This window comes from Rhinopithecus roxellana, chromosome 5, assembly GCF_007565055.1.
Source record: "Rhinopithecus roxellana isolate Shanxi Qingling chromosome 5, ASM756505v1, whole genome shotgun sequence".
NCBI classification, from domain to species: Eukaryota; Metazoa; Chordata; class Mammalia; order Primates; family Cercopithecidae; genus Rhinopithecus; species Rhinopithecus roxellana.
Window position 1 is genome coordinate 175,928,719 of NC_044553.1, and position 288,358 is coordinate 176,217,076.

The 288,358-nt window shown below is 35.1% G+C and overlaps 1 pseudogene; it reads right to left on the bottom strand.

The window, feature by feature from the left end:
* Window positions 1-208,569: 208,569 nt before the first annotated feature.
* On the bottom strand, window positions 208,570-210,145 carry LOC104654083 (annotated as a pseudogene).
* Between the last annotated feature and the right edge of the window lie 78,213 nt (window positions 210,146-288,358).

Here is a 288,358-nt window from a genome sequence, read left to right on the forward strand (position 1 = left end):
TCAGAACACAGGTCTACTCTTAGGCAAATCAACTACTTCTATCCTGAAAGTACTATTTCAGGCTGCGGGGATTTTTCTTTGGTTATCAGTATGGGTTTTAGATTTATGTTCTATGACTTTTATAGATCCCTGAAATAGTATTTTGGAATGTGGTTACTTATTAGAAATATAAAAATTAGGTAATGATTTAATGATACTACTAATTATTTACTTTTTATTTTATTTTTGAGCACCTACTACTGTGTGGCATTTTGCCATCTATTGTTGAAGATTGTAAGACATATAAGTGTAGTTTCTGTTACAAGGGTCTGACAAGTCCCAAAAAGTCATCCAGAAGCTCAAGCAGAGTACTAATTTCAGAGTAGAGTATTACATTTTTTCCAAATAATATATTCCTTCTGTAACACCTTATAAATACATTTGGCCTATTAAAATGAATATTCCATAATGAAATAAACAGAAAAAAATATTTTTTCAATCTGTTTATCTTTCAGAATAGTGTTAAAAGGGAACGATATCGTGTTAGTCCATTTGCATTGACATAAATACATGAGGTTGGGTAATTTATAAAGAAAAGAAGTTTAATTGGCTCATGGTTCTTCAGCCTGTACAAGAAGGATGGTGCTGGCATCTGCTTCTGGTGAGGTCTCAGAAGGCTTCCAATCAGAAGATGAATGACAGCAGACATGTCAAAAGGCAAGAGTGGGAACAAGAGAGAGAAGCGGGGCTCTAAGACTCTTTTAAACAACCAGATTTCAAGTGAATTAACTGAACTGCATCGGAACTCACTCGTCACCATGGAGATGGCTCTAAGCCATTCATGAAGGATTCATCGCAATGACCCAATATCTCCCACTCAGTCCTACCTCCAATATTGGGGATTATATTTCAGCATGAGATTTGAAAGGGACAAACATCAAAACCGTATTATGTACCTCAATATTTCCTTCAGTTATTTTTCTTTTGTTCTTAAATCAGTAACAAGAAGACTCAGAAGTGAGGCAATGAGCATGTATGGATCATGAAAGAAAGTGAGGTGATATTTATGGGGTATACCAGGCCAGGCACATGCCAGCAGTGAGTGAAAAACTGGTGTCCTAAATTCAGTAAAAATAGAACAAAACCTACTAGCAAAAACTCTGCAGGATAAAATTCACCTTCCGTGAAAATATAAGGCGAAAGTGCTGAGTTTTATATCCAAACCTATTTGATGCCGAAGTCCATCCTTCTTAAACTCTTAGGGCCATTAATTATAGTTCATTCCTAAACCGGTACCTTAGTGGACTACCTTGAATTTTTCTAAAATCCTCACCTGCCACACATTCTCTAGCCTTTTCTTAGAATGGTCTTAAGAAATGCTTATTACCATCAATAATCTTTTGAGTTTTGTTTTTCTCACAAATGTTTATTTTTAATTCCATATTCTGAGTGTTCCTTCTTGTAAGTAATATATTAAGATTGTAGTAATGTTTTTTTTTTTTAAAAAAAAGGACCTAGGTTGGGAGCAGTGGCTCACATCTGTAATCCCAGAACTTTGGGAGGCAGAGGCAGGTGGATTACCTGATGTGAGGAGTTCAAGACCAGCCTGGCCAAAATGGCGAAACTCTGTCTCCAATAAAAATACAAAAAAAAAAAAAAAAAAAAAAAAAAAAAAAAAAAAAAAAAGGCCTGTTGTGGTGGTAAGTACCCATAATCCCAGCTACTTGGGAGGCTGAGTCGGGAGAATCACTTGAACTCAGGAGGTGGAGGTTGCAATAAGCCAAGATCATGCCATTGCACTCCAGCTTGGGCAACAAAGTGAAATTCCATCTCAAAAAAAAAAAAAAAAAAAAGGGCCTCTTGTCAGTTTCTGTCCCTCTCCCCTACATGGACTTAAGTATGTCTTTGTCTCTTGCCCTTATAATACTTCCTTAACCAAAATGTTATGCCACTTGTGTTTCATGAATAGTATGAATCAGAAAAACCAGAAAAATGTATTGGTCAGATTTTAAGGCAGTCTATTTTAATAGAAAAAATAACACAGCCCAGGATAATTAGATCCTTTCCAAAGAAACTTTAAATATTATACAATAAGTTAGTACATGAGTAAGTGAATGATTAAAAGAATCCTGTCTGTCCTTCTTTTACTATTTAAGAGATGTAGACATCACTGTCATTTTATCATACTATATCATTTATTCTTCAAGTATAGAATGTTAATGTACTAGTGTAATGAGTTTTAACAAAAGTCATTTTATAAAGAAAATGCACGATTACATTTTTTCTATAAATAGTGATTTGAAAGATGAAATATGATATCTTCATTTTTTTAAAATTTACTTTTTCTGTGCTAGTGTCAATAAAATGTAATCCAACCCAACCAATATTCTTACTCGGGAATTGGAGCCATAAAATATCATGTTATTAACTGGGTAAATAAAGCCTGTCTCTTTAGAGTATAACATTTTTAAGTGCTTTGGTGAATTGCAGGTTTTAAGAACACTTCCAGTAAGAGTTTTTGCTTCAGAAAGAAAAAAAACATTGATTTTCTAATATATGTCAAGTATGCTTCTCAGAGTAGAAAAACCAGTTAAAAAAGACAGTAGCTGTGAAAAGCTGAAGAGAACATGTGTGAGAGAAAAAGCAATTTATTTTACTTAGGAAACTTTGGAAACTGATTTAAGCAGAATAAATGGTATAAAGAAATCAGACATTTGCCCAAAATTCTAAATATAGTAAAAGGGGGTTGAAGTGTAAAAGGGCAAACTGCTTGCAAAAGTAAAAGTAGAGACTAGTTATCAAATACTTTTTGTTCAAATTGGTCAAAAGGAAGTGAGAAAAATATTTCTGCTCTTTGGAACATTATAAATTTAAAAATTTTCATTGGCAGTGAAGGAATATGATGTCTTTTCATACTTGCAGATTAACAATTACTTTGCCTTTCTTTATACTTAATTACTTCAACTATTTTTATTTAAATAAATTGACTTTTCTCTTGCCTAGGTAGTGACTGGTTATAAGCACTGGATTTAGGGTCAAGCGGGACTCAGTCTGAATATTTCTCTTGTTATTTCTAGATGTATAACAAATAATTTTCTTGAGCTTTCTATACTTTCAATAATATAGATATAATAATAGCTCCCATATAACAATTGCTTTAATAATAAAAAGATATATTCATGCAAAAGTTTTATCACAGCGCCAGCAAATGGTAAGCATAGTAAACATTCAACATATGTCCACAAGGGTGAATATAATGAGGGTGTTTATGAGTCACACTATAGCTCTCTCTCTCTATCCCCTTCCCCAAGTATCAATACAGTGGATATTTCATATTTCTTGAGTTCTTCATCTGTGAATGCAACCAACCAGGGATTGAAAATATACCAGAAAAAGAGGAAAAAAAGAATAATTGAGTCTGTATTGAATATATACAGAGCTTTATTCTTGTTATTACTCCCTAAACAATACCGTATGACTATATACATTGCATTTACATTGCATTACATACCATAAGTAATCTAGAGATGATTTAAAGTATAAGTAAGGATTGTGTAGGTTATGTGCAAATACTACACTTTTTAATATAGGGGACTAACAAGCAAAATGAGTGTTTGAAGCATAAATCTTAAATTGTAGAGGTTTATTGAGGCAGCTTGAGGGTGTGACCAGGGAAAACATGGGTCACAGAAGCATCTGTGGCTGTTTTTCCCAAAGAAGTTTTCAGGAGATTCAGTATTTATACATATTTCTTACAAGTAGTGGGAGAGGCAGCAGTGACACAAAGGTTACCTACTTGTGAAAGACTTTAATTAATGCCCAGTAAATCTACATTTTATATAACATAAGGTAAACATTTGAAGATAAAGGGAATAGAGGAAGCAGACCTCTCAGAGAGATGTGAAGGAAAGATGAATTTCAACTTGTCTTTGTACATGGGAAGATAAGCAAGTAGTCTTTTGAAAGGGCTGGTTTCTGTTTAGCCCATAGGGAAGAAAGCCTGAAGAGTGTTGGGGAAAACGCATGTATAATCAGGCATGTAACATCTTCCATCCCTTTAAGGCCTGGAATTCAGCTTCCAAGGTGTCTCTTGGGTTCATTTGGCCAAGAGAGGGTCCATTCAGTCAGTTGGGGACTTAGAATTTTATTTTTATTTCTCAGTACTTAAGCATCTGAGGATTTTGGTATTTGCAGGGGGGCCTGGAACAACACCATGAATACTGAGGTGTTTCTGTGTGTGTGTGTGTGTGTGTGTGTGTGAGAGAGAGAGAGAGAGAGAGAGAGAGAGAGAGACTGCATGCACCATAGGCTAGAAAGCAACAACGTTATCACTTATTGAGCACTTACTCTGTGTGATTCTGAGAGATTTAAAGTTTAAATAATTCAATTATAATCAACACACCAATACTATTGTTAGCCTCTGTTTTTAAATAGAGAAATTGAGACATACGGCCGTTAATCAATAGGTCTAGTATGGGCGTTGCATTAAGTGCTATCTGGCTTCCAGCATCTGTGGTCCTAGATGTTACTCTTTATTGACTTTCATGGAAAAATTTGAACTTTGAACCCATAAAATGACATCAGAAGGAACCAGAAACACGCTCTCAGTCTCTAGTTTTCAGCAGCTTCATCAGCATTCTTTTTACAAATGTGGCAGACAAATTAAAGATTGTGCATCTCTAAATTCGTGTTTTGAAAAGAATTAGTAAATATTGTTAAAGAAATGTTGTGGCCACATGCTCTTGATTTTCCCTTTTTAAAAGGCATTCAGCAATCTACAATTGAGGAATGATTTCAGAACATAAAGAGGAACAATTGAGTTTTCTGGCTTTTATCCCAAATGACTGCTTAAAAAACCTTTTTCTGTTACACTTGCCCAATCTTAAGCAATGGAAAATAAATATATTTTATATATAAAATAAAAATTTTAAATGACCTTTGATCATTTGAAGGGCTTATAGAAATGATTAGAGAAATTAGATAATTCCAAATGGTATTTCTAAAGCTTAAATTACGAGAATAAACCTTTCCTGAGGGTCATTTTCTGAACAATTCAACACTGTGCTTTTGTGAAGAGTTAAACTCACCATGACTCTTATCCTTTACTGAAATTTCAAGAGACTTGATTATCAAGCCAATGTGATTTTTACTATTATGTACCTCACACACATATAAAACATAAGGTTTTTAAAGGATTTTAGATTTTTTCTACAGTTAATAATGTTTCAGTTAACTTAGCAATAAAGAATATTTCTACTTATGAAATATTTAAAATAGAAATAAAATATTTTAAGGCATTTGTTACATGATAAGCCATCTTTTCTCATTGATTATTGTTTTGAACTGTTGAAATAGTTACTTAACTTGCACTCTTTGATTTTCTGAACTTTTTATATAAGCAGGCTGAATGATATTTTTTTACATCAGAGGGTGCAATTTAAGAATTTGTAGCCTAAAATTTATGAGAATATCATTAACCAATCTCTTCCCATTACCCCCACCCTCAGCCTCTGGTAACCACAATTCTACTCTATTACTGTGAGATTCACTTTTTTAGATTCCACATTTGAGTGAGATCATGTGGTATTTGTGCTTCTTTGCTTGGCTTATTTTACTTAACATAGTATCCCCTAGGTTCCTCATACTGTTAGAAATGACATAATTTTCTTTTTTTATGGCTGAAAATATTCTATTATGTGTATATACTACATTTTTAATAGATTCATGTATGATGAACACTTAAGTTGATTCTGTTAATTGTCTGTTGTGAATAGTACTGCAATAAACATAGCAGTGCGGATTTCTCTTTGACATACTGATTTCATTTTCTTTGAATATATACCCAGTAGTATAGTAGGATTGCAGGATCGTATGGTAGTTATATTTTTGATTTTTTTGAAGAACCTCAATACTATAGATAATAATGACTGTACTATACATTTCCACCAACATTGTGAGTTCTCCTTTCTACATGTTCTCACCACCATTTGTTATTTTTTCTTTTTTTGATAATAGTCATTCTAGCTAGAGTGTGGTGATACCTCATTTTGGTTTTGATTTGCATTTTCTTGATGATTGTGGATAAATAGGAGAAATAATTTCTGTCATTTTAGTGCACAAAAGATGACTATGGTCAACAATATTGTATTGTATAATTTAAAATAGCTAAAGAGAGAATTTTTGATGTTCTCATCACCAAGAAATCACAAATGTTTTAGGTGCTGATTATGCTAATGACCAATTCAATTATTATAAAACATATATATGTATTGAAAATTCACATTGTACCCCATAAAAACTACAATTGTTATGTACCAATTACAAACAAAACTTAAAAAAACTAATAAAAATCATGACACTAGTGTACCAGTTTTATCACCTAAATGTCGCAGGAATAAATAGATCATTTACTAAGATTATTAGGCTTTTTGTTGGCTTCTTTGCTTATTTTTAATCTGCAAATATAAAAGATTGTGTTACATAATTCTTTAGGTTGAAACATGAAATGATGAAAGAAGACTTCAACTTCTAGGAGAGATTTGTTAGCTAGTGAATATTCAGTGCTCCCACCAAAACCACTAGAAAAAAAAAATGTATTTAAAACAAATAAATCAACTAGTTCAAGGAAATAGAGAGCTGAAAAGGCAAAGAGACCTTGACAAAGTAAAACTCCAGATAAGGCAACACTTAGTGAGGTGAACTGACTTTTAAAAACTTTAACCTTGGACACATTTCATAATTCCAGGCACGTTTTAGGCAGAATAGTAGTATTTAAATCCTGTAAAAAGGAATTAAGTTTGCAGATGTAAATAAGGTTGATAATCAACTGGCCTGACATAGTGTGGGCACAATCTTTTCACCTGAGTCTTAAAAGCAGAGAACCTATCTTAGATATAGTCACAAGGGATGGGAAAATGCAAGGAGAGTCAAAAAAGGTGTGATGTTGCTGGTTCTGAAGATGGAGGACAGCACAAGTTAAGGAATTCAAGGGACTTCTGGAAGCTGGAAAAATCTTGGATTATCCCCTATATTCTCCACAAGGAAATTCAGCCCTGAGACAGCTTGATTTTAGCCTAGTGAGACCAACAGTAGATTTCATCCTGCAGAATCAGAAGATAATGCACGTGTGTTGTTTTGAGCTGCAAATTTGTATAATTTGTTATGGTAGCAATGGAAGATTAATACATTGCGCAAACAAGAGTGAGGAAATTCATTTTGTGCTACATGGGGCTGTTGCTGAGTAACAGAGTAGCAGAAATGTTGACAGAGACTGGGCCTGTCTCAAGCATATGTTTGTTTAGTCCTCAGAGAATGGAGGAAGTTGTACACCAAATATTTTATCAAAAAGTTTTTGAAAAACAAAGGGCAACAGCACTCCTGCCAGGAACAGAAAATAAATGAGTCTTTTAGTTGACAAGCCTGAAGGACAAGGGGTGAAGGTGAGGTAGACCCAGCCTTACCTGGACTGATACCCAGGCTCAAAACAGTGCAGTCCTTATGTGCACTGAGATAAACTGTTGGCACTCTCTCTCTCTTCTCTTCTCGAATCAATTACATGAATGTTAGAGATTTCAACTTTATTATTTCCTGTATTTTTAAATTATCTTTTTTCCCTGCACTTGTGTTTATATATTGTCTCGTAACCTGCCTTCCAATTTTCTAATCATGCTTTCTTCTCTTTCAGTTCTGTTAAAATGTCTATCTAATGGCATGTTACTTTCAGGCATTTTATTTTACTTTCTAGATGTAAACATGTGGGATTCTTCTATACATTTCTGTTTTCAGTGAGATACTCCATGTTCTCATCTATTTTATTCACCTTATCTTGTGTTGTATGTATTATATTGTTAAGAATTATTTAAAGTTCTATGTAAGTTATCTCTGTTATCTGAATAACAGTGTTTCTGCTTTCATAGGCTGTGTTCTCTCCTCTAGATTCTTTAACATGTGGTTTTGCCTTCTGGCATGTCTATTGAAAAATGAGACTCCAGATAATGTTTTCTTCCTTCAGAAAGGGACGATTTACCCTTCTGCTAGAATGATAGAGATAAATTACAGGTAGGAAGGTAAAAAGAGCACCAAAAAGCTAAATATTAGATAAATATAATAAATGTTGGGCAGACATTAACTGTATAAAACAATAATAATAGTAATGAGTAATAGGGTTTAAAATATAAGTCTAACTGAAATTCATGAATAAAATAATGTAGAAGATGAGAGGGAAATACATGACTTTAACATATAAACCTCTGTAATATCAAGGAAATCATAACAGCAATATTTTGTAATAGATTGAAATAAGTCAAGGTTACATTTTTGATCTCTAGAGTACTTAGTAGAAAACAAAAAGAATGCTTCATTAACAAGTAATGGAGAAAAAATGGGCTAACAAAGCAATATTGAAGTAATGCAAATAAATATCAGAAAAAAGGAACATAGAAGTATTGCATAGAGAAAACAAATAGGAAGATATATATATATAATCAGATAGTTTAATAATTATGTTAAACATAAATGAGCTAAATAATCCAGTGGAAAGAGTAAATTTTTCAGACTCAGTAAATGATGACAAACAGATATTTGGGCCTTCACCCATGGCATAATAATGGATTTACCATTTTTATTTACTTGTCTATATGTATATGTGCTCATAAATTGGGTATTATTATAGTTCATGGAGAACATTTACTATACACACTACATTTCTCACATGCAATTATGTATTTTCTATCATTACTATTTAATTGATTTTTTCACACTATTACTTATAAATTGCAGCAATTATTGTCTAATAAGAAAATGAGATATGTTTGACTTAACAAAACTGGGTTCAGTATAAGGTAATTGATACTTAAAGATGTAAAGTAATTACCAATTTCTTAGACAATAGTGATGTGCCAAAACTTAAAGTTTCCGTTTTTAAAAAATATATCATCCATTTATTGACAATTGCTTAAAAACACTGTTCAACTGATAATGATGAAAATGTTCTATTTTTGCTCTATCAAATACATAGCAACAAGATTCTATTTATTTTGAACTGTATACCAATTGCTTTTAGCCACTATCAGGAACTTGCCTATAGTGATCATTACTGTGATGTTCTAAGCATGGACTTTTTTTTGTTTTACTAATTTCTTCTACATTTAGTAATTGGAATTATTCTGCAAGAAAGAGTTGTCCCTTCTCCCCATTCCTAATGCATCAGAGTGAGTTAAAAATACTCATTTTGCTCATTAAGCTATGATCCAATACTATGATTCATAATGCATCAGAATGAATTTAAAATACTCATTTCACTCATTAAGCTATAATCCAATACTATGATTATTTACTTTGCTACACAAATTGTTCTAGGATTGACCATTTAGACCTTCAGATGTCACAGGATACTTGGGATGTTGCTTCATCAGCCAGAAACTTCTATGGCTGGTGACACCTTCTGCCTGAGTATTGCTTGCACCCATTGGGCTCATTCCACCCACTCAGACTGGCAGGCTGCACTTGGCTGGTGCTACCAGTCCAGATATCACACCTGCCACTGGTGAGCCAGGTGTGGAGTGGTGAGGGGTGTGTGGGTGAGCATGCACAGGGTCTGACCACTGCGCAAAACCAGGCATGCTGGCTGCTGTGGTGGAGAGGGCAGTCCCAGGTTCTAGCACGGGTGTCAGCTTTGTGGAAGTCTCCAGCTGGACCAGATGTACTGCATGCCACTTCTGCTGCAAGAACCCACATCTGGTTGAGGGGAATGCACTGGCTGAAAGCTTTCAGATGCCAGAAGCCACAGAGCCCCAAAGAGGGTGTCACAGCCCTGGCTTAGTGTGCTCCTAGGTCTGGGCTCCCAGACAGGCTGCAGCTCTTCTTTCCTCCTTGCCCACAACATATGAAAGGGAGTGGGAGCAGGGGTGTATGTTTCATCTGTGTGTGTTACAGCTCTTTCAGTTCTGACATTCGGCGGGTCCAAATTCTCGTCATGTGTCCAGGAAAAATGAGGCACTCCGACAACTGGAGGGTGAGCAGGGTGAAGAGGTGCTTTATTGAGCAAAAGTACAGCTTTCAGGAGACCCCAGCCTCGTAGCTCCTTTCTATAGGCAGATAGTCCTGACGAGTGCAGCTCTTAGCTGAGAAGACACCCAGAGTGGATAGCTCCTGTCCACATACAGGTTGTCTCAATGTCTGTGTGAGTCTGGCCAAGTCCAGGGCTTTTATGGGCTTCCAAAAGGAGTAAATCAGTGCTAATTGGTCCATGGGCAGCCATGGATTGGCCTAGAAAAAGCACCGTTTAAGTTTTTACTCTGGGCAGTCTCCATTGGGAACTGACAGACTAGCCCCCATGCTTCGGGTCGTCCCTGGCTTGATGGTGGATCTTTACCAGGGACCCGCCCATTTCTATCCAGGAGCCTGTCTGCCTCCTGCCACCATCAGTCATGTCATCCACAGCATCCAAGCTGTTTGTGCTGAAAGGCACCTTCAGGCCCACACCAAGCAGCCCTCAGTGCCACTTTGGCCTCCCTCCCATGCTTGTTGGAACCCAAAGTCTGAAGGGGGTCGAGGCAGCAGGGAGCTGGCCTATTAGTGCTGCCCTGAACACATGCACACCCAGCCAGGTGGTGACAGAACCCAGGCTTGTCCTCAAATTTGCTACAAAATCAGATAGGGTACCAGGAGTGGAGAGAAGTCAGGCAGCAGCAGCAGTTTCTGCCATCACAGATAATTTCCTGTGTACTTTTGGCATGCCTGCATTCTTTTTCTTTTTTGAGTAGTCCCTTGTTTTTTGGCAGTACCAGATGATCTAGATTTATCTTGATTTATCTCTATCCCTGCCCTAGAAGTAACCACTTTTCAGGGAACTCTGATGTTTCTTTTATAGAAGAATATTTAGAAACCAAGATCTGGGCACCAGATATACAAATTCCTACCATCATGATATTTCTAAAGTTTTCTTAACACACAGACCTAGAAAATTAGAATTTTTCACATACATGCACGCACACACATACAGACATATATAATATGTATATATGTGGGTGTGTTTGCATATGTGTATTATTATATTGGTGTCTCCCACTTGAATCCAGAGCCAGCTTTCCCCTTTCTTATTTATATTTATTAATTGAGACAATGTCTCACTCTGTTGTTCAGGCTGGAATGCAGTGGCACTCCTTTCCTTATTTATAATTTCACAACTTCTGCTATGCAGAAAGGCCTAGGTCTCCTTACCTGCAATAATATATGTATATGTTTGTTCAATCATATTACAGATATAAATTAGTTTTAGAATTACTAATCCTCACTTCTGGAAAACAAATTTAACTTTTTAAGTATAGAGCTTGTGTACCTGTCTTTTTGTCCTTAGCCTTCAGAATCTTGTACAAACATTTTTAAAGTTACTTTGGTCAACTCTTTTCTTCCCAAGGCCTATAAGGGTGATATGTGGTTTATTTGTAATACATATAGATTTATTTGCCTCTTTCTCCACTCAATGTTCAGTACTACAACATCTTGATTGCTTCAAAAGAATTATGTCAATTAAAATTTACTTTTTGTGGTGTAAAGATATATGTGGGTTTTTTTAAATGCATAGAGCCATACATCCACCTCTACAATTACAGAACTTTATAACATATTTGCTTCACAGCAAGATTTCCTCGTGTTGGTACTTTGTAGTCAGTTCCTGCCTCTATATTCCAAACACTGACAATTAAGGATATTTTAATACATCCCTTTATTTTTTACCTGTTCCAGAACATCATATAAAGAAAGGAAATATACTTTTGTATTGTATTTGAGAGTTTGAGGTCCGGGTTCTTTCGAACAAATTATTTTTAAGGTTTATTCATGTGTGAATTAACAGCTTGTTCTTCAGGTATTGCTGATTAGTATTCTATTGAATTGATTTAGTTGTTAGTCCATTAACTAGTTGAAAGACATCTGTGTTTTTTGCAGTTTTCAGTGATTAAGAATAAAGATGTCATAAACATTTGTGTCAAAGTCTTCTTATGAGCACATTTTTATTTCCCAGGGGTAGATATCCAGTATGCATGAAATTGCTGGGTCATGTGGTAGTTGTGTTTATCTTTCTCTGAGATTGTCTGTTTTGTAAAATAGCTGATTCATTTTGCATTCTCACCAAGTAAAAGAGTATTGTGTCACGCAAGAATATGCTGGCCATAATTACTCTGGATTTTATTTTAAGTGAAATGGAGAGGCAACAATTATTTGGCGCATGAGATTACTATGATATGATTTATATTTTTAAATGATCACTTTAGTTTTATATTCAGGGGTCAAGAGTAAAAATCTTAGTAAACTTTTCTAGAAGCACAGTAAAAAGATTATGCCATACACCCAAACTGACAGAAACACACAGTCTGTCTTACACACACACACACACACACAAATGCACATGATCTTGTTTCAAAATGATTCCAGGGTCTTTATGTAATGTAAAAACAGTAATTATAACTGAATGATATATTTATATTTTACAAACATGCAGTATTATACTGTTAGAGATACGTCAAATACCTATCTATATTTATATACACACATGTATCTGTGTGTGTGTGTGTGTATTTGTGCGTGTGTGTTGTGTATATGTATATGTACATGTATATGTATATGTATACACACACACACACCCACCACCCACATGGACCACACAGCAGGGGTCCCCAACCCCTGGGCCACTGACTGGTGCAGGTCCATTGGACTGTTAGGAAACTGGGCCTCACAACCAGACGTGAGCAGCTGGCAACTGAAAATTACCACCTGAGCTCTGCCTCTGGTCGGATCAGCAGCAGCATTAGATTCTCATAGGAATAGGAACCCTGTTGTAAACTGCACACGCGAAGGATCTATGCTCTCCTTCTGGGACTCGAATGCCTGATGAACTGAGGTGGAGCAGTTTAATCTGGAAACCAGATCTACCCCTATAACTATGGGAAAATTGTGTTTTAAAACACCAATCCCTGGTGCCAAAAAGGTTTGGGAACACAGCCTTAGAGGGTTTTAAAAAATTATTATTGTAGTAATAAATATGAATATCAGAGAGAATAAAACATATAACTTAAAATCTAGAATAATAATGCCATTTAAATTCATAAAATTAAATATATATATGTTTAATGCTCCCAGTGAAATATTAATAAATATTAAACAGATATGTGCATAAAATAATTATCTAAATTATATTTTAATGATTATTATTGTTTTATATACTTGGTTTTGTATACTTGCAATATTGATGAAATACACTTGTTTTATATACTTGCAATATTGATGAAACATTTGATTCCAGATAACTATACCACAGAGTTAAAAATAAGCAGATTTTTAAAAATACCTTCCAAAAAAATATTGGCCATCCTCTTAAGTGATAGTTAACAGCATGCTTTCTATTTTATATTCTATTCATGGATTTCTATTTTATGTATTCCGTACAAAAAATAGTGGCTATTAGATTCATGCAATAATATATTTGAAGATGAAGAAAAAGTTACCTGTCACATAATTTCAGTTCCTGATACATTTGTAGAAACTTAAATTTTATATTTTTCCCCAAAGATAGGTCACTTATATATTATTTTGTTGTTCATGACTGCTTACCAGAGTGGTGGCCTACTGATTGAATCTTTCTATTATTGAGACAGAATCTCATTCTGTTTCCCAGGCTGGAGTGCAATGGCACAAACACAAATCACTGCAGACTCGACCTCCCCAGCCTAAGCTATCCTCGCACCTAAGGGAGGGAGGCTAAAATGCTTGGCTAATTTTAAAAAAAATTTTGTAGAGATAAAGTGTTGCCAGGTCACCCAGGCTGGTCTTGAACTCATGGGCTCAAGTGATCCTCCAGCCTTGGCCTCCCAAAATGCTGGCATTACGGACATAAACCACTATACAGATCTGATTTTCAAACTTTCTGTTATATATATTTATTTTGAAAGATAATTATGTGTAACTTATGTTTGAGCAGGTAAACCAAAACAGCTTCACAAATATTAACTAATATGCAAACATTTATTAATCTCATCATTTATTCTAATTGGTTTAAAAAATCTATTTTATGTCCTTTTGTCAATGTATCTTCTAATTTAAAGTAATCTCTATTGTCCTGTTTTCTAATGTTATATATTTAGCTATTATAACTACCCTGTAATATGTGAGTAAAGTCAGGTAAAGAAAAGTGGAAAACTCAGTTTAAGTATTTTTGCAAATATAGATTTTTTTCTTTTTTGGCACAGGTAGGACTACAGACTACAACCTAACTTTCTTTTCTTGTTCTCCTTAAATTTTTATTTATTTAATTAGTCTAAGGTTTGTTTTGTTGTGTGTGTGTGAGAGAGAACAAAAGAGTATTCTGAAAAAGAGAAATGTAGGTTGGGCACGGTGGCTCACACCTGTAATCCCAGCACTTTGGGAAGTTGAGGTAGGTGGATTTCTTGAGCCCAGGAGGTCAAGACCAGCCTCCGCAACATGGAGAAACTCCCATCTCTACATAAAAAAAAAAAAAAAAAAAAAAGAAGAAGAAGAAGAAAGAAAAGAAAAGAACTACGTTAGCTAGGCTTGGTGGCACACACCTATAGTCCAAGCTACTCGAAAGGCTGAGGTAGGAGGATCACTTGAACTCAGAAGGTTGAGGCTTCAGTGAGCCGTGTTTGTGCCACTGAACTCTCTATGGGTTACAAAGTTAGACCATGTCTCAGAAAACAAAACAAAAGACAAGAAAAGAAAAAGAGAAACGCAATAGGATAAGTATTATATGTAATATGCAAATAGAAATTTACATTCCTATGAGGATGATTTGAATACTTCTGATTAATAATTTTATATATTTTTAAAAATACAAAACATCCATAAATAACGTTTAATGATATTACAAAACAACCTTCACAACAATTCAACTTCTGTGTACTGATACACAAGATAGATAGAATCTTGAAAATGACTGACAAGTTATTTTTCCTGTGTTCTTCAACCATGAATCTGTCATGTTTATTCTTGTTCAAAACAAGTGACAGCAGATGAGAATAAATTAAATGGCCTTTAAAAAAAAACACACATATGACAGACACTATATGGCTTTTTTTCCCATAACTGTGTTGAATATATTTAGAAAAGACTAGCAAAAGAGGAAGTAAAGTGAAAATTGTTTCAGAAATAGTTTACGTTTAAAACAATTGTACAACTGTCATTGAACATTCGGTGACCCAATACAATCTAGAGCAATAAATTACAAACCCGATATACATTAATGATAAAGAGGCGTTGGTTAATAAATCTGCATTAAGGAAAATTTACATATATTAAAAAGTGGAGAGACAGAAAATATAAACCCTAGTACACCCACTGCCTAAATTTAAAAAGTTTTTCAATCCATAAACAATCATCTATCTTCATATCCTCCCTGAAATCTAAATTATTTTGAGTCAAGCCCAATAATTCATAACTTTATATTTTAAAATGGTCCAGCATGTTTCTCCAAAATATATTACTTATGAAGTATGAAAATATCCTATTGTACATAAAATTAATAAAATATACTTAATGTAATTTACTATGTTATAAAATAGAAGAAGAGGAAATACATTGAATTTATCTTAACAAAGCTGATATTATCTTGATACTGGAGAGAGACAAACATATTTAGAAAATGAACCCGAATATTTCTCATGAATATATGCACATAAGTTCTTAAAAAATTATAGAATTTCTACTATCACCAAATGGTGTTTATTCTAGTGATGCAATGCTGGTTTAAGTTGAAAATCAATCAATATAGTCTACTATATTATTAGACAACAGAAAAGCATATGATGATTTCAACTGATACAGAAAAATTCTTTGATAAAATTCAACATCTATTCAGAATAAACTCCTCAGGGGAAAAAAATAGAAATAGAGTGGAACTTAATTTGATAAGAAAGCATCTATAAAAACTACAGCTGGCATTATATTTAATGGTGAAAAGACTGAATGCATTACTCAAAATTGGAAACATGGCAAATATATCTGTTCTCACTGCTCTTGTTCAACTTAGTGCTGGTAGTTCTAGCCAGTAAAAATAAAATAAGAAAATAAAATAAAAGACATAGAGATGCGAAATATAAAAAATCTGTTCTTATTATCAGATGACATGTTTGTCTATGTAGAAAATCCTAAAGAATCTAACAAAAATTAATCTACAACTAATAAGTTTGGAAACATTTCAAGATACAATATGAATATAAATAAATCAATTTCATTTCTATATATTAGCAATGAACACATGGAGACTTAAAAACACTGTATAAATAACAGCAAAAATTAAGTACTTAGATACAAATCTAACCAATTAACTATTCACATATAGTATCACCTATATACAGAATACTACAAATTGTTGAAAGAAATACAAGGTCTGAATAAAGTAGACATTCTATGTTCATGGATTCAAAGATTCAATAGGGTTAAGAACGATTCTTCCAAATATGTTCTATAATATTTGTGAAATCCTAACAAAAATAGGCAAAACACTATAGATATTGACAACTTAATCCTACAATTTCCATGAAAAAGTGAAATACAGAATAGCCCACAAAATAGCAAACAAAAGAATAATGGAGGACTCACATTGCCCAATTTCAAGAGTTGCTGTGTAGCTACATAAGTCCTGGTACTGGTGAATGAAAGACACCTAGATCAGTGAATAGAATAGAAAGTCTAGAAATAGACCAACGTGAATATAGTCAATTGATCTTTGATGAAACAGAAAAGGCAATTCAATGTACAAAATGTATCTTTTCAACAAATGATGCTGGAACTGGACATTCACATAAAAAATAATAAACTTAGACTTATAACTTTCATAAAATTAACTCAAAATGGATCATGGATCTAAATTCAGAAAAAGTGGGAGAAAGTCTATGTGTCCTTGTGTTTGGTGATGATCTTTAGGTAAAATCCCCAAACTATGATTCGTGAAAGAAAAAACATTGATAAAATGAACCTTATCAACATTAAATACTTTTGCTCTGTCTTTATGAGACATAAAAACTCTCATTCAAAAAAATACCTGTACACATATTCACACAGCTGTATTCATGATAGCAAAAATCAGAAACAACTCAAATGTCCTCCAAGTCAATGGTTAAACAAATTATGTACATGAATAACAACAAATGAACAAATTATAGACACAAGCAACCACCTAAGTAAATTTGCAGAGAATTATTCTGAATGAAATAAAGCAATCTAAAAGGTCATACGTTGTGTAACTGCATTTATATAACATTCTTGAAATGACACAGTTATAGAAATGAAGAACATATTAATGTATGCCAGGTGCTAGGGAATAAGTGGGAGAGGGAAGAAAGTGAGTGTGGCCACAAAAGGGCTACTAGAGGTATCTTGGTGGTGATGAAAATATTTTTTCTTGACAATGTTAATATGTTAGTGTGAACTTGCCCTATAGTTTTTCAACACATTAGCAGTGGAAAAACTGGGTAAACGGAGCACTGTATCTCTTTTAATAATTTCTTATAACTGCATGCAAATTTATTATTATTTCAAAATAAAAAGCTTAAATAAATATGATAACACTTCATTCCTGAAATATCTAGCACTGCTCAAATTCACTCCATGTCCTCATAAACCTTTTAAAATTTATTTCTTCAAATTAGGATTGAAAGAGCCTTATAAATCACAATTGGTTGATATGACTCTTGAATCTCTATCCCTCTTTCTTTACAATTTATTTATTGAATTATTATCAATCACTTGATCTTCAATTTCACAATCTGGATTTTACCAATTGACTGTGTTTTACTGTAACATACACTGTTGTTCCTTAAATTTCTTGCAATTTACTAGCTATGTCTACTTTCTTATTATGACTCATGTTAAACATATTTTTCGCCGGGCACGGTGGCTCACGCCTGTAATCCCAGCTCTTTGGGAAGCTGAGGTGGGCGGATCACTAGGTCAGGAGATCGAGACCATCCTGGCCAACATGGTGAAATCCTGTCTCCACTAAAAATACAAAAAATTAGCCGGGCATGGTGGCAGGCACCTGTAGTCCCAGCTACTTGGGAGGCTGAGGCAGGAGAATAGCACGAACCTGGAAGGCAGAGCTTGCAGTGAGCCGAGATCGCGTCACTGCACTCCAGCCTGGGCGACAGAGTGAGACTCTGTCTCATAAAATAAATAAATAAAATAAATAAATAATGATAATAATAATAATAATATATATTCATTCTGTGCCTCTGACAGGATACACAAAATGTCTGGGTAGTTTATGTTTTGAGACATTAGCAATCACTGATGACCTTGCCTAGATTAATCACTCAATTGCTTGTGAAAAAAAAATGGCAACGTTCTAACTCAATTATTCCTTTTTTTATCTATTAACCAGGTACTTTTCTAACAGACATTTTCCCTTATTGACTAAATTTTTACATGAATGTATAGATAAATGCTTGATTATTTTTTGTTATTTACTAGTTTTGAAAATATTGATTTGGCTACTTAGCAACATACACAGATAAAAATGAGTTGTTTCTTTCTTTCTTTAAAAAAATATTTTATGGCCTTATGGATTTTGCATATTTAAAGTGTTCAATCCATTATGGTTATCATTCTTATTAGTATTAAAAGTACCCCATCTTGGGACAGAAAACCATTTCAAAATGTTTCCCAAATCAATTTGTCAAGGCCTGAACAGTCTTTAATAGCACTCCTGCTTTTGGCAACTGAAAAATATTCCAGGTTTATCTTGGATATTTCCAGGCTCAGCCTTAAAAATCAACCAATTCCAAAATGAGATTTTATTTTTTAAAAAAAGAAATGGTATTTAAAGATATCAACATGTGAAATAGATGTGCCTTTTGTAACAATGCTGCAAACAAGAAAGCTTACTTTGAAAGATTAAAATGTATTTTTGCCAGTGTAACCTTGAAGTAGATTCCAGGAGTAAGATTTCTGGGTCAAAGTCAATGTCTAAGTCTGTCTTCTAGATATTGGTCAATTCCTCTCCATAGGAGAAGTTACCATCTTGTATATCATCAACAATATTTAAGAGTGTGTATTCTCACAGTGACTCATCAACTGAGTACATTATGAAACTTCGAATATAGGTCCCGATTTGTGACAAATAAAATATCAATGTAGTTATAATTTTTAATGTTCTTATTCATATGAGTTCAAACATATTTTTCTAGGTTTAAGGCCACCGGCAATTATTTATTGTAAATAATTTCTATTTCCTTCCCACATTTCTACCAGACTATTTATTTTTTATTCTCTATTAATATAAAATGTATATAACAAGTATTAATTATGTGCTTCATTTCATTAATAAATATTGATTGTATTTCATATTTTGTCATTTTAACTTGACTTTGTATCATGTTTAAGCCTTCCTTTTATAAGTTATCAAATATATCAATTTTTTCCTGTTTGGAGAGTTATTTATAATTAGAAAAATTTTCTGTACTTACAAGTGATAGAAAAAAAAGTAACTATAGAATAATATATTTTAATACAATATACAGTCAGGGCTTTCTCTTCAATAAACAGTGTTAGGAAAACTGGATATTCATATGCAGAAGAATAAAATTGGATACTTACGTCAAGTCATATACAAAATTCAACCAAAAATGTATCAAAGAGTTAAAAGTAACACCTGAAGTTATAAAAAAGCTAGAAGAACGCATAATAGAAAATCTTCTTGACTTCGGTCTGAGCAATAATTTATTGTTGTGAATGGAACCCCAAAGGATAAACAGACAAATGGTATTGCACAGCAATGGAAACAGAGTGAAGAGACAATTTAAGGATAAGAGGAAATAATTGCCAATAAGACATATGAATATGGGATAATATCCAAAATATATAAAGAACTTAACCTGATAGCAAAAAACAAACAACCTCATTAAAAATGGGCAACGGACATGAATAAACATAAACAGACGACACACAGATGGCCAACAGATATATAAAAAGATCTGCGCTCCTATGATTATTGCAGGATTATTCTAAATGGTTAAGATATGGAAACGACAAATGTTCTGTCAATAAAAAAATGGATACACACACAATGGACACACACATAAACACACACATGAATATTGTTCACCTTTAAAAAAGTAGAACATCTTGGTATTTGTGACAACATGGTTGAACCTGCATGACATTATGATAAGGGAAATAAACCAGACACAGGGGGACAAATAATCCTTGATCTCACTTATATGTGGAATCTACAAACCTTGAACTCATATATGCGTTGTAAATTGGAGGTCACCAGGAGTTGAGGGGCTGGGAGGGAGATGTTGGTCAAAGGTTACAAAGTTTCACAAAGCAACATGAATAAGCTCTGAGGATCTGTCTTACAGCATAGTGAATATATAGTTAATAATTATGTATATTTAGTTAAAAATTGCTGAGCAAAGATCTTAAATGTTATCAACAGAAAAAAATAAGTATGTGAGATAATGGATATGTAAATTATCTTGATTGCATTATTTCATACTGTACACATATATCAGAATATCACATTGTACACCTATAAATACATACTTTTTTGGTAAGTCTACCATAATAAAGCTGGGAAAAAATAAAAGAAAACATATAAAGCCATGAATTTGTTTTAGATAAGATGTTTTTGTTTACTATCGACCGATGCCTATGGAAATGTTCAGGGGATCTGTCTCTTAACAATAATGTTTTAATACATTTATTTTTACATTAAAAAATTTCATTGTGAAACCTGCCCTTTTCTCTGCCCATGCTTCCTCCCTCTCTTTCTTTCTTTCAAACACTTTTATGCACTATTTAAAACTTTCATTCATATAGAGAATAATATATGTGTGTATACATTATTTTTCTGACATAGTGACTTCACTGTAGCATTATTTGTTTCATCTATTCTCAAAACTGTTTGGTTATATGTCCCTTTAGACTCTTTTTTTTTTTTTTTATTATTATACTTTAAGTTCTAGGGTACATGTGCATCACGTGCAGGTTTGTTACATATGTATACTTATGCCATGTTGGTGTGCTGCACCCATCAACTCTTCAGCACCCATCAATTCATCATTTATATCATGTATAACTCCCCAATGCAATCCCTCCCTCCTCCCCCCTCCCCCCTCCCCATGATAGGACCCAGTGCATGATGTTCCCCTTCCCGAGTCCAAGTGATCTCATTGTTCAGTTCCCACCTATGAGTGAGAACATGCGGTGTTTGGTTTTCTGTTCTTGTGATAGTTTGCTAAGAATGATGGTTTCCAGCTGCATCCATGTCCCTACAAAGGACGCAAACTCATCCTTTTTTATGGCTGCATAGTATTCCATGGTGTATATGTGCCACATTTTCTTAATCCAGTCTGTCACAGATGGACATTTGGGTTGATTCCAAGTCTTTGCTATTGGGAATAGTGCTGCAATAAACATACGTGTGCATGTGTCTTTGTAGTAGAATAATTTATAATCCTTTGGGTATATACCCAGTAGTGGGATGGCTGGGTCATATGGTACATCTAGTTCTAGATCCTTGAGGAATTGCCATACTGTTTTCCATAATGGTTGAACTAGTTTACAATCCCACCAACAGTGTAAAAGTGTTCCTATTTCTCCACATCCTCTCTAACACCTGTTGTTTCCTGACTTCTTAATGATTGCCATTCTAACTGGTGTGAGATGGTATCTCATTGTGGTTTTGATTTGCATTTCTCTGATGGCGAGTGACGATGAGCATTTTTTCATGTGTCTGTTGGCTGTATGAATATCTTCTTTTGAGAAATGTCTGTTCATATCCTTTCCCCACTTTTTGATGGGGTTGTTTGTTTTTTTCTCGTATATTTGTTTGAGTTCTTTGTAGATTCTGGATATTAGCCCTTTGTCAGATGAGTAGGTTGCAAAAATTTTCTCCCATTCTGTAGGTTGCCTGTTCACTCTGATGGTAGTTTCTTTTGCTGTGCAAAAGCTCTTTAGTTTAATTAGATCCCATTTGTCAATTTTGGCTTTTGCTGCCGTTGCTTTTGGTGTTTTAGACATGAAGTCCTTGCCCATGCCTATGTCCTGAATGGTACTACCTAGATTTTCTTCTAGGGTTTTTATGGTATTAGGTCTAACATTTAAGTCTCTAATCCATCTTGAATTAATCTTCGTATAAGGGGTAAGGAAAGGATCCAGTTTCAGCTTTCTACTTATGGCTAGCCAATTTTCCCAGCACCATTTATTAAATAGGGAATCCTTTCCCCATTTCTTGTTTCTCTCAGGTTTGTCAAAGATCAGATGGCTGTAGATGTGTGGTATTATTTCTGAGGACTCTGTTCTGTTCCATTGGTCTATAGCTCTGTTTTGGTACCAGTACCATGCTGTTTTGGTTACTGTAGCCTTGTAGTATAGTTTGAAGTCAGGTAGCGTGACGCCTCCAGCTTTGTCCTTTTGACTTAGGATTGTCTTGGCAATGCGGGCTCTTTTTTGGTTCCATATGAACTTTAAAGCAGTTTTTTCCAATTCTGTGAAGAAACTCATTGGTAGCTTGATGGGGATGGCATTGAATCTATATATAACCTTTGGGAGTATGGCCATTTTCACAATATTGATTCTTCCTATCCATGAGCATGGTATGTTCTTCCATTTGATTGTGTCCTCTTTGATTTCACTGAGCAGTGGTTTGTAGTTCTCCTTGAAGAGGTCCTTTACATCCCTTGTAAGCTGGATTCCTAGGTATTTTATTCTCTTTGAAGCAATTGTGAATGGAAGTTCATTCCTGATTTGGCTCTCTGCTTGTCTGTTACTGGTGTATAAGAATGCTTGTGATTTTTGCACATTAATTTTGTATCCTGAGACTTTGATGAAGTTGCTTATCAGCTTAAGGAGATTTTGGGCTGAGACGATGGGGTTTTCTAAATATACAATCATGTCATCTGCAAACAGGGACAATTTGACTTCTTCTTTTCCTAACTGGATACCCTTGATTTCTTTCTCTTGCCTGATTGCCCTAGCCAGAACTTCCAACACTATGTTGAATAGGAGTGGTGAGAGAGGGCATCCCTGTCTTGTGCCAGTTTTCAGAGGGAATTTTTCCAGTTTTTGCCCATTCAGTATGATATTAGCTGTGGGTTTGTCATAAATGGCTCTTATTATTTTGAGATACGTTCCATCAATATCAAAACCGCTCAACTACATGGAAACTGAACAACCTGCTCCTGAATGACTACTGGGTACATAACGAAATGAAGGCAGAAATAAAGATGTTCTTTGAAACCAATGAGAACAAAGATACAACATACCAGAATCTCTGGGACACATTTAAAGCAGTGTGTAGAGGGAAATTTATAGCACTAAATGCCCACAAGAGAAAGCAGGAAAGATCTAAAATGGAAACTCTAACATCACAATTAAAAGAACTAGAGAGGCAAGAGCAAACACATTCAAAAGCTAGCAGAAGGCAAGAAATAACTAAGATCAGAGCCGAACTGAAGGAGATAGAGACACAAAAAACCCTCCAAAAAATCAATGAATCCAGGAGTTGGTTTTTTGAAAAGATCAACAAAATTGACAGACCGCTAGCAAGGCTAATAAAGAAGAAAAGAGAGAGGAATCAAATAGATGCAATAAAAAATGATAAAGGGGATATCACCACTGACCCCACAGAAATACAAACTACCATCAGAGAATACTATAAACGCCTCTACGCAAATCAACTAGAAAATCTAGAAGAAATGGATAATTTCCTGGACACTTACACTCTCCCAAGGCTAAACCAGGAAGAAGTTGAATCCCTGAATAGACCAATAGCAGGCTCTGAAATTGAGGCAACAATTAATAGCCTACCCACCAAAAAAAGTCCAGGACCAGATGGATTCACAGCTGAATTCTACCAGAGGTACAAGGAGGAGCTGGTACCATTCCTTCTGAAACTATTCCAATCAATTGAAAAAGAGGGAATCCTCCCTAACTCATTTTATGAGGCCAACATCATCCTGATACCAAAGCCTGGCAGAGACACAACGAAAAAAGAGAATTTTAGACCAATATCCCTGATGAACATTGATGCAAAAATTCTCAATAAAATACTGGCAAACCGGATTCAGCAGCACATCAAAAAGCTTATCCACCATGATCAAGTGGGCTTCATCCCTGGGATGCAAGGCTGGTTCAACATTCGCAAATCAATAAACGTAATCCAGCATATAAACAGAACCAAAGACAAGAACCACATGATTGTCTCAATAGATGCAGAAAAGGCTTTTGACAAAATTCAACAGCCCTTCATGCTAGACTCTTAAAATATATTGAGAACCTCAATGAGTTTATATCTGGGTTATATTTATAAGCATTTACTATTACTACATTAGAAATGAAAACCAGTATATTTCAAAGTTTAAAACATCAATATATTCTTTTATTTTAAACAGCAATAGTAGATGCATTTTATATATATACATGTGTATAAATTCAAATATGAATAAGTATATCACATATTTAATTGAAAAATAAATCTATTTTCAAAAACCAAAAGATAGGAAGACTCATAATACTTTACCTTCTTTCTTATTTTCTTTTTTTAGCCAACCTTTTAATATCTGGTTTAATAGAAAATCAACCACTGTATTCCCATATAAGTGTATTAAATTTGTTGTAATACTTTTTGGTTGAGTATATAAAGAACATCTGGTTGCACAGTTACATAGTTGGAAAAGTATAGATTATATTAGTAGCTTTTCCAGGTAATTGCGGATATACTTTGATACTATACCCAATTAGGGAAGTGGTCATTTATTAGTGGCCATAATAGAATCAGAAACTATATTGATTACATTTGTTTTATCTATTTGTTTACAACCCATTGGTTTATCTTGCACTTTTAATGGCCTTTAACATAAGTTCTATTGTTCAACATTATGCATTCATCACTTGGAAAATATTAGTTCACTGACTTATACATATAGAAGCAATAATTTTATTGAATAATGAATATGTGTCTTATATTGAATAAAAATGCTGACATATATCATACTTGAATATAGAATAATCATATTTGTTGAAATCACTGATGATCTCATTTTAAAACAATATAAGAATTGGTAGACTTTCCAGCGAACAATGCTATATCTGTTTTCCAAAATTTTAATTTTCACTTGAAGTCTCCAATTTTATTATCGGCAACAAAGAGTACCAAGCTTTTACCTGTAAGTGGCACTGATTAGACATTTTCTGGAATATATCTGCCAAAATCAGATTCTGAATAAACATACAAAAATAAGCAAACAAATTCAGCTAATGAAGCTCACAACTCAAATAATTGCACAAGCCTTTATTCCTCAAGACAAAAAGAAGTGCTCTACGTTTTCTCACCATTTCTTTTACAGATCATTAAAAACACCCTCATACTGATTTGTTATTCAGGAAGATTATAAATTGTTCTAAAAGAAAGAAGAAAATTAGAATTTCTGGAGTTTGTCATCCTTCCTTAGCATGAGTCTCCAGTGTTTACAAAGATGAAGTACAGCCTCACTACTATATTTTATTTTATAATATATATTTATTAATATATGCATTTAGTTTTTAGCATGCAGTTTGTTATATTTGTTCTAATTTCATTTGTGTGATACAATATTAAGTTATATAAACCAGTTAAGTTATGACAAGTAGACCTTCAGAATCTATTGGAAATGTATCTTCTACTTTTGATTATAACTGAGAGTGATGAGTAACTTCTACTGCATTTTAATGAACTAGATGAACCATTTCCTATAACTCATCAGTTTTCACTATATACTTCATTTCTTGTTAATTATGTGGATGAACTGTGTGGTCATGTTCCATAATATGAAATGTAAACATAAAGAAACAGTATGGCATTAATTTTAGTGTTTAGAATTCAATAAGTACAGATATTTTCTAGAGTACTTTTACTACACAGACACACACACACACACACACACACACACACACACACACACACACAGATACCTTTAAAGTTAAAACAGAATTAATTCACCAAAAGTCTGAATTTAAATTAGCGGTGGTTCCTGAGTGTGATTACCAGCTGTCTAGTCAATTAATCAGTGACAGTAAATTCACCATTAGTTTATAAAACCCAGTAATTAGAGAGTATATGACTAGACCTCTTGACTCAGATATATTTCACAGATGAAGGAACATATAAACTTAGAAAAGAAGACTGGCCCAAGGTCGCAGAATATTTTATTTATTTTTGCCAGCACAGTGAATTAGAATATTGGTCCCAATCTTGTTTTGAATATTTCACTACAAATTTATTATAACATATTTAAATTATTTGTAAATATTTAATGAAGCAATTGCACAACTTCCCCATGAAACAAAAATAAAATATATTTTTGGCATTTCAGCATACTAACTTTTTTGTTCTTTCATTATTTAATTGAGTTTTATACATTTCCGTTTTCATTACTGAGTTTTAATGAGACAAACTTTAAAATATGCTGGACTTACATTTTTAGAAAATGTCTTTGATCATCGAAGATCAGTTTTCTTCCTTAGGTAGATTTAAAAAATAAACCTGGTCCTTTCATATGATGAAATCTCTTCAGATTTCTTATTTTAGAGTTATAAGTTGCAAATGGTTTCCATAAATTACATAATGTTATTTTCACAGATGATAATAATATTTTGAATTGTTTAATTAAAATTAGAGATTATGGCCTTTTTCAGCATGACTTAATTTGGCAGAGCAATTTCCATTAAATTTGTTTGTTTCCAAACTACTATCTCAACATTAATCAGACTCGTTTTCCTACATATTAGAAAATACTTACATAAAGTTCCAAATTAATGCTTCACATTACATATTTCTAGTAATGGAAAGAATATTATTCATCTTGTAATAATGAGTATTAACATTTTTAAACATTTTTTATTCTCATATTATATGAATTTTCATAAACTTTGTCAAATATGAATATAATTAAGATAATTATTGGCAAATGTGAAGTGTGATGATAAAGAAAATTACTGTAAAATATAATTTTTAATCTATTAAAGACATAGATTATATATGATTATCTATGTGTGTCTACATGTGTATATATATATTTGTTTGATGTGTGCTAAAATATGGAACGATATTTGAATCAGTTACATTTTAATGTTTTTATAATTTCAAAATAAATTTGTCAGAATTTATTTGCTATAAGACTTATATTTAAGATGGTGAAAATTAAAGGACAAATGTTCTCATTTTTTATTTTGTGATTGATAGTATCAAAGTGAACACAGTCCAGAGTAGTTCCTTTACAAGTTTATGCCAAAATGACAGAACTTTTCCAATTCAAGAATATTGTAGTTTTGGTATAACTATTCCAATTGTTTGCCATCACACATTTATTTTATTAATTTGCTAGTTTGGCAACTTGGATGACCTGGACAATATTCATATATTTGTATATAACATTTATATACATTTAACATATCACATTGTATGTAAGTTTACATAAATATAATTTGCATTATATTATATAATAATGCATTACATTATATTTATAAATATTACATATTTCATTTATATGAATTTTACATTTTAATTATAATGATTGTTCAGTTAAAAGTATTATTAAATGGTGCTGTTTGTGAAATAGTTTTAACCATTCAATTAAAATTATAAATTTTCCAGAATATTAAGTGTGTCCATATGTAGGATTTCAATAGTTGTAGAGACAAACAACATTAATAATTAAATTTTTCATGGAAAGAAATAAAAGACAAAAATATTGATGGAAACGTCTATGTTACAGGATAATACATTTGTTTACAATTCCTTTTGTGCTTTTCACACACTGAAAAGTACATATGTGAAAAAGTATTGATACTCTTGCTATAAAAATTTTTTCTGCAAACATATATTTTATGGTATTAGCAGACACCCAATAAATGTTGATTGAATATTTAGTTATTTAAAATTATCTTTTCTTCAGATCCAGATGAGGTTATATGAAAAATATTTCTGACCATGATTTTTAGAAAATTCAATTTCATAAATTTGATTTATTTCATTCTAGTTTATTTTTCTTTTACTTAAGTTAGCATCTCTGTTGGATATTTTGAAAAAGATAGAATCTAACATATAAATTTTAAAAATTTGAGTTCAATACATACATTCTGATGACCTAATATAGGATAATGTTTGAGAATATACTTTGCAGAGTCCAAAGAGATATCTAAAAGAAAAATATCATTATTATGTTTTATTATTTACAAAATTGTAGACATTTTCTTTTCTTTCTTTCTTTTTTTTTTTTTTTGAGACGGAGTCTCACTCTGTCGCCCGGGCTGGAGTGCAGTGGCCGGATCTCAGCTCACTGCAAGCTCCGCCTCCCGGGTTTACGCCATTCTCCTGCCTCAGCCTCCCGAGGAGCTGGGACTACAGGCGCCCGCCACCTCGCCCGGCTAGTATTTTGTATTTTTTAGTAGAGACGGGGTTTCACAGTGTTAGCCAGGATGGTCTCGATCTCCTGACCTCGTGATCCGCCCGCCTCGGCCTCCCAAAGTGCTGGGATTACAGGCTTGAGCCACCGCGCCCGACCTTGAGCCACCGCGCCCGACCGACATTTTCAACATTATTAGTACTTTTAAAAATTGTCTTAAAAACCTCCTTGGATATCAACAATAGCTTGAGTTTGATGACAATAAAAACAAATGACTAAGGAAACATAAGAAATATTGTATCATAAAAATTTTACTTAAAATAGAAACATTATGTTTTATAATTTCACTGTAGAGTCCTAACCCCTCAGAAACGATGTTTTATATTGCTATATTGGGTCTAGCTGGACTGTTAGTCCATAGATCCTCATTTGTGAAAAGTGACTTCCTCAAGTGTGAAAAGTGGTGAAATGTACAATTTTTAGTGTGGACTTTCTTTATGACTTATGCAAATGCTTCATTATGACTTATGTAAATGCTTCAGTCATGTAAAACTTTATCGTCCTGTATGTTGCTATATCAAATAGTTCCATTTCCTCTCCAATATATAGAAGAACTCTAGAATATCATCTAACATAAAATGCTTATTTGATAAGCTTTATATGTTGCTATGAATAATATTTTTATAGGTGAATAAAATACATATCTTGTACGATATGTTATGTATATAAATGTGTGTGTGTGTGTGTGTGTGTATATATATATATATATATTTATCCTCACCCTTTATTTCCTTCATTTAAGGAAAATACACAATTCCTGGAAGAACAATGATTTGAACCTTACACATCACAAAAAATTATAAAATGTATGTTTATTTCTAGAAGACATTTAAAATATTCCATTGATAAGGTTTTCAGAGAAAATTAATTTAAAGTAATTAGAATCTAGTTATAATATTTCACATATATTACTCTACTAATAGCACAACACAAAAGAAATTAGTGATTAAAGTAGTTAAGTAAGCATTGATAATTTCATCTTCAAAATCACTAAATAAAATTTTTTATCAATTAATAGATGAAGACACACAATCCTATCTCAGGAGCAAAGCAACCAACAGTAACAGTGACTATCACTCATTGAACACAGGATAAGTGATTTTGGCATGCTCATCTTTCCTTCAGAAAGAACTTCACCACAAAAAGATTTAAAAGAGAATCAAAAGCTCCTTTTTCCTTAGGAACATTGCTATTATCCTGTCCACATCACTACCTGGCTTACCATAACAAGAATCCTAAAAGACAGATATAATTCCAATAGAGAAATGTCAACATTCTTTAAAAATAGAATCAAATAATTATTACTGAAGATCAAAGAAATCCTTCAACACATTTTTGTTTTGAATTTCTACATATAAATATAGTAAGCTAAATTCTCTCTCTCTATATATATGTATACATATATATATATATGTAATTGAAACTGTTTTCTTTTTGAAATCTTTTCATACAATGCTTTCTTTTGATCCAATCACTTGGGCACTTGCTATATGACATAAATTTAAGAGATATTTTATATTCTCATTATGAGGAAAGTAATTTTGCACATTATTGAATTGGAAATCACTCATCTAAAGTGAGATCATCTGTGCATTAGCCAGCATAACTTTATTTTATAGCCTTCGTTATACATGAGGGAGTGAAGTGATCATGGCTAGTATCATTAAACAGATGGCAGCGAATTTTTTCTCTCTTCTCTGTAACTCAGAAGGAGTGTCCTTTCTTATTCTACTTCAAAATTAAGTTTAACCTAAAGAATAATGAAGGGTCAATTTCATGGTTTTTTGTTTGTTTGTTTTTAATTAGACTGTGGAACTTTACTGATAACCACCATTTTGTTTGCCAATAATAAGTCAGATGATTTTTAAAAATACATCTAAAATCAATCATTTTGAGAAGGCCTCAAAAAACTCACAACTAAATGAATTATATATTAAACAATACCATACCTTTCCAATACATAAGCAATCTATGGCTGATTTCAACCCTGGAAGATCAACAGGAAGAGTGGCTAGAACATAACTAGGTGTAAGGAAGAATCATTCCAACTTTTAACCACTTTACAAAGGTTGAAGGAATAACTTTGAATCCCCAAAAGCCATGGTTACACAGTGAGCCAACAGCCACCTACCATCTTTTCCATTGACTCTTTCAGAATACCTTACATTACGTAGGCTGGAGACTGTGCAGGAGAGCTAAAAGGTTTAGTATTGAACCAGGATATCGCTGAAAAACTTTAATAGAGGGCATAAATTTAAATAAAGAACAAATGAACATAAAATAAAAAACTAAATCAATATATTCAAAGATGGAAATTAATAGCTTTAGTATTGGATATGAATTGGTAAAATCTCTGATTAATGGCATTTTAAAAAAATTATCAGAATTAGTTAAAATAAAACAAGTATATTTACTTGGAGGGCTACAAAGTATGGATACTTACTGGTAATGAGTATTATAATTACAATTACCCTTTACATTACTTAACATATTTTGTGTGCTCTAATATTGCACTTTTCACATGAATTAAATATTATTCAAAATGTTAATGTAATTCTAGGTCTTAGGTCACAGATTAGCATTTTGATAATTAAGTTTATTAAATAGCTATAAAACTATTAAGATATTGTTCTCAAAATGTTTGACAATAAATATTTTCTGTGACATTTTCTGTATTTTCCATGACATTGTCCTTTTCTAAGTTTACTAATTGGAATAATTTATAGTTTATTGTTATTTTTACTTTTATCTTTAATTATGGCCCATACTTCATCTCTAATATTGCTTATTTCTTTTTATGTACCATCATTGCGGTTTTTCTAATCTATTAACTTCAAGGGTAATAGTTTAAATCTTGTTTCTTTGATTTTTATTTAATTTTTTTTGTAAGTTTTACTTTTTCTCTACTTTCGTTAAGTTCTCTATTACATTGTTTCAAAATTGACTTTAGCTCATTAATTTTAATTTTCTTCTTATTTAATATGTACACTTATGGCTATAAATTTTCCTCTAAGTACTTATTTTTCTGTCTTCTACAAGTTTTTACATAGAATGATTTCAAAGCCCATTGGTTGAAAATATTTTCTAATTTCCATTAAAATTTCTTATGTAAATCAGCTGTTACTGAGAAATATTGTGTTTTAAATTTATAAATTCGTATACATATAGATGTTTAAAGTTTTTTTTTTTTTAATTGAGGTGTACATTTGTGTTTGCAGTCAGGGAATTCATATACTATTGATTGACCAATATCTGCTGAGACTTGTTTATTAGCTTGTAGTTGTAAATTTACCTAAGCATTGTACCGGGCTGAACAAGATGGTAGATTGTATGTTTTCTCATATATATATACACACAATATGCAATATATAGTATATTTTCTGATATATATCTATATATATCAGATAGATATATATCAGGAAATATATAAATATATGTATATATTTATGATATATATATTTATGTATACACAGTCTAAATTCATTCATGTTTACCTTACTGTCCTTCTTAATTTTGGTTTCCAGTTATATTAATTTATAAAAGAGGCTTGTTAAATTATTGTAAAATTTGATTGCAAATGTAGAAATACAATGGAAATAAAAAAATTCCTGGAACTAAGAAAATTTATACAGTCCTTTAAAATGAGATCTTCCTTAAAAAGTAGAGTAAAAGAACATTTCTATATTTAAAAAATTTAGTTTCTTTTAATAAAAAAGACCAGGATATAAAATCACTGGGACACATTGTGGGCTAGAAGAAACTTAATTATATGTAATCAGAGAATACTTTTCTTAATTTGAGAGATATGAAATTGTCATGAAAAGTACACTCACCAGAATAAATAAATAAATATTAATTTAAAGTTAATGCTTAAGGGGTAGAATGTATACAAAGACATAATTCTTCAAGTATTATTGCACAACTATATAAGTAAATGAATAAATGAATTATATTTTTATATAATTCAGATCAAAGTCCAATATCTATCCATGATAAAAAAAAAAATTCCCAGTGTTCTAGAAATAGAAGTGAACTTCCTCAACTTAACAAAGCATTTCTACAAAATTCCACAGCTAACATCACACTCAATGGTGAGAAACTTGTAGCTTTCCCAGGAAGATGAGATAAAGGGAGGGATGTTCCTTCTCACCACTGCTTTTCAATTTCATGCTAGAATTCCTAGCTAGCACAGCAAGACAAGACTGGAAGTAAAAGCTATACAAACTGGAAAGAAAAACATTAAAAGTGTCTTTATTCACAGATAATATAATCATATTTGAAGAAAATCCTCAAGAATCAACACTAAAAAATACATGAAACTAATAAGTAAACAAACCAGGTTTTCTGAATAAAAGGTAAATATACAAAAGTCTATTTCTTTCATACATGCTAGCAATAAACAAGTGAATTGATACTGATTTTTTGGATTAAACTCTCAAAAGCACAGGCAAAGCAAACAAAAATAGAAAAACGGTATTATATGAAATTAAAATGTTTCTGAACAGCAAGAAGCAATCAACAGACTGTAGAGACAACCTACAGAATGGGAGAAAGTATTCACAAGCTATGCAACTGACAAAGGGTTACTATCCAAACTACATAAAGAACCCAAACAACTCAATATCAAAAAATAACAACACTCTGATGAAGAAATGGGCAAAAGATCTGAATAGACGTTTCTCAAAAATAACATACAAATGGCTACAAGTATATGATAAAATATCAACATCAATAATCAAATACATGAAAATTATTACCACAGTGAGACATCACCTCATCCCAGTTAGAATAGCTATTATCAAAAAGATTTTTAAAAAATCAAATGTACATGAGGATGTGGAAAAAGGCAAACTCTCATATGCTGTTGTTGAGAATGTAAATTAGTAGAGCCACTATGGTCAACAGTATGGAGACTCTTCATAAAACTAAAAATAGAACTATCATGTGATCCAACAATCCCACTACTGAGTGTGTGTGTGTATATATGTATACATACACACACACACACACAGTAAATATACATAGTAATAAATATATCAAAGAGATATTAGCACTCCCATATTTATTGCAGCACTATTCACAATTGCCAAGATATGAAATCAATCTATGTGTCCATTAATGGATGAATAGATTTTAAAATGTGGCATATATATACAATGGAATACCATTCTGCCATAAAAAAGAATGAAATTCTGCCATTTGTGACAACATGGATGAACATAGAGAACATTATGTTAAATGGAATAAGTCAAGCAATGAAGGACAAATGTCACGTGTTCTCACTCAGAGGTGAAATCTAAAAAAGTTTATCTCATAGATTTCACCTCTGAGTGAAATCCATGTTGTCACAAATGGCAGATCTTTAACTCAAAATGGATGATAGACCTAAATGTGAAACACAAAACTAAAAAAATCCTAGATGATAACACAGTATAAAATATAGTTGACCTTCTGTTTGGCAATTATTTTTTAGGTAAGACACCAAAGGCCTCTTTCATGACAGAAAGAATTGATAAGTTGAATTTTAGTAAAAGTAAAAATTTCCACTTTGCAAAAGACATGAAGAGAATAAAGATAAGCCAAAAACTGGGAAAGAATATTTGTAAAATACATATCTGTTAAAGAACTATTCTTCAAAATATATGAAGGACTCTTAAACTTCAACAATAAGAAAACAAACAAACAATTAAAAAATGAGCAAAAGACCTCAATAGCCCCCTCACCAAAAAAGGTTTACAGATGACAAGCATGTGAAAAGAGAACTGGAAAACAAGAAAATGCAATCTGAAATTAATTACTACCACATACCTCTGGAAATGTCCAAAATCTAGAACAGTAACAATAAGTGCAGGTGAGAATGTTGAACAATAGGAAGTCTCATTCATTGCTGGAGGAAATGCAAAATGGTACAACCACCTTGGAAGACAATTTGGCATTTTCTTACAAAACCAAATATTCTCTTCATATTCGATCCAGCAATTATGCCACTTAGTATTTACTTAAAGGAGGTGAAAGTTTCCTGCATACAGATGTTTAGCAGCTTTATTCATAATTTCCAAATCTTAGATGCAACCAATATCCTTCAGTAGGTAAACGGACAAATAAACTTCAGTACTTCTGGAGATGGATTGTTATTCAACACTAAAAATAAATGAGTTTTCAAGGCATAGAGGAAACCTAAATGCATATTATAAAATGAAAGAAGCCAATCTGAAAAGCTATGTGTTGTATGATTGTAACTGTATGACATTCTGAAAAAGTCAGAATTACAGCAACGTTGCAAAGGAATTGTAGTTTTCAGAGATTGGTAGGTGTGAAGAATGAATAGGCAAGCACAAAAGATTATTGAAGCAGTAAAATTACTCTGTATAATACTATAATGGTGCATATATGTCACTGTACTTTGTCCACACTCATAGAATATACAACAAAATAAGTGAACCTTAATGTAAACCATGGACTTTGAGTAATAATAATGTGTTAATGTAGGTTCGTCAATTGTAAAAATGTACCATTCTGGTGGGGGATAATGGGGAAGACTATGCATATATGGAGGCACTTGGTTTATAGGAAATTTCTGCACCATCCTCTGAATTTTGCTGGGAAATCAACTGCTCTAAAACATAAACTCTACTTTAAAAAAAAAAAAGCATGAAATTGTGCTTGATGAATGCATAAACTGAAAATCAAAATCTACCAAAATCTCATATACAGAAGCCTTTAATACAAAGAAAATCAACAACAGGGTAAATATCTGGACTATACTTGATGGCTTCTCCTATAGCAACTAACAGGATGACTGAAAATATACATGTGCCACTAAACTAGGAAAACACTGTTTTGTCATAGCATGGTAGCAGATATTCACCTGAGGCCATTTTAAAACTGTTCAACCAATCAATAACAACTTGGTGCAATGAATTTGCCTTCATGAAACAAGAAATCAGTTTTAGCCTCTACCTTCTTAAAATTAGATAAGAAGATAAGGATGTATTATTTCAATAAACAGCCTTACAGTAAGGCTTTATAATACCACCCAAATTACCACAGTTTTATATATGATGGATAACTTTATTGTTCCTGAAAATCCACAAGTCGTTTAATTTCTTGCTGCTATGGAAAAGCATTAGCTCTAAAAAAAAAACCATTATGAGATTATTTTTGCAACTCTGCTCAAAAATACCACATATAAGTAGAATGTCTTCTCTTCACTAACAATAATAATTCTGGTTTAGTGTTTTTATTATATTAACAATTATACATTAGCAGTCTCATCATCTGTTGAGATTCTGTTCCATTTAATATTTTAGCATCTTTTAAGACTTAATTCGTATATATCAAAGAATGTTAAGATTACCTCTAAGTATCTGAAATAAAAAGACAACCCAAAGCTATTATTGATTATCATAAAAGACAACGATATTCACCAAGTACAGTCTCTCTGAGTAGAACAGAATACTAATATTATGTAGAACCTTGATACAGAGTTATTGGCAGGTGTTCAAAATTTTAAGTGTTTTGACATCACATATAGAAATTCAGACACTCAGAAGAAACTGTTGTTGATTGTGTGGCACTGAGAAACATATATGTTGGAGTTCATTTCATAAATTTGTCGATAATTTGAAAACCTTAAATAAATTGATTGATTAAATAATTGAATATAAATTAAACAAAATAACACAAAAGAGATTTTAAAATCTTTAAATGGCACTAAGCCCAAATTATTTTACAGGTGAATTCTGCCATATATTTAAGAAACTTTAACTCAATGCTACACTAGTAGCAACAGCTACATGGGTATGGAGAATAGAATACAATGTTTCTTATATATTCTATTTCAAAATAAGTAAATCTTGACATGAAACTAGTAAATATAGTCCTAAAAAGAAATAATAGACCAGGGTAATCTACAAATGTTAATAATACAAACCTCAAATAGAAATAACAAAACATAAATCAGATCTTTAAAATAGCATTATATCAGGTCAACATGGTTTCTTGTTTGGAATAAAACACTAATTAGGAAATATTCCTATATTAGAAAATCTAGCAATATAGCTTGCATATTAAGAGACTAAAAGAACAAAAATAAATTATTTTTTTCATAGATACTAAAGTATTGGTTGAAGTTAAATATGTAGTTTGTTTGTACATATAATTCCTAACAAAATTAGAATACAATATTTCCTTGCATTTTAATATGCATATAAATGTATAATATGCATTATACATTTGTCCAAACTTATAGCATGTACAACATAGCAGGTAAATATTATATATTATATGTTAGTATATAATATATATAATATAATAAAATAGTAAGTACCCCCTTCACACCTGATTTTTAACATTAATTGGATTTAGCTAACAACATAGACAAGAGAAAATTATAATTGGTTTTGGTAGACAGAACGATGGCCCCACAAAAATGTTTATAGTCTAATCTCTGAAACAAATGAGTATGCTATAGCACGTACACAGCAAGGAGATGTAAGGCTGAAAACACAAATAAGTTTGATATTTTACTGACCTTAAAATAATGATATTATTCTAGATTATCTTGACGGGGTTCATTGCAATTGGAAGACTTTTTTGTTTCGTTTTGCTTTTTAATGTGAAAGAAGGAGGCAAAATAACTAATGTCAGAGTGATGCAAACAATGAACCAAAGAATTGGGCAGTCTCTGGAAGCTGGAGAAGACAAGAAGATGAATTATTTCCTAGAGTTCCCGCAAATGGAACACACAGCTGGCAACACCTTAGTTTGGCCCACTAAGAACATTTTGAATGTCTGACCTTCAGAAATGTAAGATAATAAGTTTTGTTTTGCTTATTTAAGCCACAAAATTTGTGGAAATTTATTACTGCATTTACTAATAAAAACTAGTAAAGTGTATAAAATCGTAAAGCAGTTGAAAGGTTTTATTATCTACAGATAGTATACACAGAAGGAAACGTATAATTGGAAAACCTGAGGATATTGGAAATTTTTCAAGAAGTAAAAACATTTACAAAAGAAGCTAGAGAGAATTAATATATGAAAATCATTTTTTTTGTTTAGAAAATATATAGAAATAAAATTATACTTAAAAATAATAAAATGCAAAGAAATAACTTTAAAATTAGCTTGAAATATTTATGTAAAATTTTTAAAGATTGACTTACATTCTTGGTTTTTGTTCTTGAGAAGGAGTCTCCTTCTGTCTCCCCGGCTGTAGTGGCGCAGTGGTCTGATCTCGCTTGCCTCCCTGGTTCCAGCGATTCTCTTGCCTCAGTCTCCTGAGTAGCTGGGACTGCAGGCACACCATCATGCCCAGCTAATTTTTGTATTTTTAGTAGAACAGGCTTTGAAACTCCTGGTCTCAAGCGGATCTGCCCCTCCTGAGCCTCCTAAAGTGCTAACTTGCATTCTTAACCATGCATTGATGAGATTAAAAACATAAATACTCAGATAAAAATTTAATTCACAAATATTAATTAGTGCACTATATTAATTTGTATATGTTCCCTAATTAAAAATATGCAAAACTGAGGCTGGGCACAGTGGCTCGTGCCTGAAATCCTGGCACTTTGGGAGGCCCAGAGGCCAAGCAGGTGGATTGCTTGAGCCCAGGAATTCCAGACTAGCCTGGGCAACAAGGCGAAACCCTGTCTGTACAAAAAATTAGCAGGGGCATGATGGTGTGTGCCTGTGGTCCCAGCTACTTGGTAGACTAAGGCAGGAGGATTGCTTGAGACAGGGATGTCAAGGCTGCAGTGAGCCATGTTCAGATCACTACACTCCAGCCTAGGTGACAGAGTGAGACCCTGTCTCAAATAATAATAATAATAATAGTAATAATAAATAAGCAAAGCTAGTGTAAACAATCAAAGTATATAAACAAAGTTTAACAAGTGATTCTGAAAAGAATGAGATGATGGTAGTTTTTTCAGATGTTAGAAATAAGCCATATTTGATATTGCCATAATATGACTCTGTAAATGCAGTAGAGGAAAGAAACTAATATAGAAACTCAGGAAGACAATCAGGTATGGCAAATAATACACAATAAATCTTTACAATTGCAAATGATTTGATATAATTGTCAAAAACATAAGAATTTACTTTTCATAATCTTTTCTCAAAATTAACCTTGTTAAAGTCCCAACTCAACATGCGTAATAAAGGGATAGTGCGAGTTTCATAATTTATGACAATGTATCTTATAAACTATAGTAATTTTTAAATGGCTTGAGCAGTGCTAATGGTGAAAAATATTGGCTGAAAAAATATTTCTTTAATTATGCGCTAATTCAGAAACTTGCTGTGTAGAGAAATATGAGACTTCCTGGTAATTGTCATTTTCCAGATTAAGTTTCTATGACAGCTAGATAAAATTTCCCAGTCCAGTCAATACTAATTAACATTTTAATTGGCTCATGACACATTTTGGGGGTAAAAAGTTCCACTTAAAAAATCTAATGGCTTTTTTGTTTTGTTTTGTTTTTTAGGCACTTTTTTCAGGCTTTTCTACATTATTAATTATACTATTTGCATAATTTGAAAGCATCTATGAAATTAACACTTTATAGATGTACTTTAAACATATTTCATTTTTATTGACTTGCTCATATATAGTATGTCTTTTCCACTAACATCTGCAGTGATATCATTTTGTGTACAACTGAGAAGAAATATTCAAATAAGAAAAATTAAATTGCAGAGGGAATACATTTGATAGAAGCATAATAGTTATTAGTAAATTATTCAGTAAAACTTGTCCCATAAGAACTACATTTAAGCTCTGTAGCATAATTTCCATCCAAAAAACATGACAATCTTAATGAATGAAATCTAAAAGTCATATTCTCCTCAGGTGAGTAGGTTAATTATCTATGCAATTAGTTAATTGCAAAAAACTTCTGTTATTGCTACCTACTTAAAAAGGATTGTTGACATGGTCTTTTAGATACATATTTTATGAAAAATGCTATCTGTAGCAAATTTTGTTCTTTCTGCCTCTGAACAATTTTTAAAATGTTGATAAACTTCTCAATTCATAAAGATGAAATGTAAATGTTTTAAATAGGAATTTTCAATCTTCTGTCATTTTGTACTTCCACATAATAGATCTCACCTATTTTCTTAAACAAAGTCTGTATATGATAATATATTATTTACAGTGTTCTAAAGTAATTTTATTTCCAAATCAATTTCCTTTTTAATAAGACTGAGGAAAACAGACCTCCTAAAAAAGCTTTTATCTGTAGCAAGTTAGAAGATACACCACATATAGACAATGCTATGGAGCAATTGATTGGGAAAAGTCAAAATGTTCTTGTGTTTTGTTTAATTTTGACTGTCTTTTGCAAATTATTGTTTTGAGTGTTACTTCTCATTAATTTGTATTATTTTGAGTGTTACTTTGCAACTCAAGAAGATTGTTCCCGATAGCTTTCACGCACCCAACAATAAGTTATTAGACACCTTCACAAATAGTGGAGGAGAAAAGGTATATCTTTCTTATATCTAAGAAATAGCATACTGAAGACAAATAGATCAAAAAGTTGTTTGTTAAAATTTGATGTTATTGTACTACCAATGAAACAATAAAAATACATATATTTTATGTATGTATACACACACACATATATAATATATATGTTACAGTCCTTGCCTCAATATTTGAATATGTCTGTAAACATTATGAAGCACTCGAAAGGGCAGACTCAACTCTATTTAACAAGAGGATTGAGGGTGAAATAAATTCTCAACAAATTGAAGTCAAAACAAACAAGCAAACAAACAACAACAAAAAAACAATGCACCTGATAGTTCCTTGCAGAGAGCAGGATCAGGGACTAATTAATAAACAGTCTCATCCCAAGATAAGGAACTTCATATTACTTGTTGAGTGAGATGTGAAAATCTGTGATTACTGTATTATCCCCATTCTTCCCTTTTCTGGGAATGTCTTTCTACTAGTGTTTCCATGTTCCACCATTACACATTGTGGGTATATAGAGCAGATGTTTTGCCTCATACTTAGTGCACAGTTCCAAAGACAAACATAAACATACATGGTGAAGAGACAAGGGCAAACTCTTCCGCTTTCCGGGAATTTTGAACTCTTACTGTATAGGATTTAGGTCTTCCATAGGGAGCAAGTGAGTGTGTTCAATGTGTCAGAAAGAAAGTGAACCAAATAATTTCTTGTGAAAATAATGGACTGTGTTAGACCTTAATGGTTATTGTTAAATATTCAGTTCCTCTCACTTCTGAAAGGGCTGCCAAATTTAGCAACTTCTTAAATTTAAATTTCAAAAAAACCCACAAAGGATAGATTTTTTAAATATATCATACTGTTATACTAAAACTATGTTTTTCTGTAAAATTAAAATTTAACTGGGCATCCTATATTTTACCCAACAATTCCACCCTGTGCCACATGACAGACTCTGCTACTAAGGCTCAAGAACAATTAAGAAAAGCCATTTGGCTAGTTTTACTAAAGACTTTTGAAGGGAGATGATGCATGTCACCTCTAGATAAAACTATTTAATTGCCGCTATGCAAGTCTTTTCACATTCTCCTAGCTCCAGGATCCAAGAGATAGATCCAAGAGATCTTCTATCTCTAGGATCAATTATACTTGAATTAAAGTAGACTTCAATTCAAAAGAGATTATACTTGAATTAAAGTAGACTTCAATTCAAAAGAGATTATACTTGAATTAAAGTAGACTTCAATTCAAGATGCTGGAATAAGATGGAAGCATCCTGTATTGCTAATTCACTGGCCTCTAAATGAGCAACAAATAAATATGAGCTGTTTGATATAACAAATATCAAATCATCACTATGACATCCAGATTTTTCTTTTTCCTTTTCTTTTACCACAGCCTCCTACCATTTAATATTATCTTACTGAATCTCTTACCTCACTTGCTCTCCAACCATCCTGTACTTTTGCTACAGCATGCATAGAGACTCATAGGCCAGAGGCATAGTCTCAAGATTTTAAAAAAATGAATAAATAAACAAAAACAGCTATTATATCTTTGAGGTAGCAATGGAATTACACTGAGTTATAGTACTAGTCTAATTTCTAGGCCCAAGCTCTCTTTCACTCAAATAAAATGATCGCTTCTTATGAGAAATTAGCTGCAGATCTAGAAAAGATTTATTCTTTTTGAAGAACATTAGTAGATTGAAAGATGAAGAAATTAGAGAGATTATTTCATTATAGTAATCTCTACTTTTCTAGAGACAAAACATCTCTCTTTATCTTTTTCATATAGATAGGCTAAATTTACTGTCAATGGGATCCAAGATACCTTGTGTCAACATGTCAGACTGAAATAAAAGCAGTGCAGCCCTTCAGCACTAGGTTGAGGAGACAGGATTTTAATAAACGTTGACATTGGGAAAATTCCAAATAGGCATAGAAGAAGTCATAAGAAAGGAAATAAATTTGAGGAGGTAAAACAATAAATTGAGCATCTTTGGGGGAAGAGAAATTACAGGAAAGCCAACAATGTTGATTTTGTCAAAAGCTGTTTTTTGTTGTTTTGTTTTGTTTGGAACTGGGTTGCTAATTAGGGGTGCAGACATAGTAATTTTTCATATTGAAAAGTTCCAGGGAAAAGCTACTCCATGTCAGTAATTCCTTGGAACAAGATAAAGTTACCTTACCAATTGTGAGAATCCAGAAGAGAAAGCAGCTGGGTTGCCTACTCCAGCACAGTAGAAGCACAGAAATGGTTAAAACCAGTCCCTAATAAGAATGGAAGCTAAGATATGCATCAAACTTTGATCTTTCTCATTTTGTTAACATAATGACATAAAGAACTACTTGCAGAGACCAGTCAATTTTGTTTTGATGTGACACTTTTATGTGACATTTCAAAAATCAGATTAATTAAATGTGTTGAACTACCTACTGTGATATATGCCATCAACAAAATTGACACAACTCATACAAAACAAAATCTGCTTATTTCTCATATTAATATATTTGAATTAATTTGATCACAAATGTAAATAATCAAGTAAGTCATTTGAGATCTGTCCCTGTTCAGAATAAAAATTAGAGAGACTCAATGTTTTAACCACTCATTCCTTAAAGTTGAGTGCAGTTGATAATGCAGAATTATCAATCAATATGGCATTCTGTAGAAACAATTTTGTTTTAATATTATTTGTCAAAGAACACACTCACAACCGGTTAAGGCAAAATCTATTTTGAGATTATAATTGATGTGTACTCATAATTTAATAGTATCCTTTTAAAAGAAAAGAGACAAATTCATTTACTTGTATGTGTGCATATGTGCTTCATTCCATCTTACCCTGGTTCAAAATATGTACCAAAATACTTAGAGGTGATAGAGATATTTAAATCTATTAGTGTATTTTTGAAATATAATCTTGTTTCTTATTGAATTTATTTTTAAATAGAAAATTAATTGTAGACAGATTACTGGATTCCAAGATAAAATTTTCAGGTGCTACCTAAAGGAAATATTGTATATTATGAAAAACTACAACAAAATACAGTTAGAAAGTGAAAAGTTCTTTTAAATATTGATTCAAAGTAATGATAATTTTTTTTAATTTTGAATATAAAATTTTAGTCTTATTACAACCAGAACCTTCAAAATATAACAGTTTTTATATCTTTTAATACCAATATCCATCTGATCAATATTGCTAATAATATAATGCCATTATTAAGAAGATTGCATATTTTCTGTACTTTGCCTTAATACAGAGTCAATTGAAACACATTTATTTAGATATGTTTGCTTGTAATATGTAAACTGAAAGGCCAATACCTTCCATCTCACTACTTTTGTACAATTAACACATATCTAGTGAATTGGGTTGTATTTCCGAAAGTTCTAACTGCTGTGCATCATTATCATAAAACTGCAAATGATTAAATGTATTACATATTTAAATATTTTATTTAGTCATTTACTAGAAAACATTTATTGAATTATTATTATGCACCAGACTCTGTAACAAAAAATATAAGTAGGGAAATTTTGAGGCATACAGTTTTAAGGTGTGAGAACAACCTATAGCTATAACTAATTTTATAATATCTTTCTATTTAAGCACATCAGCAGATTAGATGACATTAAATTGCCTCATTGAAATTCACTATATGATTGCCCAAAACAACACACAGAAATACTAAAATTAGCCAAAAACCTGGGAAATTTAAAGGAAAAAAATTTGTTAAAATCCGAGTGGGTTTGTAATTTTTGAATTATTGATAGCAAATAAAGATTATATAATTAGACACAATTTAATAATAGTTTCTCAAAAAATACTGGACATGTATTAATTAATACCACCATGTCCAAATAATATACAGGATTTTATGTGAGTAGCATCGCGATCATGTACAATATCACCATAATGTAGATAGAAAAACTAATGTAAAATTAATGAGAAAGAAGTTGAGTTACACACAATAAATTTGACAGGTCTTAGAAAATTAAAGACAAAATGAATATATTCTAAGAATATAATATTCCTAGGAATTTAGGAAATTTTTTTAAAGTATGTATAGAACATATAACCATTATCATATATTTTATTATATCTATAAATTCACATACACACACAAAAACACTACAATGGTATGTGTAGTTAATGTTAGTGTCAAGTTTTAAAGTTTATTTATTTTGAATCATCTATTTTCTGCAATACAATGTAATATAGGTCTAAAATTAGACATAATTTTTTTATTTTTAGAATTTTTAATATTTTAAAATGTATTTTATTTTTAAACTTAACTTGTGTTATAAGATTTAAAAGTTATATTAATAATAAGTATTTAAACATTGTTTTCTATATGTCAAGCTTGATAACATCTACAGTTTTTTTTTTTTTTCTCTTTTCTTTTTTTTTTTGAGATGGAGTTATGCTCTGTTACCCAGGCTGGACTGTAGTGGCACCATCTTGGCTCACTACAACGTCTGTCTCTCAGGGTAAGTGATTCTTCTGCCTCAGCCTCCCAAGTAGTTGGGATTACAGGCACCTGCCATCATGCCCAGCTAATTTTTGTATTTTTGTAGAGATGGGGTTTCACCATGTTGGCTAGGCTGATCTTGAACTCCTGACCTTAGGTGATCTGTCCGTCTCGGCCTCCCAAAGTGCTGGGATTACAGGTGTGAGCCATCGCACCCAGCCTACAGTTGTTTTTTAAAACTGCAATCTTATTTGGCTCATTTCTATTTTGATTCCCAAAGATGAGCACCAATAAATGCCATTAATTTTCATGAATATACAAATATTATCTATAACCATATCAACAGTTTGCTGAGGTAATGTTTCCTTCCTTGTTTGGTTCCAATGCCACGTCCACAATATGTCTAAACACCTCTCACAGTGCCTGCCACATAATAGGTACTCAAAATGATTTGATGAAAGAATAATAATTATGCCTAAGTTTAGACATGATAAATATAGAACAAATATTTTAAATTGTAACATATTTAATATGAGAAAATTATCTGAAACATATGGTTTAGAGGTCTTATTTTGTTGTTAAATAAGAAAGAGATATTGACTACTGAGACCACTTAGAGCCTTTTCTTTAAAGAGAACATGAAGGTGAAGATTAAAAGAACAGGAAGAAAGTAAATAAACTGCAGCCATGTAAATGTTGTGTAATATAATGTGAACTTCTATTGTGATAACAAACAACTATATAAAGGCAATGTCAGCTGAACTTTCTCGCCATTGTTTTGACAGTATGCATACCAATTTCATATTTTTTAATCAACTTCTATCATTACAATTGCCAAGAATACCATTTACCAGTTGCTAAGGTATTTCGCTCATGTGCCTTACAGTCTATTCGTGGAATATAGTAAACACGTAAGTAACATAATAAATATTTCAGGCAGTGATAAATTGCTTGGTGGAGGCAAAACAGCATATAATTACAGAGATTAACTTTACTGAGGATGTGGCATTGCACTGATGTCTGAATGGTAATTCTGTTCTTATCAAGGCAAGATTTGAAGGAAATAGGTGTTCAGTCAGTGGTAACAGTTACTGCAAAAGCCTTAAAGCTAGAGTAGATTCAGTGGACTAGAGAAGAAAGAAGGACTTTGTTCAAGAAGCAGAGTGAAGAAAATTACAAGGAAATTCCTGGTATTTAGTGAGTATTTTTGAGGGCATGGCTCACCATGTTAACACATTAACACAAATACAAGAGAGGGATAATTTACAGGTATATGACATATCCTTTTCATTTATACAATCTCCTATTTCACTTTATAAAACAATTGCCATATAAATTTGGTGCACCTAACTAAACATTAATATATGGCAAACAACTGTAATGACAACCAGTTTTTAAGGTCTAATATATTTTATTTTTATCAATTGACTGAAAGGTTCAAATTAGTTTTAATATATATACAATCGGAAAGTCAAGAAGAAAATTATCTATGAATATGTTGTTTCACACCATCTTAGAAAATATTAATTATATTTACCTGAAGAAAGTTTGTAGACTGTCTGCAGTGACTAAAAGATTATTGTATCACAAACGAACATTTCTAAATTTACTTTTAGTTTTTAAATGCGCAGCAATACACAAATCCATTATCTTCTGAACTAGGGAGACCATTAGACTGTGGAAAAAATTTAAATGCCAAATATTAACCATCCTCAGATTTCAAGACGTTAATATACAATATCATGAATTTTTCATGCAAATCTATCCTTTTATCACATTTTAGTTCAGTGGTCTAGAAAATCTACAAAATGCAGATGTTTTAATCAGGACTTCAAATAAACATTGTTGCAAGGATGTCAAAGGAGAAAATTGAAGTAGTGGCATAGACAGAGATAAGAGTTCACCAAAATTTGGGGTCTGTGGACTGATGTGCTTCTTAATGTTTTTAATGTTCTTCATCCTTTAATGTAAGCATTTCTTTTTTTTTTTTTTTTTTTTTTTTTTTTTTTTTTTTTTTTTTTATTATACTTTAAGTTCTAGGGTACATGTGCACAACGTGCAGGCCTGTTACATATGCATACCTATGCCATGTTGGTGCGCTGCACCCATCAACTCGTCAGCACCCATCAATTCATCATTTACATCTTGTATAACTCCCCAATGCAAGCCCTCCCTCCTCCCCCCTCCCCCCTCCCCATGACAGGCCCCAGTGCGTGATGTTCCCCTTCCCGAGTCCAAGTGATCTCATTGTTCAGTTCCCACCTATGAGTGAGAACATGCGGTGTTTGGTTTTCTGTTCTTGTGATAGTTTGCTAAGAATGATGGTTTCCAGCTGCATCCATGTCCCTACAAAGGACGCAAACTCATCCGTTTTTATGGCTGCATAGTATTCCATGGTGTATATGTGCCACATTTTCTTAATCCAGTCTGTCACAGATGGACATTTGGGTTGATTCCAAGTCTTTGCTATTGTGAATAGTGCCGCAATAAACATACGTGTACATGTGTCTTTGTAGTAGAATAATTTATAATCCTTTGGGTATATACCCAGTAGTGGGATGGCTGGGTCATATGGTACATCTAGTTCTAGATCCTTGAGGAATTGCCATACTGTTTTCCATAATGGTTGAACTAGTTTACAATCCCACCAACAGTGTAAAAGTGTTCCTATTTCTCCACATCCTCTCCAACACCTGTTGTTTCCTGACTTCTTAATGATTGCCATTCTAACTGGTGTGAGATGGTATCTCATTGTGGTTTTGATTTGCATTTCTCTGATGGCGAGTGATGATGAGCATTTTTTCATGTGTCTGTTGGCTGTATGAATATCTTCTTTTGAGAAATGTCTGTTCATATCCTTTCCCCACTTTTTGATGGGGTTGTTTGTTTTTTTCTCGTATATTTGTTTGAGTTCTTTGTAGATTCTGGATATAAGCCCTTTGTCAGATGAGTAGGTTGCAAAAATTTTCTCCCATTCTGTAGGTTGCCTGTTCACTCTGATGGTAGTTTCTTTTGCTGTGCAAAAGCTCTTTAGTTTAATTAGATCCCATTTGTCAATTTTGGCTTTTGCTGCCGTTGCTTTTGGTGTTTTAGACATGAAGTCCTTGCCCATGCCTATGTCCTGAATGGTACTACCTAGATTTTCTTCTAGGGTTTTTATGGTATTAGGTCTAACATTTAAGTCTCTAATCCATCTTGAATTAATCTTCGTATAAGGGGTAAGGAAAGGATCCAGTTTCAGCTTTCTACTTATGGCTAGCCAATTTTCCCAGCACCATTTATTAAATAGGGAATCCTTTCCCCATTTCTTGTTTCTCTCAGGTTTGTCAAAGATCAGATGGCTGTAGATGTGTGGTATTATTTCTGAGGACTCTGTTCTGTTCCATTGATCTATATCTCTGTTTTGGTACCAGTACCATGCTGTTTTGGTGACTGTAGCCTTGTAGTATAGTTTGAAGTCAGGTAGCGTGACGCCTCCAGCTTTGTCCTTTTGACTTAGGATTGTCTTGGCAATGCGGGCCCTTTTTTGGTTCCATATGAACTTTAAAGCAGTTTTTTCCAATTCTGTGAAGAAACTCATTGGTAGCTTGATGGGGATGGCATTGAATCTATAAATAACCTTGGGCAGTATGGCCATTTTCACGATATTGATTCTTCCTATCCATGAGCATGGTATGTTCTTCCATTTGTTTGTGTCCTCTTTTATTTCGCTGAGCAGTGGTTTGTAGTTCTCCTTGAAGAGGTCCTTTACATCCCTTGTAAGCTGGATTCCTAGGTATTTTATTCTCTTTGAAGCAATTGTGAATGGAAGTTCATTCCTGATTTGGCTCTCTGCTTGTCTGTTACTGGTGTATAAGAATGCTTGTGATTTTTGCACATTAATTTTGTATCCTGAGACTTTGCTGAAGTTGCTTATCAGCTTAAGGAGATTTTGGGCTGAGACGATGGGGTTTTCTAAATATACAATCATGTCATCTGCAAACAGGGACAATTTGACTTCTTCTTTTCCTAACTGGATACCCTTGATTTCTTTCTCTTGCCTGATTGCCCTAGCCAGAACTTCCAACACTATGTTGAATAGGAGTGGTGAGAGAGGGCATCCCTGTCTTGTGCCAGTTTTCAAAGGGAATTTTTCCAGTTTTTGCCCATTCAGTATGATATTAGCTGTGGGTTTGTCATAAATAGCTCTTATTATTTTGAGGTACGTTCCATCAATACCGAATTTATTGAGCGTTTTTAGCATGAAGGGCTGTTGAATTTTGTCAAAAGCCTTTTCTGCATCTATTGAGACAATCATGTGGTTCTTGTCTTTGGTTCTGTTTATGTGCTGGATTACGTTTATTGATTTGCGAATGTTGAACCAGCCTTGCATCCCAGGGATGAAGCCCACTTGATCATGGTGGATAAGCTTTTTGATGTGCTGCTGAATCCGGTTTGCCAGTATTTTATTGAGAATTTTTGCATCAATGTTCATCAGGGATATTGGTCTAAAATTCTCTTTTTTTTGATGTGTCTCTGCCAGGCTTTGGTATCAGGATGATGTTGGCCTCATAAAATGAGTTAGGGAGGATTCCCTCTTTTTCTATTGATTGGAATAGTTTCAGAAGGAATGGTACCAGCTCCTCCTTGTACCTCTGGTAGAATTCAGCTGTGAATCCATCTGGTCCTGGACTTTTTTTGGTGGGTAGGCTATTAATTGTTGCCTCAATTTCAGAGCCTACTATTGGTCTATTCAGGGATTCAACTTCTTCCTGGTTTAGCCTTGGGAGAGTGTAAGTGTCCAGGAAATTATCCATTTCTTCTAGATTTTCTAGTTGATTTGCGTAGAGGCGTTTATAGTATTCTCTGATGGTAGTTTGTATTTCTGTGGGGTCAGTGGTGATATCCCCTTTATCATTTTTTATTGCATCTATTTGATTCCTCTCTCTTTTCTTCTTTATTAGCCTTGCTAGCGGTCTGTCAATTTTGTTGATCTTTTCAAAAAACCAACTCCTGGATTCATTGATTTTTTGGAGGGTTTTTTGTGTCTCTATCTCCTTCAGTTCGGCTCTGATCTTAGTTATTTCTTGCCTTCTGCTAGCTTTTGAATGTGTTTGCTCTTGCCTCTCTAGTTCTTTTAATTGTGATGTTAGAGTGTCCATTTTAGATCTTTCCTGCTTTCTCTTGTGGGCATTTAGTGCTATAAATTTCCCTCTACACACTGCTTTAAATGTGTCCCAGAGATTCTGGTATGTTGTATCTTTGTTCTCATTGGTTTCAAAGAACATCTTTATTTCCGCTTTCATTTCGTTATGTACCCAGTAGTCATTCAGGAGCAGGTTGTTCAGTTTCCATGTAGTTGAGCGGTTTTGATTGAGTTTCTTAGTCCTGAGTTCTAGTTTGATTGCACTGTGGTCTGAGAGACAGTTTGTTATAATTTCTGTTCTTTTACATTTGCTGAGGAGTGCTTTACTTCCAATTATGTGGTCAATTTTGGAATAAGTGCGATGTGGTGCTGAGAAGAATGTATATTCTGTTGATTTGGGGTGGAGAGTTCTATAGATGTCTATTAGGTCCGCTTGGTGCAGAGATGAGTTCAATTCCTGGATATCCTTGTTAACTTTCTGTCTCGTTGATCTGTCTAATGTTGACAGCGGAGTGTTGAAGTCTCCCATTATTATTGTATGGGAGTCTAAGTCTCTTTGTAAGTCTCTAAGGACTTGCTTTATGAATCTGGGTGCTCCTGTATTGGGTGCATATATATTTAGGAGAGTTAGCTCTTCCTGTTGAATTGATCCCTTTACCATTATGTAATGGCCTTCTTTGTCTCTTTTGATCTTTGATGGTTTAAAGTCTGTTTTATCAGAGACAAGGATTGCAACCCCTGCTTTTTTCTGTTCTCCATTTGCTTGGTAGATCTTCCTCCATCCCTTTATTTTGAGCCTATGTATGTCTCTGCATGTGAGATGGGTCTCCTGAATACAGCAGACTGATGGGTCTTGACTCTTTATCCAGTTTGCCAGTCTGTGTCTTTTAATTGGAGCATTTAGTCCATTAACATTTAAGGTTAATATTGTTATGTGTGATCTTGATCCTGCCATTATGATATTAACTGGTTATTTTGCTCGTTAGTCGATGCAGTTTCTTCCTAGCCTCGATGGTCTTTACATTTTGGCATGTTTTTGTGATGGCTGGTACCGGTTGTTCCTTTCCATGTTTAGGGCTTCCTTCAGGGTCTCTTGTAAGGCAGGCCTGGTGGTGACAAAATCTCTAAGCATTTGCTTATCTGTAAAGGATTTTATTTCTCCTTCACTTATGAAACTTAGTTTGGCTGGATATGAAATTCTGGGTTTAAAATTCTTTAATTTAAGAACGTTGAATATTGGCCCCCACTCTCTTCTGGCTTGTAGAGTTTCTGCCGAGAGATCTGCTGTTATTCTGATGGGCTTCCCTTTGTGGGTAACCCGACCTTTCTCTCTGGCTGCCCTTAAGATTTTTTCCTTCATTTCAACTTTGGTGAATCTGGCAATGATGTGTCTTGGAGTTGCTCTTCTGGAGGAGTATCTTTGTGGCGTTCTCTGTATTTCCTGAATTTGAATGTTGTCCTGCCCTACTAGGTTGGGGAAGTTCTCCTGGATGATATCCTGAAGAGTGTTTTCCAACTTGGTTCCATTTTCCCCCTCACTTTCAGGCACCCCAATCAGACGTAGATTTGGTCTTTTTACGTAATCCCATACTTCTTGCAGGCTTTGCTCATTTCTTTTTCTTCTTTTTTCTTTTGGTTTCTCTTCTCGCTTCATTTCATTCATTTGATCTTCAATCGCTGATACTCTTTCTTCCAGTTGATCGAGTCGGTTACTGAAGCTTGTGCATTTGTCACGTATTTCTCGTGTCATGGTTTTCATCTCTGTCATTTCGTTTATGATCTTCTCTGCATTAATTAGTCTAGCTGTCAATTCTTCCACTCTTTTTTCAAGATTTTTAGTTTCTTTGCGCTGGGTACGTAATTCCTCCTTTAGCTCTGATAAGTTTGATGGACTGAAGCCTTCTTCTCTCCTCTCGCCCAAGTCATTCTCTGACCAGCTATCATGGGGAGGGGGGAGGGGGGAGGGATTACATTGGGGAGTTATACATGATATAAATGATGAATTGATGGGTGCTGACGAGTTGATGGCTGCAGCACACCAACATGGCACAAGTATACATATGTAACAAACCTGCACGTTATGCACATGTACCCTAGAAATTAAAGTATAATAAAAAAAATGAAAAAAAAAAAATAAGAGATTGTGGAGACTGAAGTTTGGATGAAGCCTCCAGTAGCAGGCTTTAGAAAGAATAGATTGTACAAGTTTCTTATTAGACTTAAAGAGGTTTCAGACTCTTAGTTGAGTCTTTCCTTGATCAATAAAAAGGCCAGGAAAAGGGAAAGAGAATCTCTATAGTATGTAGATCTTTCTCCACAAGAGACAACTTTGCAGGGTGATTTCAAGACATGGCAAAGAAATATATTTGATGTTAAAATATTTTTATTTCCTTCCTTATCTCACATGTGCTGTTATGCCAGAGTCAGGTTGGAGCATGTTATATAGGGTTAAATAAAAACCCTCTGATGAGACTTTATGGTTTGCAGGGCATAACTCCCTGGGCCCCTTAGATAGGAATTTGGAAAAGAGAAGAAAAAAAAGGTCAAAGATTATCCTCATTACCTACATGAGATCTGCTTTTTTTAGTTCCTACTTATGAGTGAGAACATGCAATATCTGTCATTTTGTTCCTGGCTTATTTCACTGATATATATTTTCTACAAACAAAGAAGAGTTGTAACCTTAATCAAATTATAATGTTCATTTTATTAGGCCAATGGAAGTTTAGAGTAAATTACTAATTTCCTGAAAATGTAGAGGCAAGGAATTGCATGCTTTTTTCCTCCCTTTATTTGTGTCATTTTAAGTATGCATTTAAAATATGTTATTAACCCCTTGTTCTTCATTGCCAAATATACAAATTTAAAATTAAATAACAGTTTTGCTTCTCAATTTTTTTACATGCATTGTAAAATGAAGTTAATGTCTGTTTCATTTGTGCTCTAATTTATAAAGAACACTTGTTTTCAAAAATTGAAGCACACAATTAAAATTTTTCCACTTTAAGTATGCCCCTTAGATTCCCAGATTTATAGGTGCTTCCAGAGAATTTTTCTCCCTATAGTCAAACAGTTTTAGACCATATATAATTTATAGGCTTTTATTCATTTATTTTTAATTTATAAAATCCATTAAATAAAATCCCGGAAGCTCTGACAAAATAAGCAACCTGATATGCATTTGTCTCCTAGTTGTTGTATATATAATAATGAACCAAATAATCATAAACTAGTGCACTTGAAGTCTGATAGTGAAATAAAGATGAGGGAGGACATTGGGAAAAAATCAGCTTACAGATAAAAATAGTTACAAATTCTGCTAAGTACAATGAAAGAAAATACAGACACCAAGTTATGTCAATGGTAGTGGTATTTATAGTATATTTTAGAGATAGAGAAGACATTACTGAAAAAATGACACATAAATTGAAGGATAGAGGATGAGTAGTAAGTAATCACTGGAAGATTCTTTAAAAGGGATTTATGGGTAAATCAAATAGCATGATCAAATCCAGATTCATGAAAGTGTTTGGCATTTTAAAGGAACTCATATCTGGCTATAGCGTAGAAAGAAAGACCTAGCATTATATGAAATTAAATAGATCACAAAATATCTTGCAAGAAACTGCTGAATTTTTTAGATAAAGAAATTTTTATATAGAAAATTATGGGACCAAAGAAGTTTTTGTTTGTTTGTTTGTTTGTTTTCAGCAAAAATATAAAACTATCCCAATAATGCAGCACTCAGAACTTTTTCTACAAAATGTTCTTATAGTTGCAACTTGGGTTAGTTATAAAACATAGCCAGATTAACATTTGTAAATCTTTACATGTAAAATTAGCTGGTGCTAAGTGTTTACAAGATCCATATTATGCAAAAAAAAAGCTTTATTTTGGTTATATTTGATAAAATGCCACTAAAGATTTATATTTTATAAGAATGTAGACATAATTATGAGATAACAAATACAAATGTTTCTAAGGATTATACTAAATTGTCATGTAGCATATGACGCTAAAAGCAGTAAAACACTTTGCAATTTAATTGATGAATGTTAACTGTATTTTTAAATCGACATGGCTCAAAGAAAGCATTTGTAAACCAAAAGTATGTGAGAAAAGTCTCAATCAATTTAGAAAGTTCATTTTGCCAAAGTTAAGGATGTGTACACAGGACGCAGGTCTATGCCTTCTCCAGGGAGGATTTTTGGGCTTCAATATTTAAAGGGGAAGGGTGGATATTAGGGGAAGGAAAAGAAATATTTTTAATGTATGGGTAGGTAAGAGACAAACGGTTGCATCCTTTTGTTCCTTTTGAGTCTCTGTTCAGTCTTTCAATGAAGATACAATTTACTTGTTGGGTAGGTGGTGGAGGAATAACTATTCCTTCATCCGGCTCACTGAATTTGCAGATAACATAAACCCACAGGACAAAATAAGGAACCTGATACGCATTTGTCTCAAGTGAGCAGAGGGTTGACTTTAAATTCTGTTATTTGTCTTCCTCTAACAAATTAGATTATAGACACTGTGTACAGAATGGAGTCTTTGAAATTGAGCAGATTTGGTTTTAGAATTCTAACTCTGTCAACTTCATAGATTTTTCTTTCAGATACCTCATTTACATAATTAGAACAAGAACATTTATGTCGTATGTCATAGACATTTTAGTATACAGGAGGTAAGACATTATCAATATTAGTTTTGTGTTTATTGAGCAAAGGTTATATAACAGTAACTATTCTATATACTCATTTAATCAACAGACCAAACTTATGAGAAAGATAACTGTAGTATTAGTATTACATGAATGAGGAAGCTAAGAATATGTCCAAGATCCCTTAGTTAATTCATGATGGTTAAAAGATCGCAAGTTCAAGTTTTTAACAACATACATTTGCCTTAATTAAAAAGAGATGATTGATATATAGAGAAAACATTGCTGTGGAAGGGACATATAAACTGATGAAAAATAGGAGGCAAAAGCTTGAAAATTCTTTAGAAAAGGCATACGGGGCTTTTATATTTTGCAGTCTTTCAAGACAGGGAGTGGTGATTATAAATATAAGATATGTTAGTGCATATATGTTCTTATTACTATCACAGAGTTTATTGTAATACATTCTGTATAAAATTAGCTGAATGTATAAGTAAAATGTAGCTGAATATTTATTTCAACCCTTTTCTTGGTTTGGTTGCCCTTGTTAGATATTCATTATGTCAGGTTTGATTCTATTTTACAACTAAAGATTGTGGCATAACTATAGGACCGAAATAGGCATGATTCCAATTTAGTTTCTAGCAACTGGAATATTTCCTGTTTTATATATTTCCTTTTGTCTTAACACTACAAATGAAACATGCTTTTATTTATATTTAAATATGGACAGATTTTATTGACATGCAACATATAATCAATTAAACACTGAAAATCTTGACCCCACACCTCCTTCTAGTTTCAATACTATCTAGTTTTAGCATGTTTACAGTGAAACAAATTGCCCACATATTCTAATGTGTTGTATCCAACTCTCAATCTATTGTAATATATATACACTAGCTTTATTATTTTTTGAAAAGCTACTCCCTTGTGTAAATAATGGACAAAATTCTGTAAAAACAAAGTTCTTAAATTTCTGTTTTCCTTCACAGCATTGGAAAGTATCCATCTAGACAAGAGAGGATGTGACTGAAGGAAGACAGCAATGTGTAAAGGAACATGGCCAATGATTAGGAAATTACAGCAATTCTAGAGCACACTCCATGATTAGTACCAAAGAACTATGGGTAAGTTTGTCCAAATAATCAGATCTCATATTTCCATTCACGTAATCTAATGCAATGTCTAAAGAGCTACATAGGCAGTTTGTCTAAACTAGTGGTTTCTAAGCCTGACAGATATCATCATCCTAGTTGTAATAGCTTTTCAGCCTCTGTGATCAGAAATGAATTTAGAGTAAGTGTTAAACAAGACCATTAACAGTATCAGCTGAAGGAGAGAATAAAGACAGACATTTAATTATGTGGCAGGTGCATCTGAATGAACTGACAGAGCACCATTAACTCTTATGAAGAGGTCAAAATACATTATATGTTAAAGCACAAGGATATAAGATTCATATTGGCTATGTTGATAGTAGGCTTCTAATAAGACAATCAAGTTGAAATTTTAATATATGAATCTAGTTTTCAGAAAACAAGATGTAGGTAGGAGAAACAAGTTTTATGTATACTAAAAGAGCCTTTGTAGGGTAAGATATCATTGTGAGAGAGGGTCTAGGTAGAGATGGTGGGAGGATAATGAGGAAATGCATGCTGATACAGTACATACCCTGTTGCCTCAGTTATAATAGAGAAAAACCAACATTGTAATATGATGAGTGCCCAGATAAAACTATGTGTTTTTTAAAAATGACAACTAATTCTAAAATGCATATGGAAATGCAAAGGACTAACAATAACAAAAATTATGAAAATAAAAAACGAAGTCAGATGATTCACACTGCAATGATTTCAAGGCTTATTACAAAGCAACCAGTAAGATTATAAAATGTTGCTGTTAAAATAGACATACAGATTAATGGGAAAAAAAGATCAAGAAAAAGTCCTCAAATGTATAACCAATTAACTTTAAATAAAAGCATAATGGCAATTCAAAAATAAACAGAAAATATGGTCAACTAATGGTTCTAGAATAATTAATATTCATTCATCTGTACGAAAAATGAAATCCCACTCTTGCCTAATATCACATACAAAAATTAGATTAAAATAAATCATAGAGCTAATCGTGAGCACTTAAATTACAAATATCTCAGAAAAGAAACATGAGAGAAAATCTTTGTGACCTTAAGTTTAACAGAGATTTCTTAAATAGTACACACAAATTTTATAAATTACATGAGTTCATCAAAATTTGTAAACTAACCCTTTTAAACAAACTCGTAAGAAAATAAAAAGGCACAACACAAGCTAATAGAAAATGTTTTAAAAGTACATATCTAATAGGTAATTTTATCCAGATTCTAAACCTACAGATGGTAAATAAATGCTTGAAAAGATGGTCAACCTTATTAATCATCAGAGTAATAAAAATTAAACAACAATAAAATACCATTGGCATATCGTTAGATGGCTAAAATTTATAAAGCTAACCATAGAAAGCATTGGTGAGGAATAACAGAAATTCTAATTTGTTTGTGGAGATCCAAAATGATATAAACAGTTTGGAATGAAATTCTGCAGGTTCTTTTAGAGTTAAACATAAAGTTACCATTGGCCCAGCAATTCCACTCTTAGGTATGTATCTATGAGTAATGAAAAGATATATCCATAATAAAGACATGTTCTGGTAGATTCATAGAGGAATTTTTCATAATTGAGAGAAACTAGGACCAATATAAATATCCACCAACTAGTGAATGAATAAACAAATAATGTATTAACATAAAATGGGATATCATCCCACAATAAAAAGGGACCATGGATATATGCAGGAGCATCAGTGAATCACAAAAAGCATAATGCAGAGCAAAATAAAACATATAAAGAAGATGCCACACTCTCAAATTTAATTTATAACATATGATATAAAATGAAAACTCGGCCGGGCGCGGTGGCTCAAGCCTGTAATCCCAGCACTTTGGGAGGCCGAGACGGGCGGATCATGAGGTCAGGAGATCGAGACCATCCTGGCTAATACGGTGAAACCCCGTCTCTACTAAAAAATACAAAAAACTAGCCGGGCGACGAGGCGGGCGCCTGTAGTCCCAGCTACTCGGGAGGCTGAGACAGGAGAATGGCGTGAACCCGGGAGGCGGAGCTTGCAGTGAGCTGAGAGCCGGCCACTGCACTCCAGCCTGGGTGGCAGAGCAAGACTCCGTCTCAAAAAAAAAAAAAAAAAGAAAACTGTAGTGAAAGAAATATAGTCAATATGTGTCATAGGCAACAGGAAGGGACTGATTGCAAAAAAGCAGAAGGAAATTTTAAGGGTTATTGGAAATGAGCTACATAATGATTATGTGGTGAATATATAAGTTGATACTCTGACAAAACTCACCAAATTGTATCTACAATATTGCTGACAAATGAGAAAAACTAAAAATATACGAATATTTGAGGTATCAATGGCAAGACATACCAGAAAATCTGTAGTATAAATATATCACGATATATAGCACCTATTGGCATATATATTACAAGATCTATTGTAACAAAAAGCAATATAAACCTATGAATGAGAGTTTTGTTTAGGATAGTAAAATGATGTTTGAGAAGGTTACGTAAATAATATCATAAAATATATTATCTGGATCATTTATAGACAAGTTATTGCATGAAGGTTCAAAAGATAATTCATGAACACCAACAGGATAACATTTAGGTGGTTGATATTATAAAATTAAAATTTATTATTATAAGGAAGATTTTTATATTTTATAAAAAAGATTATTAAATATTTTACCTTAAACCATGGAATGTATAGGTATTACACATTGACATTTATGAAAACATTAATTGTTTTAATTTTGCTGCCATTTTTTTCTGAAAATAAGTGTCTGTTTATAGTATGCTACCAGCCTATCTATATTTAAGGGGTAGAAGAAAGCAATTGATACCTTCAGGCTAAAGTGGCATTTAAAAATGGCCATGAATATTCTGATGCTTTCTGAATCAAATGTTACTTTTAAAAAGTATGTTTAAAATTGTATTAGAAATTATATAAATGATTTTAGGATTTTGTTGTAAAATTAATGTATGTGTATCCCCTGTAAGATTTCTAATAGCTATGCATTTAAAGTATTCAATACAGATTTATTTTTATTTTTAAATTTTATTTTAGGTTCAGGGATACATGTGTAGGTTTGTTATATAGGTAAATTACATGTCATGGGGATTTCATGTACAGATTCTTTCATCACCCAGGTAATAAGTATAGTACCCAATCAGTAATTTCTCAATCTTCACTCTCCTACTACCCTCTACCCTCAAGTAAATCCCAGTGTCTGTTGTTCTCTGTTTGTGTCCATATATACTCAATGTTTAGCTACCACTTATAAGAGAGAACATGTGACATTTTGTTTACTGTTTCTGTGTTAGTTCACTTAGAATAATGGCCTCCAGCTCCATCCATGTTGCTGCAAAGGATGTGACTTTGTTCTTTGTTATGGTCGCATGGTATTCCATGGTATGTGTGTATGTCTGTACTACACATGTACATATTTTTTTCTTTTTTTCTTTTTTTTTGAGTTGGAGTCTGGCTCTGTCACCTAGGCTGGAGTATAGTGGCACAATCTCAGCTCACTGTGACCTCCGCCTCCTAGGTTCAAGCGATTCTCCTGACTCACCCTCCCAAGAAGCTGGGACTACAGGCTCAAGCCACCATGCCTGGCCAATTTTTGCAATTTTAGTACAGATGAGATTTCACCATATTGGTCAGAGTAGTCTCAAACTCCTGACCTCAAGTGATCCACCTGCCTCGGCCTCCCAAAGTGGTGGGATTACAGGCATGATATATAAATATATAATATATATAATATATAAAATTTCATATATAATATATATAACATATATGTAATTGCACATATTATATATAATTACATACAATATATATAATTACAGGCATATGTATATATAATATATGAATTGCACTGATAGGCATTTAGATTGATTCCATGTATTTGCTGTTGTGAATAGTGCTATGACGAACATACGTGTACATGTGTCTTTATGCATTCCTTTGGGTATATATTCAGTAATGGGATTGCTGGTTCAAATGGTAGTTCTGTATTGAATTCTTTTAGCAATCATCAAACTCCTTTCCACAATGGCTAAAATAATTTATATTCGCACCAGCAGTGTGTAAGCATTCCCTTTTCTCTGTGACCTCACTAGCATCTGTTATTTTTTGACTTCTTAATAATAGCCATTATAATTTGTGTGAGACGTCATTTCATTGTGGTTTTGATTTGCATTTCTGTAATGATTACTGATGAGCAGCTTCTTAGCTACATGTATGGCTTTTTTTGCTAAGTGTTTGTTCATATCCATTTTCAATTTTTAAATGTATTTCTTTGTTTTTTGCTTGTTAGTTTGTTTAAATTCCTTATAGATTCTGGATATTAGACCTTTATCAGATGCATAGTTTTCAAATATTTTTTCCTATCTATAAGTTGTCTGTTTACCCTGTTGATAGTTTCTTATACTGTGCAGAAGCTCTCTATTTCATTTACGTTCAATTCGTCAATTTTTGTTTTCGTTTTTAATACTTTTGGAGGCTTCGTGACAAAAACTTTGCCAAAGCCTATGTCCATAATGGTATTTCCTGGATTATCTTCCAGGGTTTTTATAGTTTTGGGCTTTACATTTAAGTATTTAAATAATCTTCAGCTTATTTTGTATACAGTGTGAGGAAAGAACCCAGTTTCAGTCTTCTGCATATGGCTATCCAGTTATTCCAACACTATTTGTTGAATAGGGAATCCTTACTCTTTTGCTTGGTCTTGTCAACTTTGTGGAAGATCAGAGAGTTGGAGGTGTGTGAAATTATCTCTGTGCTCTCTATTGTATTTCATTGGTGTATGTGTCTGTTTTTATACCATTTGCATACTATTTTGGTCATTGTAGCTTTGTAGAATAGTTTGAAGTTGAGTAATGTGATGCCTCCAGCTTTATTGTTTGTGCTTAGAATTTCCTTGGCCATTCATGCTCCTTTATGGTTCCACATAAATTTTAGAATCGCTTTTATTTTCTAATTCTGTGAAGAATGCCATGGTGGTATGATAGAAATAGCACCGAAATTGTAAATTACCTTGGACATTTTGGCCATTTTAACAATATTAATTCTTCCAATCACTTAGCATGGAATTTCTTTTTTTACTGTTTTGTGTCCTCTCTGAATTATTTAACAGGTGTTTTGTAATTATCATGGTAAAGATTCTTTACCTCCCTGGTTTTCTGTATTCCTATGTGTTTTAATCTTTCTATGGCTATTATCAATGGGATTACATTATTGATTTAGCTCACAGCTTGGATGCTGTTGGTGTACAGGAATGCTACAGATAAAGGAGCTTTTGGGCAGAGACAATGGGTTTTTTTTAAGTATATGATCATATCAACATCGAAGAGAGATGATTTGACTTCCTCTCCTCCTGTTTGGATACATTTTATTTATTTATCTCATCTGATTGCTCTGGCTAAGGCTTCCAGTACTATGTGTAATCGTAGTAGTGAGAGGGGTCATGCTTGTCATGGTCTAGATTTCAAGGGGAATAATTCTAGCTTTTACTCATTCAGAATGATGATAGCTGTAGTTTATTTTTTGAAAATGGCTCATTATTCTGAAGTATGCTGCTTCAATTTATAGTTTGTCAAGGGCTTTTAACATGAAGCAGTACTGGATTTTATCAAAAGCCTTTTCTACATCTACTGAGATGATTCTATTTTTTTTGTTTTTGTTTCTATGTATGTGGTAAATCACTTTTACTTATTTGTATGTTGAACCAAACTTGCATTCCAGGAATAAAGCCTACTTGATTGTGTTGGATTAGCTTTTTGATGTGTTGCTGGATTCAATTTGCTAGTGTTTTGTTGAGGATGTCTGCATCTATGTTCATCAAGGACATTGGCATAAAGTTTCCTTTTTTGGCTTATCTCTGCCAGGTTTTGGTATCAAGATGATGCAGGCCTTATAGAATGAGGTAGGAAGGAGTTCCTCCTTTTCCATTATTTGGAATAGTTTCCATAGAAATGGTACCAGCTCCTTATACATCTGGTAGAATTTTGCTGTGAAGCTGTCTGTTTCTGGGCTTTTTCTTGTTGATAGGCCTTTTATTAATTATTCAATTTGGAACTCATTAATGGTCTGTTCAGGGATTCAGTTTCTTCCCAGTTCAACCTTGGGAGGTATATGACTCCAGGAATTTATAAATTTATTCTAGGTTTTCTGACTTGTGTAAATAGAAACGTTCATAGTAGTCACTGAGGAATTTTGTACATCTGTGGGGTCAGTGGTAATGTTCCCTTTTTCATTTCATTTCTGATTTTGTTTATTTTGATCTTCTCTCTCTTTCTATAGCTAGTAGTTCATCTATCTTTCAAATAACCGACTCCTGTAGTGGTCAATCTTTCATATAATATTTTGAGTCTTAATTTCCTTCAATTCCATTCTACTTGTTATTATTTCATGTCTTCTGCTAGCTTTTGGGTGGGCTTGCTCTTGTTTCTCTAGTTCCTCTAGTTGTGATGTAAGGTTGTTAATTTGAGATCTTCCTAACACATTGATGTGGGCATTTAGTATTACAAACTTCCTTCTTAACACTGACTTTGCTGTATACGAGATTCTGGTATGTCGTATTATTGTTCTCACCAGTTTCGAAAATTTATTGATCTCTGCCTTAATTTTATCATTTACCCAAAACTCATTCAGGAGCAAGTTGTTTAATTTCTCTTAAATTATATGGTTTTGAACTATTAAAAGTCTTCTAATAAATACTTCTACATTTTCTTTTAACAGCACATGGAAACATTATACAGTTAAGTCAACTGGTTAAAAGTCAATATGAAACATTGGGCTAAAGATATTTTGAAATTCAAAATTTTTTGGTGTTGAGAAAGATAGTACTTTCATATATCATTCATTATGGAACCCTCCCAGAAAAGTTTATGAAAGCACCCAATAATTTCACACTAATTTTTCTGCTGCAAAGAATATACATGTATACCCTAAATGAGTAAATAAATAACTGATATCATCTCATATGAGATTAGAGTTAGTCACCAACAGAACTATGAAAAAACACAAACTTTCCGCTTTTTGTGTTTCTGACTTTAGGACAAGACTCTGTGAATAAATGTAACACTGTCACAGGATCCTCAGGGTGTTGCTTTTCCAGCCAGATGCCTCTGTGGCTGGTGGCATCTTTGCGTGAGTCTTGCTTGGGTCTGCTGGGCTTGTTCCACTCACTCAACCCGGCAGGCTGCACTCAGTTTGTGCTACCAGTCTAGATCCCATGTCTGCCAAGCAAAAGCCAGGTGCAGAGTGGCGAGGGGTGCATGAGCAAGTGAGAACTGGGTCTGGCCACAGCGCACAGCCAGGCACGCTAGCTGCTGCAGTGGGGCAGGCAGTTTCAGGCATAAGCACAGGCACCAGCTCTGTGCAAGCCTGCAGCTAGATCTGATGCACAGCAAGTGGCTTCCACTGTGGGCACTCGCATCTGGTTAAGGAGATCATGGTGGCGCCAGGAAGCTTAGAGACACCAGAGACTGCAAAGCCCCAAAGAGGAGTCACAGCCCTGGCTGGAAAAGCCCATAGTTCTGAGCTCCTGGAAGGGTGGCAGCTCTTCTTTCCTCCTCATCACTCACAACATGGTGAGCAGGGAAGCATGTTTCAGTCCTGTTTGTGTGTATAGCTCTTTCAGTAATGCCACTGAGTGTGTCCCAAGTTCTTGCCCAACATCCAAGAAAAATGAGGTACATGGACAACTGGTGGGTGAGCAAGGTAAGGAAGTGCTTTATTGAGTGACAATATAGCTCTCAGAAGACCTGAAGTGGGTAGCTCCTATCCACAGGCAAGTCATCTTGAAGAGTGTGCAGCCCTCAACTGAGAAGCGACCACAAATTGGTAGCTCCTATCCACAGGCAGGTCATCTCGAAGAGTGTACAGCCCTCAGCAGAGAGGAGACCCCAAGTGGGTAGCTCTTACTCACATGGCCATTGTCCCAACATCTCTCTGCAAGTCTGGCTGAGTCTGGGGCTTTTATGGGTTTCAGAAGTTAGGAAGTACATGATGATTGGTCCATGGGTGGCCATGAGTGGGCCTGGAAAAGCACCGTAAGTTCTCACTCCAAGCTGCAGACTCCAACTGGACCTGACAGCCCAGGCCCCATGCTTCAGGCCATCTCTGGCTTCTAGGTAGGTCTTCACTGGGGACCAACCCCTTTCACCTAGTAGCTTGACTGCTTCCTGCCACCATCAATCATGTTGTCCATGGAGCCCAAGTTGTTTGTGCCAAGGGATGCCTGCAGACCCACAATGGAGCTGCCTTCAGGGGTCCCTCAGCCTCTCACCCATGCTCATGGGTGCCTAAAGTCTGGAGAGGGTTGAGGCAACAGGGGGCTGGTATGTCAATGGTGCCCCTGGTATGCACACACCTGGCCACATCACAACAGCACCCAAACTCAGCCACAACTTTTTTCCAAAATAGGAGTGGGTGCTGGGAGCAGGGAGAGGCCAGGCAGCAAGAGAAGGCACTTCTGAGCCTGCAGAGGCGGGGGGCATTCTGGGACCCTAAGAGTGCAGGAATGCCCAGGTCTGCAGCTGCAGCCAGGAGGGCAGGACTCCCGCACCGCCAACTAGGAAGCAGCTCCTGCCTGTTCCTGGCTCTCACTGGCTCCATGGAATGCACAGCCCTGGTGGCACCTCCCTCACTGCAGCCAGGGTTTTTGCAGTGGCAGCTCCAGAGAGCCCGCTGCCATCAATACAAATGTATCTTTGTCTCTTAAGCACATAACAAGATATTTTACTTTACTTTATTTTGACTTATCATGACCTATATGTAGTGATTTCATGATTAATTAATGTAATTATAAATTTTGTATATGTGAGATAACATATTCCAAGTAGAATACAAGTAGTCTGAGACTATGTGACCAAAAATAAGAACATTATCTTCACGTTTCCTTATAGTGTTTGTACAATATCCCTTTTTTCTTTCACTATTCAATGTTGGAAAATATGTACCTTGAATTTTTTTGCTGTATCAGTTTTCAGTTTATTTTATATAAAAAATAGATTTAAGATCAAAAACATTATTAAGTGATTTTCACCATCATATCAGTTTGACCTTTTCAGTATTCCCTGTCTTGATTGAGTAGTCATTCAGTTCACTCCCTGAATGTTGGTGTAGACATGGGAGACCCAGTTAATCAGAACACATTGTTTCAAAGGTCACAGAGCATTTTTCAATATATTGCTTTACATTAAATATTAAAAAATACATAAAAAGTAAATGCTAATATTTGCTTCACTTTAATATGAGTAGGAAGAAAATTTTTGAATACATATACACACTAAATGATAGTATAACCATGTGCATATGTGCCCACGTGTTTCTGTATATGCAGTCTGATTACATTAAACTGAATAGAAATATACATTGAAAGCTCTATGAATGATAAATTAGATAATATGTGAACTACTTTCTACATTTAAAATATTCAAATATATCAAGTATATTTATAATAATGTAGTATTAATTACTACTGCATTACGTATTTCTTCTCATTTGCTAGAAACTATTATTCAATGAAACAAGGGTGGGCCTAGACTACTGATGAATTTCAGTTTCAAAATGAGAGTATGAGTGGATAAGCCAAACTAGTAAACATTTTTAAGCATTCAGATATTGCTAATAAGAATTGTGGAACAAAGCTGACAATAAAAAAAAAAAAAAAAAAAACATAAAATCACATATTGAAGCTTGTATTTGTTCGTAGCATTTGTAATGCATTTTTAGGTTTGCTGTCTTGGAGAGAATTGTTCATGATAGTCAGTGAGTTGGAAAGCTCAGAAAATTTTTTGGAAAGTACATCCAGGATAGGAAGAGACTCTGGAGAGGGAGACTAAGGTTATGAAGCCATATCTACATCTCATATTGCATGGTTATTTTAGATAATCAACTTTATGGAGGCTAGCTAACTATCGACAGACTCTAGTGCTAGAAAAGAAAATACCTACCAAAACACAAACTGCTTTCATAGGCTTTTATTTTGTAATATTCTAGATTATCTTTATTATGAATATTCTTTCAAGCACATGTTAATTTAGTGTTTATATGAAATTCCAGACTCTCTACAACTATTTCATACTGAATCCAGGTTATATTTAAAAAGATTAAACTATATTACAAAGAAAAAGTCTTCGTAGTAGTGTAGTAGTATACATTTTAGAAAAAAAATCATGCAACTGTAACTGTCTCTTTGTTGCCATTGTGCTATATATAGAATGTGTACACTTTGGATATTTAAATTACACCAGTAATTCATGTGTTTATAATAGGTTATTTGAATATTTATGCATTCATTATATATCTATTATTTTCCTCCATGAGTTTTGGAGTCTAATAAAACTGTCACAGTATTCTCAGCTGAAATGAAGAAATAAGTGATTGCTCAAGATCTTTTTCATTCTGTAAATAAGTAAAGAACATTAAAATTTTTAAGATTTATCTTCACCCAAAAAGAAGCTGAAATTCATTGCTATCCTAATATGATGAGATTCTCAAGTTTGCTGTATCAAATTCATCAAGACTTGATCTAGTATCACTGAACTATATGTCTGGAATTTGTTTTATGTAAAAGAAAACTAAATAAATGAGTACATTAAAACCCAAATGGTTTTATTTCTGCTAAGTGATCATTGCAAAATTAAAATATCAGACATTAAAATGAATTCAGTTCATTCACCTCTTCTTAGCAACTTAAATGTATCCAGAAATAATAACTGTCAAACACATTTAGAATAGGAGTGTAAAATATCTGATAATCTTCTCCTCCATAAAAGCTTGAAGAACATTGAAAAAAATGTGTGAACATTAAATTTTTCAGAACTCCAGGAATTTCCCAAATACTGGTAATAATCCAAGAACCATTAATCGAATAAAAATGGCCAATTCTTTGTTAGAAAGCTGAATCTGGTAACATTATAATAAGCCCTGTCTCCTATTTTTCCTCACCTCAGCTACATAGTAACCCTTGCAAACCAGAAACCTAACACAAGAGGGAAGATGGGTTTGGAGCTCCCTGGAAGCTTTGTATCACAGAATAGAACTGCAGTTCTGTCTGGAGCTTCATTCACTGGGCTTATATTTCTTTTTTCTGACTTGGATATAGAGCTAATGGAAAAGCCTTATTTATAGAGCATTTATCAAACCAGTGGCAAGTGTTTAATATTTCTTCAGCTTTAGGTGGCAATACCAGTTGGGTCAACAAAGAAATTGGTCAAAACACTTAAAAGAAAAATCTGGAGAATAAAATATTCACGTAATCCCTGAAAAAGCTCTCAAATATTCCTAGGACTGTAGAAGTCAATGAATACTTGCAGAGAATACCAAGGAAGGCCCTAATCTCTCAACTCTGGTTGATTTAAAGCCCTATGTGACAGGAAAATAAAGGCCAAGGCAGAGTTATAAACTGTCAGAGAATGAAAGTTTTGCCTTAAAACATACACAGAATCCCTTGGCAAACACTAGGTGACTTAGTGTTTCAAGATGAATAAGAAAATCTGTCCACTAATTAGTTGCCACTAAGCTAATCAATCAGAGGTTTCAGTAGCCGCAAATGGAAAAAAATACAATCTTTACAGAATTATTGCAAGATGTTCAATATGCAAACTACAGTAATAGCAACAAGAAGAACAAACTGTAAGAATAACAAATCCTGGAAGGGACTTGATCTGATTTACAGATTTGCTCCATTAAATTTGTTAAATATGCAGTTTTCAACACCAATAAGAAATTATTAGGCAAGAAAAAAGAAATCAGGAAATTATGCTTCATATAAAGGAAAGAAAAATTTACCTAACATGAAGAAAGCCAGATTTTCTATTTATTATACTGATATTTTGAATCAGCCATAATAAGTATGCTCATATAATTAAAAGAAAGCATAAGTACTAGAATAATGTTTCACCAAATAGAGAATAACAAAAAGATATAAATATAACCAAAACTATAGTTTAAATTTCAAATAATTACAATAAAAATCATTAGACAGACTTAAGAGCAGGTTTAAAATTTCAGAAGTATCAGCAAAGTTGAAAAAAAGTCACTCGAAATTATCCAAACTGAGGAACAATAGTAAAATAATGTAGAAAAGTAAACAGAACCTCAGAAAACTGTGGAAAACCATCAATTGCACAAAATGTATGCAAAGTATTAAAAAGAGAGAAGGAACAAAAACAGTATTTGAAAAAACAACGGCCACAACATTTCTAAATTTGATGAAAATTATGACTATACACATCAAAGAAGCTCAATGAACTTCAAGTAGTATAAACTCAAATAGATCCATCTCTAAACACATCGTAGTGAAACCATTAATAGTCAAAGGCAAAAAAAGAATCTTGAGAGCAAGAAGAGGCAAACAATCTATCACATACAAGGAATCACTAAAAATATTTATACCTGAAATCATGTAAGAAGTCATGGAATCTAGAAACTAATGGTATAACATATTAAAAATACTGAAAGGAAAAAACCCATCTACCTAGAATTGCATAGCTAGAAAAACTATAGTTTAAAAATAAAGGAGAAATAAGAAATTTCCAAATAAGCAAAAACTGTGAAACTTTGTTGTTGGCAGACTTGCTTTTACAAAATACTAAAAGTAACTCTTCAAACTGAAATGAAAAGACACTAAACAGAAACTCAAATCCACACGACAAAATAAAGGACATAGGGACATGTAAATAAATGGGTAAATAAAAATAAAGTATACATATATTTTGGTTCTTATTACTGTTTGCCCTCATCTTATTTAAATGACAACTACATAAAAAAATTACAAATGTTTTTATAGGATTATAAATGCATCAAATTACAATCTGTTTAAAGACAATAAGATGATGTGGGGGAGAGATCTGAACTATAATATGTAAATATTTTCAATACTATTGAGATTGTTAGTATTATTATGAACTTGATTGTTTTAAATTAAGATGTTAATTGTAATCCCCAGTGATACAACTAAGAAAATAATTCAAAAATATGCTAAAAGAAAGAAAATGGGGCCGCGTATGGTGGCTATAATCCCGGCACTTGGGGAGACTGAGGTGGGCGAATCACTTGAGGCCAGGAGTTCGAGACCAGCCCGGACAACGTGCCAAAACCCTGTTTCCACTAAAAATACAAAAATTAGCCAGGCATGGTGATGCACACCTGTATCATCTACTCAGGAGTCTGAGGAACAAGAATAGCTTGAACCTGGGTGGCAAAGGTTGCAGTGAGCCAAGATTGGCCACTGCACTCCAGCCTGGCTGACAAAGTGACACCAAAACAAAACAAAGCAAAAAAAGGGAATTAAAAATGGTGAAGTGGGGAATATTTATTCTAAATAAAAGACATTTGGCGGAGTGTGCTGTTGTGTGCCTGAAGTCCCAGCTAAATGGGAGGCTGAGGCAGCAGAATCACTTAGGCCCAGGAGTTCAAGGCTGTAGTGAGCCATGCTCATGAAACTACAGTGTGGGCTACAGAGAGAGAACTCATCTCAAAAAATGAAGTAAAATAAATAAATAAAACCAAAGAATGCAGCTTTAATGTTCTAATTGACTCAGTTTTGCTATGATAATATGAAACCTCACTATTAGCTGAACTAAATACAATTTTAAAAGGAGGGTCCCTGAAAAATTACTATCAAATGAAATACAATTTGACTCCATTGACTATGTGAATTTGATTCTGTCATCATGATGCTAGCTGGTTATTATGCAGACTTATTTATGTGGTTGCTTCACAGTGTCACTGGTCTGTGTACTTCATTGTGTTTTTGAAGTGGCTGGTAAAGTTTCTTCCTTTCCATATTTACTGCTTTTTTCAGGAACTCTTGCAAAGCAAGCCTGGTGATAACAAATACCCTCACTTTTTTGCACTTGCTTTTCCAAAAAGGATCTTATTTCTTTTTCACTTATGAAGCTTAATTTGTCCAGATATGAAATAAATTCTAGGTTGGAAATTATTTTCTTTTAGAATGTTGAATATTGGCCCCCAATTTCGTCTGACTTGTGGGGTTTCTGCTGAGAGGTCCACTCTTAGTCTGATGGGCTTCCCTGTGTAGGTGACCTGAACTTTCTCTCTGGCTGTCCTTAACATTTTTTCTTTCTTTTTGACCTCAGAGAATCTAACAATTATTTCAACTATTTTCCTTGGGGATGATCTTCTTGTGGAGTATCTTACCGAGGTTCTCTGCATTTGTTGAATTTTAGTGTTGGCCTGTCCTTCTAGGTTAGCAAAGTTCTCCTGAATGATACGCTGATGTATGTTTTCCAACTTGGTTCCATTCTCCCCCTCTCTTTCAGATACCCCAATCAGTCATAGATTCGGTCGTTTTACATAATCCCATATTTTTCCATGGGTTTTTTCATTCCTCTTCATTCTTTATTCTCTATTATTTTCCACTTGTCTTATTTCAGAAAGATAGTTTTCAAGTTCCGAGATTCTCTCCTCTGCTTGGTCTATTCTGCTACTGATACTTGTGATTGCATTGTGAAGTTCTTGTAATGTATTTATCAACTCTAACAAGTCAGTTGTATTCTTCTCTAAACTGGCTGTTTTGATGGTCAGCACCTGTATTGTTTTACAATAATTCTTAGCTTCTTTGAATTGCTTTGCAACATGTTCCTTTAGTTCAGGGAAGTTCATTGATACCCAACCTTCTGAAGCTTACTTCTATTGGTTCGGCCATCTCGGCCTAAGGCCAGCTCTGAGTCCCTGCTGGAAAAGTACTGTGGTCATTTGGAGGAAAAGGGGTACTCCGACGGGTTGAGTTTTTAGCCTTTTTGTGATTCTTTCTCATCTTTCTGAGCTTATCTACCTTCAATCTTTGAGGTTGCTGATCTTTGGAGAGTTTTTGTGTGTGTGTGGGGGGGGGGGGTTCTGTTGTCGTGGTTATTGTTTTAGGTTCATTTGTTTTTCTTCTAACAGTCTGGCCACGCTTCCATAGGGTTGTTGCAGTTTGCTGGGAGTCTGCTCCAGACCCTAGTTGCCTCAGTTTTTCCCATACCTGGAGGTATCGCCAGTGAAGGGTGTGAAACAGCACAGATGACAGCATTCCCCTTCCTTTGGAAGTTCTGTCCCAGGAGGGTACTGATCTATTGCCTGCCTGAATGCACCTGTAGGAGGTGGTTAGAGACCCCGGTTTAGAGGTCTTACTTAGGAAGAACAGGGTCAGTAACCCACTTAAAATGGTATTCTGGCAGTTTTTTTTTGGGAGAGTAACTTTGCTGTTTTGGGGATTCCTTCATCTCACAAACAATTTGGATTCTCCAAGGCCCACAGGCTGAACGGGCTGTGAAACCCGAGTGGTCTAGGAGGTGGCCTTCCCTGCCCCTCAAACACTTCATCCCAGGGAGAAATATGAGCTCTGTCTGCCCCCACAGAATACAGGTCAGCTGGCTGGAGGCCCCTACTGGGAGAACCTGGCTGGGAGAACCCACTCCACGAGGAGTAAATCACTTAAAGGAGTAGTCTGTCCATACTTCAAGAAAACAGCTGTATCGTGGTGGGGGAACTGTGTCATGGTGGGGAATCTCGTCTGCCCCTGTTGGGAAGGAGGTTGGTTGTAACAACTGAGTCATCCAACCAACCCAGGTGGCCACCATCCCCTGCCCCCAGGCACTCCTTCCCAGGGAAAGATCACAGTTCGGTCCCTAATTAATGCAGGTGGACATGGCTGGAGGGCCTGGCTGGGAGGTTTTCACCCAGTGAGCAGACATGGATCGGGGTCCAACTTAAAGAAGCAGTCTGGCCATGATCTGGTAAATCCACTGTAATGTGCTGATTGGGGGGCCTGTCCTTGTCTGGACCATTTGGACTCTCCAAATGATGCAGGCTGGACGACTGAGTCAACCAAATGGCAGAGCTGATACCCACGCCTCCCTCTGGGACTCCATCAGGTCTTAAGGAGGGTCCACACTGTTGCTGGTTAGCTGGCTGGAATTTGAAAACAATGTGTCTTACCTTGTGAGGTGCTGTGGAATTCAGACCAGAAAAATGATGCTACTTGAATCCCTGGATTCCACCTATTTCCTAGGGATAAGTGCGGGCCTCCCGCCTTGCCTGAGTTGCAGACATGTTTCCTGAGGATCCCAGGGCCAGATTATGTAAAGTTCCTGAGTCTCCGTGCGTGCTTGAGCAGCAGCTCTGCCAAGACTCCACACAGCTCTGCATGTTGGACCAAACAGTCTGGTGGGGTTGCTCACAAGGGTATCTCCTGATCCATGGGTTGCAAAGATGTGTGGGAGAAACGTGGTTTCCTGGGCTTGCACAATCACTCACCACTTTCCTTGGCTCCATGTCACTTCTGGGTGTGCTATCTCTCCACCCTGCTTCTCTTCATTTTCCGTGGGTCAAGTTGTTTCCCTAATCAGTCTCAATGCGAGAATGTGGATATTTCAGTTGAAGGTACTGTATTCATTCAGCCATTTTGTTCCTGTCCTTGAGTGCTGCAGACTGCAACTGGTTCTAATCAGTCATTTTGGCCCCTCCCCTTCTATTTTTCTTTCTCCTTTTTGTACTTTTGTTCTTTTTGCATACTTGGTTATTTTTATTGGTTGTTAAACACTTGGTTTGAGCATGTGTAGCATTCGTTTGAGTATCTAAATGATGTTATACTCTTCCCAAAAGAAGTGATATTTTCTTTTGGCCAGGAGTTATGGTAAGGTCACATTAAGTTTTTTGAATCAATAATTGAATTGATTTAAATATGAAGTTTAGTGTTTGTTAGTGCTGTGCTTTTGAATGTATTACTACTCACTCTACAATGTGGCCCTTTTTGACATATCCTGAACTCTTATTTTTATTTTCTAAGCCCCAGGTGATGGTTGAAAGCCCTATTCAGACTTTCATGCCCCTGCATTCATGCTGGCAAATGCAAGGAGAAAAGCCGCATAAATATTTTACACTCCCCCAAGTACACTCACTTTTACTCTAGTTTATCTTAACTCACCATATTCTTTCCGTTTAGTCTTCTGATATCTTCCCTGTACTGATTTCACTTTCAAATATTCTTCATGTTTCCTAGCAAATTCTTCTAGGTGGTAAGACTGAAGTAAATAACCAAAAGCAAAACCAAAATCACACAAAAAATAAGTTCAAACTTGCTATGAGAGGAAATTGGTATATGAATATATCATTACATTAATATAATGAATAGACCATCGGGATAACATTTTATTTTTCATTTATATTAAACTATCAGTCTTAAAATATGCCATTTGTAAAAATAAACAAATATTTTAAAATATATCTTAATGTTTAAGGTGAGCCAAGAAAATAGATAATTTTATATGCTTTTGGGAATTAAGCATTCTATATACTTCAAGATCTATGCCCAGAATTAAACTGTACTTTATAATGGACTGCCTTCATAAAAATAAGTACTCAAATATGTGCTGTTATCTTAATGACATCATACTAGTATACTATAATGAATACAATGGAATGATATACATTCATAAAGTTACATTTCTATGAAACTTTAAATGCAATCAGAACATTTTAATTATAGAGTGTTTACTGGGAAAAGAACTACCTAATGTGCATAATGTACACTACTCAGGTGATGGGCACACTAAAAATTCTAGATTTTACCATTGTAAAATTTATCCATATAACCAAGAATCACTTGCACCCTTAAAGTTACTGAAATAAAAAAAATTAAGAAGAAATTTATAATTGCAATAAACATAAAAATATGGCATATTACTCTAGAAATGACTACATAATAACATATTAAATATTCTCCACTTAATGTGTTCTCAAAATGTTAATAATCTCTTATCAGTTTAGGCTATTCTACTGCAGTGAGAAGAATATTTTATTTGTTAAACAACTCTAATATATATATCAGACTTTGGATAAGGAATATTAATATTTATATTGATTTTTCAACAATGAAAATCAATATTAAACATATTAATAGATAATAAATAAGGTAAAATATGTTCTAGTAACTTAGAGTAAGGGCAAGCTGAAAAACATTGTGCCAAATGTTTATTCCATTTGAATCCTCAATGACTTTATGTTACAAATTTATTTTAAATATTATATATTATCTAAACTGTATAATTTATTGTCTTAAATTTACACGGTAACTTTAATTTTGAGAACTCAAAGTCATATATATACATATATATGATTTTCTATAAAGACTAAACTCTTTCTTCAAATATTATATTACATTTTTTCTTAGAAACAAATGAAGTACCATTTCCATTTCTTTCTGTTCTTAACAGGTGAAAATGACAGCAAAATCAATAAAGAGAATTGTAAGGTCAGTATGAAGAACATTCCCAGTTCAGATCTTAATTTCAAGAACAATTTGCCATGACATCTGTGTGGTGTCTTCATGGAAGTTTAGCAGATCTGACAGTTAATTAATTATAAAGCAAGACTAGAGACTGGACACAGTGCTAGCAGAGAAGAATTCATCTCTTATGTCAACACGTTTCAGTATATTCATTTTCTTAAGCCTGAAAGACATACCCCTAGTAAATCATTGTTTAAGCTCTAAAAGGAAATCGAACATGACATAAACAATTACCAAGATATTCTCAGAGAAATGCATTCTCAAAAGAAACAAGAATAAATTAGAACTAGGTGACATCTAAGATTTCCCTGTTTTTTGTGTAAATTTTTCAAAATGTCTAAAGTTACTTCTTCAAATATCATGAGAGAAATACAAAAATACCAACAAGAATCTAAGTACATATATGTGTGTATATATGTATATAAAATAATGAATTAAATATGGATACAAAAACAGATTATGATTTAAAAACATAAAGTTCAAGGAAATAGTATTATCAATTAAATAGAAAAACTTTACTAAGAATGTATTCTCTATTGTAAGTAATTCAGAATTGTTTATCATTTGTTAAAACTCTATATTTAAATATCTATGCATAAGTTAAAACAAAACAATAAACAAAAAGTTACTATGCTCAGTCCATTTTTTTAGTACTATATTCTATTAAAAATAAAGGCACATATTTCCAGTTTCCTGTCCATAGTGTAAGCAGGTTGGTAGTTGTCACTTTGTCTTAAAACCAAGTAAAAAGTGGAACTAACTAAAAACAAACAAACAAAACAAAACAAAAAAGAAATGACTTTTCTAAGATACCTTAGAGAAGGAAGGTCACAGGACAAACTGCTGGCACCAAAATTGGAGATACCAGCAGTTGAATACAAAGAATCTCAACTTACTGGAATGGAACTGACCAGCAGAAACTTCCTTTGAAACTAGTGCCAGGGTAAGAATGCCTATACAGTAATCAGTAAATTTCTGGAGGTTCTGTGTGGACAAGTCTGGTGGATAAAATCTCTAGTCATGAGGAGGCAGCCAACTTTTCATGGTTTTCCCCCAAGAGCTCTACCAGTTTCTCACAGTGAATACCAGAAAAAAAGTTTCCTCATGCTTCTGGCATGGGGTAAAGAAGAAATAAACCACTTTGAAATCTGCTACAGCATTCTGTTTTTAACAAAGTCTGCCCTCAAGAGAAATCATTTAACCAGAGACAAATCTGATGAGGATTTATTAGTTCCTAAGTGACCTGAGAGGATGAGAAGACCCAGCTCTAGCAAACTCTAGCCTTCCATGTGAATGAAGAAAATATACAACTCCAGCCCACTCTAGCCACCCCGTCCTACTCAAGTTGGGTGGGAGAAATTGAGAAACACTGGTGAAGTTCGTAGTCCAGAGGTTAAAGTTTATTAAGTGACTGAGATCTAATCAAATTGCTATGAAATGATTCACTTCCTTCCACATGTTATCACTACATTAGTAAAGACCTACTTAACAATTTTCTTTTACTCAGTACAGCATGTCTGGCTAGCAAGAACAAACTCAAGAGGCACACTAAAAGGCAGAAACACAGTTTGAAGAAACAGAACAAGCACTACAATTAGACTCAGATACAGCAGATATGTTGAAGTTATCAGATTGAGTTTTTAAAACAACTATGATTACTATGCTAAGAACCTTAATTGATAATGCAAATAACATGCAAAACAGAAGAGCAATGTAAGCAGAGAGATAGAAATTCTAAGAAGAAATAAAGATGTACTAGAAATAAAAAACGGTTTAAAAGAAATAAGAAATGTCTTAGACGGGCTTACTAGTAGATTGAACAGAGCTGAAAAAGAATCTCTGAGGTTTAGAATATCACAATAAAAACTATTCAAACTAAAAATCTAACAGAAAAAATACAAAAAAAACCCCACCAAAACAGAATATTGAACAACTATGAAATAAGTGAAGACATAGTATATAATTAATTGAAATACCAGAAAGAGAAAAAATAAAAAACAGAAGAAATATTTGAAGAAATAATCACTGAGAATGTATAGAAATTAATGTCAGAAACCAAACCATTGATCCCGGAAGAGCAGAGAACACCAAGCAGAATAAATGCCTGCCCCCACCAAAAAACAAAAGAGAAAAGAAAAGAAAAAACACCACCTACGCATCTCATATTCAAACTTCAGAAAATCAAGATAAAGAAAAAAAAATCTAAATGTAAGTCACAGTGAGGAAAAAAAAAATCATACAATTAAAAAAGCAAGGCCAGGTGCAGTGGTTCACACCTGTTATCCCAGCACTTTGGGAGGCCGAGGCAGGCAGATCACTTGAGGTCAGGAGTTCGAGACCAGCTAGGCCAACATGGAGAAACCCCATCTCTACTGAAAATACAAAAATTAGCCAGGCATGATGGCAGGCACTTGTAGTCCCAGCTACTCGGTAGACTGAGGCAGGAGAATCACTGGAACTTGGGAGGCGGAGGTTTCAGTGAGCTGAGATCGTGCCCTTACACTCCAGCCTGAGTGACAAGAACAAAACTCTGTCTTAAAAATAAAAATTAAAAAAAAGGCATAAACAGAAATTACATTCAACTACTTCTGAGAAATCGTGTAAACAAAAAGAGAGTGGAGTGAACTACTTAAAATGTTGAGAGAAAACAAAAACAAGAAAAGCCTACCAACCTAGGATTCTATAACCTGTGAAATAAATGTTTAAAAAAATGAAGGAGAAATTAAAGATTCCTCGGATAAACCATATTGAGGAAAATTTTGTGCTAGTAAATAGATTAGCCTTTCAAAAAATATTTAAAAATTTCTTTGGAGAGGGAGAAATAACATGCATATATATAAAAATAATTGAATCTACACAAGGAATTTAAGAACATCAGAGAAGGAATAAGGGAAGATAAAATAAAAAGTTGTATTTTTTTCTTAATTTATGGAACAGTAAAATATGTTCAAACTAGTAATAGCAACAATGTATATGATTATGTATGATTATGCCTCTCTCTCTATATATACATATGTGTGTGTGTGTGTATATATGCTTATGTCTAGATAAAAAGAATGACAGCAACAATATGAGAGATAAGAGAAATAAATTACAATTATTTTTATAAGATAATTACACTACCCATGAAGTGGCATACTGTTATTTGAAAGTTAACTTAGATTATTTATAAATGTATATTGGAAAATGTAGGGCAACTACTAAAAAAAGTTTCTTAAAAGACAAGCAAATGCAGAGATATTTTATCACCACCAGGCTGCCTTACAAGAGGAAGCACTAAACATGGAAAGGAAAAACTGATACTAGCCACTGTAAAAACATACCAAATTGTAAAGACCATCAACACTATGAAGAAACTGCATCAACTAATGGACAAAATAACCTGCTAGCATCATAAGGACAGGATTAAATTCACACATAACAATATTAACCTTAAATGTAAATGGGCTAAATGCCCCAATTAAAAGACACAGACTGGCAAACTGGACAAAGAGTCAAGACCCATCAGTGTGCTGTATTCAGGAGGCCCATCTCACACGCAAAAACACACATGGGCTCAAAATAAACAGATGGAGGAATATTTACCAAGCAAATGGAAAGGAAAAAAATCAGGGGGTGCAATCCTAGTCTTTGGTAACACAGATTTTAAACCAACAAGGAAAAAAAAAAAAAGACAAAGAGGGGCATTATATAAATGGTAAAGGGATCAATGCAACAAGGAGAGCTATTCTAAATATATATGCACCCAATACAGGAGCACCCAGATTCATAAAGCAAGTGCTTAGAGATATACAAAGAGACTTCAACTCTCACGCAATAATAGTGGGAGACTTTAACACCTCACTGTCACTATTAGACGACCCACGAAACAGAAAATTAACAAGGGTATTCAGTTCTGGACCAAGTGGATGTAATAGACATCTACAGAACTCTCCATCCCAAATCAACAGAACATACATTCTTCTCAGTAACACATTGCACCTATTCTAAAATTGACCATATACTTGGAAGTAAAACAATCCTCAGCAAATGCAAAAGAATGGAAATAATAACAAACAGTCTCTCAGACCACAGTGCAATCAAATTAGTACTCAGGATTAAGAAACTCACTCAAAACCACAAAACTACATGGAAACTGAACAACCTGTTCCTGAATGACTACTGGGTGAATAACGAAATTAAGGTAGATATAAATAAGTTCTTTGAAACCAATGAGAACAAAGACACAACGTACTAGAATCTCTGGGACACAGCTAAAGCAGTGTTTAGAGGGAAATTTATAGCACTAAATGCCCACAGCAGAAAGGAGGAAAAATCTAAAATTGACACACTAGCATCACAATTAAACAAACTAGAGAAGCAAGAGCAAACAAATTCAAAAGACAGCAGAAGACAATAAATAACTAAAATCAGACCATAACTGAAGGAGATACACAAAAAATCCTTCAAAAAATCAATGAATCCAGGAGTCGGGTTTTTGAAAAAATCAACAAAATTCATGGACTGCTAGCAATACTAATAAAGAAGAAAAGAAAAAATAATTGGATCAAATAGACACAGTAAAAAAATGATAAAGGGGATATCACCATTGATACCACACTAATACAAACTACTATTAGAAAATACTATAAACAACTCTATGTAAATAAACTAGAAAATCTAGAAGAAATGGATAAATTCCTGGACACATACACCCTCCCAAGGCTAAACCAGGAAAAAGTCAAATCCCTGAATAGGCCAATAATACATTCTGAAATTGAGGCAGTAATTAATAGCCTACCAACTAAAAAAAAAAAAAAAAGTTCAGAACCAGACGGATTCACAGCTGAATGTACCAGAGGTACAAAAGGAGTTGGTGCTATTCCTTCTGAAACTATTCCAAACAATAGGAAAAGAGGGACACCTCTCTAACTCATTTTATGAGGCCAGCATCATCCTGATACCAAAAACTGGCAGAGACACAACAAAAAAAGTGAATTTCAGGCCAATATCCCTGATGAACACCTATGCAAAAATCCTCAATAAAATACTGACAAACTGAATACAGCAGCACATCAAAAAGCTTATCCACTACGATCAAGTCAGTTTCTTCCCTGGAATGCAATGCTGGTTCAACATACTCAAATCAATAAACGTAATTCGTCACATAAACAGAACTAATGACAAATACCGCATAATTATCACAATAGATGCAGAAATGGCCTTCAGTAAAATTCAACAACCCATCATGCTAAAAACTCTCAATAAATTAGGTACTGATGGAACGTTTCTTAAAATAGTGAGAGCTATTTATAGCAAACCCACAGAAAATATCATACTGAATGGGCAAAAGCTGGAAGCATTCCCTTTGAAAATTGGCACAAGACAAGGATGCCCTCTCGCACCACTCCTATTCCACATAGTATTGGAAGTCCTGGCCAGAGCAATCAGGCAATAGAAAGAAATAAAGGATATTCAAATAGGAAGGCAGTTAGTCAAATTGTCTCTGTTTGCAGATAACATAATTGTATATTTAGAAAACCCCATCACCTCAGCCCAAAATCTCTTTAAGCTGATAAGCAACTTCAGCAGTCTCAGGATACAAAATCAATGTGCAAAACTCACAAGCATTCCTATACACCAATAATAGACAAACAGAGAGCCAAATCATGAGTTAACACCCATTCACGATTGCTACAAAGAGAATAAAATACCTAGGAATTCAACTTACAAGAGATGTGAAGGACCTCTTCAAAGAGAACTATGAATCACTGCTCTAGGAAATAAGAGAGGACAAAAACAAATGGAAAAACATTCCATGCTCATGGATAGAAAGAATCAATATCGTGAAAATGTCCATACTGCCTAAGGTCATTTATAGAGTCAATATTATCCCCATCAAGCTACCATTGACTTTCTTTACAGAATTAGAAAAAAACTACTTTTAATTTCATATGGAACCAAAAAATAGGCTGTATAGCTGAGACAATCCCAAGCAAAAAGAATGAAGCTGGAAGTATCATGCTACCTGACTTCAAACTATACTATGAGGCTACAGTAACCAAAACAGCATGGTACTAGTACCAAAACAGATAAATAGACCAATGGAACACAACCATCTGATCTTTGACAAACCTGACAAAAGCCATATTTTTTAATGTGTTTAATCTCACTGCTTATAACCTATTTTCCCCCATATAAACATCACTACAAAGCTGCTGAGTTTCTGATAATATGATATTTATAGCCCATGACATCTCACAACAATGTCAACTTCTATTTCACATGAAATTCACACAAATCTGTAGGTTAAACACAAAAGTATAAATTACTAAAGTGGTTTGTCAATAAGAAAAACATTGCCCACTAAAACTCAGTAGCAGAAAGAAAAAGCAAGAGACAAAACCACTACCTCAAACTATTTATGTTGTTTTTTAAATTGCTTTTCTTCTGTCTTTGTTTTATCCTGCTTAAAAATAAGGTGTCTTTAATTTGATTCTTTAGATTACTTTGGCCTCTTATTTGTTTTGTTAATGTATATATTTTAATCCCATTGTTGGTAAACTATTACTTGCAAAATTAAATATATCTTTATGCAAAATTTCATATGCATATACAATAATAGCACAGAAATATATAATGATATTACTCAAAATTCTGAATATCATTTGTCTTATTGTTTTGCATTTTAGTCAGCTCTATTGTATTTGTTTTGTTTTGCCTAAATGTCTTTTCTTATATGGAGTCCCACACACATGACATTAATTTTTTCTAGGTTGGGATTAGGCTGGGAGTTAAAGTACATAACCAAGTGGCTTTCTGGATTTATACATACTTATATTTAAATCACAGTTCAATAATCAGTAGATATGTAACATCAGGCAAATTTAAAATTAAATATAGAAATACCATATATACCAATACATATAAATTGAGATCAAAATAGCATGGTTATCTCTGAATTCCCAGAAATAAAGATATATTTTCTTATGATAGAAACTTAACAAATGGCTGGCCACAGTGACTCACACCTGTAATCTCAGCACTTTTGGAGGCTGAGGCAGGTGGATCACTTGAGATCAGAAGTTCAAGACCAGCCTGGTCAACATGATGAAACCCCATCTTTACTAAAAATACAAAAATTAACTGGGTGTTGTGGCAGGTGCCTGTAATCCCAGCTACTCAGGAGGCTAAGGCAGGAGAAACGCTTGAGCCGGTGAGGAGGAGGAGATTACAGTAAGCCAAAGTCGTGCCACTGCACTCCAGCCTGGGAAACAGAGCAAGAGTCCATCTCAAAAACAAACAAACAAACAACCAAAACAAACACAAACCAGAAACTCAACAAATGTTTATTAAACATTGAGTTACTACAGAATTTATCATTAAAGAGCTGGAAGATAATTGAAAAAAAAAAAAAAAAAAAAACTCTACCAGTGTTGTTTAAGGTGTTACTTTTCAAGTGGAGATTTCAACAAAGCTCAGAGAATATTTAAAGAATACCATTAATTTCTTTGGGTATATACCTAAGGAACATTCACCCCTGAACTTTTTTTTTTTTTTTTTTTTTTTTTTTTTTTTTTTTTTTTAGAATAACTCCATTTTTTTTTTTTTTTATTATACTTTAAGTTCTAGGGTACATGTGCATAACGTGCAGGTTTGTTACATATGTATACTTATGCCATGTTGGTGTGCTGCACCCATCAACTCGTCAGCACCCATCAATTCATCATTTATATCTTGTATAACTCCCCAATGCAAGCCCTCCCTCCTCCCCCCTCCCCCCTCCCCATGATAGGCCCCTGTGCGTGATGTTCCCCTTCCCGAGTCCAAGTGATCTCATTGTTCAGTTCCCACCTATGAGTGAGAACATGCGGTGTTTGGTTTTCTGTTCTTGTGATAGTTTGCTAAGAATGATGGTTTCCAGCTGCATCCATGTCCCTACAAAGGACGCAAACTTATCCTTTTTTATGGCTGCATAGTATTCCATGGTGTATATGTGCCACATTTTCTTAATCCAGTCTGTCACAGATGGACATTTGGGTTGATTCCAAGTCTTTGCTATTGTGAATAGTGCCGCAATAAACATACGTGTACATGTGTCTTTGTAGTAGAATAATTTATAATCCTTTGGGTATATACCCAGTAGTGGGATGGCTGTGTAAAAAACTTTTATCTCAGAGTTGCAACTGTTAAGCACAAGTTGAAATGAAATTTAATATCATGAATTTATTCCGTCTTTACAAATAAAATTGAGGCTTGGGAATCTTCAGGTACTCAGAATGATTTATTTGTGCTAATTTGAGTAATTTATAGACAGATTTTTGCAATCCTCCTGTGGATAGATAGGTTAAGCATCATTTAGCACAAGGCACCGGAAAATAATTAAAACCCGCAATTCACTTCTACTGTAACATTCTCCTCATTTGGCCTAGTGGATAGAAGACAAGCAACATATGCACTTTTGGAATAAAAAGCTTATGGTACTTATGTTTAACTCTTCTCCTGGGCTATGGTTGCCCATTGCTTCATCTCTTGCACCCTGGAGAGCTGTAAGAGCAAGGTTAGGGCTCAGAATATCAGGTTAGTGTAGCAGATTTGATGCCAGTGCAGCAGTGCCATTGTTAGATTAGGCTGTGAAATGTCAGAGTTATACAATGTATAACTACTCATCCTGCTCAAACTCCATTATGTCTGTTCTTCTAACTTGCACAGATTTTTCTAATGTCCACAGTTCTTCCCTGAGAACATGGGTCAATGAAGTAATTTCTCCGATCTCTTTCATTGCTTTTCAGGATGAGAAGAAGGGAGGTAATGTATGTTTAGCTCGACTCTTTCATATCATTTAAAGATATTGGTTTAATAAACGAAAAAAGAAAACTTTCCTCTGTCTAGGTCATCTTGACCAGCATAAAATTATTTTTGCTTCATGACACATATTGAGCCAAAATACACTTGCTATAAGAATGTTAAACATTAAAGTGACCTTGGCTCTTCTTTCACTAAGGAAACGGTCTGTAGAGGAAAATTGCATATGCAGACTGAAATCAACTTCGACACCCTGTCTTTTCCTAAATTCAGATTTAGATAATCACAAACTTTGAAAACAAATGTTTTATGTTTTTAAAATTTGTTAATGACATCATTCTATGCGTCCACCTAAATATTTTCTAAACAGTATTCAGCCATTTTATTTCATTTTAAACTTTGTACACCATATTTTATTGAGCATAAAGAACCCAAACTATTCTCACATAACAAAATGATATACAATCTATTCATTTGCTAGCCCAGTTAACTTTGACTAATGAGAATAAAGAACCAAAAGTATTCCCAAATAGCAAAATAATACACAATCTATTTTTATGCTAACCCAATTAACTTTGGCTGGGAATATCTTTTGAGTGTAAAAGAATATAACCCTTAAACACACATGATGTTACTTTAAGTTTAACATGACCATGAAAATGTTGCTATCAAATTATAAAGCCACTGGTCTGTTTCCTCACAATCTCTTTGATTCTTATTATGAGATTCTTCTTGCATAAAATTCTGCCAGATGGTTGAGGGTATCAAAAGGATGTCCGGCTTATAGTTTATAGTTTCCTGTTGACTGTTGTTGAGGAAAATAGTATATTTTGCCATGCAAAATCATCCTATTTCAGAAATTTAGATGTATCTTTTCCTACAAAATTTAAGTAAAAAGTGAAAACACACCTTCTAATTTCAAGTGTTATTTATTAATCACTTATGCTATAATATATACCTCTTGTTAAAATATTGAAAATGTAAGAGAATTTTAAAGAAAAAGCATAAAATGTGCTTATCTAAAAATATAAGTAATATTTGTCAGAAGGCAGGGAATTTAAAATGACTTAAAGAAACATCTGATGTCATTTTTTAGACAGTACGTCAGCAAATTCTAAGAATTGATGCTACAATAGTTAAATAATATGATTAGTTGGGGAGGGAACCTTCACTATGACTTTTAATGGAAGCCGTATTAATTAGGGTCCAGTGAATAAAAAAGACACTGGTCTAATTATTTTAACAGGAAAAAAATGTAATATAAGGATTTGGTAATAAGTATTTTGAAAGTAGGCAGAGGCCAAAAAGAATACCGAGATAACACTGAAATGCTAACTGCAGAGAGCAGATTTTATCTCTAGTTTCGGGAGTAAAGAGAAAATGTCAGAATTATTGAATTTAATAGCTTGGAGGAAAAATTATCTGGAGGTGGACACAGACCTCTAAATAACAGGTGCTACACGGTTGCTTCTGGTGCCTCTGGAGAGTGTTACGTGGTTAGTTATTCAAGTGCTACTAAGTAACTGGATATGCAAATCAGTCAACACTGGAAATAACTGCTACAGTCAATAAGCAAACTAACAAGAAAAGGCAAATCCTATTTTACCCCCTCTGCCCTCTAATCTTCTGGTACTTCATATTGGAAAAGGCTAACAGGAAGCTAACTGACAAATCGGAAATACATTAAGAATTTACAGAGTTCTCCCAGCACTTTGGGAGGCCGAGGCGGGTGGATCACAAGGTCAGGAGATCTAGACCACGGTGAAACCCCGTCTCTACTAAAAATACAAAAAACTAGCTGGGCGAGGTGGCGGGCGCCTGTAGTCCCGGCTACTCGGGAGGCTGAGGAAGGAGAATGGTGGGAACCCGGGAGGCGGAGCTTGCAGTGAGCTGAGATCCGGCCACTGCACTCCAGCCTGGGCGACAGAGCGAGACTCCATCTCAAAACAAAAACAAAAACAAACAAACAAAAAAAAAGATTTTACAGAGTCCTACCCTTTAGTACCCCAATCAGCTGTACAGGAGTGTGGGTTTGGAGTTGATCTTACAGCAATAGTTTAATAATCTTCATACAAACTATAAAGAAAAAAGCACATACCTCATTATAGTGTTTTTCAATAAATTTAATTATTTTTCCTCCTTCCCAAATGCGGCTGAATTAGTTCAGTCTTCATCATTACTTTTTTAAGAAAGCATAATCGCCTAATTGATCTTCCTGTATTCTTTCTCGCCATTCCTGATCCATTCTTCATGCCAATGTCAAATGTCAGAGTAATCATTATAAAATACATGCCTGTCCATATCACGTCTCTGCTCACATAATTCCATGACACAAATTTCCCATCAAACTGTGTACCCTTGCCAAATGTGTATGTTTCATTTCAGTTCATAACTCAGCATTTGATTCGCTCCTAATCCATACTCTAGTCATATTAAGCCGTCTTTTTCATGCTTCACATCCCCACACGTTTTCTATATGTTCTTTCTAAAATGCCTTTCTTCTCCTTCTGTCCCTTAACTTATATGCTTTGAGCCTCAGCTTAGTGATCAGCTCCTCCAGAAAGTCTAACTGTGGTCATCGGTTGCTTAAAAACTGGGATACTTTCTGAGAAATGCATCACTAAGGGGATGCTATTTTGAGGCAAATATAGATTTTACTTACACACCTAGATAGTATGCTCTAATACACAGCTAAGTTATATGGTATGGTCTATTGTTTCTATGCTACAAACCTGTATAGCATGTTACTGTGTTACATACAGTAAGCAACTACAACACAATGGTAAGTATTTATGTGTCTAAACATAGAAATGGTAAAATAAAAGTGTGTTATTAAGATTAAAAAATTGTACACATATACAGGGTACATACAATAAATGGAGTTTGCAGGACTGGACATTGCTCTGAGTGAATCAGTAAGTGAGAGGTAAGGGAATGTGAAATCCAAGGATACTATTGTACAGAACTGTAGGCTTTATAAACACTGTATACATAAGCAATAATGCATTTATTTTAAACATTTTAAAATAATAAATTAACATTTGCTTCCTATAACATATTTACTGTATAAACTTTTTAATTTTTATAATTTTTATTTTTATTTTATTTATTTATTTATTTATTTATTTTTGAGGCGGAGTCTGGCTCTGTCGCCGGGACTGGAGTGCAGTGGCCAGATCTCAGCTCACTGCAAGCTCCGTCTCCCGGGTTTACGCCATTCTCCTGCCTCAGCCTCCCTAGTAGCTGGGACTACAGGCGCCCGCCACCTCGCCCGGCTAGTTTTTGTATTTTTAGTAGAGACAGGGTTTCACCGTGTTAGCCAGGACGGTCTCAATCTCCTGACCTCGTGATCCGCCCGTCTCGGCCTCCCAAAGTGCTGGGATTACAGGCTTGAGCCACCGCGCCCGGCCTAATTTTTATAATTTTTAAACTTTTGAACTTTGTAATAACACGGCTTAAAACACAAACACATTGTACAGCTGTAAAATATTTTCTTTCTTTATATAATTATTCTATATTGTTTTTATATTTTTAAATAGTTATTTTTATTTTTATTTTTTTGCTCCCTAAAATTTCTGGTTGAAAACTAAGACAAATTCACACACATATGCCTACCCTGCACAGGGTCAAAATTGTCAATATCACTGTCGTCCACTTCCACATCTTGTAGCACTAGATGGTATTCAGAGACAACACCACACATGGAGATCTTATCTCCTATAATAACAGTGCCTTCTTCTGGAATATCTACTGAAGGACCTGACGGAGGATCTTCTTGAGAGGATAAACTCTTGGCAGAATATGACCATTGTGGTTTGTTTGGTTTCTTTCTTTGAATCATAGATTTGGTTGTAGGCATATAAGATGCCATGAATAGTCCTCTCTATTAATGAAAAACTTTCTGTGTTGGGGTCCATGTTTTCAAAGTTTTAAGGAAGTTGTTGAGTACTGCAAAAACTTCTGCTAAACAATTTGCTGTGAATTTTATCAGGGGTTCTTATTTTTCTTTTATTGCAGTTTCCTTTTCTCTTACCTCTTGTTCATCATTGCCTTCCTTTTCCAGTTACAATAACTCCTCAATAGTCAGTTCCTCAGAAACCACCTATAGATGCTCCTCAGTGTCATCCTCATTCACACCTGAGTTAAAGTTGCTTGCCATTTCAACCACGGCCTTGTTGATTTTTGCAACCTCCTCATCCTTGGAAAATCCTTTGACATCATAGATAAACACCTAAGTGTCTTCTTTCAGATGCCATTTGTACACTCCTTGATGACATTAACCTAAGCCTAAGCAAGGTTTTTGATGTAGTCATAGATGTAGTAATCCTTTCAGAATTACATCAACATCTTTGCAGTGTCTTCTTCAATTGCAGAAATAGCCTGGGCAAAGATACTCCAGGTAGTAGAACTTAAATGCTGTTGTAACTCCTTGATACATTGGATGGATCAAAGAGGTGGTATCTAGAGGGAGAAACAACACTTAGGTATTGGGATGAGATCATCAATTAAAGAAACATGTGCAGGAGCATTATTAACAGTAAGCAAACTCTTGAAAGCTATGTTTTTCTCTAAACAATACTCTATTTTGCTGTGATAGCCATTGACGAAAACATCTTGGAAGAGAAACTGGTCATCTCATGACTTCTTACTGCTCCTGTAGCTGCCAGTGTGTGTTTATTTGTATGCTTGAAGGCCCTAGGGTTTGCACAGTTCCAGATCACAAAGGGTTTGAACATATAGCCTGAAACCCTGCCCCCAAGCAAGGCTTTTATCCTGTCCTCAAAAGGCTTGAGACCTGACATTGACTTGGCCTCCTTATGGATGAATGCGTTTTTCAGAATCCATTTCCAGAATAGGGAGTGTTCATACACATTGAAGATTTGCTTGGCAAGTAAATTTCCTCCACAGTTAGCTTATCTGGGGTTTCTAAATTCTCCAGCTGCCTTAACATTAGCAGTCACAACTCAACACTCACTTTCACATTATGTAATGAATAATGGCTCTTGAATCATTTAAACCACCCAGAGCTAGCAGTAAATTTTAACATCTCACATCATAGTCGGATCCAGCCTTTTTTTTTTTTTTTTCAACACCACAAACTTTTTGCTTTGGCCATGATACTCAGGGTGCTGACAGGGATACATTTCTGTGTCTAGTATTCAGTCCAGGTCATGAGAAGTTTCTCTGTATCTGATAGAGGCCCTTTTCAAATTTGTGTTATTCTTCTTACCTTCAGTGAAGAAGTTCCTTTAACAGTCCCTGTCACTGTGTTCTTGTTTTTGAAGATTACAGCTATGGTGTAAGGGTGCACTCCTGACTAGTGAGCAATAACCATTCTTAATTTTCTATCTTCATAATTCTTAATCAATTTAAACTTATTTCCAGGTCAATTACTAGATGTGGCCTCAAACTAGTAATATTAGGGAGGATTTTGTACATTTAGGGGCCATTATGAACAAAACAACAGAGATTAAATTTAGTACAAGAAAGAATAATTCAATCAAGAAATGCAGTAAACACAAAATATGTGAGGCTGCAGTGGTATAATAGGACAAGCTTTCCAGTAAACTTTTTGTAAAGTAGAATGAGTATGCTCTAAGATAATGATAAAAGTATAGTATAGTAAATACATAAACCAGTAACTTAGTCATTTATCATCAGTATCAAGTATTATGCACTGTACATAATTGTGTGCTCTATACCTGTATGACTTACAGCACAGTATGTTCATTTATATCAGCATTACCACTAACATGTGAGTAATGTGTTTCACAAGATGATATCTTTGCTACAACGTCAGTAGGTGACAGGAATTTTTCAGCTTCACTATAATCTTATGAGACTACCCTTGCATAGGCAGTTCATCCTTGACCAAAAGACAGTTACGCAGCAAATAACTTATATGTCAGGCTACCTAGTACTCTCTTTGTCTTAGTCAGCTCTGTCTAATCTAACAAAATACCATAGACTGAGTAGCTTAAACAACAGACATTTATTTCTCACAGTTCTGGAACCTGGGAAGTTCAAAATCATGCTATTGTTTTATTTAGTTTCTGGTGATGGCCCTCCTTTTGGCTTGCAGACTGCAGCCTTTTCCCATGACCTCACAAGGTACAGAAAGAGGGAGGGAGGGAGGAAAGAAGAGTGGGAGAGTGAGATGGGGAGAGAAAGGGGAATAGTAGGGAAAAGGGAAGGGTGAGGGTGAGGGTGAGGGAGTGGGCAGCTGCACATGCCCTGGCATTTCTTCCTGTCCTCTTGTAAGGACACTAATTACATCATGGATACCCCACTCATTACTTTACATAAACCTAATTACCTCCCAAAGGCCACCCATCTAAATACAAATACATTGGGTACTAGACTTCAACATTTGAATTAGGAAGGAACACAAATACTTGGCCCAAAGCTGTCTTTGTGTACATTTTTTATTATAATGTACTACATATTTCTTCTCACATAACATACAGGTATTTCACAGCCCACAAAATTTAAGATACAAAATTTATCTTTAGTTTGTCATGACTTAACTCACAAGAGAAAGTTAATTTAATCAGCTTCAGTTAAAACATTCATTTCTGTAGTTTCTCAGTCATTAGGATTTACATTTAGCCAAGCTCAATATTTTATGTCCCTTCATTTACCTTATTCTTAGGGTAAGAACCAGGTAACAAAGAGAGTGAAGAAATTAGTCTCTATTCACCAATAAATTCTGAGTCTTACTTGATTATATCATTTTCCCTACTGAGATGAAACATTTTGCCTTTGCGTCTTTATTCATCTAAATTCATCCCCACTGACCCCTCTGACGCAGACATATTTGCAAATAACTTCTGGTTACTTCTGGCAACTGTGAAACAGCATTGTACTTGTTATACCCTAACATCAACTCTCCTTCATCTTAAACCATATGGAAAATAAAAATAAAACCAAAACGATTACTCCCATTTCCTATTGAGAGACTATTCCTTCTAGAATTATGCATGTTCACCTTTCATGATAGCATACAGGGCTGATTCCATTCTATTTTCCTGTGCTGCGGTGTCACCAAATGTTTTGATGCTTTGCAAAACTTGTGGATTTACATTTGGAAATTGAAATATAGATTATAGATCCCTTTTAGACTCTGTCCTTTAAATTTTTATTGAGGTATTCTATGCTCATGCAAGAGGATTTGGCCCAAGGTGAATTTAATTATCTTTCTAACACCGAATGATTTTGCCTTTTCTCAGTTGTCTTATCTACATTTGTCTTAATCGGCCCAAGTAAAAAAGTTTCAGCAGATGGGGAGAAAAGAAAGTTCATCCAGCATTAATAAAAATGTTTGCCTTTTTTCATAGTTTATATTTTAAACTTGCAGGCCTCTAAAAGGCAATAGCTTTATTCTGTTGTTCCAGTCACAGGCCTTCCTGAGGCAATATATGCTTTGTTCCTTGTAGCAAAGGGAAAATCTTTGTGAAAATTATGTTTGTTGGGGTAAAGTAATAAGAAGAAATGCATTGATAGGGAAAACACCTGCTTCCCACAGCTTATATTGTGAGCTCTGTCGTCAAAGGTGACTAGTCCCTCCTTATTCTCTCCCTCATTCATAATCTGATTAGTGACTTTGGAAAAGTCACCTGATGTAAAACTGGGGTTGGACTGCTCAGCCCCTTCCTCAATCTTTCTTTACTGGAAAGGAATGTGTTGTAAACTGGCTAAAATAAACTGTTTTCTGTTTCTCTCAACATTAATTTTAAGTAAGCAGCTTTGTTCTGGTTCAGTGCTGGACTGGATGTATAATTCTATCCCGCTCTGTGGTTCAGCATGAGTCTACACATGGTAGGTTCTCAAAAAAAATCCTGATGGCTGCACCACCATAGTTAAAATTTTTTAAAACCCAGCTGTCTGAAAACAGGTGTGTGTGAGAGTGTGTGTATGTGTGTGGGTATATGGATAAACATGTATGTCTGTGTGCAGGTGTGTGTGTGTGTATGTATTCCAGAAAGTGCTAGGTTTTCACTGGCAAGCAGATGTGTGTCACATTGAAGGAATTTTTAAGCATCTCAGAGACATAAAACACAGAGAATAAACATGTGCTCAACTTCTTAATTATTTTTTCTCTTTGTTCTTCCATTTGTTATTTCTGTTCTGATTTATAATATTTGAAAATAGAGTTGTACTGGAAAATAAGGTTAAATAGGTTCAGTTTAACACCTCACTAACCACATTGTACCAAATAACATAAATTATGATAAGTCAATTCAGTCTTCCTAGTGAGATGCAGAGTTCCAGAATGGATTCCAAAGATAGGGATTTGTTTGTTAATTAGCCAATTAGAACTAATCAACTCCAATTGAGATTAGCCTTTGCCAAAAGAATGGCATTAATTTTATTTCTGATAATTAAAAAAAACTTGAAAAGAGCAGATTTAAATGATAGCATGGAAATAAAGCAGAATAAGTTATACAGAGAGATTTTTGTACCTCTTTTTTGATTTGCCTTCTTTTAATTATCAAATTTATACAAATTCACTTTAAGAATTGCCATCAACATAGAACTATTGAGAAGATTGAGATGTAAAACAAGAAAATTTAAATGTCCCTTTCATGTAACTTTTGTTCAATAATACTACTTTGTATTAGTCTGTTTTTACACTGCTATAAAGATCCTACCTGAGACTGGGCAATTTATAAATAAAAAAGCTTTAATCAACTCACAGTTCTGTATGGCTGGGGAAACCAAGAAATTTACAGTCATGGTGGAAGGCAAAGGGGAACCAGGTACCTTCTTCACAAGGCAGCAGGAGAGAGAGTGCACAAAGGGGGAACTGCTAAACAGTTAGAAAACCATCAGCTCTCATGAGCACTCACTCACTATCATAAAAACAGAATGAGGCAAACCGTCCCCGTGGTCCCATCACCTCCTACCAGGTCTCTCCCCTGACACGTGGGGATTAAAATTCGATAAGAGATTTGAGTGTGACACAGAGCCAAACTATATCATACTTCCTCCAGTTGTAAACATTATTAAATTTATTTTTTGCAGAGACATCACCATACATTTATATGAGCATGAACACACAAACACACATGCACATACACACACATACTCTCTGCTTGAAATGTTTGTATTGCTTGTATGAGTGTTGGTGTATATATTTGTATTATTTTCTTTTTATTTTACTTAAATAGTATTGTATTTTATATATCTTTGAAAACAATTATCTATTCTCATTACATAACATTTCATTGGAAAATTCTCTATATCTAATAATAGAATATTCTATAGTGATGTAAAATCAATTAGAATATTACTACATTAAAGGAAAATTAGTATAAAATATTTTTATATTATGAATAATCCTAAAATGAACATTCTTGTAAATGTGCATTGTATATGTAACTGCGTGCGTGTGTGTGTGTGTGTGTGTGTGTGTGTGTGTGTGTGTGTGTATCTTCTGAGGGGAACTTAGACGAACAATTACCTGGACAAATTATATGCAATTTTTAATTTTATAATTTCTTTCAAATGGCATTTTTTAAAAGTTTTACTACTTTTCACTACCTAAGACAACATAAAAGTAGCTTTTTTCCAAACCCCAGAATGTACTGGTTTAAATCTATAGTTTTAAATACATTTGGCAAAACTGATGATGACATGATGTTCGAAGTTACTTTCCCTAATTTTTAAGCATGTTTATCATATATTATATATATTATATGATATTATATGATTAATTATATATATTATATATTATATTATATATCATATCATATATTATATACATTATCATATATCACATATCATATATCATATATTATCATATATTATCATATATTATATATATTAAATATATATATATTCTGAGACAGAGTCTTGCTCTGTTGCCCAGGCTGGAGTGCAGTAACACAATCTCAGCTCACTGCAACCTCCGCCTCCCTGGCTCAAGCGATTTTCACGCCTTAGCCTCCTGAGTAACTATGATTACAGGGACATACCAGGACACACAGCTAATTTTTTCTTTTTTGTATTTTTGGTAGAAACAAGTTTTCACCATGTTGACCCGGCTGGTCTTGAACTCCTGACCTCAAGTAATCTGCCTTCCTCATCCTCACAAAGTGCTGGGATTACAGATGGGAGCCATTGCACCTGGCTCCAAATGCCATTTTTAACAGCTTTATTAAGGTAATAATAATAACAAAATACATAATAAATGACACATATTTAAAGTGTTTTGAAAACAATGAGAACAAAGACAAAATGTACCAGAATCTCTGGGACACAGCTAAAGCACTGTTTAGGGGAAAATTTATAGCACTAAATGCCCACAGGAGAAAGTAGGAAAGATCTAAAATCTACTTTTGAAAATAGTCCATGTGTACTTGCTTGTTTTTAGTTAGAGCAGTACAATTACATTTTGCATATTTGTATTTTATTCTGCAGCATTGCTAAAATTTAGTTTTTTAAGTCTAGTGGCCTTTTAGGATCATCCATGGAATTTTCAAATTTGAAAATTATGTTTCTGAATAAAGACATTTTTTCTTAATGCTTTCCAATTTAGAGGTATATCTTTTTCTTGCCTTGTTCAACTTGCTGCAATCTCTATACAATGTTAAATAAAAGTGATGAGAGTAAAATCTTGCATTGTTCTTAACAATAGAGGCAAAACATTACTTTTCTACCATTAAGTATAATGCTAACTGTATTTTAAAGATTCCCTTCACCATGTTGAGAAATTTGTCTGCTGTTATTAGTTTAGTGAGAATTTTATTAGGGATGGAGGTGGAATTTATACAATACTTTTAGTGCATTCATAGATGTGACCCTAAGGGTTCACTTTTTTAGTGTATCAATATGAAGATTTACATTCATTGGTTCCAAAATGTTGAATCAATCTTACATTCCTGGGATAAATTTCATTTGGTTGTAATATTTTATCGATTTATATATTGTTGGTAAAGTTGTATTAAGAATTTTGTCATTTATGCTCATAACTTATATTGGTTTATAGTTTTCTTGAAATTACTTTTAGTGAGTTGTTTATACTATTTATATTTAATGTAAACATTGATATATTTTGTTTAAAATATATTGTTTATTTTTACTTTTTTTTGGTTTTGCCCATCTGTTCTTTTCATCTTTCCCTCTTATTTTCCTCTTCTGGATTGAGAAATGTTTATTGATTTATTTTATTTATTTTTTGGATTTGTATCTATAGCTTTCTGTTATGGTATTCTATTGATTGTCTTAAGTTATATGTTAATGTTTTGAAAATAATTTTAAATTTTAGATTAAGAGGGTACACGTGCAGGTTTGTTACATGGGTATACTACATGATGTGGAGGTTTAGTATACAAAATATTTCATTACCCAGGTAGTGAGCATAATACTCAGTAGACAGTTTTTCAAACATCACCTTCCGTATTTCCTACCCTCTTTATTAGTCCCCAGTGTCTCCTGTTGCCATCTTTATGTCCAAGAGTACACAATGTTTAGCTCCAACTTATGAGTGATAACATGTGGTATTTGGTTTTCTGTTTCTGTGTTAATTCACTTAGGAAAATGGGCTCTAGCCACATCTTCGTTGCTGCAAAGGACATGACATACATTTTAACTTGTCACCATATATTTTCAGGTAATGTTAATCTGCTTCATATGTAATATAAGCATTTTTTTCTGGTAGCTTTCATTCTACGGTTGTAACACATTAGTTTTCCTGGTTTTTGTTTCAGATAAATGATGAACTCATAGAATGAGTTGGATAGTACTGACATCTTTTCAATTTTTTGGAAAAAGTATATACAGAATTGGTAGAATCCCCTCATAAATTTATCTGGAGATGAAGGCTACTTTGTGGGAATAATTTTTACTACAAATTTAAGTGCTTTATTTAATATGGGAACATACATGTTAATGTTTTCTTCTTGAGTGAGTTTTGGTAACTTGTCTATTTCAAACAATTTATCCTTTTCACTGCTGTTGAAATTGTGAGCATTAATTTATTTGTAATGTTGCCATATTATTCCCTTAGTACCTCTGATTTTTAAATGTAGCCCTTTTATTATGACTCTGAATGTAGTTCCTCTTGATAAATGTTAATGAACACTTAAAAAAAATGTATGTGGTGACACAGTAAGGGGGGGTGTTTTAGAAATGTAAATTACCTCAATTTGATTGACAGTATTGATTAAAGCTTCTACATTATTAGATTGTCATGTATCTGTTCTATCAATTATTGAGAGAGAAATGTTTAAGCCATTGACCAAAATTATGAATTTCTACATTTTACTTCACATTCTTTTCAGCTTTTGCTTCATGTATTTTGAAGCTCTGGTCTGAGGTTTGTAATAATTTAAGATTTTATGCCGTCTTGGTGAATTGAAATACTTATCATTAATAAATGACCTTCTATTCCCTGTTAGTATCCCTTGCTATGAAATTAACTTTGCCTAACATTTTAATTTTTAAAAACAGCTTTATTGATATATAATTTTTGTATCATACAATTCACCCATTTGAAGTGTATAATCCAATAGTTTAAAGTATGCTCACAGCATTGTCAAGATCACCACAATCAATTTTAGAACATTTTTATCACATAAAAAAGAATCTCTACAACCATTAGAAGTCATTTGCTATTTCTCCCCACCACATCATCTATTTCTCCTCTCACAAATCCCTGCCTCCAGGCAGTCACTTATGTACCTTCTGTCTTTATATTTATGCTTATTTGAGACAATGTTTTAAAATATTTATCGTATCTAACTGTAATTATATATTACTTAAACAACATCTCTTCTCCCCTCTAACCACCTATTCATCTGGTAACCATCATTATAATTTCTACTTCTATGAAATCAGCATTTTTAGATGTCACATATGAGTGAGATCACATCGTATTTTGCTTTCTCTTCCTGGTTTATTTTACCTAACATAATACTCTCCAGGTTCATCCATGTTATTGCAAATGACAAGATTTTATTCTTTTTAACAGCTGAATACTATTCCATTGTATTTGTATACCACATTTGCTTTATCCATTCATCTGTAAATAGATACTTAGGTGGATTTCATATCTTGGCTATTGTTAAAAGTGCTGCAAGAAACATAAGGGTACAGAGATCACTTTGACATACTGACTTCACTATCTTTAGATATATGCCCAGTAGTAGGATTACTGTATCATATGGTAGTTCTATTTTAATATTTTCAGGAACCTCTATACTGTTTTCCATAATGGCTATTTTAATTTGCATTTCCACCTTCTCTCCATATCTTTACCAACATTTGTTACCTTTTATATTTTTAATGATAGCTTTTCTAATAAGTGTGAGATTACATCTCACTGTGGTATTGATTTGCATTTTTCTGATAATTAGTGATGTTGGGGATTTTTTCATATACCTGTTGGCCATTGGTGTGAAATGCCTATTCAGGTATTTTGTCCATTTTTAAATTGGATGGTTTATTTTCTTGCTACTGAATTGTTTGGGTACTTTACAAATTTAAGATTTAACCTACTATCAGAGGTACAGTTTGGAAATATTTTTTCCTATTTTGTAGGTTGTGCCTCCACTTTGCTGATCATTTCCTTTGCTCTGAAAAGGACTTCTGATTTGATGTAATACATTTTTTCTACCTTTGGCTTTGTACACTTTCTTTTATAGTAAATTCAAGTAAATTATTGCCTAAGCCTATGTTATAAAGAATTTCCCCTATGTTTTCTTCTAGTAGTTTTATATGTTCAGGTCTTACATTTAAGTCTTTAACCCATTGAGTTGATATTTGTATATGGTGAGAGATAAGCATGCAATTCATCTGCATGTAGCTAGCCAGTTTTCCTAACACCATTTATTGAAAAGGTTGTCTTTTTCTCAGTATATGTTCTTGGCACTTTTGTTATAAACTTGTTGGTTGTAAATGTGTTGATTTCTTTCTGGGTTCTCTACTCTGTTCTATTGGTCTAAGTGTCTGTTTTTATGCTAGTACCATGCTGTCTTGGTTACTACAGCTTTATAGAATATTTTGAGTTCAGATAGTGTGATGCCTTCACCCCTATTCTTTTGCTCAAGATTCCTTTAGCTATTCAGAGTCATTTGTGGTTCTGTATACATTTTTTCCATTTTCTGTATGGTCTTTTTTTCCATTTCATTTATGTGAAAAATGTCATTAGAATTTTCATAGAAATTACACTGTAGATTGCTTTAAGTAGTATGAACATTTTTATAATATTAATTATTATAGTTCATGGACATGTAATACCTCCCTGTTTATTCATATCTTCAATTTTTCCATCAGTGTTTTATAGTTTTCATTGTAGACATCTTTCACTTCACCATTTAAAATTGTTAGTTATTTTACATATTTGTTGCTATCGAAATGGGATTGTTTTCCTGATTTCTTTTTCAGAGAGTTTGTTATTAACACATAGAAACACTTCTGATTTTTGTATGTTTATTTTGTATCATGGAACTGTATTGAATTTGTTTATTAGTTATAATAGCTTTTAACTGGAGTCTTTCAGGTTCTTTGTATATAATATATGCCATCTACAAACAGGGACAGCTTAACTTCCTCCTATTTAATTTAGATGACTTTTATTTCTTTATCTTGCCTAGTTACTCTGACTAGAACATTCAGTACAGTGTTGGGTAGAAGTAGTGAAAATGAACATTATTGTCTTGTTCCAGAGCTCAGAGGAAAAGCTTTGAATTTTTCCTTGTTCAGTGTGATGTTAGCTGTGGGTTTGTCATGTATAACCTTTATTGTGTTGAGGTACATTTCTTCTGTTCCTAATTTTTGAAAGTTTGTATTATAAAGGCATGTTGAATTGTGTCAAATGCTTTCTCTGATTCTATTGAAATGATTATATAGCTTTGTTCTTCACTCTGTTAATGCTATGTATCATGTTTTTCGATCTGTGTATGTTGAATTATCCGTGGATTCAGGGATGCATCTCATTTGATTATGGTGACTGACTTTCTCAATGTACTGTTGAATTTGGTTTGCTAATATTTTATTAGAATAATTTGTGGATCTATGTTCACCAGAGATATTGACTTATAGTTTTCTTTTTGTTGTTGTTTCTTTGTCAGATTTAGTACTTTTGTCTAATATTAATTTCACTAATTTAGCTTTCTTTTGGCTAGTACTAGCATAGCATATCTTTTTCATCCTTTAAATTTAAATATATTTGTGCTTTTGCATTTAAATTTGCTTTCCTATATGTATCATGTAGTTGGCTTTTGCCTTTTTATCTACCATGACAATCTTTGTTTTTTAATTGGACTCTTTATAACTTTATATTTAATGTAATTATTTACACATTTGGGTATGATAACCTGGTGTTCTATCTTCTATCAGGAAAATAACGACCATAACTTCAGTGTGGAGGAGAAAGTTAGAAGCAGTGTTAGAAAAGGGGTAGCTTAGCTGCCATGCTGATAACAGAACAAGACAGATGTTTGCTTATGTGGTTTTGATTTAAATAAACTATTTTATTTTATTATTTATTTAGTTTAGTTTAGTTTAGTTTAGTTTAGATTCAGGAGTATATCTGCAGATTTACTCTATAGACAAATTACTTGTCTTAGGGGTTTGGTGTACATAGTATGTTGTCAGCAGGTAATTAGCATAGTACTCAATAGGTACTTTTTGATCCTAACCCTCCTTCCACCCACCACCCTCTAGTAGGCCTGGGTGTCTATTGTTCTCTTCTCTATGTCCATAAGCTAGGCACTGAATAATAAGAACCATCTATGCAAAACCCACAACCAATATCATACTGAATGGGCAAAAGACAGAAGTGTTTATCTTGAGAACCAGAACAAGGTAAGGATGCCCACTCTTACCACTCCTGTTCAACATAGTACTGGAAGTTCTAGCCAGAGCAATTAGGCAAGAGAAAGAAAAAAAAAAGGCATCCAAATAGCAGGAGAGGAGGTCACACTATCTCTGTTTGCTGATGATATAATTTTATACCCAGAAAACCCCATAGTTTTAGCCTAAAATCTCCTAGACCTGACAAACAACTTCAGCAATGTTTCTGGAGATGAAATCAATTTATTAAATCAGTAACATTTCTAGGCACTGATAGTGCCAAATCAAGAATGCAATCCCATTCAAAATAGCCACACCAAATAAATAAATAAATAAGTAAATAAATAAATAAATGAATAAATAAATACAATATGTAGAAATACAGCTAAGTAGGCAGGTGAAAGATCTCTACAACAAGAATGACAAAAAACTTCTGAAAGAAATCAGAGATGACACAAACAAATGGAAAAACATTCTGTGCTCATATATAAGAATAATCTATATTTTTAAAATGACTATACTCCCAGAACAATTTAAAACTTCAGTGCTATTCCTATAAAACTATCAATGACATTCTTTTAAAAAAATTTTTATTATACTTTAAGTTCTAGGATACACGTGCACAACATGCAGGTTTGTTACATAGGTATACATGTGCCATGTTGGTTGGATGCATTCATCAACTCATCATTTACATTACGTATTTCTCCTAATGCTATCCCTCCCCCTGCCCCCAACCCCCCGACAGACTCTGTGTACGATGTTCCCCACCCTGTATCCATGTGTTCTCGTTGTTCAACTCCCACCTATGAGTGACAACACGTGGTGTTTGGCTTTCTGTCCTTGTGATAGTTTACATAGAATGATGGTTTCCAGCTTTGTCTATATCCCTGGAAAGGATATGAATTCATTCATTTTTATGGCTGCATAGCATTCCATGATGTATATGTGCCATATTTTCTTAATCCAGTCTATCCTTGATGGACATTTGGGTTGGTTCCAAATCTTTGCTATTGTAAATAATGCCACAATAAACATAGGTGTGCATGTGTCTTTATAGTAGCATGATTTATAATCCTTTGGACATATATCCAGTAATGAGATTGCTGGGTCAAATGTTATTTCTAGTTCTAGATCATTGATGAATCACCACACTGTCTTGCACAATGGTTGAATTAATTTACACTCCTACCAACAGTGTAAAAGCATTCCTATTTCTCCACATCTTCTACAGCATCTGTTGTTTCCTGACTTTTTAATGATCACCATTCTAAGTGGCATGAGATGGTATATCATTGTGTTTTTGATTTGCATTTCTCTGAAGACCAGTGATGATGAGCATTTTTTCATATGTCTGTTGGCTGCATAAATGTCTTATTTTGAGATATGTCTGTTCATATCCTTTGACCACTTTTTGATGGGGTTGTTTGCTTTTTTCTTGTAAATTTGTTTAAGTTCTTTGTAGATTCTGGATATTAGCTCTTTGTCAGATGGCTGGATTGCAAAGATTTTCTCCCATTCTGTAGGTTGCCTGTTCATCCTGATGATAGTCTCTTTTGCTATGCAGAAGCTCTTTCATTTAATTTGATCCCATTTGTCAATTTTGGCTTTTGTTTCCATTGCTTTTGGTGTTTTAGTTATGAAATCTTTGCCAATGCCTATGTCCTGAATAGTATTGCCTAGGTTTTCTTCTAGGGTTTTTATGCTGTTAGGTCTTACATTTAAGTCTTTAATTCATCTTGAGTTAATTTTTGTATACGGCGTAAGGAAGGGATCGAGTTTCAGCTCTCTACATATAGCTAGCCAGTTTTTCCAGCACCATTTATTAAATAGGGAATCCTTTCCCAATTTCTTGTTGTTGTCAGGTTTTTCAAATATCAGATGACTGTAGATGTGTGGTGTTATTTTTTAAGGCCTCTATTCTGTTCCATTGGTCTATATATCTGTTTTGGTAACAGTACCGTGCTGTTTTGGTTACTGTAGCCCTGTAGTATAGTTTACAGTCAGGTAGTGTAATGCTTTCAGCTTTGTTCTTTTTGCTTAGGATTGTACCAATGGCATTCTTTACAGAATTGGAACAAAAAAACTATTCTAAAATTTGTAGGAACCAAAAATAGCCCAAATAGCCAGAGCAATATGAAGAAGAAGAAAAAAAAAAAAAAGCTGAAGGCACATTGCCTGACTTCAAGCTATATTGCAAAGCTACACTAAACAAAATAGAATAATACTGGTACAAAAACAAACACAAAGACCAACGAAACATAATAGAGAACCCAGAAATCCATACACCTACAACCATCTGGTCTTTGACAAAATTGACAAAACAAGTGTATTAGTCTCTCCTTGCATTGCTATAAAGAAATACCTAAGGCTGGGTAATTTATATAGAAAAGGGGTTTAATTGGCTCACAGTTCTGCAGGCTGTACAGAAATAGCTTCTGAGGAGGCCTTGGGAAATTCTGATTCATGGTGAAAGGTAAAGGGGAAGCTGGCACATTTTTCATGGCCAGGGGAGAAGGAAGAGAGAGAGGATGGAGGTACTACACATTTTAAATAACTAGATCTCATGGGAACTCACTCACGATACAGTACCAAGGGGAGCTGGTGGTAAACCATGTATGAGAACTCCACCCTCATGATCAAATCACCTCCCACCAGGCCCTACCTTCAACATTGGGGATTACAATTCTACATGGAATTTGGGTGGGAAATGGATCTAATTCATTTTGACCATCAATGGAGAAAGAACTCCTTTATTCAATAAATGGTGCTGGAAGAGCTGGCTAGCCACATGCAGAAGACTGAAGCTAGACCTCTTCCTTACACCACATTAAAAAATCAACTCAAGATCATTTAAAGACTTAAAGGTAAAACCTAAAACTATAAAAACCCTTGAAAAAAAACCTAGGAAACACCATTCTAGACATAAGCTCTGACAAAGCTTTTAATACAGACAAGCCAAAAGCAATTGCAACAAAAACAAAAATTGGCTTGAGGCCAGGAGGTCGAGGCTGCAATGAATCATAATCATGACACTGCACTCCAGCCTGGATGACAGAGCAAGACCTGTTTCAAATGAAACAAAACAAAGTTGACAAATGGAATCTGATTAAACTGAAGAGCTTCTTCACAGCAAAAGAAACTATAAACAGAGTAAACAGACAATCTACACAATGGGAGAAAATACTTAAAAACTATGCATCTGACAAAGATCTAATATCCAGAATATGCAGGAAACATAAACAAATTAACAAGCAAAAACCAAACGACTCCATTAAAAAGTGAGAAAAATATAGGAATAGATACTTTTCAGAAGAAGATATACACATGGCCAACAAGCATATGGAAAAGGACTCAAAATCACTAAACACTGAAGAAATGAAAATCAAAACCACAATGAGATACTATCTTACACAAATCAGCATGGCTATTACCAAAAAGCCAAAAAATAATGTGCTGGAGAGACTGTGGAGATAAGGTAATGTTTATACACTGCTGGCGGGAATTTACATCATTTCAGCCACTGTGGAAAGCAGTTTAGTGATTTCTCAAAGAACTTAAAAATGAACTACCATTCAATCCAGCAATCCCATTAGTGGGTATAACCAAAAAAAACTATAAATTGTTCTACCATAAAGACACATGCATGGGTATATTCATCACACACCATTCACAATAACAAAAATATGTAATTAACCTAAATGCCCATCCATGGTAGACTGGATAAAGCAAATCTGGTACATCTACATCATGGAATACTACACAGCCATAAAAAAAAAAAAGATAACTTGCTTTGAAGCAATATAGATGGAACTGGAGGTCATTAACCTAAGTGAAATAATGCAGGAACAGAAAACAAAACACTGTATATTTTCACTCTTGAGTGGAAGCTAAACACTGACTATAAATAAATTGTTTAAAATTTTCTCTTTTGCTACATTGTTTTCTAAATTTAGTTCAACTCAAAATACATCTTACTTCAAATACATCTTTGAAATACACTTGGGCACATTCAATAAATACTAAGAATGCCAAAAAATGTAGAAAATAAGCTTCACTATCTTTCCAAGGTAAAATACCTCAGAATTACCCATAACATTTTTTGTACACTTTCTGGTGTAGTATAATGTCATTGTCATACTACACAAATTTTTCCATTTTTGTATATAATTTATAATATACATATTGTATTGGTAGTGTACTCAACATTAAAAATGTGTTTGGATTCTGTTTCATTTATAATGTGTGTGTTGTCCCTCTAATTGAGTGTGTAAACTGACACATTGTTAAGTTCAAAGTATTATTTAATATATTTGTCATAATTACATTAAGTCAGGTTTCTGAATACATGCATGCCAAGGGAAATATTATATAGGCATTTAGCAAATTGGTAAATATTTTAAAAATTCAAAATTCAGTACTTTCAATAGAATGAATTTCCTTAATTCATTTAATTGTAATAACAACATTTTTCAACTTTGATTTGAAGATATGGATCAGGTATACTTTAAATAACTTAGAGAAAAATATAAAACATGAAAGATGAAGTCTGGAACACAAAAATTTGTCACCTGCATTTCTTGTCATCAAGATCATATGACTAATAAGATAGCCACCAAGAACATATTTTTATGGGTTAAACATATATAGTAAAATGTAGGAAAAGCTTATATCCTTATACAGAATATAAACACACACATACTCATCCTGAAATATATTAAGCATTATTGATTTTATTTTTTTAGCACAACACTTATTTTGATATGAAAACAAATACTCCTTGTGCTTACTTTGAGATTTTTAAAGTAGTTTATTTATAGTCTGATGGTCTCTTTTATTTTTACACTACACATATTTTTACATGCATGCTTGGATTTCCAATACTCTTTCTTATGAATATAAATCAAATATGTTAAATATGCCCCACAGAAACCTAAAGGTATTTTCACCTCTAACTCTTTGCAATGACCCCTGCTTATTGATAGATACATAGTTGCTGACTTCACTATTTTAGTTCTGACAGCCATAGTATAAATCCTTTTGAGAACATTTGCTTTAAGAGGGAAGAAAATCCCCTGTTCCTGGAATATGCTCTGTAGGTAAGATTCATGTTGTTCTTCTCTTTGATGACTTTTATAGCTGATCACATCTTTCAAGTCACCTCTTCTTTGAAGGTTAGCTTTTTCAAAACTATTCTCTACTTTCTGAAACATAATTTATTACTGGAAACTTCAGATAAAATTGAAATTCTGTAACTCTTTTAACTACAATGGAAAACTTTTGTTTATTTGCTACCTTTTGCCAGTATCTGCAAGGGCACTTTTTCTGTGGCTTTAATAAAATTTCTACAAGAAAATTCAAATTTCTGCCCTGTTATTCTTTAAAAACATGCTGTGTCTTCTTTTGTTCTTGCATATCTCAAATTTTTTACTTAAAATAGCACATGAAAAATTAGCTCTCTTTAACTGTCTTCACATCCTAAATACAATATGAGCAGTTCTGCCTTAGCCTTTTTGAAATCCAATTAAGATTAATCACACTATAATGTGAACTTCATTTGAAAATATTGTCTTACTTCAATTAGTAATGTACCATTATTATCTTGGTCTACTCAATTATGTTTCCCAATATAGAGTTCATACTATTAAGTGCATTATCTTTGGAATTGAGGTGACTAACTTTCTTTCTTTACACCCTCAATCTCTTCCCTTTTTACTGAGTATCACTGTAAAAACAATCTTTATTTTTATGAGTTTTTTAGTCATCACATTCTTGATTATAAACTTCTGAAGTGTATTTATGTAACAGATTGCATGTTAGAGACACCAAATCATCAATGCCTTTCCTTCTACTTTAGGTGAATATGTGTTAAAGACTCGTTGTTTAATAGAGCTACCTGAAAGTTAAATTAACTTTTTTAATGTTTCTCTTTACATATTTATCAGGGTACTAATCAATGAAATTATTGTTTTTTTTTATTCCAAACACACATATTGAGAATGTGACTGGCACTATGAAAACATAATCATTGCTTTAACATAACTGACATTCTGAGCTTTGCTTTGAAGACACCTCAGATCTCTCTTTGAAAACATCAGTGTTAGAACCATGGAATAATAACTATATTGCCTCTGAAATTTTGGAAATTTAATTTTCTCTCTATTTACCATCTTTTTTATAGCTACTGCTTGTGTTTCAGTTTATCGGTTCATGTGCATGTTCAATTACTAAAGATTATTATTATTACATGAAGTAATAATGTATATCCATCAATGAGAACATAACATGATTATTATTACATGAGGTAATAATGTATATCCATCAATGAGAACATAACAAATAACATAATAAAATAAATAGGCATCAGTATACAAGGCAATTCAATGAACTGGAAAAGAATATGGATTTCAGCATATTCCAATTTAATTTTTAATCAGAAAAGTGCAGATGAAAGCAAATGTGTGTCATATACAGTTTCAGTTTAATTATATCTCCAAAAGCTCAGGCTTGTGCGCCAAATGCTTATTAAAAACCAACCCGTGGCTATCTCACAGGTATCCTATCAGATGTTCTACTAATTCTGCTTGAAAAGAAAAGAGTCTCAGTAACTGGGAACAATATCTTTCTAACTCTACCTCTTTAAATCTCCACTGCCAGTATCAGATTTAAAAAGCTTGTATCTCTTACTTACACCATTGCCTCTAAGTCAGGTTCCCAAAATGTCATATCAGTGTAACTGTTCTGCTATAGTTTTTTGCACCACAGAAAGAAATGTAGACTTTTATTTCTTGTTACATTCAGATAACATGACTACCAGTATTAATAGTTAAAAACCTTCATGCTCTCCAGCTACCTTCAAGGCATGCCCCAAACATCTTACCACTATTCCAGTTCCTCCATGAATTAATTGCCTCTGCTTCCCTCCATAGGCGCAATCTTATTTCCCTTTTCAATCTCTTGAATGCATGGCTTTCTTTCTTTACTTCTAAACTTTGAAACAATCTACTACTTCTGTTTAGAACACTCATCACCATCTACCTTTAACATTTCATTTGAAACGTAATTTCTTCTGGGAGATTTTCACATTTTAGATGAGATCACTAACTACTGCCTCCACTCATAGCATTTCTCTGAAGACAACGCTCACTACATTTTCTTATGATAGGTATAAAAATGTTTGACTTTCCTTTAAGAAGCGTTATGAGGGATGAAGTAAGCAGTACTCTTTGTTCATAGCTATATTCCCCACCAAACTTCTATATTTTCAGATTCATAATATAAAAGCATGGTGTGGGGGTAAAGATGGCCAATTAGAAGCAGCTGCAGTGCATGGCACTCACTGAGAAGAAAGGGGTGAGGGAATACAGCACCTTCAACTGAAATATCTAGGTACTTGCATTGGGAAAAATCAGGGAAACTACTCAACTCACAGAGACAAAGAAAAGCAAGATAGGGCAACAGCCCACCAGGGAGCAACATGGAACCAAGGGAACCTTCAGCCAAAGGAAGTGATGAATGAATGTGTGACCCAGGGGGAAACCATGCTTTTCCCTCAGATCTTTGCAACCCGAGAATCAGGAGATCTCCTTGTGAGCTCACACCATCAGGGACTCGGGTCAGACACACAGAGCTGTGTGGAGTCTCAGCAGAGCAGCTACTCAGACTTGCACAGAGACCCAGGAGCTTTACATAATCCCTCCCTGGGATCCTCAGGCAAGGCAGGAGGTCCACATATACCCCTAGGGAAGGGACTGAATCCAGGGGGCTGAGTTGTGTCAGTCTGTGGGTCCCACTTCCACGGCACCTCACAAAATAAGACGCACTGGCTTGGAATTTCAACCAGCCACTGGCAACAAGGTAGAGCCTGCCATGAGACGGGATAGAGCCCCCAAGGGGGATGTGTGGGCCACTATTTGTTTGTCTCAATCATTCCAGTCTGCAGGCTTTGGAGAGTCCAAATGGTCTGGAGGAGGAAGCGTCCCTACAGCACAGCACAGCTGCCTTGCCAGAATGTGGCCAAATTGCTTCTGTAAGTGGTGCCCTGATCCACTCCTCCTCACTGGGTGAGTCCTCCCAGCCAGGCCTTCAGTCACCCTTACCTGCTTCTATTCTATGGACTGAGATCTGATTTCTCCCTGGGACAGTGCCCAGGAGAGGGGCAGGACTCCATCTTTACTGTTTGGGCAACTCGACCACTCCATCCTTCAGGCTTTAGAGAATCCAAATTGATAGGAGGCTGTAGGGATCCTCAACACAAAACAGTTTCTCTAACAAAACCCAGCCAGACTTCTTCTTTAAGTAGGTTCTGGTCCCATTTTTCCTGCCTGGGAACTCCCAAATGGGGTCTCCAGCCACTTTCTACAGGTGTTTTTGGTGGGGCAACAGGTCAGTATCCCCCTGGGAAAGAGCTTCCAGAGGAAGTGGCAGGTTGCCATCTTTGCTGTTTCACAGCCTTCACTGATGATATCTCCAGATACTGAAAAAAACAAAGTAACTGGTGTCTGGAGTGGACCCCCAGGAAAATGCAGCAGCCTTATGGAAGAATGGCCAGACTTTTAAAAGAAAAACAAGGAAACAAACAAACAAACAAAAATAACAACAAACACAAAAACTCCATCCAAAGGTCAGAAACCTCAAGGATCAAAGGTAGATAAGCCCACAAAGTTGAGAAAAAATCAGTACAAACATGCTAAAAATTCAGAAAGCCAGAGTGTCACCTTTCCACCAAATGAATGCAACACCTCTCCAGCAATGGTTTGGAACTTGACTGAGGCTAAGATGGCTGAAATGACAGAAGTAGGCTTCAGGATGTGGAAAACAATGAACTTTGCTAACCTAAAGGAGCACATTGTAACTTAATGCAAGGAAGCTAAGAATCACAATAAAACAATGCAGAAGCTGACAGCCAAAATACCTAGAATAGAAAGAAACAGAACCTACCAGATAGAGGTGAAAAGCACACTACAAAAACATCACAATGCAATCACAAGTATTAATAGCAGAACAGACCAAGTGGAGGAAAGAATATCAGAGCTTGAAGAGTGTCTTTATGAAACAAGGTAGATGTGAATAGAAAAGGAAAAAAGTATGCAAAGGAATGAACAAAACCTGTGAGAAATAAGGGATTAGGAAGAGACCAAATCTATGACTGATTGAGATACCTGAAAGAGACAGACAGAATGGAACCAATTTGAGAAACATACTTCAGGAAATCATCTAGAGAACCTCCTTAACCTGGCTAGGCATGCCAACATTTAAATTTAGGAAATGCAGAGGACTCCCGTAAGAAACTCCACAAGTAGATCATTCCCAAGACACATAACATCAGATTCTCTAAGGTCTAAAACAAAGAAAAAATGTTAAGGGCAGCCAGAGAGAAAGGCCAGGTCATGTACAAATGGAAGCCCATCAGACTAACAGAGGACCTCTCTGCAGAAAACCTGCAAGCCAGAAGAGATTGGGGCCAATATTCAAAATTCTTAAAGAAGCTTACTTTGGCCCTGAATTTCATATCTGGCTAAACTCAGCTTCATAAGAGTAGAAATAAGATCTTTTTCAGACAAGAAAGTGCTTAGGGAATATTCTGTCACCAGATCTGCCTTACAAGAGCTCCTGAAGAAAGCACTAAATTTGGAATAGAAAAACTGTTACCAGCCATTACCAAAACACACTGAAGTATGCAGATCAGTGACACTGTGAAGCAGCCACAAAAATAAGTCTGCAAAATAACCAGCTAGCATCATGATGACAGGATCAAATCCACACATAACAATAGTAACTTTAAATGTAACTAAGTTAAATGCCCCATTTAAAAGACAGAGATTGGCAGGCTAAAGAGCCAATACCAATTGGTATGCTATCAAGAGACTCATCCTGATAGCAAAGACCCACATAGTCTCAAATCAAGGGATGGAGGAAAATTTACCAAGCAAATGGAAAACAGAAAAAAAGCAGTGATCGCAATCCTAGTTTCTGACAAAACAGACTTTAAACCACAAAAGATCAACAAAGACAAAGAAGTAATGGTAAAGGGTTCAATTCAACAAGAAAAGCTGACTATCCTAAATATATACACACCCAATACAGGAGCACCCAGATTTGTAAAGCAAGTTCTTAGAGACTTTCAAAGAGACTTAAACTCCCACACAATAATAGTGGGAGACTTTAAAACCCCACTGTCAATATTAGACAGATAATTGAGACAGAAAATTAACAAAGATATTGAGGACCTGAACTCAGATCCGGATTCAAGTAAACTTTAGGTATCTACGGAACTCTCCACTCAAAAACAACATACTATACATTCTTCTCATCACCACACAGCACTTACTCTAAAACTGACCACACAATCAGAAGTAAAACACTCCTCAGCAAATGTAAAAGAACAGAAATCATAACAGTTTCTCAGACCACAGTGCGTTACAATTAGAACCCAAGATTAAGAATTTCATTCAAAACCATACAACTGCATGGAAAGTGATCAACCTGCTCCTGACCTGAATGACATTGAGCTAAATAATGAAATTAAGGCAGAAATCAAAACATTCCTTGAAACTAATGAGAACAAATATACAGCATACCAGAGTCTTAGACACATCAAAAGCAGTGTTAAGTGGGAAATGTATAGCACAAAATGCCCACATCAAAAAGCTAGAAAGATCTCAAGTTAACAAACTAAGATTACAGCTAAAAGAACAGGAGAACCAAGAGCAATAAACCCCAAAGCTAGACAAAGACAAGAAATAACCAAGATCAGAGCTGAACTCATGAAGATAGAGTTACCAAAAATCCTTCAAAAGATCAATGAATCCAGCAGCTGATATTTTTGAAAAATTTAATAAAATAGATGGAACACTAGCTAATCTAATGAATAAGAAAGACAGAAGATTCAAATAAACACAATCAAAAATTATAAAGGGGATGTTACTACTGACCCCACAGAAATAGAAACAATAATCAGAGAATACCATAAAAACCTTTACGCACATAAACTAGAAAAACTAGAAGAAATTGATAAGTTCCTGAACACATATACCCTCCCAAGACTGGATCTAATTAAACTAAAGAACTTCTGCACAGCGAAATAAACTATAGACAGAGTTAACAGACAACTTACAGAATGGGAGAAAGTTTTCGGAATCTATCTATCTGACACAGGTCTAATATCAAGCATCTATAAGGAACCTAAACAAATTTACAGGAAAGAAAACCCATTAAAAAGTGAGCAAAGGATGTGAACAAACACTTTTCAAAAGATGACATACATGTGGATAACCAACATATGAAAAAAAGCTCAACATCACTGATCATTAGATAAATGCAAATCAAAACCACAATGTAATACAATCTCACACCGGTCAGAATGGCTATTATTAAAAAAGTCAAAAAAGAAAAATATATGCTGGAAAGGTTGTGGAGAAAAAGGAATCATTTTACACTGTTTGTAGAAGGGTACGTTAGTTCAACCATTGTGGAAAACTGTAGTGACTCATCAAAGACCTATAGACATTAATACCAATTTAGCCAGCAATCCCATTACTGGGTATATAATCAAAGGAATATAAATCATTCTATTACAAAGACATATGCACATGCATGTTTATTGCAGCACTATTCACAATAGCAAAGACATAGAATCAACCTAAATGCCCATCAATGATAGACTGGATAAAGCAAATGTGGTATATATACACCATGGAATACTATGCAGCCATAAAAAGAATCTGCAGACAGAAAATCAGGAGATTACTTTGGAATATAATGCTTGGGCTGAGTTAGGAAGGATGACCATAGGGAAATAGAGAAAAACACAAAATCCTGCACAAAGGTGTGAAGAAAGGAAGAAGCCAGGTAAGTATGCAGAACTTGGAAATTTGAAGTATTTGAGAGCAGTGTGAAGAGCTTGAAAAGAGGCCTATGATGAAATAAAATGATAAATTTAGGTGGAGACTGAATATGTAGTCTCTTCTAGGCATGTTAAAAGAGTGTTGACTTTATGCTAAGGATAGCAGGAAGATGGTAAAGGATTTTAATCTCTGAATTGGCAAACATGTTCAGATATACTATTTTAAAAGATTACTCTGGGCGGGGCTATAATCCAACACTTTGGGAGGCTGAGGCAGGTGGATCACCAGATCAGGAGTTCAAGATCAGCCTAGCCAAGATGGTGAAATCCCATCTCTACTAAAAAATACAAAAATTAGCTGGGCACAATGGCGGGCGCCTATAATCCCAGCTACTCGGGAGGCTAAGGCAGAGAACTGTTTGAACCTGGGAGGCGGAGTTTGCAGTGAGCTGAGATCACACCACTGTACTCCAGCCTGGGCGACAGAGCAAGACTCTGAAAAAAAAAAAAAAAAAAAAAACACAGATTACTCTGGCTTTTTGTTGAATAATATATGATGTTTCTAGGTGTGGTAATTTTATGCTGTCACTCAGACTCTTGGTTGGCAGCAATGGTGGCTGGTGAAAAGGCTGACAAATTCGCAAACATTTGAAAGGGCATACAGCAAAAAAAAAAAAAAAAAAAAAAGGAAAGGAAAAATAAGGAACAAGTCCTTTGTGAGAAAAGATATTCAGGAACTTCCTCATTTTTTGCAGCTGAGATCTAGCAAACAAACACAAATGCAAACATTTCAAGGGCCCTGTAGCTGTGCAAATGAATGATCTGTATCGTTGACCTAAGACCAACAACAAAATCTAGATGTTGAGTGAGAAACTGGTTCAAGCATAGCAGGTGATTAAATCAGGCATCCTCGTCATATTCAGAGGAATAGAACAGAATGGCAGTTCACCCTTTACCACTGTAGTTGTACCCTTCCAAGGCAAAGTCTAGATCAAAAGAATCATTGCAGTAAAGAACAAAAAAGCATCCGATTGTGCGGGACATGCTTTCAACATAGAAACTGTGTGGGACCCACCTGAATCAATAGCAGGAGATGCATAGATTTTTAAATATGTGGACTATCAAAGCCCTTTTAGGGTTTGTTTGGGTTGATTTTAGAAGCAGGACTGACAAACTTAGATTAGGTTGACCTAATTTAAGATTCTTAGATCAGCACTCTTAGCAATAGAGAAGAGGAAACTCAAGACATTGATCCTTGTCTTTCTACTAATTTGGTCATTTGATGGTGTAAGGATAAAATTTAAATATATACATATGAAACAGTATCATCTCCATGGTTACTAGCTAGTATATCTCCATAGTACTTAGTTCTGTGCGATTTAATTCTATGTGCTTTTATTTTGTTACTTTTACTAACTTATAGTTTCTAAAATTTCTACCGTAAACATACATTGATGTGCTTGTTAAATCAAAGATAATCATTTATACCCTTAAGCAATGACTGCTTTATGTTGCTTGAATCTAATTCTCCTGCAGAGAAAAATTAGAAAACCTAGAAGGGTGTGGGGAACAGTGATGTCTGTCTGACAGTGTTGGAGGGTTATCAAGGTAGTGAGTTTCTTAGAAGAAAATGAAAAGTTGAAGCAAGAGAGCTAAATTCAATTGGGGGAGCTGCTTTTTTCCTTGAGACAATTATGAATTCTAAAGTAAAAGTGTCATTGTAAAAGTTTAGACAAAAGCAGACTTACAAAAGCTGGAGGGAAAAAAAATGAAATTCACATGACACCAAGAATGAGGGTCCTGATAAATAGCCAAGGCTTTACTTAGGGCACTAAATGTTAGAAATAAAGGGAAAAAAGACAAAAACAGCCTTCAAAAGGAATAAATCTCAGCTTTGACTCAATTCTGCCTCCAGAAAAACTGCCTACCAAATTGAAAAAAAAAAAAAAAAAAAAAAAAAAAAAAAAAAAAAAAAAAAAAAAAAACTATGTCAGGAAAAAGATAAAATCACCCAGAACCTTAATAGTTTTCAGCCTAATGTGTTTTTATGTATTTATTGATACATAATAGATGTATATATTTTGAGGGTACATGGGATAATTTGATGCATTTATATAATCAAGGCAGGGTAATTAAGCTATCAATCATCTTAAATATTTATCTTTTCTTTATGCTGGGAACATTTAAATTATTCTCTTCAAGCTATTTTGAAATGTACAATAGATTAATGTTAACTATAGTCACCTTATTGATCTATTGAACACCATGCCTATATCTTTTATGTAACTATATATTCGTATCAATTAATCAACTCCTTTATATCCCTTCCTTTTCCTAGCCCCACCTGGCCTCTGATAATCACAAATCTACTCTCTATCTTTATGAAATCCACATAAGAGTGAGAACATGTGATATTTCTCTTTCTGTGGCTGTCTTGTTTCACTGAATACAATGATCTCTAGTTGCATCTAAACTGCTGGAAATGACAGGATTTCATTTTTTCATGGCTGAATAATATTCTATTGTGTGTGTGTGTGTGTGTATGTGTGTGTGTATATATATATATAACATTTTCTTTATTCATTTATCCATTGATAGACATCAATGGATTGATTCCATATTTTGGGTATTAATTGTGCTGCAATAAACACAGAAGTATAGCTATCCCTTTAATACACCAATTTTCTTTTTTGTAAGTATATATCCGGTAGTGTAATTGCTGCTGGATCATATGTAGTTTTATTTTTAGCTTTTAGAGATTTTATTTTTGGCTTTTAGCTCCACACTGTATTTCATAGTGGCTGTACTAACTTACTTTCCCATCAACAGTGTATGTAGGGTCCCTTTTCTCGACATCCTGACCAACATGTGCTATTCCCTCTTTCTGACAAAAGTAATTCGAACTGGGGTGAGATTATCTCTTACTGTGGCTTTGATTTGCATTTCCCTGATAATTAGTGATGTTGAACAATTTTTATGTACCTACTGGCCATTTGTATGTCTTCTTTTAAGAAATATCTATTCAGGTTTTTTGCCCATTTTTAAGCTGGATTTTTTTGTATTGTTTGAGCTCTTTATATATTCTGGTTATTAATCTTTTTCAGATGGAAAGTTCGCAAATACGTTCTTCCACTCTGTGGATTATGTTTCTTTGTTGATTGTTTTCTTTGCTGTGCAGAAGACTTTTAGCTTGATATCATTACATATATATTTTTGCTTTTGTTGTCTGCTTTTGAGATCTTACACAAAAAGTCGTTGCCCGGATAAATGTCCTGGAATGTTTCTTTAACAATTTTTTCTGGTAATTACATGGTTTGGGGACTTAGATTCACATCTTTCATTCATGTGGATTTGATTTTTGTATATGGTGAGAGACAGGGATCCAATTTTATTATTCTGCACACGGTTATCCAGTTTTCTCAGCACCATTTATTGAAGAGATTGCTGTTTTCCTGTTGTGTGTCTTGGCGCCTTTGTCAGTAAAAAGTTGGCTGTAAAATGTATGGATTTATATCTGGTTCTCTTTTTAGTCTCATTAGTCTATGTTTCTGTTCTTATGACAGTGCCATGCTGATTTGAAAACTATAGTTTTGTAGCATATTTTGAAATCAGGTAGTGTCATGTGTCCAGCTTTATTCTTTTTACTTAGGATTGCTTTGGCTATTCAGGGTCTTCTGTGGTTCCATATAAATTTTAGGATTGCTTTTACTATTCTGTGAAGACTGTCATTGGTATTTTGATAGGGATGGTATTGAATCTGTAAATTGTTTTTAACAATATTAAGTTTTTGGTTCATGAGCATAAACTATCTTTCCATGTTTGTATATACTCTTTAATTTATTTCATCAGTGCTTTATAGCTTTTTGTATAGATCTTTTGTATATTTAGTTAAGTTGATTCCTAGTTATCTGATACTCTTTGTTGCTATTGTAAATAAAATTGCCCTTTGATTTCTTTTTCAAATTGTTTGCTGTTAGAGTATGTAAATGCTACTACTTTTGTATGCTGATTTTATACCATGCAACTTTACTGAATTTATCAGTTTTTAAAGTTTTTTGGTGGAGTCTTTAGGCTTTACTAAATTTAAGCTCTTGTCATTTGCATCCAAGGCTGATTTGAGCTTGATTCCAATTTGGATGCCCTTTATTTCTTACTCTTGTTTAATTGCTCAGACAAGGACTTTCAGTACCATGTTGAGTAACAGTGGTGAATGTGGGCATCCTTCTCATGTTCCAGATCTTAGAGGAAAGGCTTTCAAATTTTCCCAATTTAGTATGCTGTTGAGTGTGGGTTTGTTATATATGGTCTTTATTATTTTGAGGTATGTTCCTTCTATAGCCAGTTTTTTGAGGGTTTTAAATCATAAAGCATTTTATCAAATGCTTTTTCATTATCTATGGAAATGATCATATTGTTTTTTCTCAGTCCTGTTAATATGATGTGTTATGTTTATTGATTTGCATATGTTATAAAACATCTTGTATCCCTGGAATGAATATCACTTGATCATGGTGAATGATCTTTTTAATGTGTTGTTGAATTCAGTTTGCTTGCATTTTGTTTAGCTCTTTATCTATGTTCACCAGTAATATTGGCCTGTAGCTTTCTTTTTTTGTTGTGTCCTTGATTTTGGTATCAGAAGAATGCTAGCCCCATAAATAACTTTTTAAATTTTCATTTATGTCATTGAAATTACAATGATTTTGTGTCCCTGAAAAGATATACATGGTTTTAACTATATTACTATCAAATATTTTGATACATTTTCTTCAAAAACTTTAAGAATTGTTTAGTAATCAGCATTTTATTTCTTAAAATAAATATGGAAATGCATATATTAAATATACGGCTAGAGTTATTGTTTTATAATGGATCAATCACATTTCAACAGTGCAGTTATAGTCTCTGAAAGCCACTCATGGCCGGGAGCGGTGGCTCAAGCTTGTAATCCCAGCACTTTGGGAGGCCGAGACGGGCGGATCACGAGGTCAGGAGATCGAGACCATCCTGGCTAACACGGTGAAACCCCGTCTCTACTAAAAAATACAAAAAGCTAGCCAGGCGAGGTGGTGGGCGCCTGTAGTCCCAGTTATTCGGGAGGCTGAGGCAGGAGAATGGCGTAAACCCGGGAGGCGGAGCTTGCAGCGAGCTGAGATCCGGCCACTGCACTCCAGCCCGGGCGACAGAGCGAGACTCCGTCTCAAAAAAAAAAAAAAAAAAAAAAAAAAAGCCACTCATTCTTGTCATACCTTGTTGCAGATTTAGCTTAAAATCTTATTTGAAAATATGGCTCATAGACTTTCACATCTAATAAATCATGAATCATAAGCAATGTTTACCTTCATTTCATGTAAAGTTTAACAGACACATTGGAGACTCTTATAAGGAAGTCACTATATTTAAAAATAATAAGAGTTAAGGAAAAAGCAGAGGCTATAATTCCAGGCATAGAGAAAGAATAAAGTATAAATGTGAAATGAAGAATAAAATGATTGGAAATAGGAATGTAAATGATGATGAGTGCCAGTAATTATGGACAGGAAAGATTTATAAGACTCAAGCTTTTGTGTATTTGTGGATTTTTTTGTTTGTTTGTTTTTGACTTCAGAAATTTCTAATATATCTTTAATTCTTATTTTAATTGCTTTAGATTTGGGGACCAAAAAAAAAAAACATTGAATTTCAGTTACTAGCTTAAAATAAACCTTATTGCCACTTTTTTTTTTTTTTTTTTTTTTTTTTAAGACAGGTTCTTGGTGTGTTGCTGAGACTGGAGGGCAGTGGCATGATCACAGCTCACTGCAACTTGGTCCTTCCAGGCCCAAGCAATTCTCCCACCTCAGCCTCCCATATAGCTGGGACTACAGGTGCCTGACAACATACCCAACCAGTTTTTGTATTTTTTTCTAGAGACCGGGTCTTACTGTGTTCCCCAGGCTGGTCTGAAATTCCTGGTCTCCAATAATTCTCCTCTCTTAACCTCCCAAAGTACTGGAATTATGTTACTTCTTCATTTCACATAGCATTATATATATGTATACAGTCTGATTCAAATATGTTTAGAAAAATGGTGAGTTTCTTCCTTTCATCTGAAATGGCCTTTCTTTTTTTTTTTTTTTTTTTTTTTTTGTAATTTACCTTTGCTATAAGTTTTACTGAGAGACAAAACTTTTATTTATTTCCTAATATCTTCCATTCTAATAAGCTCTGCCTCCAGTTTATCTTCAGAATTTCTCCATTTTTTTTTTTATATAACTTATTCCCAGGACAAATTGTCTAGCTGCACAAGAAGAATATTTTCACAACTCCTGTTAAATAACAGCTCCAATATTTAGAAATATAAAACCTAGTTATGTTTGAATTAGTTATTAAAATACAATTGCATTAGTAGGTAAATATTTCAGAGTGGAACCACCCCATTGGATTCATACTGTTGCTACATATATGAAGGTGAAACTTTAATATTCTTTCTTTAAATGAATAAACAGTCCTTTTGTTATTTTTTGCTCTCTCAGGAATAGAAGTGTTTGGAATCACTCTTTATTGATGTGAATGGGCACAAGATGGGAAAATCACCTGTATTTACAGATAAAAGACTCCTGTAATCCTTGGGGAGATTAATCTGTTAATTTAAATAAGAAAGCCCCAAGAAGATCCCAATGCTAAACCAAATTAGGCTCAGGATGACACTGACCTTAGATCCAAGGAGATAGTTGCCATTCTCAATATCATATGCAACAAAGCCTCTGGGTAGTCAGGAGTCTGTGCTACTATTCTTCTGGCCATTTGCTGAATACTGTTTGAGTTTCAAAACAGTGTGAACAGCATAAAACATACTAAATCTTGTGAAGTGTTATAGATGTTACAGATTAATTTATTTTAGGAAGAATTTCCATAAATTATTAATCCCTTAATAAATAATAGATTTCTAAAGAAAATTACCATGCATTGTACTATAATCATGCCTATTTTATTACATATTTATAATCCATTTTAAAGAAATATGTATAAGATTTTATAATTCCATAAAATCACATGATAATCTCAGTTTATAAATTTCTTGTGACTAAGCAAAATAAAGAATTTATTTTACAATGTAATAATCTGTAGTTTAAGGTCTTAAAAATTCAAACAATATAGATCAATATTTGCTGGCTATGTAGTTACCCTACTAGCCTCATAGAAATTGAATTTAACACAATTTTCCACAGAATCAAAAAAAATTTATATTCATAATCCATCTCAAATGTACAAGAAAAATTAAATGTAGTGAAAAGCAACACACACAATCTACAGAGAAACTGAAAAATAGAAAAGGTGAGAATGTCTGTCAAGAGGCTATGTTTTGAGGAAGTAAGCACTGCTAAAAGTTATTCCTCAATTGTTGAGCACATACATATAACACTATTTTACTAGTTTAAACATTTGTGTGACATTTGGTTCAACAAATAAGGTTTTAGTACATAATATTTTTTCTCTACATCATTTGCTGGCTTTGAGTTACAAATAATTTTTTGCATTATTCTTCAAAATTAGAGCTATTGTAGCATAATATATATGAAGCCAGTTAACTACACTGTTGGCTTTGAAAACTCTTAAATAATCCTTGAAAATGTAATGCCCCTTAATTGCTTTCATATCTATTCTTTTATTTATTCAGTTGTTTGACCTTCTAATGTTTTGATATATTTCCTCATTTTTCTTTTTATACTCCTCTTCCTTTCTTTGGTACCTTAAAATTACATGTCTTCAGTACCTGTGCTTTCTATTATCTAAATATATTTTAATGCATTTATTGTCCCCTTCTTGTCTGCCTGCTACTATTTAAATATATAATTAAACTGTGGCTCCACTAAAATTAATTTCTATGTTTTCTTTTCCCTTATTTCAGAGAAGTCAATTTCATCAAAGTCCTCAGTTGCCACTAAGTGCTCCAATTTTCCTATTTTGATTATTCAGCTTATAGAATTTGAGTTATAAAATTTTGTGCCTAGAATTGAGATTTCTAAATCATTTTAACCAGTTGTTTAATTAAAAGATAAAATTATCTCTATTTAATTTTACAGACATTTTCTGCTCTGTGACTTTTGTGAGACTTTTCAGGCTTTTTCGGCATTTTTCATACTTCCAGAAAGTCCTGAACATATCTATTTTTAATAAATGCATAGTTATAAGTAGAAGAAATTACAAATTACATAGTTTCATAGAAGAAAGATGAAAAAGAAATTGACTAGCAAACACTAGGTAACCCAATTGTGTACAGCCAGAAACCTGGTGTTTTCTTGTTGTTGTTGCTCTTGTTATTTTCACTTAGTTGGGATCCCTACTTCTTCCTTATGACCCTAACAAAATATTCAACTTAGTTCCTAGTAAATCCAGTGTTATTTATTTATTATATTCAGTGATAATTAGGAAAAACATTTTTTAGAACAATAAATATACATTTAAAAGTCTGGCAGATTTAGAGATATTTTATGATATTTCAGTTGTAAAGCAAATAAACATCGGCCTCACATTTCCTAACAGCATCTGAATGTTCAAAAAAAAGTTGTAGCATAAAATATTTAAAAATATTTAAAGATAGGAGAGTGATTCACTAGAATGCAATGGAGAAACTAGAGAAACAAAATATTTCGCCTCAACCAGATATATTTTCTAACATCAAAAGACTGCTCTAAATAAGACATTTGGAAACCAATATTGTAATAAAATATTTAAAGGACAGAGAAATGCATCACCAAGTCAGAAGTTGCAGTCATAAGAAAGAAGATAATAAGTTACACAGGAAATTGTTTCTTCATTTTTTTAAATAAAACAATAATAATAGGAAAAGGCAAAGAATAAAGGCATTGTAAATAAACTTCTGAAGATAAGAATAGTATGACTTGTTTTGAGGGATACCTTTATGCCAAAAATGATCTAAAACTCTAGTTTTAATTGAAACAGCAGTGTTCAGATTACATGCTTCCCAAAAAAATCACTTCAAGTATAAAGAAACAAATAGGGCAGCATAACAAGAAAAGAAATTATCCAGTGATAACACTAACTATAGTAAGCACAGGAGGCCAAAATAATATCATACAAATATATTCAAAACAGTAATATTTCTAGAAAAAAGTTATTACTTAATGATAAACATGTCAATTTTTCTAAAGAAAATAAAAATCTTAAATGTTCAGGCATCACAAAACAGAGATCCAAAATGAATGAAGCAAAAAAAACCCCTGAAAGTAGAAATAAATAAATCCACATTATACTAAAGTATTTCAACTCTTCTTTCTAAATAATTCATAGAACAAATAAAGAGGAAACCAATAAGCATATAGGAGACATGAAGCATACTATTAACTCACTTAATCAAGTTAACATTTGTAGAAGTCTCTCCAATAACAGCAAACTATACAAAACAGTTAGCAAAATTGAACATTATTTGGAAAAAATATATAAGTACATTAATAAAAATATCTTCTATTTGAGGTATATATACCATTTAGAAGAAAACTGGTTATTGATAAGTTTAGTTTTAACTCTAACATCAAATTTTTCTTTTTCATTTTGTCTCATATTCTTCACTCTTTATTTTTCTTTGGTTTCTCTCTTTTGTATTAATTAACTATTTTGTCTAATTCTATTTTATCTCCCTTGTGGGATTATCAGCTCTACCACTTTTCAAAATAAATGTTTGCTTAGTATATAATTCTAGGTTTAAAGTGTTTTCTAAAATACTTTAAAGTTCCACTCTCTTTCAACTAGCTTTGATTCTGACAAAAAAAATCTGCTGTAATTTGTACTAATTTGTACATTTGTTCTTTTTTTTGCAGTCTGCTTTTAAGATTGGTTTTCAGAAATGTTTATTTTGATGTTTGCTGTAGTTTTTTTCATATTTTTTGTTTGTTTGCTTATTTGGCGGCTAGTTGAGCTTCTAGAATTTGTGGGTTTATAGTTTTCAACAAATTTGTAAATTTTTCATTCATATTTTTCCTTCCACTCCCTTTTATAATTTAGTTTACACTAGGCCACATTAATTTTGTTTATATACTATTAATTATCTGATAAAATATCTACTTTTAAAAATCTATTTAATTTCAGCTTATGTTAAAAGAAAAGCCTTATTTGAGCAAAGAACAATTCATAAATGAGGCAGCACCCAGAACCATGAGAGGTTCAGAGAGCTCTGCTCAGCAAATGAGCAGTGCGTATAGACAGAATATGAAAGTAAAGAAGAGGAATAGCTTAATTAGTTACAGCTAGGTGTTGTCTTATGTAGTCATGATTTGATCAGTTGGCTGCCTGTGATGAGCTGATGCTCAGTTACTTGTGATTGGCTATCTGGCTATCTGTTGGAAGAAAAATAATCCTTTGTTAGGATTCATTTTGTTTTTTGACTATTGTAGGTTGCTATTCATTAAGTAGAAACTCAGAGTACAGAGATACCTTCAGGCCGATTTAATTTAACAATTGAATTACAATAAGACTTCAATTACAATAAGACTTTCTTCTTCAGTTTTTAACATGCTCTTAATTCTATCCAGTGCATTTTTTTCATCTGAAACTTGGATTTTTCATGTGCACAATATAACTAGGATCTGTTTTATGTCTTCTACATTTTTCCTTTACATGCTATGCTTTTCTCTATCTTCTTGTACATAGAATATAATTATAATAATTATTTCAGCTGCATTGTTTACTAATTATCACATCCGTGTTCAAACTGGATCTATTTGAATTTATATATCATTTTTTCCATATTGAGTTGCATTGTCTTCCTTTCGCATATTTTTTAAATTGGAAACCAGATATTGTCATTTTATCTTATTGTGAGTTGGATAATTTTATATTCCTTTACCTATTCTGAAGCTTTGGCCTGAGACAGTTAAGTTACTTTCAAATGGCTCAATTCTTTTGAAACTAGCCTTGAATCTCTGTTAGATGAGACAAAAGACTCCTTTAGCCTTGAGCTAATTGTACCCTGTTACTGAGGTAATACCTTTCTGGGTAATTTTCTCAATCCTCTGGGTATATTGAAGTTGCCTGCTGTGGCTGGTGAGGAAGCCGGCTATTATTTCTAGCATTCTCTGTACTGAGTATTGTCCTATCTGCTTCTTTTTATAGTTATTTGCCCTGCAGTTTCCTCACATGTGTGCACTGATCAATATTTAAGCCTGAAACTGTCTGCAGCGCTCCAGATCTTTCTCTTTCACTTTGCAACTTGTTTTCTCTGTAGTTCTACTCTGGCCCCTCTCTCTCTCTTTCTCACCACAACCCTCTCCGTCTCCTACACTTCCTGTCACCTCTGCCCTGTGAATTCTAACTGCATTTGATGCCCCAAATCCTCTTTAACTCAGTCAGACCACTGAGCTCTGGATTTTTCCTCCCTGAGTTGCAGCCTGAGAACTTTCTCCAAGCAGAAAACCAGAGCAATATAGAGATTACCCATTTTTATTGTTTGTTTTGTTTCATTTTTGGCTCCAAGGAATCTCTGGCTGGTGCTGCCTACTTTTGCTGTTCAATATCTGAAAACTGTTTACTGTAAGAATGTATATATAATCCCATTGCTCTATTCTATCATGGCCAGATGTGAAAGACTATACTACATATTAATCTGATGTAGTTTTAGACTTCTCAAAATTTATTTGATATTTCTAATTTTTCAGTCATCTTTCATATCTATGCTGTAATTCCTTGAACATGAGTTCTTCATATCAAATGTATATAATCATAAGATCAGTTTTCATTATATTTTCCTCATGCTGCACAGCTAGATCACAAAGCAATTCTTAGTATTTTGAGCATAAGCTTTTTAAAAAGTTAATTAGTTAATATTAATTTTTAAAAATTTTATATTTAGCTTTTTTACCCCATTTGGTATCTTTGCATATAACATTACTAAGGAACTGATTTTATATTTTTTATATAATATTTTCCTTTTTACTCTTCCCAAAGTGTTACATTCTTTCCATTGCTTTGTTTGTTCTTATATAATTTCTATAGGAATTTTTAAACTATTTATTTAAAGTAGTGTTTCTCTCTTCCTTTTATTGAAGTGTTAATATGTGTATACAAAAGAGGTCGCATAAGTGAACAGCACAATGAATATTTGTAAACTGGATATGCTTCTTTTAGCTGCATCAAGAGTAAGAAAATGTGTCCTCACATGAAAAGCAATTTTCCTGTTTTATATCAACCATTAACCCCTAGAATGAAGACTACCCCGATTTCTAATAAAATCGATTATCTTTGTCTTTTTCTGCTCCGTTAACATGAATAGAAAGGTACAAAATGCATTCTTTTGAGTTAGGGTTTCTTCCATCGGCATTATATTTTTGAGACATATCCATATTATTGTGTGGAGTTGTGGCTTTTTTCATTATCAAAGTTGTATATTATCCATATTATATAAATATATTGTAATTCTTTCATCCATTTCATCTGTTTATGTGCATTTGGGCCATTTCAGGGTTGTACCTATTAGAAATAGTGCTAATGGTGGAGGATGGTGAACTATACCTGTAATCCCAATGCTGTGGGAGACCAAGGAAGGAGGATTGCTGTTCTCAGGAGTTGAAAGCTGCAGATAGCTATGATTATATCACTGTCCTCCAGCCTGGGCAACAGAGGGAGACCCTGTCTCACAAAAAAAAAAAAAAAAAAAAAAAGACAAGAAAAGATAGAAAAAAATAGTGCTAATGCCAGCAAGAACAGTACTTTTCTGTCAAATATACTACTATGTTGGTAGCTACTCAATCACATACACATACACACACACACAGACACCCCCAGATTTGGCAAATACTGATAAATAGTATCTTAATTAAATCCCCATCAGCAATGTATGAAACTGCTAGTTCTTTCCATATCCTTGTAAACACTTGAAGTTACCTCTTTTTTTCATTTTAGTCATTCAATTGTGTCTGTAGTAGTAGAGAACTACGATTTAACTGTGAATAACTAATGTAGTTCAGTATCATTTTATATTTAATAGTGTTGATAACAAACTGATTAGGCCAATCACTCATTATTTTCTTTTCCTTTTTGAAAGAAGAATAAGTTATTTAAAGATCTTTATTCCTCTATATACATTTTCAATCTTTCAAGATATTTAGTAGAAAAATGTTTGTATTGCATTGACTCTATAGATTAAGTTGGAGAAATTATATCTGTATTCTGTTTTTATATATTGGTTATTACTTTCTAACTTGCTTTATTTCAAACATATAGAAAGTACACACAAAATATACAGAGAACATTTTAAAACAATACATATAGAAAATATAACATCTCACAATTAATTCTGAGATTTAGCAAATTATTAGCATTCTGCCATACTTTTTCCCATTTTAAAAAACAATATCCTTGTAGTATAGTTTGAAGTCAGGTAGCGTGATGCCTCCAGCTTTGTTCTTTTGACTTAGGATTGCCTTGGCAATGCAGGCTCTTTTTTGGTTCCATATGAACTTTAAAGCAGTTTTTTCCAATTCTGTGAAGAAACTCATTGGTAGCTTGATGGGGATGGCATTGAATCTATAAATAACCTTGGGCAGTATGGCCATTTTCATGATATTGATTCTTCCTATCCATGAGCATTGTATGTTCTTCCATTTGTTTGTGTCCTCTTTGATTTCACTGAGCAGTGGTTTGTAGTTCTCCTTGAAGAGGTCCTTGACATCCCTTGTAAGTTGGATTCCTAGGTATTTTATTCTCTTTGAAGCAATTGTGAATGGAAGTTCATTCCTGATTTGGCTCTCTGTTTGTCTGTTACTGGTGTATAAGAATGCTTGTGATTTTTGCACATTGATTTTGTATCCTGAGACTTTGCTGAAGTTGCTTATCAGCTTAAGGAGATTTTGGGCTGAGACAATGGGGTTTTCTAAATATACAATCATGTCATCTATACTACAAGGCTACAGTAACCAAAACAGCATGGTACTGGTACCAAAACAGAGATATAGACCAATGGAACAGAACAGAGTCCTCAGAAATAATACCACACATCTACAGCCATCTGATCTTTGACAAACCTGAGAAAAACAAGAAATGGGGAAAGGATTCCCTATTTAATAAATGGTGCTGGGAAAATTGGCTAGCCATAAGTAGGAAGCTGAAACTGGATCCTTTCCTTACTCCTTATATGAAGATTAATTCAAGATGGATTAGAGACTTAAATGTTAGACCTAATACCATAAAAACCCTAGAAGAAAACCTAAGTAGTACAATTCAGGACATAGGCATGGGCAAGGACTTCATGTCTAAAACACCAAAAGCAACGGCAGCAAAAGCCAAAATTGACAAATGGGATCTGATTAAACTAAAGAGCCTCTGCACAGCAAAAGAAACTACCATCAGAGTGAACAGGCAACCTACAGAATGGGAGAAAAGTTTTGAAATCTACTCATCTGACAAAGGGCTAATATCCAGAATCTACAAAGAACTCAAACAAATATACGAGAAAAAAACAAACAACCCCATCAAAAAGTGGGCAAAGGATATGAACAGACATTTCTCAAAAGAAGACATTCATACAGCCAACAGACACATGAAAAAATGCTCATCATCACTCGCCATCAGAGAAATGCAAATCAAAACCACAATGAGATACCATCTCACACCAGTTAGAACGGCAGTCATTCAAAAGTCAGGAAACAACAGGTGCTGGAGAAGATGTGGAGAAATAGGGACACTTTTACACTGTTGGTGGGATTGTAAACTAGTTCAACCATTATGGAAAACAGTATGGCAATTCCTCAAGGATCTAGAACTAGATGTACCATATGACCCAGCCATCCCACTACTGGGTATATACCCAAAGGATTATAAATCATGCTGCTATAAAGACACATGCACACGTATGTTTATTACGGCACTATTCACAACAGCAAAGACTTGGAATCAACCCAAATGTCCATCAGTGACAGACTGGATTAAGAAAATGTGGCACATATACACCATGGAATACTATGCAGCCATAAAAAAGGATGAGTTTGTGTCCTTTGTAGGGACATGGATGCAGCTGGAAACCATCATTCTTAGCAAACTATCACAAGAACAGAAAACCAAACACCGCATGTTCTCACTCATAGGTGGGAATTGAACAATGAGATCACTTGGACTTGGGAAGGGGAACATCACACACCGGGGCCTATCATGGGGAGGGTGGAGAGGGGAGGGATTGCATTGGGAGTTATACCTGATATAAATGACGATTTGATGGGTGCTGACGAGTTGATGGATGCAGCACACCAACATGGCACAAGTATACATATGTAACAAACCTGCACGTTATGCACATGTACCCTAGAACTTAAAGTATAATAATAATAAAAAAAATCAGAAAAAAAAACAATATCCTTAATAGACCGTTAGGAATATACTTACATGTCTGTGTTCCCCTACTAGAACTTACACTTATTAATAGGCTCGATAATATGAAATTTTCCATATTTATTCATTTTTGATAAAATAGCAACAATTTCATGTGACTCAACCTAGCAATATTTCCATCTATAGCACTTAAGATCATTTCTATCCTATAGTGATGCTCAATACCTTGTATATTCAGTTCTCAATAAAAGCTAATCATCAAATTAAGATACAGGATAGCAGCATTCTTAAAAATATTTTTCACATTTATGTATCTCCACAAACAATTATCAAATGAACAATTAAATAATCTCTCCAGTTTCCATAAATTCTCCCAGGAATGTATAGCCTTGTTTTTCACAAAATAAATGAACTCAATTTTCCTCCTGTAAATTCCTGTGAATGAGCTTCTAATCTTATGTGTTTCAGTACTCTCAGCTGTTTTTATCACTGCTGTCATAAAATGTGGGAAGATGGATTTTAGCAACTTATGCTCTTTTTAATGTATTGAATATAGTATAATTTTGACTTAGAAGAGTGACAACTATAAACCTTAATTGTATGTAAATTAATAATAAATATAATTTGCAGGAGAGTTTAGAAATCTTTCTTGAGTAGAATGGATTAAGTCTAGTTTGTGAATTTTGATATCTGTAGATTGGTTGTTTATTTAGACATCTTTCTCATGTACATACTGTTAGTTGACTGTGTTAAATTAATGGACATTATCAGGTATTTGAAATCCCAAAGGGAAGATGGCTGTGTAAAAGTAGAAAATAAAATTTATCTAAAAGTTTAGAATATTCAGCACTAGCTGTTGAAGCATTTTACAATAATTTCATCTGTTTCATATTTTATTGTTTTTAAATTTATGTTTAATTCTGATGTCTAATTCTTAAAATTGTATGTGTTATTTTCTCTCCAGACACTGTTTTACAACACCATAAATATTTCTGTTACATACAGAATAGTCATTCTAGCTGTATGTTTCATGTGGTAAGTTTCTGAATTTGAAAAGAAATGGATAAACATGCTTAAATATGGTGGTGTCAAAAATAGACATCTCGTGTTTTCTATGGCATACGGAACAGGTTGCATTGAAACATTTAAGTTTTTCAGATAACCAAAGCATATGAAAGCATTTAATTTGTTTCACTTGGATGTTAAGAAAAAGTTAAAAGACCATATGTATTTCTTTATTCCTTGAACTGAGATTGGATATAGAGCTCAATCTGGGTGGTAGTTAACAAAGGTGTCTACTTATGTACAAATTTATAAAACTACATAAATTAAGATTATTAAACTTCATATACCTTACTATTTGTTATACTTCAATAAAATTTTAAAAAGTATATAGAAAGTACTGATCATATTGAAACACATCTACAAATTTCATATTCTTTTTAGTTATTTAGATGGTTGCTGAATATTTTCTAAAATATATTGGATAATTTCACAGTGTTTCTGCATCTCTCAATCCACAAAGGAAACTGTCATTATTATATGAATAATATCATCTTAGAATTGAATTTTTTTAATGGCAAAGAAACTCTTACATTAGAAAACACATTTTAAAACACAGAATTTTATTGAGCCATATGGTATGCACTAAATCGTGTTTCCCCTAAATTCATATGTTGAAGCCCTAAATCCCAATGTGACCATATTTGGCGAGAAAGTCTTTAAGGAGATAATAAAGTTTAAATGAGATTAAAAAAAAAAAATTGTTGAGGTCCTAATCTAATAGAAACAGGTGTCCTTACAAGAAGAGGAAGAAACACCAGGGCTATTCATATGCAGAGAAAAGAACATAGCAGGAAGGCAGTCATCTGCAAGCTAAAAATAGAGCTGTCATGAGAAACTAAACCTCCTGACACCTTGATCTTGGACGTACAGCCTCTAGCATTGTGAGAAAGCAGAACTGTTGCTTAAGTCACAAGTTAGTTGTACTTGTGATGATAGCACTAGCAAATGTATCACTAACAACCTGAAGATTCATATAATATAGTATCCCTTCCTGTTTCTCTGTGTACATAACATGTTTATGGTGCTTTGTGTTTACAGCATCTAAAACTTAGAAAAATTCTACTTCTTTTAGGAAATGTAGAAGACATTTGACAGTTTTGTCTTTCCATTTGAAAATAAACCTCCAAAAATGCAGAAATAGATTATATCATCTGTCATGTTATGTTGAATACGATTGTCATCAAAACTTTGTACTGTGATTATCTTTTTAATGCAGATACCATAACTTTCTAATTTTGACATCTTGCAAATTAACACAATGATTAATCTGCTAATTAATACATTAACTACACAAATACTTATTTGGTGAAAACGAAACAAAGCTAATTGGTTAAAACAAAATAAGTTGAGTTGTGTTTTGGAAAGCATAATTCCATACTCAAAGTATTTGAACTGGTCTACTTAAAAATATAAATCTCTGAACAAAGTGTATGACTATAAATGATATGAAAGAAAAACTATACAACTATATTCATTAAAAAGAAACATAATTTTTTAAAAGCAAAAAAATTAATATCAGGTTTAAACTATGACCAAATTTTAAATAAATAAATGAGTGAACCACTGATATATTTTAGACTTAAAAATCTCTGTTTCTTATATTTGATGTCAGAGTCCAAATTTTATAAATGTAATATAATACAAATTAAGAACTAGGATTTTGAGAATAAATTGTTACAACATTTTAGAAGTAAGTAACTAAGAAAATGATTGAATTATTTTGAAAATATTTCTACTTATATACTGGAACATACATCAATTTCTTAAACAGTAAAGTGCATTTAAAATGAGAATGTGTAGCATGTTTCTATTATAATTATTTTATTGGTATGTATGTATGTATGTATGTAGTCCAAATAAATGTTTTTAAATTAGAAATTGTTTCTAAGTAAAATAATGCCAAAGTATCCTTGAAACTCTAAACTTTATATATTGTACCAAAGGTCCAAGTATGAGTAAAGCAGTAGATGCACAGAGTTTTAAAATTTTGAAAGTAATTCCAGGTCACTGGATTACGTAATGAATTTAATACTGCTGTTGCATATTTTCAGCACTCATGTTAACAAGTCTAATGATAAAGAAGAAAGTCAGAATTTTTTGCTTAGCTACTCACTATTTTGAAGTTTTTTATTATTGAGACATGAAAATATTGAAATGCCTGGATTTTACTACCAATATTTCATGAATGCTCTGGAGAAAGTCTAACTCTGACATTGATCTATTTGTGAGGTGAAATATATCATTTAAAAAAAATTGGTACATTGGCAATTTGCAGCTGGCTCAGTTTCTCATGGCTTGATAGAGGTTGAAAAATTTGATAACAAATAATCATCAGCTCAGAAAAAACTGTAAAAATGAAGATTAAAGGTTTCTTATAATAACAGGAGAAAACAGGGAAGAAAGATAACTGCATTGGTAATAGAAGCAAAAGAAATGTAACAAGGAAACAATGGCAAATTTTTGGGCCAGCAAGGACAGAATAAAGAGAAAAGAGAAAAAAAAGTCAGGATAATTTTTCCTATTTTACACTTTCGTAATTACATTGTAATTTAAAAAGTGTTAGCTGACATATTTTTTGTAACTTCCTGATCCTAAGAGGAAAATAAAAAGGAATCCTTGGAAAACCAGTCCTTTTAAAGTACACTGGTACTTACCAGCATTTAAAGTAGACTATAATTTTTGTTGAAAATATTATTGTACCTCTAAAATCTTTTGGACATTTATAACAAAATATTTTAATAGTGGTTGATTATCTCTTGATTTCCCCTGATAACGGAATTTTGACTGATTTCAATTTATTTGCTTGCATTTTTTCTGCCAAATTTTGCAAAATTAGCATATTTAATTTTTCAATAACGATTCAAAGCAGAAAGTCAAAATTTTCATGCAAGAAATATTTTTTTTACTTCTCAAGCACATAAAATCTTTTCAGGGCAGAAGAAAAAAGTTTGAGGTTGGAACTTCAGAAATATCTCCCCATGCAACACAAAATTGATCCATTGGGAGACACACTCCTTCCAAGGTAACTAATATAATTGTGCGCCCCAGCTTTACAGTCATGGGAAAGGGATCAAAAATCATAATGAAGGAGACTTCTCTGCTGCCAAAACAGGCTCTCACTAAAACAGGCCACAGAATTTGATCAGTAGCCTGGTGATACTCATTCATCTTCTATGCCTGTTACAATCTAGTACAACTCTAATACCTTTTATTTTAGGAACTAAATGTTCATATTCATTACCACCAACATACATAAAATAAGAGGTAAAAAGATATAAATAGCAAGAAAAAAATATGAATAGTGTCTTAGCCTGCTTGGGCTGCCAAAACAAAATATCAGAGACCAGGTAACTTAAGCAGAAATATATTTTCTCATAGTTCTGGATTCTAGAAACCTGAGATCACGGTGCCAAAATGGTTGCATTCCAGTGTGGGCTCTCTTCCTAGCTTGCAGATGTGTCATCTCTCTCTGTGTCCTCACCTGGCAGAGAGAAAGAGCAAGCAAGCTCTCTGGTGTCTCTGCTTATAAGAGCACTAATCCCTTCATGAAGGTCCCACTCTCGTGACTTTACTAAACCTAAATTACCTCCCCAATGCCATTTCCAAATAACAACACATTGGAGGTTAGGGTTTCAACATACGAATTTAGGTGAAGGTGGAAAGTACAATTCAGCCCATAACACCTGAGAACTAAGACTCCTAAACCATCAAAACACAATGTCTTATGGAAATGAATACATTGATTTATGTGTGGAGTATTAGATATGAAAAAATGTGGGCCTATATTCATTCTCTTGGTAGCTGGACTCTGCATTCTTCAAAAGGTCATCCTGACATCCTAAAAGGCGAGGTGTTACTAAGAACCGGGAAAAACAAAAACAGAGTAAAAGCAGTGAAATCCATGCTCATCAGCCCATTGATTCCCCTCTTGCAATGTAAATTCAATGCTTTATTCTCATTAAAAAGACTTTAATCCTGTAACTTTCAACTTCCAACTGGTGTCAGCTTATCATGCAGAACTGTCTGTAAAGATGACTAAAATGTTGTCTTCCTCAGTTATCTGGTCATGGCAAACTCACCACGAGGCCACGGTAGTGGGCTGAGGGTGTAGGGCAATGTAATGAGAATAGGTACTGTGGGAGCATGATCCATGAGCTTGGACATCTTATGTGTGCTTTCAGGACAAACCTGAGGCTCTTCTCCTCTACAGTATTTTTACTTGGTGGTACAGGATTACCGTCACACATTTCTGATTGGGTGGATTAGATAATACCCATTCACTGGCCAGCTTAATTTGTATGCTTATTTGTAAGCCAATGATGTTTAGTCTACCCTCAGGCCCAGAGGGATTTTCTCCATCTCTAAGGACCCACAACCTAATTCTCTTTGAGACCTGGCCACAGACAGTATGCACATACTAATATGCTACAGGAATTTTGAGTGTCATTGGCTCTGCCAAGTCATATATGGCAGAGCTATATTCATTCACTACAGCATGGGCCAGCTCTCAGAGCCTATGTGAGGTCCAAACCCCCAATGTGAAATCTTGTAACTTTAAAAGTTCATTGGCAAAAGAGAACGTATTCAATTTGTCATATCTTGCCTCCCAAGCCAAATGAGATGAGGCTAATGAGACTTGCACCCCATTTTTAGTCCTAAAGAATGAAATGGGCATCAACTTTGCCTTCACTTTAAAAGGGGAAATCCTAATACATGCTAAGTCAGAAGAACCAATAATTACGACTAAAGTAGAAAATCCCTGACATTTGATAGGTTTTCTTTCTTTAAGCAAGCATGTGTCTTGCCAAATTTTACAGTTTATCAACAATTTCTGCCTTATCATGTCTTAACAGCTTGTAGACATCAGTGTGGTGAGCCAGCATAATGTCTTTTGAGATATTCCGTTACTCTGGAATCACATAAACTAAATTATGAGGAAAAACTGTGAAGGGGAAAGAGACAATAGAGGATTAGTGCTGTCATTACAAACTTGAAAGCCAACTGCTGCTGGTGTTTTCTACTTATTGGTAGACAGCAAAATCTTTTGGCAGTTTGAGAGCTGTATAATAGGTGCCAGGGGCAATGCTAATTGTTCCTATAAAGAGACTACATCTGGAACAACAATTGGGGTCATCATCAGATTTTATGTGCTTTGTTTCCCATTCCTGCCATGTTTCATCTGTACAGGCCAAACAGACACTCCATGGATCTATGATGGGAATAACCAACCTGAATCTCAGCACTTTCCCCAGGAATGCAGTATTGCATTTATTGTTCTTCTTTCATGGGGAGGGTCTGGTTTAAGAGCTAATCCTTTGTTCCTCCTAACCACTGAATCTTCTGTGAAATGATTCATGTCAAAACTCTCCCACTTGACTATAAGCACTACTTCCGGTGGTACACCATGCCATTATGCATCCTCAAAGTTAAGCATGTATTCAGAGCTAGTGATCTGTTACATCTGTAAATTATGCCAAGAAATGTCTAGTGTAACAAATTAATTTAGTATGGACTGTCAGGCCTCTGAGCCCAAGCTAAACCATCGTTTCTCCCGTGACCTGCACGTATGTGTCCAGATGGCCCGAAGTAAGTTAAGAATTACAAAAAAAGTGAAAATGGGTGGTTCCTGCCTTAACTGATGACATTCCACCATTGTGATTTGTTCCTGCCTCATCTTAACTGAGCAATTAACTTTGTGAAATTCCTTCTCCTAGCTCAGAACCTCCCCCACTGAGCACCTTGTGACCCCCGCCCCTGCCAGTCAGAGAACAACACCCTTTCACTGTAATTTTCCACTACCTACCCAAATCCTATAAAACAGCCCCACCCCTATCTCCCTTCGCTGACTCTCTTTTTGGACTCAGCCCACTGGCACTCAGGTGATTAAAAAGCTTTCTTGTTCACACAAAGTCTGTTTGGTGGTCTCTTCACATGGACACGCGAGAAATTTGGTGCCATGACTCAGCTAGGGGGACCTCCCTTGGGAGATTAATCCCCTGTCCTCCTGCTCTTTGCTCCATGAGAAAGATCTACCTACAACCTTGGGTTCTCAGATCAACCAGCCCAAGGAACATATCACCAATTTTAAATATGTTAAGCAGCCTCTTTTTACTCTCTTCTCCAACCTCTCTCACTATCCCTCAACCTCCTTCTCCCTTCGATCTTGTCACCATCCTTCAATCTATCCCTTCTCTTAATTTCAGTTCCTTTCCTTTTCTGGTAGAGACAGAGGAGACGTGTTTTATCTGTGAACCCAAGACTCCAGCGCTGGTCACGGTCAGTCTTCCCTTGGTGTTTAATCACTGCAGGAACGCCTGCTTGATTATTCACCCACGTTTCAGTGGTGTCTGATCACCGCGGGGACACCTGTCTTGATCCTTTACCCTTAGTGACAAGCACCACTATTTTGGGGGGGCAAGCACCCCCACTCCTTCTCTCCGTGTATCTACCCTCTCTTTTCTCTCCACTTTCCTGGGAGGCAAGCACCCCCCACCCCTTCTCTCCATGTCTCTACCCTCTCTTTTCTCTGGGCTTGCCTCCTTCACTATGGGCAATCTTCCACCCTCCATTCCTCCCTCTTCTCCCTTAGCCTGTGTTCTCAAAAACTTAAAACCTCTTCAACTCACACCTAAATGCCTTATTTTCTTCTGCAACACCACTTGGCCCCAGTACAAACTTGATAATGGCTCTGAATGGCCAGAAAACAGCACTTTCGATTTCTCCATCCTACAAGACCTAGATAATTTTTGTGGAAAAATGGGTAAATGGTCTGAGGTGCCTCACATCCAGGCATTCTTCACACTTCATTCCCTCCCTAGTCTCTGTTCCCAATGTGATTCCTCCCAAATCCTCCTTCTTTCCCTCCTGCCTGTCCCCTTAGTCCCAACCCCAAATGTTGCTGAGTCCTTCCAAACTTCCTTTTCTACAAACCCATCTGACATCTCCCCTCCTCCCCAGGCTGCTCCTCACCAGGCCAAACTAGGTCCCAATTCTTCCTCAGCTTCCATTCCTCCACCCTATAATCCTTCCATCACCTACCCTCCTCACACCCAGTTTGGCTTACAGTTTAGTTCCATGACTAGATATTCCCCACCTGCCCAACAATTTCCTCTCAGAGAGGTGGCTGGAGCTGAAGGCATAGTCAGAGTACATGTGCCTTTTTCTCTATCAGACTTCTCTCAGACCAATCATTGTTTAGGCTCTTCCTCATCAGACCCTACTAAATATATACAGGAATTCCAATATCTAACTCTGTCTTACAATTTAACCTGGAGTGACTTAAATGTCATCCTGAGTTCTACCCTCTCCCCAGATGAATGGGAAAGAGTTTTTTCTCTGGCCCAATCTCATGCTGACAACTGCTGGCTCCAAGAGCCAGACCTCCAGGAAGGCATTAGAGCAGTTCTCCAAGAGGATCCCCAATGGAACTATCAGGCAGATTCCCCAGGTATAGCTAGGCAAGATTGCATGACTTCCTGCCTAGCTGAAGGGCTTAAAAAGGCAACTTACAAAGATGTTAATTATGACAAACTTAAATAAACTACCCAAGGTAAAGACGAAAACCCAGCCCAGTTCATGGCTCATTTGACAGCAACTCTGAGATGCTTTACAGCCCTAGACCCTGAAGGGTCAGAAGGCCGTCTCATTCTAAATATGCATTTTATCACTCAGTCAGCTCCTGACATTAGAAAAAAGCTTCAAAAATTAGAATCCAGCCCTCAAACTCCACAATAGGAATTAGTACACCTTGTACAACATTCCAAGGGGTACAATAGGAATATTGTACACCTTGCGTTCAAGGTGTACAGTAATAGAGAGGAGGCAGCCAGACGGCATCACATTTCTGAGTCACAATTACTTGCTTCTGCTGTGAGACGAAACCCAGCTGCACCTCCAGCACACAAGAACTTCAAAATGCCTAAGCCACACACACCTAAGCCACAGCAGTCAAGCATTCCTACAGGACTTTCTCCATCAGGATCTTGCTTCAAGTTCCAGAAATCTGGCTACTGGTCCAAGAAATGCCCGCAGCCTGGGATTCCTCCCAAGCTGTGTCCCATCTGTGTAGGGACCCCCTGGAAATCAGACTGCCCAGCTCACCTGGCAGCTACTCCTAGAGCCCCTAAAGCTCTAGCCCAAGGATCTCTGACTGACTTCTTCCCAGATCTGCTCAGCTTAGCGGCTGAAGACTGACGCTGCCCGATCGCCTCAGAAGCCCCCTGGACCATCACAGATGCTGAGCTTTGGGTAACTCTCACAGTGGAGGATAAGTTCATCCCCCATTTAAACGATATGGGGGCTACCCACTCCACATTACCTTCTTTTCAAGGGCCTATTTCCCTGGCCCCTATAACTGTTGTGGATATTGAGAGTCAAGCTTCAAAACCCCTTAAAACTCCCCCACTCTGGTGCCAACTTGGACAACATTCTTTTATGCACTGTTTTTTAGTTCTTTCCACCTGCCTAGTTCCCTTATTGGGCCAAGACATTTTAACCAAATTATCATCTTTCCTGACCATTCCTGGACTACAGCCACATTTCATTGCCACCCTTCTTCCCAACCCAAAGTCTCCTTTGCATCTTCCTCTCGTATCCTCCCACCTTAACCCACAAGTATGGGACACCTCTACTACCTCCCTGGCAACCAATCACCCGCCCATTACTATCCCATTAAAACCTAATCACCCTTACCCTGCTCAATGCCAGTATCCCATCCCACAACAGGCTTTAAAGGGATTGAAGCCTGTTATCACTCACCTACTACAGCACGGGCTTCTAAAGCCTATAAACTCTCCTTACAATTCCCCCATTTTACCTGCCCAGAAACTGTACAAGTCTTGCAGGCTAGTTCAGGATCTACACCTTATCAAGCAAATTGTTTTGCCTATCCACTCTGTAGTGTCCAACACGTACACTCTTTAGTCCTCAATGTCTTCCTCCACAACTCACTATTCCGTTCTTGATCTTAAAGATGCTTTTTTCACTATTCCCCTGTGCCCCTCATCCCAGCTTCTCTTTGCTTTTACCTGGACTGACCCTGACACCCAACAGTCCCAGCAGCTTACCTGGGCTGTGCTGCCACAAGGCTTCAGGGACAGCCCTCATTACTTCAGCCAAGCTCTTTCTCATGATTTATTTTCTTTCCACCCCTCTGCTTCTCATCTTATTCAATATATTGATGACCTTCTACTTTGTAACCCCTCCTTCTCAACAAGACACCCTCCTGCTCCTTCAACATTTACTCTCCAAAGGATATTGGGTATCCCCTTCCAAGTTCAAATTTCTTCTCCATCTGTTACCTACCTTGGCATAATTCTTCATGAAAACACACATGTTCTCCCTGCCAATTGTGTCCAACTGATCTCTCAAACCCCAACCCTTTCTACAAAACAACAACTCCTTTCCTTCCTTGGCATGGTTGGATACTTTTGCTTTGGATACCTGGTTTTGCCATCCTAACAAAACCATTATATAAACTCACAAAAGGAAACCTAGCTGACCCCATAGATCCCAAATCCTTTCCCCACTCCTCTTTCCATTCCTTGAAGACAGCTTTAGAGACTGCTCCTACACTAGCTCTCCCTGACTCATCCCAACCCTTTTCATTACACACAGCCAAAGTGCAGGGCTGTGCAGTTGGAATTCTTACATAAGGACTGGGACCATGCCCTGTAGCTTTTTTGTCCAAACGACTTGGCCTTACTGTTTTAGGCTGCCCATCATGTTTCTGTGTGGCAGCTACCATTGTCCTAATACTTTTAGAGACCCTCAAAATCACAAACTGTGCTCAGCTCACTCTTTACAGCTCTCATAACTTCCAAAACCTATTTTCTATTTCCCACCTGACACATATATTTTCTGCTCCCTGGCTCCTTCAGCTATACTCACTCTTTGTTGAGTCTACCACAATTACCATTGTTCCTAGCCTGAACTTCAATCCAGCCTCCCACATTATTCTGGATACAACACCTGACCCCTATGACTGTATCTCTCTGACATTCACCCCATTTCCCCATATTTCCTTCTTTCCTGTTCTTCACCCTGATCACATTTGGTTTATTGATGGCAGCTCCACCAGGCATAATTGTCACTCACCAGAAAAGTCAGGCTATGCTATAGTATCTTCCACATCCATCATTGAGGCTACTGTTTTGTCCCCCGCCACTACCTCTCAACAAGCCAAACTCATTGCCTTAATTTAGGCCCTCACTCTTGCAGAGGAGCTATGCATCTATATATATACTGACTCTAAATATGCCTTCCATATCCTGCACCACTATGCTGTTATATGGGCAGAAAGAGGTTTCCTCTCTACACAAGGGTACACATTTCCTCTCTACACATTAATGCCTCTTTAATAAAAACTCTTCTCAAGGCTGCTTTACTTACAAAGGAAGCTGGAGTCATTCACTGCCAGGGCCATCAAAAGGCCTCAGATCCCATCTCTCTAGGCGATGCTTATGCTGACAAGGTAGCTAAAGAAGCAGCTAGCATTCCAACTTCTGTCCCTCATGGCCAGTTTTTCTCCTTCTCATGAGTCACTCCCACCTACTCCCCCACTGAAACTTCCACCAATCACTCTCTTCTCACACAAGGCAAATGGTTCTTAGACCAAGGAAAATCCTCACAGGCCCATTCTATTCTGTCATCATTTCATAACCTCTTCCATGTAGGTTACAAGCCACTAGCCCATCTCTTAGAACCTCTCATTTCCTTTCCATCATGGAAATCTATCCTCAAGGAAATCACTTCTCAGTGTTCCATCTGCTATTCTACTACCCCTCAGGGATTGCTCAGGCCCCCTCCCTTCCCTACACATCAAGTTCCGGGATTTGCCCCTGCCCAGGACTGGCAAAATGACTTTACTCACATGCCCCGAGTCAGGAAACTAAAATACCTCTTGGTCTGGGTAGACATTTTCACTGGATGGGTAGAGGCCTTTCCCACAGAGTCTGAGAAGGCTACTGTGGTCATTTCTTCCCTTCTGTCAGACATAATTCCTCGGTTTGGCATTCCCACCTCTATATAGTCTGATAATGGACTGGCCTTTACTAGTCAAATCACCTAAGCAGTTTCTCAGGCTCTTGGTGTTGAGTGGAACCTTCATAGCCCTTACCATCCTCAACCCTCAGGAAAGGTAGAATGGACTAATGGTCTTTTAAAGACACACTTCACCGAGCTCAGCCTTCAACTTGAAAATGACTGGACAGTACTTTTACTTCTTGCCCTTCTCAGAATTAGAGACTGTCCTCAAGATGTTACCAAGTACAGTCCATTTGAAATTTGACATAGACGCATTTTCTTGCTCGGCCCCAAACTCGTCCCAGCCATAGCCCTCTAGGCAACTATCTTCCAGTCCTCTCGCAGGCTAGACAGGAAATTTGCCAGGCTGCTAATCATCTCTTGCCTACTCTAGATTCCCAGCCATATGAAGACACCCTAGCTGGACGATCAGTTCTTGTTAAGAATCTGACCCCTCAAACTCTACAACCTTAATGGACCGGACCCTACTTAGTCATCTATACTACACCAACTACCGTCCGCCTGCAGGATCCTCCCCACTGGGTTCACTGTTCCAGAATAAAGCTGTGTCCGTCAGACAGCAAGCCTAATCCCTCCTCTTCCTCCTGGAAGCCGCAAGTACTCTCCCCTACTTCCCTTAAACTCACTCACATTTCTGAAGAACAGTAATAACTTTTATGAGCCTAATACATCCCTTCATTCTATTAGGTCTGTTGGTCCTTACCCTACTTTTTTCAATAGGACTTTACGCAGTCACCCCCACTACTTGGACTGAGCCCCAAAAACTAGTCATCCCCACTATCTTCTGTCTAGTCATACTCCTATTCACCATTCTCAACTACTCATAAATGACCTATTCTTGTTTACATGGCCGATTTACAGTGTTTCCCCAAGCCATCACAGCCGATATCTCCTGGTGCTGGCAGGGGACCCTCCAATACTTTCACCCTGATGAAGTTCTATTCTTTACTTTTATACTCACTCTTATTCTCATTCCCATTATTATGCCACCCTCTACCTCTCCCCAGCTATCTCCACCACACTATCAACCTTATTCACTCACTCCTAGACATTTCTAATCCCTCCTTAGCAAACAATTGCTGGCTTTGCATTTCCCTTTCTTCCTGTGCCTATACAGCTGTCCCCGTCTTACATAGAGACTGGGCAACAAAACTACATCTCCAAACTTCCTTTAACAGTCCTCACCTTTACCCTCCTAAAGAACTTCTTTACTTTCTAGATGGGTCTAGCAAGACCTCCCCAGACATTTCACATTAGCAAGCTGCCGCTCTCCTCCGCACTTACTTAAAAAACCTTTCTCCTTATATCAACTCTACTCCTCTGATATATGGACCCCTCACAACACAAACTACTATTCCTGTGGCTTCTCCTTTATGTATTTCTCAGCAAAGATCCACTGAAATTCCCCTGGGTAACCTTTCACCTTCTCGATGTTCCTTCACTCTTCATCTCCAAAGCCCAACTACACACATCACTGAAACAATTGGAGACTTCCAGCTCCGTGTTACAGATAAGCCCCCTATCAATACTGGCAAATTTAAAACCGTTAGCAGTAATTATTGCTTAGGAAGACACTTACCCTGTATTTCACTCCATCCTTGGCTACCTTCCCATTGCTCATCAGACTCTCCTCCCAGGCCCTCTTCTTGTTTGCTTACACCCAGCCCTGAAAATACAGTGAAAGATTGCTTATAGACACTCAATGTTTTCTCATACACCGTGAAAACTGAACCTCCCCCTCTACGCAGTCACCCCATCAGTCCCCATTACAACCTCTGATGGCTGTCGCCCTAGCTAGATCCCTAGGAGTCTGGGTACAAGATGCCTCTTTCAGTACTCCTTCTCATCTTTTTGCTTTGCATTTCCAGTTTTGCCTCATACAAGGTCTCTTCTTCCTCTGTGCATCCTCTACCTACGTGTGTCTACCTGCTAATTGGACAGGCACATGCACACTAGTTTTCCTTACTCCCAAAATTCAGTTTGCAAATGGGACCGAAGAGCTCCCAGTTCCCCTCATGAGACCAACATGACAAAAAAGTTATTCTACTAATTCCCTTGCTTGTCAGTTTAGGACTTTCTGCCTCCACTATTGCTCTCAGTACTGGAATAGCAGGCATTTCAACCTCTGTCACGACATTCTGTAGCCTCTCTAATGACTTCTCTGCTAGCATCACAGACATATCACAATTTTTATCAGTCCTCCAGGCCCAAGTTGACTCTTTAGCTGCAGGTGTCCTCCAAAATTGCCAAGGCCTTGACTTACTCACTGCTGAAAAAGGAGGACTCTGTATATTTTTAAATGAAGAGTGTTGTTTTTATCTAAACCAGTCTGGCCTGATGTATGACAATATAAAAAAAACCTCAAGGATAGAGCCCCAAAACTCGCCAACCAAGCAAGTAATTATGCTGAACCCCCTTGGGAACTCTCTAATTGGATGTCCTGGGTCCTCCCAATTCTTAGTCCTTTAATATCTATTTTTCTCTTTCTTTTATTTAGACCTTGTATCTTCCATTTAGTTTCTCAATTCATCCAAAATCATATCCAGGCCATCACCAATCATTTTATAAAACAAATGCTCCTTCTAACAACCCCACAATATCACCCCTTACCACAAAATCCTCCTTCAACTTGACCTCTCCCACTCTAGGTTCCCACGATGCCCCTAATTCTGCTCAAAGCAGCATGGAGAAACATCACCCATTATCTCTCCATGCAACCCCCCAAAAAATTTTCGCTGCCCCTACACTTCAATACTGTTTTATGTTATTTTTCTTATTAATATAAGAAGATAGGAATGTCAGGCCTCTGAGCCCAAGACAAGCCATTGTATCCCCTGTGACCTGCATGTATACGTCCAGATGGCCCAAAGCAAGTGAAGAATCACAAAAGAAGTGAAAATAGCCAGTTCCTGCCTTAACTGATGACATTCCTTCATTGTGATTTATTCCTGCTCCACCTTAACTGAGTGATTAACCTTGTGAAATTCTTTCTCCTGGCTCAGAACCTCCCCCACTGAGCACCTTGTGACCCCCGCCCCTGCCCACCAGAGAACAACCCCCTTCCACTGTAATTTTCCACTACTTACCCAAATCTTATAAAACAGCTTCACCCTATCTCCCTTCGCTGACTCTCTTTTTGGACTCAGCTCGCCAGCATCCAGGTGATTAAAAAGCTTTATTGCTCACACAAAGCCTATTTGGTGGTCTCTACATATGGATGCGCATGAAATGGACCACCTCTAACTCTAAGACTGTTACAGTCAAGCAACTGAATCAACTGTTGGAACCACTCCTGACAGCTCTAGGTGGCACAATACATTCAGAATTTCAAGTAAATATAGTCTTATTGATTAAAATGCCCTAATCCATTATTTTCTTCTCTTTCTGGAACAGTTAGGATAAATTCTCACATAAACTGCTCAGGTTTTTTGCCAGTATAAATGATGGAAAATTTTTAATATGTGATATCTATATATTTATCTTGATCATCTTTTTACTTGCCTCCTGAGACAAACGTATCAGAAATCTACTTATTGGCCTAGTGGCTATGAGGTAGTAGGAGTGTGCAGTAAAACAGACTGGCACTTCTGTCCAAAGCAATTATACCAGGTGAATAATTAAAAGGTCTCCACCAAAGGATGAAGAGACCTCAAGGGGGAATCAGCGGTTTTGGACACACAGAACTCATTTCCAGATTAATCCACCTAAATGACCCCATTCCAATTGTTAAGCCGTGCTCCTTCTCAACCAATTATTTAAACTTCACATGACAGAGAAAGAAACTTATGAATTTAATCATGTTTTAGCTAAATAATATACAAGATAATACTGCATCTGATGGCTGGCTTTATTACCTTTGATATGTACATATGTCTGCCTTGATCTATGAATTGATAGCCCAGTGTTTGCAATTGTTTTTCTTTCAGCTTTTCAAAAGCAGGTAGCCCACCTGTCAGTTTTTAATGTTCTTCATCTTCATCATATACTCTAACATGACAATCACTCTATTCACTGAAGCCATGGCTTTCTTAGTACATTTTTATTTTTATTTTTATTATTATTTTTTTGCCACTGGTTTTCATGGGCTACACAACTATTTTCCTCTAGGTATAACCACCAGGCCAATTCATTCTAAGCAGGCCAAGTAAGAAAATCCAGATTTCCATACTTGAGCCTCTGTTTCCTGCATCTATCTCTGGTATCATCTAAGTCAAGTACTACAGGAAACAGAAGACACCCTACATAGGGAGTTATAAACAGGTACTTCCACAAATTATGAGAACTGATAGAGCAAGTTCTTGGATACTAGTAAGGAATAATTACCAGACACCATAGCACTTTCTGAAAACCACTGAGAATTGGACTCATAACTTCAAGCATAAATCCTGAAATAAAATTTAAGGAATATAAAATTAGATTTAAAAAGCTGCCACAGCTGGTTTAGCGGCCTCTCAACACATTGAAAGCTGAATGCAAAGTCTTGAATTGTGGCTGCTAGAAATCTTCACGAGTCTACAACTCAGTTTGCCACCCAAAAATAATAATATTTTTAATTGTTCATGAATTTTAATTATAAGCAGACATTTATTATCTACATGATGCAGACGAGGAATTGTGGGAAATAATGGAAAAATGACATCAGAGAGGTTTTCTCTAATTCTATCTAAGGTAGCACCTGATTCCTTTCAAAAGATATAACTGACAATACACAGGAGTATGTGTGAAATTAGAAATCCAGCATTTCAATGAACAAAAACTAACATAAACAACTTCTAGATTAAGCATTTGCTCCAAACCAAACAATATTTTGAGTAAATTAGAAACATCCCTCTCATTCACTTCTCACAAGTGGAAGACTAAAATGAAGCAGAGGTTGTAATTATCACCTTTACAGCAGAAGGGGTAATTACCTCCTTTACAGCAAAAGATGAACTTAGAGAAATGAAAGCACTTTCCCAAGATTATACTGTCCAGAAGGATAATATTACTGTTCTACTACCTTCTTTGCACTCATTGCTACTTGAAAATATCTTATATTTTATTAATTTATTGTCTTTCACCTTCTAAGAAGATGCAAATTTTGTGAGATCAAGAATATTAGAACCTGGTTGTACCATTTATTTTTGAGGCTGAGAAAAGTCCCTTCCCAATAATAGAAGCTTAATAAATAAACTGGACAGAAAGATTTTTATGTATGGAATTTAGAGACTTGTGGGTCATAGTTAGAGGTGTCAGATAGTCAAAATACAACAAAATAAGTGTCATTAGAGTTGAAGTAAAGGGCACTATGAACACATAGGGTAGATATCAACCATGTGGAGGTAAATTGTCTTCCAATGAACTAAATAACATTGCTGTAAGCTTGAAAAAGCCAGGATAGCAAACATGATGAGTGAGAAATAGAAAGCATCTTAATGTCACCAAACTGAAAAATTAATGACTTCAGACGGAACAAGTTTAAGAATGCAAATATGAGCAAAGGAAGAGAGTTCTTAAAAAATGTTAAATATTTGGTTTAATTTCACACCAGAAATTTTAAAACGTGTTGTAAATTAAAGGCTGGAAAGACCATATTTTCATTTCGAGGGGAAAAGAAAAGCTTGGGCCAAAATGTGGAGAAGGATAAAACGAGGGCAAGAACGAATTTAGGAAGACCATTTAAGTAGCTATTGTAATAATCCAGTGTGATGTCATGATGGCTTATAATAATATGATGAATCTGCCAATAGAGCAGATTTGATAGATTTTACAGCTGTGTAGGTATAGTTACCAATCTTCAATGATTGATTTGAGATGAAGATGAGAAAAAATTGATCAAGTATAAGGCTTCTTTCTTGTACACTTGTGTCAGGGTTGATTGCATTCAACAAGGCCAGTAACAGGTTTGGACAGATGAGATACCATCTTTGCATTTGGACATGTTGAGTTTGAGATGTTTATGGAATATATAACATCTAATTTAATGCTCATGCACGGAGAAAGATATTTGGTTTGGGACTTTCATTCATCCTGATAAGGTGGCCTTCTTGTTTTATAAAATGACACTTTATCAAATATGTCACTCATATGTCTATTTGAAACATAGGATACTTAATTAGGGCATTAATTTGTCATATACTTTAGATAGCTGTACTTACAAATGTAAATTTTATGGAAAGTTTTAGGAAATGACAATTAAAAACAACATATTCTCCCAACTCAAAAACCTCCACAGAGTAGTAAAATAGAAACAGTTTTATTATTGAATAAGCATTAAACGAGGGTGTGATGAGCATGATAATCTGCTAAGAGATTACAAAGAAAAAAATTTTACCCATTTACGTAGCCAAGCACATAAAAGCCATTACATGCATGTTCTCAAGATAAACAATAACTACTCTTCAAGTAAGAGGACTTGACAGCACCATTTATCATGCATAATTTATCCTATATTTACCTGGCAATTAGAGTGGCCATCTGTGATAGCTCATTGGCTTTATCCAGAGGAAAACAATACTTTCATATCTTTGGGATGGAATGTAGTTTTGCAACTTGGAGCAAGGTGCTTAATGAACTCAATGAAGCTAGGCTCCTGCCCTCCCACAGAAACGGGGAGATATGGGTGTTATCCTCTTGATTTTTACATTTTAGGCAAATGATTCCCAGGTCTTTGAGAAAGATAACTCTGTGTTCTACAGCTGACAAAGGGCCTATCTAGTTTTCTAAGAGATTTATATACATTTCAAAAAGAAGAGAAAATACTTACAATTACAGGTTTTCTTTCCTTTTTTTTTTTTTTTTTTTTTCTGAGATGGAGTTTCGCTCTTGTTGCTCAGGCTGGGGTGCAATGGCACTATCTCGGCTCACCGCAACCTCCGCCTCCTGGGTTCAAGCAATCCTCCTGCCTCAGCCTCCCTGGTAGCTGGGATTACAGGCATGTACACCACGCCCAGCTAATTTTTTGTATTTTTGGTAGAGACAGGGTTTCTCCATGTTGGTCAGACTGGTCTCAAACTCCCAACCTCAGGTGATCCGCCTGCCTCGGCCTCCCATAGTGCTGGGATTACAGGCATGAGCCACCGTGCCTGGCAATTATAGGTTTTCTAAAGTAAATGGTCTAAGAAAACAGGGAGGAAGAGAAATCTTTTACTGTTCAATAGAATTAAGCCTCTTATTTTTCACTTATGTTTGTTCTTACGGTATTCAAACAGATACAGAGAAATAGGAGAGTTCATCAGTGATCTTTGGCTTGTTGTTTATTTATTAAAAATATGGGTAAAACACACACAGACATGAGTAACCAAATAGATGAAAACAAGAACATCCAAAATAATATAACTTGGTTCTAACCAAGTTCTAATAAGTTATTCTAATAATTTGATTATCATCAGAATGACTCCACTCTTCCATCATTACTCCCGTCTCTAGCTGAATCAGTGATTAATTAATTTAGTGATTTTTAGATTCGTTGTTGGTTTTTTTTTTTTTTTTTTTTTTTTTTTTTTTTTTTTTTTTTTTTTTTTTTTTTTTTTTTACTGCCTTTTAGATCTTTATATACTTTTTTCAATCTGGATCCAAACCTCTGAATAAAATTTAAGGTTCAGTTGAATATGTTAAATATTTGTTCTGCCAATTCTACCAATAATCTATTATTGTTTTCCTTTTATCAGCAACTGGAAAGACCTACTGATCCTCGTTTACACTGACATATTGGAAATTTTAATGTAAACCATATGACCTTCAGCATTTTTCTTCATGATCAATATTTCAAAAATTCATCTCATCTGTATAAGAATATTGATACTAAAATGTGATCTATTAAAATTTACTAGATATATTCTAAAGGAAAACTGATATACATTTATAAAACAATATGCAGTGAATAAACTATATGAGTTATGTATATATTTTTTATGAAGACAGAAATTATAGACATTCAAAAGTTTGCTTATAATCATAGAAATTTTTGTACATCTAATTATTCATGGAAAAATCAAACTGTGTAAAATATTTTAAAGAGGATTATTCAGAGCCAACATAGTGACCACAACCCAGGGAAACAGTGTCAGGGAGTCATGAAAAAGTGTGCCTGATGTAATTGGTTTATAGTTTGGTTTTATATATTTCAGGGAGACATGAGTTACAGGAAGAGACATAAATCAATACATGGAAAGAATACACTGGCTTTGCCCAAAAAAAGGTGGGACATCTCGAAGCAGAGGTTTCTAAGTCATAGATAGATTCAGAGATTCTTTAATCTGTAAGTAAAGGAACTAAACTTTATCTAAAAGCTTGAGATTAGTAGAAAGGAATGTTTAATCCTTTTCCTTTTTTCCTTAAAGACTTGTGGCTGCAGCATTTACCCTGAGATAACTTTGCCACGAAATATCTTGTGTTCTATTTATTTTTGCATTACTTGAGTATATTGACTTTGGAAACAAAAGGCATCATTCTATTTATAGGATTCTTATTTTAGTAGTGGTATTTCCGTTTATAAAATATAATAATTATCAGTCACTGAAAATGTCAAATCCTAGAAAATGTAGCATTCCTATGTGTGATGTTAACATCATTCTTGAACAGTTGTGGGCCAAAGATTCATTTGATGAATCTAATTTTTCTGAGATAGACAATTCTGATGTTTGTTCTGTTGAGAAATAACTCCAAGAACAGTTTCTATATTTTATTTTCACATTGAAAATCAGTCAGATTGGCTTCATCATCAAACAAAGTGTTCATTTAAACTTAAATCAGACTGGCAGGAAGCTGCACTTTTTTTTTTTTCTCTAAACAGGAAAAGGGTAAGATTAGGATGCCAGGTCAGAATCCGCCACAAATGACTTTTCTAGCAAGATTATCGGCCTGCATATGTGACTGAACACTTGTCTTGCATAGCCTTAGATCTTGTTTATAATTTGGTATCTTATTACCACAAGAAATCTGCTTCGTCAATCTTGTGACCTCTATTTTAAATATTAATGCTAGTCAGTTGTTGTGCCTAAACTCAAAAGCAGAAGAGAATATAATGAAGCATATCTGACCTCCCTTCCCATTATGGCCAGGAACTCACTTCTTAAGGTTTCTCTGGGGTCTTTTTGGTGAAGAGGGGATTTTTTCCATTGATAGGGGGTCTTAGAATTTTAGTTTCAGTTTACATTATAGAGTCCTTCTTTGTATTTATCTCTAAAATTATTGCAAAGTCTAATAAAATGATGAGTTTGTATTTGGAAACTTGCAAATCACAAAAGTGATATGTTTTGAAATAATATTTAAAGTACAATTACTAAGAAAAATTAGAATACATTTTCACTGGAATTTATTTTTAAATATAAATTAAAATATGATTATAACATTTTTTCCAAGTTATTTTTTCCCAAAAAAAGACACTTGTTTGGTTTTGTTTTGCCCAAGTCTACAATTTAAACAATCTGCTACTTGATAATATTTTCTTCTGATTGAAAATTCCTTTTAATGGTTTTGATCTTAGTAATCCTAATGTTCCAAAAAATTTGAAATTAACGTTCATTGAAAGCAAGGAATAATTATATTGTTTCATCTTTTTTTAAATTTTAGACAATAAAACTGACAGAATATATTATCATTTTGTAACACTCAATATTAATACTTTAATATCTGTTTAAGCTACAATTGTTTCTAACACATTATTCTTATTCTTATTGCAAAATAGTAACATTCTTTAATTATATAATCTTACACATATACAAGAGGCTGAAGTGAACAATATACAAATTATTTTCTACATTTAAATTTTCTTTTGTGATTTTGTCAAGTTAAACAAAAATATCATTCCTCAGAAATAAAAAAGTTTTAAAAATGTTTCTACTAAATGCATGCTGAATTTTGTAGGATAATTTGTGTGCATGTATTCAAATTACCATGTAATAATTTTCTATTATTCTATAAATACAGTATACTACCATTTTATATGAAAATAAATATATTTCATTTTATACAAAATATATGTAAGTATATATTTATTATATCTATATAATTTTATAAATAAAATTATCATTATTTATCAACATATTATTTTTATTGAAATATGGGTATATTGACATATATGCATAATTACATATGTAAATATTGTATATATGCATATTACATACATATATGTAAATATATAAACATATTTAAAATAAATGCATGCAGCATATATTTACATATATTTTTATGAAATGAAATAGGTATTAATACATAAAATATAGACACATAGATACATATCTATTATATTAAAACAGCCTTGATTTCCTGGAATAGATTCCATTTGGTCATAGTGTATATGTTTTTATGTGTTGTTAAATTTGGTTTAGTGGCATTTTCTTAAGGGGTTTTACATCTTATATCCATGATGAATATTAGTCCTTACTTTTCTAAACATGACTTTATCCAACATTAGCATCAGGGTAATATTGGCCTTATAGGTGAGATGGGAAGTGTTCCTCCTTTATTGTCTGGACAATTTTGTGAAAGGTGATTTTTCTTCTCAATTCAATTTTGGTATTTTGTTTCTCTGAGATATTTTTCATTTCATCTAAATTGACTATTTTATTGGCATAACATTATTTGTAATCCCTTATAATTTCTACAGTCCTATAAATTCATAGTGATTTTTTAAATCTGTATTTTCTTTCATTTTCTTCATCATTCTAGATAAAATTTATCAACCTTGTTCATATTTTTAAAAAACCAACTTTGTTTCCATTGCTTTCTCCATTGATTTTCTATTTATTTCATTGATTTTTGCTTTAATCTTTATTACTTTCTTCTCTTGGTTTGATTTGATTTCGTTTGCTCTTCTTTTTTAGTTTCTTAAAACTTGATTAGTGATTTAAACTTTCTTTTATTTTTTGATACAGGAATTAAAACTATAGATTTTCTATTTGCAGTCTTTAGATGAAGTGTTTTATGATTGTCAATTAGGTCAAGCTGGTTGATCGTGTTGTTCAAGTATTCTATAGAACTGTTAATTGTTTGTCTAATCTATCTATTACTTATTGAATATGGAGTATTCAAATCTTTTAGTTTGGCTGCTAAATTATCTAGTTCTTTGAAATATTTCAATTTCTTATCTATGCATATTGGAGCTCCTTTGTGAAGTGTATATTCATTCTAATGAGTACCATTCCTGATATATTTACTCGTTTATCATTACAGAATGTCCTTCTTTGTCTCCAGTAATATTTTTTGTCTTAAAATTCATTTTGTCTGATATTAGTATAGTAACTCAAACTCTATTATTATTAGTGTTTGTAAGGTAATTTTCTCCATGTTTTTACTTTAAACTTTTTACTTTCAATATCACATAAGCTTTGTCTTTTATAGACAGTATGCAATGGGTTCTGCATATTTCTTTAATTTAAAAATTTCTATGATGGGGTGTTTAGTGTACTCACATTTAATGATATTATTGATGCAGTCACATTTATATTTGCTATTTTGCTATTTGTTTTCTGTTTTTATCATGTCTTTATTATTACTCTGTTCTTCCTTTACTGAATTATTAAAGACATATTTTAGTATACAATTTTCATATTTCTGTTATTTTTTCAAATTTTTTGAATTATTTTCTATTTGGTTGTCCTAGGCACTAAAAAATGCATCTTAACTTATACTTCAAGATAATAGAAACTTAATTCTGGTAAAACATAAAAAGCTTACACCCATATATGAGATCTTTCAAGAAATTCATAAAAAAAATGCATATTATGAAAAAACTATTCATGAATTTCAAAGTGTTTCTGCACCACGATAAACTTGTACTAACTTGTAATATATCTGAACAGGATCTAGTTTGGAGGCAATAAGGAGGGTCAGACATTAGTTTGAAAAGCGCTCCCATCAGAGCAACATGAATTCAATTGAAGTAGGAACAAACTTCAAATTTATATTGAAACTTGGGTGAAAGAATGGTGAGATCATTGATGCTTTACAAAAAGTTTATGGGGAGCATTTACTCCCATTGTATCTTAGAAGTAACTAATTTGTTTTTGATTTTACAGGTTCATAAATGGAAGGGACTTGATTGTCTCAGATGAGACTTTGGACTTACACTTTTAAGTTAATGCTGGAATGAGTTAACATTTTGGGGAACTATTTAGAAAGCATGAGTGTGGCTTTCAAATTTGAGAAGGACATGAAATTTGGGAGGGCCAGGAGCAGAATGATATGGTTAGGCTTTGTGTCCCCAGTCAAATCTTATGTTGAATTGTGATCTCCAGTGTTGAAGGTGAGGCCTGGTAGGAGGTGATTGAATAATGGGGGTGGTTTCTAATGGTTTAGCATCACCCTCCTAGTGCTGCATAGTGGCAGAGTTCTCATGAGATCTGGTTGTTTGAAAGAGTAGCACATCCCCTTTTTCTCTCGCTTCCTCCTGCTACCGCCATCTAAGATGTACTTGCTTTCTCTTTGCCTTCTGCCTGATTGTGAATTTCCTGAGGCCTCCCTAGACATGCCTCCTGCAAAGCCTGCAGAACTATGAATCAATTCTTTTTGACTCTTTTCTTTATAAATTACCCAGTCGCAAGTAGTTCCTTATGTCAGCATGAGAACGAACTAATACAATCCCTAATCTTCTGTCTGCTGGCACCTTGATCTTGGAATTTTCAGCCTCGAGAACTGTAAGAAATAAATTTCTGTTGTTTCAATTACCCAGTCCATGGCATTTGTTATGGCAGCCTCAGCAGAGTAGACAGATACCAAGTTAAAAAGTAAAATTCTGGGCTGCGCACGGTAGTTCATGCCTGTAATCCCAGCACTTTGGGAAGCCTAGGCGGGCAGATCATGAGGTTAGAAGATCAAGACCATCCTAGCTAAAACGGTGAAACCCTGTCTCTATTAAAAATACAAAAAATTAGCAGGGCGGGGTGGCGGGAGCCTGTAGTCCCAGCAACTCGCAAGGCTGACGCAGGAGAATGGTGTGAACCCGGGAGGCGGAGCTTGGAGTGAGCCGAGATTGGGCCAGTGCACTCCAGCCTCGGAGACAGTGAGACTCCGTCTCAGAAAAAATAAAAAATAAAAATAAAAATAAATTTTGAATGAATGAGACCTCTTTATTTATCTACAATATTTTTCTATATCCAATTACATTATTTCTGCCATTTACAAAATGTGCAACTGTAAATTTTTACTATGATGTACAGTTTTTGAGGAGATAATATTATCCACACTATGATATTCTTAGTCAAAATCTTTAATAATCTGAAAAATCAAACCTCATTGAATTAATTTTATATTAATAGAAGAGATAAAAAATTAAAAAAAACTTGTTTATTTTTAACAGATCAAAAAATGAGAAAGCAGAGCATTGGTATACACGAGTCTTACCTTGCTCCTAGTTGTCTACATCAGTGAAAATACTTCTTACTTATTTCCAACATTTTCCAAGTAGGAGGAGGGCAATTAGCCAATTACAATACAACACAACCAACTTAAATATTGATAACATGAAAATGTGAGTGTCCTAGAAACATAATAATTACACCAATAAAAAGTGCTTGGAAAGTTTCATAAACCTAAATCCAGAATCTCCATTAACATGTTAATATTAAGTTAACAACAAAGGCAAAGCTTTTTATTAGTTATAAAAAGTTGGGCAGACATGGTGGCTCACGCCTGTAATCCCAGCACTTTGGGAGGTGGATCACCTGAGGTCCGGAGATCCAGACCAGCCTGGCCAATGTGGTGAAACTCCGTCTCTACTAAAAATACAAAAATTAGCCAGGCGTGGTGTTGTGTGCCTGTAATTACCCAGCTACTCGGGAGGCTGAGGCAAGAGAATCTTTTGAACCCAGGAATGGAGGTTGCAGTGAGCCGAAAATGTGCCATTGCACTCCATCCTAGGCAACAGGAGTGAAAATCCATCTCAAAATAGAAGAAAGAAAAAGAGAAGAAATGGCTTGAAATTTTGAAAAATAAAAAAATTCTTATAGAAAACACCAATACTAATTACCAAAATTTATGAACATTTATAGTAACTGCTGTTATAAGTGCTCTCTCTATAGTGTCCTAACAAACTAACATAAAGAAAATATTGATTTGTTATGGCCAAATAGTATTCTATTTTACAACATGGTGACTATAGTTAAAATTACATTGTATTCTTAGGATACGCTAAGAGAGTAGATGTAAGGAGTTCTCATCACAGATGTAAGGTACTGAATATGTTAACTAGCTATATTTAGTCTCATTCCACTATATATATAAAAATATATATTTAATATATGTATATATTATTTAAAACAATATGCCATACATGTCAAATACATAATTTAAATAAATAGTTAATTAATTAAATGAGAGAAAATATCTATCTCTCTAAGAGTTATGACTATAATACTGTATATAGATTGGGATATTGTGGGTTAGTGAGGCTAAGAAAATTACCCAAATTCACCCATTTAGTAATTGATGGAACTTTGACTCAAAATAATCAATCTAGCTTAAGAAATGGAATCAATAATATGTTTAAGTATGGCATATTTAAAGAGTATTGACTGTATTTGCTGCCTTGATGTACTATAAAAATATTTCCAAAAGTGGGCTTTATAATTGCTTTTGTCAAACAAACAAAAAACAAACAAAATTTCAATGCTGTAACACAGTGTGATCTCTGAATCACTGAAGATCTAGCCATAAGAGATCTTTTTCTTTTAATCTATAACACATCTTAAGCCTATTTCATCAATGATTTGTATAAAGAAACACTGCTGGAAAGATTCTAGTCATAATACACAGAAGAATGCAACATAAATTTTTATACAAGAATTTTATATAATTTTTATAAGATTATTGTTGCATTCTTTGGAGTATTATGAATTGATATTCCAAATTCTTATACAATTCTAATACTACAACTGAATATATGGACTGATAGTTATAAACATCTCAGAAAAGATAAATAAAATAATAAAATTACTCCGTATTTGCACATGTGTATAATTTTATAACTTAATAATTACATAATATAATTTATTTTACTTGTTAAACAAAATATATTAAAACACCAGATCTTTTTTTATATTCTTTTAATGAAGGCAAATATGGGATCTAAGTGACGACTCTGGCTTACATTGAAAGCATCACAATGTAAAGTTGAAACCATGGAGTCCAAGGCTTCTACCATTCATTATCTATGTAACTTTGTTTGGTGTAGCAGACGTCTGCAAAAATGGCCACAATAGCTCCTTGTTTCCTACGTGCACATTCCCTTGGAATGTAGCTATAGTACTCCTGCATAATAAGGTGTAATTTATATGACCACTCCATATATCTGGATTTGCATTTTGATTTGCTTGGAAAAAGAGAATATAAAATATGTGATGTTACTAAGCTTCAGAGCCTAAGCTTCAAAAGGCTTAGTTTCTACTGTTAATCTCTAGTAACACTTCCGTAAATCACCTTGTAGAAAATCTAGAACTGGCTAGCTAGAAATGAGCATCCCTATTGAGAAGAACAAAGGAAGTGCAGGTGACAGCCAGAATCAACTAACAGTTATATATGCATAACCACGTGGGACAAGTCAGACCCAGGAGAGCTGCCAAGGGTCTGAAGTTGCATGAGTGACCCCAGGTAAAACCAGCAGAACCTTCCAGATAAGTCCAAGTACTAACATATAGAATTATGGGCAAATACATAGTTGACTTTTTAAGTTTAAGGTCATCTGCAAGTGTAGCATTTTGCAGCTATAGATAACTAAAAAAAGGCAAATTACTTAAATTCTCTGATGTTTAGCTTTCTACCTATAAAGTTGGAGAAATAATAGTCTGTACCTCATAGGTTGGTTCGGGGTTAATATTTCTATAAGTCTTTAATCAGTGCCTGCCACATAGCAAATATTCTATATGTGACTGTGAAATACATAAATAAAACAGAAAACATATAAGAAATGTAGGCAAAATAGAAAACTATTGACAGGCCAGGCACGGTGGCTCACACATGTAATCCTAGCACTTACAGAAGCCAAGGGAGGTGGATCTCTTGAGACCAGGAGTTCGAGACCAGCCAGGCCAATATGGTGAAATCGCATCTCTACTAAAAATTCAAAAATTGGGGGGCGGAGCAAGATGGCCGAATAGGAACAGCTCCAGTCTCCAACTCCCAGCACGAGCGACACAGAAGACCGGTGATTTCTGCATTTTCAACTGAGGTACTGGGGTCATCTCACTAGGGAGTGCTGGACAATCGGTGCTGGTCAGCTGCTACAGCCCGACCAGCGAGAGCTGAAGCAGGGCGAGGCATCGCCTCACCTGGGAAGCACAAGGGGGAAGGGAATCCCTTTTCCTAGCCAGGGGAACTGAGACACACAACACCTGGAAAATCGGGTAACTCCCACCCCAATACTGCGCTTTAAGCAAACGGGCACACCAGGAGAATATATCCCATACCTGGCCGAGAGGGTCCCACGCCCACGGAGCCTCCCTCATTGCTAACACAGCAGTCTGCGATCTAACCAAAATGGCAGCAGCGGGGCTGGGGGAGGGGCACCCACCATTGCTGAGTCTTAAGTAGGTAAACAAAGCCACTGGGAAGCTCGAACTAGGTGGAGCTCACAGCAGCTCAAGGAAACCTGCCTGTCTCTGTAGACTCCACCTCTGGGGACAGGACACAGATAAAAAACAACAACAAAAAAGCAGCAGAACCTCTGCAGATGCAAACGACTCTGTCTGACAGCTTTGAGGAGAGCAGTGGATCTCCCAACATGGAGGCTGAGATCTGAGAACGGACAGACTGCCTACTCAAGCGGGTCCCTGACCCCCGAGTAGCCTAACTGGGAGACATCCCCCACCAGGGGCAGTCTGACACCCCACACCTCACAGGGTGGAGTACACCCCTGAGAGGAAGCTTCCAAAGTAAGAATCACACAGGTACACTCGCTGTTCAGCAATATTCTATCTTCCGCAACCTCTGCTGCTGATACCCAGGCAAACAGGGTCTGGAGTGGACCTCAAGCAATCTCCAACAGACCTATAGCTGAGGGTCCTGACTGTCAGAAGGAAAACTATCAAACAGGAAGGACACCTATACCAAAACTCATCAGTACGTCACCATCATCAAAGACCAGAGACAGATAAAACCACAAAGATGGGGAAAAAGCAGGGCAGAAAAGCTGGAAATTAAAAAAATGAGAGCGCATCTCCCCATGCAAAGGAGTGCAGCCCATCGCCAGCAACGGATCAAAGCTGGTCAGAGAATGACTTGGACGAGAGGAGAGAAGAAGGCTTCAGTCCATCAAACTTCTCAGAGCTAAAGGAGGAATTACATACCCAGCGCAAAGAAACTAAAAATCTTGAAAAAAGAGTGGAAGAATTGACAGCTAGACTAATTAATGCAGAGAAGGTCATAAACGAAATGACAGAGATGAAAACCATGACACGAGAAATACGTGACAAATGCACAAGCTTCAATAACCGACTTGATCAACTGGAAGAAAGAGTATCAGCAATTGAGAATCAAATGAATGAAATGAAGCGAGAAGAGAAACAAAAAGAAAAAAGAAGAAAAAGAAATGAACAAAGCCTGCAAGAAGTATGGGATTATGTAAAAAGACCAAATCTATGTCTGATTGGGGTGCCTGAAAGTGAGGGGGAAAATGGAACCAAGTTGGAAAACACTCTTCAGGATATCATCCAGGAGAACTTCCCCAACCTAGTAGGGCAGGCCAACATTCAAATTCAGGAAATACAGAGAATGCCACAAAGATACTCCTCCAGAAGAGCAACTCCAAGACACATAATTGCCAGATTCACCAAAGTTGAAATGAAGGAAAAAATCTTAAGGGCAGCCAGAGAGAAAGGTCGGGTTACCAACAAAGGGAAGCCCATCAGACTAACAGCAGATCTCTCAGCAGAAACTCTACAAGCCAGAAGAGAGTGGGGGCCAATATTCAACGTTCTTAAAGAAAAGAATTTTCAACCCAGAATTTCATATCCAGCCAAACTAAGTTTCATCAGTGAAGGAGAAATAAAATCCTTTACAGATAAGCAAATGCTTAGAGATTTTGTCACCACCAGGCCTGCCTTACAAGAGACCCTGAAGGAAGCCCTAAACATGGAAAGGAACAACCGGTACCAGCCATTGCAAAAACATGCCAAAATGTAAAGACCATCGAGGCTAGGAAGAAACTGCATCAACTAACGAGCAAAATAACCACTTAATATTATAATGGCAGGATCAAGTTCACACATAACAATACTAACCTTAAATGTAAATGGACTAAATGCTCCAATGAAAAGACACAGACTGGCAAACTGGATAAAGAGTCAAGACCCATCAGTCTGCTGTATTCAGGAGACCCATCTCACATGCAGAGACATACATAGGCTCAAAATAAAGGGATGGAGGAAGATCTACCAAGAAAATGGAGAACAAAAAAAAGCAGGGGTTGCAATCCTAGTCTCTGATAAAACAGACTTTAAACCATCAAAGATCAAAGGAGACAAAGAAGGCCATTACATAATGGTAAAGGTATCAATTCAACAGGAAGAGCTAACTATCCTAAATATATATGCACCCAATACAGGAGCACCCAGATTCATAAAGCAAGTCCTTAGAGACTTACAAAGAGACTTAGACTCCCATACAATAATAATGGGAGACTTCAACACTCCACTGTCAACATTAGACAAATCAATGAGACAGAAAGTTAACAAGGATATCCAGGAATTGAACTCATCTCTGCACCAAGCAGACCTAATAGACATCTATAGAACTCTCCACCCCAAATCAACAGAATATACATTCTTCTCAGCACCACATCACACTTATTCCAAAATTGACCACATAATTGGAAGTAAAGCACTCCTCAGCAAATGTACAAGAACAGAAATTATAACAAACTGTCTCTCAGACCACAGTGCAATCAAACTAGAACTCAGGACTAAGAAACTCACTCAAAACCGCTCAACTACATGGAAACTGAACAACCTGCTCCTGAATGACTACTGGGTACATAACGAAATGAAAGCAGAAATAAAGATGTTCTTTGAAACCAATGGGAACAAAGATACAACATACCAGAATCTCTGGGACACATTTAAAGCAGTGTGTAGAGGGAAATTTATAGCACTAAATGCCCACAAGAGAAAGCTGGAAAGATCTAAAATTGATACTCTAACATCACAATTAAAAGAACTAGAGAGGCAAGAGCAAACACATTCAAAAGCTAGCAGAAGGCAAGAAATAACTAAGATCAGAGCAGAACTGAAGGAGATAGAGACACAAAAAACCCTCCAAAAAAATCAATGAATCCAGGAGTTGGTTTTTTGAAAAGATCAACAAAATTGACAGACCGCTAGCAAGACTAATAAAGAAGAAAAGAGAGAGGAATCAAATAGACGCAATAAAAAATGATAAAGCGGATATCACCACCGACCCCACAGAAATACAAACTACCATCAGAGAATACTATAAACACCTCTATGCAAATCAACTAGAAAATCTAGAAGAAATGGATAATTTCCTGGACACTTACACTCTCCCAAGACTAAACCAGGAAGAAGTTGAATCCCTGAATAGACCAATAGCAGGCTCTGAAATTGAGGCAATAATTAATAGCCTGCCAACCAAAAAAAGTCCGGGACCAGATGGATTCGCAGCTGAATTCTACCAGAGGTACAAGGAGGAGCTGGTACCATTCCTTCTGAAACTATTCCAATCTATAGAAAAAGAGGGAATCCTCCCTAACTCATTTTATGAGGCCAACATCATCCTGATACCAAAGCCTGGCAGAGACACAACAAAAAAAGAGAATTTTAGACCAATATCCCTGATGAACATCGATGCAAAAATCCTCAAGAAAATACTGGCAAACCGGATTCAGCGGCACATCGAAAAGCTTATCCACCATGATCAAGTGGGCTTCATCCCTGGGATGAAAGGCTGGTTCAACATATGCAAATCAATAAACGTAATCCAGCATATAAACAGAACCAAAGACAAGAACCACATGATTATCTCAATAGATGCAGAAAAGGCTTTTGACAAAATTCAACAGCCCTTCATGCTAAAAATGCTCAATAAATTCGGTATTGATGGAACGTACCTCAAAATAATAAGAGCTATTTATGACAAACCCACAGCTAATATCATACTGAATGGGCAAAAACTGGAAAAATTCCCTTTGAAAACTGGCACAAGACAGGGATGCCCTCTCTCACCACTCCTATTCAACATAGTGTTGGAAGTTCTGGCTAGGGCAATCAAGCAAGAGAAAGAAATAAAGGGTATTCAGTTAGGAAAAGAAGAAGTCTAATTGTCCCTGTTTGCAGATGACATGATTGTATATTTAGAAAACCCCATTGTCTCAGCCCAAAATCTCCTTAAGCTGATAAGCAACTTCAGCAAAGTCTCAGGATACAAAATTAATGTGCAAAAATCACAAGCATTCTTATACACCAGTAACAGACAAACAGAGAGTCAAATCAGGAATGAACTTCCATTCACAATTGCTTCAAAGAGAATAAAATACCTAGGAATCCAACTTACAAGGGATGTCAAGGACCTCTTCAAGGAGAACTACAAACCACTGCTCAGTGAAATCAAAGAGGACACAAACAAATGGAAGAACATACCATGCTCATGGATAGGAAGAATCAATATCGTGAAAATGGCCACACTGCCCAAGGTTATTTATAGATTCAATGCCATCCCCATCAAGCTACCAACGAGTTTCTTCACAGAATTGGAAAAAACTGCTTTAAAGTTCATATGGAACCAAAAAAGAGCCCGCATTGCCAAGACAATCCTAAGTCAAAAGGACAAAGCTGGAGGCGTCACGCTACCTGACTTCAAACTATACTACAAGGCTACAGTAACCAAAACAGCATGGTACTGGTACCAAAACAGAGATATAGACCAATGGAACAGAACAAAATCCTCAGAAATAATACCACACATCTACAGCCATCTGATCTTTGGCAAACCTGAGAAAAACAAGAAATGGGGAAAGGATTCCCTATTTAATAAATGGTGCTGGGAAAATTGGCTAGCCATAGGTAGAAAGCTGAAACTGGATCCTTTCCTTACTCCTTATACGAAGATTAATTCAAGATGGATTAGAGACTTAAATGTTAGACCTAATACCATAAAAACCCTAGAAGAAAATCTAGGTAGTACAATTCAGGACATAGGCATGGGCAAGGACTTCATGTCTAAAACACCAAAAGCAACAGCCGCAAAAGCCAAAATTGACAAATGGGATCTAATTAAACTAAAGAGCTTCTGCACAGCAAAAGAAACTACCATCAGAGTGAACAGGCAACCCACAGAATGGGAGAAAATTTTTGCAATCTACTCATCTGACAAAGGGCTATTATCCAGAATCTACAAAGAACTCAAACAAATATACAAGAAAAAAACAAACAACCCCATCAAAAAGTGGGCAAAGGATATGAACAGACATTTCTCAAAAGAAGACATTCATACAGCCAACAGACACACGAAAAAATGCTCATCATCACTCGCCATCAGAGAAATGCAAATCAAAACCACAATGAGATACCATCTCACACCAGTTAGAATGGCAATCATTAAAAAGTCAGGAAATAACAGGTGTTGGAGAGGATGTGGAGAAATAGAAACACTTTTCCACTGTTGGTGGGATTGTAAACTAGTTCAACCATTATGGAAAAGAGTATGGCAATTCCTCAAGGATCTAGAACTAGATGTACCATATGACCCAGCCATCCCACTACTGGGTATATACCCAAAGGATTATAAATTATTCTACTACAAAGACACATGCACACGTATGTTTATTGCAGCACTATTCACAATAGCAAAGACTTGGAATCAACCCAAATGTCCATCTGTGACAGACTGGATTAAGAAAATGTGGCACATGTACACCATGGAATACTATGCAGCCATAAAAAAGGATGAGTTTGCGTCCTTTGTAGGGACATGGATGCAGCTGGAAACCATCATTCTTAGCAAACTGTCACAAGAACTGAAAACCAAACACCGCATGTTCTCACTCATAGGTGGGAATTGAACAATGAGATCACTTGGGCTCAGGAAGGGGAACATCACACACTGGGGCCTATCATGGGGAGGGGGGAGTGGGGAGGGATTGCATTGGGAGTTATACATGATATAAATGATGAATTGATGGGTGCTGACGAGTTGATGGGTGCAGCACACCAACATGGCACAAGTATACATATGTAACAAACCTGCACGTTATGTACATGAACCCTAGAACTTAAAGTATAATAAAATAAATAAATAAATAAATAAATAAATAAATAAAATTCAAAAATTAGCCAGGCATGGTGGCACACACCTCCAGCTACTCAGGAGACTGAGACTGGAGAATGGCTTGAACTCGGGAGGCAGCGGTGGCAGTGAGCCAAGATTTTGCCACTGCACTCCAGCCTGAGCAACAGAGAGAGACTCTGTTGCAGAAGAAAAAAAAAAAAAAAGAAAGAAAAGAAAAAGAAAAGAAAAAAGAAAACTATTGACTCACTTAACTGTACCATATAAAAGACTGGGTGCAATTGAATCTAAGAGATAACTGGATACCGAAAATTGAAAGTGCTCAAAAATCCCTCTATCTTTGCTTTTTGGCATCATCTTCTCCCAAAAGCTGTTTTCATTTAGCTATATGTATGGTTTCCAGCATGATTTGAATAGAACAGAAATCTCAGTGTTTAAAGAAAGCATTTGCTGAATATTCTCTTCATCTGACATTTCAAAGTACTACAACAAAGTACTTTAGAAACTATGAATGATTAAAACATCAAATGTCAGCTTTCATGAATTACTAACAGTATATGTGTAATGCATTAATCTTATTAACCTGTATACTCTATTAAATACTATATAACAAAAATCATTGAAGATTATTCCATTTATAAGATTTGTACTGAGTATAAAATATCAAAAATAGTTCAATTCAGACACATCACCATGGTAAAGCATTAGAAAGACAATTCATTGCACTGGAATTAGATATTTTATAAATCAAATTATAAGTATATAAAATAACATTATATAAGTATTACATAAAAATTATAATCAAATAACTATATGTTATCTGTTTAAAAATTAATTTAATAGAAAATATGCTAAATTATTAAATTCTAAAAACATTTACCAATGACACAGTGAGGATAAACACACACATTAAAATAGAGTATAAATCTGGGAAACCAAATCCAGCAGCAAATCAAAATGTTATCCACAACAAGCAAATTGGCTTCATCCCTGGGTTGAAAGGTTGATTCAACATATGCAAATCAATAAATGTGATTCATCACATAAATATAACCAAAGGCAAAAACCACCTGATTATCTGAATAGATGCAGAAAAGACCTTCAATAAAATTTAACACCCTTCATGTTAAAAACTCTCAATAAACTAGGTATTGAAAGAACATACCTCAAAATAATGACAGATGTATATGCCAAGCCCATAGCCAAAATCATACTGAATGGGCAAAAGCTGGAAACATTTCCCTTGAAAACTGGCACAAGACAAGGATGCCCTACCTCACCAGTCCTTTTCAACATAATTTTGGAAGTTCTGGCCAGGACAATCAGGCAAGAGAAAGAAATAAAGGGTACTAAAATATGGAAAGATAAAGTCAAACTGTCTTTGTTTGCATATGGCATGATTCTATATCTAAAACCCCTATCATCTCAGCCCAAAAGCTTCTAAAGCTAATAAAAAAACTTCAACAAAGTCTCAGGATACGAAATCAATGTACTAAAATTGTAAGCGTTCCTTTACATCAACAACTGGCAAGGAGAGAGCAAAATGATGAATGAACTCCTATTCACAATTACTACAAAATAATAAAATATATAGAAATACAGCTAGCAAGAAAAGTGAAGGACCTCTTCAAGGATAACTACACACCACTCTCAAAAAAATCAGAAGTGAAACAAACAAATGGAAAAACATTCCACGCTCATTGATAGGAAGAATCAATATTATGAAAATGGTTATACTGTCCAAAGCAATTTATATATTCAACACTATTCCCATTAAACTACAACTGACATTCTTCACAGAAACAGAAAAAGTTATTTTAAATTTTTTTTTTTTTTTTTTTTTTTTTTTTTTTTTTTTTTTTGAGACGGAGTCTCGCTCTGTCACCCAAGCTGGAGTGCACTGGCCAGATCTCAGCTCACTGCAAGCTCCGCCTCCCGGGTTCACGCCATTCTCCTGCCTCAGCCTCCCGAGTACCTGGGACTACAGGCGCCCGCCACCTCGCCCGGCTAGTTTTGTGTATTTTTTAGTAGAGACGGGGTTTCACCGTGTTAGCCAGGATGGTCTCGATCTCCTGACCTTGTGATCCGCCCGCCTCGGCCTCCCTAAGTGCTGGGATTACAGGCTTGAGCCACCGCACCCGGCCTGTTATTTTAAAATTAATATGCAACCAAACAAGAACCCAAATAGCCAAGATAATCCTAAGCAAAAAGAACAAAGCTGGGCCCATCCTGATACCTGACTTTATACTACAAGGCTACAATAACCAAAACAGCATGGTACTGGTATATGAACAGACACGTAGACTAATGGAACAGAATAGAGAACTCAGAAATAAGACTGCACACCTACAGACATTAGATCCTTGACAAACCTTACAATAAAAAGCTGTGGGAAAAAAGATTCCCTATTTCATAAGTGGTGCTGGGAGAACTGGCTGCCCATATGTATAAAATTTAATTTGAACCGCTTCCTTAAAACAAATACAAAAATTAACTCAAGATTGATTAAAGCCTTAAATGTAAAGCCCCAAACAATGAAAACCTTAGAAGAAAACTGAGACAATACCATTTAGGATATTGTCATGAGCAAATATTTTATGACAAAAACCCCAAAAGCAACTGCAACAAAAGCAAAAATTGGCAAATGGGATCTAATTCAACTAAAGAGCTTCTGTACATCAAAAGAAGCTATTATCAGAGTGAGAAGACAACCTAGAGAATGGGATAAAAGTTTTGCAACCTATCCATCTGACAAATGTCTAATATCCAGAGTGTACAAGGAACTTAAACCAATTTACAAGAAAAAAAAAAAAAACTGCATTCAGAAGTGAGCAAAGGACATGAACAGACACTTCTCAAAAAATGCATATATGCAGCCAACAAACGGATTGAAGCACTATTCACAATAGCAAAGACTTGGAATCAACCCAAATGTCCATCAGTGACAGACTGGATTAAGAAAATGTGGTACATATACACCATGGAATACTATGCAGCCATAAAAAAGGATGAGTTCGTGTCCTTCATAGGGACATGGATGCAGCTGAAAACCATCATTCTCAGCAAACTATCGCAGGAACAGAAAACCAAACACTGCATGTTCTCACTCATAGGTGGGAACTGAACAATGAGATAACTAGGATTCTGGAAGGGGAACATCACACGCCAGGGCCTATAATGGGGAGGGAGTGGGGGGAGGGAGTGGGGGGAGGGATGGCACTGGGAGTTACACCTGTTGTAAATGACGAGTTGATGGGTGCAGCACACCAACATGGCAAAAGTATACATATGTAACAAACCTGCACGTTGTGCACATGTACCCTAGAACTTAAAGTATAATTGAAAAAAAAAAAAAAAGAAAGAAAGAGGAAAGCTCAATATCTCTGATCATTAGGTAAATGCAAATCAAAACCACAATGATATACCAAATCACACCAGTCAGAATGGCTAATACTAAAAAGTCAAAAACAACAGATGCTGGCAAGCTTTCAGAGAAAACAAAATGCTTTAACACTGTTGGTGGAAGTGTAAATTAATTCAACCATTGTGGAAGACAGCATGGCAATTCCTCAAAGACCTAGAGGCAGAAATACTATTTGACCTAGCAATACTATTACTGGGCATGTCCTCACAGGAATATAAATAATTCTACTATAAAGATACATGCACGTGTATGTTCATGCAGCACTATGCACAACAGTAAAAACATGGAATCAATCTAAATGCCAATAAATGATAGACTGGATATAGAAAATGTGGTACATATACATCATGGAATGTTATGTGGCCATAAAAACGAATGAGATCATGTCCTTTGCAGAGACATGGATGGAGTTGGAAGTCATTATCCTCAGCAAACTAATGTAGAAACAGATAAACTCTGCATGTACCACTTATAATTAGGGGTTTGAATGATAAAAACACATGGACATGTTGCGGGTGACAACACACACTGAGGTTTGTTGGAGGCCATGGGGGAGGGCGAGCATCAGGAAGAATAGCTAATGGATGTTGGGCTTAATACCTAGGTGATGGGATGATCTCTGCAGCAAACCAATGTGGCAAACATTTACCTGTGTAACAAACCTGCACATCCTGCACATGTAACCCTCAACTTAAAACAAAAGTTAAAAAAATTTACAAATTATAGAGACCTGACGGTATTTTTTTTGTAACCCCAATGATTAGATAAACCAAAGACACAGTTTAAGTTCAATAGCATATAGCAAAAATTAGGATATTACTATACAGCACAGAAATATTTTCAATATTCTTGTTTCTAGTCTTCTTCCTCTTTCTACTAATAGCATTATATTGAGCAAAACTCATGCAGGAAAATTTTGAACAAACACTTCATAAACATAGATACTCAAATGGCCAATAAGCACATGAAAAATTTGATCAATATCATTAATTATCAGAGATGAAAAGTTAAGACTACAATGATTTAACATTACACACAACCTGAATGGTAAATTTAAAATATTGACAACACTAAATGGTGCTTGTAGAGCAATTGAAACACTCATAAACTGCTGATAAAAGCATATATCTACTTTGAAAATCTGTTTGATACTTTTTTCAAACTATGATACATGAGTTGTACTGCTAGTTATTTATCAAAGATAAATAAAAACATGACCACAGAAAGCCTTAGACAAGAATTTTCATAGTAGCTTTATTTGTAACAAGCAAAATCTGGAAATATCCAACAATAGCTATTCATCATCAGGGAAAGTGATAAACAAACTATGACATATTTATAAAATAAAATTTTACTCAGGAACAGAAAGGAAGAAACTATTGATCCATGTAAATAGACAGATGCCAGGATTTTGCTGAGAGTCATTTTGGTGAAAAAATAGAACAAAATAGACTGTATGATTCTATTTATAAGAAGCTCTGGATTAGACAATAGAAATCTATGATGATAGGAAAAATATCTGAGAGCAGGAAGTATGGAAACTTGACTGGAAGCTGCATAAGGAAACAATAAAAATTCTATATTTTGATAAGGGTGTGATTATATGGCTTTTTTAATTTTTCAAAACCCATTGAACTATAAAATTATCTATGTATCTTACCATATTTATATCTCATTGAGATGAATTATTAAAAAAAACCTGCAAGTCAGAAGCACAAAATATACATTATTTTCAATTAAAATAAACAAAGAGAACTACTATTAGATTCGGTTTTGGCTCTAAACTGATGTTAATCCTTGGAGACTTTCTTAGCCACTATTAAAGTGACGAGCATGGGTGTAACTATGAATTGTGAGTCCACATTGCTTTCTTGTCCCTTTTAGGTGGCATCACTTCTTCATCCCTTTTACGAGCCATCATTTCTTAAAAGGAAGTCCCCCAATAAACAGGATAAGGGAGTAGACTCTCTCCATGTTCACAAATATATCAGCACAAATCCAGTTTCATTAACCTTATCCTTTTCCATATTCAGAATGTTCAAGCAATTAAATATTGAAAAGATTTATAAATGATGATTTATTTGAACCATTGCAATGACAGGATTAGCTAGACAGGCTATGAGGTGTCATTTCTATTTAAAGGCTGTCCATGATTTTATAAGATTATGTACCCATTAGTCCACCAAATTTTCTGTAGTATAATCAGGAAGTAATTTATAATATCTCTCATAATTTATTTTATCAGTGTGTTTTATTGCTCTCCATCTTTATGTGATAATTATATCATTCCCTTAAATATTATTTTATGACTATTAAACTTACTTATCACCTAACAGGGATAGAATGCTATATAAACATCAGATTATTCAGTAATTATTAAATGTGTTGGTTTAAATGTAAGTGGTTAGTTCATAAAAACATACATCTGTAGCAGTCTGATTACTGAGAGATATAATTATTATATTTTACATATATGTAGGAAATGTTAATCCAGAAAGTGTGTTTTAAAATGATACCTGGGAGTCAACAGCAGGGCTTTAGATTTTGTTATATGGAAGATAAACTTAAAGATGAAAATCTGCTGTATTTCAAGTGATGCATAAGGCCACTTCCAAATTGTAAATTGAAAATGGCATCAGTAAGCAACTCCCTGAAGCAAAATGATCTGAAATCCATGATAGCAAAAGTAACAGGTTTCTTCTGTCTGTCAGTAAACTCATAACAAAGACATGGGAAGGCAAACTAATCACAGCAGAGCTAAATTACAGGATAATTTGTTCTTATAGGAACTCGATTTAATATTTTACCATTTTACAAAGAGCATGATTCAGAATGGTCATATTTCAAGTTTTAGGAGAGTTCATGAGGTATCTTTCTCTCTTAAACTATACAATTATACACATTGTTTCTTTGTCATTGTGATTTTTGTTTCTAGCTATAAATATAGTGTTTGTATCTGAAAACTGCTATCAGTCCACAACATGGAAAGTAAAACTCTTGCTTTTATCTGCTCTTTAGGTATTCTTGTTGGCAGTTGTAGTTTAACGTATGTTTCTAGTTCGTACTGGGAAATTTTAATAAAACATAAAATGATATTTCATATACATAAAATATATATGTATGAATGTATGTTGATACAAATACATGTTAATATGGATATTTTAAAATATGTGTCGATTTGTACACTGAGGAGGGACTTATTTTTTGTCTCTGCATGAAATACATGATGTACTTAAGGATTGTCGAAGGGGAGGGGAGAGGAGGGGAGGGGAAGGGAGGGGAGGAGAGGAGAGGGAGAATTTATGAAGAGCCAAGATGCCTTCCTACATGGCAAGGACAAAATCCTCACTACCTTTCTCCTGAAATTTGCATCTATTTAAACACCTGAGGGTGAACCACAAAGCTCAGTAGATAAAATGAGTCCCCTGATATAAAATCAAGATATAAGGATAAAAGAAATAAAACCCATGGACTTGTTCCTAAGAGACAGGCTAACAGTCGTGACTATAAATTTATATCTACAATGTGGTTGACACTGGAATCCAGCAGAGTCAAACCTTCCTGTGAGAATTTAGACTTAAATATCATCTAGTTTGAAATGTAAGCCCAGGTTTTGTATAAAATATTCTAGTCTGATCCTACCACTATATGGGTGGTAGGAAGAATTTTTTTTAAAATTTTGCACTTTGAAACACGGTAAAGGTATTAAGCATTAACAGTTGGAAAACAACTCAAATTCAAAATTTGAGTTGTTTTCCAAGCTCAAAGGTGACTGATTTTGTGGTTAAGACTTAGAATTCAGTTGTCTTCATGAATCATGATAGGAAGGGGAACGCCAGGAGGAAGAGGACAACATTATAGGATAAGTGAGACTGTGAATCAAGCTGTGTAATTCTAGTTAAAAACAAAAACAAAACAAACAAACAAAACCAACACAAAACCTGGAAACAAGCAAGCAAAAAAATATGAGAATATCTTTTGGAGTGCAAACTGGCATAGTAGAATACATAATACTGATACATTAATAGAAGCTTCCTAAACTCCTGAAGTATATATTCAATTCATGTAGTCTATCTTATCCAACAGGTGGCTCCAAAGACTCACTTCTTGTAATTCAAAAAAAATCTGATTATGGAGCATTGTAAACTTTAATATACTTGATGACCAAGCCCTGAGTTTAATAAAGGGCATGAGATAATCAAATAGAGAAAAACTTCCTTTTTGGAATCAGGCACTGTTACTGGAGTGTGAACTAGTCAGCTGAAATCACAGAAGTTTATGTTCCACAATAATGAAAAATAAAGAAGAAGTTAAAGATGAGTTTTAAAAGGTAACCTCAAAGTCACTGGAGATGAATAAGCTGTTACATTTAATTAAAAAAAAAAAAACAAAACCCTTGCCATAAAGTGCCTATCCTCCTTTAGCTACATGATATGTATGTTAATTAATAATCAAAGTTCAGCCTGAAGGAAATTTAGTACAGTAATTTGTTAAAGTAAAAGTGAATTTGAAATATGCTGTCAATTCTAACTGATTTATAAAAAAAAAAAAAATCCCCAGGAAGAAGATTTATTTAAAATTGTTTAAAGTTAAAAAAAAAGAAAAAAAAAAACTTTCAAAAAGAAAGTAACACTGACTAGGAAATAGTTTTATAAAATATATTCTAGAATTTTAGTTTTCTAAGATATTGTGATCAACATATGATGTTTTTCAGGAAAATCATTATCAGTTAATGGCAGATAATGGCATAATGTAGGCTCAAATCAGGTGAAGAGTGATAGTGTCAGGATTTACTCATCTGAAGGGTTTCTCTTTCCCTCAAGGGTCAGATAAATTGCACTAACTTCCTAAACAGAGTATTATGTGAGACACTATCAGCATTTACTTTTGTATAGATAATTCAACTGCATAAGAATTATTTTGTACGTGTACTGTGTTCAGGATTATCTCAAGTGATATAATAAGGAGTAAAAAGAGTATACAATTTTGTCCGTTCAAGAAAATGATATTCTTCTTGAGAAAAAGCAGCTTGCAAATATAAAGCCATTAGCTAATGATAGAAAAATAAGTCATGTGTCTAAATTGTTGGTTAAAATTGTTAGAGTAGTTTAGAGTATTTGCTGCTCTCATTGTCAATAAGTAAGACAGATGTGGGTCTGAAAAAATGGAAATTATTCAAATGTTAGAAGAGTAGGGCATATGAGAAATAGTGGACAAAAACATTCATCACAAAGAAGAAAATGAATAAATCATGTAAAATAATTCCCTTGGCCTAATGAACTTCTTTTATTGGGAAAAATGAGAATGCACTTTTGAAAGGGAATTTTTTTTAATTCGTTAAAAGCCAATTTCAACAGCTTCTCCAATAGAGTAGCTTCTGAAAAAGTACATGGCCATAAAATAGAAATAATTTAGAATATTTTCAACCTTTCTTGATATTACTTTAAAGCTAAAGATTCTGTGTAGCTATGTACCCTCATGAACCTTGTAATAAATAATGAACCTATTCCTCTTTCTATGCAATCCCTTCCCACATCAAATATGGTTGACCTATATAACCAATAGAACATTGCAAAAATTACAATGTGTGATTCTGAGACCAGGTAATCCAAGGCACTGTGGCTACTTTGTACTCTAAGGAATCACTCTCTGTGGGATATCATGAGGATACTCAAGCAGCCTTTAGGAAAGGCCTGTGTAATGTGAAAATGTCACTGTGTGTCAAGAGCCAGCAAGGAACTCTGTCTTCCTGTTAGCTATTTGTGAAAACTTTCTAGAGAAGGATTCTACAGCCTAGTCCAGACTTCAATTGACTGCAGCTCCAGTTAACATCTTTATTGCATACTTACAAAAGAACCTGAGATAGAACCACCCAGCTAAGTCATTTCCAAGTACCTTACCCTCAGAAATTGTGAAATAGTAAGTGTGTAATTGTTTAAGTTGCTAGTTGTGGGTAATTTGTTATGCAGCAGTAGATAGCAAATGCAAAAGTCTTACTCTTAAGTAGTAGTGGTAAATGAATGGAAAAAGAAAATAAGAGACTGCCAACATTTTATGTTTAGTCTACTAAATGTTCTAAATGCTTTCTGGTAATCAAATAATTTTTCCTTATTAAAATATTGATTCTAAAGTCTGGTGAGTTTAGACATGTGAATACATATTTAGATTATATATTTTCTCTAATTAATACAAATATTTTCCCTGTATAGATTCAATTAAGAAATTAAATATGGCGTTATTAAGAATTATCTATCATCAAAATTAAAGATATCAATGAGCCACTATTAATATTAGCATATTCCAAGAGCATCTGAGTGAGTCATTTATACTATTTTGACTAGGTTACACTTTGTTGATCTTAGGTAAATCCTAACCAGATGCTCTAAAAATCTTTAATACTGAACTAGCTTAATTGTTACCTTTGGAAAAATATGACTCTTCTTCATTTTGAGACAGAGTAATGTGCTGCTTGAGCAGATGTTGAATTCTGGAGGGGATGAAATTATGCTTAACTCAGAAACTATTTTACTTATTAAAATTCTCCTTCACTGACATTTATTGTAATTTTGTCAGAATAACTTCAGTGCTGACAAGTTTTAAATAGCATAGAATCTGCTATTAGAGGATTTTGGAATTCTGAATAGAAAATTAAAACATTGCAAGTTTTACCAGGAGTTTTCCTGTTTTACTTCAAAATCTTATTCGTTTAATCAACACGATTCTCACTTGTGAGGGAGGTGAGTTGCTTTCAATTTTACATTAGTTTTGATTATGTGCTTTCAAGCAGAAGGATGATAAGAAGAGTAGTAAAATAATCTTCCTCAAGTTGTGAAAGAATTGCCATTCTTCTTGTCCTGCACAGCAAAGAACAGATCTCCCTAAGATGGATGAAGAGAACTTTCAGCACCTTTTTTGCTATGTCACAGCTTCTCACATTCTATATCAAAATAGGTTTCACTGATTTTTTTTTTTTTTTTAGTAATTTCAGTCATATTCTTCTAGGTTATTTCACTTCTTTTCATAAGAGAAATTCAAAGTATCTAATATTTTAGAATCCTTAACACGCCGCCTTCCAAATGGAAGAGTGAACTTAATGGTGGGAACTCATCCCATCTTTATTTAATCTGAAGCACCAAGAGGTTCTCAAAAATGTGCCTGGTTGCATAAGAGTGCATAAATTTAACAATTAGTGCTCAAGTATAAATGGAAATATTTGGGCCTGTACTATTTAGAGTCATAAAAAGAATTGGTCTATGTATGTTTAACATACTTTTAACTAGGATATGTATGCAAGTGGATGATGGCATACATGTAAGTCCTTTGAAATTTGCTATACATTTCAAAATATTCATTCAATTTGTGTATGTAACATGGATAAATGCACATAAAAGAATGTAGATGTAATACCAATGTTTCTAATTTCTTTTATATAGAGTTAAGGAATAAAAGCAATATTAATTATCAATAAAGTATATTCAAATTTTCTTTTTAAAACTGTCTTGTATTTTATAAGAATCAATTGATTTGGCTGTGAGAAAAATATAAATCCCATAGACATGCACAAAGTGGTGATTTTAGAAAAACAGCTAAGTGAATCAAGTCATTGTCTTACTTATACATGACAAGGAGAGAAGAACTTCAAAAAGAAAATATAAATTGTACTGTAATACAACAGAATTTAACCGGAGATGAAAAAATGTAAATCAAATTGTCATTACAAATTATAAACCACTATATACCTTGTTACATCCTTGCTCAATTTTTTTTTATTTCAGTAAAACTTTCACATAATTGTAATTTAATGTAATTGCATTCTACAATAACTAGAAAATGTGTGCAAGTTTTAAAGTTTTGTTGTATACTGGGTATATTTATGTGTATTCTTCAACAACAAATTCAGAGACTGCAATCAATAGAAATGAAATATAGGCTCAACCGAGTTCCACAAAATGAACAAGAGTACCATCTAATTGGCTATAGTTGAACAACTAGGAGAACATGAGAAAGTGTTATAGGTGATATACTCTGTAAACAACTAATGCAGGGGCTAGTGAATGGTTTTATTTGTTACACCTATACTAAATAACAGGATGAAATGTTACATTACCTATATAGATCAATCAGTTCAAAGACATAATCTAGAAAATAAATTTTTATATGTTAAATATTTTACCTAGTTGAAAAGGTGAGGGATGATGATACTAAGCCTTTTTAAATAGAAACAAAGTCAATCACTACTGAAAGGCAATTTCATCCCATAAAGCTAATTTCCAGAAAACCGAATACCACATGTTCTTACTTGTAAGTCATAGCTAAACAATTAGCACATCAAAATAAAGATGGAAACAATAAACACTGGGGACTCCAAAATGGGGGAGAGTAGAAGCAAGTTGGGAGTTGAAAAATTACCTAACAGATACAGTGTTCACTAGTTGGGTAAAGGATACACTAGAAACCCAATCCCCACAAGTACATAATATACCTGTATAACACACGTGCATATGTACCCACTGAATCTAAAATAAAATAAAAATAAATTAAAAAAAAAAAACAGGCTTACATTTGCCTTTTAGAGATGTATATGTAAACTGGCATAATACAAACTGATGGAGAAAGAAACATATTGTAATAACAAATTCATAATGTTTGCCTACAAAGGCCTTTCTTTGATAAACTCTCATTCACTGAAACAAAACGATTTATAATGCATTTTTATTGTTATATCATTTTATTATTATTATAAGTGGATGTATGTATTGCAGAAAGTTACCAAAAAAAAAAAAAAATCTTGTTTATCTAACTTAAGGTTCTCCAACTTTCAACATCAATACATTTTCATTTATGATGCATTTTTAAGAAAGTATGCTTACATTTGCCTTTTATTGCTAGATATCTCTGTTAGCCTATTACAGCCCAATGGAGAAAGAAAAATGTTCTAATAGTGTCTAAAATTTCACTGAGAAGGCTGTTATGTTGTCAAATGCTTCCATAAAAAAAACAAAAACAAACCAAAAAAAAAAAAACAATAAAAACAGCTTATGAGCCTGTAAGAAAGCAAATTTACATTTACCTTTCATTATTGGATTTGTCTTTTGACCTATTAACACCCAAAGAAAAAAGAAACATGTCCTAGTATGATATTCTCAATGTTTGTCTAAAGGAAAGAAAGAAAAGAAAGAGAGAGAGAGAGAGAAGGAGAGACAAAGAGAGAGAGAGGAATGAAGGAAGGAAGGAAGGAAGGAAGGAAGAGAGAGAGGAAGGAAGGAAGGAAGGAAGGAAGGAAGGAAGGAAGGAAGGAAGGAAGGAAGGAAGGAAGGGAGAAAGAGAAGGAGAGACAGAGAGAGAGGAATGAAGGAAGGAAGGAAGAGGGAGGGAGAGAGAGAGAAAGAAAGAAAGAAAAGAAAGAAAGAAAGAAAGAAAGAAAGAAAGAAAGAAAGAAAGAAAGAAAGAAAGAAAGAAAGAAAGAAAGAAGAAAGAAAGAAAGAAAGAAAGAAAGAAAGAAAGAAAGAAAGAAAGAAAGAAAGAAAGAAAGAAAGAAAGAAAGAAAGAAAGAAAGAAAGAAAGAAAGAAAGAAAGAAAAGGAAGGAAAAGAAGAAAAGGAAGGAAGGAAGCTAGCTGCGGTGGCTCACGCCTGTATTCCCAGCACTTTGGGAGGCCGAGGCGGGTGGATCACGAGATCTGGAGTTCCAGACCAGTCTGACCAACATGGTGAAATCTCCTCTCCACTAAAAATAGAAAAAGAAATTAGCTGGGCATGGTGGCACAGGCCTGTAATCCCAGCTACTCAGGAGGCTGAGGCAGGAGAATTGCTTGAACCTGGGAGGTGTAGGTTTCAGTGAGCCGAGTTTGTGCCACTGCACTCCAGCCTGAGTGACAGAGCAAGACTCTGTCAAAAAGAAAGAAAGAGAGAAAGAGAGAGGGAAGGAGGGAGGGAGGAAGGGAGGGACGGAGGGAAGAAGGGAGGGAGGGACGGAGGAAGGGAGGGAGGGAGAAAAAAAAGAAGAGAAGAGAAAAGAAGAGAAGAGAAGAGAAAAGAAGGGAGGGAGGGAGGGAGGAAGGAGGAAAGAAGGAAGGAAGGAAGGAAGGAAGGAAGGAAGGAAGGAAGGAAGGAAGGAAGGAAGGAAGGAAGGAAGGAAGGAAGGAAGGAAGGAAGGAAAGGAGGGAGGGAGGGAGGGAGGGAGGGAGGGAAGGAAAATGGCGAGAGGGGGATAGATGAGAGAATGCCATCATTAAATTCATGACGATACTGTAGTAGGCTCCAAGGTCAAAGTTCTCTAAAATACTCTGAAACACTATAAAATAAATTACACAATATGCTAGCAATACGAAAAAGTAACCTAATTACATGTGTGTTTTGTTAACAGTACAAATTTCTTTGAGAAAAAGAAAGGTGAAAACTATAACTTTCGGGTGGGAGTTCAGGATAATTGGTATTAATTTTAACACAATTGATATGAAGTGATAAAGTGAAACTGTTAGACCTTTTATACCCATATTACTTTTAGGAATTAAAAGAAAAAGCTTACCACATACAATGCTGCTGAAATTTTAGTATTTCTCATATAGTCATTAGAAAGTAAATATACATTTTAATATTATTTCAGTTCCAAACAGGTGAAATATAAGTTGCTAATGTATTATATTAGACATTTTGTACATAGAAGTCATCTTTAGTTTATAGTTCTTTTGTACAGAAAGGAAATACAGCAGAAAATAAAAAGTATAACCTCACTGACTTATAATATTGTCAATTTTTTAGCAAAAAGAATAAAGCATTTTTATATAATAATACAAATGATCTTTCTAACATATTTTATGAACAGCAAATGTATTTGAAGTAAATGATTTTTAGGTAATGTTGTTTTATGAAGAAAATAATATTCGCTGCTTGGTCAAACAATCTCTGAGAGTTACATCTGGAAAAGAATTATGTGAGTAATACAACTATTAATTTATAATGATACAATTAGATATTTATAAAAAACATCTAGTGATAGAATATTTTAGTTGAAAGGGATCATAATACAGGACTCATAGCCTAATTCATGAGTCAGTACAGAGATATTCACTACAGTAAGAGGGTCACCTATTTACTACCAGAAAATTTTCAGTAATCAAGAACCTATTATGATACAAGTACAGTGTCTAGAAGGTTAGGTACATCATTTAAATTGAACCTAAGTCTGCTTCTCCATAATTTCCAAATTTAGTTGTTTTTTTTTTTTTTCTTTCCGGAACAATATTAACTCCAATACTGTCTCTGAATGACATTTATTTTAATAGTTGAATATGCTTACTTAATTAAAAATAAGATGGCTCAAGCCTGTAATCCCACCACGTTGGGGGGCCGAGACGGGTGGATCACGAGGTCAGGAGATCGAGACCATCCTGGCGAACACAGTGAAACCCCGTCTCTACTAAAAATACAAAAAACTAGCCGGGCGAGGTGGCGGGCGCCTGTAGTCCCAGCTACTCGGGAGGCTGAGGCAGGAGAATGGCGTGAACCCGGGAGGCGGAGCTTGCAGTGAGCTGAGATCCGGCCACTGCACTCCAGCCTTGGCGACAGAGCGAGACTCCGTCTCAAATAATAATAATAATAATAATAATAACAATAATAATAAACTAATACATTATTTTTAAAGGGCCTGATTGCTGAGCCTCCTAGCTTTGTTTTCATATTTAACTTTATTTTAGCTTGCAAATGTTGTTAAAATATTTAAAAATGTTTATTTCACTGCAGAACATTTGAATATATTCCTATATATGTTGTTGGTAGCTTTGATACCTAAGATAATGCAACTTAAAATACCTTTCATTCAAACAATCATTTGGAAGTTGTTAATGTATTAATTTATCATCACTCAATAATTTATTCTGAGAAATTTACAGGCAGCTATCCACAATCACCATCACAAAACCATTCAAGTATCTTAATGTACTTGTACTACTTGAGGTTATTACTAAATCGTAAAATTTGAAATTGCCCATACCTAAGAATTTCTCTTTATTATTAGTTTGTGGAGATATGTGTTAAGAAATATATATTTTTAATAAAAATAAGTTCTGGAAGATTCTGCTTTTCAAATTCAGTAAAGGGGGAAAGACAGACGGGGATCAAAGAAAAAAGGTAATTCAGAGGAAGACAGATTTTGAAATTAAAAACAATCAGCATTTTGTGAATATTTTTGGTGGAAACATACTTTATGGTAATACTGCATGAAAAATTTAATACGTAATAGATATGTAGCAATTGCAGGTGTTAATCAAGTATACTATATAAATAGAAATAATCTTAACCAAAGGAAGAAAAATTCCAGCATCAGCTAATATAATAGAATAAAAAGTAGGATGTATCCAATAATTGGCAGATGTGGACAAATTAAGAAGAAAGGAAACACATGGTTTCAAACAGAGATCACTCCCTTGGGATACTGTAAAAAGATTTTATCAGTTTCATTTTGCATAGTAATAAAACAATTGTATCAGAACCAACAAAAAGTCTTGCTTATTTTTGTGTACATTTATTTTTAAATTGTAAGAGATACAGAGATGTAGCACTCAGCTTCCTCTTCAGGAAAGATCTAGCTCCTGAGCTGCAGGGAGTCCCAGTAACTGATATTCTCAGGCCAATAGAACCTTTGGGGTCACCTCAGCTTTCCAAATAAGAAAAGGGACAATTAATGTATTTCCTAAGTTATAGATAAAGCACTTGCAACTATTTGTGTCTTGCATATTTCTGGTGTGCCCACAAATCTCCAGGTTATTTCACTTGTATTTCCTTCATCTAAACTATTTTCAATCAGTAGAAAAAATCTATTGGTCACCTTATTTTTTTTCTTCTCAAAAAGTTATTTTTATACCACTTCATATTTTTACTACTTTTTTCAATTTAGGATTGTTCCATATATACAGAAAAGTTGTGAAGACAGTACAGAGAATTCTCATAATATCCCACAATTATTTTCACTATTTATGTTACACAGTAGTATGGTAATTTGTCACAACTGAGGAACAAATTTCGATACATTACTTGATGTATCATTGATATTACTTAAATACTAATATTGATGTTAATTTCAGTACATTATTATAGACACTGCTAAAATTTTCTTAAATACATTCCATAATTTATTCAGATACAATTAATTTTAATCTAATGTTATTTTTCTTTTTCAGCATCTTCTCCTGTTTTACATTTTGTGATCATGTCTCCATAGGGTCCTCTTGGATGTGGCAGTTTCCCAGACCTCTCTTGTTTTTGACAATCTTGATGGCATTGGGGAAGGGAGGTTCTAGTCAGATATTTTGAAGAATGTCTCACAGCTAGTGTCTGACGATTTCTTTGATTATACTGGGGTTATAGGTTTTTGAGGAAGAAAATTACAGATAGTGACATAAAGTACTATTTCTTCCATCATGTCAAATATATCTTATCAATACAACACTACTATTTATATTAACCAAGGTCACTTAGCTGAGGCAATGATTGTTAAGTACCTCCATTATAAAGTTACTCTTTTTTCAGCTTTCCATACTGTACTTTTTAGAAGGGTATCACCATGCACAGCCCACTCTTAAAGAGTGGGGGGTCAATTGGAATCTCTACATGAGATTTGTTTATTCAATCATATGTATATAACAGTACGTACGTGCCACAGATATTTATTTTTGTTTTGGGTTATAACCCAATAATTCATTTCTTTATTTATTTCTCTTTTGATAATCCAATAATTCTTTCTTTCTATAATTCAAGGATTATTTTTTTCTTTCTATAATCTCATAATTCTTTCTTTCTGTAATCTCATAATTCTTTCTTTCTCTCTGTCTCTCTCTTTTTTTTTCTTCTCTAAAATTGTTTTAGCTATTGCCATTGGGAGGTTATCCAGCTGGCTCCTGTTTCTCTTTCACACATCTCCACCAAAGTTTTTGATTTTTTTTTTTTTTTATCAATATTGTTTGGCACTACAAGATGTTCCAGGTTTACCTTGATAATTCCCTTCTCTTGATGGAAATTAAGAATTCATCATTTATCCTAGAAGTTAGAGTCCTAGAGTCAGTGATTTCCTCAAGAATTCCTGTTTGCTCTTATGGGATTGCATACTATAGGTATTGCACTTATGTTGTAATAAAAAATGATATTATAAAACAAGTTCTTGACTCTAGATGTGCTTGTTGCTTTTGCAATATCATTGGCATCTATGCCCGCACAACAAAAAGATCAAGGAAGCATATGTGCCTTATCTATACGTATTTTATATGTAAATATCTGTACCTACTACTCCAAAAGTGAAAACTTAGCTCCCCAAATCCACCAGTCATTTACTTAGATTTTTGATTCTAGTTTTCTCATAGAGAATGATTTCAGAATTATGAATCTGTACTTCATAGAAAAAAAGTTTATGAACTAGACAATAATGCTTATATACAGTTCTTTTTGTTGTGGCTTTTTGCTACCATAATTCAGTGAGCGGTAGGGAATGGCACCCAGCGGGTTTTTTCTTCCATACATCAAGTAATGTATCAAAATTTGTTCCTCAGTCGTGACAAATTACCCTACTACTGTGTAACATAAATAGTGAAAATAATTGTGGGATATTATGAGAATTCTCTGTACTGTCTTCACAACTTTTCTGTATATATGGAACTATTCTAAATTGAAAAAAGTAGTAAAAATATGAAGTGGTATAAAAATAACTTTTTGAGAAGAAAAAAATTAAGGTGGCTAAGAGATATTTTCTACTGATTGAAAATAGTTTAGATGAAGGAAATACAAGTGAAATAACCTGGAGATTTGGGGGAACACCAAATATGAAAGACATAAATAGCTGCAAGTGCATTACTTGCAACTCAGGAAATACATTGACTGTCCCTATTCTTATTTGGAAAGCTGAGGTGACCGCAAAGGTTCTATTAGACTGAGAATATCAGTTACTGGGACTCCTTGAAGCTCAAGAGCTAGACCTTTCCTGAAGGGGAAGCTGAGTGCCACATCTCTATATGTGTTACAATTTAAAAATAAATGTACACAAAAATAAACAAGACTTTTTGTTGGTTCTGATATAATTGTTTAGTAATTCCACAAAGATATGTTGAGCAGATACCTAAATGCTATACACATTGATATGTCTTTTTAGGTGAACATCTTTTTCGTCATGATTAGAAAAGTTTTAAACCGTCTATCTCATTATTACAGATTAAGAGTGAGATTGAAATAGAGCCTAGCTGATTACAAATGAAGGAAAAGACTCAATGAAGGAAAAGTCCCAGCTGAGAACACCAGCACCAGCTCCGGTGGAGGTAGGAGGAATGTGAAGTAGACTCTGTGAGAGTCCTTGGTTGTAGTTTAGTTTAATGCACTGGGTTTCTCAAATGCTGGTTATGCTGGTAGTGAAGTTGTCATGTGGACAGGCTCAGGACCTCTGAGTAGCCAGGATGGTACAAGTGAAGGAATTAGCTATTGTTTCCTTTTTTCTTGGAGCAGGGTTTTTCTGTTATCAGTGACTGTAACAGCTTCTTTAAAAAACAGTAGCAATAAGTGCTTCTTATAGTATGTTCTTAGGATATCACACAATTTAGCTCCTAGTTTTGAAATAATGTCTTTGAATGTCACATATGCACCCTTCTACCCTACTACTGACTAGACCCAGAAAAGCAATAACAATCACTGTAGTCTGGCTCCCATGAAGTCCCATTTTTTAGGTGAAGGAAAAGAACACCACATCAAAGGATCACTCCATGGGACAAAAGAATCTAAACAACAGCCCTTGAGTCCCAGATCTTTCCTTTGACATAGTCTACCCCAAGGAGAAGGAACAAGAAAAACAATTGTGGTAATATGACAAAAAAGATTCTTTAATACCCCCAAAAGATCACACTAGCTCACCCGCAATGGATCCAAACCAAGAAGAAATATCTGAATTGCCAGAAAAATGATTCGGGTTGATGATTAAGCTACTCAAGGAGATACCAGAGAAGGGCAAAATCCAATGTAGACAAATTTAAAAAAAAAAGAAACAGGATATGGACAAAAATGATCTCTAGAGAAACAGATATCATTAATAGAAAACAATCACCAACTTCTGAAAGTGAAAGGCACACTTGGAGAAATGTAAAATACACTGGAGAATCTCAAAAACAGAATCAAACAAGTAGAAGGAAGAATTTTAGAGTTCAAAGACAAGACTTTCCAAATTAACCCAATCTAACATAAACAGAATTAAGAAAAATGAACAAAACTTCCAAGAAGCTTGGGGTTATGTTAAGCAACCAAACCTAAGAATAATTGATGTTCCTGAGGAAGAAGATAAATCTAAAAGACTGGAAAACTTTTTTGAGGAAATAATAAAGAAAGACCTCCCTGGCCTTGCTAGAGATCTAGACATCCAAATACAATAAGCTCAAAGAACATCTAGGAAATTGATTGAAAAATGATCATCACCTAGACATGTAGTCATCAGGTTATCTGAAGGCAAGATAAAGGAAAGAATCTCAGTTAACCTATAGATGAAAATATATCAGATTACTGGCAGATTTCCCCACAGAAAACCTGCAAGCAAGAAGGAATTGAGGTTCTATCTTTAGTTTCCTTAAACAAAATAATTATCAGCCAAGAATTCTGCATCCAGTAAAACTAAGCTTAATGAATGAAGGAAAGATAAAGCCCTTTTCAGACAAACAAATGCTGAGGGAATTTGGACTACCAGGCCCCTACTATCAGGACTGCTAAAAGGAGTTCTAAATCTTGAAACAAAACCTCAAAATACACTAAAATAGAACCTTCTGAAAGCATAAATTTCACATGGCCTATAAAACAATAACACAATTTAAAAAAAAAAAGATATTCAGGCAACAACTAGCATGATGAATAGAATAGTATCACATCTCATTAGTAATGTTGAATGTAAATGGCCTAAATGCTCCACTTAAAAGGTAAAGAATGGCAGAATGGATAAAAATTCACCAGCCAAGTACATACTGTCTTCAAAAGATGCCCTTAACACATAAGGACTCACATAAACATAAGGTAAAGGAGTGGAAAAAGACATTCCATGCAAATAGAAACCAAAAGAAAGCAGTAGCAGCTATTCCTATATCAGACAAAACAGGCTTCACAGCAACAATAGTTAAAAAAGACAAAGAGGGACATTATGTAAGATAAAAGGATTAGTCCAACAGGACAAATCACAATCCTAAATATATATGCACCTAAGACTGGAGCTCCCAAATTTATAAAACAATTACTACTTGACCTAAGAAATGAGATAGATGGCAACACAATAATAGTGAGAGACTTCAAACCTCCACGGATAGCACTAGACAGGAAATCAAGACAGAAAGTCAACAAAGAAACAATGGACTCAAATTATACCCTAAAATAAATAAACTTAACAGATATGTACAGAACCAAACAACTGCAGAATATACATTCTTTTTATCAGTACATGGAACATTCACCAAGATATGTCATATGATAGGTCACAAAATAATCCTCAATAAACTTAAGAAAATTGAAATTATATCAAGTAATTTCTTAGACCACAGAGAAACACATCTTTTAATTAACCTCTAAAGGAACACTCAGAATTACACAAATACATGGAAATTAGATAATCTGCTTCTAAATGATCTTGGGTCAACAATGAAATCAAGATGGAAATTAAAACAATTATTTGAACCGAATGATAGTAGCAGTACAATCTATCAAAACCATAGGAGCCTGTAATCCCAGCACTTTGGGAGGCCGAGACGGGCGGATCACAAGGTCAGGAGATCGAGACCATCCTGGCTAACACAGTGAAACCCCGTCTCTACTAAAAATACAAAAAACTAGCCGGGCGAGGCGGCGGGCGCCTGTAGTCCCAGCTACTTGGGAGGCTGAGGCAGGAGAATGGCGTGAACCTGGGAGGCGGAGCTTGCAGTGAGCTGAGATCTGGCCACTGCACTCCAGCCCGGGTGACAGAGCAAGACTCCGTCTCAAAAAAAAAAAAAAAAAAAAAAAAAAAAAAAAAAAAAAAAAAAAAACCATAGGAATACAGCAAAAACAGTGCTAAGAGGAAAGTTCATAGAACTAAGTGCCTATATCAAAAAGTCTGAAAGAGTACAAATAGACAATCTAAACTCACACTTCAAGAAACTAGAGAAATAAGAACAAATTAAACCCAAATCCAGCAGAAGAAAATAAATAACAAATATAACAACAGAACTAAATGAAATTGAAACAAAAAATTATACAAAAGATAAATGAAACAAAATGCTGGCTTTTTGGAAAGATAAACAAAATTGATAGAACATTAGTGAGATTAACCAAGAAAAGAAGAGAGAGAATCCAAATAAACCCAATTAGAAAGAGAATGGGAGATATTACATCCAATACCACAGAAATACAAAAGATCATTCAAGGCTACTATGAACACTTTTAGGCACATGAACTAGAAGCCTAGAAGAGATAAATACATTCCTGGAAATTTACAGCCCTCTTGATTAAACCAGGAAGAAACAGGAACTCTGAACAGACCAATAACAAGTAGCAGGACTGAAATTGTAATGAAAATAACTATCAACAAAAAAAAGTCCAGGGCCAGATGGATTCACAGCTGAATCCTATCAGAAATTCAAAGAAGAATTGGCACCTATCCTATGGAAACTATTCCAAAAGATAAATAAAGAGGGAGTCCTTCCTAAATCATTATATGAAGCCAGTATCACCTTAATACCCAAACCAGGAAGGACATAACAAAAAAGAGAAAACTACAGATCAATATTCTTGATAAACATAAATCTAAAAATCCTCAACAAAATATTAATGCTGAAATCCAGGAGTATATGTTTTAAAAAATTATCTACCATGATCAAGTGGGTTTCATAACAGGGATGCAGGGATGTTTTAACTCAGGCAAGTCAATAAATGTGATAAACCACATAAACAGAATTAAAAACAAAAATCATATGGACATCTCAATAGATGCACAAAATTCATTTGATGAAATCCAGCATTTCTTTATGATTAATACCCTCATCAGCAACAGCATAGAAAGGACATAACTTAAGGTAATAAAAGCCATTTATGACAAACCCACAGTCAACATTATACTGAATGAGGAAAAGCTGAAATCATTCCCTCTGGGAACTGTAACAAGAGAAGCATGCTGACTTTCACTACTTCTATTCAACATAGTATTGGAAGTCCCAGCCAGAGTAATCAGGCTAGAGAAAGAAATAAAGAGCATCCAAATTGGTAAAGAGGAAACCAAACTGATACTGTTTGCTGATGACATGATTGTATGCCCAGAAAACACTAATGACTCATCCAAAAAGCTATGAAATTGGTAAATTAATTCAACAAAGTTTCAGTATACAATTGTAATGTATGCAAATCAGTAGGCCTGCTATATACCAACATCAATTAAGCTGAGAATCAAATCAAGAACTCAACCCCTTTTACAACAGCTGCAAAAAAGTAAAATAAAATAAAATACATAGAAATACCCTTAACTGAAGAGGTGAAAGATCTCTCTAAGGAAAACTACAAAACACTGCTGAAAATAATCACAGATGACACAAACAAACAGAAACACATCCCATGCTCAAGGATGAACAGAATCGATATTTTGAAAATGACCATATTGCCAAAGTAACCTACAAATTCAATGCAATTCCCATCAAAATAGCCCCATCATTCTTCAATCAACTAGAAAAAAACAGTCCTAAAATTCATACGGAACCAAAAAAGAGCCACATAGTCGAAGCAAGACTAAGCAAAAAGGACAAATGTACAGGCATTGCATTACCCAACTTCAAACTATACTGTAAGGCCATAGTCACCAAACTAGCATGGTACTAATATAAAAATACACACATAGGCCAATGAAACAGAATAGAGAACCAGGAAATAAAGCAAAATATTGATAGCCAACTGATCTTCGACAAAGAAAACGAAAACATAAAGTGGGGAAGGACACCCTGTTTAACAATTGGTTAATCGGCAAGCCACATGTAGATAATTGGCAAGCCACATGTAGAAGAATGAAACTGGACCCTCATCTCACATCTTATACAAAAATCAGCTAAAGATGGATCAAAGACTTAAATCTAAAACATGAAACCATAAAAATTCTAGAAGATAACTTTGGAAAAACCCTCCTAGACATTAGCTTAGGCAAAGACTTCAGGACCAAGAACCCAAAAGTAAATGCAACAATAAAGATAATACACAAGGCTTAATTAAACAAAGAGGTCTGCACAGCAAAATAAACAATCAGCAGAGTAAACAGACAACCCACAGAGTGGGAGAAAAATCTTTGCAAACTATGCATTCAACAAAGGACTAATGTCCAGAATCCACAAGGACTCAAACAAATCAGCTAGAAAAAACAAACAATCCCATCAAAAAGCAGGCTAAGGGGATGAACAGACAATTCTCAAAAGAAGATATACAAATGGCTGACAAACATATGAAAAGTTGCTCAAGTTCACTAATTATCCAAGAAATACAAATGAAAACCACAATGCAATACTACTTTACTCCTTCAAGAATGACCACAATTTAAAAATCAAAAAATAATAGATGTTGACTTGGACGTGGTGAAAAGGGAACACTTATTACATTGTTGGTGGGAATGTAAGCTAGTACAACCACTATGGAAAACAATGTGGAGATTCCTTAAAGAACTAAAAGTAGATCTACCATTTGATCCAGCAGTCCCACTACTGGGCATCTTTCAGAGGAAAAGAAGTCATTATATGGAAAGGACACTTGCACAAGTGTATGCGTATAGCAGCACAATTCACAATTGCAAATATATGGAACCAGCCTAAATGCTCATCAATCAATGAGTGGATAAAGAAAATGTAAGATATACGTATATACACACACCATCGAATACTACTCAGCCATAAAAAGGAAGGAAATAATGACATTAGTAGCAACCTGGATGGAGTTGGAGACCATTATTCTAACTTAAATAACTCAGTAATGGAAAACCAAACATTGTATGTTCTCACTTAAAAGTGGGAGCTAAGCTATGAGGATGCAGGGGCATAAGAATGATACAATAGACTTTGCGGATTTGGAGGAAAGGGTGGGTGGGGGGTGAAGGATAAGAGGCTACATATTACCTTGGTATAGTGTACACTGCTCAGGGGATGAGTGCACCAAAATCGGAGAAATCACCATTGAAGAACCTATCCATGTAACAAAGAACCCCCTGTTACCCCAAATCTATTGAAATAATATTTTAAAAATGAACTAAAAATAATAAAAAATAAAAAGTAAATCATGAAAGAAAAGTTATGAGATGGAAGTGTCACAATTACTTTGTAAATATTTTAGTGATTTTTTTTTTTTTTTTTTGAGGGAGGGTATCACTATTATTTCATGAGGACTAAGATACTAGTTTTGTTTTACTTTGTTTTTGTTTTAACTGGATGGGGTAGCAGGGGGCTCCTGATTTTAACTCCAACATGTAGTGTTTGGTAGTCATCACTTTCATCCTTATTTACAACAATAAAAAGCTGTAAAATTCAATAACTTTTCTTGGACCCATCTAAGAACTGAGGTTGCAGGGTAAACTGCCACCGAAATCTGGAGAGAAAGAAAAATACAGAAAATTAAAGCTGAGATCTACTTAGCAAAGTAAATACAAACAAACTGTATAGAAAGTACTATACACTACAGCCAAGTAAGCTCTATTCCACCAATGCAATCTGTCTCAACATACAGAAAGATCTCTTGGGAAAAATCTGTCTCAACATTTATTCTTTACAAATAAATATAATCAAGCATATCAATATGCTAAAACAGAAATTCAAGCGAACATTTTAATTGAGGCAGAAAAAGCATTTGACAAAATCCCATTCATAATAAATATTCTCAGCAAAGTAAGAAGTTAATACTTTCAACTTGATAAAGAACATCTACTCAAATCCTACAGCAACCCTCATAATTTGAATCGAAAAAACTATTTTTCCTCAATTCGGGGAAAAAAAAAAATGCAAGGATATTGTGTTACACCGCTTACCCCGATCAAAATAATACTTAAAGTCCTAGAAACTAAACATATTGAGCCGGGCGCGGTGGCTCAAACCTGTAATCCCAGCACTTTGGGAGGCCGAGACGGGCGGATCATGAGGTCAGGAGATCGAGACCATCCTGGCTAACACGGTGAAACCCCGTCTCTACTAAAAAATACAAAAAACTAGCCGGGCGAGGTGGTGGCGCCTGTAGTCCCAGCTACTCGGGAGGCTGAGGCAGGAGAATGGCGGGAACCCGGGAGGCGGAGCTTGCAGTGAGCTGAGATCCGGCCACTGCACTCCAGCCTGGGTGACAGAGCAAGACTCCGTCTCAAAAAAAAAAAAAAAAAAAAAAAAGAAACTAAACATATTGAAAAGGAAAAGTTGCTGTGCTACATTTTGCAGACGGTTGATTATTTATGTTCAAAAATCCCCAAAGAATCTACCAAAAAATATCTGGAACTAACAAATCGGTAAACAAATTCACAGTATGTGAAGTCAATACAGTAAAATAATGTATTTTAATATACACTGTATTGAAAACTGTAATTTTAAATATACCATAAAATATAGCACCCCCAAAATAAAAATCTGAGGTATAAATCCTAAAAACATCATATGAACAGACTATAGAAGCAGAATCCTACAAGACAAAGAAGGAAGTAACAAAATAATTTCCAAATAAAATGAGAACTACTCAATATTCAAGCATTGAAGGACTCAATATTTTTAAGATGTTTATGATTTGCAATTTGATAAATAATAGAACTCAATGTCATTCAAAATCCCAGTGACCTATTTTGCCGGTATCTACAAACTGAATCTAAAATGTATAAAGAAGGATAAAAGATTTAGAAAAATTTACATGATCTTGGGTTTGTTGATGAATTGTAGATATTCCAAATGCATGATCAATAAAAATGGATATACCTAACATTAAGTTAAAATTTTTTACACTGTAAAGACAGTTAAGAGAATGAAAAGATAATTCACAGACTAAATATTTTCAAACCACAGATTTTCTAGATAACTTGTATCCAGAATATATAAAGATCATTTAAAATTTAACAATAAGAATACAAACAATCTTAGGGCATTAGACCTGAACAGATACCTTCCAAAGATGACATGTAGATGGCAAATTATCATGTGAAAATATGTTCAACATCATACATCATTAGAAAATTGCAAATTAAAGCAGCAATGAGATACCACTGCACATCTATTAGAATAGCGAAAATTTAATTAAAAAACAGACAAGATCAAATGTAAGCTGGTATGCCTGTTAACAGGAACTCTCATTTGCTGCTGGTGAGAATGTGAAATAGCACAGCCACTTTGGAAGATAATTCGGCAGCTTCTTGCAAAACTAAACATAGTCTCCCCATATCACATTCCTAGGTATTTAACGAAATAATTTGAAACTTATGTCTAGAGAAAAGTCTCCACACTGATGTTTATAACAGTTTTATTTATAAATGTCAAAAACTGGAAGCAAACAAGATATTCTTCAATAAGTAAATGGATAAAGAAACTGTAGCATGTTCATACAAAAGGAATGGCTTGTTAAGCTACAAAAAGACATGAATAAATCTTAAAAATACATGCGAAGTGGGAGAAGCAAGTCTGAAACAACTACATGCTATATGATTCCATTTATTTGACATTCTGAAAAGTCAAAACTCTAGACACGGTAAACGGATGAGTTGTTGCTAAGGTTTTGCAATGGGAGTGTTAAATAAGTCTAGGATAAGGATGCTTTAGGGTGGTGGAAGTGCTCTGTATTACTGTAGTGATGGGCAGACAACACTGTACTTGTCAAAAATCCATAAAACAATGTAGCACAAAGACTGAAATTTAATATATGCAATTAAAAAATTACTTACAAGGTTGAGGTATCACAGAATGGAATGTGGACTGTACAAGTGAAGCTAATTATTTTACAAATGGATGAAGCAACCTTGCTGAAATGAGTGAGATGAATATAGTGTGCAAGACTAAAGGAAGAATGAATTGCATAGAAAGACTGTATTCTAGTTAATAAAATTGCTTCTTATGGGGGTATGGGCTAACAGACCTGAAAAGTAAAATATTTACTTAAAGTAATTACTTAAAAAATAAATAACGAAACAGACAAAAACCACATCTTAGCTCGTCTTTTCAGACAGTGATACTGTACACACATCAATCTCACTCCTAAAACCATTTTGAATCTATAACATAAAAATAAATGGAAATCAATGTATAACAGTACATTTATTCAAATAAAAAATTAAAGTGTATATATACATATATGTTGAAATTCACACAAAGCTACTGTTTAATGTAAGTTATGAGGGTGTGCAAAAAGAGTTGCAACACAATCTTAGTACTGACATTCCAAAGTTCTCCTGGCTCTGATTCAGCAAGTAAAAAATTGTGCAAGAGTAAAAGTTAAGATTGAAGACAGAGTTTACATCCTATTTTTTTCTTTCATTTTGTTCATTATGCAGAATTAAGGCATTACTCATTTAAATAAAAGTTAGACCATTTTTCTTTTTTTTTTTTTTTTTTTTGAGACAGAATCTTGTTCTGTCTCCCAGGCTGGAGTGCAGTCGCGTGATCTCAGCTCACTGCAAGTTCGCCCCCGCGGGGTTCATGCCATTCTTCTGTCTCAGCCTCTCGAGTAGTTGAGATTACAGGCGCCCACCACCTCGCCCGGCTAATTTTTTGTATTTTTAGTAGAGACGGGGTTTCACCGTGTTAGCCAGGATGGTGTCGGTCTCCTCACCTCGTGATCCGCCTGCCTTGGCCTCCCAAAGTGCTGGGATTACAGGCGTGAGCCACCGCACCCAGACAAAATAGACCATTTTGCTTTAACACAATTGATTAAAGAATCTGGAGAAAGCTGAGGATCTAGTGTGGATTTTGTTTTTTTGGGTGAAAATCTTTGTCATTCTGGCACTTGGAAAATCCACTTCCTTTTTTTTTTTTTTTTTTTTTTTTTTTTGAGACAGAGTCTCGCTCTGTTGCCCAGGCTGGAGTGCAGTGGCCGGATGTCAGCTCACTGCAAGCTCCGCCTCCCGGGTTTACTCCATTCTCCTGCCTCAGTCTCCCGTGTAGCTGGGACTACAGGCTCCCGCCACCTCGCCTGGCTAGTTTTTCTTCGTTGTTTAGTAGAGACGGGGTTTCACCGCGTTAGCCAGGATGGTCTTGATCTCCTGACCTCGTGATCCGCCCGTCTCGGCCTCCCAAAGTGCTGGGATTACAGGCTTGAGCCACCGCGCCCGGCCAAGAAAATCCACTTCCTTACAGAAGCCTCCCAGCTAAGGCATTACAAACTGAAGGCTGGGATTGAACACCCACATCCTATCACTCACAGATCTGAGCTTCCATATTCCATTCTATGATAGTCATTAATGATTATTATAAATCACTTTCTTAAATCTCGGACTTTCAAGGGACACAGGATAGGATGGCAATTTGTCCCTCTTGTGATTGAATATGGCCTCCCAACTAGTTCCAGACAATGAGTTGTGCAACATTTCCAGACTGGAGCAATTAACTGTTGCCAAAAGAGTTCCTAATATTCTTTTTCTCTCTACATAATGATCAACAAAAATCCATGTAGTAACTGCTGTCCCATGATAAGTCCCAAAGTGAAGGCAATTTAAAACGCAGCACAGAACCAAACCTCAGGAGGAAGTTCAGTGTGAGCAAGTAATGAATCTTTATGTCAATTCACCAAAATGAAGGCGTGGTTGGTTACTACAGCATAATTTAGCTTTTTCCTCTGACATACCATCCACTGAAAAAATATATTGAGAAACAATGCTACTGGTCATAAAGCTCAGGAAACTCAGATAATTATTCATTTTTTTTCTTTCTTAGATAATAAACAACAATGATGGTTGTTAGGTATGTGTAAGTACAAACATTCAAGGAACAGAATCTCCAAATTTAATAAAGAACATTAGTGAATTAATAAGCATTTTAAGAAATGAAGAGAAAAGCAATATAAATAAAAACCCCTAGTAAATATACTCAAACAGATCTGAGCACTACATATTTAAAATAATCAAAATGATGCCATAAGAAGGCATAAAAAATGTGAAACAACTCCTGGAGATTAAAACTATGATCACCATCACCATCACCAAAATAAAATATTGGAAACCTTGAAAATATGTTCAGATAGGCCAGGTGCTGTGGCTCACGCCTGTAATCCTAGCACTTTGGGAGGCTGAGCCTGGTGTATCACCTAAGGTCAGGAGTTTGAGAACAGCCTGGCCAACATGGTGAAACCCTCATCTCTACTAAAAATACAAAAAATGAGCTGGGTGTGGTGGTGGGTGCCTGTAATCCCAGCGACTCGGGAGGCTGAGGCAAGAGAATCGCTTGAACCCGGGAGACAGAGATTGCAGTGAGCCAAGATCGTGCCATTGCACTCCAGCCTGGGCAACAAGAGGAAAACTCCATATCAAAAAATAAAAAAAGAGAAAGGAAAGAAAAGAAAATATGTTCAGATAGTCTTACAGATGGTATTAACTTGGAAAAGAAATTTAAAATAAGAGAGAAGGGTTAAAAGACAAAGAGGTTCAATCTGTATTTAATACTTTATATTAATATGGAGTAATCCCACAAGGGACCTATTGTTATATTAAAATTGTATTTGAAATCTAAGTGTTTTACTCTCTTCAACTTTAATAACTCTTTATCTTTTCAATACTATTTTTGACATTGGGAGCTTTTTTGATTTTGTTTAAATTTTATTTTAGTGTTATACATCCACCTTTTTTAAAAAACATGGTCCCTTTGTTTGCAAAACACCGGCAAAAATGTTTTCCTAATTGATATAAGACTCTCAAAGGATTTTTTTTCCTCACTGGCTAGAAATGATGGCAAAACTTTAAAAAATACAGTAAAAAGGGGGAAGAAAATACAAGATAGAAATCTTGTTCTCTTTGAATTATTAAATTACAATTACATAAAATTTCTTGATGAGTGAAATTTACCAAATACATAGAGTTGTTAAAGTCAAAGCTAATGATGTTTTCTAGGAAGGGGCATATGTACCTGAGCAATGGATGACAAAAAATGACATCTTTATTACTTTTATTCAAATAAAATATTTTACACCTTAATGAATATTTGTAATATCAAAATGTGTTTTCTACAGGTGAATGATCCCTGAGGATTGCTGTACCGTATGCATTTGAATATTGAAAGACATATTTACCTGCCATTTGTAGCCATGCCATCTTTCTATCCTCCTGACTCTTTAATACTAGCCTTGGCAGGTACTAGAAGGCTCATTGAGACTTCCTATGGTTTATGACCCAAGTTGACAATTGTGACTTCTTCTCTGTGGATTTCTGATGACTGTGCCATATAAGAATCTCCTTATATCATTTGAGAAGCTGCTGACACAGAGTGCTGGTTTGATGAATGACCTGAGCTGCCATTATTCCCGTCAGAGGTAAGCAGTAAGTTTTACAGGAAATTATTGGAAGATACAGTGAGGGAGAGAAAGAGAAAGTAATGTGCATTACACATTGACTGACAACGTGATTTGCTTACAGTTCCAAGCTGGCTAGGCTGAGAACAGCAGTGAGAAAAAAAAAAAAAATGTCTCATCAATATTTAAATAGCTGATCATATAACCAACTTGACAGGCCATTTGTAAGTGCAAATTATAGAGCAGAATTGGAAGCTATAGGGACCATTCTGCCCTTGCTTACATTTTTCATATCTTAGGTTTGCATAAGCACAAAATAAAGTAAAATCATGCAGCTGTTTCATTTCTTTATGCTAGAGACTCTCAAAGTGTTGTTCCCAGAAGCATTATTAGTAGTGAGAAGTTAAAAGTAAAAATTCTCAGATCCCACTACAAACCTACTGGATCAAAAACTCTAGAATAGGCTCAGCAATCTGTGCTTTGACAATCTCTCCAGGTAATTCTGATGCAAGGTCAAGTTTGAGAACCACTTATTTCTATAATAAATATTTGCTGTTTTGAAATTCCCAAATAGCCATGGTCACAGATGTTTAATTTTTTTTAAGATTAATACAATGTAACTAATTCATAAGGATGGAAAATAACAATGGCAGATTAAATTAATCCAATGCTATTACACACACACACATACAAACAAATTTAAACATGTGATATATGATCCTGCTGGAAACAGTCTTAGCAACATGGTTATCACATTAGAAATATGATCATATAACCAAAAATTGGAAAATAGAAAAGACATATATAATTTAGACTAAATTAACTCTCCATAAGAAAGATGATAAGTCATTCAGAATTGTCTTACATATATTTACCTAATTACAATTTAGCATTTCTGGCAATAGCAAGTTAACTGCTTTGTAAGGCAGAGACAATGTCCTGCAGCAGAGGGGGTAAAAAAAGCCAGCTACATTTTAAAATACAGGTATGGATTTAAAGGTATCTGATAACTACGGCAGGTATAAGAACCAGATAAATAAAAATTTCAGAGAACCAGAACCATTCTTAGCTAAGCAGAGAATTGCCAACCTTTTTTTTTTCCTTGGGGTATTTGCTGATTCTAGTCGGATAATTCTGGGCTTCTGTGAGGGAAAGTAAACACCAGTGGAGCTTTGGGTGTTTCTTCTAAGCTGGAAAAACTAGAAAATGCAAGTGCTGAAATGTATGGTCAGTTTTGTCACCATATAATGTTAATGTCTGAGCAATGTAGAAGACTAGGGAACTGGACCAGAAGCTTCTAAATGGCAAGAAAACATTTTCTGCAGTATTTCAGTATCCAGTAAACAAACCCTGATGACATGAGGAACAGAAGGTGTGAGCAGAATGGTAAGGCAGCTTTCCTCAAGCACAATACTGGCTTTCTCTCCAGACTTGCCAGATTGGGAACCTAAGTCCCCCACTTTCTAAGTTTATGTGTTATTGAGTTTTCTTAAAGAAAACAGAAAATAACCCAGGAAAATTATGCAGGAAAGGATTTCATGTAGTGAATTAGAGGCTTACAAACTGCTGAAAGGCCTGGAGGAATGAAAATTAGAGATACACCTGCTAGTGCTCAGGAAATCAGAAGGTAGGGGAATTGCTGGAATTTGCCGCCAATGATCCCAGCTGCCTATAGCACAAAAGTAATTCACAGGAAGATGAAAATCTTACTTTTACCACTTGGCAAGGCCCATTTCCCAGGCTGCTGCTGATGGAGCTATAACAGTTTCTCCTTATCTGGGACATTTCACAGTACACATATGCTTCTTGTTGGTAAGTCCTGAACTGTAAATTTTCTAGCAAAAAACCTTAAATATTTAGTTTCTAGTCTTCCTGCCCCTGTGATTCTGGGGAGGGCCTGGAAGGGAATGAGAGTTCTGTTGAAATTCTAAGAAACTTTATGTTACTGTGTGCCTCAGAGTGGTTTTTATTCTTATCTACTCTTCTAAATCATAGGAAAGTAGCACCATACTTCTGGCTAAAAAGATGTAAATATCCATTTTACAAATGAAGACACATTTACTTTTTCCCAAAGAAAAGCACATCGTCTCCCTTATCGATGTATTGCATAGATATCCCTATCATGTGGTTTTATTTTAGGATGACATAATTTCTCTTCTAGTTCAACCATAATCTCACTTTGATATTGGTAATCAAATGATTTAATAAATATATAAAAACAATATGTGTGTATGTGTGTACATATACACACACCACTAGTATCCTCTTATATAATAGTAGAAAGAGAGAACGGGGGGGGAAATAGTTAATGAACATAGGCATTTGCATAATGAAACAAAAAGAGCTATGCATATTTGCTAGTCCTCATTTCCTTAATTGTTCACAAGTTCTTTACATTCTTACTACTTATAAATTCTGCTACCAATTCCATATTCCCTTCACCCTCAACCAGCAAAAGACCTGAGTATGATTCTTTAACCTAGCAGGGAAATCCGATTTTATTCTTGAATAGCTCAGCTTGTATTTGTTATTTTGGTTTGCCATTAACTTTTGCCATTTGACAAGGACATCGTTTTTTGAGAATGGATGCATGGCAAGTAAATTTTTGGAACTTCTTCATGGTTTTGGTCCTTGACAGCACTTTTATGGCTTATCTACCTAGCTATGGAATGTGAAAGTAAGCCCTTCAAGGTGAGGCTTGTGATGTGTGGAGAGGCAAATGGTCTCCCATGATGAAATCCGAATACCTCACAATCAACAAGATCCAGTTGTCGTGGAGTAAGAATGAACCAGTTACGCACTGGGGCCCAGAAAGAACCATCCTCAGAACCCCTCTTTACCAACCTGCCGTGTCCTCTGAGCACTTAGTTAAGGACTGAAACTCAAAAAAAAAAAAAAAAAAAAAATTCAATTATTTGGAAATTTCTATATCTGAAAACGTTGTTCATCTGTGTGGTTGTTGGAGAATCTGAAAACCTTACAACAGTTCCATTTTCAGTCTTATTTTGAAGCAACTGGAAAGTGTCTTCCTAGTTTTTAGTGATGGTGACATCAGAAACTCCGTCCTGTCTGTTTACTGCTTAACTTTGGAGACCAGAAATGGTAGGGACACTTAAACAAGACTTATGTGGAATTTCAAAGTATTTAGTGCTTGTATTTTAAGCATGGATTCTCTAAGACAAGTTTCTAATTCCACTCTGATCCTCAGGAGAAAGCTATTTATACAGCTCTTTTCCATCTGGACTTCTTCAGGTTACCAAACTTTTCTTACATCCTATCTTATATCCCAACTTGCTGCTTGAATAAGTAGTTGCTGATTAATTGGAGTTAGTAATAGATGAAAAGGAAATCAAGTTAATGTTGATATTATCCTAAAACTATTTTGTATTATAACAGACTCATTTAAATTTCTACATATTTTGAATCTTCATTGAAAATAAAATAACATCCATATAATTGGCTACATTAAAAAAGTTTCAAATAAGTTGCAGTAGAAAACCATACATATGGTGATTTTTTAAAGCCCTAAATAATTATTTCATATTCAAAATATGCTTTATTTGGATACAGTGGGATTTTGAAAGTAGGTAAATCTTTTTAGTAATAACTAACTAAACATTCTTAATTCAAGACAGAGTTAAGCTCTAAAACTTTTTTCTATGCTGGATTTCAAAATAAGTTATTACAAATTATGTAGATATAGATACACATATACATACTAATTTTGTTTCACCCTATCACAATCATTTATCCTCGAATAAACTGCCCTTCTAAAATCCAAGAAGTTTCAATCTTAGCATAAATAAAAATTTTACAATTAAATATATTGGTTCAGTGAATAAAATAATGGTAGAAAACTAATTTGTGAAAAGCTAAAGTTCCAGTCAAGTATGATTGCATGATTACTGTGTTTCCATTTAAATGTTAATGTACATTGTTACAAGTAAAAGTGCTTGGGATTAAAAAGTGATCTACCCTCTGATTATGGGACAATTTTTGCACTTATATATTTTATTGTTATGAATACCACGTTATCTTCTTAGTGACTGAGAAGATAATCTCTTTATAAAATGAGACTAAGGGGAATTATTTTTGCTGAAGTTTTAATTTTTTGTTTCTTTTTTCCATAATATTGCTTGGTGAAAAAGATTTCTCATCTTTTATGTGGACTACAGGTTTGTTCCTCAATGGAAACAAAGCATCAACACTGCTCGGTAAAAGAGGCATAAGGTGCTGAGCATGAAAGTTGGGTTGACATGAAATTGGAAAATAAATAATGCCTTGGTGATTTAGAAAAAAGCTTGGGTCAAGAAAAGCAAAACTGCAATTAACTGTTTCTACTTAAGAGGTCATGTTCTGTGTAACATTACCCTTCCTGTGCCTCTATTTCAATCTTCTAAATATTTTTCCAAATCAAGTATACCTTTCAGGGTTGTATTTATTTTGGGAATTGGTATTGAGGTTAAGATTTCTGTCAAACTTGCAGTAGATTTTAATGAAAGCTGTAAAGACACTGGATATCAGAGTTACGAGGTACTTTAAAGAAAAGTACAAAATCACAATATTTCCAAATAAACAAGACAAATAATTACATGTAAATAACCTTTTTAATATCTAAGAGGTAAAAGGAGGAAAGAAGACAGAGTATTAGCACAGATAAAAGGTGATGAGTCCAATCACGAGATACCAATGCATTAGCCAAATTCCAACTTCATATAACATAACTTTGGTTTTGTTAGGAAACTGGTATTTGTGGAAATTCAATTGATTCTGAAACAAAAATTGCTGAGTTCAAATCCTGTCACAGGATTTGAGCTTGGGAAAGTTGAGCATGTTTCTGAATTTCTTTACAAAAGTGCAATACTGTTAAAAGCCATGTATTCCTTTCAGTGTTTTTTGAAAACAAACGATAAAATGATTTCTGAAAGCATTTGGCACAACTGCCAAGAACCTTTTGGCATGGGATTCTTAGATAAAGTGATATTGTGCAGATTATAGATGATGCAACATTTAGTGTCTTAACATCCGAGCTCTCAGCTGATTAAAGCCACTCCCTTCACTATCTCAGTGTCTGAGGGGTTTTGTCCGCGCCTCATCCTGATACGGAATAAATTAAATATCATCTGTATTAGCTCCATTAATCTGTGTTTTTCTGTAAAGTGAAAAGTATCTGCCAATAAAGTAGAGGAAAAAAGTATTGAATTTGAAATACACATATCTGAAATTGAAATATTTTTCTTCTGCCTAATGATAATTTGCTAGCCAAGACTGCATTTTCTTCTACATGAAATGTAGGGTAAACAATAAAATAAAATAAGAAACAACTGAAGCCAGGCATGGTGCCTCACACCTGTACTCCCAGTGCTTTAGAAAGTAAAGATGGGAGGACTGCTTGAGGCTGGGAGTTCAAGATCAGCTTAGGCAACGTAACGATATGCCCATCTCTACAATTTATTTTTTTTTTTTTTTTTTTTTTTTTTAATAAACACCTGAATGCTTGCTGTGAGAATTAGTAGTAAGGTGTATAAAGGACTAGACGAGCTACTAGCACATTGGACAGACTAAATACCTTTCAGTTATTATTGTTATTTACCTAAGTTAATAAATATTTGTAAAGGCCATCAAAAGAAAATGGGTAATCAAAATGAGATTGTAAAAATAATATATTGCAATAAAATATTTTAAATAAATCAGAAATGCAAGTTGACATAGCAAAGATATGTTGTACTAAACATATATTTTGTACTATTTCTAAAAGAGGCACTAGCAAAAACTTTAGTAGCTCTAACAGTTTTAGGTTGTAGTCATGTTAATAACAATAAAATCATCCCTCATTCAGCAAAAATTACTATTATTATTTTTGTCAAAGAATGGTGTTTTTCTTAATTCAGATGAAGTTATCACTCCTTCACTGTGAAACTGTAAAACAAATAGTCTCCAATAACATAGGTTTATCAAGCCTTAACTAGTTCTCTATTCTATACTTTGGCTATGATTACAACCTTAGGAAAAGCAGCAGGCTGTACCTCTGCCATTATGTGTTCTCATTATACAGGAAGGTAGCTAAGCACTTTGTTATAGTTCAAATTGTCACTAAGTGCAGTGTCTTGCAGTTTTTGCAAAAAATATTGCTAAAAAGAACATCTAAACTTAAAAAACAATTTTCTTTCATCACTTACTTTAAAAAAATGTGTCCCTATTAAATACTGGATAGAAACAATAATATTTATAAACTATGAGTAAGATATAAAGAATATGAGCAAATGCATGCAAAATACACAATGCTTACCACATACTAAATGCTGGAAAAGATGACTATTAAATATTTTTAAAATACTTATAATATTTTCACACTTTAAAAAATATGACAGAATTTGAAGTTGTAAAATTACATTTGAACTGCCTTCTATCCCCTCAATCTTGCTCATTCTCCAAGGAAACTACTACCATGAAGTCAGTATGATTTATCCATATGTAGGTATTTTATATTTAGGTGGACATTTTTGTTCTGTGCTTACTTCTCTGAATTTGAACTAAAACAAATCTTAGGTGATAAAAATGAAACATCTTAAGGTGTAGACACAAAATTTGATCAAAATTTGATCAAAATTTGATGAATAGTAATGGTAGAAGTAATTATGATAGATAACATTTATTACATGCTTGACTATGTTTCAGTTACTTCTAGCTCCTTCAACACGTTTAATTCTCACAAAACTTTATGATGTACATTCTATTATTGTGCCCAATTTATTGGTATTGTATCTGAAACACAGAGAGGTTAAACTCCTTGACCAAGAATTGAATCTAAACTGGAAGCCTGGGCTTCTATTTCAGATCCCCCAGTCTAGTTAGTTCCCTATATTACTTCTCAGTAAAACAAATACACAGAGAGAGAGTTTCACCAGTTGCGCTTTACTCCACGATGCTAGGTTCTGCCATTCTGATAGAAAATAATTACCAGAGAGTACTTTTGAGATCTTGAGAGGCGGTTCCAGCTGGGCTTTCTGGGTCGAGTAGGGGCTCAGGAAGCGTGAAACTCACTCGTTTCCTGCATCAGGACTTACTTCAGTCCTGGATGAATAATATTGAAGATGCATGCTTAAAATATTCCTAACACCAGGATTTGTGCATGTGTTTTCTTCCCCAAGGAAGCTATAAACAGCAAAAATTTTGCTGTAAGTTTCCCTGTGTCCTCTCGCCCTCTCTCCCTTCCCCCTCCCCCAAAACTAAAAGAAATGTTAACTGCCCTTTTTTCTGTGACCAGCGGACCTTATCTATACTTCCGATGCCAATTCTTTGTAACATACTTTGTAAAGTCCTGTGAGATCCTGCCTCCTTTGCCATGCCGCTGCAAGGTCATAAAGTAGATAAAACCTAAGTTGCAATACTGGTTTTCCTCAAAATCTAAGACATGTCACAAAATAATCGGCTGCCTTTGTTTCTTGCTTTGGTAACATCTTTCCGCCACACGTATTTCCTGACATAAAGAGTTTAAAAGGCAATCTTATAATCTAACTCTGGCTACCTGTTTGGGACCCCTTCCACACTGTGGAAACTTTGTACTTTCACTCTGCTCAATAAAGTCTACAACTTTTTATCTCTCTCAGTCTGTGTCTCTATCACTCACTGCGGTCAGCCACCACACCAATTCTTTGGCATGGCTAGGCAAGAAGCTTAGGTGTTACATCTTGGCAAGCCAGCCAGGAGTCTCCAGAAAAAGCATCTAGATCGTCACGTGGTGAGTACAATCAGACCTCTTTCACTTGCTATTCTGTCCTGTTCTTTCTTCGAATTCGGTTACTAAACACCGGGCAGCTGTGGGCCACTTAAATACAATTAGCGCAACCACTGGACTAAAGACATGGGTGTCAGGCTCTCTGGGAAAGGGCTCTTTGACAACCCCCAACCCTTTGGAGTTGGGAGCATTGGTTTGCTTGGAACCAGTTCTAACTCTTTCACTTTCCATGGTGGTCCTGAAGTACACCCAGGAGTGCTCAGTGGACGTCTTGGTCTCCCAGATATCCTGGTTGAGACCATGGCCCTGCCAGAGGCTCCCCCTGTATGGGTTAGTGAGCATGAGACAGCCACATCTTCTGACTCCTGCCTCCTGAATCCTAATGTCTGGCAGTTAAACTTCTTTCCTCATCTCATAAGCAAGGTTTTTCCCGCTAGGCAGGATCAAGATTCCCTATTTAGAAGTCTTAAATTATTGCAGTGGCACCCAGAAGATCCCTGTTCATGGTGCCCCCCAGGGTTTAGGCATTTGATGGCTATTTTAAAGGGCCAGTTCCCCACCATAGTGTATGGGCCCCCACATCAGGACAATTTAAAGACAGGTCTGTAATTTTCATGTGGGTAGTAGAAGCCTTAGGGCATTTCCTCCATTGCTCCCCAGATGGACTTTCCCCTTCCTTGGGGCCTCTCAAGAACAATCTGTGGTACATAGGCATGGGTCTTAGAGCAGTTGAATTGTTTTTTCAACCATTCAATAATTGGTATTGGATGGAAGAAAATACAGTCAGTTGGGATACAGGATACTGGTACTGCCTTAAGAGGGGGGCTTACTGTTTGATGGCAAGTGGGGACAGAAGGCTAAAGTACAGCAGCTGTTCTCTCAGCCCTGGCCTAGAGGACATCCACCACCCCCTTTAAGCTTACTAAGCCTCCTATTACTAATTCAGAGATTTCTTCTTGAAGGACAGTTTTATGGCCAGGCCCACATAAATTGGGCCTTAGCATGCAAGCATCAGTGGTGCCCCTGACCTAGGCCTTGCCCTCCTGGAACAGGTAGGATGCATTGACAGAAGGACCACAATAAATCCAACAGTCCTTGTGCCCCATTTAGTGGTCAATGGGTACATAGCAGGGGCAAGGGAAATTTTCATCCTGCTGGTAAGCATGGTTAAATCCAGTAGATGGAGAGCTCAGGAAAAGCAGCCATGAGCTTTGAGCACAATTGGACCTGACCCTTAGGGGAGGCCCTAAGGGAAGACAAGTCCCAGAACTAATCAGGGGTGTGAGCATCCCTGTGTTTAAAATTCCAGATGGGCACCACATCTTCAAAACCGTACACTCCCTTAAGATGTATCCTAAATAACTAGGACAAATTCGACCCTGTGACCTTAAAAAAGAAGCAGCTGATTTTCTTCTGTACCACTGCCTGGCCACAGTATTCCTTACAAAATGGAGAAACTTAGCCCCCTGAGGAAAGTATTAATTATAACAGCCTTCTACAACTAGATCTTTTCTGTAAACAGGAAGGTAAATAGAGTGAAGTCCCTTATGTACAGGCTTTCTTTGACCTTCATGACAATACTACCCTGTGCCAAGCCTGCAAGCTTTGCCCAAATGACAGAGGCCCACAATTGCCTCCATACTCAGGGCCTCTTCCCTCAGCCTCACTCTCCTCCCCCACTGACTCTCCTTCATCCAGCCCCACCAAAGTATTAAAAGCACACCAAAAATAAAACGTAGACTCCACGAGCCTGGCACCCAAACTATATCCCTTACAAGCAGTAGGAGGAGAATTTGGGCCCATTCACATCCATGCCCTCTTCTCACTCTTAGATTTAAAGCAAATAAAGGCAGATTTGGGGAAATTCTCAGATGATCCTGGTAACTATATAGATGTCCTGCAAAGATTGAGGCAGTTCTTTGATCTAACATGGAGAGATATCATGTTACTTCTTGATCAGACCTTAAGTCCTACTGAAAAAGAAGCAGCTTTTTAGCAGCAGCCCGGCAATTTGAGGATCTGTGGTACCTTAGCCAGGTAAATGATCGAATGGCCTTGGAAGAGAGGGAAAAATTCCCCACAGGGCAACAGGCAGTCCCCACTATAAACCCTCATTAAGATACTGACTCAGATCATGGAAATTAGAGCTGCAGGTATTTGCTAACTTGCATTTTAAAAGGGTTGAGGAAGACTAGGAAAAAACCTATGAACTACTCAATGCTATCCACAATTACTCAGAGAAATTCCCTCCACTTTTCTAGAAAGGCTAAGGGAGACCCTAAGAAAGCACACCTCCCTAACTCCAAATTCTGTAGAAAGCCAACTTATTTAAAAAGATAAATTTATCACCCAAGCAGCAGCTGATATTAGAGAAAACTCCAAAAGTCTTCCGTAGGCCCAGAACAAAATTTGAAGGCATCATTAAATCTGGCAACTCTGGTGTTCTATAACAGAGACCAAGAGGAACAGGCCAAAAGGGAAAAGTGAGATAAGAGAAAGGCTTCAGCCTTATCATGGCCCTCAGACAGGCAGACCTTGGTGGCTCAGAGGAAACCAAAAGAGGAGCAGGCCAATTGCCTAGCAGGGCTTGTTATCAGTATGGTTTGCAAGGACACCTTAAGAAAGATTGTCCAACCAGAAACAAACCACCCCCTCACCCATGTCCAATATGCCAAGGCAATCACTGGAAGACACACTGCCCCAGAGGATGAAGGCCCTCTGGGCCAGAAGCACCTAACCAGATGATTCAGCAACAGGACTGAGGGTGCCCAGGGCAAGTGCCAGCTCATGCCATCAAACTCACAAAGCCTGGGTAAGTTTGACCATTGAGGGCCAGGAAGTGGACTTCCTCCTGAACACTGGCATGGCCTTCTCAGTTTAATCTCCTGTCCCGGACAACTGTTCTCAAAGTCCAATACTATCCGAGGAGTCTTAGGACAGCCTGTAACCAAGAATTTCTCCTACCTCCTCAGCTGCAATTGGGAGACTTTGCTCTTTTCACACAACTTTCTTGTCATGCCCGAGAGTCCCACACCCTTATTAGGGAAGGACATATTAGTCAAAGCCAGAGCTATTATCTACATGAATATGGGGAACAAATTACCCATTTGTTGTCCTCTACTTGAAGAAGAAATCAACTCTGAAGTCTGGGCCTTGGAAGGACAATTCAGAAGGGCAAAGAATGCCCATCCAGTTCAAATCAAGCTAAAAGGCCCCACCACTTTTCCTCATCAAAGGCAATATCCCTTAAGACCTGAAGCTCACAAAGGATTACAGGATATTGTTAGACATTTAAAAGCTCAAGGCTTAGTAAGAAAATATAGCAGTCCTTGCCACACCCCAATCCTAGGAATACAAAAACCAAATGGTCAGTGGAAACTAGTGCAAGACCTCAGAATCATCGATGAGGCAATAATTCTTATAGCCTGCTGTACCCAACCCCTATCCACTGTTCTCTCAGATACCAGAAGAAGCAGAATTGTTCACTGTTCTGGACCTCAAAGATGCCTTCTTCTGCATTCCCCTGAACTCTGACTCTGTGTTCCTCTATGTCTTTGAGGATCCTACAGACCACACATTCCAGCTTATGTAGATGATCTTGCCCCAAGGGTTTAGAGATAGCCCTCATCTGTTTGGTAAGGCATTAGCCCAAGACCTAAGCCAATTCTTAAGTCCAGGCACTCCAGTCCTCCAATACGTGGATGGCATACTTCTGGCTACCAGTTCAGAAGCCTCATGTCAGCAGCCTACTCTAGATCTCTTAAACTTTCTAGCTAATCGAGGGTACAAAGTATCTAGGACAAGGGCCCAGCTCTGTCTACGACAAGTTAAATATCTAGTCCTAGTCCTAGCCAAAGGAACTAGGGCCCTTAGCAAAGAGCTCATTCAGCCTATACTGGCCTATCCACACCCTAAGACATTAAAACAGTTGCGGGGGTTCCTTGGAATCACTGGCTTTTGCTGACTATGGATTCCTGGATACAATGAAATGGCCAGGCCACTCTATACCCTGATAAAGGAGACTCAGAAGGCAAATACTCATCTAGTAGAGTGGGAACTGTAGGTGGAAACAGCCTTCAAAACTTTAAAGCAGGCCCTAGTACAAGCTCCAGCCCTGAGCCTCCCCACAGGACAAAATTTCTCTTTATATGTCACTGAGAGGGCAGGAATAGCTCTTGGAGTTCTTACTCAGACTTGTGGGACAGTCCGACAACCAGTGGCATACCTAAGTAAAGAAATTGATGTAGTAGCCAAAGGCTGGTCTCACTGTTTACAGGTGGTTGCAGCAGTAGCCATTTTAGTGTCAGAGGCGATTAAAATAATAGAAGAAAAGAGTCTCACTGGATTACTCATGATCTAAGTGGCAAATTAAATGCTAAAGGAAGTTTGTGGCTCTCAAATAACCACCTACTCAAATGGCCAGACACTACTCCTTGAGGGACCAGTATTTCAAACATGCACATGTGTGGCCCTCAACCCTGTCACTTTTCTCTCAGAGGATGAGGAACCAATTGAGCATAACTGCCAACAAATTATAGCTCAGAATTATGCTGCCTGAGACGATCTCTTAGAAGTCCCCTTAGCTAACCCTGACCTTAACCTGTATTCAGAAGAAAGTTCATTTGTAGAAAATAGGGTACAAAAGGCAGGCTATGTCATAGTTAGTGATGCAGCAGTACTTGAAAGTAAGCCTCTTCCCCCAGGGACCAGTGCTCAGTTAGCAGAACTAGTGGTGCTTACCCAAGTCTTAGAGCTGGGAGACGGGAAAAGAATAAATGTGTACACAGATAGCAAGCATGCTTATCTAGTCCTACACGCACATGCTGCAATATGGAAAGAAAGGGAGTTCCTAACCTCCGGAGGAACACCCATTAAGTTCTACAAAGAAATCATGGAGTTATTGCACGCAGTGCAAAAAGCTAAGGAGGCGGCAGTCTTACACGGCCAAGGCCATCAGAAAAGTGAAGGAGAAGCAGAGGGAAACCGCCAAGCAGACGCTGAGGCCAAAACTGTTGCCAGGCAGGACTTTCCTTCAGAAATGCCCATGGAAGGACCCCCGGTATGGAGCAACCCCCTCCAGGAGGTTAAGCCCCAGTATTTCCCAACTGAAACAGAATGGGGACTTTCACAAGGACATAGTTTTCTCCCCTCAGGGTGACTAACAACAGAGGAGGGAAAGGTGCTCATACCTGAAGCCAGCCAGTGGAAAATACTTAATACCCTCCATCAAACTTTTCATATGAATATTGAAAGTACCCATAAGATGGCCACATCCCTATTTACAGGGCCAAACCTCCTCAAAACCATCCAGGAAGTAGTCAAAGTCTGTGAAGTGTTCCAAAAGAATAACCCGTTGGCCCACCATAAGGCCTCTCCAGGAGGATCAAGTACAGGACATTATCCCAGAGAGAACTGGCAGTTAGATTTTACCCATAGGCCAAAGTCAAGATAATTTTAATACTTATTGGTCCATGTTGATACCTTTACAAATTAGGTGAAAGCCTTCCCTTGTAGAACACAGAAGGCCCAAGAAGTGGTTAAAGTCTTAGTTCATAAAATAATTCCTAGATTTTGACTTCCCCAAAGCTTACAGAGTGACAATGGTCCAACTTTTAAAGTTACAGTAACTCAAGGAATTTCCAAGGCACTAGGAATACAATATCACCTTCACTGTGCCTGGAGGCCACAATCCTCGGGGAAGGTCGAAAAGGCAAATGAAACACTCCAGGCATTTGAAAAATCCAGCACAAGGAACTCATCTCCTATGGCCCACTCCTTTGCCCACGGCCTTATTAAGAATTCTAAACTCCCCTCACAGAATGGGGCTTAGTCCATATGAAATGCTGTATGGATGGCCTTTTCTCACAGATGACCTCCTGCTTGATCAGGAAACGGCCAATTTAGTGAAAGAAATAACTTCTCTGGCAAAATAACAACAAAACCTTAAAACCTTACCCAAGAGGTGTTAACAGGGAAAAATGAATAGAGTTGTTTCAACCAGGAGATCTAGTGTTAGTCAAGTCTCTCTCCTCTACCTCTCCATCTATGGATTCCTTATGGGAGGGACCATACTTGGTAATCCTCTCTACCAGCACTGGAGTTAAAGTGGCAGGAGTGGACGGTAATCCTCTCTACCCGCACTGCAGTTAAGCAGGAGTGGAATCCTGGATTCACTACACCCAAGTTAAGCCTTGAACACCCCCTGAGGACCTTACAGGATCATCAACTCAGGAGTCACAAGGTTAGCCAGACCAGCCTCAATACACCTGTCAGCCACTAGAGGACCTGCATCTTCTATTTTGTAAGGAAACAGCTCAGACCAGAAAGACTCCTGCAGTTAATCCTGAAGACGGATTTCTCCCTACCGAAAAGAGGATGATAGAAAACCTACATGATCTTTGACATCTCTTTTTGATCTCTTTAATGGAATCCTTCTACTGTTTCACTACATTATTAAGCAGTACACTAATTGTACTCTTTACAGTAAGATTATATACTGCAGCTCCAGCCGGAACAAAAATCTTAATCACATCAACCTTCCTTCTATCATCCTTTCTTCTAACAGCAATTTACTCCTTTTTCCCTCCTCTTTCCTACGACTGCTCCACTTACAACACGTCATGAATCCTCTTAGGCTTTCTGTCATCCTCTTCATATTTATGTCCCTTTCTCCCACTAAAATGCACCCCCTGTGTCAGTGTGCCTCCCCTGGAGGAGTCAACTGGCATTCTCTCAGAAACTCTTGGGGATTAGGTAGCCCCTTGTGAGCACCCACATCTTTTGCCACGTATACTTACAGAAGAAAAGAATGTTGTAAAACTGCTTCTCTCTGCTCTCACAATGGCAGTACATATCACCAAGTAATCTGATCCGAGCTGACTGCCCTGAGAAACGGGGGTGGGAGGCAAGCCTTGCTGGACATATTATGCCCATATAGGTACTGACAGAGGAGGCATCCAAGATGAAGCTAAAGAAGGGCAAATCCAGCAAGTGAATAAAAACTTAGTCCACTTCTGCAGTACTCCCAGTCCATACAAGAAATTAGATCTTTCCAGGCTACAAGAAACCCTTAACTCTCATTCTCGTCTCTGGAGCGTGTTTAACACTACCCTTACAGGAATACAAGAGGCCTCTCCTAGTATTCCAACCAACTGTTGGATGTGTCTCCCCTTGCGTTTTCAACCATATGTCCCAGCCCCTATCCCCAGACAGTGGAACTTATCCACCCCAGTCCTAAACACCACCAAATTAATCAATCCCATAGTCACCAATTTACCAGTCACACAGGCCTCAAATCTCACATGCATAAACTTCAGCATGGCTCTCAGTTAGAACACTTTCCAATGTCAGTCCTAGATATCAGTAACCTCAGGTTTCACCTGTCTAACTTCAGGCATCTTTTTCATCTGTGATAACACAGCCTGTCGATGCGTAAACACCACTCCGAAAGAACTATGCTTTCTCTCCTTTCTAGCACCTCACGTGTCCATATATACCGAACAAGAGTTACAAAGTCTCCTTATACCCCAATCCCACCACACACGAACCCTTATTGTCCCTTTTATTGTAGGAGCCGAAATATTGGGCAGGCTTGGGACTGGAATTGGAGGTATAACCTTCTCCACCCAATTCCATTATAAATTATCACAAGAATTAAATGACATGGAATAAGTTGCCTACTCCCTAGTGACCCTACAAAGCCAGCTTAATTATCTAGCTGCTGCGGTAGTCCTCCAAAACCAAAGAGCCCTAGATATAGTAACAGCTGAAAGAGGAGGAACCTGCCTCTTCTTAGGAGAGGATTGTTGCTATTTTGTTAATCAGTGAAGAATTATTACTGAAAAGGTCAAAGAAATAAGAGAATGGACAGAAAGTAGGAAAAAGGAGCTTGAACACTCAGGACCCTAAAATATGTTTAATCAATGGATACCTTGGCTCCTCCCTTTTCTAGGCCCTGTGACAGTCATCCTAGTATTACTCGCCTTTGGGCCTTGCATTTTTAACCTCCTTGTCAAATTTGTTTCCTCTAGGATCAAGGCAATCAAGTTACAAATGGTCTTACAAATGGAACCTCAAATAAGCTCAACTCATGGCTTCTATCGAGGACCCCTGGATCGACCCACTGGTCCCTCGACTGGCCTAAAAATTTCCCTCTGGAGGACACCACAACTGGAGGGCCCCTTCTTCACTCATAACCAGCAGGAAGTAGCCAGAACAACTGCTGCCCAGTTCCCATCAGCAGTTAGGGTGTCCTGTTTAGAGGGGGTCTGACAGGAGGTGCCAGTTGGGCTTCCTGGGTCGAGTAGGGGTTCGGAAAGCGTGAAATTCACTCATTTCCTGCTTCAGGACTTACTTCAGTCCTGGATGAATAATATTGAAGATGTATGCTTAAAATATTCCTAACACCAGGATTTGTGCATGTGTTTTCTTCCCCAAGGAAGCTATAAACAGCAAAAATTTTGCTGTAAGTTTCCCTGTGTCCTCTCTCCCTCTCTCCTTCCCCCCTCCCCGAAACTAAAAGGAATGTTAACTGTGCATTGTTCTGTGACCAGCAGACCTTATCTATACTCCCAGTTCCAATTCCTTGTAAACATACTTTGTAAAGTCCTGTGAGATCCTGCCTCCTTTGCCATGCCGCTGCAAGGTCATAAAGTAGATAAAACCTAAGTTGCAATACTGGTTTTCCTCAAAATCTAAGACATGTCACAAAATAATTTGCTGCCTTTGTTCCTTACTCTGGTAACATCTTCCCACCGCATGTATTTCCCGACTTAAAGAGTTTAAAAGGCAATCGTATAATGTAACTCTGGCTGCCCGTTCGGGACCCCTTCCACGCTGTGGAAGCTTTGTGCTTTCACTCTACTCAATAAAGTCTACAACTTTTTCTCTCTCTAGGTCTGTGTCTCTATCACTGGTTGCAGTTGGCTGCCACATCGATTCTTTGGCATGACTGGACAAGAACCTTAGGCATTACAGTATCATTATCAAGTTGACCATAATTTATTACACCTTCAATGTTTAAACCAAATTTTGACAACTATCCTCAAGAACTTCAGAATTTAATCACACATTATACTTCCCAGAGAAACAGAGGTCTTCAGATATAAATTCTGTCAACTTCATATTCCAGAATTAGTAACTTTTAAAATTTTCTTTTTGTTCTTGCCTGAGAAGTGCCACTAGTTTTTGCCACAAATGAGGTTTTCATGTGGCCCAGGATTAAAACAACTCCCAAATTTTCGGGAAAAGGCTTAGTCTCGAAATCCTTCCTTATCTCTAGAATTGTTCACTCTGCCCCTCTCCTAGGTCTTCTGTCTCTGCATTGAAGTAAGAGTCCTTCTATGGCCACCAGACCCTAGTTTACCACCCATCTCTTCTTTATATAGCCAAGATTCTTGAAAAGAGGTATACTTGCTTTTCTTTTGTTTATTAGATTGTTCTTGGCCACAACACTGCTTTAAAAGTGCCATTATATTAATCACCTAAAATTTTTCTGTAAAGAATTATCTAATTAACAACATAAATACATACTACTCTTTATTAATTTTACCTTGTTTCTCAAATACCAACATAGTCTTGCTATATTCCAAGCACTTTAAACGTTTTAACTCATGTAATCTTTTGACAAAGGGTGTAATCAACCTTATGAGGTATATACTATTTCTGTTCCCTTTTAGCTGTTCCCCTGCTAGCAAGTGGCAGAGCTAGAATTTGAACACTATCTTCCACTTCCACAGCGTTAACATCTACTTTTAGCTACCTCGTAAATATTAGCATTTATAATGTTTAATATTTTAAATGCAATCAATAGATAAATGTAAATATCCTCTTTATTTACCCTTTATCTCCCCAAAATAATAAATATTCTCCTAAATATGCCACCTTCCATTCTATGAATGTTTTATATTATTACTAATCATGTAAGTGTCATAAAATATACTTTATATAAATACTATTATATTTTCCAAATCAGTTTGCAATCTGTTTTTCCTTGTTCATTATGCAAGGATAAAATCTAATGCACACTATGGCTCATATCTTTCTCATACATTCATTTTCACCACTATATTATTTCTGTAGTACTAGAGTATATTTTTCTATTTTATTGTTTGCATTATTGGTTGATTTTGTTTTGTTTTGGTTTGGTTTTTGGCACAGCTAGCTGAGGTTTTATGTTGGGGGGAAAAACACAGTAAACAACTGAATTGTTTTGTAGCTGGAGGCATGGGCAAGGGGACTACCCCAGGCAGTAAACTCCCTGGCCAGTGGGCTGAAAGCTAGGGCTGAGCCTCAGGCGGGTCTCCTGCTGCCTGTGCTCCCCTGCACTGTGGCCTCCCTCAGGGGCTCTGGAGCAGCCACAGGAAGGGTAGGCTGGGAAGGTCTGCTGTGGTTGTTCACTTGGGGCAGCACATCAGAGGACTGGGACAGCTAACCATTGCGGGTCTCCATCTTCACAACCATGGCCCTAGTGGAGCTGGTGCGGCTGAAGGAGCTGGAGCCCGAGCCAGAGCCAAAGCTGGAGCCCAGGCGTAGCTGAGGCTGGGAGTTGTGAGGTCCCCATAGGCTGAGCTCAGGGAATCTCCATAACCGATTGTGGTCTTCCTATGGATACTCATGTTCTGCAACCCAGACTCCAGCCAACTCTCCTAGCCCTCCAGCAGCTTCTGATAGATGGCGTTCTCGATGTCCAGGGCCAGCTTGATATTCATCAGCTCCTGGTACTTGTGCAGCTGCTGCTGCAAGTCCTGCTTAGCCTGCTGTAGGGCAGCCACCAGCTCGGACAGCTTGGCCTTGGCATCTTTAACAGCCAGCTCCCTGGGCTGCTTGGCAACTGTGATGGCGACCTCCAGGGAAGCCCTCTGGCATTGGAGGCCCTCAGTCTCAGTCTGGAGCTGGTTGATATTCCAATTCATCTTGGAGTTCTCAGTCTTTGTGCACTGCAGGTCATCCCGGTGCTTCCCAGCCAGCATCTGCAGGCCCTCATAATAGATCTGGTACATGCTCTCAGCCCCTGTCCTGCTGTGCTTGCCTACCTTGTTGGACTGTACCTTGACCTCAGCGATGATGCTGTCCATGTTCAGGGATCGACTGTTGTCCATGGACAGCACCACAGAAGTGTCCCAGATCTGGGACTGCAGCTTCCAGATCTCCTCTTCATACAGCTGCCTGAGGAACTTGATCTCCTGAGTCAGCCCTTCCAGGCGAGACTCCAGCTCCACCTTGTTCATGTAAGCTTCATCCACATCCTTCTTGCTGAGGACAAAGTCATTCTTCATCTCTGTACGTTTATTGATCTCATCCTCATACTTGTTCTTGAAGTCCTTCACCGGCCCCTGAGTATTGCCAAGCTCCGCCTCCAGCCTCAACTTCTCCTGGCCCAGAGTCTCCAGCTGCCGCCCAAGGTTGTTGATGAAGCTCTCGAATATGTTATCCATGTTGCTCCAAGCAGTTTTCTGCTGCTGCAGCAGGCTCCACTTGGTCTCCAGTATCTTGTTCTGCTGCTCCAGGAACTGTACCCTGTCGATGAAGGAGACAAACCTGTTGTTGAGAGTCTTGATCTGCTCCTTTTCCTGGGTGCAGATGTCCTGGACGTTGGAGTCCACCTCCACGTTAAGGAAGCTCAGCAGGCTCTGGTTGACCGTGACGGCGGTGATGCCTCCCCTACCTCTGGCCCCGTATTAGCCTCTGCCCAGGCCACCCCAGAAGCTGCTGCTGCCCACTCAGGAGAAGCTCAAGGAGCTCATGTGGGCACCAGGCCACTCATGTAGGAGCGGCCAGAGGTAGACACCTTGTAGGACTTCTGGGTCACTCTGATGGATGTGGTGGAGGCAGGAGTGGAGACAGGCAGGCTGAACCAGGCGGACATTTCAGAAGGACCAGAGAAGCTGCTTCTTGGTCTGTGTAATTCGTTTTTATTGCTATCACAAAACAATGCCACAATAAACACACTTCTGGTAAGGAGTTGTTTGAAGGTATGTAGAGAGAAATGAAATTGCTGGATCAAATAGAATATATAATTTATTTTTAAAAATATTGTTAAATTGATTTAAAGTGATGATACCAATTACACTGTCATCAGCAGAGTCTGAATTATTTTTGTCAGTAATTGCTTTCTTGTGAAATGCTTCTTCATGACTTTTGGCAATTGTTCTTTTGGCTTGTTTGTTCTTTCACCAGTGGAAATGGTGGAGATGTTTATATAGTTTATATGCTGAAATATAATGCATATGTTGCAAATATCCTTTTGTGGCTTGACCATTTATTCTTATGATGATGTTTTAAAAATTAATATAATATTCTTAATATTAATGCTCTAAAAATTGACTAGTTTTGTTTTTTCTTTATGATGTGACTTGATGAAAATATTTCCCTACCTCAAGATGCATACAGTTTTCTGTAAGGACTTCTAGTGATTAAAGTTTAACTTTCTGCAGTTTAACCTTTAAAATTTATTAAATTGTTTATATAATATAAATGGTAAATTAATTTTTTATGGATACAGTTAATTGCCACAACACCACTTACTAAAGTGTCTATAAAGTCCCATATGTCTTGAAACAGTTTTAAGTAGTTTATGCACTTCAATAGCATAGATGCTATAGTTTTTTAAAAAGTATATAATTATTTGAAATTTATGCTCCAATCATTTAGTTTTATGAATTTTGAATTTTAAAAAATTGTTCTTTAAGACCCCTCATTAACAGTTGATAGATTTAGCAAGTAGCAATACAAGATGTTCAGATACATTTAAATTTCACGTAAACAATATTTTTTCCCTGTAAGCATGTCCTAAATATTACATGGGGCATGATTATAATAAAAAAGTAATTATTTATATGAAATTCAAATGTATCTGAAATTCCTGTACTTTATCTAGCAACTCTAATTAAAACAAAAGTAGAGAACTAAAAATTTATTTTAGCACTCCCTATTGATAAAAAATAAAATTAGATGTTAATTACAGAAAGTTCACAAAGCTAAAAATTTAGAATAAATTTGAATGGGCAAACCTCAATACCTATTTTATTATGAATTTGCAGCATTTACTGCTTAATTTTCATTGATCTTTTGAGACATCCTATATATGTTCAGTTCTCTGAATTTGTATTTCATTTCTGTTCTGCAAACCTTTGATCTTGCCTTTTACCAAATTAAATTTTTTTTCTTCTTTTTTAACAGTAAGTGTATTTTGTCTATAATTGCCATATGTTTGAAGCAAAGGGGCTGCATAAAATGAATTCATCCAAATGTATTAATCAAAATTCACTCATGAATAACTAATTGCCCAATCTAGTAACTGTTTGACTCCTTATTTTCCTATTCTTTAGGAAGTATTTGACATTTCTGGCCAGGCGCAGTGGCTCATGCCTGTAATCCCAGCACTTCAGGAGGGCAAGGCGGGTGAATCACTGGAGATCAGGAGTTTGAGACCAGCCTGGTCAACATGGTGAAACCCTGTCTCTATTAAAAATACAAAAATGAGTTGAGTGTGGTGGCACATGCCTGTAATCCCAGCTGCTTAGGAGGCTGAGGCGGGAGAATCTCTTGAACTTGGGAAGTGAAGGTTGCAGTGAGTTGAGATAGCACCACTGCACTCCAGACCAGGTGACAGAGTGAGATTCTATCTCGAAAAATAATAATAATAATTTAAAAATATATACATATACACATTTCTTACCACTCCTATTTTATGAGGCAATTTCGTTTGCTTTCTTCTGCCTTCCAGTAGCTTTCATTTCTCTTTCTGCCCTTTTATTATGCTCATTATGTCCATTCAGATCTTCCATATCTATAATCTCAAGGATTTTGTCCCTAGCAGAGTTATTTATTTTTTAATATAATCCTCTTCTTCATAAATGAGCTCATTAGATTTGTAGCATAAATTAAACATATACATTAGCAGCTGTAACTGTATTGTTACAGTACAGCCCTTTCTCTACCTTAGGAATATGATTTGACACACGTGTCTAAAAGTCTCTGAACAGTCTTTATTAGATTACACTTAATCTGTTATTACCTTATCTTACCCTACTTCTTTTTAAATATTTCACCTGTCAGTTTCTCTATCTTGATGGTGGATAACCACCACTCACCAGAATTGCCCAAGTCAAATATATAAAAGGAAAGAGTGTCTCCTCAGTAACTGCTCTCAAATTGGGCACAATTTTTATTAATTCAACCTCCTAATTATTGTTCCAAACTATCATTATTTTCATTCCTCCTCTAATGTTTCTTATATGATTTTATTCCAAAATCCATCCTTTAAAAATTGCATTAATTACTGCAGCATTTCCAAACACAGTTCCTTGGCTTTAGTTTTACTTCCCAGAGAAAGGTACTTCTCTCTTTTCCAGATTGAAGTTTTTTAATAAAATTGGATCATATGCACAATCTTTTAATTGAATTTTTGTGTGTCATGCAAAGCCATTCATAGTCTGGTACATGTCAACTTTTCAGAATACATCTACAACTTACCAAATGGATTGTGTCCGAAGCCTACTAAATTTTACATTCAACTATCAAACAATCTGGGGTCTCTGTTATTATTCAAACTATTTATTTCCCCTGTCTACCAAGAACACTTCTGCTGTAGAACTATACTGCCCTGTTTCAATGAAATAAGATTTAGCCTGTGATTCCCTTTGAACACTGAAAAATATATAGATGTAAGATACATCACTTTTCAGCAAAGCTATGTAGAAGTTAATTCTTGAGTCTGCCATATGTCTTTTTCCTCTACCACAAAATTGTTCCATCTGTCTTGGTCCCTGAGCAGTAGCTGAGCCACAATGAGAATAAACATTACTAAGAAATAAATTTTTGTTGTAACTTACTGTAATGAGAAGATCATTATTCAGCATAACAACCCAATTTGGTGCACTGATACATTGCTCATGTTCTCTCATGACTCTGCCCTAGAATGAACTGGATGCTTTGCTTAGAGGCTAGTTGTATGCTTGATATCTAATACTACTCATAATTGATAGACCAAGTGAGGCATCATGTCTTCCATTCTGATTTGTGGTCTTTCCTTTATTATTATACTGACCTCTATTTTAGAATATATTATCCTAGTTTATAAATTTCAATTAACTTATCTATATTCTCCTTTTAAGTGCCTTCAGAGCAAGATCTTTCCTGTTTGCATATCAGTAATTATTGTGATTAGCACAACATATATGAGGGACTTCAAAAAATTCATGAAAATGTTTATTATGAAAAACTATGCATGGTTTTCAAAAACAATTTGCACAAAATAAATTCATGCTAGCTTTTAAAAACATGTCTGAACAAGATCTGGTATGAGGCACTAAAAATACAAATCAACAATTTGAAAAGAGCCCCTATCAAAGCAATATGAATTCTGCCAAAATTGAAACAAGAACAAACATCAAATTTATGGTGAAGCTTGGGCGAAAGAATGGTGAAATCGCTGATGATTTACAGAAAAGTTTATGGGGATAATACCCTAAAGAAATCAGTACTTTAAAAATGGATAACCTGTTTCAGGAAGGGACAAAACCCTGTTGAAGATGAAGCCCAAAGAGGCAGATCATCCACATCAGTTTTGGAAGGAAAAAAAAAAACTTGTTCTCAAAATCTTGTATAATCAATATATATTAGTTTAAACAATAAAGGTATCAACTAGCGTATAAAGATAGAATGATTTTCAAATGTATTTACATCTCTTGATGTTAAGAGATTTAGACCAGATTCTCTGAGAATATCGGCAAATAAACAGAGAATCAGAGACTTGAATCTTAATATGTTTCCAAATCTTGATTTTTTTTTCTCCCAATACTCCAAGATTGATATTTGAGTCAACAGTCAATGAAAAATTCTTATCTGTAAATAACAATTTGCAGATTGTTATTGAATAGTTATTATTGTCATTGAATTTTTAATAGAAATAGTTAATAAATAACAATCTTTATCTATAAATATTTACTCTTGGAGTAAGTAACTCACTGAGGAGTGTGCCAGAAGATGTGGTTGTTTTCCTCATTTGCCAAAATGTACAAATATAGAGAAGAGCCTGTGATCCTAAAATATTCACAAAACAGCCCTTCGTGATTAGCTTCAACTCAATACAGAAGGGAATTATTAGCAATAAAATCAAGGAGCAACTATCTTCATAATTTTGTGAATGCCATCTAATTTGAGTCTGTAATGGACAGCAAATGAAATTATGCTCAATGTAGTCCCTGAAACTTTGTTTCCGATCCTGTATGTCATTCAGTAAATGGGAATTACATTCATCCTGAATAATTTTATTTGAATTATTCTACTTCATATGTCAAAATCAGTTTTTAAGACCTACAATTTTTAACTTTAAGCAATGTCATACACACAGTTTCTTACTTTTCTACTCTCACTGACATTGCCTTAAAGCAAGTCCTGTACTTTTCATCCTCAATGAATGAAATCATCTTTAAAATTATTTTCTCACTTCCAAGGTATCTACTTCTTTTCAATAAATTATGTTCTGAAATGTCAGTTTCACATTGTCCCCCAAACTTTATCATTTGCTATAATTGACTGAAAACAAATTCTTATGCTTTCTTCATTTGGGTAAAATTGATAATTCTTCTGGAGGTAAATCTGGAGAGATTGGATAAACCGGGTATACTTGCCAAATGACTTAAGATCCCAATCCCATCTCAAATTACTTGAAGTTTATGGAATAATATATTAATAAGTATGAAGGTGCTATAATGTGACAGAGAGAAGTGATAAGTTTGAGTAAGATAGCATAAGGGTTCTGGTTCCTGACAATAAGGTAGACCAGCATAGACTTCAGCTTTTCTTCCAAAAAATAAAACCAGGGGCCAGGCACAGTGGCTCATGCTTGTAATTCTAGCACTTTGAGAGGCCAAGGCAGTAAGATTGCCTGAGCTCAGGAGTTTGAGACCAGTCTGGGCAACACAGTGAAACCCTGTGTCTACTAAAATACAAAAGAAATTAGCCGGGTGTGGTGGCATACACCTGTTGTTTCAGCTACTTGGGAGGCTGAGGCAGGAGAATTGCTTGAACCTGGTAGGTGGAGCTTGCAGTGAGGCAAGATCACACCACTGCACTCCAGCCTGAGCGATAGAGCAAGACTGTCTCTACAAAAACAAACAAACAAATAAATAAATCCAGGAAAACCTACAGAATTAAAATGGAGAATTGGAACCGTATTTAAAGTGAAATAAAGTGAGAAACATCGTTGTCTATGCTGTCATCACACACACACACACACACACACACACACACACACACCAGGCATTATCGGTTCAGAATGTGGTTCAGAATGTGCAGTGTTTGCAGGTATATAAGTGCCACATCCTTGCTGGGTGAGATATTGATAAAAGAAGGTTATGGATAATCAGGTATTTTAGACTTTTACTTCTTTAACCCCTCTTTCTCTAAATGTCGAGTGTTCGTAGAATAAAAATTAAATAAAATGTCTCCTCCCTCGCTAGAGAATTTCTGAGTGAAGTTGCATCAAATTGGGTTAGCTGGCAGTGCCTTTGTGTTCCCTGACACTCTATTTGAAGTCTACTCTTACCCTCTTTTTAAGCTCACATTGACAAACTCAACTTGATGTCTGTACTGTTGCCTTACATAACTAGACAGGAATGCTGATATTCCAAGGTGAATATACACGCATAACCAAAATAATTACATATCTGAGAAAAGGACTCACCACGATAGAAAGAGAGAATAATAAACACCATTCATGTCATGAAGCAGAACTTCAGAAATGGATATAATTTTTCTGAAATGCCATAGGACAAATAGTAATTATAAAATAAACACTAAGAAATAGAAAAGATAAAGTTAAAAATGACAGAGAATGAATTAAATATCTTTGGAAAGAGAAAGCATGCATATAAAGAAATAGTTAATAAATAATGAACATAAACCTGTAAATCAAAACTAACACCATTCAAATTCAAGGGTCTCAAAGGATGGCACCTGGGTTGTATAATCAAAATTATACACTTAGATTAAATTTAATAAGATATAAAAGAAAGACATCCTAAAAACTTCAGAGAAAAATATAATAATCTACAAATAAATAAAAATAAAATTGATGTTAGCTTTTTCAATAGCAGCATGGAATTTAATAATATATTATAGTTATATTTTTATAGAAATGTGATAAAAGAAATTTGAACCTAGAATTATACATTTATTCAAAACTTTATTTAATTTTCAGGGCAATAAAAATGTGCTGAGGCACACAAGAACTCAAAAGCATGTTATGTTAGCTAGGCTTCTCCAGAGGGACAGAACTAATAGGATAGATGTATATATGAAGGGGAGTTTATTAAGGATCATTGACTCACACGATCATAAGGTGAAGTCCCACAATAGGCCATCTGCAAGCTAAGGAGCCAGTCTGAGACCTAAACCCTCAAAAGTAGGGAAGCTAAAAGTGCAGCCTTCAGTCTATGGCTAAAGGCTCCAGAGCCCCTGATAAATCACTGGCATAAGTTCATAGTACAAAAGTTCAAGCACTTGGAGTCTGATGTTCAAGGGCAGGAAGCATCCAGCACAGGAGAAACGGGAAGGCTGGAAGACACAAGTCTGCTCTTAGCAACTTCTTGTACCTGCTTTTCTCTAGCTGTGCTGGCAGCTGAGGAGATGGTGCCCACCCAGATTGAGGGTGAGTCTGCCTCTCCCAGTCCACTGACTCAAATGTTTTTCTCCTTTGGCAACACCCTCACAGACACACACAGAAACAATGCTTTGTATCCTTCAATCCAATCATGTTGACACTCAATATTAACCATCACACTTGTCAAATGAAGGCACACTTTTAAAATATTCCTTCAGAAAGTACTTGAGAAATAAATTCAAAATAATGCTAAAAAATACGGAAGAAATGATAATCAAATAATTTAGTAACTTAATCATGAATTGCCAAATAAAAATTAGAGGCATAAAATTAAAATTTCTAGACAATATCAACATGGGAATACATGAGAAAGTATATGACAGACTGCTAATTAATTGCTTTAAAAAATAACAGTTTTATTAAGATATAATTCATGTATCAGAGAATTCACCTTTTAAGAAGACACAGTTAATTATTTTTACTATATTCACAGAGTTGTATATTCATCACCACAATCATTTTTACATTTCAATCATACCCAAAAGGACACTTGTAGCGATCAGCAGTAATTCTGTATTTTCCTCCAAACACCTGATAAATTAAATTTAATTTGGCCCAAACAAGCCTCTAAATTTGGGTGAAAAATCTGGCCCAAAGCAGCTGCATATAGTGAACTGCCACCTAGCTTAATGTGCAAGCAGCTTGTAATCCATCTAAGAGTGTACCCTCATACACAGGCAACTGAGTCTCAGCTAGTCTTAGTAGCTAAACCCTCAGCCAATCCCAGGCTGAAGGCTGCCAACTTATGCCCATGTAAGGCAAATATGGAACTCTCTGGTTACAATTAGTAAACTCTGTAGGACATTGTTTGTTTGTTTTTATTTTTATAAGACAGCTCACAATTCTTTATTTGTAGAATTTGACTAGTAGATTCTCTCTTATGCTGTTTTTACATTGCTATAAAGAAATATTTGAGACTGGGTCGTTTAAAAGAAAGATTAATTGGCTCACAGTTCTGCAAGCTGCACAGGAGGCACAACAATCATGGCTGAAAGCAAAGAACGAGCAGGCACATCACACTGTAAAAGCAGGAGCGAGCGAGCGAGGGAGAGAGAGAGAGAGAGAAAATGCAAGAGTTGGGGGAGAGATGCCACATGCTTTAAAATGACCAGATCTTGTGTGAACTCAGAGCAAGACTTATTACTAAGGGAATGACCCAAGTTATTCAAGAGAGCTCCGCCCCCATGATCCAAACACCTCCCACCAGGCCCCATCTCCAACATGGCGATTACAATTCAACATGAGATTTAGGTGGGACATCCAAACCATATCAGATTCCAAAATTCATATGGAGTAGCAAGAGATCCATAATTGCCAAAATAATCTTGAAAAACGTTGGTTCAGAATGCTGCCCAGTTCTCAATCTGTTTATTGCTCAAGTACACTTCGTTAAATTTAACTGTTAATATGTTTTCTTTAATATCCTCAACTATAGGCAACCACAAATCTTTTTTTATTTCTCTATGGATTTGGCTACTCTGAAAGTTTTTAAAAATAAAATCCTACAATTTGTGTTCTGATGACTGACATCTTTCATGTATCATGATATTTGCAAGGTTCATTCATATGAAGGAAAGGTGTAAAACTATTTCTATCCTCAGATGACATGATCTTATATAAATAGAAAATTCCAAGAAATTTATTAATTAGGACTAAAAAGTGAATTCAGAAAGGAAAATCAGGAAACAATCAATATATACAAATCAAGTTTGTATACACTTGAAAGATCTGAAAGCAAATGTATTCTTTTTATAGTAGCATCAAAAATAATAAAACACTGGGAAATACATTTTTTAAAAAGAAATACAAAACTTTACTATGAGAATTAGAAGAGATTGTTGAAGACAATGAAAGAAAACCTAAATAAAGGAAAACACCCCATGATCATAGGTCAGAAGATTCAATATTGTTTAAGTGTTAACACTCTCCAAATTTATCTTCAGTTTTAATGCAATACCAACTAGAATAGCAGCTGACTTAGTTGTAAAATTTGACTAGTAGAATATAAAATTTCTATGGAATAGCAAGACAGCCAGAATTGTCAAAATAATCTTGAAAACGAAGTTGAAGGACTGACACTTCTTGACTTCAAAACTTACTACAAAACGATGGTAACCAAGACAATGCAGTACTGCCGCAAGTATGGACAATATAGATCAATGGTATAGAATTGAGATTCCAGAAATAAAACCATGTGTTTATGATCAACTAACTTACAACAAGAGAATCAAAACCCATCCAATGGGAAATTAATAGTCTTCCACTAAATGTTGCTGGGACAACTGAATACCCACATGTAAAAAAAAACTAACCTCTGTACTGTATGTTATACAAATATTAACTAAAAATTGATTAAATATCTAAATGTATAAGTTGAAAGTATAAAACTCCGTGAAGAAAATACAGGCATAAGCCTTCATGACACTGATTTCTTAGAAAATGTGATTTCTTAGCTCTGACACCCAAAGCTCAAGCAACAAAAACAAAAATACAAATATATAAATTAAACATAATCCATAAAACCCAAAACTTTTGTTCTAGAAAAGACATCATTAAAGAGTGAAAAGACAACCCGAAATATTGGAGAACATTTTTGTAAATCGTGTATTTGATAAGGGACTTGTATCTAGGATTTATACAAGGAATTGCTACCACTCTATAGTATAGAGCCAAATAGCACAATTTTAATAGTGGACATTAGAGTTGAATAGACATTTTTCCAAAGAAGATATGAAAATGGCCAATAAGCACATGAAAAGATGTTCAAAATCTTTACCTATTAGAAAAAAATCCAAATCAAAACCATAATAAAATACTACTTCATACCACTAGGATGGCTACAATAAAAAAGTCTAACAGTAATAACAACCTCGGTGAAGATGTGGAGGAACCGGGACCCTTGTGTTATGGTGAATGTAAAATGGTGCATCTGCTATGGAAGAAAGTCTAGAGTGCTCCTCAGAAAGTTAAATGTAGATTTACCAAATAACTTAGCAATTCCACTCCTAGGTATATATGCAAATATATATGAAATGGAAACATTTGCACCAAAAAAACTTGTAAATAAATGTTAAGAGCAGCATTATTTATAATAGCCAAAAAGCGTAAACAACTGAAATTCCTGCCAACTGATAAATGACCAAATAGAATGTGGCATATCTATATAATAGAATGTCATTCAGCAATAAAGTGGTTAAAGTATTGATAGATTGTATTTTATCACTGAATTTCTCTGGCCAGAACCACCAATATAATGTTAATAGAACTTGTAAGAATGGATTTTTTTCTTGATCTTGATCTTAGAGGAAAAGTATTCAATTCTTCACCATTAAGTATAATGTTGGCTGTGGGTTTTCATCCATGTACCTGTACTTTACCAGATTGAAGAAGTTCCCTTCTATTTCTAGTTTTTAAATGTTTATCATAGAGTGGTGTTGAATTTTATAAAAAATTGCATGTGTTGAGATGACTTTGTTTTTGTTCTTTATTCTATGATCTGGTATATTAAATTTATTGATCTTCACATTATCAACAAACTGCATTTCTGTTATAAATCCCACTAGGTCGCGGCTTACAACCTTTTCTTACTTTTTTTTACATATTGCCAGATTAAAGTGGCTAAAATTTTGTCGAGAATATCTGTGTCTATATTTATAAAATAAATTCATTTGTAGTTTTCTTTTCTTGTGATGTTTTTCTCTGTTAGCAATTACGTTTTAAGATATATTTATTTCTAGATAGGGAGATATATAGACTTATCGATAGATAAACAGACACAAACACATATACATGCATACTGCCTTTTAATATATATGTGTGTAAGTATATAATTTTCAAGAAATCAATAAAGGCTAATATGAGTATGAATTTTAAGTAAAGACACAACTATAATAAAAATGGAAATTGATTTTAAACTGGGATCAAGCAAAACTGCTCTATCCAATGGAAAGCAGAAAAAAAAAAGGATAATTTTGACAACTACAGGTTATATACAGTAAGTAGGAAAAGTGAAGAATAATATCAGCAGTAAATCTGACTGAAACAGTATAGCATTAGGTGAGTTAAATCTACCTATGTAAATACTATACTCTACTTCCAAATGCATAGAACAATCAAATATAATAATACTCAGTCAATACCAAAATACATATAAATGCACAAATAAAAGAATATGTGAAGTTATATGAATTTTAAAAAGCAAAATAAAGCTACAGAGGCAATTTCATATCTGACAAAATTAAATTTAAGATACAAATAGGGAAATATATATTGTAAAAAGTAACAATAGGGAAGAAGATAAAACCATCAACAAAATACATTCACGTAACACTAAAATCTTGCATTATGTTGTATAATAATTGATAAAACTATAAAAAAGACAAAAAAAAAGCTTGATACCTTTCATACTACTGCCTCACAAACTGAGAACTGACAGATATAGAATTAAGATATAAATATTTAAATACTACTAATAACAATATAATAAATACAAAGCCTATAAAAATGAACATATTCCTAGAAAAGTATAAAACACCATAATTGACTAAAATAAAACTTGGAAGTCTGACTATGACCATAAGTATTTTATTTTATTTTTACTTTTATTATTTTTTGAGACACAGTGTCACTCTATTACCTAGGCTGGAGTGCAGTGGCATGATCTCAGGTCACTGCAACCTCTGCCTCCCAGGCTCAAGCGATCCTCCTTTCTCAGCCTCCTAAGTATCTGGGACCACAGGTGTGTATCACCATACCCGGCTAATTTTTTTGTATGATTTGTAGAGTCAGGGTTTTGCCATGCTGTCTAGGCTGGTCCCGAACTCCTGAACTCAAGCAATCCACCAGCCTCGACCTCCCAAAGTGCTAGGATTAAAGGCATGAGCCACCACGACCAGCCTGAATATAAGCATTTTAAAAAGTAGTCATACCACATAATCTAGCAATTCCACTTCTAGTTATATATGCAAATCAATATCCCAAAGAGATATCAGTCCTCGCATATTCATTTCAGCATTATTCATGACAGGCAAGACATGGAAACAATCAAAATGTCCTGTGGATGAATGAATTTTTAAAAATATTTTTATATATAAGGAGTGTGTGTGTGTATATGTGTGTGTGTGTATACATAAAACATTTCATATATATATGAATATAGGAAATCCTGACATTTGTGACAACATTTGTGACAACACCGATGACCCTTGAGGGCATTATGCTAAGAGAAATAAGACAGAGAAAGACAAATACTGCTGCACGTATTTGTGAAACATGTGCATCTCACTTGTATGTGGAATCTAAAAAAGTCAAATTCAGAGAGCAGAATGATGGTTGCCAAGGAGTAGGGAGGGGGAATATGGGCAGACATTGTTCAAAATTTACAAACTGTCAATTATGAGATATCTAAGTTCTGAGGATCTGATGTATGGCATGGTGACTACAGTTAACAATACCGTTTTGTATATTTGGTCTTTACTAAGATAGTGGATATTAACTGTCCTTTCAAAAAAAAAAGAATGTAACTAGGTGAAGTGATGAACGTATTAATTAACTTGGTTGTGATAATCATGCCACAATGTATTTGCATATCATGACATTATTGTACACCTTAAATATGTACAATTGTATTTGTCAATTATACCTCAAAAAAGCTAGAGGAAAAAACAATACAGAAAAAAATAAAAATAAAAAGAGAAAAAAGAGGAGAGACAGACATTTTTCCTTGATTCTTGCTTCTGGCTGATTAAAATAAAAATTCTCATCTCTGAAGGATTAGCACAAGATCTCAGGGCAGACTCTAGATACCGTGATGGCTAGCCCATTTGGAGAAAAAAATGTTTCTTCTTTTCTTTTTCTTTTTTTTTTTTTTGTTTTGCTATGCTGAGGATTCTCCTTACTTTCTTACCAGCTCAGCAATATATTTGAATATTTTTAATTCAACATTGTAAAGTTATTTTGTACCAGAAGATGGTTTTTAGGTTATTGAACTATCCATATAACAAGAAATAGAAAATGTCTCAGACATTTTCCATTATATCCAAAAGTCATAAAATAAAAAGGTATTCAGGAACTTCTTTTTTTTTTTTTTTTTTTTTTTTTTTTTTTTTTTTGAGACGGAGTCTTGCTCAGTCGCCCGGTCTGGAGGTCTGGAGTGCAGTAGCCGGATCTCAGCTCACTGCAAGCTCCGCCTCCCGGGTTTACTCCATTCTCCTGCCTCAGCCTCCCGAGTAGCTGGGACTACAGGCGCCCGCCACCTCGCCCGGCTAGTTTATTTTTTTGTATTTTTAGTAGAGACGGGGTTTCACCGTGTTAGCCAGGATGGTCTTGATCTCCTGACCTCGTGATCCGCCCGTCTCGGCCTCCCAAAGTGCTGGGATTACAGGCTTGAGCCACCGCGCCCGGCCAGGAACTTCCTTTTCAACTGCCACGTATGTCTTTGTTAAAATCAGAAAACAAACAAACAACAAAAAACCACAAAAACAATCGCAAGACTCAGCTCTGATATTCAACATTTCTCGAAAATCCACAAGTTACAAGACTGATTTTTAGGAATTACATAGAACAAGCAGAGAATATAGTTTAATTCTTCAAGCAATTTAATGGTTTAGGAATAGTAATAGAAAAAAATACCTAAATTTAATTAGTCTTCCTTATTAGGGAAGAGATGTTTTACTTGACACTTGCTGTTTCTTTTAAAGAGGCTTAAAATGGCAATCAATCTTTTGACTTTTTCTCAATATCATGTAAATCTTTCTTTATCTTTCATGACAACTATATCTATTTCTATAATTTTACATGAAAGGAGATTCTTTTTAATTTTTTTTAAAATTTCAGTTGTTGTAGTATTACCCAATAAGGTGCAGAGAGGTTAAATTATCCAGTGAAGGTAATTAAAAACTAAGTTCAAATATGAATTCAAGTGTTCACTCGACTGTTGACATAACAACTCATGTGATCACAAAACCCATGCTCTTGTGCTTCTGCTGTTATAAATATGCAATAATTAATAACATGCCCCAGAAAGATTCAAGTGTAACACTTATATGGTAAGGTATATTGCCTAAACATTAAGCAAACTCTGGGATGTTTCTTCTTTTTTATTTTTTAATTTTTAAAGACGGGGTTGTGCTATGTTGCCCAGGCTGAAGAGCTTTTTCATTTTTATTTTCACATATTTATATATCTTAAGTGAAGAATGGTATTTGGTATTTGGTTATAAAAACAAACAAAAACCGTTCCAATTATACTCATTATGACCAAAGCAGTGGTCAAGACTTGGTAACTCTTAGCCTTTGGCAGAAGGATGCATTGTCTCAAATGATCCTTGAACTTAATTTTGTAACTTAATAACAAGTTAAATCCTAAAGACATCAAAGAATAAAAAAAAATATACACACATATGCTTAGAATAATTGTCATTGAGAAGCAATATAAACTTAATAATAACACCTCCATGAATTACTGTTCTTGAATGAATACCCATGGCATATTATATTTGAATATCTAGAGTTGAATATTAGCTAAGTAATGACTTCAGAAAACACACACACGTGTGCAGATACACACATAGCAGAAGTGACAGTGCTTACATTCACAAGGAAGTTGTAACTAAATGCATATAAAGTATCTACTATTTTGTACATTATATGATCACATCTAGCAATAATATTTTCTGCCTTCAAATAAAGTTTAGAAATAAAAAAAACAAGATTTTTTTTAGCTGTGTTTTATAATATTCTTTGACTTGTGTATGAAGTGAAGAAATGGATTTATTGCCTATAATTCCAGCACTTTGGGATGCCGAGGCTGGCGGATCACAAGGTCAGGAGATCGAGACCATCCTGGCTAACACGGTGAAACTCCGTCTCTACTAAAAATACACAAAAATTAGCCAGGCGTGGCACCATGCAGCTGTAGTCCCAGCTGCTGGGGAGGCTGAGGCAGGAGAATGGAGTGAACCCAGGCGGCGGAGCTTGCAGTGAGCTAAGATGGCGCCACCCACTCCAGACTGGGTGACAGAGCAAGACTCCGTCTCAAAAAAAAAAAAAAAAAAAGAAAAGAAAAAAAGAAGTGGATTCATTTGCCTTTCTCTAGAATTTGTTTGGTTTTATATAAATTAAGTGTATTTTCTTTCTTTTCTAGACATCCTTTATTTGCAACCACAACAAACATGTGTAAGGTATGTCACTTTCATAAAATGTATTATACTGATATGCATAACTTAAATATTTCATAGTATTTTAATAGCTACAGCTCAGAAATAATACTTTAAATTCTATGTCTTTTAAAATGGCATCATTTCTAACAATTATTTACACCTGTAATTCTTCCACTGTTTTCGGGATTCATTGAGAGTTGGTTATGCTGTGCCAAACTTAAAACTGTAGTTCATTGCATGACTAAGTAGTCTTTATGTAACTTATAAAACAAATAATTGCAATAAATATAAAAATTAAAAGATAAATTTGATAGATTTTTTCAAAAGTAATATACAAAGATTTAAAATATTTTTATTTGATTAGTATTCCATACAGATTTTGATCACATGCAATACATAATATTTTAAAAATTAAAGAAATTAATATGCTAGTCATTTAGTAATTAAATATATTTTATTTCTAAAATAGCAAGCATACATAAAATAGAATTAAAAAGTTAATGAGATAGTAATATACTGAAGTAATTTTAAAATAACCAAACACAGGTAAGCAGTTTGGAATGTTAATAACTTAAAGTATTGGGTTTCATGGGTATATAGTGCATGCTATTTTAATCCCATGAGAAAAACAACCTATTTGCTTTCATTTTAATGCCCTCTTATGGACTTCTAATTCTATTTATCCTGATTCGGGCCTATATAGTTCTTTATATTTCAAAGTCATTTGAAAGAGTAAACATTTCTCAAATGTCAAAGACAGAACATATTTTTATATTTCAATACTCATACTTAGCTTTATGTGTTATAATGGTTGACTAATTAATTTGGATTTTTTTCAAGTATTGTGAAATTACCTACTTTATTACAACTAGAAATAAGTCAATTTAAGATTTATTATATAAACTAAATTATGGAAAATGTAAGTTACAATACCAATATAATGATAATGCAATATAAAGTCATTTCCAGTATATTTTTTAAGGAATGTGGAATTCCTCACATAATGTAATGGTTGATGGCTGTCTGAAGAATATGAGGCTCTCTGTGGTACTGAAATATTCCATTTTCTTTCAGGCACTTGCTGTACATGTGCATGATAAACTGCTTTCATGCAGGTGAACAATAGAACAACATTTTAATCTTCACTCTAAAAGAAGGATTGGTCACAGAGAAAAGTGACTTCAATTATTTTCTAAAAAGTAAAAGGTGAAGGAAATTATACTACTTATAAAGTGGTCATTGTTTACATAGTGACATTTCTTTCAACATACATCATTCTAAAAAAAATAAAATAAAATAATTGACAAGTTCTTATGCTCCACATATCCTTGGAGTCCTCTCAATTCTAAAAGGATGAATGTTGCTATTGATTTCTTTGGTAGAATAATAATTGCATATCCTTTAGTCCTTAGTCATTATAGATGACAATAGAATATGAGGAATGACAACTAGATGCCTTATTTTTAATATATTTTTCTCTTTTAAATGGAAATCTTTTGGAATCATTGCTAGTATAATATAGAGCCTGGGAAAGCTAAAATAACAAATTCAAAAATAATCAACATGCATCTAAGTCCAAAATATACCTCTCCTGATACTTCCACACACATGTAAAACTAAAAAGGCAGTATTGATAAATAACACTATGTTTCTGAGAAAATTGCTTTCACATAGCAGCATTAGATTTATGTAGAACTGCATTTTTTTCCTTTTTTTTTTTTTTTTTTTTGCTATACCACAAAATTATTGTTTCTCTCTCTTTCCTTCTATTTGAGATTAAGCTAACAGTAAGGTGAAATGTTTATAAATGATGTCATGGTTTTCTCTTAAGTTTATTTAAAACCCACAATGTTGAATGCTCTAATATTAAATACCCTGCAATTTGAACTTTAAACAATTCAACTAAAATTGAGTTTCACAGATTTGAACTTTAAAAAAAAATTACATATTATGCAGTATCCTAATTCTTTATTTGAATATATTAAAGGACTTGCTTTTATCTAAAATTAGCTTTGGATACAGTTAAGGAACACTAAATATTTCTATACTGTGAATAAATAATGACTGGAAATTTAAAATCCATATTAGATAAAGTAAAAAGTTTATATTCTCTCTCTAAACTGCATCCTGTCAAATCCATCTTGTATTGAAATATTCAGAGTAAGTTCTCCCATCACTAAGGTCCCTTATTAATTATTTTTATTTTTATTATGTCAGATTAAAGGATGTTCACAAAATTATGGAGATAACCCATCCCTTAGTTTTATCAGGTTTCCTTGTTATTACTTATATATTTTATCACCTAATTAAGACTGTATGCGCTTTGACATCAGACTCAGTTCGAATTACTATTTGTATTTCCTAGAGTATGTACCCCATTCCAGTACATAATTCCTGACAGGAGGAATACATTAAAAAAAAAAAAAATAGGTGGAATCAAAGGAAACTGATTGCTACTAAAACTTCCTAGGCCAGAAATTTCATGAGAAGAAAGCATATGGGTTTCTCCTTGAGTGAGTTAAACTATTGAGAATAGTGAGCTAGAGAGAAGAGGCTTCAGTATGGCCTCTGTGACAGAGGTCAGTATCAACAGACCAAGAATGAGGACAAGGAGTAGAGCTCATTCATTATTTTCTCTAACAATAATTAGAGAAGTAATTATTCTTCAGTGTTTCTCATAATACACTAAGGACTCATAGAAGTTGTTCCTTTCCTAATTATTTAACAGAAGAAATGATACTGTAACTTAATCAAAATTATATTAATCCCATAAATTTTAAAGAAAAATATTTATTCAGTGTTATCATGTATTGTTCACAGAAATGTTAAAGAAAAATAACAGAGGATATGTATAGTGTGTTGACAGCAGTGGGGAATTAAAAGTGTGAGAGCTATGCAAAATGTTATTAACAAGGATATCAACATAATTTTTCCATTATTTGAATTTAGACTACTAATAGTATAAAAATAGAGTCAACAAAAAAGGCATTTTTTAATAGACACATATTTATAGGGGATTTTTAAAATCTACCCCCTCAAACATGTATTCGTTGTGTTATAAACAATTAAATTATACTCTTTTAGTTATTTAAAAATGTACAATTAAATTGTTATTGACTATAGTCCCTCTGTTGTGCTATAAAGTACTAGATCTTATTCATATCTTGAATTCTCTTTTTTTTTTCTTTTTTTTTTGTTAATCCGTTAACCATTCCCACCTCCTCCATTCTCTCCCACTGCCCTTCCCTGCCTCTGGTAACCATCCATCTATTCTCTATCTCCATGAGTTCAATTGTGCTGATATTTAGCTAACACAAATAAGTGAGAACACATGATGATAAGCCAGGAATAAGGGCATTTTTACAAACTTAATTGAATGTACATTCTAAAACATACCCATCTTCATTATTAATTTAAAAATGAGGGCAATAACACTCATAAAAGAGTATATTTCAAATGTTGAGGAATAGAGACAATATTCTGAAAACACATTATTATATATAAGTGATAGATTGTGTTGATTTGATTGAATTATTCCATTTTGGATTATACATATCTATATTTTTAGATAATAAACAATTAAATATTTACTCCTTTATGTATTGTTCACTTTGTGTGCTTCCATCTCTACCAAGTAGCTTTCCATATTTGCGAGATAATTGTATTATTCAGTATTATAATAATTATTACTATAAGACTTAATAATATCAATGTTAGAAAAAAATGTATGAAATAGAAAAGTAAAACCAATACATATAAGATAATCTACCTGTAACTTAAAAATATTGGTTAAATAAATCATTTTCCAGAGGAGTTACATTTTCAGGAACATTAATTTACCAAAATTTTATTGTAGTTCAATTATCTAATAACAGTTACCCAAGTCAGTTTTAATATTTTATCACAAATAACCAAGAAAATCTGCTAAAAATTTTGCTAAATACTAAAATTTCAAAATTAATATTAGCTAAAACAAATTTTTTGTGGAAAACGTACATATTAGTTTCAGTTCTTAGAGAGGACAGTTTGAGCCCTGTCTAGTGGCAGTGATGTGGAAGTAATAGAATTTCAAACAAATTAGCAGGCAGAATCTAGTGGGAGTAATAAATTATAGAGAGAAAATAATTAAAAAGTTTGATTTTCAAGAATGATGACATTTAGAGTCCTTGAGTATGCATATATTTGATGCTTTTACTAAAATGTCAAGTATTAATTTTAAAAGCTTACGTCTGTAAGTAGTATTGTACTGACTAATAAGTCATGCCTTTCAATAATGAAGACATCACTTTATCTAATATGAAAAGAAGTCATGATAAAAGAGCATTGGACACACATTTTATGTTCATAGGCATGAGATTCATGCTGGAATCTCATCACTACCTTATAGTAGTTTTCAATACATGTCAAGTCTTTATTATAATATTTTGCAATACTTTATTCTTGATTTAACTATTGTAAATACCAATGCCAAAACTGCAGAAAGCACCTATTTCAAGGAAAAAGCTCAAATGACTGATTAAGTTTACCAGATGCCCAATGCTCAGTACTTTTCATGCCAGTAACACCTTTGGGGGCTTTCCAAAGTTTTACAATTGAATAAACGTAGAAGGGAACCACAGCTACTTCTTTGGCAGCAGTCAGTGTATATAATTTACATTGCTGGAAAACTGGGCTATAGTATTCTAAATATACTCAGGAATATTAGTTCTGATGCTTGAGAAATTAACCTTATTTCAAAAACACTACAATTAATTGACAAATAAAGTAGTAACATCTTTTATATGGAAAAGCAAACCTCTGTTCCTCCCAAGCAACTATCTGTCTTAAATATCTGAAATTATTATTTACAAAAATTCCATTTAAACTGCTTTTTCATTTAAATTATTTGACAAGATAATCCATATTCATGGTAAGAACTGCAGAAAAAGTGCAGAAAAGTGAATAATTAATATAGAAAGCCAACTCTCACCAAATAATGTATTTATAAATTTAAAAATATCACTTGATAAAGATAATTTCTCAGCCATTCTTGGAGTCCTTTAGATATGTGTTACCACAGAAAAAATTACAGCTTTTGTCTTTACAACTTAGCACATAAAATAGTTTTTTGGAATTAAAATGTGATTATAAAACTTCCATTTTCAGCTCCAACATGTAAAAATATTGGATCTTGTCATTCTCATCATTACAAAAAAAAAAAAAAAAAAAAAAAAAAAAAAAACCTGAACAAACAGAAAGGAAATTATTTATTAGATCCATCAGAGAATTTAGATCAGTTGATGAACGACCACCTGAACTCTGAAGAAAGAGGCAAATACAGCAAATAACAGCCTCTATCAACTCAACTGGGGCAGAAAACTCTGGAGACATAAAATAGTAAGATAATTTACAATAGGTAATTTTGATGAATTCCCAGAGGTTGAGTGTGGATTAGCTTGTGAATAAGAAATTTGTGGGGCCCTTCTCCAAATTTTTGTCAGTTTTGTCTACGGGAATTCCATCAGGTTATCATGTTGAAGATCTGAGTAACACGTTCATACATTTTGGGAATGGGAAGCAGAAAAATAGCCATTTTGGTATAATTACAGAGTATTCTCCACAACAAAGGCCAGCAATCCAAGGGAAATTACTTAGAGCTTTTGGAGGGGAAAAGGACAATTATCCAATGTTAGCCCCTTCTAGCTTTCCTGTCATATGTAAGAAGATTTTTTAAATGCTAATAAACATTAATAAAAGTCATAAGCCAAGCACGGTGGGTCACCCCTGTAATTCCAGCACTTTGGGAGGCCAAGGTGGGCAGATCAGGAGGTCAGGAGTTTGAGACCAGCCTGGCCAACATAGTGAAACCCTGTCTCTACTAAAAATACAAGAATTAGCCAGGTGTGGTGGCATGTGCCTGTAGTCCCAGCTATTCGGGAGGCTGAGGCAGGAGAATAGCTTGAACCCAGGAGATAGAGGTTGCAGTGAGCTGAGACCATGCCATTGCACTCCACTCTGGGTGACAGAGTGAGATGCCGTCAATAAATAAATAAATAAATAAAATGACATAGCCCAGTGACACAAGACAACAAGGAGTGAAATAATTCATAAGAAATTTGAATAGAAATGATTTACAGTAATACATTCTTACAATCAAAGGATTATAGGCTACTTTCCCTCCCACACACCCTACCACTATCCATTTCAGCAGAGCTCCGGTATAATAATGATGAATTACAATTGAAAGTGCTGCACAACAGAGAAGGTATTCTTAAAAACACTCAGAGACAGTAACTGTGGAGGGTACAAGAACACTAGGGAAAGCTGAAGTTTCTAAAACCCATAGCTACAGCAAAGATTAAGTAGAATAACTACCCAAAACAATCTGTAATTTGGCACACCCTATTCAAACTACAGCACATATAAGGAAAGATTTATAAATGAAGTCAGAGTAAAAAACATCTTACCTACAGAGGAACAAGGATAAGAACTAAAGAAGTAAAGAAGAAGTAACGACATTCTCAGACAAGCAAAATCTGAGGGAATTTGTTGCTGGTAGACTTAGCTTGCAGGAAATTTCCAAAAATTCCTTCAGAGTGAATGAAAACTATATAGATAAAAACCTCAGATCTACATAAGGAAAGTGTCAGAAAAGGATTAAATGAAGGGAAAATAAAACGTATTTTTTTCTTATTTCTAGTGACTCTAATAAATAATTGCTTGTCCAAAATAATAACAGTAACAATATTTGAGTGTTTATAACTATACAGAAAAGTGAATTGAATGGCAAAGTTATAAAGGGAATAAGGAAGCAATCAAATTTTATTGTAAAAAATACTTGCCCTATCCCTGTAACTGCATACTTTTATTTGAAAGTAGACTTAGGTTAGTTATTCATATATATTGAAAACATCTGGAAAACCACTTGCATCCAACTAAAAGTGAATAATTTCAGAAAATCAAAATTTAAAAATTACTATATATACATATACATGTTATTTGATATACTAATAGAAGAGAGAAAATTAAATATCATAGAATGCTTATTTAAATTTCAGAGAGCAACATATGTGGGGAAGATTATAAAACAGAAGAACAAAGAAGAAACACAACAAATAGAAAAAAGTTACAAACAGGGTAAATATTAACCCAATTTTAGGTAATCACTTTAAGTATGAGTGATCTGGCCGGGAGCTGTGGCTCACGCCTGTAATCCCAGCACTTTGAGAGGCCGAGGTAGGCAGATCATGAGGTCGGGAGATAGAGACCAATCTGGCTAACACGGTGAAACCCCGTCTCTACTAAAAATACAAAAAAAATAGCGTGGTGTGGTGGCGGGCGCCTGTAGTCCCAGCTACTCGGGAGGCTGAGGCAGGAGAATGGCATAAACCCTGGAGGTGGAGCTTGTACTGGGCCGAGATCGCACCACTGCCCTCCAGCCTGGGCGACAGAGCAAGACTCAATCTTAAAAAAAAAAAAAAAAGAAAGAAAGAAAAAGAAAAAAAAAAAAAAGAAAAGAGTGGTCTATATAGAACAAGTATAAGCAGAGATTGAGAGATTGTTAGCAGATAGCAATAAACATAAACTATATATATTCTACAAGACACCTTCTTTAAATAAAAAGAAACAGATGAAGGTCAGGTGCAGTGGCTCACGCCTGTAGTCCCAGGCATAGGCGGGCGATTTACCTGAGGTCAAGAGTTTGAGAGCAGCCTGGCCAACATGGTGAAACCCCGTCTCTACTAAAAATACGAAAAGTTAGCCGGGCATGGTGGCGCATGCCTGCAATCCCAGCTACTCAGGAGGCTGAGGCAGGAGAACTGTTTGAATCTGGGAGGTGGAGGTGAACCAAGATCACGACATTGCTCTCCAGCCTGGGCAACAAGAGTGAAACTGTCTCAAAAAAAAAAAAAGAAGAAGAAAGAGAGAAAGAACGAAAGAGAGAGAAGTAAGGAAGGAAGGGAGGGAGGGAAGGAAGGAAAGAAGGAAGGGAGGAAAGAAGGAAGGAAGGAAGGAAGGGAGGGAGGAAGGAAGGAAGGAAGGAAGGAAGGAAGGAAGGAAGGAAGGAAGGAAGGAAGGAAGGAAAGAAGGAAGGAAGGAAGGAAGAAGAGAAAGAAAGCAGAAGAAAGAAAGAAAGAAAGAAAGAAAGAAAGAAAGAAAGAAAGAAAGAAAGAAAGAAAGAAAGAAAGAAAGAAAGAAAGAAAGAAAGAAAGAAAGAAAGAAAGAAAGAAAGAAAAAGAGAAAGAGAGAGAGAGAGAAAGAAAGAAAGAGAAAGAAAAGAAAGAAAGAGAAAGAAAGAAAGAAAAAAAAAAGAAAGAAGAGATAAAAGAGAATGGAGAAAGAAATATCATGGGAGCACCAATCAAAAGAAAACTGAAAACTTAATAATCTAAGAAATTCTTAACTTATGCAGTTGCAAAAGATGATGAAATTAGAAGATCCACTATCAGCAAAGCATACTCTGGAGAGAAAGTTGAGGAAGTAACTGGGTATCTTTTACTAGTGCCTTGAAAGAAATACAAGTTTATGGTGTTCACTAAATTTATTTAAAAACATTTTTTTAAAAATTTTTAATTGCTAAGTTTATTTAGAGTAATATATACTATAATGTTTGATTTATAACTAATATTGATGTTATTTAAATAAAAAAGGAATAAGGAGAAAATGTGATTTAAGCAGATAATAATAATAAACATGAATTGACAAAACAGAAAACATGCCAATCATTATTGCTGAATTATCATTATGAATTAAAGAATCAAAGTCCTACTATAAGCTGTGTAAAAGATACATTTTAGGTTCAGAGCCAGAATAGAGAGAAAGTAGAATGATCCAAAAATACATACCATACAGAAAATAACATAAAGGAGCTGAAATGGCTACTTCAAGGTAGGCTAGGCTAAACTATGATGCTGGGTCTATTGAATATGTCCTGGCTTACAATACTTTCAACTTGCAATGGCTTCACTGAGATATAACCTCATTGTAAGTTGAGAAGCATTTGTAATGACTGACGCATGAATGTTCATTTAATGTTTATTGCAGGATTATTCATAGTAGCTAAAAATAGGAAATAACATGTCAATCAACTGGTGAATAGGAATAAAGATGAATGAATTAGTGATACATGCAGCAATAAGAATGAACCTCAGAAACACCATGCTTGGTGAAAGAACACAGATTAAAATGGCTTCATTCTTGAATATTTCAACTAACACAAATGGTGTGAAAATAAAATCTTACTGGTGTGATTTTTACAAGTGCCTTTTTTCTTAAGATTTACCCACAAATACTATTTCTCTGCTCATTCCTTTTTCTTTTATTATTATTATTATTATTATTATTATTATTATTATTATTATACTTTAAGTTCTAGGGTACATGTGCACAACATGCAGGTTTGTTACATATGTACACCCATGCCATGTTGGTGTGCTGCACCCATCAACTCGTCAGCACCCATCAACACGTCATTTACATCAGGTATAACTCATAATGCAATCCCTCCCCACTCACCCCTCCCCACAACAGGCCCCAGTGTGTGATGTTTCCCTTCCTGAGTCCAAGTGATCTCATTGCTCAGTTCCCACCTATGAGTGAGAACATGCGGTGTTTAGTTTTCTGTTCTTGCGATAGTTTGCTGAGAATGATGGTTTCCAGCTGCATCTGTGTCCCTACAAAGGACACAAACTCATCCCTCTTTATGGCTGCATAGTATTCCATGATGTATAGGTGCCACATTTTCTTAATCCAGTCTGTTACAGATAGACATTTGGGTTGATTCCAAGTCGTTGCTATTGTGAATAGTGCCACAATGAACATACGTGTGCATGTGTCTTTACAGAAGCATGATTTATAATCCTTTGGGTATATACCCAGTAGTGGGATGGCTGGGTCATATGGTACTTCTAGTTCTAGATCCTTGAGGAGTCACCATACTGTTTTCCATAATGGTTGAACTAGTTTACAATCCCACCAACAGTGTAAAAGTGTCCCTATTTCTCCACATCCTCTCCAGCACCTGTTATTTCCTGACTTTTTAATGATTGCCATTCTAACTGGTGTGAGATGGTATCTCATTGTGGTTTTGATTTACATTTCTCTGACGGCCAGTGATGACGAGCATTTTTTCATGTGTCTGTTGGCTGTATGCCTGTCTTCTTTTGAGAAATGACTGTTCATATCCTTTGCCCACTTTTTGATGGGGTTGTTTGTTTTTTTCTTGTAAATTTGTTTGAGTTCTTTGTAGATTCTGGATATTAGCCCTTTGTCAGATGAGTAGATTGCAAAAATTTTCTCCCATTCTGTAGGTTGCCTGTTCACTCTGATGGTAGTTTCTTTTGCTGTGCAGAAGCTCTTTAGTTTAATTAGATCCCATTTGTCAATTTTGGCTTTTGCTGCCGTTGCTTTTGGTGTTTTAGACATGAAGTCCTTGCCCATGCCTATGTCCTGAATGGTGTTACCTAGGTTTTCTTCTAGGGTTTTTATGGTATTAGGTCTAACATTTAAGTCTCTAATCCATCTTGAATTAATTTTCATATAAGGAGTAAGGAAAGGATCCAGTTTCAGCTTTCTACTTATGGCTAGCCAATTTTCCCAGCACCATTTATTAAATAGGGAATCCTTTCCCCATTTCTTGTTTTTCTCAGGTTTGTCAAAGATCAGATGGCTGTAGATGTGCGGCATTATTTCTGAGGATTCTGTTCTGTTCCATTGGTCTATATCTCTGTTTTGGTACCAGTACCATGCTGTTTTGGTTACTGTAGCCTTGTAGTATAGTTTGAAGTCAGGTAGCATGATGTCTCCAGCTTTGTTCTTTTGACTTAGGATTGTCTTGGCAATGCGAGCTCTTTTTTGGTTCCATATGAACTTTAAAGCAGTTTTTTCCAATTCTGTGAAGAAACTCATTGGTAGCTTGATGGGAATGGCATTGAACTTATAAATTACTTTGGGCAGGATGGCCATTTTCACGATATTGATTCTTCCTATCCATGAGCATGGTATATTCTTCCATTTGTTTGTGTCCTCTTTGATTTCACTGAGCAGTGGTTTGTAGTTCTCCTTGAAGAGGTCCTTGACATCCCTTGTAAGTTGGATTCCTAGGTATTTTATTCTCTTCAAAGCAATTGTGAATGGAAGTACATTCATGATTTGGCTCTCTGTTTGTCTGTTACTGGTGTATAAGAATGCTTGTGATTTTTGCACATTAATTTTGTATCCTGAGACTTTGCTGAAGCTGCTTATCAGCTTAAGGAGATTTTGGGCTGAGATGATGGGATTTTCTAAATATATAATCATGTCATCTGCAAAGAGGGACAATTTGACTTCTTCTTTTCCTAACTGGATACCCTTGATTTCTTTCTCTTGCCTGATTGCCCTAGCCAGAACTTCCAACACTATGTTGAATAGGAGTGGTGAGAGAGGGCATCCCTGTCTTGTGACAGTTCTCAAAGGGAATGCTTCCAGTTTTTTTCCCATTAAGTATGATATTGGCTGTGGGTGTGTCATAAATAGCTCTTATGATTTTGAGATACGTTCCATCAATACCAAATTTATTGAGAGTTTTTAGCATGAAGGGCTGTTGAATTTTGTCAAAGGCCTTTTCTGTATCTATTGAGATAATCATGTGGTTTTTGTCTTTGGTTCTGTTTATATGCTGGATTACGTTTATTGATGCATATGTTGAACCAGGCTTGCATCCCAGGGATGAAACCCACTTGATTATGGTGGATAAGCTTTTTGATGTGCTGCTGGATTCAGTTTACCAGTATTACATTGAGGATTTTTGCACTGATGTTCATCAGGGATATTGGTCTAAAATTCTCTTTTTTTGTTGTGTCGCTGCCAGGTTTTGGTATCAGGATGATGTTGACCTCATAAAATGAGTTAGGGAGGATTCCCTCTTTTTCTATTGATTGGAATAGTTTCAGAAGGAATGGTACCAGCTCCTCCTTGTACCTCTGGTAGAATTCAGCTGTGAATCCATCTGGTCCTAGACTTTTTTTCGTTGGTAGGCTATTAATTATTGCCTCAATTTCAGAGCCTGCTATTGGTCTATTCAGGGATTCAACTTCTTCCTGGTTTAGTCTTGGGAGAGTGTAAGTGTCCAGGAAATTATCCATTTCTTCTAGATTTTCTAGTTGATTTGCACAGAGGTGTTCATAGTATTCTCTGATGGTAGTTTGTATTTCTGTGGGGTCGGTGGTGATATCCCCTTTATCATTTTTTATTGCGTCTCTCTCTGTGTGTGTGTGTGTGTGTGTGTGTGTGTGTGTGTGTGTAGAGAGAGAGAGAGAAAAAAAAAAAAGAAAGAGAGAGAGAGAGAGAGATGTTTCCAACAGCCACACTTTAATTTGACTACAATTTAATAACCTACAGTAGCACAAAAATAGTCTAGTAATGGGTTAAAGTATCTAGAAGGAGGATTCTCAGCATTGGCTTTTGCAACACCTTATATCCCTAAATTTTGTTTGGAATTGCGTAAGCACATGGCAAATGGTATAAATGATACAATTTTTCACATTGTAGAAATCATGGAACATCTATAAATCTAGCAGCATTTTAACATTCTACATAACAAAATGATTCTGCATTGGTTCTTTCCTAGCTTATCTCCAGTGTAAAGATTTTGAGAGCTAAAAAGAGCTCTCAAATTGGGGGAAAGGGTTTTGATTTTGATTATTTTGTACTTTACAAACATACAAAATACATTTGTACATTTTTATTATATTAATTATATATTTCATTAATTATATATTACATAAATATATATATTATATTACGGTTGTCATATAATCTGAAATCTAAAATTTGGTACATTTAATAATGTATCATTATAATTAAAATGAATAAGTTGGATATGGATGCCTCATTCATCAATGACTTAAGTTCTAAAGTGAGCTATTACTTAAATCCAATTGACTTCATTATGCTAATCTAAGAAATTATGCTAAAATCTGGCCAGCTGTCAGTGAATGTGCAGATGTCTCAGGTTCCTGTTGCTTCATTTTATTTTGAAAGATACATGTAGATAAGTTCTTGGTTTTCTCTAACTCTTTTCACTGCTCACTCTATACAATTTCTTATGATGATGATTGTTCATCCATAATTAGACTCCATGTGCATTATAGTCATTCAGTTACAAATATATTTACATAGTAATTTGAAATCATAATTTCCTGTTTGAGGAAGTAGTTGTCAATATAGGTCCCTGTAATAAAATAAGCTGTTTATACTCTTATTTAACAATAATGTTGATATAACAGTTTGAATAAACCATTTGTCATTACTGAAAAAAATATGAATTAATCTTAGAATCATTAGTAGGAGCAATGTATGCCAAAGTAAAATAGTGAATTTTGTATACTTTCATCTCTATGGGGGGAAAAAAAAAGAGATTGTGCTGTTAGAGGTTAGAATAGTATTTATTTTATGGACTTGTGAAGTCTGCAGGGGGTGCATTCAAGAGCCTTCAGATTTGGAAACCCTGGAAATCTTGTGTCTAAACAGGGGTCATAGTGGTGGAGATGTACAGAGCCCAGCAGATTGAGGAGCCATGGAGGAAGCACCTTGGCTCTTCTCAGCACCAGCTTTTAACTTGAAAGGGTTTACAAAACTATGTTCTTCCCATGTAGCTACTCAACCTGCCCTGGATACAGTGCTGCATCATCTCCTCGCCCACACTAATTTCTTCTTTCAGCTGTCAATACCTCTTGCCACTGGCTCCCATTGCAATTATTTGTTACCATTATGATTCTTTATCGGAAGGCTTGTTATGTATGCTTAGGAGTATATTCACAGCATCAAAATTCAGAGAGCTCTACATTTATGATGCATGCTGTATACATATATTTGATGAAGTTAAAAATTCAAGTAACCAAGGATAAATCTATTTTAAGACTTGCGAGACCACTTCTCCAAAAACTACTGATCATTACTAAGAGAAATTAAGGAATCGCAAAGACAGTTGAAGGTTATACAATGATCATGATTTAGAAAAATCAATAATAGAAAGAAGCCAATTCTCCCTAAATTGGCATTCCAACAAATAAACATTTTGCAGATTTTTAAAATTGAAAGTAACTGGCTGATTTTAACATTTGTTTAGAAATGCAAAAGCCTGGAAGTTGTTGGAAATACTCAATGCAATAAAACTTAAACACTTCTAGATATTAGAATCCTATAATAATAAAAGGTCTAGACTAGACACAAGAATAGAAAAATGAATAAACGGAATAGAATAGAGATTTCAGGAAAAGGTATGAGTACATACTTTCTCTTTCTATGTGACAATGCTAACAGAAGTTCAAAGTAAAAATTGTATTTTTAAACAGTAGAAATAATTTAAAAATTAGTCTTTCTTTTCCCTTCTAATGGGACATTATTTATAGTACGATAATTTAAAGTTGAACCACCTCACATATTTTGGCAAAAAATTGCATTATTACACACCTAAGTGAGAATATGCTTTGATTAAATGATCAGCTTATATAAATATTGTACTTAAGATAATTTCTAATGCATACTTGAATTATTCTGACATTTTAAAAAGCTTTTTAAAAAATAAACTGAATAAAGTAAATAAAATAGTTTTTCCATCCTTCATAGCAAATGCAATTGTTGCTTCCTTTAGAATAAACAAGATTATGACTTTAAATTCTTACTCTATTTTATTGAGAAGAAATAACTTTAATTTGACAAGATGAGCAAAGAATGATAAAAATAAATACGTGGCAAATGTATTTGAAACTTCATATATCTGAAGTTTATAGTTTAAAGGATTATCACAGATTGCATAGCTAGTTACTTCCTAAATAACTTTTTCTATGTATACTTTTGTAGGAAACCTAGAAATTCCACCACCCCAAGTGTCCTTAATGTTTCTTAATGCCACTTTTGACCTCGCAGTTGCCCATAATTACATGCTGAATTAAAGAAAGAATACATGACTGAGTATCTTCTTTTGCCCTTGGAAGTGAACAAGATTAGGTTGGTGTTTGTGTTAAGTTTTGTTTGGAAGCAGACCTAGAAGGCTTTTCAGCAAAAAATGTTAGTGTGGCTTGCCACAATTTATGAAAATTTTCTAACATCTAACTGAAACAAATAACTATATTTTATCCCAAGTAGTCATGTTTATTTTTCTTTACAGCATTTATTATAAACTAAGATGGATACTTTTTTTTTTTTTTTTTTTTTTTTTTTTTCGAGACAGAGTTTCGCACTGTCACCCAGGCTGGAATGCAGTGGTGGAATCTCGGCTCACTGCAAGCTCCGCCTCCCGGGTTCACGCCATTCTCCTGCCTCAGCCTCCTGAGTAGCTGGGACTACAGGTGCCCGCCACCTCGCCCGGCTAATTTTTTTTTTTTTTTGTATTTTTGGTAGAGACGGGGTTTCACTGTGTTAGGCAGGATGGTCTCGATCTTCTGACCTCGTGATCCACCTGCCTCGGTCTCCCAAAGTGCTGGGATTACAGGCTTGATCCACCGTGCCTGGCCGATTCTTTTTATGTAAAGGACTATCGAAATGTTGAATCATCTGAACTACATTTTGAACATTGAATAGCTTAGTTTTAAATGTTATGGCTAGTAAGGAGACATCTGTAAAACACAAAAAATGAATCGCTTGTCTAATCTACATTTTTAAAATATAAAAATTGATGAAACATTTTCTGTGTAGTAAGGGTTTTCATCATAAAAGTGACAATAAAGAAATGATGTCGCCATAACCCTATCTCACTTTGTCCTTAAATTGATAAAAATTTCCAAGTGTATTTATTTATGGTATTTATGCTTTTCTTATGGTAGGGTAAAATTAAAATAGTTAATTTGTTTGCCATATGCCTGAGAAAGTAGTAATAACTAGTACTTTTACCTTCTAATACCTTCATAAGTAAAAATATCTACCCACATCCCAGATAAAGAAGGAATTAATATGTGAAATGATGTAAGGTTTTGGAAGAAAGTCTGATATTTAGAGTAGTAAGTTTGATATCATATGCATACATAAAGGCATGGGGAGTGGGAGGAAGAGAGCAAGAAAAGAGGAGGATAAACTTTTATGTGTACAAATTAGTAAAGAGCTTTCTGATGTATCGTTCTAGAAATGTAGAACCTTCCAAAGGCAGTGAATGGTGGTCTACATAAGATTTCTACTAAAGAAACAAGTCGACCCAATTACATTTTTCTGACAGGTAATTTATAGAATTGTAAAGAATGAAAGTCAGTTCCTCACAAAGAAATCTGTGCACTGGAAGATAGCCCATTACTGTCTGTACCCTTTTCAACTGTTTTTTCCAGGAAATGGCCACACAATATCATGTCCAATCTAGATTCCCTACAACATCTCTAAACCTATTTGAATTTACTAGATTCTGTAAATAACTATTGACCATTCCTATGTGCTTAAATACAGTTAAAATGTCTAAGTCCTTTAGGAGATTTAGTTCATCTGTAAAGCATTTCCAAAAGACATTTCCAACGTTTGATGACATTATCACCCTTTGCAATGATTTTGTACCATCTCTTACAACATCCCAAGGTTAACACCCTACTGTATACAGTTCTACAGTTAGTGGAACTAATCCTCTTCATTCCTCAGATAAACTTGAATAAAAGACCCATAAATTTTTCTACAAAAATAAAGTGTATTTCTGCTGGACCTCGGCAAACATTCACTATATCCTTCCAACTCTGGCAATGTTTGTAAATCAGCATCTATAGAAATATATAACTGCAGGTTTAAAAAAGAAAAGCAGCAGCCTTCATACAGCCCTGTATACTCCATTATGGCTAAAAGTTATTTCATTAAATGTGGCATAACAGGTTAAAAATACAAATAGCCTAATAAAATAATCCAGTATATCATTATTAGTTCTGTGGTTTTAGAAGATAATTATATTTTTTAAAATTATGTACTTGTCAAAGGTATTTTGTCAAGGAAAGTCTAGTCATAAAAATTGTGATTAAGGCCCCTTACGATAATGATTTTTTCTTTATTTGATGTGAACATAGTTCTTTATATAAATCCTCCTTGTCTATTTGATAATGTAGACTCACTTCAATGCATATACTACTCAGCTAATGTACCATTTACCCCTATTATGTATTTATTTATTTATTTATTTATATATTCATTTATTTGAGACAGGGTCTCTGTCACCCAAGCTGGAGTGCAGTGCCATAAAGAGAGCTCTCTACAGCCTCAACCAACTGAGTTCAACTGATCCTCCTGCCTGGGCCTCCCAAAGTGTTAGTATTATAGGTGTAAACTACTGCACCTTGCCTATTAAATAGTAGCATTTAAGACAGCTATAAAATTTATACCTTCAATGTAACATTATCCAATATGATCCCTGATGTTTCTAAATGAATAATTATAACAACTATAAAAATCAGAATGTGGATAGTAAAGTTTCTTTCATATTGTCAAAAACATAAATATTGCAAAATTTACCATTTAATCATTTTTAAGTATACAGTTCAGTGGCATTAAGTATACTTACATTGTTGTGCAGTCATCACCATTATCTATCTCTAGTATTCATTCATCATCCCAAACTGGAACTCTGTATATATTAAATAATAATTCCCCATTCCTTCCTTTCCCCACCCACTGGTGACCACTACTCTATCTTCCATGTCTATGAATTTGACTATTCCAGGTACTTTATGTACATACAATCATACAATATCTGTCATGTGACTTATTTTACCTAGTATAATGTCTTCAAGATTAATTCATGCTGTAGAATGTAGAAGAATGTCCTTTGTTTTAAGGCTGAAAACTATTCTTTTGTATGTATTAAATATTAAACCACATTTTGTTTATCTCTTCATATCCTGGTAGACATTTGGGTTATTTCCACCTTTTGGCTATTATAAACAATGCTGCTATAAATATTGATGTACATATTTCTGTTCGAGTCTTTACTTTCAATTCTTTTGGGTATATTTACAAATAAGTGGAATTGCTAGATGATATGGTAATTTTATTTGATTTTTTGAGGGTATTTAGCTTTAATTTCTTGCTCGAATTTAACAGCATATTCTAGCTGAGAAACACACGTGTGAGTTAACAAAATCTCATTTATATTCTTATTTCAATCTTCCTCCCATGTATCTTCCAGTACAATATCCTAAAAATTTGATCCCATCTTATATTTACCTGATGCTCTCAATCCAATCAATAATCTTGGGGAAACACTAGAAAGATTTTGGCAATTACTCATCTCCATGAAATTCATAAAGTTGATGCACAAGGCTTTTATTTGAGGGAAAAAAGAAATAAAAATAATTCTAGTATCTATTTCAAGTTGGACAGTGTGAAAATAGATACAAAGTATATTTAAATATTTTTATTTCTTAGAATATTCAAAAATCTGAATTGGCCTTCAAAATTAGTAATTTGGTAGAGGGTTTGTCTTCTCGGGAGATAAAGTCATTTTCTCCTCCTCTGAAGATTCCTAAATAGTTGGCTTTAAATTACAAAATATATAAAAATAAAGTTAATCATTTAGTGTTAATCTTATTGTACCTTGTAGAAATTTAAACACATAAAGGAAAAAAATATTTAACTGGTTTTCTAATTTTGAGAAAATCTAAACAGTTCTTTCATATAGATTTAATCCATGAAAACTAAAATACGGGCTCAAAATGAGTTAATAATTCAAGTTGGTTCATTAAATCTTTTATGTTGAAAATCATAGAATTCTATGTTGTCAAGCATAGCCTCCAATATTTAAGTTAAGAAATAGGTTTCCTTCACAAATATTTTAACAAATGTATGTTTATTTACCACGTGAATTATCTATAAAGATAAAGATTCAACAGCTGGAGTTCCTAAAACTTCTCAATATTAGAAGAAAGTTTGCTTCCACTTCTAGCAAACAGATTTTGATGGAATCTTAAATTTCTTTTTTTTTCTTTTCTTTTTTTTTTTTTTTTTTTGAGATGGAGTTTTGCTCTTTTGCCCAGGCTGGAGTGCAGTGGCTCAATCTCTGCTCACCGCATCCTCCGCCTCCCAGGTTCAAGCGATTTTCTCCTGCCTCAGCCTCCCAAGGAGCTGGGACTACAGGTGCATGCCACCATGCCTCGCTAATTTTTGTATTTTTAGTAGAGACAGGGTTTCACCGTGTTAGCAAGGATGGTCTCGATCTCCTGACCTCGTGCTCCGCCCACCTTGGCCTCCCAAAGTGCTGAGATTACGGGCGTGAGCACCGCACCCAGCCTTAAATTTCTGATAACAAAATACAGAACGACAAATAATTTTCTTATATTTTTTAAAAACTCCAAATAATTACCAAAAATTAGCAGACACAATGGCTATTTGAGTGAATGTATTTTTTGGAATACTAATTTGAAGACATTACCGTAGTTTAAAATCTCTTAGCTTAACAACTGAAGCCTGCAGTAGGCTCAATCTTTTGTTGTTATTCATAACCATTGCTAAATTAATTCATAGTGGTTCCAAAATTAAATAAAACTTTTTGTCAAAGTTCAATCAATCACAAATTGCACTAAAACAAACAACCACCTGATAAGATTCTGCCACTTTCTTGGGCAGATTCTATGTTTAATTTATATATATTTGTAAAATTGCAATCAGTCATTTGACTGATGATAAAAACAATGCTTCAGACATGGACAGAAGCTATTTATAATAATGTTTCTCATCAGCCCAATTCAGAACCTGCTCCATCTTTAACATGGGAGAAGTTCACACTTCACTACCTTGACACCAAAACTATTCCTTACAGAACAGGTCCCACAGTACAATAAGCATATTTTTTCACTAAAATTATTCAAATATTTTAAAAGTTAATCCTTATAGAGACTTGTTGTATGTTTATTATGTTATTTATATGCTATTGTTCTCTATATTCCACTTTTTAATTCTAACTTCATTCTTCCTAAAAACTGTTTTCCCAAAATTCTGTTAGGAAATGTTTGGTATGGCTACATTCTTATACACACACACACACATTTCTCTCAATATATATTATATGTCTATATATGTGTGTGTATATACACATATACATATATATGCATTACATATAATGTATCTATACATATACATGTGTGTATATATGTATATGTATTTTTCTATATATGTATATATATTTTATATATAACATAAACACACATAATATATACATATATATGAAATATATAAACATATTTTTATATTTCCATAGTTTTGGGAGTACAAGTTTTTTTTCATTACATGAATGAATTGTGTGGTGGCGAAGTGTGAGATTTTAGTGCACCAGTCACTCAAGTAGTTTATATTGTACTCAATATGTAGGTTTTTATCCCTCACCCCCCTACCCTCCCTCCTTCTGAGTCTTGTATGCCTTTTGCATATGCATAGCTAAACAAGTGAGAATACACAGTATTTGGTTTTTCATTCTTGAGTTACTCTACTTTGAATAATGGCCTCCAGCTCCATCTGAGTTGTTGCAAAAGACATTATTTCATTCTTTTTTATGGCTAAGTAGTATTTCATAGTGTATGTAGACAACATTTTCTTTATTCATTCATCAGTTGATTAGCACTTAGGTTGGCTTTATTTATTTGCAATTGTGGATTGTGTTATAGTACACATAAACCTGCAATTGTGTTTTTTATGTAATGATTTCTTTTCCTTTGGATGCATACCCAGTAGTGGGATTGCTGGAATGAATTGGTAGATCTACTTTTAGTTCTTCAAGAAATTTCCCTGTATGGCTAAATTCTAATGCTTTGTTTGTCTGCCATTTTAAAAGTTATTTATTCCTCTTTCTTCAGTAACAAAAATTTAGGTTGAAAGTGTTTTCCCCTTTGTTCCCTGTCAATTTAAATATAACATTAACATCATCCATGTATATGGCTAAAGTGTATTATACTCTCAATGTAAGTGTTTTCTTTTTCAGGTAATTTACAATTTCTGTTTTGTGCCTTTTAAGATTCCTTCTGTTTTTAGTTTTATAGTTTCAACATAGTATATTTACATATAAGTGTGTGTGTGTGTGTGTATGTGTGTGTGTGTGTGTCCTGCTGAGCACTTAAGATGTTCTTAGGTCTGTTGCCTTTTGTCATTTCTAGAAAATTCTCTGCTGTTATATCTTTGAATAATGATTTCCCAAATTCTCTCTGTTCTTGAATTCCTCACAAAGTTTAAGCTGGTTTATTATACTTTTACCTTCAGCAGGAAATGTTTCCTATGACATCTAGTATCAACATTTTGAAGGTTTTATAATTAGATTAACATATTATGCAAAAACAATATAAAGTATAAGAATTTAGGCAAGCAGAGAATGAGATAATAAGGTGCAGCAACATTTAACCGTGGAGAGAGGCACAAGAACCTACAAAAATGTAGAAAAGCAATAGCTCTAGAGTTAGGACAGAAATCAAGATAAGTGGTTTCTTGAAGTTAAAAATAAAAATGGTTTTCAGGGAGCAAAGTTTCACTTAGAAGACTAATTCAAATGTAGTATGAAAGGAAGAATGTATATAGAATTTAGAAGAAAGGTGATATTGTGAACCTTTACAAGTGCAGTTTTAGTGTAACAACATGTTTATGAACAAATAGCAAAGCACTAAGGAGGCAATGTGGAGTGAAATAAACAATGCAGGTAGATGATGTGGACCATCACTCTAGCATTCTGCTATGTATAGCTAAAATTAGGGGAGAGGTTAGGATGATGTGGTGTTAAGAGAGGTTTTTCCATCATTGTTATCATTGGAATAAAGAATTGATTGAATATATGTAAATACCAGTAGAAGGAATTTATAGAAAGGGAGAGCTCAAAGTTCCAGGAAAGGCATAAGATATTGAATTGATTGGGTTGTGAAGTGGGTTTCCCAAGTAGACTGCCCCTGGTATCAGTGGGACAGATACCTGTGGAAGGAGGATGAATTGGGCAGAGGGAGATATCAGCTGTGATGCAGACCAGATAAAAGCCTTCAGAAACTTCACAGGAAGCTGTGTATATATAATGACTTTTCTACAGAATAAGATTTTATAGCCTTCAGATATTATAAATAGATTTTTAAGAAATCTAGTTGTAAATAGAATCTATAAAACCGTCTGAACAGATGAGTTATTTGATATGAGCTGGCAGGAAAGGGCTGTGCTTTTGAGTAAGGTGGATCTCTAGAACTGAGGCAGTCACTGAGCAGTGAAGACTGTCTGCCAACAAACAATCCCCAAAACTGAGTCTGATAAAGGCAAGAGTGATTGTGATTCTAAGCACAGATAAAATAACAACTTTGGATAGATAAAGAAAACATTTTCAGTAACAGAAAGGCCAGTTATGATGACATGTAAAGACATAACAAGCTCTTGGTATATATGTAAAAGATACAAATTAGAGGCAAATCTCTAGTGGTTGGACAGGTGTTTAAGAAAAAATAAATTCGGGGCCGTGTGCAGTGGCTCATGCCTGTAATCCCCACACTTCAGGAGGCTTGACGCTGGTGGATCACTTGAGATCACGAGTTTGAGACCAGCCTGGCCAACATGGTGAAACCCCATCTCTACCAAAAAATACAAAACTTAGCCAGACATGATGGTACTCACCTGTAATCCCAGCTACTTGGGAGGCTGAGGTGGGAGAATCGCTTGAGCCTGGGAGGCTGAGGTTGCAGTGAGGTGAGAATGCACAACTGCACTCCAGCTTGAGCAATGGAGTGACACCCTGTCTCAAAAAAATATATAGTAATATTGATGAGGATTCTGGCATCAAGGAAAGAGTAGAAGTCAATTCAAGTAAGGTCATCAAGCAGCAAGGAGCACTGGCAAGTCAAATGTAGGTTATCAACCCAGAAAGACTGTAGTGCAACAGAGAAACTTGACATCTAAACAATGAGTGGGGAAAAGGGTAATTATATTCATTTAGGGTTTCTTAAAGTGCCGAGGACAATGCTAAGCATTTTATGAGAAGCAGCATTGCACAGTGGTGATGAGTAAGGGCTCTGGAGCCAGAGAGCCAGAGTTAACAATCAAATACTGTCACTCACAGTCTATTGACCACAAACAAGTTACTTTCTGTATTCGATTTTCTCTTCTGTGAAACTGAATTAAAAGTAATATTACTAAATTTATTTTGATTGTTGTAGGATTATGTGAAAGTTCATATGTAGATATTGTCACTGAATAGATGACTGATATGCTCTTTACAGTAATCAAAGTCATGTGAGGAAAAGCAGAAACTTTAAACCTTGATTTGTGGGATTAGACACAGAAATCATAAGAAACAAATATCCACTTAATGACAATAAGGTAAAAGATGAAATTGAGAATTGAATGAGGAAAAATTTAATCCTAAGCTATTGAGCTTTTAACCTAGATTTTCTTCCATTAAGCCTCTGTCAAGACAAATTCCAGAATGTGAATTAGGTTTAAACAAATACACACACACACACACACACATACAAAAGCACTTTATGTACATTGTTTTATTTAATCCTCAGAAATATCAAGTGAATTAATTATTTTTAGAAACATTTACAGAAGATTTAACTAAGTCAGGGAAAGATTAAAAGGTGATAACTGGCTATATTTATTAGATCCCTGCAGAATTAGCCATCAGAAGTGAGTTGGATGGGAAAGAGGTGTATACAGTGATAATGTGATAATAATTCAAGTTGGTAAAATCTGAAATCATATAGGTTTTTCTCATTTCAAAGTATATTGGGTCACATGTGTGTTCATATCACTGCAGGTAGTCTCATGAAACTGAAAGAAATACACAATTACAAAAGGGAAATATAAAAGAGAACATAAATAGGGGCCACACATGAACATGAGTTAATTCTTCCCTCACAAATAAATAATTTACACATATAAAGTCTTATGAAGACATACTATAGTACTAATTATAAGAAATAAAAATGTTTACCTGCTTTCTGATTTATGTTTCTTCATTTTTATTAGCTGTTCATAAACTACATGGTTTTAATATGCATATCTCAGAGTTCTTTGGGCCTTACCTCCCTGGAAAATAATGATGGAAATTTTCACTGTCTTGAGTGTCCACCTATGGAATGCAGAATCTTGGCACCTAAGATGTCCTTTGATAGCATGTCTGAGATTTGTGGAGGGTGCTTTACAAGTGTCTGTGTATGTGCCCAACCTGAGTGAACCTCTATTATTGCTATTATTGCATTTATCCTACAAAGTGTGGTTGCAGCTCTGCAGCATAAAACGAAATTAGAGTTGCTTCTTCACTGGGTACCTCAGTGCTACCTGACTCTGCTGGGCTTTCGAGGACCGCTTGGTCTCCTCCACTCTCTCCTCTGATCTGCATAATCATTCATTCTCCTGCTCTGCTGTGCAGCACAGTTCCCACATGGGATGTTGCTTACACTCCAAGGCAGCATAAAGGGATGGGAAGAACACCCTTTACTTTTGGTTTCAGATTCCCTGGAGGAGTCCCACAGTAGTGTCAAGTCATGTAAAGCAGAGCAACTCCATCTGAAATAGAAGCTGGGTAAAATGGTGCTGAAACTTACTGGGGTGCATTCCCAGATGGTTAAGGTATTCTAAGTCACAGGATGAGACGGGAGGTCGGCACAAAATACAGGTCATAAAGACATTGCTGATAAACCAAGTTGCAATAAAAGTGTGGGCCAAAACCCACCAAAACCAAAATGGTAACGAGAGTGACCTCTGGTCATCCTCACTGCTACACTCCCACCAGCACCATCACAGTTTACAAATGCTATGGCAACATCAGGAACTTACCCTATATGGTCTAAAAAGGGGAGGCATGAATAATCCACCCCTTTGTTAGCATATCATCAAGAAATAACCATAAAAGTGAGCAACCAGTAGCTCTCAGGGTTGCTCTGTCTATGGAGTAGTCATTCTTTTATTTCTTTACTTTCTAAATAAACTTGCTTTCACTTTGTACTATGGACTCGCCCTGAATTCTTTCTTGTGCAAGATCCAAGAACCTTCTCTTGGTGTCTAGATTGGAATCTCTTTCCTATAACATCTTTCTGTGACCAGGAAGGGACTACACTGCAGAAACCGTGACCCAAAGGCTAACTTTGGGTAAGTGGTGGGGTCCAGTAACATCTTTCTTGCAAACCACAAAAGGGTCAATACTAAGGAGACACCCCGACCCAAAGGAAATACACTGCAGCACTGATTGGATGACTTTGGGTAAGTGGTGGGGTACCCAGGTAAATAATAGGATTGTGTTAGAGGCCCAATTTAGGGGACTTAGAGTCTCTCCTAACACAGAATGGGTTAGAGGCCCCTGTCAATAAAAGGCAAGGACACTTGACCAACCTTGGGTTAGAGGCCCAAATTAGGAGGATCAGTGTCCCTTCTAACATCTAGGATTAGAGGCCCTTCTCAGTAAAGTCCCTCTTGTTTAAGAACAGGTTTGGCACTACAGGATGCTAACTGCTATTCTCTTTGGATTAATTTGCCTTGCACTCTTTGCTGATGGCTGTGGGTGACAGGGTTAGGCATGTACAGATCGTGGGACATGGGGAGCTTTTTCCTCCCTAAAAGGGGAAATGTGAGATCTAATTGGACTGCTGCAAAAAATCCCTTTACTATTGACAAGTAGCCACCTGAACTTTTCATTGTCAGTTGCAATGAGTGGTTCTTTTCTCTGGCCTCCCTAATCTCTTCACCTTCCCCACCCTGTCACAGGCAATACTTTCCTTCTCGGCTTTTACTTTCCTACCTTTTCTGTCACTTAGGGCAACCATATTGCCCAGAGACCACGTGTTGAAACTCTAAGTCAGAGGTTGGATGAAAAATGATTGGGCCCATCTGGGGCAAATTTAGGCCTTGCCAGTTTGATATTGGGTGCTAAGTAGAGTGGCTAAATGTCTATGTTTTATCACATATATTTTGTTCTGGCCATCATGATTTTTTTTTTTTTTTTTTTTTTTTTTTTTCCTTTATGATGTGTCTTGGCCCCCAGAGTGATAGTGCTACAAGCCAGATCATTAGGGCTGGTCAGAGAACGAGAACCCAGAATCCTGGCATGCTGGCAAAAGGGTAAGAATTTCTTACCAGTCAGATTTCTTGATTCTCTCTCTCTGTGGAAATGGTTGAATAAATGGGGGGTAAAATTCAGTGTTCATCTCCTCTGTAAAGTTTTGATGAATGTGAAAAAGAATTCTAAGGCTAGTCTTAAACTAGTGTATTTTGTGCTATGAATTCGTTTTTCTGTGTCATGGGGTACCTTAGGATGAAACACGGGCTTAGAACACCTGTAAGCCCACTTTTCAAAACAACCCAGCAAGCTGGTCAGCAACAAACTTGGCTGCAGGTCCCTGAAATGAACCGAAAAAGTGAATGAAATTGCCACCTTGTTTTATGTCCTTGGAAGCCTGACCTTTTAACGATGTGGTGGTACTTTCTTTTGGTCTCCGCCTTCGAGGGCACATAAATTTTAGAGTTCATGGCATAGCTCTAAAAATCATATTAAATAGTTAAAAGGCTTAGCAAGGTCAAAATTAACTACTCTAGGCTTCTTCTGGGAAAGGAATTGGAAACTACCCCATGCTGCAGCTCAGTAGCTAAGGTTTTACCCTTTCATATTGAGGTCTGGGTTCATTTCCCCACCTAGAAAGTGAGTCTTTTCTGGTTTAATGTCTGTGTGCCCTTGTCTATTCTCTCCTCCTTTATGGACTGTCTTAAATTTTTCTCTCTCTAAGCACCTAGGAGGTTACCTTTGGTAAAGTTTAAAGCCAAAAATATCAGCCGTTTGGCATAAGAAATTCTAAAAGCACTTTATTAAAGAATGCTACGGTTAAAATCAGTTTAATTAATAGTGAATATTCAAGCTCTAACAGCCTGGACTTTTGGGAAAAACAGGAGGCACCAGAGACCTCTTTCCTGGCCCTGTTCTTCCAGGGCTCAACCCTAAAGCCAGTAATCCAATTAAGAAACTTAAAAACTGGCAAACAAAAAAACTTAACAACTAATGTAGTAATCCTCTTCAGTCTCTCCGTGTAGCCATGTATGTGTTCTGTGTAATGTTTATATAAAAGAGCTTTAATTAATTGAGTTAAACAAAAATAAGTGGTTACATAAAATATTTTGAAAGCAAAATAAAAGCTGTAATGCCTTTTAGTTCATGTAACTTTAGTAATCTTTGGGAAATAAAAACAGCTTTAAAATTATTGATAAAACAAAAATATTTACTATAAATTACGAAGGTCAGATATTGAGTTTGCTAAATGCTTCAAGGTCATAAAATGCTTCTTTACCTTTTAACAATTGTTCAATTTACCTACCTTAAAGCCATTAGATTCTAGATAAGGCCTGGAGACATGCAGAATCAGTCATGCCCCCTAGCTATACAAAGAAGTTTTTAAAGAAAGGGATTTTATATAAGAAAAGATCTTGTGTGGTAAATTATTCTTCTAAAGTGAAATGACTGGTTGTTTAAAAGGAGGGATGTTTAGGGCAAGTCAGAATGTCCAAGAGTGTCTTAGATGGTCTGTGTGAGTCATTAAAAGATTTATGAAAGGTGATTTATACAATAAATGTTGTACAATTCAAAGGTTGTTAAGCCTCCTAAATGCTTCATAATACATCACTATGACTCTTACTGTACAACTTGCCTGCTTTACAGCTGGGTAAGGCCTGGGGACATTTGGAGTTACATACTACCCCTAGCTATGCAGGAGAGTCAGTTCTCATCTGCACTTCTTGGTATGTCCTAGGCTAGGCACCACCCTAGTACATAATTAAAATCTCAAACTTACCAAGGTTTTCACCAAAATTAAAAGTTGCTAAGAGTTAACATTACAACATGTAATTGAAACTGCTAAACAATTTTATACATAAGGTGTGGAAAAAAAGTAAAAGTATTTTGGTGAAAGATTATAAGAAGTCATGAAAATGTGGATTTTTTTTTTCTGACTAAAGTGTTAAAGAATTGTTTTAAGTAAGAAAACGAAAATTAAAGGTTTAAACAAGTTGTGAAAGGTTTATAAAATTTAATTGTTAGAGATTCTGTGTGTGAACATATTGGCTAAAGTTAAAGGGGTATTATTCCATTTTTCTGTAAATTAAACATTGGAATAAAAACACAATAGATTTTTCTTAGACCACTAATCTGCTCTTTCACACACAGAAAAATTAAAGACTTTTAAAAGGTTTATAAGGATCTCACCTTATGGTTAAACATTTAAATTGGGTAAATATGTCTATAAAGTTTTATTAAAAATTGGGTTTAGCATTAATAGTGTGTCCGGAATTGGTTCCTTCTGGTGGGTTCTTGGTCTCACTGACTTCAAGAATGAAGCCAGGACCCTCGCGGTGAGTGTTACAGTTCTTAAAGATGGTGTGTCCAGAGTTTGTTCCTTCAGATGTTCAGATGTGTCTGGAGTTTATTCCTTCTGGTGGGTTCGTGGTCTTGCTGACTTCAGGAGTGAAGCCACAGACCTTCACAGTGAGAGTTACAGTTCTTAAAGGTGGCGTGTCTGGAGTTATTTGTTCCTCCTGTTGGGTTCATGGTCTTGCTAACTTCAGGAGTGAAGCCGCAGACCTTAGCAGTGAGTGTTACAGCTATTAAAGGTAGTGCGGACCCAAAGAGTGAACAGCAGCAAGACTTAGTGTGAAGAGCGAAAGAACAAAGCTTCCATAGCATGGAAGGGGACCTGAGCAGGTTGCTGCTGCTGGCTCAGGTGACCAGCTTTTGCTCTCTTATTTAGCCCTGCCCACATCCTGCTGACTGGTCCATTTTACAGGGCACTGACTGGTCCATTTTACAGAGTGCTGATTGGTGCATTTACAATCCTTTAGCTAGACACAGAGCACTGATTGGTGTGTTTTACAGACTGCTGATTGGTGCATTTACAATCCTCTAGCTAGACACAGAGCACTGATTGGTGCGTTTTTACAGAGTGCTGATTGGTGCATTTACAATCCTTTGGCTAGACAGAAAAGTTCTCCAAGTCACCACTCGACCCAGGAAGTCCAGCTGGCTTCACCTCTCAATTTCCCCTCTAAACAGGACACCCCAAATGTTGTTGGGATTTGGGTGATGACTGCTCTAGCTACTTCCTGCTGGATAGGGGTGAAAAAATTATAGTGTCCTCCAGACTACACTGCAGTTGTAGTGTCCTCCAGAGAGGAACTCTTTAGGCCAGTGAAAGGGCCAGAGGGTCAGCATGGGTCCTTGGTAGAAGTTGTTTGTTTAGCTCATTTGGGGTACCATTTGTAAGACCATTTGTAGTTTGATGGCCTCAATCCTAGAGGAAGGAAATTTGACAAGGAGGTTAAAAATACACGGCCCGAAGGCGAGTAATAGCAAGATGGCTGTCACAGGACCTAGAAAGGGGAGAAGCCCTGTGGTCCAACTCCAGAAGTTGGTATAAGAGTTTGAAAGGCGTTGTCTGATTTCAGAAGCCTTTTCCTGTAAATGCTGGGTGGCATCTCGTACTATCCCTGACTGGTTAGCGTAAAAAACAACACTCTTCCCCTAAGAAGGTGCAGAGTCCTCCTTTCTCAGCAGTGAGGAGGTCTAGGCCTAGGCAGTTTTGGAGAGTCACTACTGCCAAAGAGTCTATTTGGGATTGTAGAGTAAGGATAGATTTTGTTATTTCTTGCAAACTGTCTGAGAAATCCTTTGAGAGTGTGTGGTAGTAGGATAATGAAGTAGATAAACCTGCTACTCCAGTTCCTGTAGCAGTGCCCATTCCTAACCCTTATAAGGTTATATAGGGGTATTAGTTGTATGTCCCTGTGCTGACAGACTTGAGCTTTGAGGGGCACCGATAGGGTCTGATTTCCACAAGGTTAGAAGTTAGGATAATATATGTTACACTGTTAACTTTTAGCAAATTTTACTTTTGTTGAAAACCTTGTAAGTTTTGGATTTCAATTATTCTTTGCTATTAATAAGACCTCGTTCAGTCCATATTAACTTAGAATTGGTATAGATGGCTCCTTCCTGATTCTCTAAGTACTTTAAGGTTTGACTGGTTGCAAACAGCTCACATGTTTGAGCAGACCAATTATTAGGCAATTTTCCTAACTCTGCTTCTGTAAGAGTTTCCTCATCACTTACTGAATACCAATTTTGTCTTTTTCCCTTAATCACCTAGGAGGAACCATCTATCGTCCTGTTCTGAAGGGAGTTCCTCCTAGGTCTGGTCGGACCCCTGTATGGCAGCCAATCAAGACCTATATCCCCTCTTGGTTCTGCTGAGTCAAATCATCTTTTTCCAAGGAACAGCCCACACTTCAAGATTTGAGCCAGTAAGCTACCACTTTGCCTTTCCTCTTTTTTTGACTTAGGATATTTCTGACCTGGTGAGGTGTGCTAACAATGAGGTTGCCTCTAAAAGTTATTCTTCCACTTTCTTCTTCTAGCAAAGCAGCCATCACCACAGACTGAATGAACCCGGGACATCTGTAGGACACTGGGCTAAGGATCTCTGATAGGAAGGCTACGGGTTGTCAGTGGCCTCAGTGCTTTTGGGTTATGCCTTTGTTTACACTGAACACAAGGTGGTATTGGAGTGTTATAGGGTTATGGAGGAGACCTTCAATTATCAATTATAGGTTTTAAATTTATCCTGGTTTTTAAAGGAGTAGGGTACACTATTTTTTCTTTACTGCTTCGATCTCTTTCTTTCTCTCTCTTTGACTTCTTTGTCTCTCTCTTTCTCTCTCTCTCTCTCTGACTCCCTCTTTGTCTCTGTCTCTTCCTCCCTCTCTTTCTCTCTCTCTCTTTCTGTTTCTTTCTTTCCTTTCTGCTGGTCTTTCCTTCCCTCTGCTAGCCACTTATGCTGCTGTTCTCCCTTCTCCTTCCCCTTTTTGATGGCTTTGGTGGTGTAAGACTGTCACCTCTTTGGGTTTTTACACTGCATGCAATAACTCCATGATTTCCTAGTGGTATTTAATGGGGGTTCCCCCAGAGGTTAGGAACTCTCTCTGTTTCCATATTGCAGCATGGTCATGTAGGAGTAGATAAGCATACCTACTATCTGCAGCAAAGTCTTCCAATTACAACTCAGGAGGTGGTAGAAATACCTGGTTACAGGCTGTCCCAGGATTCCTCGGATGTTAATGGACCTTGAGGACAGCTGTCTGGGACAGGAGACTAACCCTGAGAAAGCTGCGCCAGTGTCCAGGAAGAAATCAATTTCCTGGCCCTCAATGGTTAAATGTACCCAGGGCTCAGTGAAGGTGATGACATGAGTTGGCGCTTGCCCCAGGCACACTCAGTCCTGATGTTCGATCATCTGGTTGGGAGTTTCTGGCCAAGAGAACCTTTGCGGTGCTCCTTCCAGTGACTGCCTCGGCATAGTGGACATGGACAAGGGGGCAGCTTGTTTCTCGTTGGAAATCTTTTTTAAGGTGTCCCTGTAAACCACACTGATAACAAGCGCTACTGAGTGATTGGTCTATTCCATTTTCTGTCCTCTCTGAACTACCAAGGTTTGTTTGTCTGAGGACCATGACTAAGACTACAGTCTTTCTCTGATCTCGCTTTTCCTTTTCAGCCTGTTCCTCTTGGTCCCTATTAAAGAACACTGAGGTTGCCAGGCTTAGCAATGCCTCCAGATTTTGTTTAGGGCCCATGGCTCACTTTTGGAGCTTCTTTTGATATCTGCAGCTGATTGGGCAATAAACTCATTTTTTAGAATCAATTGACACTCAAGTGAGTTGGGTGACAAGAGAGTATATTTTCTTAAGGCCTCCCATAGCCGCTTGAGGAAGGCAGAAGGATTTTCTTCCTTTCCCTGAGTTATGGTGGACATCATTGAATAATTTATGGGCTTTTTCCTAATTCTCCTTAGTCCTTCTAGAACACAGGTCAACAGATGTTTGTGTCTCTATTCCATGATCTGAGTTGAGGTCCCAGTGGGGATCCATACTGGTGACAGCTTGCTGACCAGTAGGGAATTTGTCCCTTTCTTCAGCTGTCATTCTATCATTTACTTGACTGAAATACCAGGTATCTCCAAACTCTCAAGCTGCAGCTAAAGCTGCATTATTTTCATTAAAGGCCAGGGTTTGATCTAACAATAGCATGACATCTCTCCAAGTGAGATTGAAGTTTTGCTCTAGACCATGTAGGATATCTATATACCTATCAGGATTATCTGAAAGGTTCCCCAGGTCTTCCTTGATTTGTTTTAAATCAGAAAGGGAGAAGGGGACATGCACCTGGGTTGGGCCAAATTCCCCTCCCCCTACAGCTTGAAGGGGACATAACTGATAGCCCAGGGGTTTTCGTGGTCCTTTGGATATTTCTTTGATTGTTTCCTTCTGGGCAGGGGAGATTAGAGTAGGCTTATCATTAATAGCAAGGGGAGCTATAAGGAGGCTAGGCTATGGAGGTAAGCTGAGAGGTCCTCCTTTGGGATGTAAATTGCAATCTTTTCATAGTTGTGTATTCTTCTTCAATGAAAAGAAAGCTTGGACATAAGGTATCTCACTCCATGTGCCTTCCTTCTTATTGAAAAGGTCAAGCTGCAGAATAGTATTGTAATTTATACTTCCCTCAGGTGGCCATTTTTCCCCATCAGAGAGAGAATATTGGGGCCAAGCCATAGTGCAGAAAAGAAATGAGCTGCCTCTTTTCAGGGTTTCCAGGTCAAATTGGTCCCAAAGGCTTAGGATGCATTTCAAGGGTGAGCCTGTTGATGCCTAAGTGTTTCCCATCTGAAAGACAAAACCGTCCGCAGTTTTGGTTTGTTTCTTCCCCTATCCAAGAACACTTAATGGTCCCTGCACCCTGCTGATTGGAATAGTTGTGCTCACCAATGCAGCAGCAGAAACATCTCTTGCCCAAGAACCCGCAACAGTCCTGGGACCCTGCTGATCGGAACACTTGCACTCACCAACACAACAGCAGAAACACCTCTTGCTCAAGAACCTGCAATTGTCCGTGGACCCTGCTGATTGGAAGAGTTTCACTCACCAACGCAGCAGCAGAAACACTAGTTTTCCTACTAGACCACAAGGAGGACCAAGGAAGGTCAGATTTAGTGACCCTTACTGACACATTCTTGAAAACCTGAACCCTTGCCTGTCCTCCTAGACCACAAAGAGGACTGAGAAAAATCGGATTTAGTGGCCCTTACTGACGCATTCTCGAAAACCTGTTAGAGTCCTAAGCATTCTCCTGTTAGTACTGGGACTTTACCCTTGTCCTATAAAGATGTTATGCCCCAAAAATGAAGTGGAGGGCCATACCCTGAGGAAGGGAAGGGATCTCCAGGGTTGAAAGAGTGATGCCTTTTGTCCTCACTTGAATAGGAAGGATATCATTTCTCAAGCTCCCAATATCCTAGCTTCAATAATTTTTATTAGGTGTGCTAGTCTGAGGAGGTATCCTAAAATTCCAGATAGTCCCCCATCACAATGGGGCTTTGGGCAAAATTTATATCTTTCTGATTGGTGAGCCTGGGTGCCTAAAGAAGGGAATAGAGTCCTGCAGTTTATACTAGAAATCATTCTTATAGGAGAAACTGAAAAGCACCAGAAACAGGAAGTGGTTTTTAGAAGCAGGACTAGCCTCAGAGAAGAGAGGTGAGAGGAAGTTTGTCTGACAGGCATTAGGACCCAGGAGGCAAGGATCAGGATAGATAGGATAGATGGGCAAGTCTCACTTAGGTGACATGACTTTGAGAGTTTCGCTCATGGCTGCAGGGTCAATGAACTTGCTGTCGGGACCCCAGAGCTGAATGGCTTTCCTCTCTGTCAACCCTCAGCTCAGCCCAGAAGTACAGGAAAAGCAGAAGCTGGTTCCAGGCAAACCAATGCTCCCAACTCCAAAGAGTCAGGGGTTGTTAGAGAGCCCTTTCCCATAAAGTCTGACACCCATGTCTTTAGTCTGATAGCCACACTAGTCACTTCTAACTGGCCAATAGGTGCCCAATATTTAGCTCCTGAATTCTAAGGAAAAATAGAACAGAATAGCAAGTGAAAGGGGTACGATGGCACTCACCGCTTGGTGATTGCCCCTTTGTGGTCACCAAAATGTGCCCCATCTGTGTCGCCAAAATGTGTCCAGGATTGGTTCCTTCTGGTGGGTTCTTGGTCTCACCAACTTCAAGAATGAAACTGCACACCCTCATGGTGAATGTTACAAATCTTAATGTGTCCAGAGTTTGTTCCTTCAGATGTTCAGATGTGTCCAGAGTTTCATCCTTCCGGTGGGTTCATGGTCTCTCTGACTTCAGAAGTGAAGCCACAGACCTTCCCAGTGAGTGCTACAGCTCTTAAAGGTGGCACATCCAGAGTTGTTTGCTCCTCCCAGTGGGTTCATGGTCTTTCTGACTTCAGGAGTAAAGCCACAGACCTTTGTAGTGAGTGTTACAGCTCTTTATGGTAGTGTGGACCCAAAGAGTGAGCATCAGCAAGATTTATTGTGAACAGTGAATGAACAAAGTTTCCACAGCATGGAAGGGGACCCAAGTGGGTTGTTGCTGCTGGCTCGGGTAGCAGCGACTGAGCCAGCAGCGACACCTGGCTCGGTCCCTTATTTGGCCCCACCTATGTCCCGCTGATTGGTCCATTTTACAGAGTGCTGATTGGTGCATTTACAATCCTTTAGCTAGACACAGAGCACTGATTGATGCATTTTTAAAGAGTGCTGATTGGTGCATTTACAATGCTTTAGCTAGACAGAAAAGTCATCCAAGTCCCCACACGACCCAGGAAGTCCAGCTGGCTTCACCTCTCAATAGTACACTAAGATAAAGGTGAAATTTGTTGTATTTGGTATAAAAATCATATAGGAAGTATTATTGAATGTGAAATGTGAGTGTGTTTTGCTTTCTTTGGACTATATTTGAATAAATGTGTTATTGGTATATGTTCCAAAGTTATGGGAAATTCCTATAATTCTGATATAACTCAGTGTATATTATTAATAATTATAATTGTTAAGTAAAATTTTGTGTGACACAGAAGTAACCAAATTTCCTTATCAATTGTGCTTTAATAGTGGCTGTATGAAAACCTTTTAGCATCCACAGACAATTGTTGTTTTGTTTTAATCATCTTTAGAAGTTGGTTTATAGTCAAGTATATAACTCTAGCAGGTGTTCTCAAATGCACATTTCTAGTAACTTTGGAAACTGTAACATTAGAATAGAGGAAACAGCATTCAGAATTCTCAGGAAGAGCTGTAATATTCATGAAAAACAAATGCAACAGGAGTTAACTGAATTAACTGAATGAACCATTAGAAAACTGAAGCAATATTTTAATTTTTCCTTAAAATGCTGTGGATCCTTTGTTTTGTTTTTCACAGTCAATGAAACTTTTCTTTTAAACTATTTACAGATTTTAGAAATTGAGTAAAATATACTCCTGTGAACAAAATTTGGAGCATGTTTGTCTCTCTCTACTTGATTTCTCAAAAATTTGAAAACTATTTGTGAGCATTCTTAATTTATGGCAATATAGTCATTTGCATAAGTGCAATAAGAATCTGTTTTCTTTTGTAACAGGACATGATTGGAGAAATTGGCTATTTTACCAAGACTTTAACTGAAATGGTGTGCTTTCCTATAAGGAATCAAACTTGACCCATAAAGCCAATAAAAGTCCCTCAGAAAATTGACTTCAGACCTTGTCTGCAACAGTCCATGCACAGGGTTTCTGACCTGTGGTAAGTAAAGAATTTCACTTTCTGACAGTTCTAACAGCCTCAAGTTATCTTGGAACCCCACAAGAGGAAAGGAATTTACTCAACTCATAGGTATTTGACGGTACAAACCCATGGCTGAACTTGGCTTTAAAAAGTCTTATTTAAGATTTCTTCTATGGAACAGAATTCTATCAAAGCCAATTAAAAAAATAAAGCCTATGTGAAAAATAATTATTCTTGCTGCACTTTATACAAATAATCAGGCCAAGCATAATAAAGCAAATTAGTCTTACCATGATTTGTTTTTAGTAAGAAAAGGAAACTGGGGAGATAAATACTATGTTTTGACAACTATGGTACACTTGTTACTAAATTCTAGGCTCATTAGTTGTTTTTAAGTTTGTTTCTGCAATTTAGAATAACCCTGCTTATTCCTGTGAACCAACCAGTGATCTCTGACTGCTGCTCAGAAGAAACAAGAGGATGAGTTATGTAAAAATTTCGATCAGTATTCTAATTCTGGGCACATTACAATCAGCTAACAACCCAATATCAGCTTAGTTCCAACAGTGGCCCAGTTCATGAAAAGCCTTCAGATTTAGTTTACTTGGAATAACTTTACTTATTTTCCTTTACTCTTATGGAATATATTGCTTTTATACTCTTTGTGTAGGAATACAGGATAAGCTTACTGAATGTTTACTTAAATTAAACACTTACTAATCTTCCAGATAATCCCCTTTTGTCAAAACTCAAGAGTTATGAATGGACCTTACTATACTGCTACTTTCTGACTGAGCTCCTCTCTACCTTGAATGCAAGAGACTCTCATAGTTAGGCAGGAATATCATCGTCGCTCTGCAGCCTGAAGAAGTCAGAGAAGATGAATTTTAGTCCCTCTGGTTCTCTTACAAAATGGAGGGGAGAAATGTCAGAGGTGTGTTTGCCGGAGCAACTCCATCTTTAATAGGAGCTGGGTAAAATGAGGCTGAAACCTACTGGACTGCATTCCCAGATGGTTAAGGCATTCTGGTTCACAGGATGAGATAGGAGGTTGGTACAAAATACAGCTCATAAAGACCTTGCTGAGAAAACAGGTTGCAATAAAGGAGCCAGCCAAAACCCACTATAACCAAAATGGCCATGGGAGTGACCTCTGGTCGTCCTCACTGCTACACTCCCACCAGTGCCATGACTGTTTACAAATGCCATGGCAACATCAGAAAGTTACCCTATATGGTCTAAACAGGCAAGGCATGAATAATCCACCCCTTGTTTAGCATATCATCAAGAAAAAAACCATAAAAATGGTCAACCAGCAACCCACAGGGCTGTTTTATGGAGTGGCTATTCTTTTATTTCTTTACTTTCTTAATAAACTTGCTTTCACTTTGCATGGTGGACTTTCCCTGAATTCTTTCTTGTGCGAGATGCAAGAACCCTCCCTTAGGGTCTTGATCAAGATCCCTTTCCTGTAACAGTAGGGCAGTTTGTACTTCAGTTCTTCATGAGTTACTTATAGCACTATCTTGCCCTAAGACTCAGGTGGACACGCAGGATCCTGACCCTGGTAATGACTGGTGACAGAAAATATGCTCTATGACAAATTATTGCTTCTTATAATGACTAAGAGTTCACAATTGAATTAATTCTCTTTTGCCTGGAGTCTTCCCTCTAAATTTTGTCTTTCCTTAGTCTTAATACAAAGGCCCTATGTATAAGTAAGCCTAAGAATTTACTGTATCTGAGACATCTTAAGTCTCCCAGACATGGTAAGAAATATGTCTGAATTACAATGTGTGATGTTTCTGTGCATAGAGGTGTGCGTGTGTGTGTGTGTGTGTGTGTGTGTGTGTGTATAATTAGTTATCTTTTCATGCTCTTTTCATATTAACAAATAGAGGCCTTAATGTAGTTAAATTACAGAGTCTCAACACTGCTATAAGCCTTTACCAGTCAAAAGTCATTTAAATTATCCTGGATTCTGAATAGGGATTACAATTAACAGCATATTTTAGGTAATAGTGTTGATAATGCCACAGTCACAAACATCTCACAAGAATGTGGCTGGCTTGATTGAAGCCATTCATTGCTTTGCTCCGTCTATACCCTGCAGAGCAATTTAGCTTCTTAAATAACCATCCCCTGCTGTTTAAAGCAATGATGTGTTATGCAAAGTAAATCAATATATGCTATTTGTTTATGTAAAAAAAAATTCTTAATTTGCCTTATCACAAGAATGTTTAATAAATCTTAATTGAGGTCTTTGTATTAAGAGAAGATTTGATCAATTGTAAGATTAGAATATTCCCAAATAAGGTTTCATAAATGACATAGGAATTAACATTATAAAGTAGAAGTGCTAATTGAAATTTTTATAAAAGCTGATTTTTAATCCTTTTTAGAAGGAAAAAACCCCTTCAATCAGGATCTAATTTATAAGGGTTTCCTGTGAACATTAGTCAGTGAATAATTTATTTCCCTAACCTACTTATGAAAGCTTCAAATTGTTATTGTAATTCGTAAGGCATTGAGATTCACCCAACTTTTTCTGCATTTACACCTGGCCTCAAATACTGGGTTACTTGATCATTTGCAATATAGAGATTTTATAAAATAAAAATAACAATAAAGACAAAACAAATACTTAGATTGGAGAGGGTGGCTATAAATTTATTGTCCACTCAAACATAAATGCCTTGGTTAAAATTTTAAATATTCACTTTATTTTCATTTTTAATTTTATCATATCATAAAATCAACTGAAACTATCGTTCTTACATGCAATGTGGCATGATAGCAATACACGTTGGTCTATGCTAAGATAACCCTGATGATTTATTGGCTTAAACTGCTTCAGAGGTACAATACCCCAAATAATTTAATCTTTTTTTTCTTTTTTTCTTTTTTTTGAGATGGAGTTGCGCTCTGTTTCCCAGGCTAGAGTGCAGTGTCGCGATCTCGGCTCACTGCAAGCTCTGCCTCCTGGGTTCATACCATTCTCCTGCCTCAGCCCCCTGAGTAGCTGGAACTAAAAGTGCCCTCCACCATGCTCGGCAATTTTTTTTTTTTTTTTTTTTTTTTTTTTTTGTATTTTTAGTAGAGACAGTGTTTCACCGTGTTAGCCAGGATGGTCTCAATTTCCTGACCTCATGATCTGCCCACCTCAGCCTCCGAAAGTGCTGGGATTACAGGTGTGAGTCACCGCGCCCAGCCAAATAGCTTAATCTTACATTATTTAGTAAATGGATCTCAAAACAGATAATTATGTAAAAACAGTATATACATTAGTTATCCAATAAGTTCTAATGGATAGCATGTCTTTTACAGAGGCTTTAAAAAAAATAAAAATAATACAAAGAAATGGGAGAAGAAGATCAATATATTCAAAATTGCTCATACTATATCCTGGGTTAAATGACATAGCAGTTCTCATACTGAACTCCAGAAGTAAGCTGACTTACTCTCCCAGTTACGGGCACTAGAAAATAAGGCAGGACTCCCAATACTGGAAAATAAGTTGCAAAGATGAAGAGGTAGCTCTGTCGAGTAAACTCCATTATTTTTTCCGAGCTTTAATAACCAGGTAAGTCATTCTACTGTTAAATGAATAAAGAAACTAAAAAAATGTAATTACCGTGTGTGTGCTTAGAGAAAGTACTTCATCTTGGTAAGAAAGGGTAGAAAGAAGACAATGCCACTAACAATTTGTATCTAAATTATGTTTTCTTCTCTAACAAAATTTATGATAAAGAATCATAATGTTCATTATAACAATGTTTTCATTTTTGTTATGTCATAATCTATTTGCATGTATTACTAATTTTTTTTGAAATCCAAGTTTCTTTGAAAAGTTGGTCAAATGGATAATTATTCCTTAAAATCTTTTCATATCTGCCTAAAATGATTAATTTATGCTTAATTTATATACTACTTTAATAATCTACATACTATTAAGAATGAATACATTTTTTAAGAATGAAAATTCTGGTAACTTATAGATAGAAACTGGAATTGCATTGTAAATGGTGTAAGCACTAGCATCCACTTGACCGAATGATTTTTGAGAAAAATAGTTTATTCACATAAATACTTAAACAGTGTTGCCTATATAATAAATAATCTTTAAAATTTTAAATAATTGTTATAGCAATTATAGTAATTATGATTTTATTGCATTTGGGATCTATTATTTTAAAAGGGGGAATACAGACTATTCTGGTATATCACTAAAGAGCACGAAATAATACTTTTTATTATTCTGTGAATTCTCAATTATGCATTCAAAATTGAAGAATCATTCAGGAAGCATTTTTTGCTTGAAAGAATATTCTTGCAGTTAAATTTTCTCTTTTTTTGCCATAAAACTCGGCACACTTAATAGACCCTTTTTATGACTGTCTTCTTCAGAAGTCCATTAGCTCCATGAAGAGAGATTTTGTTCATCTCTATGACCAAGGATTACACAGTGCAGGGCAACAGGATGTATCTAATAATTAACTGTTAGATAAATCAGTGTTTTACTAAAAATATAAGTAAACTAACTTTCTTAATGATAATTAAGCCTAACATATCACCTGAAGCAAGAATAAATGGCATAATCTTTTTGATAAGTACTGAGTCTTTATTTTGTTACTTAGCGTCATTAACGCTTTCCTTCAACCATAAACATCTTGTGACCAAGAATACCTAACATCCTGGGAATGTAACTCAGCAGGGTTGGCTTTATCTGGCTTTTATTCAAGACGGTATCTCTTTGGTTGGGATGCCTCTGACATCAGGATATTCAATTAGAGCAAAAAGCCAATGATAAAAGTAATAATTAAAACTTTAATTACTTATTATAATAGTATCAGCAAAAGGCTAAATTGGAAAAGGAACAAACACCCCTTTTCCCCATTTCCCTCTATTGAATGGCACACCAGTCCAGGATCAGGTGGATCAGCATATACATGGAGGATGTGGGGAAAAAAGGTGTTAAGTTGGTGCGAAGTGATTGCGGGTTTTGCTATTACTTTCAATTAACAGTTCTTCTCATTTCACGGGAAGGCCTGTACAAAAGGCTCCTCCAGTTTTACGGACCTGGGGGCCAGGGAAAGAAACGGCGGAATAACTAGGAATAAAAGAGAACCGAGTACTAAGTCAGAGTGGCAAGATTTCTTCCTGCTTCCCTTCTTCACTTAAAATGATTGAGGAAGGCCTTTGCCAAAGGCTTCAGATAGTCTTTCAAATGTAGATACATGGTGCATAAGTTAGGAATGCAGAAAAGCAACAGCATGGCCAAGTGGTGGTGGTTGAGTGGTCCGGAGGGAGGTCAGTAGAGTCCTGAGTCCTTAACTGTAACTCTCTTCAGAGACTGCAATGCACTGGATGCGCACCAGTTCCAGTGTGGAGAGGGCAATTTTTTCCAGAGAGGCCTGCCAGGTAAAGCTTTTGCAATTGAAAAAATCACATATAGGGTTTTGAACAGCAGCTGGACTCCTCCCCACAAGAACTGCATTTAAACTTGCATTCCCGTGATAATAATGATGATTGCTTCTTCATATACTTACTAGCTAAATGTTTAACATTCTTTATGAAATCTTTATTAAATTAATATGTCAATTTTCTTGGTTAATATTATTCATTTGTGAAAAGTCTTCATCTATTCTGGATACACATATTTTCAATAACATGTATATAACAATTATTTTCTCCCACTATGTTGCTTGCTTATCCATTTTGCATACTTACGTTCCTTAGTTAACTTTTGTTTTTGTTTTGATTTTTTTTCAAATAAAGCTGCTTATTGTTAATGCTTCCTGGGTCCCCTCTAGGAAATCTTCACTGTGCCAAAATTGTGAAGGTATCATACTTAGTTTTGTTGTAGAAGATTTGTAGCTTCAGCTTTAGGTTAATATCTAAAATCAGTCTCAAATTGTGTGTGGTTCATTCTATTAGTATGACTAGCCAATTGTTCCAGAATAATTTGTAGAAAAGTTTTTTCTATATTATATGAATTTGGTGCTTTTTAAAAATATATGTTAGCCCTGTATATGTATGTCTATTTCTGTACACTGTGGTTTAATTGATATATTAATCTATCATTATGTCAATACCACACTATATCCTGATTACAAAATAAGGTTGTATCATTTCTCATAATGTTTAGAATGTTTCTTCAAATTTATTCTGGGCTATTTTATATCCTTTGAACTTTCACATGAGCTTTAGAATCAATTTGTCAACTTCTAAAACAATATTTTTTGAAATATCTTATGATTTCTAATAATTCTAATAATCATCTTTGGAACAACTGAAATTTTAACAATATTGAGTTTTTGAATCCATAAATATTGTATACACCTTAAATACTGTATATAACTTAAGTATTTATACATCTTAATACTTTTATCACCAAAGTTTTATAGTTCTTACTTTAGATAGAGGTCTCACATATATTTCTGTTAGATTTATCCCTACATTTTTCATATTCTTCAGTGTTTCTGAAAATGATATTTTAAGTTTAATTTTGTAGCTGTTTATTGCTAGTATATGGAAATACATTTGAATATTCTATAGTGATACTATAACTGGTAAATGTCACAAATTATTTCTAATTGCATTTTGTATATTCCTTAGGCTTTCTTCTGTAGAGCACTGTACTGAAAATAAAACTGCCTTATTTCTTCTTCTTTAAATTGTATACTATTTTTTTATTTTTTCCATTATTGGACTTACTAACATCTCAAGGACAACATTGAACAGAAAGATCGAAAACAAAAATCCTTATCTATTCCAAAAAAGTTTCACATTCTCACCAACAAAAGCATTAGCTATGTTATTAACTACAGAACTTATGTAGGTGACTTCCTTAAGATGAGAAATTTTTCTTCTACTCCTACTTTGCTCACACTCATTTACAACTATTGTATTTTGAAACTATTTTATCTGTATCTAAGTCAAACAAATATTGAAACACTTTGGCTAATCAAGAGCACATAGGCTGGAAGGAAAATGAGGAATGGTAGGTGAAAATAACATAGTTGGTAAAACAAAGAATGACAGCCATGGAACATTGATTTTCTCTTAAGAACATGTCTGTATATCCAATATGTGAAATGGACAGAGTGCCATAAAACAGACACAGTGCCATAAAATTGGCTTCTGCACCCTCTCAATCAGCGTTTGCATTCTCAATATCAGCTTTAGGATCAGATGACTATGTACATTCTTTGAATTTTCTCAAGGAGCAAAATAAAAAGCCTCTTGTTGTTGTAACAAATAAAGGCAAACACAATATGTGCACACCCTCTATTCAGTGACTGGTACATAGCAACATTTAATTTTTGTATTTGCTTTGGTGATGATGTTTCATATAATGGAGATCATAATCATGAACATCCTGAAGATGATAAAGATGGTAAATAATGATTATTTAAATCCTGGATACAGAGTTGTATTTGAAGCCCATGATATATTAATAGAGGAACTACTGAAACTAACAGAAGGAATGAAAAATTAATTAAAAATAATACACATTGCCTGGTGGAAAAGTAGCAGCAAAATTTGAACTACCTTCTATACAAGGTATCTTAAAGTAAAAATAACTAACATCTGAAAGCATCCACACCAAAGCTGAGTCAACAATGCAAACTGCTTAAGCAGTTCCTGTAATTTTCTTTACAGTTATGTAAACTGTCAGCCCTATCAATCTAGTGTTCTTTGATTCTATTTTTTTCATTTATTCCCTGCCTCATTATAAATAGGTGATTTATTACACACAGTATTTCAAGTTGAAATGAATTTAAATTGAGAGAACGATGAGGCATAAAGAAAATAAGATTGAGTGAGGTTTGAGCACATTGTGCATGCACTGAAGTTCTGCACTTTTAGTAAAAGCTTTAGCAGCTAGGAGCTGTTCAATTATGTAGTTCAGTGAATCCGCAAGAAAAAAGACAAACTAAGATTTCTTAGAAAATCTTAAAAAGCATTTTGATACTTAGTAACCTGTAACAGAGAAAATACTGAGTAATGCAAGATTAGTTTACATTACAAATGTCCTTATGTTATAATAATCATAGCAATGAGTTATGGAATGATAGTTGTTAATACTAACCTTTGTCTAAGGTGATCAGACTGCATGAAAACAGAGTTTAGTTAAAACACATTTTACAGGAGCCTAAGGATGAAATTCAATTACATGGTTCTGTTTGATTCTGTAAAAGTTAAGCATACTTTAATATTTCCTCATGCCTTAGAAATTTTCTTACACATGTTCTATTAGAGAGTTGATCAAATTCAAACACCAGCATCTGCACTTTGTCCTCAAACAATAGCTTTTTTAAAAATTAAGGTTTTCTCTTTCTTTTCTTCACTGGACATGAACTGATTATGCTTTTTGAAAAACACAAATCATTATTTGTATAACTCACGACTGTAATACATTTTTTCCTCTGAGGAATTGATGTAAATAGATAGTTACACATTCTTTCTGTGATGAATTCCATCAAAGCTTCCTATTACTTAAAAAAAATATTTTTTAGTTTATTTGCCTATATGAAAATTGATGACAATTTTTTTTCAGAAAAAATATTTAATTGGGAGAATATATCCTATGAAACTATGACAGATATGTAGGTAAGAGGTGACAAATAGGCTACTGAGCAATTTTTTAGTAACAACATATTATTTCTATGTGGAATGTGACTCAACCATTAAAAGAATTGGCAAGAAAAATAATAAAAATGTTGCATAGGAAAATTTTTCAGAATGCATACTTTCTTTAGTGTGTGAATTAATAATTTATTACTTTATTTTATCAATCTACTGTCCATTTCTCATTCTTTAAGAATTCTAACAGATGAATTACCTTCAGATAATCTTGATTACTTAGGAATACTGAACTTATGAATTTTAAACAAACTCTAGTTTTTTTCTCAAATTTGCATCCATATAATTGTCTTCTATACAAATTTATTTATCTAAAGCATATTGACTACTCCTCAGCACACCCGTCAAACTCTATATTACATAAGGACTGAAAGTAACATTTATGTTTTCTTTTCTTTATTCATAAAATAGTAGCATGCTGGTAGCAATAATTACTTAAGACAGTATTAACTAAAAACCTTTTGGTAATATTGAACAGAGTTCTTAGAAATTAATTAAATTTGAGATAAAAAGTCACTTAAATTCTATTTTAATATTGATATTTTCCTCTTATGGTATATGTGAAAAACATGTAGATAATGTTTTCAGAGGGGACTTGAAAAACAGAGAGGAGATTTCTATTGTGATAGTTTAAATGTCACCATTTCCTTTGATACAAAGAAAAATCCCTCTCGAGGTCACACTTCAGTGATAACCAAGTTAAAATCAAAATTTTCCTTCAAAAGTGGCAATAGAAGTAATTTTTTTCTCACAAGAAAGAACAATAAATCTTAAAAAGGAGAATTTCTCTTGCAAAGATATGAACTGCATGAATATTAGTCATTTATATTTGAATTATGCAATTAGTTTCAGAACAACATAGTATCCCATACATTCCATACGTTTCCTCACTTCCACATCCCACCTGAGAGAAAGACTATGCTTTCATAAATTTCACACAACTAGCAAGATCATTTTGCCAAATTAAACCTGGACATTTTAAGCAGGAAGGAATGTAAAGTGGAATGACAGAAACAAAAACAGAAAAAAGGAAATAGAGAGGCACAACTGGAAGTGCTGCAGGGACACAGCAAGAACAAGACCACTGGCCTGAGGAGCTGCTACGTTGGTGAAAATTTGGGAGCCATCAGGAGGTTCCCTGCTCTGTCTGACCCAAGCCCTGCAGGCCCTGGCACCACTGCCACCATGAAGTAGTTAAACTGCATGAAGCAATTGGTCCACCAAACAGTGGCAGAGCCAAGGAAAGGGAAGTTCTTTGTGAAGATCTGTTATAGATCTGTCATATAGTTACACAATTCTGCAGCAAATTTATTTTTGCATAGTTCTACTTCATATCCAGTCCCTTCATCTCTTTCTTTAGGATGTCTATTTTGATGGAAACCCTTGAATATTGACTCCTAAAGATTTCTGAGGTGAGTTACACTTGGCTCTGACCAAATCCCAATCTAATATCAATGTAGCACGATGTTTTCCTTTTCCAGATATTAGGGATATCCATCTCTGCTATGACATACAGAGCATAACCAGGCCCCTTGAAACTTACATATCCTAGCATTTTTGTTGTTATTTATTTTTAAATTTAATTTAATTTTTTTTTTTTTTTTTTTTTTTTTTTTTTTTTTTTTTAATTTCAATGGGTTTGGGAAACAGGTGGGTTTTGGTTACACGGATAAGCTATTTAGTGGTGATTTCTGAGATTTTGGTGCACCCATGACCCAAGCAGTGCACACTGAACTCAATATGTTCTCTTTTATCACTCACCCACTTCCCACCCTCCCCCCACCCAAGTCTCCAGATTCCATTATATCATTCTCATGGCTTTGCATCCTCATAACTTAGCTCCCAATTATAAATGAGAACATACAGTGTTCAGTTTTCCATTTCTGAGTTACTTCACTTAGAATAATGGTCTCCAATTCCACCCAGGCTGCTGGAAATGCCATTATTTCCTTTCTTTTTATGGCTGAGTAGTGTTCCTCTCTCTCTCTCTCTCTCTCTCTCTCTCTCTCTCTCTATATATATATATATATATATATATATATATATATATATATATGCCACATTTTCTTTATCCATTCATTGGTTGATGGGAACTTAGTCTGGTTCCATATTTTTGCAATTGCAAATTGTGCTGCTATAAACATGCATGTGCACGTGTCTTTTTCATATAACTTCTTATCCACTGGGTACTCAGTAGTGGGATTACTCGATCAAATGGTAGAACTACTTTTAGTTCACTCTCCATGTGGCTTAGCAGAGGCAGAAATTTCTAACAGCAGGAAACAGAGGAAACAGTTTACTACATTACTTTTAGTTCTTTTAGGGATCTCCATAGTGTTTTTCATAGAGGTTGTAGTAATTTACATTCCCAACGACAGTGTAAAAGTGTTCCCTTTTCACCACATCCATGAAAACACCTATTTTTTTAAATTTAAATTTGGCCACTCTTGCTGCAGAAAGTCGGTATCGTATTATGGTTTTAGTTTGCATTTCCCAGGTAATGAGTGATGTTGAGCATTTCTTCATATGTTTGTTGGCCATTTGTATATCTTCTTTTGAGAACTGTCCATTTATGTCCTTATCCCACTTTTTGAGGAGATTATTTGTATTTTATATTGCTGATTTGTTTGAGTTCCTTTTAGATTTTGGGTTTAGTCCTTTGTCAGATGCATAGTTTGCGAATATTTTTCCCCACTCTGAGGGCTGTCTGTTTACTCTGCTGATTACTTATTTTTTTGTGCAGAAACTTTTTAGCTTAATTCTTATTTATCTTTTTTTTTTTTTTTTTTTTTTTTTTTTTTTTTTTTTTTTTTTTTGCATTTGCTTTTGGGTTCTTGGTCATGAACTCTTTGCCTAACCCAGTGTCTAGAAGAGTTTTTTTGACATTGTTTTCTAGAATTTTTAGGTTTGAGGTTTTAGATTTAAGTCTTTGATTTATATTCAGTTGATTTTTGTGAAAGATGAGCGATGAGGATCCAGTTTAATTCTTCTACATGTGGCTTGCCAATTCTCCCACCACTACTTGTTAAATAGGGTGTCCTTTCCCCACTTTATGTTTTTGTTTGCTTTGTGGAAGATCTGTTGAGTGTATTTGGTTTTATTTCTGTGTTCCCTGTTCTGTTCCATTGGTCTACATACCTATTTCAGACCAGTACCATGCTGTTTTGGTAACTGTAGCCTTGTAGTATAGTTTGAAGTCAGGTGATAATGTGATGCCTCCAGATTTGTCCTCTTTACTTAGTCTTGCTTTGGCTACATGGGCCCTCTTTTGGTTCCATATGAATTTTAGGATTTTTTTTCTAGTTCTGTGAAGAATTATGATGATATTTTGATGGCAATTCCATTGAATTTATAGAGAGCTTTTGTCAGTATGGTCATTTTCACAATATTGATTCTACCCTTCCATGAGCATGAGATGTGTTTCCATTTGTTTGTGTCATCTATGATTTCTTTCAGCAGTGTTTTCTAGATCTTTCACCTCCTTTGATAGGTATATTTTTCAGTTTTTCTCTTTTTTTTTTTTTTTTTTTTTTGCAGCTGTTGTAAATGGAGTTGACTTCTTGATTTGGTTCTCATTTGGTCGCTGTTGGTGCATAGCAGTGCTACTGATTTGTGTACTTTGATTTCGAATGTTTCAAATCCTGAACAGACTATTAACAAATAGTGAGATTGTAACAGTAATAAAAAATTGCCAACAAAAAAGTCCAAAGTTTTCAGGATTTGAAATTTCACTGAATTCGTTTATAAGATCTAGGAGCTTTCTGAATGAGTCTTAAGGGTTTTCTAGGAATACAATTATATCATAGGTGAACAGCAACAGTTTTACATCCTGTTTGCCAATTTGGATGCCCCTTATTTTCTTTCTCTTGCCTGATTGCTCTGGCTAGGACTGTCAGTACTACGTTGAAAAGAAGTAGTGAAAATGGGCATCCTTGTCTTGCTTCAGTTCTCAGGGGGAATGATTTCAACTTTTTCCTCATGGAAGATGATGTTGACTGTGGGTTTCTAATGGATGGCTTTTATTACCTTAAGTTATGTCCCTTCTATGCCAAAGCCGATGAGGGTTTTAATCATAAAAGGATGCTGGATTTCATCAAATGATTTTTGTGTGTCTATTGAGATGCTCATATGATTTTTATCTTTAATTCTGCTTATGTGGTGTATCACATTTATTGACTTGCACTAAATCATTCCTTCATCCCTGTTATGAAACCCACTAGATCATGGTGGATGATCTTTTTTAAATACTGTTGAATTCCGTTAATATTTTACTGAGGATTTTTAGATTTATGTTCATCAGGGATACTCATCTGTAGTTTTCTTTTTCCTGTTGTTATGTCCTTTCCTGGTTTTGGTATTAAGGTGATACTGGTTATCACATAATATTTTATGGAGGATTCCCTTTTTCTCTTTATTTTGGAATAGTCTGCATAGGATAGGTACCAATTTTCAGAATATGCAAGAAACTTTGGCTCCACCTGAAAGTTATGTTTTGGTGATGATGCTGGACATAGGAAGATGCTGATAACCAGATGACTCTAGAACTCTCTCGGTATGAAGTTATTGTTGAAGAAAATATTGGCTTAGCAGAGGCAGAAATTTCTAACAGCAGGAAACAGAGGAAACAGCTTGCTACATTGTTTTTGCTTTTTGACTAAGATTGTGTCAGAGTTGAATGCAGCCAAACTCAGAAATCTTCAGGAGTCAACTGTCAGAGGCTTACATCCAAAATAGACACCTAAAGAAAGAAATGAATGAAGCTAGAAATAAAGTACAGTAGTGCTGCAGACTTGTATGGCCAAAGAAGGGCTGAATGGCAAACTCTTGTCACTTTATTAGAAACTTAAGCAGATTACCATAGAAAAACATCAGCAGTCTTAGAAAAGGCCCTCTTTGAAATGCGATCCAATCAAAACAAGTGAGTGGAAAAAACAGTCTTTGTGAATCTTTTGAAAGTAGACTTGAGGTATTACACTTGAAGCCTGGGCCAGGCTGCTCCTGGAGACTAGCAGGAAGAAGAAGAATTCTGAATTGGAGTTGCAGACTCCGAGTTAAAGAAACTGAAAGCTGCTTTAGAATGTTCTGCTTCTCACCTGGATGAGTTCTACTCAGAATTCCGTGCTGTAGAAGATGCTATGAATTCCTAATTCATAGAAACTGCATGTCCTTTTGATTGCATTTAATCAGTATGAATAAAGAACACACCTTTCAAGTGTGCAGAATCAAGTCAAAAAAATTTCAAGATTTATGGAGAACATATCAGAAGTTGGCACCACTCAATTTTGTTAACTTTACGTATTTCATCAATTTCCTTACAAAGCTTGCTCAGATCAGTGGTGTTAATAAGATTACTCCCAGAAACACTGCAATAATTTTAGGCACTAATTTTCTATGAACCAAAAATGAAATGAAAATTACTCCTTGTAACATTGTAATCATTTTAGGACCTAGCCTGTTATAAACCAAAAATAAAGAAATACGTCCATTCATATGGCTTCAGTGATTGAACTGATTATTCAGTATACTTAGTAGTTCTTCTCTGAAGAGGTGAAATTTAATGTGTTAAAGGTATACCCTTTATACCCAGAATTCCAATTATTCATCCCACACTGGAAATTCTACTGACTCTAGTACCCTAGGGAGAAAGAAATGGGTCAGCATAGTGATAATGGAAATGGACTTGATTACAGAGGGCTTTGGTGTGAAATATATGGACCTCTAAGCCCATAAGCAGGCTGGCGTTGTAAAGGAAGCAAATATCCCCCAGCATTCAGTTACCACTCCTGCCCACAGATGGTACCACCTTGGCTTTGGTAGGCATAGAGTATCCACTCAGATCTCTTAAGGCTAAAAGCAGGGTGGAGGATTGGCCTATTCCCTCTTTTGTGGATGCACTGGAGCAGAGACTGAGCCTAGGCAGTGGCAGTTCTTCAAAACCCAAAGATCTGTATCTGCTACTCTACCCGTGATTGCCCTTGCTGGGTGAGTACTGGGGAACTTTGGACTCTGGGGAGAGGTGTAAAATGAATACTCAGGTCCACACTCATTGAGTAATGCTATGGGATTGAGAAAGCCCTGGATAACTTATTTGGAATTTATTAGAGATTGGCTTGTGTTGGGGTCTCTGGCAACTAGTAATAGTGAGCTTATATTAAAAATGGACTCCTGGAGTACCTCCAGGGTACAGAGAGCTAGAAAGGCAGCAGAGGGCTGGTCTAGAGCCTGTCTTGTGTGCTGAGCAGGATAAGTAGGACTTCTTTTGAATGGCTTCTGTGAGAGACTGGGTGGATGCTAAGATATTCCTGGACCACTCTGGCAAACAGGATAGCCAAAAGGTGGGTGTCCTGATTTTGGGAATGGTGAAACAGGTTTTGACCAGCTTAGAGCAAAGTATAGGAGCTAAAACTGGCAGTATTATGACCTGAACCAACAGAAAGCTTGTGGCAACCTTCAGCTTCCTGAGTCTGGTTTTAGCCAATAGTTATCTGACTCTAGTTAGATTATACCTGAGTCAGAGTTTTCAGAAGTTAGTGATTTGCAGAATCAAGTTCTCTGTGTTCAGGTAAGTCTCAGAATATGACTCCTACATTGTATGAGGTATTACTCCAAGAAAAACAGGACCAGGCATCCAGGTAACAAAGGAAGTAACATATACTAGAGGCACTTAGAGATCCAGGATACAAAAGAGTAGCTCACAGCACAAAGTCAGAATCAAATACTGATGTTAGCTTGGTTACATATTTGAATCTCTATTAATTTCTTGCAGGTGGCAAGTATTTTGTCTATTGCCCTATAAAGGTTGTTGAATTCAAATTTGGAATCACCTACGTTCTGATCAACATGTTTATAATAATGGTTTATTCTTCTTAAAGAAAATAACACTAGCATAGGGTGATTTGTTTAAGGCGATTTATCCAAAAAGTTGTAAGTGATAACAGTATCTAGTTGTAATGTTCTGTGATCTTATTTGTTGAAACCAGATTTGTGCATTTTTTTCTCATGGGGATTTGGCAATGGATGGCATATTCAATAGTAGGTGAAGCTGAGGGCAGTGACTACTATTTTGGATAATTTAAGAATGATATTAGAATGTGCATGTTTTTATCTAACAAATATATTAAAAAGGAAAGAAAAAAGAGTCAGGTCATTATGAGTTGATAACAACCAGGAATCTATAGAAAATGAAAAAAAAGGGCCGGGCGCGGTGGCTCAAGCCTGTAATCCCAGCACTTTGGGAGGCCGAGACGGGCGGATCACGAGGTCAGGAGATCGAGACCATCCCGGCTAACATGGTGAAACCCCCGTCTCTACTAAAAATACAAAAAACTAGCCGGGCGACCTGGCGGGCGCCTGTAGTCCCAGCTACTCGGGAGGCTGAGGCAGGAGAATGGCGTGAACCCGGGAGGCGGAGCTTGCAGTGAGCTGAGATCCGGCCACTGCACTCCAGCCTGGGCGACAGAGCGAGACTCCGTCTCAAAAAAAAAAAAAAAAAAAAAAAAAAAAGAAAACGAAAAAAAAGAATGAGGGCAAACAACAAAATGAGAAAGAAAACAGGTATTAGATATGAGTCTTGGTTTAACACCATGAGTAGACATAGTTCACTATCTGAAGTCATCAGCTTGTTGCTAAGGTTTTGAGTCAGGTGTGTTTATGAGCATTAATTGCTTTCCTAGGATGTATCAGTGTTTTTACATTAAGTCCTGTATTTGAGGATCCTTTGACTTGTCTTCACTTCTGAATTGTGCCTTTCACTGTGAAATGTAAACTCAAGGATTGACTCTCTGGAGTTTCACTACTCTACTTGTTATTAACAGGGTCTGAAAAAGTTGCTTCCAATGGAATCAGAAAAAAGTTTTTCTGATTTCTCTTTCAATAAGTGAAATACGCTTATTCAAAGTCATAAGAGGGAAGGCAATCTCAACTTGTTCATGATAGGATGCTATAGTATATGAACTCCTTACAGTATTTCACTGTGTCTGCACAAAGCAGGGCATAGTGTAGTATAGAGATAAAAGTCTCTAAATGCATAGACATTACAGTTACCAATTCATAGGAGAAAAATTAATACGTCTTTGAAGAAATGTGCTGTATGGCCATTGGACCTAATTGGAGTACCTTTGGCCAAAGAAACTCAAGGATTTATTAAAGTTTAAACGATTTTTACTTAAGAATGACATTCGATCTTATACCCTTCCAGAAGATTGGAGGTGAATAGATAATTGAAAACAGAAAATCAAATAGTATTTGAGACTGTTAGAGCTGTGACTTTTTAGCAAAGGGCTGCTTCAATCCATTCTTAACACAGATATGCAATAAGTAAAACATATTCAAAATCCATGGAGAAGATAAACTGGATAAAACAACTTGAAGTTGCCCAAACAACCCTTGAGGATTTGCTTTCTGGTCCTGTCCCATCTTTACAGATTTTTCATGATTATGTGGTTGACAGGTAACTCATGAAACAAAAATTATATCAGCTCTGTATTAAAGTCTCTTATCAATATTGGTTTGAAATACTAAACAATTTGTACCATGATGAGTACTTAGATGGATAAATTTATCAAATATATATGAACACTCATCTGGTGCCTCCAAGAGGCTATCTTGGGAGCATGAGAGATAATCAATTGAAGGGTAAGATGTGAGAATGAGGAACTCCGGGAAGCCTCAAGCTTAGGAGGTGCCAATCTTTGGGGAAGCCCAGCCTTTTGTTGCTTTTACTTTGAGAACCACACCAGTACCTTATAGTGAAGATTTAAGAAAGATTCCTTTATGGCACTGGCAGAGGAAGGGAAAAAGAAACCATTGTGAAACGTCAATGAGTTCTCATCAGTAGCAAAACTTACATTCTAAGAGAAAGAACTTCAATTTCAAGATTTGAAAGAAACAGTATGTTCTGATATCAAATGTCATCTGGGAGAAGTGATTCCTCCTTGTCCCAATCTCTCCAGCCTTCCAGGAGTAAAAAAACAAAAGAACAACAGCAAAAACACTCTTAGTAGTAGACAAGGCTTGGAAGAAATAGATTGGGAATATTACAGCAAGAGAGGCCTGAGGAGAAAAAAGCTAAACCACTGGAGAAGAAACAGAAACACTTGTGAAAGTCACAATCCTAAGACATAAGGCCACTAAACAATTGAAACTGAATCTAAAGTTTATGGAATGCTCCTACTAATACCTTACCACCATGCCAAAGGGACTGCAGGTTAATTACAGTGGATTACTGCTGAGGTTACAAGACACAATCTCTCTTTAAGGAGCAGTATACAGGAAAGCAGCAAAGACAAGGAAAGAGATAAAGACAAAAGACACTGGAGGAAAAGAGTGAAGGCTTTTATACTTAAAGTTAAAACAAACATTACATACACGATTTATTAAATAAAACAACCCAAGTACTACCCAAATTAGAATAAATTCTTACAAAAAAGATCTATTTACATCAGTTCATACAATCTGGCCAGCTGTCAACAAAAAATTTAAAAGCATGTCAAATGACAAGGTAAAACACTGTCTGAAAAGACAAAATGAGTACATTTAGATAAGAAATAGTTATTAAAATTGTAAGACAGAGAATTTAGAATAACTATGATTAGAATAAAATAAACGAGGGGAGGGCTTCAAGAAGGTTGAATAAAGGCACTCATCACTCAACCTCCTCCACAAATAAGAACCAAACTAGTGAGTAGATAATCACACTTTGAATAGATCACCTAAGAGATTGCTAGAATTCAACAGAAAAGTGACAGGAAACACCGAAGGCAAGGAAGGAGAGGAAAACGGAGCAGTCTTCTGGTGGAAGGGGGCAGGCAGCAACCCTGCCATCCCCAGTTGCAGGGCCACTGTATATTTACAAGTGTCCTGAGCAAAGGCTACCCTGCTGGAAACTGCCACCTGGAGCTAAAATTGATAAATTTGAAGATGGAAGAGGATTGAAGCAAATATTACCGGCATTTCACTAGTTCTAACATTTGTTTTTCTGTCTGTTCCGTAATTTTTTTGTGTCCTTATAAACTGTTTTTTGTCTTCTTACTTTGTGTATGATTTTCTCTATAGCCAAACTTAATTCATACCAAATTTCAGGACACATTATCTGGAGAAGGGTGGGTTCCTAGGTACATAGGAACATAAGATGAAAATGGTCTACTTAACTCGTGTGGGTCAAATTCATTTTTTGGTGGGAGAGGGAAGTGAATTGTTTTTAGAAATGACTCTATCCTCAGAGAACAAATCCTAAAATATGCCTATCACAAAATAGTAAATATATTTTTTTGACTGTGTAACATGATGTCTTCCATGATTTGCATTTATATGCACAAACTATTTTTAATCAAATAGACCTAATAGATCAAATATGTAATTATCTATCTATCTATCTATCTATCTATCTATCTATCTATCTATCTATCTATCTATCTATCTATCTATTTGTGTATATGTGTCTTCCAAAATAACATAAGTTGCAGCCATGAAAAAGAATGAGTTCATGTCTTTGCAGGGACATTGATGCAGCTGGAAACCATCATCCTCAACAAATTAACACAGGCACAGAAAACCAAACACCACATGTTCTTACTTATAAGTGGAATTTGAACAATGAGAACACATAGACACAGGGAGGGGAACATCACACACTGCGACCTGTTGGGGGATGGGGGGCAAGGAGAGGGAGAGCATTAGGACAAATACCTAATGCATGCGGGCCTTAAAACTTAGATGACCGGTTGACTGGTGCAGCAAACTACCATGACAGATGTATACCTATGTAACAAACCTGCACATTCAGCACATGTATCCCAAAACATAAAGTAAAATTTTAAAAAATTAATAACATAAATAACATAATAAATAAGAAACTAAAGCATGATTATATGTCTCCTAATTCATGATCCAGTGATATTTCTGATATACTATCATGACTTTCCTCAGTATTGCTGGATCTCTACATCATACTGCAAATCAAATGGCTAATAAGTAATTACAAAATCTTCCATTTTATTTTGAAAATGTTTCCCATAAATTGGTGTCTTTTGTCTTTCCTGAGTCTTTTAATGTTTTTACATTTTTCTTTTTTTGAAATTTTATTTTCTAGCTTTTTTCTTGATTATTCATTGATATATCGGTATATTTTTTGTTTTCTGGAAAGCATACTTTTTACTTAATTAGTATAATTAATATTTTATCAACTATGATAATAAAATAAAATATATATTTTTAATTTTCTTGGAATTGGCTAGTGTGTTACCTTTCTATTTAAAACACATTTAATATTTATCTTATGGCTTAATGTTAAAATAAAAATCCCTCTAGTATTGGTGTAGATTGCACAACAGAAACTATAAATTATAAATAAAAATGTGAGTAATTATTTTCCTCTATGAACATTTTTCTTGAGGTTTTGTGCATTTCATAAAAATTTAAAAACTTTGAATAAAAGCAATTAAGATGATTTTTTAGGATATGTGCCACATTTTTAAAAGATTTACTACCTTGATAATTACATCACCTTTGATTTAAAGACTAAGTATGCTAAATATTACTTGAAAAGATATTTATGGGAACAGATTGTAAGGACAGAAAGAAAAGAAAATATTTTAAAAATAGTATTCAATTACCTTTAGATTTAATATGCAACTTAATTCTTGTAGGAGTATTTTGATTTAGTAATGAAGATTATATTGAAAGAATATTGAGAAGGCAGAAGAAACCTGTTTCTAATAAACGTACTCAAAAAAGCCATATGTACAATTAATTTTACTCTAGTGTTCACATTCTGTTTTGATGTATTTTATAACAGTTTTATGCTAATGACATATTACATGCCAAAATAAAATATAATGTTACTTTATTCAAATAATGAGTTAAAATGTGTATTAGAGAAATATTATTTTTTAATTTTAGATATTGGATCCACAAAAGTTTTGAAGAGATAATAAAGGACAGCAAAGAAACTTTTATTAGAATTATTTGATGTTATTTTATTTATAAAATTTTACTAATTTTTATACATTTTTATGAAATCAATAAAGATTATATTGTTAGATTATATTGAGTGAGCACTTAATCACATGCTAGGATTTGTATAAAATACTGAATATATATTTCTTCCATTTTGAAAATCAAGTCATAATTTACATATAGTCATACTTTGAAAAACCCAATTTTGTGATATTTTAAAACAAATGTAAACAGTCTTACAGCTACCACAAAAATCAGGATACAGAAGAGGTGTATCCTTCCAAAGAGTTTCTCATGCCTCTTTTTAGTAGACCCTCCACTTTTTTCTAGAATCCAGGGGTGTCCAAATTTTTGACTTCCCTGGGTCACGTTGGAACAAGAATTGTCTTGGACCACACATTAATACACTAACACTAACAATAGTTGATGAGCTTAAAAAAAATCATAATATTTTAAGAAAGTTTATGAATTTGTGTTGGACTGCATTCAAAACCATCCTGGGCCTCATACATCCCAGGGCCATGGGTTGGATAAGTTCGCTCTAGACTCTGCATTTATTGTCCGTTATCTCTTCCTAAAATATGACTCTAAAAGAATGTCATGTAAATAAAATCATATATTATGTAGCTTTTGGAGTCTGAATACTTTCTCAGATTCAGCTATATTGTCATATGTAGCAATATTCCCTTCCTTTTTGTAGAAGAATAATATTCCATTGTTTAGATTTGGATGTACCATATTTTGTTTATTCATTTCACAGTTGAGGGACATGTGACTCATTCCATTATTTAGAAACTATTAATAAGGCCTCTATAAACATTCATGTACAGTTTTGTGTGAACATAGGTTTTCATGTTTTAGTCTGCTGAGGCTGTCATAAAAAAAATAATCATAGCTAGGTGCTTAAAAAATAGCAATGTACTGTATATTCTTACAGTTCTAGAAGCTGAAATTACAAGATCAGAGTGCCAGCATGGTTGGGTTCTAATGAGCACTCTCTATCTGGCTTGCCGAGAGCTACCCTCTTGATATATCCTCATATGACCTCTCTTCAGTGCTTGCATGTGTGCTTGCAGAGAGAGAGACTCTGAAAAAGAAAGATAGAGATGTGTCTTTGTCTTCTTATGAGGCCATAATTCCATCATGCAGGCCTCAATATTACAACCCAAGGCCACAGTTTCAAATACTATCACATTAAGGCTCAGGGCTTCAACACTTGATTGGTAGAGGAGACACAGACATTAATTTTATAATAATATCATGTGGGCAGATTTCTGGAAAAGGAATTACTGAGTCATACCATGAGTGTTATGTTTAAAGTTATTTTTTTTTTTACTTTTATTTTAGGTTTGGGGTACAAGACAGGTGTGTTACCTGGGTATATTAAATGACACTGAGATTTGGAGCATGAATAATCCCATCACCCAGGTACTAAGCTTAGTACTCAATAGTTTTCAACCTTTACTCCTCTCCTTCTCTACTAGGCCCCAGTTTCTATAGTTGCCATTTTTATGTCCATGAGTGCCCAATGTTTACCTCCTACTTCTAAGCAAGAACTTGTGGTATTTGCTTTTCTGTTTCTGAGTTAATTCACTCAGGATAATGGCTTTCAGCTGCATCTGTGTTGTTGAAAAGAACATGATTTTGTCTTTTTATGCCTGTGTAGTATTCAATGGTGAATATGTGTCAAATTTTCTTTATCCAGTTTCCACTGACGGGCATTTAGTTTGTTTCCATGTCTTTGCTCTTGTGAATAATGCTGCAATTGACATGTGAGTGCATGTGTCTTTTCGGTAGAAAAATGTGTTTTCTTTTGGATATATACCAAGTTATGGAATTGCTGGGTCAAATGACAGTTCTGTTTTAAGTTCTTTGAGAAATCTCCAAATGTCTTTCCACAGTGGTTGAACTAATTTACATTATCATCAACAGTGTATAAGCATTCCCTTTTTTCCACAGCCTCACCAGCAGCTGCTGTTTTTTCACTTTTTCATAATAGACATTCTAACTAGTGTGAGATGATATCTCATCGTGGTTTTGATTGGCATATCTCTTATGATCAGTGATGTGGGTCACTTTTTCATATTTTTGTTGGTCACTTGTATGTCTTTTGAGAAGTATCTGTTCATATTCTTTGCCCATTTCTAAATTAAATTATTTGTGTCTTTTTCTTGTTGAATGAATTTTCTAAGTATTAGGCCTTTGTCAGATGTGTAGTTTGTGAGGATCTTCTATCATTCTGTAGGTTTTCTGTTTATTCTGTTATAGTTTCTTTTGTGGTGCAGAAGCTCTTTAGTTTAATTAGGACCCACTTGTCCATTTTTGTTTTTGTTTAATTGATTTTGAGGACTTAGTCATAAATACATTGCAAAGTTTTATGTTCAAAATAGTATTTCACAGGTTTTCTTCTGAGGTTTTGAGGTTTTCTGTCTTACATTTAAGTATTCTATCCATCTTGAGTTAATTTTTGTGTATGGTGAATGGTAGGGGTCCAGTTTCATTCTTCTACATACGGCTAGCCAGTTATTCAAACACCATTTGTTAAATAAAGTGTTTTTTACTCGTTGCTTATTTGTATTGACCTTGTTGAAGGTCAGACGCCTGTAGGTATGCAGCTTTATTTCTGGGTTCTCTTTTTGGTTCCCTTGGTCTATATGTCTCATTTTGCACCAATACCATGCTGTTTTGATTATAGTAGTCTCATAGTATAGTTTGATGTTAGGTAATGTGATACCTCCAGCATTGTTCTTTTTTGCTTAGGATTGTCTTGGGTATTTAGGCTCTTTTCTGTTTCCACATGAATTTTAGAATAAGTTTTTCTAGCTCTGTGGAAAGCGAGACTGGTAATTTGATAGGAATAGTATTAAATTTGTGATTTGCTTTGGGCAGTATGGCCATTTCAACTATTTTGATTCTATCAATCTGCATGGAATGTTTTTTCCATTTGCTTTTGTCACCTATGATTTCTTTTAGCAGTGTTTTATAGGTCTCATAAACATGTTTCACCTCCTTTGATAGATGTATTTCTAGGTATTTTACTTTCTGTGGCTATTTTAAAAAGAGTTGCATTCTCAACTTGTCTCTCAGCTTGAATGTTATTGGTATGTAGAAATGCTACTAATTTTTCTACATTGATTTTGTGTCCTGAAACTTTATTGAAGTCATTTATCAGTTCCAGGGAGCCTATCGTTGGAGACTTGGGGGTTTTCTAGTTATGATCATATCCTCCATGAAAAGAGATACTTTGACTTCTTCTTTACTTGTTTCGATGCCTTCTTGCTCGTGCCTGATTGCTCCAGATATCACTTGCAGCACTATGTTGAATAAGAGTGGCAAGGAGAAACTTCATCTTGTTTTAGTTTTTGATCAGAATGCTTCCTGTTTTTGCCTGATCATTATGAGGTTGGCTCTGGGCTTGTCATACATGGCTCTTATTATTTTGAGGTATGCTCTTTCAAAGCCTACTTTCTTGAAGGTTTGTATCATGAAGGGACGTTGGATTCTATCAAAAGCTTTTTCCATGTCTATTGAGATGATCATATAATTTTTGTTTTTAATTCTGCTTATGTGGTGCATCACATTTATTGACTTGTGTATGTTGAACCACTCTTTTATCCCAGAAATGCAGCTTACCTTATTATGGTGAGTTAACTTTTTAATGTGCCGTCAGATTCAGTTTGCAGTATTTCCTGGAGGATTTTTGCATCTGTGTTCATCACAGTTATTTGCCTGAAGTTTTCTTTTCTTGTTATGTCTTTGTCATGTTTTGGTATCACAGTGAAGCTAGCTTCACAGAATGAGTTAGGGAGAAGTCTTTCCTCAATTTCCTGGAATAGTTTCAGTAAAATTGGTATCAATTTCTTCGCACATCTGGCAGAATTCAGCTATGAATCCATCTGGTTCTGGGATTTTTTGGTTGGTAGATTTTTTTATTTTTATTTTTTATTTTTTTTACTGATTCAGTTTTAATTGATATTGGTCTGTTTTTAGGGTTTTGATTTTTCCTGATTCAATCTTTGGAGATTTTGTGTTTCCAGGAATTTATCCATTTTCTCTATATTTTCTATACTGTATTTTCAGAGGTGTTAAAAATATAGTCTCTGAGGACCCTTTGTATTTCTCTAGGATAGGTTGTAATGCTACCTTTGTCATTTCTGATTGTATTTATTTGGATATACTCTCTTTTTTGTTGTTAATCTAGCTAGTGGTCCACGATCTGGTTTATTTTTGACAGGGAAACGATTTTTGGTTTCATTGATTATTTGTATGAATTTTGGGTGGTTAAATTTCATTTTATTCTGCTCTGATTTTAGCTATTTCTTTTTCTGCTTGCTGTGGAGTTAGTTTCTTCTTGTTTTACTCAGTCCTCTATGTGTAATGTTAGATCATTAATTTGAGATTTTTCTAACTTTCTGAGGCAGGCTTTGGGCAGTATGAACTTTCCTCTTAACAGTGATTTTACTGCTCCCAGAGATTTTGCTATGTTTTGTCTCTGTTTTTATCTATTTTAAATATTTTTATGTATTCCCAGGTTTATAGTTTACTCAAAAGTCATTCAGGAACAAGTTGTTTAAATTTAATGTAACTGTGTAGTTTTCAGAGTTCTTCTCGGTATCGATTTCCATTTTATTTCCACCACCACTGTGGTGTGAAAATATGATTGGTATGATTTTTATTGTTTTTAAATTTACTAGGGTTTGCCTTATGACCAAGCATGTGATCAATCTTGGAGCATGTTTCATATGCAGATGAGAAGAATGTATATTCTTTGATAGGAGGAATATTCTGTGGATGTCTATTATATATAATTGGTTAAGTGTTGTGTAAAGTTCAAAACTTCTTTCTTAGCTTTCTGCCTTTATGATCTGTCCAATGCTCACAATGAGATGTTGAAGTTCTTCACTATTATTATGAGGCTTTCTAAGTATTTTGGTAGTTCCAGAAGTGCTTGTTTTAAGAATCTGGGTGCTTCAAATTTGGGTGCATATACATTTTGAATAGTTAAGTCTTCTTGCTGAATTGAACCCTTTATCATTATGTAATGCCCTTCTGAGTCCTTTTGTTCTGTTGTTGGTTTAAAGTCTCTTTTCTCAAATGTAAGACGGGCAACTCCTGATCTTTTTTATTTTCTGCTTTCACAATAGATCTTTGTCCAACACTTTACTTTGAGTCTATGGGTGTTCTGTCACTATGTGGAAGATAGGTCTCTTGACAATTGTAAATGGACATGTCCTTTTTTTTTCCCACTTGCTACTCTGTTCCTTTTAAGTAGGGTATTTAGACCTTTTATATTCAAAAGCAATATTAATATGTGAGGTTTTAAACCTATCATGAAGTTGTTAGCTTTTTCTTTTGTAGTTTCTATTGTATGGTTGCTTTAAAAATTCTGTGGACTATGTACTTGTGTGTTTTTGTGGTACTTGAACTCCCTTAAGAATCTCTTATAAAGCCTGGACTGCAAATTCCCTTAGTGTTTGTTTGTCTGGAAAACCTTTTATTTCTCCTTTGCTTATGAAGCTTATTTTGGTGAGATGACAAATTCTAGGTCAAAATTTATTTTCTTTAAGAATGCTTAAAGGAGAAATAGGCCACCCATCTCTTGTGGTTTGAAAGGTTTCTGCTGAGAAGTCTGCTGTTAGTCTGATGGGGTTCCCTTTGTATGTAATCTGACCTCTTTCTCTAGCTGTCTTTAAGATTATTTTCTTTAGCATTGACCTTGGATAGTCTGGTGACTATATGCATTGGTGATATTCATTTTGAATAATATCTCACAGCTGTTCTCTGGATTTCTTATATCTAGATATCTACCTCTCTAGAAAGATCAGTGAAGTTTTCTCGGATTATTTCCTCAAATATGTTTTCCAGATTGTTTACTTTTTATACTTCTCTCTCAGGAATGTCAATAAGCTGTAGATTTGACCAATTTATGTAATCTTATATCTCTTAAAGACTTTATTTTTTAAGATTTTTTTTTTTTTTTTTTTTTTTTCTCTGACCGGGTTAGTTTAAGAGACCAGTCTTCAAGCTCTAAAATTATTTCTTCTGTTGGATCCAATCTATTGAGAAAACTTTCCATTCTATTTTAAAGTTTCTTAAGTGAGTTTTTAAATTCTAGAAGCTTTAACTTGACTTCTTTTTACAATATTTATCCATTCCTTCATTTCCTGGATTTTTTTTAAAGAAATTTCTTTGTGTTAATTTTCAACCTTGTCATGAATTTCATTGAACTTCCTTGCAATACTTGCTTTGAATTCTTTCTCTGTCATTTCTGAGTTTCCATTTTGGTTAGGGACCATTGCTGGAGAGCTAGTGTGTTCCTTTCATGGTGTCACACATTCAGACTTTTTATGGTGCTAGAATTTTTGCCCTGGTTCCTTCTCCTCTGGAGGTGCACACACTTCTAAATTTTTGAAAACAAAATTCTTTTGTGCGGGTAGAATTTTTTTCTTTTTCTCTTTTTCCCTATAATACTTTGTGGGTTTTTTCTTGCTCTTTCTCTTTCCCTTTTCCTTCTTTCATATCTGATAGAGAATACTGGATAAAGTCTTTTGTCTTTGCTTCTATAGCCCTATCCACTTCTTTTGGTAGGTTTTATATTGGGCTGCACAGTTCAACCAACAAACCAGTAGATGGTACTTATAGGTAAGAGCCATCTGTAGCTCATGTGGCTGGGTATATCCTTGATATTCCTTTATGCACCAAAGCTCTTTGATGCTGACCTATGTAAATTACAGTGGTCTGAACTCCCTGCTAAGCACGGGAAGGGTGGGGACCATAATGGGTGGGGCTGGACCTAGTATGCCCACTTACAGGTCCCTGAAATGGCAGGCACAAGCACCAGCACCAAAGGATAATCAATGAGTGGCCACTATGCACTCAGAGGTGTGTCTAGCTTTGAAGCTGTGAAACGCTTTTAGCTCCAAGCTCTCTGCATGGGTATGGGGGCAACCTAAACTCCTAATCCAGGAGAGTGAGTACTCCAAAAACCTGGACATCTGCTTGGGCACATAGTAAAGAGGACTGTCCTGCACTAAGATTTCTTCACAGGAAGGTTTGGGCAGCTCAGACTGCTAATATACGGTAGCAGGTACTC